At 37.6% G+C, this 280,133-nt stretch overlaps 27 protein-coding genes, 4 long non-coding RNA genes and 1 pseudogene across 55 annotated transcripts; 10 read left to right on the forward strand and 22 right to left on the reverse strand.

The window, feature by feature from the left end:
- Positions 1-8,589: 8,589 nt before the first annotated feature.
- On the reverse strand, positions 8,590-36,661 carry LOC138129536 (phosphatidylinositol-binding clathrin assembly protein LAP-like). Of its 4 annotated transcripts, XM_069045851.1 has the most exons (15): positions 36,355-36,660; positions 20,131-20,273; positions 18,757-18,832; positions 18,342-18,362; positions 18,054-18,156; positions 17,792-18,000; positions 17,632-17,738; positions 17,407-17,540; positions 16,439-16,604; positions 16,135-16,384; positions 15,990-16,085; positions 15,252-15,494; positions 10,862-11,081; positions 9,618-9,795; positions 8,590-9,566 (listed from the first exon to the last, which is right to left on the reverse strand). In XM_069045851.1, the coding sequence occupies exons 1-15, from the start codon at positions 36,494-36,496 to the stop codon at positions 9,456-9,458; spliced, it is 2,199 nt and encodes a 732-aa protein (XP_068901952.1). In that variant the 5' UTR covers positions 36,497-36,660; the 3' UTR covers positions 8,590-9,455. The 4 variants fall into 4 exon arrangements, with proteins under 4 accessions (XP_068901952.1, XP_068901957.1, XP_068901959.1 ...); XM_069045856.1 differs by lacking the exon at positions 18,342-18,362 and having other exon boundaries at positions 36,355-36,661; XM_069045858.1 differs by lacking the exon at positions 15,252-15,494 and having other exon boundaries at positions 36,355-36,656.
- LOC138129654 (uncharacterized) lies at positions 35,941-41,415 on the forward strand. The gene is made up of 2 exons (XR_011159310.1): positions 35,941-36,219; positions 36,278-41,415. It is a non-coding gene; the product is annotated as an uncharacterized lncRNA (long non-coding RNA).
- Positions 41,416-43,451: 2,036 nt separating this feature from the next.
- ArgRS-m (arginyl-tRNA synthetase, mitochondrial) lies at positions 43,452-45,748 on the forward strand. The gene is made up of 5 exons (XM_069045891.1): positions 43,452-43,776; positions 43,877-45,038; positions 45,089-45,213; positions 45,272-45,495; positions 45,543-45,748. The coding sequence occupies exons 1-5, from the start codon at positions 43,741-43,743 to the stop codon at positions 45,691-45,693; spliced, it is 1,698 nt and encodes a 565-aa protein (XP_068901992.1). The 5' UTR covers positions 43,452-43,740; the 3' UTR covers positions 45,694-45,748.
- On the reverse strand, positions 45,689-58,005 carry mRpS9 (mitochondrial ribosomal protein S9). Its single transcript, XM_069045911.1, has 8 exons — positions 57,812-58,005; positions 57,545-57,748; positions 57,322-57,495; positions 57,187-57,272; positions 56,892-57,136; positions 56,727-56,842; positions 45,870-46,032; positions 45,689-45,819 (listed from the first exon to the last, which is right to left on the reverse strand). The coding sequence occupies exons 1-8, from the start codon at positions 57,905-57,907 to the stop codon at positions 45,728-45,730; spliced, it is 1,176 nt and encodes a 391-aa protein (XP_068902012.1). The 5' UTR covers positions 57,908-58,005; the 3' UTR covers positions 45,689-45,727.
- wtrw (water witch) lies at positions 46,184-56,564 on the reverse strand. 3 transcript variants are annotated; one of them, XM_069045827.1, is made up of 2 exons: positions 55,610-56,564; positions 46,184-49,504 (listed from the first exon to the last, which is right to left on the reverse strand). In XM_069045827.1, the coding sequence occupies exon 2, from the start codon at positions 49,460-49,462 to the stop codon at positions 46,550-46,552; it is 2,913 nt and encodes a 970-aa protein (XP_068901928.1). In that variant the 5' UTR covers positions 49,463-49,504; positions 55,610-56,564; the 3' UTR covers positions 46,184-46,549. The 3 variants fall into 3 exon arrangements, with proteins under 3 accessions (XP_068901928.1, XP_068901920.1, XP_068901937.1); XM_069045819.1 differs by having other exon boundaries at positions 55,601-56,563; XM_069045836.1 differs by lacking the exon at positions 55,610-56,564 and adding an exon at positions 49,910-53,963 and having other exon boundaries at positions 46,184-49,854.
- A 175-nt stretch (positions 58,006-58,180) lies between the features above and the next one.
- On the forward strand, positions 58,181-61,064 carry LOC138129603 (putative autophagy-related protein 11). The gene is made up of 5 exons (XM_069045900.1): positions 58,181-58,326; positions 58,386-59,014; positions 59,069-59,351; positions 59,405-60,087; positions 60,135-61,064. The coding sequence occupies exons 1-5, from the start codon at positions 58,285-58,287 to the stop codon at positions 60,148-60,150; spliced, it is 1,653 nt and encodes a 550-aa protein (XP_068902001.1). The 5' UTR covers positions 58,181-58,284; the 3' UTR covers positions 60,151-61,064.
- Positions 60,179-64,157, reverse strand: IleRS-m (Isoleucyl-tRNA synthetase, mitochondrial). The gene is made up of 13 exons (XM_069045843.1): positions 63,842-64,157; positions 63,667-63,789; positions 63,415-63,559; positions 63,167-63,365; positions 62,801-62,905; positions 62,379-62,742; positions 62,096-62,332; positions 61,868-62,040; positions 61,686-61,818; positions 61,283-61,578; positions 61,020-61,233; positions 60,530-60,964; positions 60,179-60,474 (listed from the first exon to the last, which is right to left on the reverse strand). Exons 1-13 carry the CDS (start codon positions 64,013-64,015, stop codon positions 60,241-60,243), a joined length of 2,832 nt encoding a protein of 943 aa, XP_068901944.1. The 5' UTR covers positions 64,016-64,157; the 3' UTR covers positions 60,179-60,240.
- A 96-nt stretch (positions 64,158-64,253) lies between these two features.
- Vps45 (vacuolar protein sorting 45) lies at positions 64,254-66,260 on the forward strand. The gene has a single exon (XM_069045886.1). The coding sequence runs from the start codon at positions 64,385-64,387 to the stop codon at positions 66,092-66,094; it is 1,710 nt and encodes a 569-aa protein (XP_068901987.1). The 5' UTR covers positions 64,254-64,384; the 3' UTR covers positions 66,095-66,260.
- A 57-nt stretch (positions 66,261-66,317) lies between these two features.
- Positions 66,318-68,604, forward strand: Sirt7 (sirtuin 7). Its single transcript, XM_069045878.1, has 3 exons — positions 66,318-66,606; positions 66,659-66,972; positions 67,024-68,604. Exons 1-3 carry the CDS (start codon positions 66,454-66,456, stop codon positions 68,483-68,485), a joined length of 1,929 nt encoding a protein of 642 aa, XP_068901979.1. The 5' UTR covers positions 66,318-66,453; the 3' UTR covers positions 68,486-68,604.
- mRpS6 (mitochondrial ribosomal protein S6) lies at positions 68,600-69,308 on the reverse strand. The gene is made up of 3 exons (XM_069045933.1): positions 69,149-69,308; positions 68,958-69,097; positions 68,600-68,909 (listed from the first exon to the last, which is right to left on the reverse strand). Exons 1-3 carry the CDS (start codon positions 69,191-69,193, stop codon positions 68,648-68,650), a joined length of 447 nt encoding a protein of 148 aa, XP_068902034.1. The 5' UTR covers positions 69,194-69,308; the 3' UTR covers positions 68,600-68,647.
- A 139-nt stretch (positions 69,309-69,447) lies between these two features.
- Positions 69,448-70,609, forward strand: LOC138129632 (histone-arginine methyltransferase METTL23). The gene is made up of 2 exons (XM_069045928.1): positions 69,448-69,708; positions 69,780-70,609. Exons 1-2 carry the CDS (start codon positions 69,604-69,606, stop codon positions 70,368-70,370), a joined length of 696 nt encoding a protein of 231 aa, XP_068902029.1. The 5' UTR covers positions 69,448-69,603; the 3' UTR covers positions 70,371-70,609.
- A 44-nt stretch (positions 70,610-70,653) lies between these two features.
- On the forward strand, positions 70,654-71,465 carry LOC138129620 (acyl-CoA-binding domain-containing protein 6-like). The gene has a single exon (XM_069045922.1). The coding sequence runs from the start codon at positions 70,654-70,656 to the stop codon at positions 71,410-71,412; it is 759 nt and encodes a 252-aa protein (XP_068902023.1). The 3' UTR covers positions 71,413-71,465.
- Positions 71,466-72,619: 1,154 nt separating this feature from the next.
- LOC138129494 (phospholipid-transporting ATPase ABCA3-like) lies at positions 72,620-80,482 on the reverse strand. Of its 3 annotated transcripts, XM_069045796.1 has the most exons (19): positions 80,352-80,454; positions 79,735-79,780; positions 79,220-79,672; positions 78,690-79,165; positions 78,532-78,641; positions 78,368-78,478; positions 78,041-78,318; positions 77,570-77,993; positions 77,316-77,525; positions 76,439-77,271; positions 76,232-76,389; positions 76,079-76,176; positions 75,671-76,035; positions 75,122-75,626; positions 74,949-75,074; positions 74,629-74,901; positions 73,842-74,579; positions 73,355-73,797; positions 72,620-73,305 (listed from the first exon to the last, which is right to left on the reverse strand). In XM_069045796.1, exons 3-19 carry the CDS (start codon positions 79,253-79,255, stop codon positions 73,273-73,275), a joined length of 5,217 nt encoding a protein of 1,738 aa, XP_068901897.1. In that variant the 5' UTR covers positions 79,256-79,672; positions 79,735-79,780; positions 80,352-80,454; the 3' UTR covers positions 72,620-73,272. The 3 variants fall into 3 exon arrangements, with proteins under 3 accessions (XP_068901897.1, XP_068901890.1, XP_068901907.1); XM_069045789.1 differs by lacking the exon at positions 79,735-79,780 and having other exon boundaries at positions 80,352-80,482; XM_069045806.1 differs by lacking the exon at positions 79,735-79,780 and having other exon boundaries at positions 72,621-73,305; positions 75,671-76,026; positions 80,352-80,482.
- A 116-nt stretch (positions 80,483-80,598) lies between these two features.
- Positions 80,599-88,139, reverse strand: LOC138129955 (E3 ubiquitin-protein ligase MYCBP2-like). Its single transcript, XM_069046296.1, has 21 exons — positions 88,011-88,139; positions 87,749-87,957; positions 87,383-87,692; positions 86,760-87,332; positions 86,502-86,705; positions 86,020-86,453; positions 85,797-85,968; positions 85,115-85,319; positions 84,888-85,062; positions 84,627-84,836; positions 84,255-84,575; positions 84,086-84,203; positions 83,667-84,022; positions 83,343-83,615; positions 82,914-83,291; positions 82,511-82,864; positions 82,040-82,465; positions 81,821-81,928; positions 81,555-81,764; positions 81,238-81,505; positions 80,599-81,182 (listed from the first exon to the last, which is right to left on the reverse strand). Exons 1-21 carry the CDS (start codon positions 88,021-88,023, stop codon positions 81,067-81,069), a joined length of 5,433 nt encoding a protein of 1,810 aa, XP_068902397.1. The 5' UTR covers positions 88,024-88,139; the 3' UTR covers positions 80,599-81,066.
- Positions 88,140-88,343: 204 nt separating this feature from the next.
- LOC138129222 (phospholipid-transporting ATPase ABCA3-like) lies at positions 88,344-92,493 on the reverse strand. Its single transcript, XM_069045530.1, has 12 exons — positions 92,408-92,493; positions 91,878-92,353; positions 91,720-91,829; positions 91,556-91,666; positions 91,229-91,506; positions 90,758-91,181; positions 90,504-90,713; positions 89,627-90,459; positions 89,420-89,577; positions 89,267-89,364; positions 88,859-89,214; positions 88,344-88,814 (listed from the first exon to the last, which is right to left on the reverse strand). The coding sequence occupies exons 1-12, from the start codon at positions 92,441-92,443 to the stop codon at positions 88,344-88,346; spliced, it is 3,561 nt and encodes a 1,186-aa protein (XP_068901631.1). The 5' UTR covers positions 92,444-92,493.
- A 35-nt stretch (positions 92,494-92,528) lies between these two features.
- Positions 92,529-104,219, reverse strand: Abca3 (ATP binding cassette subfamily A member 3). 4 transcript variants are annotated; one of them, XM_069045944.1, is made up of 18 exons: positions 104,060-104,219; positions 98,768-99,257; positions 98,593-98,720; positions 98,017-98,127; positions 97,591-97,874; positions 97,116-97,539; positions 96,854-97,063; positions 95,969-96,798; positions 95,764-95,921; positions 95,569-95,711; positions 95,172-95,515; positions 94,892-95,122; positions 94,569-94,845; positions 94,391-94,516; positions 94,069-94,341; positions 93,282-94,019; positions 92,788-93,230; positions 92,529-92,737 (listed from the first exon to the last, which is right to left on the reverse strand). In XM_069045944.1, the coding sequence occupies exons 2-18, from the start codon at positions 99,250-99,252 to the stop codon at positions 92,705-92,707; spliced, it is 5,238 nt and encodes a 1,745-aa protein (XP_068902045.1). In that variant the 5' UTR covers positions 99,253-99,257; positions 104,060-104,219; the 3' UTR covers positions 92,529-92,704. The 4 variants fall into 4 exon arrangements, with proteins under 4 accessions (XP_068902045.1, XP_068902039.1, XP_068902037.1 ...); XM_069045938.1 differs by lacking the exon at positions 104,060-104,219 and adding an exon at positions 103,434-103,541; XM_069045936.1 differs by lacking the exon at positions 104,060-104,219 and adding an exon at positions 99,701-99,888.
- A 4,156-nt stretch (positions 104,220-108,375) lies between these two features.
- LOC138129704 (phospholipid-transporting ATPase ABCA3-like) lies at positions 108,376-114,587 on the reverse strand. 2 transcript variants are annotated; one of them, XM_069045987.1, is made up of 18 exons: positions 114,448-114,587; positions 114,077-114,397; positions 113,762-113,986; positions 113,603-113,715; positions 113,066-113,548; positions 112,845-113,012; positions 112,576-112,791; positions 112,084-112,526; positions 111,866-112,031; positions 111,442-111,817; positions 111,347-111,393; positions 110,930-111,291; positions 110,667-110,879; positions 110,344-110,617; positions 110,170-110,295; positions 109,909-110,124; positions 108,691-109,856; positions 108,376-108,636 (listed from the first exon to the last, which is right to left on the reverse strand). In XM_069045987.1, exons 2-18 carry the CDS (start codon positions 114,301-114,303, stop codon positions 108,604-108,606), a joined length of 4,854 nt encoding a protein of 1,617 aa, XP_068902088.1. In that variant the 5' UTR covers positions 114,304-114,397; positions 114,448-114,587; the 3' UTR covers positions 108,376-108,603. The 2 variants fall into 2 exon arrangements, with proteins under 2 accessions (XP_068902088.1, XP_068902097.1); XM_069045996.1 differs by lacking the exon at positions 114,448-114,587 and having other exon boundaries at positions 108,377-108,636; positions 114,073-114,210.
- Positions 114,588-114,661: 74 nt separating this feature from the next.
- LOC138129697 (phospholipid-transporting ATPase ABCA3-like) lies at positions 114,662-120,573 on the reverse strand (annotated as a pseudogene).
- A 4,985-nt stretch (positions 120,574-125,558) lies between these two features.
- On the reverse strand, positions 125,559-131,036 carry LOC138134142 (phospholipid-transporting ATPase ABCA3-like). Of its 2 annotated transcripts, none has more exons than XM_069052250.1 (13): positions 130,806-131,036; positions 130,585-130,755; positions 130,326-130,535; positions 129,840-130,279; positions 129,620-129,785; positions 129,198-129,573; positions 128,680-129,148; positions 128,421-128,633; positions 128,097-128,370; positions 127,922-128,047; positions 127,669-127,875; positions 126,448-127,616; positions 125,559-126,397 (listed from the first exon to the last, which is right to left on the reverse strand). In XM_069052250.1, the coding sequence occupies exons 1-13, from the start codon at positions 131,032-131,034 to the stop codon at positions 126,365-126,367; spliced, it is 4,083 nt and encodes a 1,360-aa protein (XP_068908351.1). In that variant the 5' UTR covers positions 131,035-131,036; the 3' UTR covers positions 125,559-126,364. The 2 variants fall into 2 exon arrangements, with proteins under 2 accessions (XP_068908351.1, XP_068908344.1); XM_069052243.1 differs by having other exon boundaries at positions 129,840-130,282.
- Positions 131,037-131,135: 99 nt separating this feature from the next.
- Positions 131,136-131,712, reverse strand: LOC138134158 (uncharacterized). The gene is made up of 3 exons (XR_011160657.1): positions 131,549-131,712; positions 131,391-131,494; positions 131,136-131,337 (listed from the first exon to the last, which is right to left on the reverse strand). It is a non-coding gene; the product is annotated as an uncharacterized lncRNA (long non-coding RNA).
- A 1,582-nt stretch (positions 131,713-133,294) lies between these two features.
- On the reverse strand, positions 133,295-146,647 carry LOC138132917 (phospholipid-transporting ATPase ABCA3-like). Of its 2 annotated transcripts, XM_069050651.1 has the most exons (17): positions 146,067-146,646; positions 138,920-139,159; positions 138,556-138,777; positions 138,388-138,500; positions 137,845-138,327; positions 137,613-137,792; positions 137,346-137,555; positions 136,855-137,294; positions 136,637-136,802; positions 136,212-136,587; positions 135,718-136,162; positions 135,455-135,667; positions 135,129-135,402; positions 134,951-135,076; positions 134,682-134,897; positions 133,461-134,632; positions 133,295-133,406 (listed from the first exon to the last, which is right to left on the reverse strand). In XM_069050651.1, exons 2-17 carry the CDS (start codon positions 139,153-139,155, stop codon positions 133,374-133,376), a joined length of 4,905 nt encoding a protein of 1,634 aa, XP_068906752.1. In that variant the 5' UTR covers positions 139,156-139,159; positions 146,067-146,646; the 3' UTR covers positions 133,295-133,373. The 2 variants fall into 2 exon arrangements, with proteins under 2 accessions (XP_068906752.1, XP_068906741.1); XM_069050640.1 differs by having other exon boundaries at positions 136,855-137,555; positions 146,067-146,647.
- A 1,019-nt stretch (positions 146,648-147,666) lies between these two features.
- On the forward strand, positions 147,667-150,837 carry LOC138138965 (uncharacterized). Its single transcript, XM_069059120.1, has one exon. It carries the CDS (start codon positions 148,235-148,237, stop codon positions 150,782-150,784), a length of 2,550 nt encoding a protein of 849 aa, XP_068915221.1. The 5' UTR covers positions 147,667-148,234; the 3' UTR covers positions 150,785-150,837.
- Positions 150,838-154,321: 3,484 nt separating this feature from the next.
- LOC138129970 (phospholipid-transporting ATPase ABCA3-like) lies at positions 154,322-165,371 on the reverse strand. Of its 3 annotated transcripts, none has more exons than XM_069046332.1 (16): positions 165,218-165,371; positions 159,940-160,179; positions 159,580-159,801; positions 159,412-159,524; positions 158,869-159,351; positions 158,637-158,816; positions 157,879-158,579; positions 157,661-157,826; positions 157,236-157,611; positions 156,740-157,184; positions 156,477-156,689; positions 156,151-156,424; positions 155,973-156,098; positions 155,704-155,919; positions 154,476-155,647; positions 154,322-154,421 (listed from the first exon to the last, which is right to left on the reverse strand). In XM_069046332.1, the coding sequence occupies exons 2-16, from the start codon at positions 160,173-160,175 to the stop codon at positions 154,389-154,391; spliced, it is 4,956 nt and encodes a 1,651-aa protein (XP_068902433.1). In that variant the 5' UTR covers positions 160,176-160,179; positions 165,218-165,371; the 3' UTR covers positions 154,322-154,388. The 3 variants fall into 3 exon arrangements, with proteins under 3 accessions (XP_068902433.1, XP_068902424.1, XP_068902417.1); XM_069046323.1 differs by lacking the exon at positions 165,218-165,371 and having other exon boundaries at positions 157,879-158,318; positions 158,370-158,579; positions 159,940-160,506; XM_069046316.1 differs by lacking the exon at positions 165,218-165,371 and having other exon boundaries at positions 159,940-160,506.
- Positions 165,372-173,619: 8,248 nt separating this feature from the next.
- LOC138129985 (phospholipid-transporting ATPase ABCA3-like) lies at positions 173,620-186,938 on the reverse strand. 3 transcript variants are annotated; one of them, XM_069046346.1, is made up of 17 exons: positions 186,572-186,938; positions 182,060-182,169; positions 181,539-181,778; positions 181,179-181,400; positions 181,011-181,123; positions 180,467-180,949; positions 180,233-180,412; positions 179,966-180,175; positions 179,475-179,914; positions 179,257-179,422; positions 178,832-179,207; positions 178,383-178,782; positions 177,795-178,332; positions 177,416-177,541; positions 177,153-177,362; positions 173,825-174,996; positions 173,620-173,769 (listed from the first exon to the last, which is right to left on the reverse strand). In XM_069046346.1, the coding sequence occupies exons 3-17, from the start codon at positions 181,772-181,774 to the stop codon at positions 173,737-173,739; spliced, it is 4,905 nt and encodes a 1,634-aa protein (XP_068902447.1). In that variant the 5' UTR covers positions 181,775-181,778; positions 182,060-182,169; positions 186,572-186,938; the 3' UTR covers positions 173,620-173,736. The 3 variants fall into 3 exon arrangements, with proteins under 3 accessions (XP_068902447.1, XP_068902456.1, XP_068902442.1); XM_069046355.1 differs by lacking the exon at positions 182,060-182,169 and having other exon boundaries at positions 173,825-174,894; XM_069046341.1 differs by having other exon boundaries at positions 181,539-182,169.
- A 1,193-nt stretch (positions 186,939-188,131) lies between these two features.
- On the forward strand, positions 188,132-189,409 carry LOC138141494 (uncharacterized). Of its 3 annotated transcripts, XR_011163175.1 has the most exons (5): positions 188,141-188,611; positions 188,672-188,812; positions 188,876-189,016; positions 189,080-189,228; positions 189,289-189,409. It is a non-coding gene; the product is annotated as an uncharacterized lncRNA (long non-coding RNA). The 3 variants fall into 3 exon arrangements; XR_011163174.1 differs by having other exon boundaries at positions 188,132-188,812; positions 189,077-189,228; XR_011163173.1 differs by having other exon boundaries at positions 188,142-188,812.
- A 3,685-nt stretch (positions 189,410-193,094) lies between these two features.
- Positions 193,095-200,449, reverse strand: LOC138130008 (phospholipid-transporting ATPase ABCA3-like). The gene is made up of 17 exons (XM_069046367.1): positions 200,293-200,449; positions 198,830-199,069; positions 198,489-198,710; positions 198,321-198,433; positions 197,782-198,258; positions 197,550-197,729; positions 197,283-197,492; positions 196,792-197,231; positions 196,574-196,739; positions 196,149-196,524; positions 195,652-196,099; positions 195,389-195,601; positions 195,063-195,336; positions 194,885-195,010; positions 194,616-194,831; positions 193,386-194,557; positions 193,095-193,330 (listed from the first exon to the last, which is right to left on the reverse strand). The coding sequence occupies exons 2-17, from the start codon at positions 199,063-199,065 to the stop codon at positions 193,298-193,300; spliced, it is 4,902 nt and encodes a 1,633-aa protein (XP_068902468.1). The 5' UTR covers positions 199,066-199,069; positions 200,293-200,449; the 3' UTR covers positions 193,095-193,297.
- A 4,015-nt stretch (positions 200,450-204,464) lies between these two features.
- LOC138130025 (phospholipid-transporting ATPase ABCA3-like) lies at positions 204,465-209,756 on the reverse strand. The gene is made up of 10 exons (XM_069046390.1): positions 209,331-209,756; positions 209,080-209,278; positions 207,500-207,863; positions 207,006-207,450; positions 206,743-206,955; positions 206,417-206,690; positions 206,241-206,366; positions 205,972-206,187; positions 204,748-205,919; positions 204,465-204,692 (listed from the first exon to the last, which is right to left on the reverse strand). Exons 1-10 carry the CDS (start codon positions 209,634-209,636, stop codon positions 204,660-204,662), a joined length of 3,348 nt encoding a protein of 1,115 aa, XP_068902491.1. The 5' UTR covers positions 209,637-209,756; the 3' UTR covers positions 204,465-204,659.
- Positions 209,757-216,908: 7,152 nt separating this feature from the next.
- Positions 216,909-224,170, reverse strand: LOC138130014 (phospholipid-transporting ATPase ABCA3-like). Its single transcript, XM_069046379.1, has 17 exons — positions 223,212-224,170; positions 222,469-222,711; positions 222,117-222,332; positions 221,945-222,057; positions 221,402-221,884; positions 221,170-221,349; positions 220,903-221,112; positions 220,412-220,851; positions 220,194-220,359; positions 219,769-220,144; positions 219,275-219,719; positions 219,012-219,224; positions 218,686-218,959; positions 218,510-218,635; positions 218,241-218,456; positions 217,017-218,188; positions 216,909-216,961 (listed from the first exon to the last, which is right to left on the reverse strand). The coding sequence occupies exons 2-17, from the start codon at positions 222,705-222,707 to the stop codon at positions 216,929-216,931; spliced, it is 4,902 nt and encodes a 1,633-aa protein (XP_068902480.1). The 5' UTR covers positions 222,708-222,711; positions 223,212-224,170; the 3' UTR covers positions 216,909-216,928.
- Positions 224,171-227,788: 3,618 nt separating this feature from the next.
- On the forward strand, positions 227,789-228,521 carry LOC138141281 (uncharacterized). Its single transcript, XR_011163061.1, has 2 exons — positions 227,789-227,951; positions 228,164-228,521. It is a non-coding gene; the product is annotated as an uncharacterized lncRNA (long non-coding RNA).
- Positions 228,522-230,055: 1,534 nt separating this feature from the next.
- LOC138130271 (choline transporter-like protein 1) lies at positions 230,056-234,729 on the reverse strand. Of its 4 annotated transcripts, none has more exons than XM_069046717.1 (14): positions 234,571-234,729; positions 233,200-233,247; positions 233,012-233,137; positions 232,736-232,878; positions 232,407-232,469; positions 232,242-232,308; positions 231,726-231,789; positions 231,569-231,677; positions 231,332-231,518; positions 231,047-231,279; positions 230,770-230,993; positions 230,549-230,715; positions 230,410-230,496; positions 230,056-230,358 (listed from the first exon to the last, which is right to left on the reverse strand). In XM_069046717.1, exons 2-14 carry the CDS (start codon positions 233,236-233,238, stop codon positions 230,224-230,226), a joined length of 1,644 nt encoding a protein of 547 aa, XP_068902818.1. In that variant the 5' UTR covers positions 233,239-233,247; positions 234,571-234,729; the 3' UTR covers positions 230,056-230,223. The 4 variants fall into 4 exon arrangements, with proteins under 4 accessions (XP_068902818.1, XP_068902832.1, XP_068902824.1 ...); XM_069046731.1 differs by lacking the exon at positions 234,571-234,729 and adding an exon at positions 233,481-233,550; XM_069046723.1 differs by lacking the exon at positions 234,571-234,729 and adding an exon at positions 233,471-233,539.
- A 2,788-nt stretch (positions 234,730-237,517) lies between these two features.
- On the reverse strand, positions 237,518-244,789 carry LOC138129301 (choline transporter-like protein 1). The gene is made up of 8 exons (XM_069045625.1): positions 244,624-244,789; positions 238,917-239,056; positions 238,660-238,722; positions 238,374-238,606; positions 238,096-238,325; positions 237,880-238,046; positions 237,740-237,829; positions 237,518-237,691 (listed from the first exon to the last, which is right to left on the reverse strand). The coding sequence occupies exons 1-8, from the start codon at positions 244,787-244,789 to the stop codon at positions 237,518-237,520; spliced, it is 1,263 nt and encodes a 420-aa protein (XP_068901726.1).
- Positions 244,790-266,729: 21,940 nt separating this feature from the next.
- On the reverse strand, positions 266,730-274,042 carry LOC138130131 (choline transporter-like protein 1). Of its 3 annotated transcripts, none has more exons than XM_069046526.1 (14): positions 273,708-274,042; positions 273,518-273,560; positions 272,540-272,662; positions 269,933-270,078; positions 269,838-269,882; positions 269,685-269,781; positions 269,569-269,632; positions 269,339-269,447; positions 269,069-269,285; positions 268,784-269,016; positions 268,506-268,735; positions 268,290-268,456; positions 268,150-268,239; positions 266,730-268,101 (listed from the first exon to the last, which is right to left on the reverse strand). In XM_069046526.1, the coding sequence occupies exons 2-14, from the start codon at positions 273,551-273,553 to the stop codon at positions 267,958-267,960; spliced, it is 1,701 nt and encodes a 566-aa protein (XP_068902627.1). In that variant the 5' UTR covers positions 273,554-273,560; positions 273,708-274,042; the 3' UTR covers positions 266,730-267,957. The 3 variants fall into 3 exon arrangements, with proteins under 3 accessions (XP_068902627.1, XP_068902635.1, XP_068902619.1); XM_069046534.1 differs by having other exon boundaries at positions 273,518-273,565; positions 273,616-274,042; XM_069046518.1 differs by having other exon boundaries at positions 273,518-273,565; positions 273,708-274,041.
- Positions 274,043-280,133: the final 6,091 nt, after the last annotated feature.

Raw genomic sequence — 280,133 nt, forward strand, 5'->3', positions numbered from 1 at the left:
TGATACGGCCCATTTGGTTTTAGTTTTTTTTTTATTTGACATGAAGTTGACATCTAAATTAATCTACATTTTTTAGGTTATTTTTATTTAAACACGTTTACATTTTAGGTTAGATAGATGTCAAGTAACAACAACTGAAAATTGTCTTAATAAAAGCAGTCTTGAATTCATTTGGGGAAATTTTGTTTTAAAATTTACCAATATTGCTACGTAACAATGGTGTAGTTGCTATGATATGAAGCTGTTGATTGGTGTGATCCGTCGTCTGCGCTGATCGTAATGTCGTTATATCAGGGCAGACGACGGTTTGATCTATGCAAAATCAATGTTGTTCAATAACAATATTCCTACATTTTGAAACAGAATCGCACTAATTAAAAAATGAAAAGATCAATAAACTGGTACTATTGGAGACACGGAAAACTGGGCAGATGTGTCATTCAGTTGTCAAAATTTCTAAACCATACTTTAGCTACTCATAACCAAGCTTAAGTTAATTTGACAGTTTTTTTGAAAATATTAATGACGGTAAAGGTGCATTTATAATGACACTTTTTGAAATGACAATAACAGACTGCCCAGGATTCCATGTCCCTCATTGTATTTACTCGTTTGAGAAATATGTTTATTTGGTTGCGTCGGGAGTTGGGACGTTGTTAGGCCATTATTACCTACTATTCCGGACACGGAATCTTGGCCATAACTGACATTTAACTGACAAATATGTGTGAACTGGCCTTTATTGAATATAACCCAACTTTTGACTCGATAATGCCATTTCCTTGCTTTTTTGATGTCAGAATAAAAACTTCAAAGTGATTTTTAATAATTGTCATTTATTAATGACGCTAATGATTGGTTTACATCATTTTTTTAGAAATGTCAAAAAAATATTGGCCAAGATTCCGTGTCCGGATTAGTACCTCTCAAAAAATCTATTAAAAATTAATTATGCAATTAAATAGTTATTCTTCAATGGTAAAACCCATTTTACCACTTATTTTGGAATAATTGTTGCTTACAATTACAGTAAGCGTTTGTAAACTTTACCAAAATCGATAAGTTGTTTTTTAGGTTAACACAGCACACCGTTGACGTTTCTTTGACATTTCACCGAAAAATCTGCTTACCAGTGGCGTCACGTTTGGCAATAAAGCTGGTAAATTACCCATTCTTACGAATGTGAAACGTTGCTCTTGTTTATTATATACATTTTCTTCATTATCAGAAAATAATAATAAAATGCAAAATTAAAATTCCAACGTCTAACATTCATGAGATATGATTTATTATAAAGTAGCATTGAACGCTTCTTTGCACAGAATTCCGCTACGACATGACCGATCATTTCCAACGCTTGCTCTGATTTGTTTTCTTTTAATCACAATCGTGTGTATCAGTTTTGGTTAATTTCTTCTTCATCTTTTCAGAATATTGCTTTTCTGTGTTATATTCCAATTAGAAGAAAAGACATATTTTGCAGTTAACTTAATAATAAGTATTAGAAAAATTAAATTCTGTTTTCACAGTTTTTTCTTAGACAATTTCTATCAAGACTGTTAATTTATCTGTTCTTTAATAAGCAATCTCGACTGCTGTTTAGCCTAAAACTGCAATTTTTTTATTAAAGCTGTAAAAAGTCAAGTACTTAATCTTAAATAGGTACCTACATAATTTTTTTTTTATTTATCCTTAAAAACTTGAAGAATTTTTTTAACAAAAAAAAGACTGAATTGATTGTAGTAGGGAATTAAATTATAGTAAGTGTTAAAAATATAAAATTAAAAATTCTTTCGAGTTAGGCCAATAAAAATATGTTCATATTCAGAACAGATGTACATATTCTTAACAAATAAACAAAAAAAATTCTGTCAAATTATCGTTCAAATATATTATTCATTCTTGCTTTATTGCTTGCTTTGTTATTCGTTTTCTTTGCAATAAAATATTAAGCAGTTCCTCCTCAAAACGTCTTTGATAATTTAGTTCATGTCGTTCCCTTACTATTTGTCCATTAAGTGAAAAATCAATACATTCTTAAAAAAACTCGTTTATTTTATATGGCTCTGTCAACGTACGAAAAATAAATATTGAACAACCACCACTTTAATGAATTTTTTTATAAACACCTGTCGGAAAAAGTGAAGCGGTGAAAAAATTATGTTACATTATGTTTCGAGTAGCAACGTTATAATAACTGTGGAAAAAGAAATGTAAACCTCACTTCAATCCTCACTTCGCTCACTCCGCAGTTATATTTTACTTATAGCGTGATACCAAAGCTTCGAAGCTTTACTTTGCTTAGTCTGTAAATAAATGATAATGACATTAGCTCTAACTTTACACACAAATAGCTTAATGGCATCAAATTGTCACTCAGTTGCAATTCATTTCGGAAGTAGATAGAGCTTCCAAAATGATAAAGTTTTCAATACAAGTTCCATTTCCTAGGAAAAATACAAACCACTCTTATTCATCGTTATATTTTTCTCATCATTTTGCTTTTTCAAACCGACTAGAATTTTCAAAAGAAATAATAATTGCTTAAAACCAAATAAAGTAAAGTGTATGATTAAGCTCACTGAAACCACATTTTCAATTTTCATTTTCATAACAGTCGATACACACAGGAAAAATACAAGAGCGTAGTAAAGGGGGGGCCAGGTCAGGTCAGGTCAGGTCAGGTCAGGTCCGACCCACCCCAGAATAAATGTAAAACACATTAAAAACAAGATACATCTGCAATATCTATCTATCACCTATCTGTGGTTTAAAATGTGGCCCACCCCAGCAAAAAATCATTGCTACGCCCTTGGAAAAATAATAACTAAGAAAAAGATTGAGAAGAACTTTTTTTTGCTTTTCTTAGGTCTCGGTGAACGCTTTGTATAGTCTGTTTTTTAATCAAAGAACCAACACCTGTTGCAAATATAAAATTTTACTAAATTTAGGCCCGTATTCACCAACGCCAGTTAAAGTTAACTGTAGGTTAAAATGTTTCGTTACCTTAGTTACCTATTGTTACAACAATATTTTCGTATATTTTAACCTACAGTTAACTTTAACTGGCGTTGGTGAATATGGGCCTAAGTGAATTTAATGATATCTATTGGCTATTCCAGCCAACGCCTGTCATTTTTAATCCTTGAAAGTACGCAAACTCGCTTCAAAATTTGAACGTGTTATTAAAAATGCCTCGCAAAGTAAGACATTCATTAAACTCTCAAATTAAGTAGTTGTTATTAACTTTATTAACATGCTGCGCTACTAATATCTCTAATAACCTCAATTTTTATATGATAAGATTTTTCACCCTATGTCAAAAGTGTACAATGTTGTCAGCTCTATTTTGGGTGTAATTTGCGGTGTTGTGTTGTGTTCTTTGATTAAAAAATAGACTTTTATGTATCATTCGCGACAATTATCCTTCTCACGATCTTTGTAAAGGGACAGAAATTCCTTCGTCTTTAACAGTCTGTCTTTCTATTAGTTCTTCACAAGTTAGATAACAGCATAGGTACACAGAAATGAATAAAATCCAAAATCTCTTCTATTTTTGTGGCGATCGAATAGAGAACATGTTCAAGCTGCGTCGTAAAAAAATCCATCAGACGTATTCGATTCGTAAACCACAATGTCAAAACCGTCGCAGCACTTAACACATTCTGTATGAGGAACAATGTAAATCAAGAGGGGCTACTTACCGAGAAAATCCCCCTCTCCAAATAAAGTACGTACTTTCGTCTTGTAACCTTCGTCCTAAAGAACAATTAAAGCTTATCCTTGGTGCGAGCGCCTATAAGTTTGAGAGTCCTTTTAACGGCGTCCCTTGATGAAACCATTTTACTGGGTGGGAAGGCATTACATTCAATTGCATTCTGGAAAGGATTTGCAAGGGGGCTGTACACGTAATGTTGCCATCGCGGGGATTTCAGATCAAATTGAACTGCACTTCGGGGTTTAAAACGGCATTTAGATGGTACTTTGCAGATGTGCCGAATGTCAGAAAAATAATGGGGTGCGTATTATTAAAATGGAAGCTTATTAAACTTAATGAAAAATTGTTAGTATTATTAGTGGCGCCGAGGGTTTGCCGGATAAGGCGATTACACGGTGAAGTAAAAATAAGAAAAAAAGAAATTAATACCGGGATAAGACTGGACGGAGATTAGTAGCGGCACAAGAGACTAAAGAATTAGTTGAAAATTAATCTATTTCATCATTGAGATTTCATTTTTCTGACTTTAAACATTTACGTTTACTTCTCCCTGAATTTAATTTAGTTCTTTGGTGACGATCTCAGCGTAATTAACAATTAAAATGTGTAATTGAGGAATGTTAATAGAAAATGTACTCAAATTGTGTACAAACGGCGTATGAATACATTAACAGTTCAGGAAAAGTGTGTAATATCTTTGAAACAGTGTTTCCCAAAGTGTGGGTGACGACCCCAAAAGGTTCGCGGTAAAATTCCAGAAGCCAAAAGTAGTTTGAAAATAAGAAAGAGAGATAATAAAAAAGGAATTAACTCGAATTAATAGAAAATGATACATTTAATGAAAACAAGACGCAAGAAAGAATCATTTCAGTTAATTGGACGATAACTAACTTCTGAAATGTGGGTTAAGTTTTTGATATCTACACACACAAAGAGGTCGCTCGGAAAGTTGTAAACAGAAGAATAAGTTAGTTGACAATATATGACATATGACAATAGACAGTAAAGAGGTGAATACAACAAGAAGACGTGTCGAAGACGCAATGACAGAAAACAGGAAAGAATGTATACTCATTAGGAGGGGACTTACTTCGATGGGAGAATAGGAGAAAGAGGAGCAAAAAATTGTGAAGAGGACAGGGGGATGGAAAAAGAAAATCCAAAAGCAAGGTGGAAAATACAGAGGGGAAGAGATTGGTGGAATGGATCGAAGAAAATGAATGGGAAGTGTTGAACGGGAACAAAGAAGGGGATGACATTGGTAGCAGGGGGGAATAGTGATAGATTACGAAATAGTGAAGGAGCATGGGTAAGAATTCAGAATAGGAGAGAGAGCAGAATCAGACCATCTCGAAATACGAGTAGGTAGCTTTGAGGAACCGAAGGTTAGGGAAAGAACAGAGAAGGAAAAGAGTGGGGGATAGGAATAGAACTGTTTAAGTTTTTTTTTGGTTCGACACTGTCAGAATTTGAGAATTTTCTCCTATGTGAACGGATTTTGATAAATGTCACAACTTGTCAAAACGAAACGTCAAGCTAATTTTAAAGATTTTAAACGATTTGGAGCTTTTAAGGGGCTCGTCGAACCAAAAAACGTTGTATTCAACTCGTTCGTGTGTAAATTGGGCCTTTTTTGGCACTCGTGGGCCTTTAAAACGCTCGTTTCACTCGCGTTTTAAAATGGCCCACACGTGCCAAAAAAGGCCCAATTTACACACAAACTCGTCAAATAAACTACTATTTGGAATTGCTGTTTTATGTTTAGAGAAAATGTAATAAGGAATCGGAAAGCCCGTAGGGTAAAATAAAGCTTTCTATTAAAAAAAAAGTGTCCAAAAAAATATGTGGTCAAACAGGCACTGGTTTTCTACTTTTCTCTCTTTTCCAAACCTAAGTCTTCTTTTTAGTTGACAGATCCTTCAAATGCATAACCTCATTTTCATAATACCTTCAATTGTTGTGAAATATGAAAAATTGAATATTTCGATTCATTTTACATTATTTACCCTGTTTTCTTTTCTAAAATTCGTACCTATTGATGATCTTTCCACTTCCGCTCTTTTCTTCTACACTTTCTGTTTCACGAAATATTTGACAGCTGATACCTACTACGCCATACGTTACCGGAAATACCTAAATGCAAGAGCCACTTGACCACAGACGTAAAAGAAGGGCACCGTCAAAAAGTTTGGGCATCACTGTTCTAAAAAATCTATAGCTTTTTCGTTTCTCAATCCGAACTTTTAATTAATTGTCAACGGGAAGTACTTATTTATTCAAATATGATGCAAGAATTTAATGTTCTTTGGTTAGAACAGGACAGCATTTCGATGTGAACTGAATCCAAGTGGTCTCAATTTCGTCAATCACTTCTGAGGCGGTCGTAACTTATTCTTCCTTCTCTTAATTACTCTTTAACATGGTTATAGGTATCCATGTTTTGGGCTTTTGTCTTATCGAAAATATAAAATTATTCGTTGACGTTTAATACCAAATTAGTCTGCGGAATATTTTTGAACATTCGCCGAACCAACTTATCTTGAACTGGTCAATGAAGTTCCTGAGACGTACAAAAATTATATTGAACTAATTTTCCTGCATAACTCTCAACTTCTGATCAAATTTGTATCTACAAAAATCCACACGAAAATGTTTTTTTTAATCCTCGTAAGTTTAATTCATGTGTGGACAAACTGAATTGAGATTTTTAAATTTTTGTTGGGACAAGTTGTCATTCTTTAACAAAACCATAATCTATCCCTTTTTGCTCTTAAACAGATTCCTAAGGTAAAAGCTTTACTAGACCACCAATGAATTTAATTGAAAGGAATCCTTCCCTCACTGAAACTTCACAAAGCATTTACATTTACAGAGTTGCTTCCATACAAACTTTATGTTAAATTAATTCGTTTCTCTTCATTCTTGCATCGTTGAATTACCAAATTCCCGAGCACGTTTCGTTGACAAATAGTAAATAAAAAATAGACGTATTACTATAGTTTTATTCGCCAATGGGGCGTATTCTGTAACTGCTCCGCTAAATTTTAAAGGCAGTTAAATTAAGTTGTCATAGCAATGACCAATCAGGGCTCTTGAAATTTTAAATTTTTTAAGACCCTAAAATTTTAACGCCCCTTTAAAAATTACAGAATACGCCCTATTAGGATTTAAAAAACTGAAGCACAAAAATGAAGGAAAATAATTATTGCCTTGAAGTACGAAAAGATTATCGATTAACCACTTCTTCGAGGCAAAAGTGTGAATATGACAGCCAGATAGGTTTGAAGCGAAAATGACAAATACTCAGGACTTTTTTATAAATATGAACTTTCCAAACAAATTACGCTGTTATCCCTAAGGTAATTTAATCTTAAAATCAATAAAAAGGATCATAAACTACCTACTTAATTCCAAATCCTTCAAAACCACCGTTTATTCAACAATTTTTAATTTATTTATGTAATTTACTACTCCTATTATTTAACAAATAATACTTTATTTGAAATTGAAACTCCTTCATTAAATTAAATATTTCTTCTAGACATAAATAGGTTTATGTTCCAATGGTTGAAGAGTACCTACCTACTTAGGTAGGTACATCTAGTTCGTTTGGTAGTACCTACTACGCATGACTTCCAAAAAATCTTGCATGTCACAGCAATAAATTTCTTTTTTTTTGCCAAAATGTTGCCAACAATAAGTAAAATTTGGATTATCTAGTTGGATTATTACTGCTTATCAAAGAAAAAATCCTTATTAGTATATCAATGAGTTCTTTTTTTATGTAAGTCATGTATGATAAAATAGCTTTTGGCAACATCTAAAACTGGAAAAAATGTGAAATGATTTCTTAACACTAGAGGATATGGTTTATGTCTAATTCAGTGTTCAGACATCCTGCAGGACTCAGCTATCCTGAATGTGAACATAACCAAGTTAAATAACCTCTGTAGTAATTACTTCAGTCGTCCTTAAAGCTGGCATCCCACAAGTTTGGAATAACTTACTGCGAACACACATTTTTCATCGATTATCCATCTTTTCCAACACAATGATTATTTGGGGAAAGAAATAAACAGGGGAAGGGCTTAAATTTCTTAGTATTCCCACATTTTGACCTGGCGTAGTTTTCTAAAAAATATATTTAACATTCTCTGCGGCTAACTTAACAAAAAGGAATGGACACGCAGGAGATTGCATTTTGCAAAAATTAATTTAATTATAGCATAATTTTCCAAACCACAGATAATAAAAAAAAAACAAAACCTAAACACCTTTAGTTCTTGTACTGGTTACAACTGCGCAACAAAAAATACTCGTAAGAATCATCTATTATTCAAGGACAATTAACAAAAAAAAGTTAAGAGGAAAGCATTAAAGTTGATGGGATAATAGTGTAATACGAGTAGTACAAAACTATTGACCATACGTTTGGTTAGATGGGTTGAGAAGGAAAATAAAAAAGTTTCCCATCTTTTATTCTCATTTGTAATTTTTGAAAATTTACATAAACATTTAATTATCTAAAACCACCTAAATCTACACTTAATTACATAAATACGTGCTGTTTCATTAAAATTTGCAATCACTGGAAAACAAATTTTTCGTAAACCAGGCAACCGTTTTTTGTTACACTTTTGTAACCAGACGTAAAATCTCTTTGGTAATTAAACCAACACTTTGCTTTTAAAAGTAAACATTTTCGCGAACACTTGTAACTTGAACTTCTTCATTTTTGTCAATAATAATGGAAGAGACGCTGTTATACACATTGTTAACTGAAATATTTAGGATGGACGTGGGAAGAATTACAATAATTAACAGTGCGGCATTCGTGGTTGTAGTCCCCAAAAAGTAACTAGCAACTCCTGTAAAACTTTACATAATACAGTTTATTACACTTTAAAGTTAACAAAGAATGTGTAGTATACAGAAGCAGCGTTAGATACATTAATAAGTAAATATGGAGTACTTTGTGAAATACATTGTATTTGTGAGTACATAACTGAAATCTTATATACACAATCTCAACAAATCCTCGTTGAAAGTTGAAAAAGTAAAGGAAACACGACGTGTACTTAAAGTGCTGAAGATTTGTGCAAAATACATTTCATAAAAATTACATGGCAATTTTTTAAATACCTACTTAAAAATATACAGTCATTTGAAAATCCAAAGTTAGATGTTCGATTTACCAACAATGGACAAGTTTTATTGTCTCTTTTAGTCCCAGTATACGATACCAGCGCGCATGGGCGGACTAAACGCTTCATAGGTACACACTTTGGAAAATTTCATCTAGAATACAAAATCGAAATAAGTACCCACGAGCCCCGAATCTACCAAACGTTTCTTCAACACGTTTTCTCTTGTTCTACACTACTCTATAAAAACTGCGTTCTTTCGCCACTGATCAGAGACCTACAACAATTTTAGAATTTTCAGCGATCAACATGTAACATGTATGCGGATTCACAGAAACTCCGCGAATACACCTGGACAGACTGACATAAAATTTATCTTCTCTTTTACGTACAGGCTAACAATAATTTAATAATATAAATATTGATAACAAACAAAATACAAAGAAAAACATTTTAAAACCACTACAGAAGCCGTTATAAAAAATTTATAGATATGAAAATCATCACATTTTGTAATATTGGATATGTACAAATTATAACTATTATTGTACCCTTGATTGTAACACTTCAAATTTATTTACAACGATGGCATTTCAGTGAAACAACAACGACTGCTGTCCCATTTGACTCGACGGATTCGGGACGACGCCCAACGGACTCATCTGGGGAATCATTGCTGGACTGGCAACGATCGGGCGCATTCCCTGCAACGAAACTCTCACCAAACCGGTCCCCACTCGCGCTACTAAACTCACCATCATCGGGGGCAATTGCGGGTACATCTGGGGCTGCAGAGTGGTTTGCATACTCAGTGGCGGGCTCGACATTGACTGGTTCATGGGTTTGTAACCGGCACCGGTGGTGGCAGACATGGGCTGTGGAGTCCAGTTGTTGGTCTTTGACCCGTTCTTCGGCGAATTCCATTGCACACCCCTGCAACCACCATTTTGCAAAAAATACTGCCACCACTAAACGTCAAACGTCATTTATTCAACGAACAACCAGCGGTGTGAATTACTTCTTTTACCAAAAGCAGTTCTTTGTAATCTACAAAAGTTTTCCTCGTTTTCTTAGTGCTACACGATGGTTTTTATTTAAATTAAAGATTTAATTTAATCTGAAAGAAATGTCACAGCGTACCAACTAAACGACAGAAAACGACGGCCTGCTTCACCGCAACTATTTTTTAATGCTCACGCGAAGTGTTTCGTTTGTGCACAACGAACGTAAGACATAAGACGAGTAATCGTCAAGTTCAACTTTCCACCAGCAACGTTAGTGTTCACAAAGAGTGTTCCTGTAAATTTTGGTGACAACTTTATAGCGTTTTTTAAATCTAGTTTGTTTAGCGTTTTTTGAATTTGTGTTGGCAACACTAGTTACATAACCTTTTGCTGCTTTTAGAGCTTGTGCCAACTGTCATGATCGATGACCTTGACAAAAGCTGCGCGAAGGCGGAGCCCAATTTTGATAAGTGAAACGTAAAAACGTTGGTCGTTTAGTTCAAATTTTCAGGGTGGCGGCAAATTTGCATTTTACACTGTTCAAGGATTTGGATTAGAATGTCCGACATCATCTAAGGACTTGTCGGCTTCTAGCCAAATAAATATCAACATAAATTAGCTCACAAATCTGTAAAGCGTGACAAAATGCTACCGATGTTTTTAGTTCGAATAGTACAGCCGCTTCGGTACGCATTTTGGTTTCTGCGTCATCGATCATGAGAATTGGCACGAGCTCTACCACATTTATTAAATCTTTTTTGAATAACAACATTGGAAGACGTAACGATCAAATAGCAAGAACACATAACATCAATAAAACTTAAAATAGTAGGGTTATGTTTATACGCTGCGCATTTGACATTATCGACAACCTAATTGTAGTTGCGCAGTTCACACCATTTTTTACCTCCAAAGCAAACACTCGTTAGCTGCTCTTATGTTGTACCTACTTATGTCTCATGTTCATCATGAACAAGGACTAATATTACTCTTACTTTATGGGGGCTGTTCGACTGTTGATTGTGAGATTCTCTGCTAGTGATGCAAGGCTGGACTCCAAGTCGCCTGTCAGTAGAGGCGACGCCTGCTGGTTTAACGTGTTGTTGTTGGCATTGTTAATGTTGTTATTGTTGTTAATGTTATTAGCAGAAGTCGTAGTGGTTTGTCCTGCAGACACCGGCTGTAATACTCCTCCGAGAGCATCAAAACCTGTATCTGTAACGAAATTAAAATGCTGTAGCACCAATAAGAAAACTATTTGGACGGTGTTAAAAAAAGTGTCAATTTGTGTGTGGTTTGTAAGAGTTCAACTGTAAGGTAACTTATTGACATTTTTTCCAACTAAAAACGTGTTGTCGTAATTTGCACTAACAAACTGTCAAAAGCACATTTACTAACAAGACTTGAACAAACAAACTTGAAGAGATCGAGCGGACAGTGAAATTTGATTTACTCGAGCAGTTTAAGTTTGCTTTACAGTTTTAAACCTTTTGTGACATTTATTTAAGTATACTTTTTTTTAAATAATTACACTTTGAGTGAACTTGACCACAAAACTGTATGGGAAGTGGTAACAGAAAGAAATTATTTTCCTGAGAACAATGTTTGGTCGTAAGAAATTGTTCGACTAAAAGAGCGTGTTATTGTTTGCAATGTAACTCCTCCACTTATTAAATCTCCTTTCATGCATAGTTGAAATTTTATAATTCACCGTGTTAATTTCAGGTATGCACAGAACGAATTTGATTTATTTTGATTAACTCAACAGTAGCAAATGTATAAAATAGTGACATTGTTTTCACGATACTCAACTTGCCTTTTAGATTATAAACAAACCGCAATATAATTATAGAAAATACAAAGCAAGTGCTTTAAAAAATGTAAGTTTATGCTCACACGGTTTGTCAAAGTTTGAGCTGTTTTCAATTTTGTGTTTGATTTTCTTGGTTCAGTTTTGCTCTTGTATTAATTTCTCATTGTTAAAACAGAACACACAAACTTGTAACGCTGGCTGCAGTCTATTCATGAAACTCAAACATTTGCAACTTGGGTTTCCAGTTTCCATCACAAATTTACATTCAGTTACGAAGTTAGAAGTACCATAAGATTTTCTTATTACACATATTATGTATATGTCACCGGCGATGTGCGAAATCAGCCCAACTTGACCATTCTGCAGATTGACTAGACGTTTTGCGGATTGACTGATTTTGCACTATCGGTAGCATGTAAACTCCAACACAATTGATTGACGTCGATAATAATAATTTTTGCAACAATAGTGCATTTCTGGAGAATATTTCAAAATCTCGTGTTACATATTAGGCAGATTTGTTCGACCGAGGAAAATTTCAGACCATTTTTTTTTCGAATTTAATTTCTTAGAATAGGAAGAAAAAACGGAATGTCCAAATTTCCTACTTGGCAGTGAATTTCAAATGGATTCCAGTAAATTCTGCGATATTTCATTCCATTTATTTTTAATGGTAGCAGTTAGGTGTCTACAAGCTTTAACCTTCCTTTAAAACTCTAGCCCCATAACTTTTCAACTATATTTAAGTCAAGGGAAAGACTAATCATAATGTGTGAATTGCAGCGTGATTACGTTGCAATATCCATTGTGTTTCTTCATAATCATCATCGCTTTTGTTGTTACTTTGAGAAATTCTTTATATTTTTATGTAGCTTGTGTTTCATTAAAGATTTTCAAGCGTAGGATCAGAAGAACCCCGACAATCACGTGTTCTATCCTGACCCTACGCTTGATGTTTTTTCCATTTTCTTAATTAACATTGTCTTTCTTATGTAAAATTCCTGTTTTGTGACGTGTAGTTAATCCCTTCCTCACAACGAGTCCACGTCTGGATTCTATACTTTCCGATAAATCCAGGCTTGTGTCGTTTATTTAGACAAGCTGAGAAAATATTTTAAATTGTTTATTATCAAGCTTACCTGAAAATCGAACCATTCTTCGACACTTGCCGTGTCAAATAAGGTCTGAATTGTATAAAACAACTAATCAGTTGCTCTTGAAAGTTCACTAATAAAACAAATTCAAATGAGTTGTATTCACTCTTCAGTCTTTTATTGTTAAATTTCGACTTTTCTCTTTTTGTATATAAATTTTATTAACATTACTAGCTAGTTATTCCATTAACCCCTCTCATAATTTCATCTCTTATAATGTTCAATATTCTTTGTGAAATTAATTACTCAAGGACTACTACTGTTACTTGACGCAATCTATCGATTTGTCTCTTTCTTTTTTAAGTCTCGATTTTATTTCTATTTCTACTGCACTCAAGTTTTTGCAAGAGAAAAACTGTTATCAGTCATATCAAAATACTAACTGGTGATATCGATTAATTGTCGCTCTTTTATTATGAAACAATGAGGTTCTAAAAAATTCTTGCGTCATTTCGTTTATTTTGACACAAAACAGTGACCCATTTTCCAAAAATGCACAAAACATTGTTAATGAGGTCATTCGATTATCAAGCACTGTGCACGGCAACGGATAAAGGTAAAACAAACATGTTTTATAAAACAGTTTTTCAATTGGATGAATCGCTCAGGTCAACAGCGACTTTTTCGTTTTTTGAAATATAAATTCTGCGAGCCAGAGCAGAGTATAATTTAATTAAATATAATTACGACACTGTGATGTTAACTACTAAAACAATTATGTATTGTGTCGCGTGGGTGGAAATTATCTAACGTCTAACAATAAGAGTTAATTAATAGCGTCAAACAGCAGAACAGTTAAATTTAAACCGATTGGCGATTTCTGTTGGATGACATCGCCAATGAAAAACTATTACAGACAAAATTATTTTAAAATTTGTGTCCACTGTGTTTCATTTTTGCTCCCTTGTTGTTGACAATTTCTGAAAATTCTCCTTTTAGGAAAAATTCTAAAAAATTTAAAGAAACATTTATTTTGGGAGGAATCAAATTAATTTATGACACATTACACGTGTAAAAATAAAATTTATACTGAAAATTTCCAAATCGATAAATTTGTGTTAAAAAAACCTAACCTAACTTTTTGTGAAAAAATTGTAAATTAATTCAATCACGGCAAAAAATAGAATAATTGTTTCTGGGTTTTTATTAATTTCTTTTTAACAAAAACATATTCAACTTTTGACTCCTATGTTCGTATTTTTATTTCAACTTCAGTTACTTCACCATTCTGTTCAATTTCCAAGTAAGAATAATAATCATCATAGTATTTATTTCCAAAAAAACAACTAACAATACATTGTGTTACATAATAAACTCACCACAACCTGTCTAGTGCTACTGTTTAATTGCTATACAGTCTAAACATTGATACATCTCGCAACAGCAATGTGCGTTATGCATTATGATGCTATAAGCTCTGTTTTACACTAAATTCTAGATTCGCTCGAAGAAAATACTACGTCAAACTCACAAGCATTTACAGTTAATAAAAAATCTTAGCAGTTTGTCAATTATTAACCTGATTGTTTTCGATGAATATAATTGTGGTTATTATTAAAGAACTATTATTTTTAATCCGACTTGACGGCTTCAATTTTTCAACCAACTTATTGCAAATTTCACTCCATATCTTTAACATACCGCAAACTATGCGCTGCCTTCTTGAATTCATTGATTCGATTTTATATTTATATCAATAACTACACCGGCAGCAGCGTCAATGTATTTTCGTTAAACCTTAGATTGTCTATGAATACTAAACCAACGCGGCAAATACATGTTCATTACGTTCAATAATCGTTCGCCGAATCCATAAACTGTCACCATAAATAATCCCCAATACGGGTTACAAATTCTACGCCTCGTAATTATTTAGTCCCCAAACAAATATTAATTTATAATAACATTTTAGCGTGCTTTAAAGCAAGTTCAATTATCGGCAAAACAATTTCACTTTATTGCTACCACATATCTGTTATTTTTACAGCCAACTGGCGCTCGAACGTCGACGATGTAAAGTATGTAATGTATTACGTCAAGCTCGTGTTCGAGTCATTTTACGAGTGAAAATCCGACTTCGACATCACAAAACATTAAACTCGAAAGTTGGAACATGAAAAAGTCGAGATTTAATTTGATACGCTACTAAAATGATGTTTCTACCCTACACAACATCAAGCAAGAGAGAATTTCCAAAATACACCCAAACACATTACACTGAGTACACTCGCGCTCCCACACAAACAACAACACATTTAAATTCACCTGCCATTTGCTTATAACCATCTATAATGTGTGAAACTACGGGCAGTCCATCAGTAGCAGTGAACACACAGGGTATCTTATTGTCAGTGGTGTGAGGGTTATTGTCAGGGATGATGGTCAGCGAAATGAACAAAATTAATCAAACCAGGTTACTTTTGCCTTTAAGAGCGCCGTCTTGAAAATTCGGACCAGCTTTGTCGTCGACTTTGGCAACGTCACTGTGCTGACCGGAATTTTGCAAATTCATTTCCGAAAAATTACTGTCTTTCTGGAAATAACTGAGCACGTGTTGTATGGGATTCGGATCTGGAGAGCCGATGTCGAGGAGGAGGGGAGGATCCGGATCGTCTACTAAGAAAGGATTGAATGAAGAGGAAGCTTTAGTCTCTTCAGCAGCTTGCGAAAAAACATAAAAGCGTCTGTTAGTCATGTTACATAATGCACATCACATTGTTTTAAACAGTTGAAGAATGAAATTTAGAAAATGTCCAGGAGATGTCAGAGGTGTCGTCGAGAACTCAAGAACGACGACGCGCCGACACCGTGCAGAAACTGTCACGAATCGTGCAGCCTGTGCACCTTGGTCAGCCAGCTCCGATCTGAATAAATTAGCAAACGTCGCGGGCGCAAAGAAGCGAGAAATTATCGATCCTTTCGCTCGATTTTATTACTACTTGATGAAACCGACAGCGCCGTCCTTGAGTTCTTGCAACGTTCCCAAAATCGGTCTACAACAAATACCAAATCTCTGACGAAAGTGTAGAGAGAAAGCACAGAATTAATCGTGTACATGTAAGTTTGTGCAACAGCACATGCTATTCAATCATGACAATGGTGGCCGCATTTGTACATTGAGAAAAGACAGAAAGAGACCAAACAGTCACAACTTACTTTTCGACTCTGCGGTCCCGAACACCGACGCGAAGTTGTTCTCCGAAACGAAAGCTCCGTTCGAAACGACTGGACTCGGAGGTTGAGCTACAAAAGCTAGACCCACAGTTAAAAACATACCGACAACGATACCACCGTATCTTACCGTTTCCGTTCGCCATCCAGATGTTGTTCGGTTGCATGAACGGTCCTGTATTGACCGGTTGGGGTTGGGCGAACGCGTCTGCGAAGGGATTTGACAATTGTAACAAATCATCGGAGGCTCTGGGTGCAGCAGGTGCGATCGGTTCGGAAGCGAACAAATCTATTTCGGAAGCCGACGCAGTTTTGCTCGACGACGATGATGAATTGCTCAAAAACGGATTGACAGACGACGGCGGAGAATTCACTTTGGACTGGAATACGAACACAAATCAGAAAAACAATTTTTTCGTGAACATCGAACAAACCTTGAATTGGTTCATGGCGGCCTCTTCTTCGGCGAGGGCTTGAAGCTTCAGGTTTTCGTCGATGCCGTTGGCAGGAGTGTCGAAACGGCCGTTGGCGACCACGTTTCCGAAGGCGTTGCTCGTGGAGGACAACGCCGACACGCCAGACTTAACATTCTTCTGATTGCTGCAATAGAAATCCCTTGAAAATTCTACCGGCACAAAATGTGAATTTTCGCAATTAATATTATCTTTAAGCGAGTAACAGTGAAAAAAATCATTTTACATTTTAGTAAACTAAATTTCAAAGAAATAATTGCGGTTATGTCAGATCCTTCATGTAATAACTATTTTTAAGATAATTCAAGCTGTAAATAACACAATTCACTCTGAAAATATTAAAAACGTACAAAAACAAAAATTAAACTTCAAAGAAATAATTGAGGTTATGTCAGAGTCAGATCTTTCATGTAGAACAGTCAAAATTATTTCTTTTAAGATCTAGAATTCCAACGGCAAATAACACAATTTACTGAGAGGATTTTAATAAAGGTAATATATAAAATGGAAATCGCAGAGGTTACAAAAATGGATGGAAATATTTAAGGTTATGGTAACATTTTCATGTGAATATGCCCTCGAACGAATAGACTGAAAATATCCCAACGGTTCTTCCTTACGTTAAATTTTAGAAATTACCCTTAAATCGATAAAGATAACACTTCGTTCTGGGTAATTCATCATTTCTGGAAAACGGAAATGTCAGTTTATAAACTGTGACAATTCACGGAAATAATTGAGGTTGTGATACCCCTTGATCCGATAATTAATAACATTTCTGGGTATTTCTACTTCTGGCAGCGATGACACACGTAAAACACATTTACTACTGCAACATTCAACAATACCATTGTCAGATTCGATACACAGGAAATGCCAATTTTAAGCAACACTGACACTTTCCCAACGTGATTAAAGGAGACGCTTACCTTGTGGATTGCGAAGAACTCGTCTGGGAACTCTTCTTTCCTTCCATGTGATTCAGATGTTGCTCCAAGGCATCCAACAGACTGCTCGGAGCTTTCGTGAGGTCAGGAATGTCACCTTTATCGATACCGACGTTCTGCAAAATAGAAGAGGACACGATTTTATCTCGTCCGACACGATAACACATGGCTGTTATTGATCCCGCTCGACTACTAATCGTCACTCACCTCGGCCACTTTCAAAAATTCGGCAACCTTGTCCATCCTGATGAGGAACTTCTTGTAAATGTCGAGAGCCTCCTTGCACTGTTTCTTATTCATATCGAAGAATTTTTCTGCAAGTAAACATCTGATACCGTCTGGAAGGAACAACGTGCAACTCACATACCTAACAAGTTAATAATACCATCGTTATAACATGCGAAAAGTCTTATAAGATCCTTGAACAACAACATAAAACACATATTAATAACGCCGTTGGTGAGGTCGTTAGCTGAACAATCGAATTCTAAAAGGGCATCTAACTGGTTCTGTAAAACTGGCAAAGTTTTTAACAGCTTGTCGGCGTTCATTGTTCTCAGCATGCCGTCTTCTTTCCTGAAAACGTCTAAAATGAGACATCGTCGAAGTAACGCGATGCGAAAACTTGCCCCCTTTTCACTTTGCAAAAGTCGAAGGCCACAGTTCTGTAAGACAGCGCCTTTTCATTCAGATATCTCGAGTAGCGTCTGATAAACGGCGACATGTCGTACCCTACAAAATCGAGACAGTTAGTTGTGTTTCTTGTACGATGGTGTGTAAGGTGCAAGCATTCAAAAGTATTCTATTTCAATTAAAACCACCCAACACAGGAAAGTAAGTAACCTAGGTTGTATGCAACGAAAGAAACCCCAACACAAGAAAGCAACCAAAACCACCACATCGATGGTAATACTTACCAGTCCTAACATTTAGAATTCCTTGAGAAAAACAAAAATGAAAGTTAATAACTCTGAGAATTATTTTATTTGTACTTAAATAATAGCATGTATTGTGAGTGATGTAACTAAGGACTGACTGTGATTGTTCAAATAAATAACAAGCTAATGATCAACACTGCCGGTAGAAATCGTGTTGTGTTGGATTTAGCAAAATGGCTGTTTGAACAACAGTGTTGAACACTGCTCGGAGTAACTCTTGACTCATATTGATAACTAAATCTTTTTTGGGAATGTCATAAAATTAATAATAGTCTGGTAACGTCGGTGCTACGAATGGATATTATTAGTGCATAAGAGATTACTGCAGAGTTTTGCGTGCAGAAAAATGGAGCGGGTGTACATGGTTAATCCATTTAAAGATCGATAAACTCACCTTGAACACCGCTTTTATCAAGAAAACTACTCAGCTGGAACGTGCTGTTGCTCGACGCCAAATATTGCGTAAATCTCTGAAAAAGAAAAAACAACATCTTTTCAAAATCGAAATTATCTCATTGTTGACAATGAAACTTCAAAAGTTTGAGGGTTATCGAACAAGAAAAAATTTCCCTTGCCACCTAAATGTTACAAAGATAAATGTCAAGCTGTCGCCGATAAATTAAAAAAAAATGTGTGAATCTAACCCAGTCGAGTGTCAAGAGGTCAAACCTTTCATTATCTCCACTTAATTATCTTTGTTTTTGCACTGTCAGAATCGGGGGGATTACCATTCAAAAGAGAATAGACGAGTCACGATCTTTTTATTCTCACGTAAAACTGAAACAGTTTTTAGGTGGCAGCTGTCACTTTCTAGGCGGATTCTTCGCAATGTGGAGACAACAAAAATTAACCGCTTCAAAAATTAGAGAGACTTGAATTTTTAAGTCTTTGGAGGGTGTTTACAAACAATTCCATCCCAAAATTTCAACGGGATCAATGTCAGGTCAGGGACTTGTTATCAATCATTTTGTAAACAAAGAGATATTCAAAAAATTGGCTGATTGTGAGATCGCTACCAGACTGTTACGACGGAGTCTTCTCGCTTTGTCTCTTTGTACGATTAGGTCCCAAAAGATTTCAAGTTGTAACAGTGCTTCATGAAGAAAGAACAAAGATTGCTTCCGACGTTGAGCAGTTTTTCCCCCACGACCTTGACCGGCCTTCCTTTATTAAAACCGATTCCGAAGACCTTGAAAGACAGAGGAACCAACTCGAACACTTTGATTGTCCGATTTGGTGCCTCATCATCTTGAGTCGACTTGACAAATTTTGACATTCACCGCTCGAGTTCATGGGCCACCGTGTCGGTTTTGCGCTGGTTCCGTGGTCTCATTGTATGCAATTAAGCTTGCCTCGAAAGCGAGTGAATCATTTTCCAAATTGTTTTGTACAAAGCGTGTTTCATTCAAGCATTCTCAACCTGACGTGTGTAAAAGTGTGATCGCTTTAAACGGTCGCCCCCTCAAAGCTTCCCGCGCCGCATCCACATCAAAAGCTCTCCCGGCACGCCGAAACAATGACGGATCAATGGATTCCTTGAAGTTTGTACTTTTCAATTTTAAAATAGCATAAATAAATAAATTACGTTCATCGCACTACACCGTGACTCACATCCGTTGCTTAGTTTACATGCAGACTTGTCCTATCACACAATTATGAATCCAAAATGCTTTCAATATGCATCGCAGATTGCGCACTTTGGACAAGCAAAACCGCCATGACTGTTGATCGATCGATACTGGTCGATCCGGATCGATTGTTTACTCACTTCGTTTCCGTAACACATCATGTGATGGACTGTGATGAGAGCCTTGTAGACCACCACCCAGTTCGTGTTCTGCGACCTTTCGACGAGTAAATTGGCTAGCTGTGGAATGGAGACGTTGGGCTCGTTTGTGCAGTGGAGTAAATCTGAAACAACAAAACAAAAATTACGATGCCCTCCATCACAATTAACACATGAAGCATGAAATCAAGTACTGTAATTCAAACGGCGAACACGAATGTAACGCACGCCCACGTGGAATTACAGGTATTTTTCGACGGTTCATGGTTCAAAAAAGATCGCGACTGTCGTTTGTTCAGTGTAATAAACTCCATAACGGAACTGGAGTGTGCATTTCTACGATTCTACAGTTTTGGATTTTGCATCCGTTTAATGGAGATAATGGTGGTTGTGGTTAACAATTTGAATGTACGAAAAAGGTTTTGTGGCATTTTTCGACAGGAATAGAATGCCGCAACAATCTAAAACGATAATGGTATCGGAGGAGAGATAATCAAGTGTCGGCAAAAACAAAGGTGTCCGAAACACGCAACGTTTTTCAAAATTCCTCCGCCGACAACAAAATCGTCCGGAAAATAATGAAGATTCTCATATTGTGGCGCAACTGATGGAGTATTCCGAGCCTTCGGTTAATTAGAGAAACAGAAGATTAGAAACGCCCACAATGATGAGACTTTGCATAATTTGACGTTGAATAGAAAATATCAGTTTCACGCTTGGGTGAACAAACTACAAATAAACCTTCTAAAATGCAATCAAATCTCGGGGAGTACCTCAGCTGGACACACTTTATGGCCAATTACCGACTCGCTCAACGTCCATAGAGTCGAAGGTTCGTACACCTTTGAAAAATAATCGAGGAGTCGATGACACAACCCCTTGTCCTGGCGGAGCGAAAGAATTTTAATTAACAAAAAATTCAAACGGTGGAATTCATTTTGAATGAATCAAAGCCGCGTCAATAAGTGTCGCTGGCGCTTATCACAGGTTCATTGCTTGCAAAATGTTACACGATCGACCTTTTACGCAATGTTATCTCTTATCAGCCGGAGTGACAACACATGAAGTGGCAAAAGTAAAACCGAAACGGTGCCAATTGACCACCTGAAGATCACATTTCGAACCAACAAAAATCATCACGAGACTCTTCAAGCAAAACTCTGGGCACAACAACAGTCACAAACACGACCTTAAAATACCTCTACTCTTTCAAAGTTCACGAATGGGTCAGATCAAGCTGTGCTGATTAGTGTGATCAAATTTCTCGCCTGGAGCTAGTCAATCTGCCAGCCATCCATCATCGTAATTATATCTAAATTAACGGATAAGTTAATATTGTTTGCTGTGCCAGTCCGACACTCAGTCTCAGTCAAAATCGTATTTGCTCAACTTTCCCAAACTCCCGTTCAACGACCAAACACCGATCATGTATCTCCGAAGCGTTGGAGTGATCGATTGTGCGGACCACAGGTGTTACAAACTGATAAACTTCGCAGCAATCCTGCAAAACGATGCTGTTTATCACACGTGCCGGAAAAAAAAACTTTCTCGTTTTCTAAAATAGAAACTCCTTTTTTTCGACGGCCCAACCCGATCGCCATTTTTCTCAATCGAAAATGAACAACAAAAACTCGTCGGAAACAACATTCGAACGAATAATTTTTTGTACTGCAGGTGTATGTCTTTTTCCCACGTTTTATCAACTCTGCGAATGAGTCTCGTTAATTATTCAGAACTTCAAGGCATTTTGACACAATCTTTCCAGTCTTCTGTTAATTACCACAAAAACTCCGAAAAGATGTCGCTTTTCCGCAATACTTTCAGTCGGCCCAAAAGCTTCGTAAAAATTCACCTCAGATCCCAACACCGCATCTGCGAAATTCTCATTACAATATTCCTTCCCGGCAATCCGCCATATTTTTCAATTAAATTTAATAACCTGTGGAATTCTCGTAACCCTCCTCACTTAAAATACCAAGTGCGGATTCATCGTTTCTCGCGTTTCTTTCCTCGGCAACGACGAGGGAGAGGTTGTCGCAACGAGATTTTTATCGACAAGTCATTTCGCAACATTGTCCTTGCACCGAGCTGAAGAGTGGACGTTTTCTGCGTGTGTGCACAAGCCTGTGACGTGTTTCTGTGTCATTACCATAAATCGAAATCGATTCCATTACTCCAATTAATCGCGATTGGAGTAGCTTTCTTTCGACACCGCCAATTGCGATAATTCGGTTTCACCTCTGTTCAACGCTTTTCGAATTGCCGGATCAGAGTTATGGCCGAAATTTATCGACAAATAAAAACCACATGTATGCAGCGCAGCAACCAGACGCTGTTAAAAAACAAGATAAATATTAAAACAAACAAGCCTGCATTGCGCTGATAGCGACCAAGAGATAATTTCGGTATCATGTGGACCGGAATACTCCCCCAAAAGCCATCCTTCGTCGACCAATGGAAACGGCCAAGAGGCGCAAAAGATCTTCAAATTCTCCTGGACAAATTCAACTCGGTGGGCAATTGGGGGCGCAGTAAAACCGCCATAAACCGCAAGTCAACAGACAAATATTTGGAGTACATATCTAGATGGGGGGGAGGGAGGCGATTTTTGAAACAGTGAAATCAGACAAGTGGGCGTTTGTAATTTACGCTTCTACACTTTCCATCGATAAGAATGATTCTGGTTGAGGTGCGCAATGTCTGCTTGTCAACTCTAATAATCAACGCTTAGTCAACTTGTTGACCTACACGTTCTGGTGTGTTGTTAACCTTTCTGAAAAATATTCTCTCTTTAAGTTCTACCGTTCGCGGAGGTGGGTATTTGAACCTTCAAGGTTTCACTCTCTCGGTAGACAGAAGAGCACTCCGTTTGGCAAAACTTTGCTCCGGAGGACGTGTCCGATGCCAGTGAATCTGGATCGCGATGAAAGTTGTCGTTGACCAACAACTTAACACCGATATTCTATATAACTCGTTTCATAACGATAAAGAACAAACCGAGTACATTCGAGCACAACAACACACCATGTTTTTACAAGACGTTACGTAATTGATTACGAAATGATTTCTAATTGTCCCATATTGCATGCGGGCAAAAATGTCTTGTCGACGATTTTTGCCACATCTGGCGCTTCCGAAATCGCGCGTTTCGCGCTACCAGATCCAAATCCGAAACCGCGCTATCGGTTTAATTAAATGAACGTTGATGGGGATTAATTGGTGGTGCTGGAGAGGCGTGAGTATCGCGTGGCAGGACACAATTCGAAATGGAAATAGAATGTGTTCCCAATACACACCATTGTATGCAACCGTGGAAAGGTAAAAGTCGGTGGCGAGAGTGGTTTTCGTAAAATTAAAACGAACGCTCGTCTTACGCAACTAATTATGTGTTTGATCTTCCTTGTGCCGCAACTAGGTTGAACGGGTGCTGGCGTTGAATTATTTATCGGATCGACTTCCCTTTCGACGGTTCGAAATTTTTCACACGTGGACGGGCAGAGATGTTTTACGGTCAAAAGCGCGACGCTCGTTTTAAGGTCGCATTTAATCATCGCAACTAGGCCATGGATGTTCGCCGAAACAAATGGAACTTGACCACAAAACGCGAATTACGTACGACATTTGCATCACACGAGGAAGCGAATTACAACGGCGACACCGAAAATCATCCTGAATTCAGAATTAACGAGATAAATGAGTCGTCGCGTCTCCGCATAAATCTCAATCTGGTTTGCTTATTTTTTGCCAAAACGATTACGTTAGATGCAGCGAGTATTCGGAGAATACTGACCTCTTGGGTTTCGCATACATTACCCCCCATAAAAGTGTGGGCAAATAAAATAACATTTACACAGGTTGCAATAAAACTGTTTACAAACTAATAGGTACATCGACCGCATCTATGGAACAAAACAGACTACGGAACGGACGCTTCTTCTAACATACATTCTCAATTATTATGAATTCAAAATAGGTATTGCATTGAACGAAAGTACTATTCAAACCTGGGATTTATTATATGTATGTAATTTAAAAGTTCTCTCACATCGAAACAATGTATCGAAAGTCTTCGTTTCGGTTTTGGTAATCAGCGTCTTCTGAAAGAACTGTTTACAACTGGAAGAATGAAATGGAATTTAAATTCGAGAGGCTTTCACTTAGTCACGATTTATACGCGAAAGAAGACCAATCTCCGAGTAATTTATGGCATTGCAAGAGGGATCTACGACGTTGCTATTAATAATATGTAGTTTGCACCTCAGGAAAATTTGTTGTGGATTTCCCACGATTTAACAGATGCTCGATGCAACGATGTCTCGAATGGTGCCAAGAAAGGTACCTAATTCTACAGCAGATTATAATGTCATAACAAGTGACAAATCTGGATATACATGCGTGTGTAAGGATTTAAGACAAGTTAATCAATCTAGAAGTGTAGGGAAAAAGGGATTGATTCTTTTGGTTCACAAATGAGGTATATTGTGGAGAAACAATGTTTAGAATAAGATAATTTTGCACAACAAACAATATTTTTTTGAGGTCTCAGAAGTAAAGTAAGTTATCAAGAAACCAGCCAGCCTTACAATTCAAGATTAAAAAACAAGATACGCGGTTTACAATTATTAAATCCAGATCAGACCATTGAAAGTTTTAAAAACGTGTTCAACTTAGGACAACAAGAATTTCTTTAGATTGCAAAACCTTTTAATATAATTTAAGTATAGAGTATGTACCGTGTGAACAACAATTACTGGTTGAGTTGGCAATCAATTCTGGTGACTTTTGGTGACTTTTATGTCATGTTCCAACGAGAAAACCATTTTATTAATAAAATAATACAAATACCAGCTGTCAATAGTGTCCATAAAACAAACCGAAATATGTAGGTACAATTCAGTCTTGAAAATTTCATGTAATTTTTTTTATTGCCAACTGAAACAGTTATTGTTGCTCACCCTGTAGTAGGAAACGATATTTGGAACCCATTATAAAATAAGCCGATTCCCATTACAATGGTTTATGGCTTGTCCGTAAAGATGTACAGTTAATTTCTAAATTATCGAGTACATCTCAAAAATCAAGAAGTCGATTTATTACAGTATTTTCTACATGTGAAGATGCCTTTTTGAAATTTGGACGTCATATTTTTATATAGGTTAGGTAAGTTTGACAACATAAATGTCGCTGATATTTTAGAGCACCATAATATTGTTTAATATTGTTTGTTTTATCCTCTACACGGTGCTCTTTGCGATGTTATAATGGATTACATATTAGATTTTCCGGGCCTTTCTAGGTATCTAGAGATATTTTCATATTTGGTGGCGGAAACAAAAGACTGAGAAATGTCACAAATTTGTATTGTCAGTGTCAAATTTCTCAAAGACGTTCGTGATTTAGGCAGAAATGCAGCAAATTGGCAATAAGAGAGTTATTTATCGTCGAACTAGAGACATAATTTGTAATACGTTTGATTTTATGAGAATAACTTTTCCTTTTGAACCACTGACAAAAATTGGTTTCCTTAAAATTTATTTCTTCAATCAATTTAGCGAAAATTTAAATCTACCTAGACATTCCTTTTCACGGCGTTTATGAGATATTTGACACTGACAATACATTTTTGTGACATTTCTCAGTCTTTTGTTTCCGCCACCAAATATAAAAATATCTCTATCTAGGACTTCTAATTACCCCTAAATAAAAAAATTTGTCGTATGAAGTGAAAAAGTTTATTTCGGGCATAGACAACAAATTAAAAACCGATGGTGAACCACAGCCCTTGAAAAAAAAAACTGCAGAAGTGACTAAAACTCCAAAATCAACTGTGTGGAGGGTTATCAAACTGGACCGCAGTAAGAAATGTTTAAATACGGTCCATTTCTGAACCTTCACTAATTTGCGTAATTTATGACGGCCGACAGCCACGGGTTGTCCCAACCATTCCAACCCTCTTAAAATTATTAGTACGTTATAAAAACCTGCATAAGTCGTTCCAAATATCGTTTCCTACTATAGAGCATTCATTTTAAATGTTGGGTTTTGCCTGCTTTGACACTTGTCCGAAACTCAGTGAATCTAAAACTGTGTTCAATATATTCGGGTTCAAAATTAAAGAATGGTGGGATCCAGATCAACTTTTAGAAGACCAAGTGGAACCATTAATATTTGTTGCCAATACTGGTGAATCATCTAGTGAATTTGATTCAGATAACGATTATTTTTTTATTTGTTTACGTATTTTATTATTTATTTCTTACTTACTTTAAAAGATACATGTAATGGATGCTAATTACTCTTATTTCTTTATTTAGTAATCTTATTTGTCAAATACGTTATTTAAAATCAATAATCTCTTTACATTTTTTTGATCACTGATCACAAAATGTGTTTTAATTTTTTTTTACTTGTGGATATTTTAACGTCTCTTTCTTTTGCTCGTCGATAAGATGGTGAAAGTACGACGTGGTACCAGTTTTATATGAACAGAGGGATTCCTACTTTAAGGTACCGATACAATGAAAATTTGCCGCTTTCGTAATTTATGGTGTTTTGAGTTTACAAATTTACCCAACATTTAAAATGAATGCCCTATACATACCATACTAAATTTTTAATTGTATTTTATTCTTATAAATTAATGTTTCAATTACATATTCGTTTACAAATTTTGTCCCAGATAGTTTCTACAGACGTTGAGCATTTTTCTCCAGTTCTATGGATTTCATCCCGTAACAATACAATCAGAGATAAATCTAAAATCCCAGGGTTGTCACTTTATAGTTCTTAATACGTAACGTAATTGTTTAACCAAACATGCAATTCTTGCACAGCTCTGAAAAATGCTTCTGGTCTTTATCCTGCATAGATGCGACATTTTTACCACAACCGAACTCTGATCTTAATCTTGAAGGAACTGCGTTGTTTTCAAAGCTTTCTCACTTTTCCTTTTACTCTGACAATATCTTTCACTCCAGCCTCAAAAAAAGAACTCCAGAGTTCTCTACAGGTACATATAGCACAATCAACGATCGCTTGGTTCTTTCCTCCTATTTTAACCAAACTTTTGAACTTTGTTTTCATCGGTCCGAAGAACATTTTTTCGTTGTCCCGTCCTAATTTTGCAGAATACATATAAGTAACCTACTGATGAAAGGTAATTTCATTTAAAAAATGAGCCACATAAATATGATTTCTTTTACAGTATTCAACAAAAAGTTTTTTTGAGGTTAATAATTCTGTCTTTACTTATTGTCAGTTTAAAAAATAGTCGATTGTGTTATTAGGATTAAAACATAGTGAGGCGAAGCGTAGCCGAGCTACTGCAGTAATTGCAAGTCAAAAAAAGCCACTTTTAATCCGACCAAGTAAAGAACCCATATCATGAAAAGCACGAAACTCATAGGTAGGGTAAGGTGGGGCTCAGTGAAACAAGGGGCACAGTAAAACAAACGCAATATTTCTAACTCTTTCTAATATAATGTTTGAACTTATTTCGCTAATTAATAAAGCCAACAAGGCGCCGTCTTGGTACAGTTGTGATTTTTCAGGTTGGAGGCTGGTTATTGTTTTCTTGCAAAAATATTGTTTTTTGGCACCAATTCAGAGGATTTTTCACAAATTCTTTTTGTTTTTTAGTTGTTTTCTTCAAATCAACGAAATGCCAAATGCCTAAAAATACTTTTTAATCCTAGGAGGTAAAAGTGTTGCCTTAGTAACACGTAATTTTTTTTTGTATAGTTACAAAAACATCAACTTTATTGACAGAAAACGGTACTAAAAGTAACCTCTTTAAGACGGTTGGAGAAAAGATTCATTAATCATTACACAGTATCCTACACTACTAAGAATAAGTACTCGATAACGCTTTATTAATAATAAACAAATTGACTAACATCCAGATTTGACTGCATTCCTGCACTTACTTTAAGAAAATATGCATTCACTTTTTATATTTCGTTTCATTTTCAAAAAAGAAAACAAAGTAAACATTTATTGTACAATACATAATGCTGTGGTGAATCATATAAAAGTTATGTTGTTTCTAACTGGATTGTTTGAAATAATCAAAAGTCAACATCATTTAATAGACGCAATCACCGCAGGACGCAGTTGAACTACTTTGATTTGTCCGATTAACGCATTTGTTTAAGCCATATCATAAAGATAGAAAATAAATAGGACTTTGCCGTGGTATTTTCGTCTGTTAAAAAAATATCATCTGAAATTCCTCCGGACTCAGATTCCATTTGGGGTCATTTCCACAGAAGACTAGCCCAACTTTGTAAAATTATTGTAATATTGAAAAATGACGCAGCGGCGTAGTTACAGTTTTTATCAAACAAAATGTTCAAATCTTTGACTGTTTACTTAACAAAATTCCACTAAAATAATCTGACGACTGTTTGAAGATCTGGGTGTGCCATTTAACCGTAATGTATCTTTTGCAAACTATTTTGATCCCCTAGTCTCTCCATACTTCTATTTCTAGGTTTTATTACACATAATTGAAACACTTTTGGAACTGTACGTTCCAGCTTGCCAGTGGCATTTTGAACTCCTAGATCTAATAAACACTCCACTGCAATTGAAACACTTCTGACATTTTTTCTAAATTCGCACATTTCAAGGCCCTGGGAACATAGAGCTCCTCCTCAAGACAACCTCCTGACTCACTATTCATCCTCACGTTTCTTGTATAAAATCATCACTGATGAGTTCTTTGCAGCGACATGCTTGAAAGTCCTTCAAGAGTCATAACCATATTTGCTTTGATCTCAACACTTCTAGGATAAATATTCAGTAGGTTTCTCCTGTTTACGCTATACATCTTCTTCGAGATCCATTCGACGCATCGAGCTGCAGTACAAATTTCTATATTTTAGTTACTCTAATTTCTCCACCTTAATACGTGGATTCTTTGTGGGGGTATCGTCTAATAATAAATGCAGAAAATGGCTTCGTCTTAATTAATCGCCTTCGGATCGAGACCAAGAGTAGAGAGTTGGCTCATGTCTTTTTTGCGACGATCGGTATCAGTTTCCCTTAATTAGCAAAGTGAATAGGAAACGGTTTTTGTACCAACACATTCATTAATTACACCGGCCCCTCCTCTGAAGAAAATGTGTACAACGGCCAACTTGAACCGTTCCACTGACATGTATCGATGTTCAATTCCATATGAATTTTTTACGACGCTCGATGGCACGATAAGAATATCAAACTAAATATTTACTCGAGGAAAATACGAACGACTCGCCCGTCCGAGAATTGGGATGAATCAAAATTCATAACTTCTCGTCGGCTTTTCCGACTGGGATTCCGCCGGAAAATAAATTACCCGACACTCCATTCCCACCAGGAGTGGGCAAACCTCGTTGGTAAAGACGTCGAGTCGCGCCAGCCGCCCTGACACGCAAACCTTTTATCGTGCAAAATGTATTTTTTCAATGTTTGTATCCAAGCCACACTTCCGCGAGTTGCATTGCGAGGAGGGTGTTTCCGGAGCACACGTGCGTCAGAATAAATTTCCCACCCCCGGATCACGCGAACGTGGCCGATATGGAATTTCAATGCGAAATTTTGTTCCCGTCCATACTAATTTCGGACTAATCTTCAGCGAGAGAATTATTTTAAGCGATAAAAATACTTCGAAAATGAAATTAGTATTTCAATTCGTCGGGATAAAAACCGCCCCGGCATTTTGTTTCGCGAATTTTATGAAACTTTGTTAATTTGCATAATTTCTGTCGAAAACGGATTACCGCGCAAATTGGAGCTTACGGGGGGTTTACGAGTTTCCAGCCCGGTCGACTCAATTATGTAAAATAAATGTTTACTCATAAAGCAAAATTTTGACAGTTAGTGGACGATACGTGCCACTTTCGGATTCGTTTGTCTTCACCCTTTAGATTCAAAGGGAAGAATATGTCGTATCGTATTGACAAGTCAGGTAAAACTATTGATTGGTAGAATGTGGTAGGTACAGCATTTCTGTATATTAGTCCTTGAAAACATTTCAGACTTCGAAAACACTCCCAGTGTTAGTCACTTGTCAAACTTTAGTGGAACCATCTGATTATCATCTGAATCATAATAAAAAAATTCATCTAATCAATCTTCAATATTGACCAATATTATTAATGCTTTCCCCTCCTCAATTACACCAGGCTACAGCAATTTACACAAAATATGATGTGTCCATCAATGTTATCAAAGTGATAAAAAATAAAACAACTGCTCAGATCACCCACTGTTTTGACAATGAGAAATGAAATTTTATCCTTGATTCTTGAACAATATAGAACTTTTTTTTTATTATTTTTGTATTATGTAATTAAATTAGCGAAAGACTAGTTTTCAGCAGTATTTTAAATTAAAGAAGACTTACACAGCTGATTTTCTTTTCTTTTACGAGTACTTCTCATATTTTCACCATCGCTATCTCTCTTAGTACAGTCCAACAGCACTGGTAAAAGATCATATTTTATAAACGGGGAAAATAAACTGCAATGGCAGGTTGCACTAATGATGATGAAAATAGTTGGCCCTACAATTTGAACATGGTTTTTCGACCTAGTTTCCCAAAAAATCGCAATACATGCTGTCAAATACTTACGATAATAATTTTGCTTCCACACCATTGTTTATATTTTTTTTAAATAAAATAAAAATTCCACATCCAACAAAAATTCTGAGGCTCATCATCTCTCCAGAAACAATTTTCCTTTTAAATGTTTAAATCCTTGCATATCCTTATTTGTGTCTTTAGGAATATTTTCATAATACCTATCCCCCCAATGAAGGTAGAGGTGTTGGATTCTCTCATGGGCTGTGACCTTGGAAATATCTGCGCGAAGGCGGAGCGATAAACCAGTGAAAAGTCTGTAGAGTTCTGTTTGCGACTGAAGGGACATTTTGTGGGGGAAACTTGCGCGGTTCAAATACCCAACCAATAGCAACCACTCTTATTTACGAATAAATGGGCCTGGTCCAACCATAGAACGGTCGAACGAAATAGCGTTGCTGCACATCCCCATCTAATGTCCCTTCACGAAGCGACTGAATCTAAATGAAAATGTCAACTACTTTAGCGACGGGGTAACACGTGGAGGAAGGAACACTAGACTCTTAGGGCCCCATTTTAAGTCATGGTAGCAAATAGGTGGTGCAGCGCAAATGTGTAGCTCTCTTTGTCGTACACATTAATTACCAATATGCGTTATCTTTCTCTCTTGCGCTATTACCATGACAACAAGTACCACCGTCGCAAGTCAACTTGAAATCGGCCTCTTAGAAACGTCTACGAGATGCAACTAACGTAACGAATGACGATGTTTTCCGGTCGATTTGTAGCGTCTACTTGAGACCGATATTCCTCGTTGGCGCAGATATGACTCATAGCCCATGAGAAAATCCAACACCTCTAAATAGGTACATCTTTTCCTTTCCAATCAACATCCCCTCTGCTACAATCTTCGTCTGTAGAACTGTTTCCATTCCGACGATTCCAAAAAAAATCATAACTATCCTAGAATTGTCTTAACACCACCTTCTTGCGGAAAAGATTACATTTAGTCGTTCCGAAATTGCTTAGAGACCCTTTTTGATACCATTAAATCGGCAATTGCTAAAGCATTTTGTAACAACGATCAAGTCTCACTTGATCACACTTCTAAAAATTCAACATTTTCCACGATTTTGTATTTTTAACCTACTTCTGTAATCATTTCGTTTCGAGTTAACGTTGATTGTTTATTTAGAATTTTTGGATTCGATACGTTATCGGCAATTAACTAAAACAGTTTTGAAATATGTATGTAATACTTCAAATCCGGCTGATAAAACTGCAACAATACACAACGATTTTATAAAGAATTCAAAGAATATATTCAATACGTTCCCGGTATTCTCGTAGATATACTTTTCCAGCTGTACCTATTTGCCAGATGCAATAAATTCTTATCTCGGCATTCTTGCCCTTTGAATCCCTGTTTCTGTGTTCAGCACTGTATCCGAAAATAAAAAGCTCCTGGTTCATGTTATATTGTGCTAGTCCATTGATTTTTCCATTACTATTTATAAACCTTCTTTTTGTGTCCGCATAAATAATCATATAATCATTTACCACCCCCGGTCGGTTTTCTTTCCTCGTTGAAAAATCCATGTTCTCTCTACGAAAACGTTCTAGTCTTGAATGACAAATATTTCTTGTGAAATTCTGGATTTTATTTATGAAATTTGTTATTGAAAAATTCATTTCTCGATGTCTTGTCCAGTTTTAAAACAAATTCATTTTTTTCTGCGTGTACGTCTTTTCTGCTTTACCCATGAATCATTACGTTCGTAACAGTAGATATTAGTATGCAGATACTGACGCTCAGATATGCTTATTCATAGAAGTCTCGATTAATTTAATTTTCAATTTCCTTTTCAAAATAAACGACATTTTATATAAAACTACGTTAAAATTCAAAATACCGGAATCGTGTAGAACTTTATACACCTGGATGTTTCCACCTTTCCGCGTATAGATAACAAACACTCAACCAAGTATTTCACTGTTCTCTATTTATTACGTCAAGAATTATTTCGCAACAAAGGGCATAAAAGTGCGAGTCTGTATGGGGTATTCGAAAAAACGTTGAATATTTATTACAAAGAATTATTCATGTTTTTTTCTTCTCAAAACTCTCCATTATGCAGGAACGATGAAAAATTCGAATATCAGCGCTCCATTTATCAATTTCATGGCTCCTATCCCCATTTTTAAAACCAACATGGTGTAGGTTGATCACCCGTTGTGTACAGACTCGTGAGTATTATAAATTCCATTCGCAAGGTGAGTTCACGATAATCGTACGAACGTTACCTTTTCAGCTCACGTTCGCATGATCTCAAGAGTGAAACGACAAGAAACATTAAATGCAAAAATGACTCCGGAATATTAATATTTGCCGCGGACGGTTAATAAGTCCGTCATTATTTCCTCTTCGAGTCCAACCGCCTCTCGATTCAACAACATATCGATCCGGGTGAAATCTTGCAAGGTTTCTAAGCCACACTCGAAGGATGTTCGCGTGGGTTCCAAACGGAACAGTTTTTTCGACGGTTTTTCCCGGCCGGTAATCCACACAGAGCTACACCCATGTCTGTTGCAAATACCTACGTAATCCTGAATTATGCACTCGTCGAGTGTGACGTCTCCAAAACTGTAAATCTTGCGGCTTTCCTGCAAATCACCACCGCATCATCTGTCTGCGGAGCTCCGACCATAGAAATGGAAAAACCAGTCCGGCTACGAATCGCGCAATCCATTTTTAGCATAAATAACCGGAATTGATAAAAAAGCGGAATCTTTGTCATCGCTATCTGAACAATAACACGAATCAGCAACAACGCTGATGGTCTCCGAATCCGCATCTTCTCCACGATGGGTGGGTCCGTCTTCGTGACCACCGACTCGGTACAACATGCGATTCTCGCTTCGTTGAACAAAATGCAGTACGCCAACACCTGCTCCCGGTTAATCCTCCTCGGCACCCCTCATTAATCGCACCACCTGAACGGATACGCGCCCAAAAACTCCACAATTTCTCCACGGTTTCCTCTCGACCAGCGAATCAGTTGCAGTTTTCTCTTTCCCAGCGAAAAAGTGAAATTGCACCGATGCCATCATCGTCACGTGTCCGACCACCGAGTTCATCTCTTCGATCACGACCAGGTGTGTCCTAACGGAAACAACGAATCTAGTCTGGGCTATGATAACGGTTGCGAAAAGATTCATTTAACTTGCAAAAATGCCACGCACCGTAACGAGTTTTCGGAACATTCGGAACAAAACGCACTTACACAACGCCGCACTACTTCCTACGAGACGCTGGTCGTAACTTGATAAAACGGAAGCCGAGCAAAAAGGGTAATGGAACACAATTATTATTGATGGCGAGGTTTTGCTGCAAATGTGTACCTTTCACCGTGCACAAAAAAACAACGAGAGTGTCTCAAAGGGGCAACGACATCAAACGAATAATAATTGTTAATTGGTATTTTATTTTGTTTACTAAACAAACTAGAATGTTTTAATTTCTGGCGCAAACAAAATACGTCAATTTTTTTAAACGGGCCAACAGGGAATTGCGATGTGATCCATCAAAACGAACGGTAATTGCGAATATGGACATTAATCAACACGAACCACCTCTTGGTCGTTTAATTAATTAAAACGTAAACGCATACGCCCCTCTTCAGGACGAATCGATTTTTTCCCATGTTTTCCTCTCGTCGCTCCAACACTTGTGGCAAAAGGCGATCATCGACCGTCGATTATCCCTTCCGTTTCTTGGTAAATATGTACGCACGCCACGTCGACCATGTAGTGAAAAATTTGGAGGAAAAAAGACGAAAATACCACCGTATCCGTTTTTCGAATGGATGAAGGTGACGGCTGTTTACAAGGATGTACTTAAATTTAGAACCACTATAAATACGTTACACGTGAAAATTCACGACATGTTTGAACGGTCATGTTAAAAAAAATCCATAATCCACTTAATTCTCCGCAAACATATGGTCGTCGTACCGGGACGAATGGCAATTCCTTCCGAACTAATCCTTTCAATTTCGTATTCTTGGTGTTATCATCCTGACACGTCTAATGGGTGCGTGATAAGATAAGCAATCCAAATATGTATTACTTCTAGTAAAGTCGCTACGTCGCGTCAGTTGGTCAAAATCAATAGTTATTAAAACGATAAGTTTTAAACGCGGTCATTAAAATCGAAAAAGGCGTAGCCGATTGCACTCTACTGACGATCACATGTTCCTAGGACAATAATTCCGTTGAAGTTGATAAACGTCGGCACCGCTTCACCTCCTTTCTGCAGATACACAAAACGATTGTCGAACGAGGAACCGAATTAATTGCAAAAGCTACTCGAGTGCAAATTAGCTCGTTAAAACTTTACTCACACTTTAAACCGCTCTTGGAGCTTTTGCAGCCTAATTATTACGGATATAATCGAACTAGGTATTGTGTTATCTCTGAAAGGAGGCGCACTCGCCTTTTGTTCGTTGGATTTTAACTCGACGTAACCCTTCCAGGTCCCAACACTTCGTTGTCCCTTCACAATACCTTGCCCTCGCATTTTTCCAGTTCCAACTGAACCAGTTGATCTTATCAAGACATAGCAAGATAATGACGACCTTACAGCTCATTATTCATCCGGACCGATACCGCGACCACAAACAACGAGAGCGCACCATTCTCTCCAGATTTTATTCAACGTGTTTCAATGCTACTCGCTAAACCATTATCCTGTCACGTTATTTTTAAAAATAACCGACTGTTTGCTAATTTGCATCCGCGATGTTTATCGTCGTCATTTTTTGGTTCAATAAAAATGTTTGTTGTTCGGCTCGGGGCGTGAGGTCGTCAAATTAAGATGTACACGAATCTAATTATAATGCGATTATGTCGACAATTAGGTGTACACTTTTCTTCACACGTGGCCGTTCATCTTATTGTGTCTGCCAAGTACTCGCGTTGCCTATAAATAGAAAACAACAAGAAATCCTTCGGCTCGAAAAAAACGAGATTCGTTAATTGATCACGCAAAAACAGCCGCTGCTTAAACTGTTTGTTTTGGGAAAAACGTTCGTCGCGTTTTTGCAATGCAGCTCTGTACCAAGGCTGGAATTGAAAAGTTGATATCTCGTTGAACACGATCAAACCTGCCCATCACATGATCGGTCGCGATTAGAGTGCCTTCGCGGGAATGCTACTGACAGCAAACTCGGAGCTTTCGGTCTTGTGGAGAGCTACTGCGAAGGATCTGCACGACTTGGGGATTTCGCTCGAAAACAAAACGCAGCTGATAAGATGCGATATGATCGTCTGATTATCAGTAAGATCATGTGACTCAAATGTCGTTGGGCGAGGGCCGTTCGCGATTGTCCCACCGATGGTGCGGCCCCGGAGGTGGAGGATCTGCAGCGACGAGATTTATGGGGCCCTCGAGTATTAATCGAGAACCACCGGACATGGAACTGGATTTTGGAGTGAACCTATCGGTAGGCAGACACAAAAACCGCATTCCACGGAGCAGGTAAATAATTTCCACTCCTACAGGTGCCTAATAACGGCTTATCACTCTTTACGAGTGTTTGTTCCCGACAAAGCGGATTTCGGGACTCGCCGCCACTTACAATCCAGGTGCTTCTTCTTGGGGCCGATCATCTCTTCCGTCGTGGCTTTGCAGACGGACTTGGCTAATCCCTGACCGGCGAGGCTGTGCTTAGCGGCCAACAGTCTGTCGTTTATAGTCTGGCCTGCCATTCTTGCCGTCATATTGCACTTCTATGTCCACTCTACGCTTACAACATAAAAACACTAATGTGCACTTGCACTTTTGCCAACACCACGCACAGGTCCTTCGACGCCCCTTTATTAACACAAACTGGACGACTGACGGGCCGCGGACTGTCACTTTACCGATTGCGTCAAACTCGAACCGTGGTGTGCACCGTTGCCACATTGCCTAGCAACGGATTGGCCAATGGCGGAACGCGCGAGTCGCCGATTTAAATGTCGGATATTTTCGCTCCACATTTGAAATTTTTTCATTTTTGGAAAACACAATTTTGCATTCATGTATGCAAATCGTGAATAATACTCTTACGTCACTCTGGCTCAGTTTAAGCTGACCTTGGATGGTTCATAGGCGATTAGACTATAATGTGGAACAGTGCTGCGGGGGATATAAAACCATCAATAACGGTCATAATAAATGCACTCTTAATCGTGCGTGCGTCATAAAACTGACATCGGTTGCATCGAATTCACGACTCGTCCACGTCAAACTTTTTAATCTTCCTAAAACAGAGCGTTCGGGATGATTCTGCTTTTAATCAAAGAGAGAGACATTAAATTTTAACGACAGCGTCATCTGTGCATTTTAACGTGTTCATTAACAGGCGACGCTCTTGATCTATTAGCATTTCATAATTCTAAAGTGTAAATAAATTATTAGTCTCAATGAAAGCGAAAAACATCAATTTTAACATTTAATTCAAAATATATGGAGTCCATGACCCCGTGATAAATGAAGCGGAGTAACACCATTATGCGGTATTCATTGACTGAAATTATAAAAACAAATATCTTTAGCATTTCTAATGACTAGCTCATCAGTACATACAGTTACTTCCAGTGCAATTACATAATTACATAAGTCATAACTAAGTGTCTAACTAGTGTAAAATGGACACTATTAAGATGCAATTTTTTGCAGAGAAATGCTTTAAAAAAACAATCAAAATACTGTTGGAGAGAATTATAATACAAATATTGTGTAACAGATAAAATCAAATCTACTCAATCTACTTATGTATTGGACTATTCCACAAATTATTAGCTATTTTATGATGGGACAATATTACTATTACTACTAAATGTACGGTTGGCTTCAAAAAAAACGGGAACTGTCAGAAAAAGTTCTGTCAGATTTTATTAAATTTTTATAGTTTGAAACGACCTTTTACAGTTTAGGTTAAAAAACTGCACTTATGTGTCAGAAATACTACTGTCAAACGGACACAAATTGACATCATTTGACAAATTAAATTTCCAATTCACATTAGGTCAGATTTCAATTCCCGTTTTTTTTGAAGTCAACTGTATTCATAAGATATTGTCACTACGCATATCAATGTGTATAGTGTGTTGCATATATTCCAGTATTCAATCTAATTATTGTAGTTGATCTTCGAAAAGTAAATGAAGGATAGTATCTTAAGGTTTGTCAAAAAAGTAAAATTATTTATTAGTAATCAGTTGAAGAAAAAAATATTAATGTGGTGGTGTCGCACTTAGAATATGAACACGGAAAAGCTGAGAGGAACAGGAAAGGATTGTGTAATGTAGGGAGTGTAATTTTCCTAAGAAACCTGTGATATAACATCATCGGGGTTTGAAAGAAATTGTATTTTATATCTGCGTACTGAGTATATAATTTTTATATCACTTTAAACGAATATTACTTATATTGTTAAGCATATCTTATTTTGATTACTTAACAGTTTCAGGAAATAGTAATTTATTTAATGAGTTCGTGTGTAAATTGGCCTTTTTTTGGCATGAGTAGCTCACGAGTCCCAAAAAAGGCCCTGTTTACACACGAACGAGTTGAATACAACGTTTTTTTGTTCGATGAGCTCGTTTTAACAAGTTATGGAATTTATCAACATCCGTTCACACGGGAGAAAATTCTCAAATTCTGACAGTGTCGAACAAAAAGATAAATAAAATCTGAAACAAACGATCTAATGAAAAAATTAATATTGTTTATTTATTATTCATAATGTGTAACTAGAAATATTTGCTTAAAAAATAATACTTATATTAATCTAAAACGCAAAGGATTAAACAATTAAAAAAATCGTAGTTGATTGCAAAAAAAACGAGAAATGAAAATTTTCCTGATGTAAATTTGGTTTTGTCCATTTGTCCTGTCAAATAATTTTTAAAAATGTCATTGAATTTTGACCATAATTCTAACCTATCTCTCGCAAGAAGGTTTCACACTATGAAAAAATTGTAAAAATGTCCCAATTTCATTCTGAGTTCCCGTTTTTTTGCAACCAACTGTATCTAATGCTGTCTTCGTCTTTCTTCAGAGTAAATAAGCGCTAGATGCAGATAAAGCAATCAATAAACATGTAACTTTTGTTCATGTTCTTCTAGATATAAGTTATTACGACACAAAAATGACAAAACACGTAATAAAAATTTATTGGGAAAGCTCTTGTCCTTGATTCCCTTAAAAACAATTAATTGCAAATAGATACATGGAGTATAAATAGAAAACCCACTCTACAAGATAAAAAATATTTACAAAACAAGACTGCAACAAATGGAAATGCTGAACTGAATGAGTAGGTAGTAATTACATAAAAACAGAGAATAAGAAACTACATTCTAAAATGTTGCAAAACCTGAAAAAATGAAACGTAACCGATATACCTACTTCGTCCTTTTTTAACAATTAGAATAATACTTGAATATTATGACACCCCTTTTCAATTCTTTTCCTTAATAAATACAACTACTAGTAAGGCCCCTTCAGAACACTTTGTTTCTTTAAGCATTTTGTCTTGTTTTTAAGGTATATTTTAAAATTAACATTTTTCAAAGATTTTGGCCTGTTTTGAATTTTGCACTAGTAGGCCCCTTCAGAACACTTTGTTAAAAGTTGAAATTCGCCTTTTTGCTCAGTTTTTCTTTTGGGCCACTTCAGCACATATGAATACGATTTCATCCAAACAAATTCGGACAAGTCTTCATGAGCAAAGCGAATTCACCATTGAAAACCTTAAAAAAACCAAGTGTTCTAAGTGGGTCCTATAGAAAAAAGGCGAGTTTTTGATTAATAAATGGAGCAACAAACCGAAATAACAAAGAAATGTGCAATATGTAATATTAAAGACTTTGGAAAGATTGCTACAATTTTAAATACATACATATTTCTCAACTAATTAAATCGCTTAATATACCCACAATTAAGAAATATATTATTGAAGAAATTCGAAAGCAAAATATCGATTGATATGATGTATCAATGAATGAAGAATTATCAGAAGACTTTATTAGATGGTTTCAAGATGAAGTTGATTGGAAATGTGTATCAGGATATCAAAATTTATCAGAAAAATTTATAAAAGAATTCCGAAATAATCTTGATTGGGATCTTATCTTAGAATGTCAGGAATTATCTGAAAATTTTATAAAAGAATTTCTACATGAAGTAAATTGGGAGTCTATATCAGAATGTCAAAAATTATCAGAAGACTTTATTAGCAAGGGCGTAGTAAAGGGGGAGACCAGGTGGGCCCGGTCCACCCCAGAATCTTTCTGGCCCACTCCAGAATAAAAGTAAAACCGGTCCACCCCAGAATCTTTCTGGCCCACTCCAGAATAAAAGTAAAACACATTAAAAACAAGATACATCTGCAATATCTATCTATCATCTGTCTGTGGTTTAAAGTCTGGCCCACCCCAGCAAAAAATCATTGCTACGCCCTTGTTTATTAGAGAATTTCATGATAAAGTTGATTGGGATTGGATATCAATGAATCATAAATTATCAGAAAATTTTATAAGAGAATTTCAAAATAAATCTTTAGGTATAGGTTATTTATTTTCCCTGATGGTGAAATTTTCCCAAAATAACGATTTAACAAACTTCGGGTCGAGATGCACTGGAGACTGCTCGAGAGTACAACCTAAATGTGGGGGTGGGTGGTGATAATCGAAAGAAAGAAAACTCCGAGTGGTTTAAACGAAATGAATATATTTTCATCAAGTTCTGCACACGTACAAATCTGATTATTTTATAATATAAACGTTTCTCACACTCAATCATTATGAACAAAAATGAAGGGCAGTGCCCTCGCCGCGACAAAAAAAGGAAAACTCGAAAAATAAATTGAATTCAAAAACTAAATAAAAAAAAAGGAGGAGAGCCGAAAGTGAAGCCCGATACCGTCCTCGACGCTACTCTTCTACGCCGCCCACGATCGGCGGGACCGTTCCCTCGGACCTCACCTCGTTTCTGATGATGATGTCTTATTATCGCAACGGTGTTAAAAGAGATGAGGAATGGACATACAGCGTTCAAGCTTGCAAAGAAGAATTTTTAGCTAAGTACCTGCACCAAAATGTTTTAGAAAAGTGCCTCAGCTCACATACATCCAATTTTTAATCATTTTGTTACTACTGGTAGTGTTGAAAAGGGGAAATCATCAGGTCGTCCCAAGGTGATGGAAAATCTAGTTGAAAATATACGAGATCATTTAGACGCACATCCGAGAACTTACTAGACTGTCTCGTCAAATTGCAGTACTTACATGCCATAATTTTGTTAGAGGAGAACTTGCATTTGCATCCATACAACTGTACAATAGCTCCTCCTTAATGATCCTGAAAGCTGCATAAATTATTGTAATTGGTTTCAGAATAATCTGTTCACTTGACTTTTCTGTGTTCAGCTATGTGAAAAGTGAAGTGTGTAAATGAGAAATTAATAATTTAAATGAGTTAATAGAAGAGATTACCATCTGTTGTCGTAACATCAAGAGAGTGAGAAGATATTCAGAGCAAAATGGAGGACACTTCGAACCATTCCTTTAATTTATATTGTTACTTTTTTAACTGAATCACTGATGTTATTCACCTTCTTAAGTGTTTAATAAATACATAATTTGTTGAGAGTGTTGAGACTTATCAATAATGCATTTCATTAATTTATTTTTATTTAATTTTTTTGTAAGCATTAATTTTGTCAAGCTAGGCAATAGGCAACCAGTAAAACCAGTTTGTTCTGGGGTTGCACATCGTAGATCAGGCTAATATTCGATTTCTGGTGAAAGAGTCGGCACACATTCAAAGCCTACTTGGATGCCACAATCATTTATAGACACTCTGTATAAACTAAAACGTGATAGCTCGGACCTTTTCGCTCCCCGTGTTTTGGAAAAAGAAAGCGGAACGGTCAACCTTCTCCACTTTATAATCTATATAAAACCAGTTGTTATCTATTACAGACAGCAAAAAATGGAAGAAAAACCTTTCGGTGTAAGAAAATCCCTTTTAAAAGAAGTAAAATTATTCCCAGTTAGCATTAAAGCGAAAACGTAAAATGATATTTAACACGCAATTACGGGGTGCTGGTTCTGATAATTTTACGGATATTGAAATAATGACTGGAGATGGAAGAGTATCTATCCCAGGTTGTGAGCCCTTCCACCTAGGAAGGGAGGCATATACAGACGAAGGCCCCAATCAAATATCAATCATGTTCTTACAAGTTATACCTACAACTAAAAATTAGATTTGAGTCGGAAGAAAAAAAGCAGTTATTCAAGAGAGAAATGTAAGTATGTAAAAGCAAACAGAAATTTGCTTTAATTTTAGATTTTCCTTGTTGCAGTAGCAGGGGTCCACTAGCCCCGACAGAGAAAATTAATTAAAAATTCAGCCACAGTCTTACCATACAACTCGCCAAATTTCCATAGCCTACTCTGGCCTAAAATGGCCAATGGAGTTGACCATGGTAGTTGAGAACAGAAGATAAAATGACAGAATTGTTTTTGTGGGATTTGAAGAAGTTGGCAGGCAATGAAACAACTTTAGGAATACCAAAAGGAAGAAGAATTGATGCAATATTTAGAACTTATTCTGGAAAAACATATATATTTTATGATAAAGTCTTGTACATTGAGTTTGATGAGTGTTTGTTTAGATCAAAGAAAAATGGCCTTATTTCAGAATTATTTGCTGGAATACCTCCAAATATAAGCAGAGCATTCAGATATAGAAATTTATAGATAAAATGTATAAAATGTATTATGAATTTGATAATATTTCGAATACATTAGTTAAATCTGATAAATTTGACTTGACAGTTTTTGGATTTAAATGTGGTCTTGTCGATCAAATAATAAAACTAATCGTCTGTGTGATTCACTGCTACACACATTGCTACACATTTTTATATTATTTTTAATTTTATATGTAGTTTTTGAATATACCTTTAAAAAATGGTAAAATCCTCAAATTTTTAGTGTTTTTTTTTAAATAGGCTCTCTTTGGAAAAAAAAAATGTGTGCTGAGGGGGCCTAACAGGAAAAAAGTTTTTAACACAAGGCAAAATCCTTAAAATGTTGCTTTTTAGATATACCTTTTTTGTTCGACACTGTTAGAATTTGAGAATTTTCTCCTGTGTGAACGGATTTTGATAAATGTCACAACTTGTCAAAACGAAACGTCAAGCTAATTTTAAAGATTTTAAGCGATTTGGAACCTTTAAGGGGCTTGTCGAACAAAAAAACGCTGTATTCAACTCGTTCGTTTGTAAATTGGACCTTTTTTGGCACGAGTAGGCCATTTTAAAACGCGAGTGAAACAAGCGTTTTAAAGGCCCACGAGTGCCAAAAAAGGCTAAATTTACGCACGAACTCATTAAATAAACTACTATTAAAAACAGGGCTGTACAAACTTCAAAACAGTTAATTTTAAAAAGGCCGTTAAAAACAGGGGTAAAATGCTTAAAAAACAAAGTGTTCTGAAGGGGCCTTATTAGTAGTAGTAGTAATACTAATACAATCTCTGTGCGATATTTTCTCATTTACGCGCCATGATACAAACATTTAGGTTTATCGAGTTGGCACTCATAACGCGTGAGCGTCACGATCTCAGGTTGGAACATTGGAACTTGGCACCAAAAAAGTTGGTGAACATGGTAGATCATGTGATCAAAGATCAAACAAAATGACAAATTCAAAAAACGAATTACAAGATTTCCTGGGACACATAGGATAGGCTATGTTATTAGTATTACTCTTAGAAATAGGCTTGCATAGGCTAATTGACGTGTTTTGTTATACACAACATACCGGATTCAAAATTTATACCCACCTAGGTTATCGTGTTGACACACGTAACATGTTGTCATTGTCATAACCTCAAATTACATTTATCATAAGTTTTCACATTTATATAACAAAATTCTTGTATAAAAAGTTCAAACGAACAAAATGTCATCAAAGTTGAAACTGTACTTAGGACGAAAGGTACGATTTCACAATATTTACTGTCCAATTTGACTGACGCCAGTTAAAACGAAAACGATTTTTTGACTTCCATCTTTGCATAAAAGACGTTATATTCCAGGTAATCGAATCGCTTAGCAAATCTACAAAATTCACCCCAACTGAATTACTTCCTCTCATCCACATCGGAAACTCCAATCTCACGAACAATTTTGAGCTGCACTTACCATTAACCACATTAGAAGATCAGTTAGGTGTCCCCAATGTTAACGAAATCCTTAAAATCCAACCGGACGATATTATTAAAAACATAGTAACTAAAAAAGATCGTGCTAACAGAAAAATCAGTTTTGAAATTGACCGAACAATTTTCATCCAAGACGTTTTGGAAAACAGCGCAAAGCCAGATTTAAATCTAAAACCGAGAGCTGTAGTCGTCGAATTTAGTTCGCCAAACATCGCCAAACCATTCCACATGGGGCACTTACGATCTACCATAATAGGAAATTTTGTTGGGAATTTGAACTCATTTTTAAGCAATAAAGTTACAAAACTCAACTATTTAGGCGATTGGGGAACCCAGTTTGGCTTTATTAAAGTAGGGGTTGACGAACTTAAGCACACCCAAGAAGATATAAAAAATAATCCACTCAAACTGTTGTACGAATCGTACGTTCACGCGAACAAACTCGCCGAGAAAGATCCACAAATCGCGGAACGGGCGAGGCAAGAGTTTAATAAACTGGAAAAGGGCTCACCAGAGGGGATGGAGTACTGGAAGCAGTACATGCAGTTCAGTAAGGACGAACTCGAGGCCACATACAAGCGCTTGGGTGTTGCTTTTGATTCGTACAACTTCGAATCGTCTTACGGGGCCAAAGAAGTTCAAAACGTACTCGACGTCTTAACCAACAAACATGTTTTGCACAAAGAGTCTGACGGCAAGTTAGTCGTAGAGATCGACAACAAGAAAAGAGTTGTCGTTATGAAAAGCGACGGCTCCACTTTGTACCTAACGAGAGACATAGCAGCCGCGATAGATAGATTTACCAAATACAACTTTGACAAAATGTTGTACATAGTGGACAACAGCCAGAGCGATCACTTTAACGCTCTGAAGGCCGTTCTCTATAAAATGAACTTTCCGTGGGCTGACAGGTTGCAGCACGTGAAGTTCGGCAGGATTCGCGGGATGAGCACCAGGAAAGGTACTGCAGTGTTTTTAAGAGACATCCTCGACGAATGTAGAGATCTGATGGTCAAGAAACAAATCGAGTCGCCGAGTAAGGTTCACGCCGTTCAAAAATGTTCCATTAATCCGGCGTGTTTGCAGACACCAGGGTGCCCATCAACAACAGCAACGTTTCAGACGTCCTAGGTGTGTCTTGTGTCATTATTAACGACCTCAAGCAGCGCAGGCAAAAAGACTACGAGTTCAACTGGGACAAAGTCTTGCAGGTAAAATCTGAGTGAAAACTAGAAATGTTTGTAAAACAAAATTTTGGTCCTTGTGCAGGTGCAAGGCGATACCGGCGTTAAACTGCAATACACCCACTGCCGCCTTTACAGTCTTGAACGCAATTCCGGTGCCGTCCGACCGAATAAAGTCATTCCTGAATTACTGTCACAACCGGAAGCTACAACACTAATTCGAGAGTTGGCTCGATTTCACGAGATCCTACACAGAGCCAACGAACAATTGGAAGCTTGCATTCTTGTAACATATCTCTTCCACTTATGGTACTACCGTCCAAAACAATTACTTTTCCCTGAACAGTATTTTTTAGTACGTACGTCAACAAAGCGCTCGCGGTTCTACAAGTGAAGAATTCGGAACCCGAAGTCGCGTCCCAAAGACTACTCCTGTTCACCACTGCCAGGACGGTTCTAGGAGAAGGGATGAGTATTCTAGGTCTACAACCTTTGAACGAAATGTGACACGATTATTTAATGGCTTTAGTTACAATAGACCTCAACGTTTCTTCCAAGTGAACTTCTTCCTGGCTTTTTCTTGACCAGGCTTCTTTCTTTCCTTCGTGCGATAGTCCCTCGTGAGCAATCCAGCTGTCGACAACTCACATTAAACACAATATTTCGCATTATCTTGAACAAACCTAATCTCATCTTTTCGATGGTGTCTTGGCTAACGAAACTCCTCAAGCCCCAAGCTATTCCCCACCGAATCGCTCCGGCCTGTCCGGAGGGGCCGCCACCTTCCACGAAAGCTTCAACGTCGACTTTGTCGTGCATGTTTGCAAACAACAGAGGGAACAACACCTACAAAAAGAGATTTCGTAAAGTGGATGCAGCGCTGGAGTGACATAACGCGTGGATTTTCTTGGGACATTTTTTCTTGCTTGAAGTTTATGTGACGATCGTCGGTAAAAACGAAATCTGTTCTTGCGAGAGGGTAAAAATAAAACTCCGGTTAGAAAGATAGGTAAAGCTGATTCACAAGCCATTTTATTTCAAAAACGTTACATACAACTTGTTATCGTCTCTAGAAGGCACTTGAACTGTATAATACTGTAAATATGAAGCATTATAAAACTAAGTATGACAATGAGATGACACTATTTGTATAACAACGTTAATCTCACAACCACTATTTCACTAATATCACACATTGCTTAATGGCAAGATAAAATTTAATGTCTAGAGTAAATGAATAACATAAATAAAATAACAACATGGTTTGTGTACGCATCTTACGCCTAAGATTAACAAGTCTTACCTAATTTAAATCTGAGAGTATAAAATATGACCGTTTACGATAAAAAAATCACAGATTGTACTAACAATTTGAGCTATTCTTTTTGTGAATTAGGGCGTGCACCAACTGGTCCATGATCTTTTGGTTATTCTGAAGAGCCAGCTTCAGTTCCTTGACCTCCTTGCACAAATGTTCGATTTGTTCCGTACTCTTTTCGATTTTACTCTGCAGTATAGGAAAGGCGGCACTCGGATATTCCACGATCTCACTGTTTTGGTCCATATTGTTGTTGGTGACCTTCCTGGAACACGCGGTGCTGTGACTCCCGAGGGACGAAATCGTGTGTCCGTAGTACTTCCTCTTCTTGGCGATCTCGTGAGCCGCTTTCAGTATATCTCTCGGCAGTCGTTTCTCTCTGGGGTTCAGCGGCTTCACGTTCAGGACCACTCTGTACGCCTTGGGCGAGACCAGCGCGGTCCAGTGGAGCAGGTTCAGCAAGTACCGCGGCAAGTAGCCGTTGAAGAGCGCCAACTCCATGTAGGAGATCAGCTTGGTTTGGCGGACCAGTTTGGACAAGCCTGCGGTCTTCTGGAGTCCTTGAATGTCGTGCACCGCGATGCCGACCAGGAGGTTCATCAGGATGACGGTGACGAAGAGGAGGAAGAGGATGTAGGTGACTTGCGCGCTGATCTCCAGCAGAAAAGGGGGGTCTTCGGGATCGTCGTCGACCAGCAGGTCCAGGTTCAGCTCGCCGGTCATCATCACCAGCACCGTTATCAGTCCGATGAAGGGGTTGGCGAACGTCGACGAGTCGGGGAAGATGACGCAGAAGCTGATCGTGAAACCGATTAAAAGGCACGAGTAGGCCAGGAGCAACTTGGCGAACTCTCCTTGTACTCTGGTGTACATGGCGACGTACGAGCCGAAGACCGGGAGCTGCCCGATCATCAGCATCAGGTTGGTCCAACCGAATAGGACCGCGAACGCGCCGATGTGGTTCTGCCAAGTGTACGTTCTCCCGGTGTAGATGAAAGAAATGACGAACACACTCACGATCACGGTCCATTCGATTATGTTCTCGGGGTGCGAGAGGTACTGCTTGACCGTGGGGTACCCGGCGATGCCGTACACCTTCCTCAAGATCTCGCAGCAAGTTATCCCGACCAACACGAACCATTGCATTTCTATCACGAACGGGTTAGTCCTCAACATGTGCCCCATCATCGACTTCTTCTCGCACAGCTCGATCACGTTCTGGGGCTGAGTGTCGTTCATGTTTTTACCATGATTGTAACAATTGTGCGCTAGGGCGGTTAGGACGTACAGCGATAAACTTAACACGAAGATAAAACAAAACAACATCCGGGCGATGTAGTACTTTCTGATTTTCTCCCACTTCAAGTAGAGAAAAGCCGAACAGAGGGGGTGCAGCAGGATCTCCTTCTGTCCCTCGTCGACGAACGTGTTCAGAAAACTGATCTCTCTGGGGTGACAGTGCTGCAAGATGCTTCGGAAGTCGAGCCTCAACTCGACCTCTCTGTTCGAGGACTCGGGGTGGTGGTGGAGCGTTATCGCCGAGTCCAGTTTCTGCGTGACCATCGCCAGCGAAGCCGGAGTCTTCCTGGTGATGATCCCGAGAGCCGTCATTCCGAATTTTGATTTGGCGGTGACATCTGCCCCGTGAAAAATCAAGATCTCGACGCATTGGGACAGCTCGTTGAGGGCGGCGATGTGGAGGGGGGTGTATCCGTATTGGTCTTTGGTGTTGACGTCCGCCCCCCAGCTGACCAGAAGCTCGATGATGTCGTAAGACCTGGCGGACTTCCCCACGGCGGCGTGCAGGGGAGTTCTCTTGTCGAAGTCCCCGATGTTGGGGTCGGCGTTGCCCTTCCTCAAGAGCATCTCCACGCAGTCGTAAGCTTGCGCTCTTGCTGCCAGATGCAGAGGCGTCTGTCCTCTGTGGTTGCGTATGTTGGCGTCCGCGCCTTTGTCCAGGAGGATCTCGACGCACTCGACGTAGCCGCCTTCCGCGGCGAGGTGCAGAGGCGTCAACTCCTTGTCTTTGGTTTTGGCGTTGATGTTGTTGCCTTTGGCCTCCGACATGATCTTCAAACATTGCGGATGGCCCAGATCCGCCGCCAAGTGGACGGGGGACATTCCGGAATATTCGACCTGCCCCACGTCTGCCCCCTCGGCGGTGAACAACCGCACGCACGCTATAGCGTTGGCTCTGACGGCGCAATGGAGGACGCTCTCGTGGCAGTTGCTGGGGCTGTTGGTCAAAGCCTGCACTTTGGCGCCACTGTTGAGCAGGATCATCGCCGTTTCGGGGCTGTCCCCGAAGGCCGAACAGTGCAGAGGTGTGTAGCACTTGAAGATGGAGTTGACGTCGCAGCCTTGGGCCAGCAGATACTGGGTGCCGGGAATGCACCCGCTGAACGAGGCGAGGTGGAGGGCGCTGAGACCTTGACTCGGCTCGAAGTACCGCAACTGCGCCCCGAGCTTCAGCAGACCGTCCAGGAGGTCCCACCGCTTCATGAACGCCGCCCAAAGAAACGCGATGTTGACTTCGAGCTTCGTCGCGCCTTGGAACGCCTCCGCCAGGTTCTCCTGGACGGTTTTCTTGCTCTCGACGTCGTCGAGCAGCTGGTGCCGTCCCGACGTGACCTTCATGTGCTCCAGCAGGTTCATCCTGATCGTGTCGTGGCAAATCTGCACCGTCAGTTCGCTCCGCGAGAACTCCTCGAAGCTCTCGTAGATGTTGGGGGTGTGGTCGGCGGGCGGCGACGGCCCGCACTCCATGTACTCGAAGTCGTCGGAGGGGAACTCCTCCTCGACCACGATCTCCGGGTCCTCTCGCGGCCGCCGCCATCGCAGTCCCGACGGACACGTGTGCGTCTTGTACAGCGGGAAACTCTCCACTTCCACGTTCACGCTCACGGATCTTCCAAGCTTGCGGGAGTTGGTGGAGTCTTGGAAGCCCATGTTGTCCATTTTAGAGGCTTGGTGTGGCTACTCCGGGCGGAAACCGATTACCTGGGGAATTTCGCTCGGGTCAGAGGCTACCGACAAGAACGCATCGACACTTCTGATAAAGAACTTTTTTATTTCAAACGTAAAATTTCCTTCACGCGAGACCGACGCCTAATCCGCGTTATCATGTTTAACTCGTCCCGATTAGCTTTTAGTGGCTTAAGAACGACAGAACTTACATTAAATTCGGTAAATAAAATGTCTAACGTACACAAAGAACGTTGGATTTCATGTTGCAACGTTTTATTGAAGGTCGTTGAATTCGTTACAATTGTATGGTCAGGTTATTACTTTAATTTTTAAATCCTTCGCTCCAGCTGCGCACAGAATGGATCGTAAGCACCGTGCAATACCTAACAGCAAATGCACAATTAATCATCTTAAAATATAAAACGCAAAAATAAATACCTAAATACAACAGATGGTTTTTGTTAGGGAATATCCAATTTGAGAGATTTTGATTAACACGTTCGCCCAATATTGACTCAGTCATCGATGTGAGTAATTTTTACTGTTAATTTAAATTAGCGTCCGAGAACTGGTTGACTGGCGAGTGTCAATGATAGATTGAAGACGTTCGTGTCCTCAGGTTATGTAAGTGCTTCTGGAGTGTTATTAAAACATCCAATTTAAATAGTAAACCCCAGTTTCCGTCTGCATTACTTAATCTGAATATCAAGTTTTTCTTGTTAGTGTTTCACAGGGTAAAAACACTAAAAACACATTCAACACGATGGAAAATTTATTTAAAACGCCAATTAACGACAGGATGTAATTCGAGCATTAATTTAAAAAACACCAGTTTTCAATGACTGGAATAATCATATTCGAGGGCCATCGCAGAGCGCCTGTGAAGTCTTCTGTGGAAATAGAAAAGAAATATCGTGTTGCATAAGACGATCGACTCAAGACGGCCAACATGCCCTAATAACACTGATTGCCGCTGAATTGGTACATTAGATGTTTACGAGCACTATTAGCAATGGACATTGGCGGACAGGATAGCCAAAACATTGCCGCTATACGTTCGAAACGAATGATGAGTCACGAAAGGAAAACAACTAACTGTGAACTATTATTCAAGGTTTGAAAACAACAAAACTGGGGGGAGTAACAACCTGTTTGAATTTTTCGATAATCCCTCATCAATCCACGCTGGGTGTGGGTAAATTGACCGCGCTGCGAAGACTACACGATTGTTAAATTATGGGAATTATGAGCTCACGGCTGTCTGTTCAAATGGGAAACTCCTACCTAATTTAGAGCGGATGGCAAAAACTGGTGGATGTGCTGAATAATTGAGTTTTCACATGGATATGATTCACGGAATACAAAGAAATGGATTGTTCTGTTTTTGTGATGTGAAATGCGGTCTTTACAACGTAGATTTTTGCTTGTTATTTGGCCATTTGAAGTTTGGTCTGTTGAGACTGACTCCGCACATATTTTGCAAATGAAATGACAATGATTGTCTCAACATATTAAACGACGTTGGCGTGATTATTTTCAAATAAAGTGATTGGGATTTACTCAAGAGTGATCTAACACAAAAACCCTACTGATAGTATACTCTTTACGTAGCACGGGGGAAATCACTAGTTTTACCTTAAAGCATTAAATTAAACTTCCGGTGATGTTTGATAAATACCGTAGTGATGTGGTAGATTTGTGGTTACGGAAGAGGAATGTTGAATTAAATTCCGATTATGGTTTCTGTAGTGGCATTGAACTATTACTTCCGATACAAGATAATTTTGTACGTTTTACACACTTTATTATTTCAAAAATATGTTCAATCAAACTTGCAACAAAAAAAAACTAAAAAAAAAAAAAAAACAGTTTTATCTGGAAGGTAAATGAAGATGTAACTTTCTAATACGCATTTAAAATTGTTTCCAAATTTTTCGCAATGAAATGAAAACCGGTCTTTGAAGATATTATCACAATTTTTGGGTATATTAGTAGGGTGCTTAAAATTAAATTAAAAACTAATCAATCCCGTGTAATGTGTAATGTTTTTTTTGTGTGTAAAATAAGTACTTACTTAATGCATTTTTTCGTTGACCGCTTGTTAATTTCAATATTAATGAATTATTTTGTCTAAATTATAGTGTAGGACCTCATTAATCAACGATTTTTCATTAATCAACGATTTTTGCAATTTTGACGTTTTGATTAAATTTTGATGTATAAACAACCTCGAACTTTACACTTACCAACACTGCAGCAGGTAGTGCAGCAGGGTTTTCTATATTTTATAGCTCCATAACTACACAATTACAAATTCACTTTTTCAAAAACCGACATTTTTGGTTATAATTCGCATGTCATATTTTTCAAAGGTAACTAGGTTTCCTTAGCAACCGTGATTTGTACGTGAAATTGAATGTGAATGGAGTTGACGTCTTCTGACACTCTTTGTGGAAAAGTGAATAGAAAGTGTTGAAAAATTTTAAAATGGCCTACCCTGAGGACGAAAAAAGAATGAAGGTATTTATAAGGTGTTATCTTTATGAAAAAAGATGAAATTGGTTTTGATTTGGCTTTAATTTCAAAATTTGTCACATTATATCCCAAGTGGCAAAATTTTTTATCGGAAAATTTTTTGCTAATGAACGAAAACATCCATAAATGAGGTCAGAAGACCAATTATTATCAAATAAGAGCACGAGACGAAGTTGAGGGCTTTTATTTGATAATAATTGGTCTTCTGACCGAATAATTTATGGATGTTTGAGTTCATTAGCAAAAAATTCGTCGATATTAAAATTTTGCACGAGGGGTATACGGCTGATTATTTCCTGAATAGAATGAAAACAAACGCATTATTTCCAATCCTTTTTATTCAAAATAATAAAAAAAAAATCAGGTACCGACATTTTTTATCCGATTATTGCACAGTGTGCATTTTAGAGAAATTTTATCGGGTTATTTTTTGTTTTCTCGTTTTGATTGGTCAATATTTGTCACGCAATTGGTTGCTAAACACATGAAGGAAATAATCACCAAAAAAAAAGTTTGCAGTCAACGAAATTTTTTTGTAATCAACTCTTTTGTTAATGGGCGATTAATAAACTAGTGTATTAAATAACTATAATCGTTCTAAATGAACTATTATTTCATCAAATTTTGTAACGCTTTACTGTACTGATTTCTGTTCCTCTCATTTAAATTCACTGAAAAATATTTAATATTAAAATCATTTTATTCTGTAGAGTGTAGAGGAATTTGTTGAAAATAATTCCAACGATATTGTTCCTTTTTTTGATGGCGATATATACAGTGTGGAATAAAATGATTTACATCTAGTTACCTTTGGAATTTTTGCACATGTAAATTTTCCTGTACCGCTCTACTTTTTTTTTGAAGTGCCAGAACTATTAGTTCTGTCAATAAATGTCATCAATCAAATTGACAATTGTTACAATTTACTAAATTGAATTAACAAACGTTGGTGGTCACTTTCAACACTAGCTGTGACTTGCTTTTGTTAGCTCCTTTTTAATTTCAATCTCTACTTTGTATTCATATCATCCCTTCGCAATAAATCACATTTGGAATTTTGGAATATTTTGAGGTTAGGCTTTCTTTTTTTTGTAGAGCGGCATTTCGTATTTTTACAAGGGTAATGCAAAGGTAACTAGATGTAAATCATTTTATTCCACACTGTATAATTGATGTAGATTAATGAAAATTGTTTGCTCGTCTGTTTTTTTTTTTTAATTATTAGGTATTATTAATTCAATTTTCAAATGGTGAAATTAAGTTCTTTTTCAGCTGCATCACTTTTAATTTAGAAAATAAATCCATGGGAAGCTTTCTGATAATCTCAAATTTAAAATATTTGTCTGATTTGTTTAAACACAAAAAAAGCTGTTGGGACTATCACTTATTATTTTTGCATTTTTGTTCGTGTTTCCCCATAGATAATAATAAAAGAAGGAAAAAGAATACGCTCGTCAAAGAAAAAAAAAAAAAACGGAAATACTCTTAATTTAATGTTGTTATTATTATTATTATTACATTCTATGTTGGTTATTTTGAAGAAATTCCACACAATTAGAAGATTCTACGGAGAAAAAGATCTATAAGTACAGAGTCCACACAAGATCGAGGTCATCGAGAAAAGGAAACCTTGTTTTACACAATAATAAATTTAAATAATTATTTGTATTATTAATAGTAAAATCATTGAAAACTATTGAGTTTTTTCTCAAAAATGATTGTTTTATCAAAGACATTCACTTTAATAATTCAATTTAAACAATTTTTCTGTGATATTCATTTTGAGCGCTTTCTGTACCACCCCTTCTTAAAAACAACCACAAAATCCATCTGAAATAAGTACAAATTAAAATAAAGCAAATGAAAGAATCATTGCTTTAAAAGCTTTCTTCATATTAAAAAAAAAACACCTCTGACGTTCTAAGAGATAATATGACAGTCAGACATGTTTAGTTAAGTTTTAATACAATTACGAAACAGATATTCATCAAATGAAAATACGAAATCCCCAAGGTGTAAAAAAATTCTTCCTCGTAAAAATAAAAATGTATTTTTTAAAAAATTTGCCACAAAATCGCAATTTATTTATTAATATTAATGGTACAACAGTAACTAATTTCACATATTTTTATCAATCGTTCTTGACGACTGTAACGTTTTCGACTTACTCGAAAAGTAAGTCAAAATGACATCTCCCTAAATTTGTTTGATTCAATTTTGCCGCTTATGCTGTTTGAGGATATCTTTTGAAACGATTTCCTCAGTCATTACCAAAATCGATTCTACAAAAATTTGTAAAAACGACACATACAGCGAGGATAAACAAACTGTTTATAAAAAGCAATTCTGGTAACGGCAAGTGTGCTCACTTTGATGCTCTAATTTTCAAAATGTTTGATTTAAATTTGACGTGTTTTTTTTTCTTAAAAATAAAAAGGTGACAGAAAAAATAAACATCTGGAATAAAGTGTAATTTCCTCCTTTGTCATAACTACAAATAAGTATTACGTAGGTATGTAATTAAAATTCAAAATTGGAATGTTGCAGTTGTTTTCATCGCACATTTTAATAACAAATGCACATGAGATATAATATGTACTGCGATTTAAACCACTTCCAAGTATTTGATACATAATATAATAGATGTAGGAAACACAATAAAATTTGATAAAAATACGAAAAAAAATTCATCGCAAAGTCAATATGGGTAAATAACAAGAAAAACTTCTAATTTATTTTACTACAATAGAAAATATTCCTTGAAAACGCAGATAAAATCCTTTTGTCAAAAGATGCCTCAAAGATAAGACTTGACGGGGATGCAATAAAACGTCACTACTTTCTGCTTTTGACAACAATAAATAACTGAAAATGTCGTTAAAGTTTATTGCTGACCCATTATCTCTAATCCTCGAGTCATTTAAACAGATCTAATAACCTCCCGACTATGTTATTCTCCATACGTGCAAAAATCTACCACTTACAATGACAAACAACAAAAAATATGTAACAGAAAATTCAAGGGCTCTATTTAAAGCTCGACGATTGTTTGTCACCGAGATTTGTGTTGGCATTTGCCAAAAATGTGGAAAGGCGGAAGTCCTTAATGCAGTTTTGGCTGGAGGTTAGGTAACTCATTCAGAAATAATGTTCTAGGCATGTAGACATACACAAAGCAACAACAACATTATTGCGGAAAGTGTTTTCGAATCAAGGTAACGTTCAAATCAATGGAATTTCGTGATGCACAATTGAAAAAACACACAAAGGGTGACGTGCGAAAATTGGGAAAACAATAAAAAACAGCAACAACAATAATTATGGCGAGCCTTCGTGACGCTACATTACAAAATTATAGGTTTCGCGGTAGCGGGACGCCAGGAATTTGGCAAATTTGTCGTAAACGACGCTAGCGCGAAAAGAATAAAATCCGTCTTGATCTGTTGAATTAAATCTAGGTGGTAAAATTTTACGTCTTAGCGGTTGTTATTTAGTCGATGACAATTACGACAGGCGGAGAGTCGAGTCCGTTTTATCAGAAGTGTTCGATGTGACAGATACGCGATAATAAAAAATGAAGAAAAACCTACTTACCATCCGTACCTTTTAAATTCGCCTTCCCACATAAAAAATTCCACATGCGATCGCGTAACTAGACTTGGACACATTTGTTGAGGCCGTTGTAATTGTCGATTCCGTACAATACACTTACACAATTAGATGAAATCATGACAGTAACTGATTCACATGGTTCATTAAAGAGCGCACCGTTGCGAGTGAAAATCGAGCGAAAAAAATTGAAGGACCGCAGAAGCGACCGCAGCTGAGCCACTAACAGTTCTTAGATTCCTATGAAAAATCCAACCGGTAAATTCGCAGCCTTTCAAGTTGCGTAGGCGACAGACTGGCATAACTACTGCGAATAACGCAAATTGTTAAATTGCTTCGTAAAGAGTCTCTTTGAACCTCCGTGGAGAAGGGAGCGGGCTAAACGTCGACTACACGTGAGTTCGGAATGATAATGATGTTTATGGGATTGGATCTTCAACGAGTCGAGATCAGAAAGCGGATTTCTCGGTAGCGCGCGCTCCCCTCTTCTTCGGCCAAGAAACTGGTGTTACCGGGTGATGCACCGACCTTGCAGTTCTTCGTGGTTACGTAAGAATTTTGACCTCTTTTGGAAAGTGCTGAGACAAGTGAAACAAAACGGACTAATACAACGCCGGTGGGATTGAGTAATGTGCTCGGTTTGACCTAAATTGCCGAAGACGTCGAGTGCATGTAAGATGCATCGAGAACGACAATAGATCTAGATTGAATTCTAGTACATAGACGCGGCTTCAGACTCGGCCAATTAGGGTCACACACTGCGGGAATTCCTCCAACTCTTCGCGATCTAACGCGAACACTGCAGAAATTTATCTGAACAACAAATATTTCGCAAAATAAAAATCGAAAGTTTAAGGGGAACAATTTTGTTCCTAGAAATATCTTGCATGACATTCATAAAAACTAATAAAAAGCTTTAACTGCCGTGTCAACAAACATGACTGCAAACAAGTAAATTGTGGGTTTTAGCGATTTTTTTTTATTTTGAAGTAAAAACTCAATTGCGTAATTAATTGAAAAAATTAAAAATTAAAAATCTGAATATGTTAATATGTATTATTGATTGCAACGATTTTTATTTGAAAACCATATTCTATGATAAAAATCTTACCTGTTCTCTTGGCTGTACATCTGTAAAGTAGGTAATATCTTGGTCATTTATGGTAATCTTCCCTGTACCGGGAGACCTTATGGTCACATGACCTCGCGCCCTCTTCCTCAAACACTCTAAAAATCATTGTTACAAACGTAACAAATAATTTGAAAAAAATATTACCATAAGTGGTAATAAATGACCTTCCATCTGCATCATTCTGGGGTTTTGGAGCCTGATATGTCTGCTCATGGCTCATTAAGGGTTTTCTATATTTCACAATAAATTCTTTGGACCTGTATGAATAAGGCAATTGACAAAGCCTCTCCAAGGTTGAAATAAAGGCTTCATAATCTTTATCCCCGATAGTTTCAACAAGTTCCTTCTCTAAAGTCGACTTATCTAACCAGTGGAAACCAGACATGTCTCTTAAAAGCAAAATACAATGTTGGTGCGATGTAATAAAATATTCACTTACAATGCTAAATTTGGATCAGGTTTTATTCCTTTGCGTATCATTGTGTCCTCAAATTTGTATGCATCATTTATGTGGTCAACTATGTCCTGAAAGAAGCGTTGTTTTCACTGATATAAAAAATACGTAAAAAATTACATGCAGAAGTTTATAATAGTTGGGCTTTCCAGTATAAAAAAGAAAATGGTGAGGTCTTCCAGTTTCATCAAATTCTGCAGCTTTCCTTTGAGGAAAAACCTCTTCAGGGGGTCTCATGAAAGGTCTAGCTTTCTTCTCAAATAATCCAGAAGGAAACAAGTACTCTATTGCTTGCTAAAATTATGCAAATAAAAAATTGCATGAGATATTAATGAAAATATACATCCACATCCTCTTGTGTAAATGTTTCAGGATTTTCTCCCATCATATTAGCTAAATGGCGCTTTCCAATTTGGAATTCAACATTTTGTTGTTTCATGAATTCATCATGTTCTCTGGCTCGCTCTAAGTATGCTTTCATAGCCTTACTCACGTTCTTTTTCACTTGAGGCTCGGTCTTTGAAGGTGCTGTTGCAAATGATTTCGCCTTTAAAAAATAGTAGACATCCTGTTAAATAATCATTGCATCAAAGACATTTGAAATTATAACCTTAAAGTGAGTCGATGAAACGCATATCCACTGATTATTTTGGACCTGTAAATATTTTAATGACGGTTCTACGATTCCACTAATTCGTCGTAACATTTTATTTTATTCTTTTATTTCATCCAAAATACACATTTATTCGACCTAACCTCTTTTCAGAAATTTTTGGTGACTTTTGGCGAATGTCAACATTTAGGTAATAAAGTCCCTAGAGCTTTTTTTTACATTTTTCAAACAAGAAACTATTTTGAATATTCAATACAGCCACAACAGTCTTTTTTTTAGATTTTAAACCATTCTGTTTACATTTTATCAAAAATTACTAAAGCAGACTATTTTTGTTTCAAAAATATGTTACAAGTTGTAGATTGGCAGCCTGCTACTTGTTCGAATTTAAAGTAGGCCGTGACAATTCTTTAAAAAAATATATATGTTGCAAAAAATTTGTTTAACAATACTGTGTAACAATAAAGAATATGGATTTAGTGGAAACTACATTAAAAGTTGTTCAAGATAGGGTAAAATGTTACTTAAATTTGTTAATTAATTATAAAAGTAATTTTTTTTATGGTGCTAGAATATTTGTCAACAAAGTTTAACATCCTACAAACAGAACATAAAAGAATATGAAGAATATATAAATCAGTTAAAAGACAATCTGCAAGATACACAGCTGTTAAACAGGCAAAGTACTGGAATTTTGGAAATAAACAACTTTACTAAAAATGCTTTCAATGAAAACTGCAAAATTGTTAAAGATTTATTTGGAAAAGTTTACAGTTATGTGCAACAAGTTCAAGATAAATTATGCACAATTGTACAACAGGAAACTCCACTAAATGATTTGTACAACGAAAATGAAAAACTATTTGCAAAATTGGAGACAAAATTTAGTAACGATTTGAAACTGTTAGAAATAATGAAAAAAGATTCGGAAGATCAATTGTTAAGCGAAGCTGATCAAATAAAACGACAAATAGACATGATAAATGAAGAGAGAAAAAAATATGACGAGTTGTGGAAAAATATAGTTGATCAATACGAAGATAAACACAAGTCACTCCAAGAAATAAAAGTGGAGATTGAAATATTGCAAGATAATATAGAAATGGAATTACAACAGCAAGAATCTCTGATACGTGAAAAAAAAGAAATTGAGCAAAAAATTTTTGAAGAAATTAATATCGAGCTAGAAGTGACGGATAAGTAAAATTTATATTTCGAGGGAAATATGAAAAGAGTAACATTTTAAAATTTTAGAATGCTGGAAGTGGAAGAAGGTGTGTTCACGATATCGAATAAACTGAAAAATGTTTTGGAAGTAAAACAAGAACTGTTGCAAAAGCAAAATGAAATTCAGAAAAAGATAGAACAAATTGAGCGGGAGTGTGAAACTGTGAAAACACTGATTAAGAATACAGAAGAAAATAACACTACGATTATCGGTGATTACGAGAATGAAATTGAACTCTATAGAAATTTGATACAAGAAAATGAAAATATACTAGTGTCGTGTAAAATTGAAGAGACCAAAATAAATAACGTAATGAATGCATCTAAAAATAATAAGATGTAAATAATCTTATGTGGTTGTAGGAAATTGTTGAAGTTTCTTCCAAAATTGCAGCGCTGAATGCGGAACAGTCTTGTCGGGATATCGTCGGTGAAGAAGATTGTGCAGGAATGGAGTCTGCGGAAAAACTTTCTGAAGAAAATGAGAAATTGACAACAGATGCAGAAAAATTCTTAAATATGATTTCAAACTGCGAAAATGATATTCGTCAGAAAGAGCGAGAACTGCAACAATTACAATCTGCACCAAATTTGGAATTATTGGAAATCAAGGAAAAAATAAAAACATTGGAAGAGGAAACTGAAAAGAATCTTGAAATAGAAAAAGAAATAGAGGAGATCGAGCAGTCTAATAAAAATTTACAACAGTCTGTAGAACGGTACCAGACTGCCATAAAAGATTTTGATTCAAAACAAATTCAGATACAAAACGAGAATGATCAATACCAAAAAGAGCTAAAGAATTTGACTATTCAGTGTAATGCCATAGATAAGGAAATTCAGCGATTGGAAACATCCACACAAGAGAGAATTAATCTGGTCCCAACGCCACCCTTGAAACATCGCCGATCCGCAAGCCAACCCGAGAAAAGAAAACGCAAAGTTTTAGACATAGAAAGCGATAGTAGCGTCGACGGAGAACGACTGAGTTATGCTGAATTCATGGCAAAGAAGAAGATGCTGAAGGAGAATAAAAAGCAAAAACGGTAATTAATGACAACTTTAGGTGACGCGAATTTAAAAAGATTTTCAGGGCCGCAAAACAATGAGGTCTGTGTGGTAAGAAAAACACGTTAGTTAAGAGAACGTTTGAGTTTTTATAAACATACCTACACTTTAAAAAATGAAACAATAAAAAATTAATTCGCAAAAGAAGCTTTCGCGTCGAGAGTTTTTATCACTTGGCTGCACCGCGTGCATAATTCGTTTTCACATTCTGACTGCACTCTTCTACACCTCGCGCAAGCAAACCGCTTACTCTTGGAAATTTCGAGTCGATAGTCAGTTTTTATGTCGCTCTTGTCGACTGTGACCTCTGCAACTTGAAAAATATCTTCCAGTTCGGTCTGGATATCACCAATTGTCACCGTCTCCTGTAAAAATAAGTAAGTACTTGGTTTCTAGAAGAAAAGAAGAGGAATTTTTTACTTGGATCAATTTGTGAAATTTTTGAGAGAACGTGATCTTCACATCCCAATCTAATGTACTAGCACCAACTTCTTTGTTAATATCTTTTTTAATAGACAAAACGACATCCATCACTTTATTCACAGCCACATCGTTCCAATGACTCTCTGGCTTGCCGTGAGTGGACGTAAAGTACGTTTTCCCATTTTTTTGAGGGAGATACAAAAACATTTCTTCCACTAGATGAGGCACTATAGGAGCGATCGCTTGAGTCACGATTTCGAAAACTTGCAACAAGACGAACTGCGAAGATTTCCGCGAAATATCGTCCAAAGCGTCACAATACAAACGGTCTTTGATACCGTTATAATACAGAGCCGAAATTGGATTGGTCAACAAGTTGATAACATTTTTAGAAATCACTTGAAACTGGTAGTCATCGATTGCTTCTTGCGTCTAAAAATTCAAACCAAGTATTTTCGTCAAAAAAATAATGCCAAACGCTAATTACTTGCTGATGAAATGCATATAACAAATACAAAATGTACTTGTCCAACAGTGTTAAATTTTTATATTCCATTTCTCTCAACTGATAGTCGTGCAAAGCACCCAAAGCAAATCTGAGAACGCTTCTGATTTTCTGCAATTCGTCCGCGCTCGCTTGCAAAACATTTTTGCTGATGTGGGCCAGCGAGTCTTGATTGGCATGACAAGCCACCCACCACCTACAACTCGTGCGTAAAATTATTTTCTCCAGTTATTGACACTTCACACCTTAAAGTGTCGACACCAAAGGGCTTTTGGTTCTTGCTCCCTCGAACTATCTCCACCGGGTCGACGACATTCCCAATTGATTTTGACATTTTCATGCCGTCCTCATCAACCACAAATCCATGGACGTAGATCGCTTTGTAAGGCGCCTTGTCTCTCAAGGCTACTGATGTTATTAGCGACGACTGGAACCAGCCAGTGAACTGATCGACTCCTTCCAAATACATGTCTGCAGTCTTGTCGCCCTCTAGGGCATTCGCCCACGAAATTCCGCTGTCAAACCAAATATCCAAAATGTCCTAAGAAAAAAAATCTAATGAAACGCGAATTTTATTACTTTGACAGGAGTTCACTTAGAGGTGTTGGATTCTCTCATGGGCTAAAGAATAGCTTAAGCTTTTATTACCTGTCCCTTGTCAATTTGTTCAATATTGATTCCACTGCGCAATTCTTCCGGGATAAGCTCTTCTGTGGACAGTTGCCACCAAAAATCCGTCCCCTGATTGTCTACGAGCATGCAATAGTGCCTGATCAAGTCTCTAAAAACAAATAAAACAAACTCAGTGGCAAACCACCTCTTACGCTTACTCGCTGATAAGAATCTTTTCATTTACTCTGTCGAAAAACACCGGAATTGGAACCCCCCACTTCCTCTGTCTACTAATACACCAATAAGGCCTCTTTTGTATTTGACTTTTCAAATTGCGCTTGTACATTTCACTGTTGACTTTAGGAATAATTCTCACGTTTTCTAACAAATCCTAAAACCTTACACCTTACGAACTGTCAATTTTACTGTGCGAAAATGCTACCTACCACCGCTCTGGACTTGATGGCGTTGGTATCAAGAAACCACTGCTGGCTTGCCCTGATGATGACAGGTTTCTTGGTCCGCCAGTCGTACGGATAACTGTGGACGTGGTTCTGCAGGTGAACAACATCGTCTCTGATCATTTGAAGGACCTTCTCGGTGCCCTCTTCGAGTACAAATTTTCCTGCAAGATCTTGTCCCGCGCTAGCGTTGTAACAACCTAGCTCGTCCACCAAATTGATCTGAAAAGCACCGATTAGCGGGGAAATCGAAAGTGGTACCCTTTACAATTTCCATCTTTTCATTCAGTGCCACGAGGAAATCTTCAGGGCCGTGAGCGGGCGCTGTGTGTACCAGTCCCGTTCCTTTCGCTGCTGTCGCATGAGATGCTGACACGAAAGTCAAATCTTTGTCTTTGTAAATGGGGTGAGAGTAGACGGATTGGGATAACGTTTCGGTTCGCAAATTGTCTACGACTTCTAGTTTGCTGTTTAGAGTGTGAGAGAGATTTTCGATCAGATCAGACGCGACAATGTACACGGAGTTGTCTTTGGGGTTTTTTACTAAGCTGTAGGGTAGGGTTGGGTTGTAGCAAATTGCTTGATTGGCAGGGAGAGTCCACGGAGTCGTGGTCCAAATTAATGCGTAAGTCCTTTAAAAAATCGGTTTAATGTAAAAATCCTTACTTTATTTTTAAATTAAGGAAATACCTGTCACAGTTTCTCTCAGGCATGTATTTTAATTTAAATCTAACAAATACGCTCGGACTTTTGTGTTCTTCGTTATATTCAAGCTCGGCCTCCGCTAACGCTGTTCTAAAAATTCAAAAATCGTTTCCGGCAAAGTAATAATGCGTTGACAGCATTTAAAATAAATAAAAAACAAATTGAAATTTCAAACTGAATTAAACTGCGCAATTAAAAATATTTCATCTAAATATTTTTTTACATTGATTTGTTTTATCCAGAACTAAAAAATGTTCTGAATAAATTTAAGATATTCATTGTATTTTTGCTTATTATTTCCACAATACCATAAAAAATATAATTAATGTGTATACCCTTTTATATGCTTACCTTGAAGAAGGTGACCAATAAATAGGTTTGATGTCTCTATAAATCAGATTTTTTTGATACAGCTTATGGAATATTTTAAACTGAACTTTGATATAATTAGCATCATATGTGGCATAATGATTTGTCCAATCTCCAAGGATTCCCCATGATTTGAAAATTTCCATTTGATCTTTTATGGTGGTCTTTGCAAATTTCCTAGCTAGTAAGTGTTGCAGATAAGAGTTTTGCACTAGTTCCTTATAACATACCTTTTGATCTAATTTTTAAAGGAGTTGCATCAGCATCTGATAATGCTTTTAACTCAATTGGCAAGCCATGGCAGTCCCAACCTGGCACATAATGTATCTTGTGATCCTTGAGAAGCTGATATCTCAGTACAGTATCTTTGAGTATCTACAAGAAATGAGAAAAAATAATTGTTTGTACATTTTCCACAAAGGAATATATTATGTGATGGGAATCACCAGAGGATGTTTCAGTATTTTTTAATTACTAATTACTTTGTTAAGAGCGTGTCCCATGTGAAGTTTTCCATTTGCATAAGGGGGTCCATCGTGTAGAACAAATTCTGGTTCTGACAAGTAACTTCTTTGCCACTTGTACAATTGATCAAATTTGGCAATCTGTAATTTTGTATCATAAAAAATATGAATTTTAAATCTCAGTACTACTCACTGAAGCGACTTGTTCATCTCGTTCCAATAATTTCTTGGAATCTAACCTCAAAGGGAATTTCGTTTTTGGTAAAAATATTGTACTGCTGTACACTTTGTTTTTACTTTGACTCTGCGTACAATAACATGATTTATTCACTTTGGTTCTCTGACGCAATATTAATCTAAAAATCATTTTACTTTTTAAATGAAACACATAACCTCAAATAAACACTCATGGCAGTGATGCCGGTCAAAATATCTACAGTTCAACAATTTTTCAATTGTGGAATATTGTAACAAAAATAATCATGTACAGTATTCCATTTTCTTATCAAAATGAATTCGATTAAATATTTATTTATTTGATAAACCGGTTTTATTTTTTAAACTGTACGGTAGATCTTTTATCTAGTAGTCTTTTTTAACAACTGACGTTGACAACCCTAAACGTCAGTTTGACGTTTTAATTTCAAGAAAACACCTGTGAGCTCGTCAGATTTTGATTTTTCAAAAAGGGCAATATTTAAAGAGGCGTTCTTTAGTAGTTACCGCCGTTGCAAAGATGAACGTGATAGCGGCGGTCAAGGCATATGTGACAAAAATGACCGAAGAGAGTGAACCCGGCATGAAAATATTGTTAATGGATAAAGAGACAACCAGTGTTATCAGTATGGTGTACGGACAGTCGGAAATTCAACAGAAGGAAGTTTTTCTGCTCGAAAGGTTGGATTCACAAAATCAAAGCAATTCTATGGGTTTGCGCTATTTAAAGTGTCTGGTGTTTTTGCGGCCGACTCAGGAAAACATCGAACTGTTGTGTAACGAGCTGCGCTATCCAAAGTACGGCGCTTATTACATCTACTTCAGCAACATTATTGCAAAGGCTGACATTAAAATCTTGGCAGAGCATGATGAGCAAGAAGTTGTCAAAGAAGTGCAAGAATTGTACATGGATTATTTGGCTGTGAATCCCCATTTATTCTCGATAGGCTTGCAAACTTGCATGAGCGGTCTCTTGTGGAATCAGGTAGCGCTACAGAGAACAGTTCAGGGAATTATTGCTGTTTTACTCTCTCTAAAGAAAAATCCTGTGATTCGGTATCAAGCCAACTCGAAACTTTGCAAAGATTTAGGTGCCAGAATTGATGAAGTAATGAGTAAAGAATCATCACTCTTTGCCTTTGGTCAATCTGGTCAACCTCTCTTGCTCATTTTGGACAGGAGAGATGATCCGATGACTCCACTCTTGAACCAGTGGACTTATCAAGCGATGGTGCACGAGCTGTTAACTATAAATAATAATCGCGTTAATCTGTCAAACATCCCTGGAGTAAGCAAAGAACTATCAGAAGTGGTTCTGTCAGCAGAGCAAGACCCTTTCTATGCCAAAAACATATTTATGAATTATGGCGAGATTGGCCAAAACATTAAACAATTGATGGATCAGTTTCAAGCCAAGGCTAAGAGTCACCAAAAAATTGAGAGTATCGCCGATATGAAGAATTTCGTCGAAGCATATCCACAATTCAAGAAATTATCAGGGAATGTCACCAAACATGTCACAGTAGTGGGAGAGTTGAGTTCGATGGTGAATAAATACTATTTGCTTGATGTTTCTGAAATTGAGCAAGAAATCTCGTCGCAGAATGACCATTCCTCACACTTGCAAAGCATCAGGAAGTTGATCAGCAATGAAAAAATTAGAAACACGGACATTGCTAAATTAGTAATGTTGTATGCGTTGCGCTATCAGAACCACAGCAATAATGACATTGTGGGGCTGATCGAATTGTTGAAGAAGAGAGGAGTTGCTGAACGCCTCGTCAAGAACGTTGTAAATATATTGGAGTATGCTGGGTCTCATGCGCGACAGAGCGATTTTCTTAACGTTGAAAACGCTTTGCAAAGCACTAAACGATTTTTCAAGGGGTTGAGTGGGGTGGATAATGTGTACACCCAACACAAACCTTTGATTCATGAAACTTTGGAAGAACTAGTCAAGGGGAGGCTTAAAGATAGTTTGTATCCATATGTGGGTAATCACTTCATGAACGGGAGGCCCCAAGATATAATCATTTTTATGGTAGGGGGCGCCACTTATGAAGAGTCTTTGACTGTACATTCCTTTAACAAGAGCAATCCAAGCTTCAATATTATTCTTGGTGGTACAAATATCCACAATTCTACAAGTTTCTTGACAGAGGTAGAGCAGGCCACAAGAAACGTGACTAGGAAGCACACGAGGAACATTCGCAATGTTAGATTTGACTAGAAGAGTATTTTTGTTCTAACTAGATTTAAGGAAATTGTATATTTTTTATTTATTTGTATATTGCGTATTAAGTAAATGTAATTCCTGAATTGTTTGTAGGATCACTAACTACAACAATTTATTAAATATTTATATGATTATGAAATTAAAGATTCAAAAAAATTGATTGTGGCGTTTGTGTGAATGTTTAAAGTTGGCGGACCTTTTAAGTGGGTCAAGTGCTGCCAACGTGATTTGACAAGTGTCAAATGTTAACGGCGCTGCCAACCAGAAGCTGTGAAGTACAGGTGCAAGAGGAGGATGGCATTTTGTTTATGTAAAATAATCCCACAAAAACATTAACAACAAACAAATTAACAATGGAACCCGAATTAAATGTTGAGGACTCGTTAGACAATGTGGACATGGACGTAGAGGACAGAATGATGAAACGCTGCAGACTACCTCGCAGACAAGCAGTGCAATCAAAGAAATTCTGTGCCAAAGATGAAAGGAATGCATCACTTAAAAAGGTGCAATAACACACATGCACCGTTTAAAGTGTACTGAAATGTGTTTCTGTAGGTTTCTGTAATCCTCCAAAAATCAGAGACTGACAGAACATTTGAGGAGGCTCAGGTATTAACAGAGTGTTCAGAAGCAGTGGAAGAAGTCCAGCTGCGGTGGCGGAAGCGAGACGAAGCGAAACGGAGATTGGAGGAGTTCGAAGAACCTCCTGAAGTATTAAAAGAAAAATGTCTCATTTTGGCACAAGCTATTGCTCAAGCACAACATTTAGTCGTTTACACGGGGGCCGGGATCAGTACTGCGGCGAAAATTCCCGACTACAGAGGGCCTAACGGTATTTGGACCAGACTGCAACAAGGCAAAGACATCGGGTGAGTGCACCAAGTGCGAGATTTGAGGTTATGTTGACGGCGATGTTTTAGTGCCCATGACCTCTCGCTGGCCGAACCAACGTACACCCACATGGCCTTGTCAGAACTGTACCGGAAGAAAATTCTCAAATATGTGGTGTCCCAGAACTGTGATGGTCTCCACTTGCGTTCGGGCCTACCCAGAACAGCTCTGTCCGAGTTACACGGGAACATGTACATCGAGGTTTGTAAAAATTGTAAACCGCACAAAGAGTACTGGCGACTCTTCGACGTGACGGAAAACACCGCGCGGTACTCGCATAAAACCTCACGTAAATGCTACACGTGCAACGAGCCTTTGATCGACACAATAGTGCATTTCGGGGAGCGGGGCAGCTTGCAGTGGCCGTTGAACTGGGCGGGGGCTTGCAAGAACGCGGAGAAGGCCACGACAATCGTCTGTCTAGGCTCCAGTTTGAAGGTCCTGAAGAGGTATCCGTGGCTGTGGCAGATGGACAAGCCTGCTAAGAAGAGACCCAATTTGTACATCGTCAATTTGCAATGGACGCCGAAAGACGACGTTGCCAACGTGAAGATCCACGGCAGGTGCGACCAGGTGATGGAGGCGGTCATGAACCTGTTGGACGTACAAGTGCCCCCGTATGACCGGTTCAAGGACCCCATCTACGCCCACGGTTCGCTGCTGTGCGAGGCTGAGTCGCACACGACGACCCAGCCGTCGCTGAAGCTGGACGACGCGGTTAAAAAGGAGGATGATTCCACAGTACAAAACGGTATTAAAGACTGTTCGATAAATCGTGATAATGATCTCAGTTCGACTCGATCGATAAAATCAGAGTTCTGTGATAATTTTAGCAATAGTAATAAATCGTCACCGAGTAATTCAAAAAACAACAGTCTTCCCGCGAAAGGACCCACTAGCAACGCTTTCTCGATAGACGAAATCCTCAGTGACCGTGTTCAGACGAGCTACGCCAACCCATTACCTCGACAAGACGCACCAAGCCTCTTAGATAATAATTTTCTACTGACTTCGAACTACTCGCTCCTAAGTTACAACAGTTTGGCCACGAACTTTTTGCAGTGTCAGATATTGGGGTCGTACTCGGACTTCATCTACTACCCCTACCAGACCAGTTTCTTGTACTCGGGTCTGCACAGTATTATCAATCCGGTCCCCGAGTTCGCCATCCCCGACGACAAAGCCCAAAAGACAATTCCGAAAATCGAGCCGTCGTGCAACTTTTGTGATACAAACTATGAGTCCGCGAATTGTTTGTTTTATCCGAAAAGCGAAGCGGAATTCGTCAACCCGCGCTACAGGTTTAGCAAAAGCGAACAAAAAGAGAAAGCGAACGTCTGCGTGTGCTGCGACTACACCACGGACGAAGAAGACCTCGAATTGAACGAGAACAAGGAACAAATCGGAGACAAAGACCAGTTGAAAAACAAGATACAAGCGGGTTGGTTCGGGAAAGGGTGCAGGAAGAACAAGCGGTGGAAGAAGAAATGAAATTATGATTTGAATTCTTCAGTATTAAAGTGGTTTTTTATATTTTTTTTACTGTTTATTTATTTATTTACTGACTATTTATTTATGATGTAAACAAAATAAAATATCAATTGATACGATGAACTGTCTTTTATTTTCTACTTTACACGAAACTCGTAATTCTTATTTCTGGAAGGGGTAGTAGTCTAAGCCGGTTTTTTGGTCGTATTGTTGGGATTTATCCGCTTTCTTTGCCTGCGCTATCAGATCTTGCACGCTCTTGCGATACGGGGGCGGAAGCGTGTCCTCGTGCAGAGTACACGTAAATTGTGGGGGTTCCTGCTTTTTATAAATGCGCCTTCTTATAATGTCCACGTCACGAAAATATTCGTCCATCAATTTTTCTACGGACGTAGGAGGCACATTAAGCTCAAATAAGAAATAACTGCAACCAGCATCATTAACAGTATTTTTAACTTATTGACGAAATTACCTAGCTTTGTGGTGTACCATACCGTGGCTGCTCGTTTTGTGGGGCATATCTCGCGTCCCCAAATGTTCCAACTTCCGAAGGAATCCTCCGTTCTCAAAAATCGTATTTGCGGTTCTTTTCACCACCGAAGCTAATTCCGTCTGAAATGTAACCTAGTCAAAAAAAGTACGTTTTTTCAATCATTATCAAACCTTCGGCATAATCCTAAATAGTACGCACAACTCGTACGTAATCATTTTTGCAGTTATTTAAAGTTTTCCTAAATCTTGATTGTGTTTTTTTTAGGTTAGGTTGGGTATTTTTTCTTTACGTTGGTATGCGTTAACTCCGTTTTTGTGGTTTTACGCGAAATAAAATTAATATAAGGTAAAGAATTAAAAATCTATGTACAGAACAGAATGATTTAAAAAAATAAATTAGTTCTAATTTTCAAATGAATTTTTCAGGAAACGTCCAATTTGAAAATTTTCCATAATGGTTGGCAACAGGTCTTAAAATGGAAGTCACCTGTCAATTGTCAAATTTCTGTGAAACGTGAATTCGAGAGAGGTAAGGCAGAAAGTTTGCGTTTTACCTCCTAGTTCGTCAACTATGAGTTGTTGTGTGCTGTAAATAATGTCTGAGTCGCTTATTGTCACTTGCCCAAATGTCTGATGGGCCCCCGGAACAGCTAAAAAGATTTGTGTTTTCCTCCAAATATAACCTCAGAGGAGAACCTGAGGAAGAGAAGTTGGAAGTGATAATTCCGGAGGTACCACACTTATCTCTTTTTGTTTTAATTTTCATCACTCCTTGCATGACTACTATTATCTGTTGTTGCAGCTTCTCCAAGCCAGCTACTCGTTTTACACCTGGCCGTCTGCACCCGTTCTCGCCTGGTTCCTGTGGGAGAATCGCAAGGAACTGGTGGGAAAACGCATATTAGAAATCGGATCTGGAACAGCGTTGCCTGGAATCGTCGCGGCGAAGTGTGGAGCAAAGGTAATCCTCAGTGACTCTGCTACTCTCCCCAAATCACTAGCCCACACCAGGAGAAGTTGCCAGCTGAACAATTTGGTTGTGAACAAACACATCCAAATAATAGGCTTGACTTGGGGGTTGTTTTTGAACAACTTGGACTCAGTCGGTCAACTAGACCTGATTCTGGGGTCTGACTGTTTTTATGAGCCTGCAGTCTTCGAGGACATCTTAGTGTCAATTTCTTACCTTCTTGAAATCAATCAGGGGGCAAAGTTTCTGTGCACCTATCAGGAACGCAGTTCTGATTGGTCCATCGAACATTTACTTGCAAAGTGGAATTTGCACTGCCAGGTCCACAACATTAACAACTTGGGCGCCACTGCTGGTCTGGACATTCACGAGTTGGTGGGGGACCACAGTATACACTTGTTGGAGATCTCGCGGCAAATTTGATTATGGCTGGTAATGTCGTCCGGAATATCTACAAACTGTACGTCGGAAATATTCCTTGGACTGTAGGAAGTTTCGAGTTGAAGAGCTACTTCAGCAAATTCGGCCAAGTCGGTCCCGCTAGTGTAGTTTTTGATAAAGACACCGGACTGTCCCGCAATTACGGATTCGTTTTGTTCCGTAACAAGGACGATTTTGACAAGGCACTCGCCACCAAAAATCACAAATTGGAAGGGAATTTACTGAGAGTCGAGCCGGTCAATGACAGTCAAGTAGATCACTAGTTATGGCGACCTCTGTCGATAGTTTTAACGATCTCAAAGAACTGGGGATCGACTGCGAGGATGATTCTTTAACAGATACTTTCAACAAAGCTGCTAATCACTTACAGAACTTGTTACCAAACTTAGATAATCAGGTCCTTTTGAGTCTGTACGGTTATTACAAGCAGGGTTCGCAAGGACCTTGCAACATCCCAAAGCCGAGTTGGTACGACATGAAGGCCAAGTCCAAATGGGAGGCTTGGAACAAGTTGGGGGACATGTCTCAAAACGAAGCCAAAATGATCTACGTCGAAACTATAAAGAAACTCGATCCCGACTTTACCACTGCCACCAAAGAGAGTTGGGTGTCAGTCTCCACCCTTCAAAACGACCAAAGTACAAATCACACCGGCGAGAGAAGCATCGTCGACTACGTCAAAGAGGAGGACTGCGCTCAGGTCGCGAAAATGTTGCAATCGTCGGGTGGAAAAGACCTGCTCGATAAAGTCGACGAGGATGGGTTGGGTCTGATCCACTGGGCGGCAGATCGAGGGTCAGTGGAGGTTTTGAGGGTTTTGATCAGTTGCGGTGGCGACGTTAACCTGCAGGATTCGGAGGGACAAACTGCCTTACATTACGCTTCGAGCTGCGGCCACGGGGATTGCGTTAAGAGCCTTCTGGAAAATAACGCAAGGCGGGATATTTTGGACAACGATGGTTCGAGTCCAGAAGATGTGGCTTGTGACGGAACTGTTAAAGAATTATTTGTTAATTTTGTGTAGTATCTCTTACAATTTCTGTAATATAGAAGTCAAAAAAAAATTAATGTGTTTTATTTATAGTCCAGTACTAAGGTATTTTTGTTCTACAAAGTGCGGCGAAGAAATGATACATGGTAATAGACCTAAACATACAAAAAACAAATATACTAGATATTTATGATACAAGTGGAATAAGAGCATTATTAGAGCTTGTGCCAACTCTCATGATCGATGACCTTGACAAAAGCTGCGCGAAGGCGGCGCCCAATTTTGATAAGTGAAACGTAAAAACATCGGTCGTTTGGTTAAATTTTCAGGGTGGCGGCCAATTTGTATTTTACAGTGTCCAACGGTTTGGATTAGAATGCCCCAGATTATCAAGGGACCTGTCGCCAAATATCAATCAACATAAATTAGCTCACAAATCTGTAAAGTGTGACAAAATGGTACTGATGTTTTTAGTTCGAATAGTACAGCCGCTTCGGTACGCATTTTGGTTTCTGCGTCATCGATCATGAGAGTTGGCACAAGCTCTAACAATCGCGTGCGAAATTTGTACGAGGCGAAGCCGAGTTGTGTAATCTCACAAATTCGTTAATGATGCGTTATCACACGTGTATTGTATAATATTTTATCTACGACCGTCCAGCTACAAAAGAGTCTAATAAATTCATGTATAGCTTCAAGGGTTTCAATGATAATCTGTCAAAATATTTTTTTTCAAATGCGAACAGATACTTTTTTAAAAGTAATTTTGATAGATTTTTATTCTGAAAACATCAATGTATCACGAGTAAGTATATACTTTCATAACAAAAATAAAACAATATTAAAAAAATGATAGATACTGTCTTCTATGCGCTCCATTTATCGCTAAACATTGGCGGCATCTTTGCACAATCCCTATGTTATTATTTGTCATTTGTTTTTCCAGCTAACTTAATTTGGTTATTACACTGTAATGCAATGCATTTTGATAGCTTCTCGCTTGGTGCTCGTCATTTGTTTCAAAAGTTAGTGTTATTTTTTTATGCGAAGTTATACTTGTGATACATTGTTGTTTTCAGAATAAAAATCTCTATCAGAATGTCAAAAAAAGTATGTGTTCCCATTTGATTTTTTTCTGGCAGTTTAACCTTAAAGCCCTTAAGGCTATACGTAAATTTAGTAGGCTATTCACAACCATTTAATTTGGTACATAGATAATTAAAATCCTTCCATAAATAAGGGAGCTATGGATTCATCTTCTTTTTTAGGGACACCTCTTTGTAATAGGTAAAAATTATCAACAACTGGCCTCATCGGGAGTTTATTTGCAAATTGCAAAAATTGTGTAATTAATATTTATAAAACATAGTTAGGTACATCAATTGTCCTTATAGTTGTTTATTAAAATTAATTTTTTTAATTAATTGGTTGTTATTGTAAAAAAGCGTGCGGTAATGAAGTTCTTATCTACACCCGTGGGATAAATGGCACTTATCCTTCCCATTTTGCATGAGATAAGAAGTTATTATAAAAAAGCTTCCGATAATGAAAATGCGTGCGGTAGTGAAGTTCTTATCTCATGCAAAATGGATGGGATAAGTGTTATTTATCCCACGAGCGTATATAAAATTATATCTACCTGTTGAAATAAATGTGGTCATGAAAATAAAATTTGCTCTTAGAAACAAAGTGAGTCAAATTTGCCATTTGTATTGGTACGAGTCAATCTACGAGTCCAAGTTAATTCATCATGTTTTTATTTATTTCATCATATTTTATTGCTTATTGTTAACCCATTTCGTGATTCAGTTCAGTGAGTAACCTAGACTGTGGTCGGTGTAAATAACAGAGTGTTTGGTGGCATTAACAGTTCATTCCAAGGCAAGATTCTGATCAGTGTTGAAACCTGGTCAAAGTCAAAAATATCTGCAAAACAAATGTATCGTACGGGGGGCCACGTATGCACGAAACACACCTGTTCCAAGCTTGCTTGTCCCAACGAGTACCCTTCGATGTTGAGCCGATGTTTGCCCCTCTCCAAAATACCGAACATTTTCGACCACTTGACGCTCTGGTCACTAATGTAATAAATCAGCAACTCGTGATGTTTTTCTTGTAGCTTAGCACTAGAAAAATTTGTACTGACGAATTTTTCCACTCGTTCAAATTCAGTCTGCGACGGTGCCTTTTCGGGCCCCCCTTTCAGTTTGATGGTTAAAGTGTACCCGGCAGCGAACTTGTTCTTCAGGTGCTGCACGGAACCCAAGCACTTGAAATTTCCGTTCACCATGATCGCCAGTCTGGTGCAGAGCGCCTCGCACTCCTCCATGCTGTGCGACGTGAAGACTATGCTCTTTCCCTTGTCTCGAATGGTGCAGATCGAGTCCCACAAGTTCCGTTTGGTGGCAGGATCCATACCTGCGACCACACAATTTCAAGAAGCAACACTTTGTCAACGGTACCTGCTGTAGGCTCGTCCAAACAAATAAGAGGCGGGTCTCCGATCAGAGAAATGGCGGTGCTCAATTTCCTCCTGTTGCCTCCACTGAGCTGCTGGACTCTCTTGTTCAGGTGTCGGTGGAAATCGAAATCGTACGACAGCTTTTCTGACACGTGCGTACATTCACTCAACGGAACCCCTCTCAGCAAGGCGAAGATTATTAACGTTTCTTTGGGCGTCAGTTCGGGGATGAGGGCGTCAAATTGGGGACAGTAGCCAATGAATTTTTGAACCTCGTGGAGGTGCGTTTTGATGTCGAAACCGCGAATCCAAGCGTCCCCTTGAGTGATTTTAACGTCGCCGGTTATCATTTTAAAAGTGGAAGTTTTGCCGGCTCCGTTGACACCTAAAAGACCAAAACACTCAAACTGTTTCACACCGAGGCAGAGACCGTTGACAGCTAAGAAGCTTTTGTAATATTTGGTTATGTTTTTCAACACCAGAATGTGTTGTTGGCAGAGTTCCGATTCAGCAGTAGTTCGAATCTTTTCTTTTTCTCTCCTGACGTCCTCATCTTCCTCTGATACATCTTCAAACTCTTTAGTTGTACGTCCGCAAGGAAGACGCTTTGTCACTTTGGAAAAAATATTGTACTCGACTAGAATAAGAAGGAGAAAGAGGGCAGCTCCACAGATGAGCGAGTACAACATATTTCTGCCAACCCCAGGACTTTCCCATTTGAAGTAGTCAGGTTCCCTTTCTGGAAGCACACCTCAAAAGCCATTCAATGTATAAAAACGTGTACCTACCACAACAGTATTGTGATAGAACCTGTGAAGTGTTGCTGTGACAAGCCAAGAACCAGCAGTCGTCAACTGTCCTGTTGGGATTACGTTCTAAACAAGAGTTGACAAAGAAGTTGCACATTTTGGTGGTGGTAAAAGAGACATAAGAGTCTCGTATTCCCGTGGCTAATGAGTAGTGAGGAATCACGAGGAATCCCCAATGGAGGCCGTCCGCCACGTACTCCAGCTTCAATCCTGGAGTTCCCAAAATTTGTATCACCAAGAAAGCCGTAACACCTAAACCTTGTCGCTTAGTGCAGGTACTAGGAGTGTTGAGTTCTTACCCATGAAGACGTTGAACAGAGTCATTCTGGAGTACCCGGTCGAGGGAATGTCGAACAAGAACGCAGCCAAGTACATGACGGGCAACATCGCTACTCCAAAGCAGAACAACAACAAAAATATTCTACCTGTGTGGGGCAAATTAAAATAGAAACAGATGGTGTAGAATGAGTACCCAGTTCGCTGGTGCTTCTGAAACCCTCTTCCTGGAAGGCCAACATAGTGAGGAGGAGGGCCAGAATCGTCACAATGAACGTCGTCAGGTCGCCCAAGAACGCAACCGTCCAAAATATGTAACCCTTAGCACCGGAAGCGAACTGCAAGTGCTTGGATTTGCACACTCGTTCTTTTATGTAAAAGAGGATGTAGAAGGATGCCACGAAAGACATGCTGAATGCTATGTTGAAAGCTAGTTGGAAGCCCAGACCGTTCCCCTTCAACAGTCTGTCAATCTGCGTGTCGGTGGTGAATGGTAGAGGATGGTTGGCAAAGGCGATGCTGTGGTTTCCCCCCAGGAGTGAGCCGTACATGGTATTCAGTATGAGTGCTAGTGCTAGGCCGGGCGTGTGGTAGGGGTCATTATTGAACCATGCGGTAAAAACAGTCCCGTTTCGCTCGTTTAGAGTGAACGAAGCTCCCACCAAGTATCTTCGTGCCACAGTGTCTGGAACAATTTTAGTCTAAAAGGATTTTTTAATCGAGAAACATTCGCAAACGGACTTACTAAATTCAACATGGCCTCCTCAATACTGGTGACTTTTTGGACTTGATGACCTTGCACAATCTGTAAAAAGTGTTCGCTAAACCTATTGGACACGTCGTCCTGGACAAGTATTATGGGATCCTCGTAAATGTCTAAACTGAGAGGCAGTTTGGGCAAACTTTCCACCGTGTACTTGTTCATATTTCGACTGGCGATGATGGCTATTATGAGAAAAGCGACAGGGATCAAGATCTGAATGATTTGCAAGAGCCAAGTTCTGGCGATCGATAAATATTTCTTCATTAGCATTGCCATGAACTGGTTCTTGATTAGTTTAGGTCCTGTCAGAAGTTTATCATTCTTCGACCGTACGGAAGCTGAAGACACTAAAGTATACTTTTGAGATGTTCCAATCAAAACATTTACTACCTTTCGCGGTCATAGAAGAGTTTGTCGATCTAAAGGATCTGGTTTGTTCGAACACTTGCTTGCCGAAAAGGTTTGTCGATTTAGGCTCTATGCCGACTCTGCAAATAGTTTTTCGATCATTCGTAAACACTTTGATTCCTTTGGTCACAGTACCGCAAGAACACGTCCTCCAAGGTGGTCAGCGATATTCCGTAACTGCGAATGCCCAAGCTGTGGATGTGTTGTTCTAAATCTCGGAGCATTGTTTCGAACGTCGCTACATATTCTTCACTTAGCAAATAAGTGAGTTCGGAGGCAGCATTGCCGAATATCTGAAAGAGTCATGTAGATATACTGTGTGAGGCTCCAATTTGAAATTACTTGAACATCTGGGATATATTTCTCCAGAAGAGCAGTAACTTGCTTGGGGTCACAGCTTGGTAACTTGTCCAAAATGAGATGGTACCCTGCGCCAAACTTCTTCTTCAGGAAGTAACTCGAACCGCAACACTTCAACTCTCCCTCGGCCATTATGGCAATTCTGTCGCCCAACAAATCGGCTTCGTCCATGTAGTGTGTGGTCAGCAGTACACATCTCCCTTTCTTTTGCTCTCGGAGTAAGTCCCACAAGGCCCGTCTAGAAGATGGGTCCATACCGGCGGTGGGTTCATCCAACATCACCACCTTCGAATTTCCGCACAACGCGATCCCCACGCACAGCTTCCTCTTCATTCCGCCAGACAAAGAACTGGACTTTTTGTTGACTTTGTCTTGCAGCTCCAGAAGGTTCACGTATTTGTCGATTTCCTCGTCAACTTTCCGCTTCCGGAGCCCCTTCAGCCTGCTGAAGAAGTAGAGGTGTTCTTTGACGGTCAGATCGTCGAAGAGTATGTTGAACTGGGGACAAAGCCCCAAGTCCGCTCTTATGTGCTTCATGTCTGTCCTTATGTCGAATCCGTGGATGATCGCGGTTCCGCTGGTCGGTGGAATTATCCCGGTGAGCATGGACATCGTCGAGGTTTTCCCAGCTCCGTTGTGTCCCAACAAGGCGGTAATTTGATCGTCGTAGATGTCCAAAAAGAGATCGTTGACTGCTACTTTTTTGCCAAACTCTTTCCGTAAGCTCCGTATCTGGATCCCGGGATGTAGATTGGGAGGTTGCTTTTCGTAAAACATATCAGACATGGTACTGAGTTCCTCGGCATCTGCAAGACCTTTGCACACATTTACGGTTGTACTAGTCGTTCAAAATTAGTACCAAATCGTACTGGACGTCCGCACCAGAAGGAATAAGTGAAGGGGAAGTACCAAGGCTGCGGCATTCCGTAATCTCCAGGAAACACAGCTTCGACGTACAGAGCGATAATCAAGTAAATGAAGGCGTCAACAACCAACATCAACAGTATCAACGAAAGAGTTAGAGTGTCGCCAGGTGCGATGGGTTTGTTCACGTTGTGCCACTGAATCCCTAAATTCGGAATTATTCGAATCGTTGCGGAGACGCCAATTTACCTTCGCTGGTGCCTTCGTACATCAGGAACAACTGAAATCCGTAAGCCATCGCGGTGTTGGAGCCCAAACTCGAAATCAGCTTGGTGGTCAGACTGAGTTGGTCGTACTGAGTATGCAAGAACATGTACGGAGTGTAGGACAGGAACCACATCAGACCTGCGACGGTGGCTGCGGTGTTTGCCTTGGAGAAAAACACGCTAATGGCGAAACAAAACGTGATAGTTGCGCACACGTAGAACATGAGAAACGTGAACAAAATCAATGGATTGGCGTGGGTGAAGATACTGTAGTCAGATTCGGGGTACCAAGTCACGGTCAGCAGCAGAACTATGAAAATCACTGAAATGAGAAGGTAGATAAAGTATTTGATGAACCAGGCGGTCCAGTGCAGCCAATTCGGCAAACCCATGATCTTCATAGCTTCCTGAAAGTAGCCCGGTTGATTTCTGGACAACGAGATAAATCCAGTACCTTCAGTTGTTTTTCTTTCTCGGTGGTGATGGCTTTGACAGTGTTGATGCACGTGTAGACGAAACTCAGCATGATTATGAGCCCGATGAAGCCGATCAAGGCTGGAAGCAAAGGGTCTTCTTTCCAGCTGGCATGCGGGAATCGCTGCATGTGTATTATGGGCGGTACGGTTCCTAGTTTTAAAGGTACGTTCACAATCGAGTCGATACCTAGTTCACCAAGTATCAGTGCAAATGTTATGACCGTTTGCAAACCTAGAAAGCCCTCCTTGTAATAACCTGAAACGGGAATACCAGGAGAATGTTGGTACTATTCATTGCTGATTACTAGGATAGGCGCCGTTGTTTCTCTCTCGCTCTCGGGGTCCCGGTGTTTCAAAAACTGGATACAACATGTGGGTCTTCCAGTTTCGAATGTAAAACAATTTATCCAGTTTGCCTGGAAGCAGAGTACCACTAGTACTAGGAGTAGCAAGTGCGTTAGCGTTTTACCCACGACAGATTTCGAATCTTTTGCTGTATTGTTTAACGTAACGGCACCATTATATTTGGCGGGGGTACTAAAAAGGTCACCGCCAAGGTCGCGAAGTTCACCCGGAAATCTGATTTGTACAAAGGAGTTGCGCCAGTTGATTGTTGTTGCTTTTTACCTTAACGATACTTCTATGTCGGGTGGAATATAATCTTTGTTGTATAGATCGTCGTCAAACTGGATTCCTGCCAAAGTGGTAGGCCCCTCGTCGGTGAGGAAATGAGCCTCTAACTCCTTCGCGTTCTTGTAGCCTCTAACATCGCTGAAGCTCGATCTCAAGATGTTCATGGAACGATCCAGAATCGTGTTAGGTGAAGGGGAGTATACCAGGAGATACCTTTGCAAAGAGTTGGTACCGTTGGTACTGTTCGTATTCTTTGGACTGAAAAAGTTGAGGGGAGCTGGATGGAACGGTAAAAATTTGTGCTCGGAGCTTTTCTCTGGATCGACTAAACTTCTTACAACAACTAGCAAAATGGAAAACATGATCGGTGCCGCGATTTCGACTGTCGTCTGTAGAGGTCTGCGGTACTGCAACTTCCAGTTTTTCCACAGAAGTAGGGAAAACTTGTTCAGCTGTTCTCGCATAATCCGCTTAAACGAATACGTTATTCTCTGGACTTACTGGATTGGCCAAAATGTTTTTACGTTTGAAATAGCGAGATCTCCTCTGTACCGCGGCATAGTTGCGCTGCTTAGCTTCAAATTTACGAGTGACAAACGGGGAATGTCGGGCGCAAACGTCAAAAGGTCGGTCAATAATGACAGGTTTTGTTCAAATTATAGATATTTATTTGATGTGTCTCAGTAATAACTTAAAATAAATACTGATCTGTGTATACGTTTCAATCATAAAAATACATATCACAATAAATCGGCATGAAAAGGCACGCGTACACCCAATTGTCAAAATTCAAACTATGTAGATCCTAAACTAGTTCTGGTTTAACGCTGCAACTTTGTAAACGTGAGGAAAACCTACAACGAAAAAGTGAAAAATTAAGAACTTCTATATTCCCCATGGTTTTTGTCGTAAATACTAGGAAACTGTCGTATGCATCGAATGAGATCACCGTCATCAATTTCTGTAGCCATCTATACCTGCAAAATGCAAGTTAACAATTAATTAAAACTGAAACTATTTGAAAACACGCTTTATTTACCTATCTAAATTAATTTTTTCGCAATAAGTTTATTACGTTTAAATACCTATTTAAAAACGAATTATATAGTAATTAAAAGATGTTAATGTTATTTTAATCAGCAATTTCATGTGATAGCTTAAGCTTCACTTGCTCATACTTTTTGAATGTGAATGTTTTACGTAGTCTTTGAAAATCATACTTAAGCTTTTACGTTCTCAAATAACATTTATTAATTAATGTTTTTGAAAAAATGTTTATGTCAAGTAAACATGTTATTCTTGGGTAATTAATCCAAATGTATTTTTCACTCATGTTAATTAACTTTTGGAGGTTATAGTGCATCTGTAGATCTACTTTAGTTTGGTCGAAAAAAACCAATCGAGACTGACTATCTAGCATTCTAGCGTGTTCGTGTAAAAGAATGAATTTTTTTTAGATTGTGCACAAGTAATTTAATTAGTGTTGTTAATAAAATTCCATAATTAGTCTTTATCCAATGAGCATCGAGCTGATTTACGTCACGCGTAATGTAAAATGCAAGTACCAATGTATGTACATAAATTGCTATTTTTCTCAATTAAGAATTAAATTTATAAAGCTCGACGTTCAGGTAACAGGCGGAAGCAGTGCCGTACCTACGAAATTTTCATTAAATTAATGTCCTCTTCGCACTATTTGCCACTAAACCATCACTAAACTAAGAATCGAAGTGAGATCAAAGCTTCTGCGCTTACTACGACGCAGATAAACAATGTACTGCGCGTGCGCACGGCTAAATGAAAATTAAAATCCACCAATGAACGTTGACCGCTGTTTACAAATTTCAAAAAATTATATTATAACTCGGCTATTCAGGTTCTCTTCCATCAATGAAAAAATAACTTTGTGTACATTTATACTTTATTAAGAAGGTAATAGGTACATTTGGTGAGAAGCAAAATAGTTCAATCTTGATTTACCTTTCGTATAATAAATTCGAAATTCACGGATTGACAATTTTAATTTTGCTTCTCAGTGTCTCATAGACAAATTAAAATATGTAAAAATAAAAAGAATTTTAAAATTAAAAAAATAGTACTAGGACTATGTACTACAATATAAAGGCAGCGCAAAGAAAAATATACATAAGGAACAAATAAGAATTTTTACAGTCACTTACTTCAACCTGAGTTTTACACACCAATAGCATCCCTTATTTAAAAACATAATTTACACTCTGCAAAACAATTACCATAAATTCTACAGATATTAAGTATAGACATGATTATAGTCGAAATGAGTACACAAATATCTAAAAATATAGACATGACTTGAGAATTATTCAACGATTCAGGATAATTTATGTTCTACTTAAAACGTGTGAGCATTCCTGCAGACACCACACCCTAAAGCAAATTCTTCTCCCGTTGGTGGATGTTTCACATGAAGAGGGCACTCGTCTCCATCCAGCTGCTTAGCTTTAGGACCTAAAATTACAACACAATAGAATTTATTTTAAATAAAACGTAAAAATGTACGAACCTGCCGGACAGCTAGGTAATTCACTTTTTGACAAATTCGTCACTCTTTGGAAATCATCGTGACACGGATTACAGAAGTGAGTTGTTCCGAAACAGAAAAATACGGCGACCGAACAACAATAACGACATTTGTATTCGAGGAAATCTGTGCCGTGTTTGGGACACATTTGCGCCCTTGCGACGTCCGAACATCCCCCACATACCAATTCCGTGGGATCATAATTCTCCCCTACTTCCGCATCGCAACGCGCTTCACCCCCATAATAAGCCTACAAAAATAGCGTCTTATAAATGTTTACATTTTCATGTATACTCTACCTTGTTGCACTTGTAACACACGTAGTACGCGTATCTATCCATAGCGTAGGACGCTGGATCGTTGAAGAAACGTGCACCAGGTGTCACTATAGCTTCGACGGTGTGCAAACCTTCATATTCTAACCTCATCAACGCTTTTCGTTTTACATCTTTGAACAGTTCTCGGATTGGAGAAAGGAGTTCGTCCAGGGTTGGGTGGATCATGTCATCCTTGAATTGTTTCGTATGATTTTTTTTAAATTACAAAATTTATTTTGGGTACTTACTTTACAAATCGGACAAAGAGAAAAGGAGAATGTTATTCTCGGTCCAGCCCAACGTTTCATCAAAACGGCCTTGCAGCAGTGCAAGTGGAACACGTGACCGCATTTCAACTAGAAAATTTTGTTCCAATAAGTATCAAAACTCGGATAATTATTCTCCGGAGTGAGATGACAAAAAAGAAAAGAAAAAAGCGAATTGTACGATGTCGATAAATCCAATACCTGTATTGCCGGCGCGCAGGACAAAGCTTCAGTAAAGCATATCATGCACATATCGTCGGCATCTTGTCTCAAATTCGGATCGTTCGAACATCCATGCAGACAAGGAAGACACGTCGCCTCTCCTATTATCCCTCCGCACATATGTCCACAATTTAACAACTTAGGACACGCCGTTCTTCCATACTCTTGACACTCGTGATCGGCACAAACATTCCCGATTGCTAAAAGACCAGAACTCCCGGTGGCACCGCAGAATCGACAAACGCCACTCATTCCCGCCCCTTTGGTCCGAGCTCCTCCATCCCGGTATTCGATGAGGGCCTTGAGAGTGCGAGCGTCGGCCAGCGCCAACAACCAGAACAACTTAGTTCTGCCGCATCCTTCGTGCAACTCCACTTTGATGGCCTCCTCTTCCTCCTTGCAGACCTGCGCAAAAACCAGTAGATTTTGAAAACTCATCTCGCGACTTACTTGTCTCTGGTGGTTCCGCGTTTTCCGGTGCAAGTGCAAGAAGCGATCGCAATCGGCGCAGAGATTCCCGCACGTGCCGCACTGGATCACGGCGTTGGTTTCACCATCGTCGTGGTTGGTACACGTGGGTCTCGGAGGGGCCGGCTGGCCGTCCGCGTTGCTCCACTGACCCGACGATAACCTGTCCACGTGGTCCTTGTCCAAAACGCAGAGAGACGCAAGAGCCAGCCACAGAGTTGGAGTCCTCAAGCAAGTGGTGGGTATGCGCTGTTCTTCGCTCAGCTGGGTCAGATGCAAGATATTTTCCGCGATTGCTCCCTTTGTCACATTGGCCCAACCCTCCGACAGTTTCCCCTACAAAAAATATTTACACTCGGTCTTGCACCGATCCACATTCACTCACAGCAGCCATGTCTTTGATCAAATGCACGATCACTTCCGCCAGCTTCCTGTTCACGCAACCCCTCAACCACCACCGCTTCCCCAAATTGTCCTTGGGGTGTATGGACGTGGCCAAAGTGACGGTGTTGATTTCTTTCGGTGCTCCCCCTCCACCGGTCTTACTTTTCACCTTCACCTGAACAGTCAAAGCTTTCGCGATGACACTCAAAAACACGTCCAAGATTCCCGGTTTGTACATGTCGAATTTAACAGCTCCGGACGCTTTGTATGTTGCAGATACTATACTGAAGTCTTTGGGTGGTAAATTTGTGATGCCCATAACTTTGGCAAAGGCATCTGGGGCCACTTCTGGTAATATTCGTCGAAGTAAAGAAGTCACCTAAAAGTCTGTGTTAGCAAGAGTGGTAAAATCGGATTGGCGTGAAGCAACCTGTCTTTGAACGCGAGCGCTGCCGGTGTGGAGAAGACTCAACAAGTCTCCAAGAAGACCACCCTGGTGGGACAAGTAAGCTCGACCCACCGAGCTTCCAGACAAAGCGAGAACCATCGACAACATCTCGAAACAGTAAGTGTCCGAGTTCTTGATGACGTCTTGGCTGTAGCCGCTGTTGGACAACCCATTGGCGGAACACAACATGAGCTCCCATTCGTCACGAACTCGTTCAGTCTCTTTTCGTATTGCTTGTACTATGTGGACTATCACCTTCAAAGACAGTTAGAGAAGTTCCGCGATTTAAAATATGTCTCTACTGACCTGCTTTTGTAGATGAGTGAGTTTACTTCTGCTGAACAAAATCCCGACCATGTGTTCTCTCAAATCGTTGCTTTCTTCCAAAGGTTCCAAGCTTTCAGTGACTGAAATTGAACCGCTGTCGTTCAAGTTCTGACCTTCTTCGCCTTGCAACAGTTTCCCGAACACTTGAGATGTTATCAATCTGAAAACTCTGAGTGTCTCAGCTTCACAATTTCTTTGCTGTATGGTAGTTGCACTGTATTGTTTGCCTACTTTCAACGATTCGCCTTCGATTTTTCCCAACACACGGATCTGTCTCACGCGGACAGAATTATCTGGACCCTTCAGTTCCAAACGAATGACGCTGTCGATGGATTCTTAACAACAAATACATTAACCAATGAGACTTGAATATTTTGATAATGACATTAAGACACTACCTGTTAACGGACAGTTGACCCAACCACCTAAAAGTCTAGTTTCCACTTCCACAGTTCTCAACTTGATCATCTCATCTGTGTTTGGACCAGAATAAAACGTAATACTCGACACTTTATTCTGTTAAAATCACAATAAGTAATTGACAGTTAATCAATTTACAGAACTCACTCCAAGGTCGCGACAGTTGTCTATGTGAACACATATCAAAGTGGGATGATGATTTTGGGCGCAAACTATCGTCAAACTCTTTGTCTTATTTCTGTCTTCGTCCCCCGACTCCCAGAATGTTTCAGTCGAACCATCAGTCAGACTCCCGATCATCGCCTGTCTGCTCGACGCTTTGATCTCAACAGATGCAGTCAAATCCTTTAAACACTCCACAGAACACGTTACTTGATTTAGAACACTTTGGTGGCTCTCGTGCATCGAAACAGTACAATCTTCCATTTCTTCGCTACGTGACAAAATTTTACTAATATTGCTAAAAACCTGCACAAAAAGTGTCACAATAACTGTTTGAGTTTTGTTTGAGAATCTTACTTGAGATCTATGTAGGAACGAGTGGTCCGTCGAGGCAAACCTCAGTCCCCAACAACGCACAGCCATCTGTTGGAGCGACGAACCCATCGGTAAAAGAACCATCAGATCGGCAATTGTCTGCAGGAGAGCGTGAAATGTGCTAGGAAGGGGGTGGACGGCGTCGCCGGCTATGGTTATGTCCGACAGAGGGTGTTCGCATACGTTTAAATCCTGAAAAATTGCGGTCGTGACAGGTTCGAAATGAAAACTGAGAAGACTTACTTGTTCGTCGATTTTCTTCGAAGGTCGATTGTCGTCTTCGGTTTCTGTTTCTACTTCTGCAGGGGTCAGGGAAGTGACGAACCACCATAACAAGTCGTGCAAGCAAATGGGTTGGGTGACGGATTTCAATAGCCAGTTCAGCGCTTGCATTGCGTATACTCTGCACATAGCTTTCCTAAAATAATAATTACAAGTAAGCGAAATATGTCCAGTTTTTTGTATCACACCTGAGAGCCTGTTTCATCGTCAATTGCAAGGATTCTAAATCGTGCTGTTGCAGTAAAAACTGCATCACAGGACGTTGCAACAAAGCCAAACCGTCAGCGTGGTCGCTCGAATGAGCTTCATTCTTTACTATGGCAGACGTGTCCATTTTGGGCATTAATTTTTGTAATGCATTAGAGGGATTACAAAGTAACGATGATCCACCTTCTGAAATTTAAGTACATATTTTATTACATTCTTATGAGAAAAAATTAAATTAAAAAGTAAATGGCACTAAATTTTTTTGGGGATATTATTCATCTTAAGTTTTTGTCACCAAGAATTTTTCTTGTTCAAATGACATTTTGAATTTGAAGTCAAAAAACTTCTTGTTTTGTTGGTGTTTAGAAATTAAATTCGTGAATTTTTTTCCTTATTGGTTGTTTTTGTGTTTAGTGTTGTTATTGTTCTTTGTTATATTGCGTATTGATTATTTTTAGTGAAGCGCCCATTTTGTGGTGCCCTCATTGGCGGAGATTGGTCCTTTCTCGGAAATATTTTTATAATGCACTACAGCAGGTCGTGATCGCGATTTAAATTCTGAATTTCCCATAGTTCTGATAAATAATTGAACAATACAAAAAAACTTTGGAGCTTTTTTTTCGAGTCGTGCCATAACGCGCATCACTTTCATTATAACCGTACCATTTGCGATTTCACTACTGCTGTTATTTCTCTTTCTTAACATGATTATTCGGCCGTCGAACCCCGTCTTAGACCACGGAATCCCGTTGGTTCCCATCGAGACGGATCTGTGGAACCTAAGACCTTTGCTGCTGTCCGAATCGTTATCCGAAATCGAAACTTCTGACAAAGGCTGGAACAATACTTTTAAACATCACGAAATATTTCTACAAACACTACGTACCCGTTGTCCCGTGTTGCCATCGTGCAGACTTTGCTGCCTCAAAACCTTCTCGTAAAATTCCGGTTCGTTGGGAATCGAGCTTGCGCCCAAAGCTTGAAGACACTGAAACGGCGGCACCGGACTGAACGGACCTCCACAATCCGGCGGAGAATTGTTCTCGGAAACCGACGGCATAACGCTAGAGGACGGCCTTCTCTGACGACTTATCACTGTATCAGCCGAACTGGCCAGATCTAGGAGGAACATTGCGTTATTTTTCATAATAACGTGAGGCTCTAGACCTGGGGACGTCGAAGGCGACGTCAGAGGTTTAACGTACACGCTCTTCCGTCGATTCATCGTTTTGGTCTTGTTGTTTTGTTGTTTGCCCCCTCTGTGCATTTTCACGTACTTCTCGCGACAACCTTCGCACAGGAGGTACCACGAACTATTCGCTAAATTTCTTTCGTTAGAGCTACCAACTTGATTCTTGTGCAACTTACGTATGCCGCCGTCGCCGCAATTTCCTGCCCACCCTAAACAATAGTTGCCGCCAGAGTTATACCCCTTGCCTCCAGCGTGCTGACCACACCCGGGGTGGGACTGATGCATGTGGTACGTCACCGGGTGCGGAAACATCTCCCCGCAAAGCTCACACAAAGTTTCAGAACTAGATGCGTGTAAGTAGCTAGAAAGTCCTATGTCTTCTACAAAAAAGAAACATCTTTAAGCCACCTCACCGCAACTTTCTTCACATTTACCTAAATAATTTCTCGGAGAAATTTTCTTCTTCCTACTCTTCTTGTTCTCTTTTTCGATCGTCGCACCTTTATCTTTAGCGTCGTTTTTACCGATCCCGACCTTCTCGCTCTTTTTAATCTTACTCTGAACGGGACTCGCTACCACCATTTCGTGTGATATCGCCTGAAGACAATTTGTTGTCAGTTCTTCCCAAAGAAAAACAAGCGATTTTAACGCCGGTGGCAACACCGATATCGTGTGGTAACCGTAAGGACCTTCACCGGTGAACTTCTCCCCGGTTTCTTCATTTATTATAGAATTCGGATACTTGCTGGGTCGCTTGCGATTAGCACTAGCATTAGCTGCCGACCTCGTCAGAGATTCTAACGTGGAAGGTTGTATGTGGAGGTAGTTGCCTGCGTTGCTCACTTCTACGGAATGTCTTTGTCTCGCCTTTTCTTCTTTTGACAACTCCTGCCGTCGCTTGTCCACGGGAACCTCTTGCGGTCGCGTCACCACCAGAGCTCCCTGTTTTGGGAGGGTCGGGTGGAATTTCAAAAAGGAAGCGCACGCCATGGCGTCGTGCACAATACCTGAAACAATCGCACTCATTCGACGTACCAACACATCGAAGAGATTCTACCTTCGTGCCACAGAAAAGCTGCAAAAACAGCTCTGAGCGATTCCGCAACAGACGGACTCATCGCCGGTTTGGCAGGCTCTGAGCCGTGATAATTCACTTTTGAACTGGTGGGAAGCTGCTGCAAAGTCGCCGGTGAGATGGCCCTCTTAGGCCTAGATTTTCCCGTCACTCGTGAAACCTTCTGGGGCACTCTCTCTTCTTTGCTCCCGCTCCCGATGGAAAAGTGGTTCTTGATAGACGGGTTGCTGCTGTTTTCGGGCGAGGTCTGCGTCCCCGTCTGAGTCAGTTTCTTCGAGCTTTGTTCGGAATCCTGCACAATGCGCGTCTGTCAAGCTACCGTCTGGACGCGAGCGACAACAAACTTACTGTGTTTTCCTTTTTGTTTGGTGCATGTGGTGGACTGGTTTCTGAACGAGTGTGTAAGGAACTGCCACTGGGACTGGGTGACAGGTCACGTGGTTGTGTTGCCTGACTTGGTGACTGAGATAGGTCACGAGTGATACTACTCACCAGAGCGCTGGTGTCGGATTGGTTCGAGCCTCTTCGTGCTGAAAAATCCGGACCAGTTCCTGACACTGTTCACAATCGGCAATCAAAGAACGGCACATTTCAAAATAAAATCGTTTACCTAAAGGGGACATACCGATACTGCGGGGCGAACCGAAGGCTTGAGGGCTGCTGCTCGTGCTGTCGTGTAGTATGTTGCTTCTAGCTACAAAACAATTTTTTCAGTTATGCTGTCACAGTTACTACCTCATCTGTAATTGTTGTATGAAACAGTTTATTGTTGAATTAGCTACGTCATTTACTTTGCGGTCGTTTACGCCAATGAATGCCGGCCATTTTCTCATTAAAATGACGACCGCCTTATTTTTAATTATTATGATCATGTGGATAACAATCTGGCAACGGAAAATAGAGGCAGAAAAGAAAACAATAAGTAATTCAAACAATGACTAACTTAGAAAAAAAAACCGAGGAGGAGGGCCAGAATCGTCACAATGAACGTCGTCAGGTCGCCCAAGAACGCAACCGTCCAAAATATGTAACCCTTAGCACCGGAAGCGAACTGCAAGTGCTTGGATTTGCACACTCGTTCTTTTATGTAAAAGAGGATGTAGAAGGATGCCACGAAAGACATGCTGAATGCTATGTTGAAAGCTAGTTGGAAGCCCAGACCGTTCCCCTTCAACAGTCTGTCAATCTGCGTGTCGGTGGTGAATGGTAGAGGATGGTTGGCAAAGGCGATGCTGTGGTTTCCCCCCAGGAGTGAGCCGTACATGGTATTCAGTATGAGTGCTAGTGCTAGGCCGGGCGTGTGGTAGGGGTCATTATTGAACCATGCGGTAAAAACAGTCCCGTTTCGCTCGTTTAGAGTGAACGAAGCTCCCACCAAGTATCTTCGTGCCACAGTGTCTGGAACAATTTTAGTCTAAAAGGATTTTTTAATCGAGAAACATTCGCAAACGGACTTACTAAATTCAACATGGCCTCCTCAATACTGGTGACTTTTTGGACTTGATGACCTTGCACAATCTGTAAAAAGTGTTCGCTAAACCTATTGGACACGTCGTCCTGGACAAGTATTATGGGATCCTCGTAAATGTCTAAACTGAGAGGCAGTTTGGGCAAACTTTCCACCGTGTACTTGTTCATATTTCGACTGGCGATGATGGCTATTATGAGAAAAGCGACAGGGATCAAGATCTGAATGATTTGCAAGAGCCAAGTTCTGGCGATCGATAAATATTTCTTCATTAGCATTGCCATGAACTGGTTCTTGATTAGTTTAGGTCCTGTCAGAAGTTTATCATTCTTCGACCGTACGGAAGCTGAAGACACTAAAGTATACTTTTGAGATGTTCCAATCAAAACATTTACTACCTTTCGCGGTCATAGAAGAGTTTGTCGATCTAAAGGATCTGGTTTGTTCGAACACTTGCTTGCCGAAAAGGTTTGTCGATTTAGGCTCTATGCCGACTCTGCAAATAGTTTTTCGATCATTCGTAAACACTTTGATTCCTTTGGTCACAGTACCGCAAGAACACGTCCTCCAAGGTGGTCAGCGATATTCCGTAACTGCGAATGCCCAAGCTGTGGATGTGTTGTTCTAAATCTCGGAGCATTGTTTCGAACGTCGCTACATATTCTTCACTTAGCAAATAAGTGAGTTCGGAGGCAGCATTGCCGAATATCTGAAAGAGTCATGTAGATATACTGTGTGAGGCTCCAATTTGAAATTACTTGAACGTCTGGGATATATTTCTCCAGAAGAGCAGTAACTTGCTTGGGGTCACAGCTTGGTAACTTGTCCAAAATAAGATGGTACCCTGCGCCAAACTTCTTCTTCAGGAAGTAACTCGAACCGCAACACTTCAATTCTCCCTCGGCCATTATGGCAATTCTGTCGCCCAACAAATCGGCTTCGTCCATGTAGTGTGTGGTCAGCAGTACACATCTCCCTTTCTTTTGCTCTCGGAGTAAGTCCCACAAGGCCCGTCTAGAAGATGGGTCCATACCGGCGGTGGGTTCATCCAACATCACCACCTTCGAATTTCCGCACAACGCGATCCCCACGCACAGCTTCCTCTTCATTCCGCCAGACAAAGAACTGGACTTTTTGTTGACTTTGTCTTGCAGCTCCAGAAGGTTCACGTATTTGTCGATTTCCTCGTCAACTTTCCGCTTCCGGAGCCCCTTCAGCCTGCTGAAGAAGTAGAGGTGTTCTTTGACGGTCAGATCGTCGAAGAGTATGTTGAACTGGGGACAAAGCCCCAAGTCCGCTCTTATGTGCTTCATGTCTGTCCTTATGTCGAATCCGTGGATGATCGCGGTTCCGCTGGTCGGTGGAATTATCCCGGTGAGCATGGACATCGTCGAGGTTTTCCCAGCTCCGTTGTGTCCCAACAAGGCGGTAATTTGATCGTCGTAGATGTCCAAAAAGAGATCGTTGACTGCTACTTTTTTGCCAAACTCTTTCCGTAAGCTCCGTATCTGGATCCCGGGATGTAGATTGGGAGGTTGCTTTTCGTAAAACATATCAGACATGGTACTGAGTTCCTCGGCATCTGCAAGACCTTTGCACACATTTACGGTTGTACTAGTCGTTCAAAATTAGTACCAAATCGTACTGGACGTCCGCACCAGAAGGAATAAGTGAAGGGGAAGTACCAAGGCTGCGGCATTCCGTAATCTCCAGGAAACACAGCTTCGACGTACAGAGCGATAATCAAGTAAATGAAGGCGTCAACAACCAACATCAACAGTATCAACGAAAGAGTTAGAGTGTCGCCAGGTGCGATGGGTTTGTTCACGTTGTGCCACTGAATCCCTAAATTCGGAATTATTCGAATCGTTGCGGAGACGCCAATTTACCTTCGCTGGTGCCTTCGTACATCAGGAACAACTGAAATCCGTAAGCCATCGCGGTGTTGGAGCCCAAACTCGAAATCAGCTTGGTGGTCAGACTGAGTTGGTCGTACTGAGTATGCAAGAACATGTACGGAGTGTAGGACAGGAACCACATCAGACCTGCGACGGTGGCTGCGGTGTTTGCCTTGGAGAAAAACACGCTAATGGCGAAACAAAACGTGATAGTTGCGCACACGTAGAACATGAGAAACGTGAACAAAATCAATGGATTGGCGTGGGTGAAGATACTGTAGTCAGATTCGGGGTACCAAGTCACGGTCAGCAGCAGAACTATGAAAATCACTGAAATGAGAAGGTAGATAAAGTATTTGATGAACCAGGCGGTCCAGTGCAGCCAATTCGGCAAACCCATGATCTTCATAGCTTCCTGAAAGTAGCCCGGTTGATTTCTGGACAACGAGATAAATCCAGTACCTTCAGTTGTTTTTCTTTCTCGGTGGTGATGGCTTTGACAGTGTTGATGCACGTGTAGACGAAACTCAGCATGATTATGAGCCCGATGAAGCCGATCAAGGCTGGAAGCAAAGGGTCTTCTTTCCAGCTGGCATGCGGGAATCGCTGCATGTGTATTATGGGCGGTACGGTTCCTAGTTTTAAAGGTACGTTCACAATCGAGTCGATACCTAGTTCACCAAGTATCAGTGCAAATGTTATGACCGTTTGCAAACCTAGAAAGCCCTCCTTGTAATAACCTGAAACGGGAATACCAGGAGAATGTTGGTACTATTCATTGCTGATTACTAGGATAGGCGCCGTTGTTTCTCTCTCGCTCTCGGGGTCCCGGTGTTTCAAAAACTGGATACAACATGTGGGTCTTCCAGTTTCGAATGTAAAACAATTTATCCAGTTTGCCTGGAAGCAGAGTACCACTAGTACTAGGAGTAGCAAGTGTGTTAGCGTTTTACCCACGACAGATTTCGAATCTTTTGCTGTATTGTTTAACGTAACGGCACCATTATATTTGGCGGGGGTACTAAAAAGGTCACCGCCAAGGTCGCGAAGTTCACCCGGAAATCTGATTTGTACAAAGGAGTTGCGCCAGTTGATTGTTGTTGCTTTTTACCTTAACGATACTTCTATGTCGGGTGGAATATAATCTTTGTTGTATAGATCGTCGTCAAACTGGATTCCTGCCAAAGTGGTAGGCCCCTCGTCGGTGAGGAAATGAGCCTCTAACTCCTTCGCGTTCTTGTAGCCTCTAACATCGCTGAAGCTCGATCTCAAGATGTTCATGGAACGATCCAGAATCGTGTTAGGTGAAGGGGAGTATACCAGGAGATACCTTTGCAAAGAGTTGGTACCGTTGGTACTGTTCGTATTCTTTGGACTGAAAAAGTTGAGGGGAGCTGGATGGAACGGTAAAAATTTGTGCTCGGAGCTTTTCTCTGGATCGACTAAACTTCTTACAACAACTAGCAAAATGGAAAATATGATCGGTGCCGCGATTTCGACTGTCGTCTGTAGAGGTCTGCGGTACTGCAACTTCCAGTTTTTCCACAGAAGTAGGGAAAACTTGTTCAGCTGTTCTCGCATAATCCGCTTAAACGAATACGTTATTCTCTGGACTTACTGGATTGGCCAAAATGTTTTTACGTTTGAAATAGCGAGATCTCCTCTGTACCGCGGCATAGTTGCGCTGCTTAGCTTCAAATTTACGAGTGACAAACGGGGAATGTCGGGCGCAAACGTCAAAAGGTCGGTCAATAATGACAGGTTTTGTTCAAATTATAGATATTTATTTGATGTGTCTCAGTAATAACTTAAAATAAATACTGATCTGTGTATACGTTTCAATCATAAAAATACATATCACAATAAATCGGCATGAAAAGGCACGCGTACACCCAATTGTCAAAATTCAAACTATGTAGATCCTAAACTAGTTCTGGTTTAACGCTGCAACTTTGTAAACGTGAGGAAAACCTACAACGAAAAAGTGAAAAATTAAGAACTCGTAACAACTGGCGAATTACCTGTTCTAGACTCGATTGTCCTAGCGAATAGTCTTCTATATTTAAGCGTTTCTTGCCTTTTTCTAGAATACCAAACATTTGTGACCACGGAATGCTCTTGTCCACTATGTAGAAGGTCAAGAGTTCTTGGTGCTTCGCTCGCTGTATCGCCTTCGGGAAATTATCTAATATGAACCGTTCTATGGCCTCAGTTTCAGAACTGGACTCGGCATTCCCTGGAGTCTTTTTGATTTTAATGGTGAGCGTGTATCCCTCAGCGAATTTGCTTTTCAAGTGCTGAGTAGAACCCAAGCATTTGAAATTTCCGTTGACCATGATTGCTAATCTCGTGCATAAAGCTTCACACTCCTCCATGCTGTGCGAAGTCAGAACCACACATTTCCCGCTGTCTCTGACTTTGCAGAGGGCGTCCCATAAGTACCTTTTGGTCGCAGGATCCATTCCTGCAAATAATCTAATTAATTCGTGGTGTGCAGAAGCCGAAGAATTCAAACCTGTCGTGGGCTCATCCAAGTAGATCACCGGTGGGTCACCGATCAACGAAATGGCGGTACTCAGCTTTCTCTTGTTGCCTCCGCTCAGTTCCTTCACTTGTTTGTTTAGATGTCTGCAAAAATCGAAATCTTTGGCCAATCTGTGCGAAATATATTTGCAATCTTCCAACGGAGTGCCTCTCAACAAAGCGAACATCGTCAGGGACTCGTTGGCGGTTAAGTCGTCTAGAAGGGCGTCGAATTGTGGGCAGTACCCGATTAGCTTCTGCACGTTTTTGATTTGCGTTTTGATGCTGAAGCTCTTAACCCAGGCTTCTCCGTAAGTTATCTTGACATCGCCGGTCATCATTTTAAAAGTCGTGGTTTTACCCGCCCCGTTCACTCCTAATAAACCGAAACACTCGAATTGTTTCACCCCCAAGCACAGTCCGTTGACCGCCAGGAAGTTTTTGTAGTACTTGGTCAGGTCTTTCAGTACCATGATATAATCGTTTTGGAGTTGCGACTCCGGAGTGCTTTGAATCTTCTGTTTTTCGTCCCGAACGTCACTGTCTTCATCCGGGACTTCGTGAGGGGCCTTGTTGTCGTAACTTGCGACAATCTTGTGAATTATACTCGAAAACAGCTTGTACTCCACCAAGTTGAGTAAAAAGAATAGAATCAACCCAAACAAGAACGAGTACAGTAGGTTTCGTCCTATCCCGGGGCTGTCCCATTTAAAATAGCTCGGTTCCCGTTCTGCGAAATATTTCTTGTGCAAAAAGACTATTTCTAGAGTGGTACTCACCGCAACAATAGTTTGTCAACGCTACGGTCGCGTTGCTGTGACAAGCCAAGTCCCAGCACGCATCAGTTGTCATGTTTGGTCTGTTCTCCACGCAAGTGTCGACGAAGAACTTGCACATTTTGGTGGTGGCAAATGTGGTATAAGTGTCTCTGATGCCCGTGGCTAAAGAGTAGTGCGGCACTAGCAGGAATACCCAGTGGAGGGTGTCAGCGACGTACTCTAAATCTAGACCAGGAGTGCCCAACACTTGCACCACCAGAAAAGCCGCCACGCCTGTAACAAAATGTTGTAGGCTTGGTGGGTGACAATTGCGGGGAAGTACCGGTGAAAACGCTGAACAGCGTCATTCTGGTGTATCCAGTTGAAGGTACTTCGAATAAGTACGAAGAGAAGTACATCATCGGCAGCATGGCGACGCCAAAATAGAACAACAAGAGGAACATACGAGCTGAAACGTGGAAGCGTGAGGTAAAAGAATGATTTGAGGCGGTGCCGAGTACCTAAGTCCTCCGAAGTGTTAAAACCGTCTTCTTGGAAACACACCAGAGTGATGATGATTGCGATTATAGTTACAATAAACGTGACCAGGTCACATATGAAGGCCATTATCCAGAATATGTACACTTTAACCCCGGAAACAAACTGCAGATGTTTCGATTTGCACACTCGCTCTTTGACGTAGAACAAGACGTAGAAGGACGAGACAAAGGCCATGCTGAAGCCGATGTTGAAGGCCAGCTGGAACCCCATGCTGTTTCCTTGCAACAGTTGTTGTACCTAGAAGATGATCAAGTATTCACTGGTGCTACTCAGTGGGTAGTACCTTTGTGTCAGCTGTGAAGGGTAAAGGATAGTTGGCAAATCTGATGGTGCTATTCTCCCCGACGAGTTTCTTGTAGACGACGTTTAAAACCAGACCCAGTGCTAGAGGCGGCGAGTGGTAAGGATTGTTGTTGAACCACGCTGTGATCATGGTGAAGAGACCGGCGTATCTTTCTTCGAAGGAGGCGCCAACTATGTATCGCATTCTGACAGTAGCCGGAACCGTTTCTGTCTGAAAAATGCCACTACATCATCACCGACTTTCATATTTGTCGACTTACTAGGTTGAGCATTATTTCGGTGATGTTTTGGGCATTTTGCACGTCATGACCCTGCAGAGTTTTCGCGTACGACTTGAAATAGTCATTATTTGGGTCACCTTGCATCAAGGTGACCGGGTCGTTGTACGAGTCCAGAGTTAGGGAGAGTTTTGGTAAGTCTTGGGATTTGTTCGTGTTCCTGCTGACGATGATCGCTATCACAAGAAACGCCACAGGCATCAGGATCTGAATGAACTGCAAAATCCACGTCCGGATTATCGACAAAACTCGTTTCATCAGCATGGCCAAGAACTGGTTTTTGACGAGTGCGAACCCAGTCAGCAGGACAGGATTTTCCAAGGTCACTGAAAGGAGATGGCTCAAACATTCGTACGTCAAAGTAGTACTCTGTGATTACGTCTTGTTTCTTGAGGGTTGGTTTCAAATTTTTCGTGCAGTCCAAATTTGGATTTGATCCTGGCCATAATGTTCTTCCCAAGTCCGTTCTCTTGTATTACTTCGCCGTTGTAAGTTTCTTCCTGTCCGTGGTCCGCACCAACCCTACATACGACAGCAGCTTAGATCAAAATTAATAAATACTAGTTCGTCTTACTTCATGAAGACTTCTTCTAGAGTCGTCAACGAGATACCGTAACTGCGGATTCCCAGAGCTTCACTTTCTTGCTCTAAATCTTGCAACATCTCTTCGAATACTGAGGACTGATTTTCGACCAGAAGATATGTGAGTTCTGAACCGACGTTACCATGCACCTGTAGACTATGTCATCAGCTGAAGAACTAAAATATAGTTGCATTACCTGTATGTTGGGGATATGTTTTCGTAGAAGATTCGTGATCTTTTCAGGCTCAGATGCTGGAGACTTGTCCATGACCAGATGGTACCCCGCCCCGTATTTCTTCTTCAGGAAGAAGCTAGAACCGCAGCATTGCAACTCTCCACCTGCCATTATCGCGATCCTGTCGCCCAACAAGTCGGCTTCGTCCATGAAATGCGTGGTCAAGAGCATGGTCCTGCCTTGCTTCTGTCTCTGGAGCAAATCCCACAGAGCTCTTCGCGCGGAAGGGTCCATTCCGGCGGTGGGCTCGTCAAGCATCACCACTTTGGAGTCGCCACACAAAGCCATCCCGACGCAGAGCTTCCGTTTCATTCCTCCCGACAAAGTCGCCGCTCGTGCGTTAGCCTTGGGCTGCAGTTCCAGCAATTCGATGTACTTTTCGATTTCTTCATCGATCGCCTCTTTCTTCAAACCTTTCAGTTTGCTGAAGAAATAGAGGTGCTCGTTGACGGTGAGGTCGTCGAACAAGATGTTGTGTTGGGGGCAGAGTCCCAGACTGGCTCTGACCCCGTCCATGTCTGTTCTGATGTCGTGTCCGCTGACAATCGCCGTGCCGCTGGTCGGAGGAAACATTCCAGTCAGCATGGACATTGTTGTTGTTTTTCCAGCGCCGTTGTGTCCCAGCAGAACGGTGATTTGATCGTTGTACATGTTTAGAGAGAGATTTCGCACAGCAGCTTTGCTTCCGAAGACTTTTCGTAAGTTTCTGATCTGGATCCCGGCCGAAAGGTTCGGATCTTTTTCGAAGAACTCGCCTTCGTTGGTCGGACTGTCGCTGAAATCCTCGACACCTGCAGACAAATGGGCACCTGAGATGAAGATCTAACTGTCGATTGCCACACCTACCTATGTATCGTGGGTGCCCGAACCAATAGGAGGAAGTGAACGGGAAGTACCAAGGCAAGGGAACACCGTATTCTCCCGGAAAGACGGCCTCCACGTATATGGCAACCATAAGGTAAATGAAGGTGTCTATGACTAGCATCATCATTATGAGACCGAGGGTTAAGCTGTCGTCGGGAGTGTTGGGTCTTCCTACGTTGGACCACTGAATGCCTGAAGAAATATGGATGGAAGAACAGGTCGACTGGAAATGGATCGAATTTACCTTCACTGGTGCCTTCGAACATCAGCATCAGTTGAAATCCGTAGGCCATTGCTGTGTTTGAGCCTAGACTTGCAAACAGTTTCGTAGAAAGACTGAGTTGGTCGTACTGCTGCTGCAAAAACAAGTAGGGGGCGTAGGAGAGGAACCAGAGAAGACCAGCGACTGTCGCTGCTGTGTTTGCTTTGGAGAAAAATACGCTGATCGCAAAACAGAAAGTGATGGTGGCACAGATGTACAAAAGTAGAAACACCAACATCACTGTGGGGTCCGCATAAGTGAAGACGCTGTACTCAGTGTGTGGGTACCACGAGACTTTCAGCAACACTATTATCAGGACAATTGATATCAGAAGGAACACGAAAGTCTTGAGGAACCAAGCGGTCCAGTGGAGCCAATTCGGGAGCCCCATTATCTTCATGGCTTCCTAAAAACGATAAGTAGTGGATTTGTCCAAGAAAGCTTCTAAATCGCTTACTTTCAGTTGCTTTTCCTTCTCTGTCGTGATCACTTTGACCGTGTTGATGCAAGTGTAGACGAAGCTGAGCATTATGATAATCCCGACGAAACTTTCCAAAGCTTGCAACAAAGGATCTTCGATCCAGCTGGCGTAGGGAAAACGCTGCATTTGGACCATCGGTGGCAAAAGTTCGACCAGTTTGTCCCTAAACTCTTCGTAATTGGTGATGTTGTAGTGACCCCCAAATGCCAGCACGTAGGTCATGATCAGTTGCAAGGTGAGAAAACCTTCGCCAAAGTAGCCTACAAGCGAGACAAAGAATGTATTTGGTGGTCAGTGGAAGACAATCAATAGAAGCTACACTGCCATGCATATTTTCGTGGTAAGTTGCCCATGCCGTAATCACGATGTTAGTTTATGACACGATTGTCCATTTGAGCCTACCTGGTTTACCACCGATTACAGATTTTGGAGATCTAGGACCAGGTGACTGGTAAATTGGAAAGATTAAGTTTGTTTTCCATGTTCTCTTCCTAAATATATTGCGCAGCTTTTCTGCAAACATCAGCAAATTTACCCGTTCACAATTTTAAAGGGAAACACAATCCATCATTCTGACCTACGTCGAAATTGATTTATCCAGTGGCGTAACTAGGAAATTGGTCCCGCGGGGTCCCACCAACAATTTTCCACATCGCAACAATATCAGCTCTACACTTCTCTTGAGCTTGTTGCGAGAATGAGCTAAGTCTAGGAATATCAAAAAATATATCAAATGATATCAAATCTCTTGAAGTGACTAAAATCAGTGGAATTATGGTTGGGAGAGTTTAAAAAAAATTAAAGAATCGCTATGGTATAAATCTCATCGTCAAAAAAGAAACTGGGAGGATCAAAAATATTGGAAGAAGAGAAACATTTATAATCATAGTTATTCTTCAATCAAAATTGAGCATTTCGTCCCGCTAATTACGCTACTGGGTTTACCCCAACCCCACAAGCTCTTGGGGGTGTACCTACCCGGCACAGCTCCTGTGTTATTATCCGGCGCCCTCGGCCCCGGAACTTGGTACACCGGATACAAAATGTTGGTGTGCCAATTATTTTGGCCGAACAAATCCGTGACACTCCTGAGCTCGCTGGGAAACCTGCAAAACCTCCATAACATTGGCACGTCCACCACTCCGCGTCCTACCTCAACGACACCTCCACATCGTCCGGAAGAGTGGCCCTGTGGGCCAAGGCGTCGGCGAGCTGAATCCCGGCGAACGTGAGTGTGGCATCCGCCTGCAGAAAGTGTGCCTCCAACTGGTCCGAATTGTCGTAGCCGATCACGTGTCCGAAGACTCCTTGCAAGATGCCCATGGAGCGGTTCAAGGCTTCGTTAGAGGAGGGAGAGTACACCAGGGAGAGATTCTGCAAGCTTGTGATGTCTATGCCGGGGGAGTCCTCCCGTGCGGAGTTGTATAAGCCGTCGGAGCAGAAAAACGGCAACAGGCAGAAGGGTTGGTAGATTCTCGCTGGGTTGTCTTCAGGGTCCACTAGACTTCGGATCACCACGAGCAGTATGGAGAAGAGGACGGGTGCCATGATCTCGACGATGGTTTGGAGGGGTTTGCGGTACTGGAGTAACCAGTTTTTCCACATGAGCAGGAGAAACTTCTCCGTTTTCTTCCCCATTTTGCCTAGGAAGCATAGAATTTGATCGTCACTCGAAACTGGATACAAATCAACTGAGCCGTTATACGTATTATTGTGATACAGTTGCGATTGTCATCGTTTGCAGATAGATCAACGTTGTGTGTCTATCTGATATCATAGTTTTTATTATCGTATTATGCCAAAATATGCCGAGTAACTTTAGATTAATAATTATCTCAATTTAGATTACGGAACTCTATCACAGAGGATGCATTTTTTACGCAATTGCAAAAAATGATGGGTTCCGATGGGTGTCATTGTGCTATCATTTTTCATTCTCGCCTTTTCGTCGTTTAACGTATGTGGTACTATCGAAAAACTTCGTCATTGACGTTCTACAGTTGTTATAGAGTCGTGTGACGACCGACGACCTTGCTTTTGTTAGTTCATGGCTTCGTAACCATAAAGCGAAACCAAACGAACTCACCATAATTTGAAGCAAAATCGCCGTTTTCAACATTTTCGATTTTTTCATCTCCGATTAGTGAATATGAACATTGTTCTCTCGACGTGGAGGCCATATTTGTTATTGTTATAATACTGTTCGGTAAACTATATAGAGACAACGAGCGTCATCGTGCTGTGGTTGCGGATTCACAACTGGTTTAAGCCATTATTTTATAATTGGCTAAGTCATTAAAGAGGAACAGTACTGCGTTAAGACTGCGCTGCGCGGTGTCCAGCGGAAATCCACATTTCTGTCACGATTTGCAGTGATTAATTTTTTATTGAATAAAACATTGTTCATTCGTGTCCACACAAACTGTTTGCTTTAGATTAGATAAGGAAGGATTTTTCGACGACAACACAACCGGAATACGTTGTATTGACTCTCGCTATTGTCATTCATAACGTAGATAGGGTAGATTCGATTAACCAAATCATACACAGTAGTAGTCTTTTAAAACACTTTTGTCGGTTCTTTCTTAGTCAAAAAGTTTAAATTTCTTGAAATTTTGCCCTAGCACACTTTGTTTACTTTCCTGTTTATAGAATTTTCCATAACGTTGACACAAATCATTAAAAAGAATCAGTTAATGACACACTCGGAAAAGTGTTGCATCAGTTACAATTTGGAGAATAGATAAACAATTTGGTTCGGTGTAATGACCTGATAATTTAGGTAAAAACGATCGTTATGCTTAAAAATACGTCAGATGGAGTGTGTAAGTAAATTTATTCTGAGTAATTCACAGAAGCCTGTAGTTTCCAGGATTAGTGGGCAATTTGGATAATTATATTTGTTCCTCACTGCTTCGTTAATATCTGTTTCATGATCAACTAAAATATTAAAATAACGAATGAGGAGGAGTTATTTACTTTCCTATCGATCAAGTTTGTTTAACTAGAATTTTTGTGACATTTTTTTGTCTTTATGAAACATTGATGACGACATTATAACTTTTAGTTAGTTGTGTTGTTAAAAAACCTGTTTGTTTTCTCGTTATTTAGTTAAAATTCTAGACTTTTACGTAGTTAAAAAAATATGAAATTATAATTTATTCAAAATCAAGTTTACTTCAAGGTAATTTTAAGCAGCGGTTGAATTTTCTATTGTTTTACAGTTGTTTCATTATTTTTTAGATTATTGGTTGATATAAGAACCACTAAATTCTACGTAGAGAAAGTAATACCTAACGCCCGTAAAATTTGAAATAAGTATATCCTTCAAGCCGTAACATTTTTACCCTGAAATTAATGTATTCCAGTGCATTTTGTAGTGTTGGGTTCATTTAACGCAATTTAAAATCTCCCAATCTCTCGCTGGACGGAGTATACTTGATTGTACTGGTTCTGAAATAGAATGAAATAAATATGATTTTTCAGATACTCTTTAATACATTTACGAACTCGATGCAACTAGTTAACAAAACAATAATTCCAATCTTTTTAAGTTACTTCGTAAACAAGTTTGTAATCGACCGCTTGATCGTAACCCGCAATTCTTATCTTCGGAGAATAAAAAGAAATCACAAGGGGCCAGGTCAGGACTAAAAGGTGGCTCTTTTTTTTGTTAAGGTAACATAAAATGAAGGAAGAGATATTTGGGAACGACTGCAGGTTTTCGTAACGTACTAATAATTTTATGGGGGTTGGTGCGGTTGGGACAGCCCATTGCTGTCGGTCGTCATAAATTACTCAAACTATTGAAATGGGCCGTATTTAATTTTTTTCTTACTGGGGGTCTTCAACGCATTTTTACGAAATAATAAAAAATAGGTCGCGCCGATCACCTCACGTATCATTTAAAAGAGTAAATTTTAATGGAAATGGAAATTCTCTTGTGCGAAGTACTTCCAATAACTGATTTTTTTCGTTCACGCTCTGAACGTATTCGTTTCGTTCACTCCTCTCTTCTCCTTCTACAAAATAGACTGCGGTTCTGTAAAAGCGAGCTGAAAAAAAAGACGACAGTTCCACCGCTCCAGAGGGCCGGTGATAACACAATGTATAATATAGATAAGTACCTAATTGTCAAAAAAAAAACTTTTAGTCGTAATTTGTTAACGTTTGCAAAAATTTCTGGGAAACCCTTTGTTCACCGTTTTCATGTCATATACTGAATATAAAAGTAGTATTTTATGGTTTTATTTATTGGCATTTGATAATGTAAACATACTTATCAAAAATGTATTTAAATTGATGGACGTGACGCGAGGAGTTGTTTTACTATATTTGAATACCAAAAATGGTATTTTTTTTTACAAATAAATACATGTATGTCGTCACATTGTGACGTCAGTGTGTCCTAGTATGATTCAGTTATTCATAGATCAATTTATGGTATCAATAAAAGACGACGTACGTACTGTACATACCAATAACATCGTAAATTAGGTCGATTTAAGTCCAGACATTTAACAGCGCTATAAATTACGAATTTACTTCAATTAATAGACCGTTTGAGGCAAGCATAAAATCTCGACACTTCGTATCTTGATAACGTCATTGTAAAATGAATGATTAGAAACTAAATAATTTCCTATTCTCAATTTTTTTCTAGAAAAGGTTATTTACTGCACAAGCCGACAAAATTTAACTTTTTAAATAAGGTATTAAATAATTTATGTTAGAATGTTTTATGACTTTCCACAGAATGTCAAAGTACCTTCTTTTTACCACAAGAAGACTGAAAACTACTTGACAATAAACGAAAATAACTTAATATTTGCACCTGACGAAACTTGGTAGCACCAAGTCTTTTGGACAAAGTACCATTGCAGTACGTGCAAACTGAATATTTAAAACCATCGGGTGTTTTCGGAAGCAACAGTATATGACAATCATTCTACTCGGCTAGATTCATTCGCAACATGGACTTACGTCTAACTAGTAAAGAAGTTATGTATGCGATGCGGCAAATTGTTTTTGCATCCAACTCCATACAAGCTTGCGAACAAATATCAGCGATGAGTTACTTCTACAATTTTGACATTAGGGTCTAGTGTGTCCCTTTTTATGCGCAAATGGACTGGACTGATTGGGAACTAGTTACAACAGCACTATAGATCCCTTTTTTGTTCATCGTGCTAGTCCAACAACTGCAAAATCATTTTCCGTGAAAAATAGTACCGAGATGACTTTCCGAATCCAGAAATAGATATCATTTTAAGATATTTATACCTTAACAATTTTTATCAGACCACAATGAATTTATCGTTTTATGCGATCAAAGTTTATTGTGCACCTTTTTGGTATCAGTACTCGCGTACTCGAAAATATATTGTTCTAAAAATAATGTACCAGGTGTTTCACTCTTGCTACCAAAACCTGAATAAAACATTTCAAGACTTTAACAAGTCACGTTTTTTAAACCGCGCTTTGAGCATTCAAAAATATTGTGAAATGAAGGATGTCAAGGTCCTTTCACTCTAAATAACTGAAATTCTGATTATTTTATTCGTCGCTGCTGTCTGCGTGGGTGCAAATATTTTTTGAGCAAAACTGGAATCAATTACAATGTCGGTGATTTTATCAATGGAACGTGTGCTATCAGGGACCAAAAACTATTGGTAGTATCCGAGATTAGATTCACTTTATTTGCTAAATTTGTGCAAAATTTTTATTACGTGAATTCTAGGAGGACCAGTTTTTGAACTTGGATTTTAGCATTTTTCCGAATCGATCTAAACGTGTCGTGTTTATTTTTAAAGACTTACCACCTCGGGAGAACCTCATTTTTGGAACTAAGTTACGACCTAGCCAAGGAAAAATTGTTTTCGGACTAAGTTTCAACGAGCGCTGTTTTCGGGCTAAGTTTCAACGAGCGCAGTCGCCATGTGGAATGCAAATTATTGTTTTTTATGGTTAATTTAAATTTGACTTAGATTACAATTACGACCAAACTAAGTAGGTACGTACGTTGGTAAAATAAACAAGCACCGATAAAATAACCATTACAACAATGTATGCCAGGTGGTGAAACACATTTTCCGTGCGAATTTATTGTCGGTTATCGAGCCGATTGAAAAAAATCGTGGTCAGGAAATTCGTGGAATTTTACTGCCAAATAAAATGTTGCGGAAGTACTAGCTATAAAAGAATCATGGTGTGTGTTAAATCGCGGACAGCAGCACGTATTGATTACCGATAATTTAAATAATTGTATTCATCTACATGACATTTTGACGTGTGTGTTATTGAAACGCGTTGGTTTAAAAATATTCTCCGAGTGTTTCTTGGAATCGCGCTTTCAGGGAAAATTCAAGGACGGTATCGACTGGAATAATCAATTTTCCAGGACGACGTGATACGCCAAACGTGTGCGGAAAAGCGGTCAACTCACCTAAATCGGTGTCAGTTTGCTGTATCTCTCATTTAAAAAAATTTGACACTGTTGCTGAAAGTGTTGAATCACTTTTGAGGTTAGTTTCTGAAAATAGGCCGGCCTGAAACGCAGGCGTCCGAAACGCGGAGCTTCTCCACTTGCTGTCGATAACTACTGCGGGAATCATCGCAGCATTTATCTATAACAAAATGACGCGTTATTATTTTGTGTGTACTCAAATCGTAACTTATCATCAGGAAAAATCGAACCACTACTCACTAGGTTGTTGCTCAATATCTATTAAGCGCTTCTTCAGGTTTAAGTGTCGGGTTAATGGGGAACTCGCACTGATGTTATTTTTGTGGAGAAAATGTTTGTTCTTGAGTAAAAAATATTTTAGTATAATTTTTTAACTGGCAAAACCTAGTAAAATGGTAGGATTTAAAAAGTGTTTCGTTTTAACCCAGATTTATTGGATGATTCTTTTTTCCAATAAGAACGCTGGGATTGGGATTCATAATTATTAATGTCCCCGACTTCAAAGGCCTTGACTGGCAAATGATAAACTATTTATAAATTATTAGTAACTCATTCAATTGTTCAGTAGTTCGTCCCTTTTAAAAAATATAAAACCGAGGTCACCAACAATAATAATATACACCTACGGACAATTGATTGGCCCCAAAATGTTAAAAATCAATTAAATAATTGTTTAAGTTAATTTTGTCTAGTTCGAGTAAAAAAAATTCCTTGAAAAGAATCAGGCTTTTTAATGTAAAGTAACTACATATTTACAACATGTGATAAACTATAATTCATATTGACAGCAAAAATTTTAAATTTTTTGGTCGTATTTTTACCGGACAATTGATTGGCCCCAAACAGACTTTCAGTACTTTATGGCATAACCCCTGGTATTTAATACGGCTTGGCATTGGCCTCGGCATTGATTTAACCAAATTTTCAATCTTAGCCCTGGGTAAGTTGCTCCATAATTCTTGGACGGCCTCAAAAAGTCCATTTTTTTGTTTTGTATTCTTTGCCTTTTAAAGCACGTTCAATTTCACCCCATAGGTTTTCAATGGGGTTCAAATCAGGCGATTGAGCTGGCCAAAGTAGAACTTGGATATCGCTACTATTTATCCAATTTTTCACACTTTCTGCAGTGTGTTTTGGATCGTTGTCTTGTTGAAACTGCCAATTTTCCGGAAGATTCTCTTGCCAATGTGGAAGCATCACTGTTTCTAAAATTTCTTTGTATTGAAACTGGTCCATTTTATCAGTAATACGATGTAAAGGACCTAGTCCATGCCAGGAAAAACACCACCACACCATAATATTACCACCTCCAAACTTGACTGTTGCTGTTGTGTACCGTTTGTTGTAACGCTGATTAATTGGACGCCGAACGTACCCTTTACCGTCATCAGAGTACAGGTTAAACTTACTCTCATCAGACCAAAGTATGTTTTTCCACTCTTCAAGTGTCCATGCAAGGTGTTCCCTTGCAAATTGGAGCCGCAGAAGACGATTTTTTTGCGAAATAAAGGGCTTTTTTGCTGGTCTTCTTCCGAGTAGGCCAGCTTCAGCGAGGCGGCGCTGGATAGTCCGACAACTAATGTCAAGGAGGTTTAGTTCTTGGCGGATTTGAGGAGCTGTAGCACGGCAGTTCTTTTTTGATGTCTTTACTATTTGATTATCAGTTCTGAAACATTTATTTTAATGACACCAAAGCAAAGTAAATAATAACAAAAATTACCTTTTATCAGTTGCTCGTGGCTTACCGCCCGTTTTAAGAATTCGCCGAATTATTTTTGACACGGTACTGCGATGCATTTTCACATGTTGCGCGATTTTTTCCATGGTCCACTTTTCTTCTTCACGCAAGCGAAGGATTAAAGATTCAATTTCTTTACCTACTCGTGGTGGTGCCATTATTATTAGCTTCAAACAAGTGGTAACCATGGTTACCAACAACTAACATACTCACTTGATCAAAAAATGTAAGTCGCTAAATTTAACTCAATTACTTCCTTGCTAAGACAACATGTATTGTATTGGGGCCAATCAATTGTCCGGTCAAAATAAGACCAACAAATGCAAAAAATTTATTGTCAATGCGAATTATAGTTTATGACGTGTTATAAATGGTTACTTTACTTTAAAAAGCCTGATACTTTTCAGGGTATTTTATTCTTTTTACTTCAACTGAATAAAGTCAACCCAAACAATTATTTGCATATTTTTAACATTTTGGGGCCAATCAATTGTCCACTACTGTATCTATGCAAAAAGGATTTTCATCTCAAGAAGTGAGCGAAGTACGCAGGTTGCACCGACATTTTCTGCAAACTAATAAATCAGTTAAGACATGAGCAAATTCTTGTTGTTTGTGAGCTGCAATTTAGTTTTGAGCAGTGCTTTCGGTCAAACTATTAAATTATAAGCAGAAAGTGGAAAGTGACAATGATTTTAAGGAGAGAAAACTTTAGAGTTTTTGGTGCTAAATTTTGTAATTCCTTTATGACTTTTAAATCTGTGTCTCCAGAACAGCAAAAGATCTCGCATTTGTTAAATTTTAATTCAAGACCAAGACTGGATAAATTGACAACTTTCTTAAAGTCGGACAAAACTACTTCTGGGTAATCAGCTAAGATTCCATCACCTAAATACCAAATATTCAGTTGGGAATCCAAAGATAAAATAATTGGTTGAATGGCAAGACTAAAAATCATAGGATCGCAAGGATCTCCTTGCTGGGCTCCAACAGAAGAAGAAATTAAATGATCACCCAAAATAAAGTTGAAGGATTCCTATAGTATTGATAAAGATAAGGGTAAAGAAGTGGGGTATGACATTGCACTTCTTTTAGAATACATTCCCGTTCGACTGAGTTAAAGGCGTTTTTGAAATCTAATTTAAGAAGAACTTTGCCACGGTTTTGGTGCTAGCTTTGAAGTCAATCTCCGTAAACAGTTTCCTATATAGCGATCGGTCTAATTCCTCCATCTTTCTTATGACGGGCACACAAAGACGCACCATATAATAAATGACAAATTTCTGAAGGAATAAAAATAATAAAAACTGCACAGTTTTGTTAAAGCTCTTAGTGCCTGCTGACCTGCTTCACCCGCTGACAAAGATATAATATCTTTCAAGTATTGTGATCTCATGCCATCTAAACCTGGTGAAGAACCGACAGGAAAGGAATTGATAGGTTCTCGAACGTTTTGCTCATTAAAGAACTATTAAAGAAAAGTCTCCTGGTTTGAAAGCGTCTGGGAAAAAAAGTTCGCGAGATGGTGAAAGATATTTTTTTTATTTTTCAGCAACATCTTCATTGAATGAACTAATGAGTCATCCGAGGACAACAATTTAACCGCTCCTTTGATATCAAAATCGGCTACTTTTGCTTCCACTTTCTAAGCTAATGATAAATTTGTACCTTTCTTAGAAACAGTTCGTATTTGAGGAACTTCAAAATTAGAAAGATTTTCTTTTATATGCTTATTCAATGACTTATCAGATGTCTCTGCTACAGCTCTAAGGAAAAAGAAGAGATTGATTTGGTCGAAAGACAATTATTAATAATCGAGCTTAATTTATCTGGAGCTAAATGTCTACAAGCTTTTGGTAATCTTCTAATAATTGGTAACTGAAGTTCTAAATTCATAAGCAATTTTGTGACTGAATCGATTGAAGAAAAACGATTGGCCCATTAGTCCATGAATTCTTGTCCTATCAGTTTTAAAATTCCTGTTGCATTCTTCACATCGAAAATAGTTATTTTCGAAGTACCTACAAAATATATTGCTCTTTCTTTGTTAAATATGTATAAAGATCGAAACACAAGATGTTTATTGGATTTGCATTTAAACAAATAAATTAGTAACATTAATACAACCACAAAGGGTGTGTTAAAATTGTTGGAGCAGTTTTTGAAGATGTTACGTGATTCTACAGTGTTTTCGCTGATATTCCTTTACTTTCCTCTAAACCCAAATACCATAACCTATTTGTCGTGTCGGCTGAGTATATGGGTCATTTATTTCATACTTTATACCATTATTACATACCTACATTGCCCATTATGTGATAACATATAGATAATTACATTGAAGGTAACATAACAGTAGATTACGATACGAGTCCAGTAAAATCACTTTTCTGACGAGGAGCGTATACTATTTTTTCGCATTTTGAGAATATAACAATTTGTTTGTGAAAAACTTGAATATTACTCAAGTAATGGTTGCTAATTACTGTACAAAATGCGAAAAAAGTAATTTGTTTTGATGAGTACTATCACTGTTTAAATTTTCTCAACGTATTTTAATAATACCCTGTATAAGTAAAATATTTTGTTCGCACAAACAACTTTTCAAAAAGGTTTTATTTCACTGTTTTCATTAAAAGTAGAATTATATGTAATTCATAAAAAAGCGCTCTTATTTTATAACACTTGGAAAGATACTATCTACAGTTTGCTGATTATGAATGTTATGACAATAATAATTGTCCAGAGGTTTGTACAAAATCAGCTAACAGATAAAACGAGTTGCTTATTTCTGATATTTTGTAAAGCTTAAAAATACCTGAAAAATAAATATTTGAAAAGAAATAGTGACCACATCTGCATTATACAATACTTGCTCTAAACTGCACTGTCCCAGAGAATAATCCTCGATATTGAGCCTACTTTTGTTTCCTTCCAAAATACCAAACATTTTCGACCACGGCATTCGCTCGTTCACCAAATGATAAAACAACATCTCTTGCCGTTTTTCCTTCAGTTGTGCATTCGGGAAGTTTTTCTGAATAAAAACATTAATTGCCAAAATATCTTCTAGATTAACTCTGTCGTCAGTTCTTTTCACTTTTATCGTCAAAGCATAGCCTGCTGCGAATTTATTTTTCAGCCTTTGGATAGATCCCAGACACTGGAAGCTTCCATTAGCCATGATGGCCAACCTGGTGCACAACGCTTCGCATTCCTCCATACTGTGCGAAGTCAGGATGATGCACTTTCCACTACTTCTCAGCCGAGCGAGCGCCGTCCACAAGAACCGCTTGGTGCTCGGGTCCATCCCCGTGGTGGGCTCATCGAGAAAAATGATGGATGGATTACCGAGCAGAGCAAGCGCTGTGCTCAATTTTCGTTTGTTGCCACCGCTAAGTTCTTTGATTTTCTTGTCGATGTGGTCGAAGAAGTCGAATTCGTGGGCGAGGCGTTCTCCTAAACTTTTGCATTCTTTGTATGGTACTCCACGGATTAGAGAAAAAATTTTCAAGGTTTCCCTGACCGTGAGGTCGTCCAAAAGAGCGTCAAACTGAGGACAGTAACCTATCAACTTCCGAACTTTCTTCCGATCTCGCTCCAGGTTCAATCCGTTTATCCAGACCTCACCGTAGGAGATCAGCTCATCTCCGGTCATCATCTTGAAAGTGGTGGTTTTACCAGCGCCGTTTGCACCCAATAACCCAAAACACTCGTAGGGCTCTACTCCCAAGCACAGCCCATTTACCGCGAGGAATTTTTTGTAATATTTAGTGACATCACGAAGTACCAAAGCGTACTTTGTGCGGAGCTCGTCTTCAGGCATGTTTCTAATTCTGGCATTTTCCGCCGCGACATCACTTTCAAGTGGAATATTTTGAACAGGAGATTTGTTGCGATCAGTTATTTGATGAATGAAATGAGCAATAAGACCGAATTCTTTCAACATAAGAGCTGCAAACAGAAAAATGCGCATTACAAACAAAATTAGTAAATTAAGAGCTATTCCAGGCCGCTTCCATGAGAATACATTTAGATCTGAAAAGTGATTGTCAAATGGGCATTTTGTTAGGTGTCAAGAACACCTTACTGCAACACATTTCATTTTTGGAACAAGCTTCTTCCAAAGAAGGGTCTTTCTTCAAGCAGATGCTCTTCAAATTGTACAGCGTTCCCAAATCGTAAGTTCCTTTGGTCAGTGCGTAGAAGGGAAAGAATAGTAAGATCGTGTGGTATATATTCGCTATGTGCAACACACCCAAAGCTTCGATCTCTAAAATTTGCATGACGGTTAATCCAACGATTCCTAAAAAGAAAAGTTGGAAAAATTTTTGGCAAATTTTAGATTTACCTGTAAGTGCCCCAATTAAAATAATTGTGATAAATCCAGACGACGGAATGGTAAAGAAATACACACTCAAGAATGTAAAGGGTAAAACCAAAACAGTAAAATTTGAGATCAACGTTGCCAAACTAGCTGAAATTGTCTAGTTAAGCTACACCGGATAGTACCATCAGTACCTACCCAGTTGTTCAAACGTTTTAAAACCCTCGATTCGTATAGCTGCTAGTGTGATTAGTACTGCTGCTGTTACTACTACGTACAGGATCATATCGAAGAAAGAAGAAGTAGCCCAGAAAACTATGACGTTTGCTCCAGACACATATTGTAGATGTTTGAATTTGCTGATGCGTTCTCGAATATAGAAGAGAATGAAGATAGCACCAGCAAACGTCAAACCAGCTCCTACCAGTACCGCTACTTGATACACCAGTGCTTTAAAATCTAAACTGTTGAGCTGAAACATGGTCTCTGATGTGTCATTTTTAGCCAGTTTCTTATTTAACCTGAGCGTCTAAGCTGAGAGGAAGAGGATCATTGTAGAAAGTGAGTGAGTACTTTTCGCCAAATTTTTCCTTGTAGAGCGTGTTCAAGACGAGACTGAGGGCCAGAGGTGGGGAGTGATAGGATTCGCCATTGAACCAAGCAATACTGGCATTGTCATCGAAAGACGCCGCAACGATGTAGCGTCTGTTTACAACGGATGGATTTTTCGCTGTCTGGAATGGTGCTGTTAATTGCAACGGAAGAAGGTGGTGAAGGTAGGTACCAAGGCAACGATTTTTGTGCGGATGTAAGACACCTCTTTGAGTTCATGATCTTGTAGTATGTATCGTCGATATATGTCATAATACCGACTGTTAGTACCGGTAAGAAGTGTTACTGGTTCGTCGTACAAGTCTAAAGTGATCTTCAAAGGTGGAAACATATCTATGGAGGTGTTGTTTTCGGGACTGAAGGCTACCATTAGTAAAAGGGCTACAGGTACGAAGATTTGCAACACAAGCAAGTGCCAATTTCTCAAGTTGTAGAGAAATTTCTTCAGTACCATTGCTATAAATTGATTTTTGATCAATACCATTCCGGTCAAATAATCTACTTTTAAAATGTCGCCTGCAGACTCATCGGCTGCTGAAAACAGTTACTGGTGCATGTTACAGTCTTGCAATTTTTAATTTATCTTTACTTTGTCTTCCGCTTTCTGATTCGTTGGAAATATGACCGGTACCAACTCTACAACCACACACTTAGTCGTAACAATAGAGTCAAGAACGGACTCACTTCATGAAAACTTCTTCGAGCGTGGTCAGCGAAATTCCGTAACTCCGAATTCCTAAACTGGACATCTTCGTCTCCAGAGCTTTTAGCAAGTCTTCGAACTTCCCCGAGTCGCTGTCAGACAATTGATAAGTCAGCTCTGAGCCCACACGGGAGCGAAATTGCACATTTGGGACATGCTCTCTTAGCAGACTCGTGATCTTGTCCGATTGGCAAGCAGGTGTTACCTCCATGATTAAGTGGTAACCAGTACCGAATTGTCGTTTCAGGAAGAAGCTTGATCCGCAGCATTGCAACTCGCCTGAGGTCATGATAGCAATCCTGTCTCCAAGCAAATCAGCTTCGTCCATAAAATGCGTTGTCAGAAGAATCGTGCGACCTCAAATAAGTGTGAATAGGTCAAGTTTTGAGTTTGAACGGTGGTTACCTTTTTTCTGCTCTTGGAGCAAATTCCAGACGGCTCTCCTTGCTGATGGGTCCATTCCAGCAGTGGGCTCGTCCAGCATCACCACTTTGGACTTTCCACAAAGCGCCATTGCCACACTCAGTTTCCTTTTCATGCCTCCAGACAGGGTACCAGATCGCGCGTTCCTCTACAAAGGTGTTGTAAAGCAACGATCATTTGGTACAAGTTTGCGGTGGTACCTTGTCTTCTAGTTCCAAACGGCAAATGTAGTTGTCGATTTCTTGACTGACTTCTACATTGTTCAATCCTTTCAATTTTCCAAAAAAGTACAAATGTTCGGCAACTGTTAAATTGTCGAAGAGAACGTTGTGCTGAAGACATAAACCCATGCTGTCTCGAACACTCTGCGTATGTGTCCTCACGTCATATCCATTGACTAGTACAGTGCCTTCAGATGGTGGAATCATTCCAGTGATCATCGATATCGTGGTAGTTTTACCGGCACCGTTGTGACCAAGCAAAACGGTAATGTGCCCTTCGTACATGTCCAGATTCAAATTTTTAACAACGCAATTGCTTCCAAAGCTTTTCGAAAGATTCCGAATCTCTATTCCGACTGGAAGATCTTTTGTGAATTTTTCGAAATGAGTGTTATCATGATTTGATACATTATCTTCTGTACCTAGACATCAGAAATGATAGTGAAATCAATAAGAATGTACGTAACTTACCTAAACCAGATGGTGCGGGTGTGTTGTGCCAGTACTCCTTGGAAAATGGAAAGTTCCAGTGTTGAGGTACTCCAAATTCTCCTGGAAAAATAGCTTCGACGTAGAGGGTAAGAGCTAAGTACAGAATTGTGTCGACAATCAACATGAGGAAAATTGCACCAAGAGTGATGTGTTCATCTGGAGACACGGTACTCCAGTGATTTCTCCATTTGCTTCCTGGGGAATTGAAATATGAGGTAAAAACCGATAAAGACTCTTGTTGTGAGTACCTTCTTCGATCGATTCAAATTTAAAGATGACCGAGAAGCCGAAAGCCAGTGCAGAGTTGGTCAAGAGAGTCGATGCCAGAATTGGACCAAGAGATGATCTTCGTTGCAGTGCGTAGGGCATGTAGGTGAGAAAATAGATGAGACATCCCACAGCAACAGCTGTGTTAGCTGTGAAATTCGCCTTGTTAACACACCTTTCACAAAATCAGTTTTTACTTCACCTTTAGAAAAAAAGACGCTTACGAGGAATGCAAACGTGATGGTATTGCAGGCGAAAAGAACAAAAAAAACGAACAAGACGCCACCATTAGAGTGAGGGAAGACCACCGCTTTTCCTATATTAATTTTTAACAAGATCTCTATCAAAATAAGGGCTAACAGTAAGATGATAAAACTTTGCAAGAACCAAGCGAGCCAATGCAACCATCCCGGTAGTCCCATGATTTTCATCGACTCTTTTAGCTGTTTTTCTTTTTCTGTTGTTATGGCTCTAATTATGTTAATGTAGTTATACAAAAAGCTAATCATTATCAATATGGATACCATTGTTTCCATTTGGCTGATATAAAACAAGTCGTTCACCCAAAGCGGATATGGAAATCTTTGCATTTGGATGGTAAGTTTTGGTGGGACAATTTCGCCGTCGTTCATTATCGCCAAAGTTAGAGCGTTTTGTAAATAGAGGAATCCACGGTAGAGATATCCTGAGCAACGAGAGAAAATGAAAAACACTTTCTAGATCTTCCACTCAAAAATACCTGGTTTTCCCCCAACTTCGTCGTGGGGTTCTCTGGGGCCGGGCGTTTGGACTGGGGGAAACAGCAGATCGGTGTGCCACTCGTACTTCTGAGACATCCGTTCGGAGGGTAGTCTGATGATGAAAATTTTTACTTTGCCGCACTTCCAATAAAACTTACCTCAAAGTAACATCTAAATTCGAAGGAAGATTAGCATTGTCAACGATACCACTGAGGCCATCGCTGAACTGAACGGCGAAGATAAATGGTTCAAACCTGTCGACCGCTTTATCCAACTCTGCTTTGTTCTTGTACCCGATTGTGCGAATCGTGGACGAATTTTTACAAACACTTGTCATTACTTTTTCCAAGAACGGGCTTGTAGGAGAATAGGCCACGACATCGCTTCGAAAAAAATACATTTTGTATTTGTGTTTCGTCTTAATTTTGAAAACTCGAAAGTGTAAAGTAAGCTCAAAGTAATTATGTACCTACGAGGTAGGACTGGAGCAAATGTCTCCCCATATAAATTCAGAAACTTCAAAGGGAGGGAAAATTATTTCTTGCTTCTCTTCGATGCTGATAATACTTCTTATGACAACCAAGATTAAACAAATCAAAACGGGGTAAATAATCTCGAAAGCGGTGTGAATTGGACGTCGTCGTAAAAGCGTCCAGTTTTTCCACATCAGCAAGATTAATTTGTCGCGCGGTTTCCCCATTTTAAAAATGTACTTCAACGAATTCGTAGTCCAGTTTTGGAAGTTAAGTCTCTCATTATTTTCATCGATTTAAAAAAATATGTTTAGATTGAAGCTGAAAGATGTTTTCTGTTATTTGAACAGTGGAGAGAAACTGAAATTTACCTTAACTATGTGGTTTAAATTTTACACTATTTGGAGGGTTTGAATTTAGATGATTTGGGTTTCTCTTTACTAGAAATCATCGACATTCACTTTTGACGTTGTCACTGTGAAGTTTATATCAATTATTTAGGAAATAAATGTTGTTCGAAAATATTCCGAAATGAAATAATTTGCATTGGGGGGAGTTGGGGGGAGAGAGATATCTAAACCACAATTTTGAACCATTGCTATTAGGTTTTATTCAATTTGTCCATCGAAGGTAAATAACAATTATTCTAGCTGCACAGCCAACAGAAATTTTATATCTCAAGTTTCTAGTTTGCGTAATTATTGTTGATCTTTTGTAAAGCTCAAGAATACCTGAAAAATAAATGACAAAAAAAATCATCAATATTTTCCTATTTGTGATACTTGTTCTAGGCTGCACTGTCCCAGAGCATAATCCTCGATCTTGAGCCTGCTTTTGTTTCTTTCTAAAATCCCAAACATTTTCGACCACGGCAGCGAATTATCCTTCAACTGATAGGACAACTGTTCTTGATACCTTTCTTTCAACTGCGCCTCTGGGAAAGTTTCTTCAATGAATTCCCCAATCGCGGCCACGTCCTTGTCTAAGTCGTCACCGACTTTCCTTACTTTGATGGTCAAAGCGTACCCCTGCGCAAATTTATTCTTCAATCTTTGCGTCGATCCGAGACACCGGAACATTCCATTGACCATGATGGCCAGTCTGGTGCACAACGCTTCGCATTCTTCCATACTGTGTGAAGTCAGAATGATACATTTCCCGCTGTTCCTCAGCTTTGCAAGCGCGTTCCACAAGAAGCGTTTGGTGGCCGGGTCCATTCCTGTGGTTGGCTCGTCGAGAAAAATGACCGGAGGGTCACCGATCAGCGCGAGAGCTGTGCTCAACTTGCGTTTGTTGCCACCACTAAGTTGTTTGACTCTTTTGTCGATGTGTTTGAAGAAGTTGAATTCGTGGGCGAGGCTTTCGCCCAAAGCTTTGCACTTGTCTGGGGGCACTCCACGGATCAGAGAAATGACTCGCAAAAGTTTCCCTAGCGGTGAGGTCGTCCAGAAGAGAGTCGAATTGAGGACAGTAACCTATCAGCTTCTGGACTTTCTTTTGGTCTCGCTTGATATTCAGTCCATTCAGCCAAGCTTCGCCGTAAGAGATTCGTTCATCTCCGGTCATCATTTTAAAAGTCGTTGTTTTGCCAGCTCCATTTACTCCCAATAGGCCAAAACACTCGTAAGGTTTTACTCCTAGACAGAGGCCATCAACTGCAAGAAAATTATTGTAGTATTTAGTGACATCTCGAAGTACCAGTGCATATTCATTTTTCAACTCTTCCTCTTCGGTCTTTCTGATTTGGTTATTTTCCTGCTTGACATCATCATCGTCTACGTCACTGAATGTCGGCTTCTTGTATTTTACCAACATACTTATCACGTGACTGAAGAGGCCATATTCATTCAGAACAAGTAGTAGAAAGAGTACAACGGACATTGAGAATGACACCAAGATGTTTCGACCAATACCAGGCGATTCCATTGAATAATAGTCGTCGAGTTCTGAAAGTATTGTTTTCAGTTAGGATTTTAGCTTCATGCTAGATGTTACCGCAACACCTGGAGAAGACTTCACAAGCCTCCTCCGGAGAGCCTTGGTCTAAACAAATTTGTCTATAGTAGTGGACCAGTGTCAAGTCATAAATTCCGCTAATTACTGAGTAGAAAGGCATGAAAAGCAAAATCCAGTGGAGTGGTGTTGCTATATACAGCAAGTTTAGACTTCCAATTTCCAAAATTCTTATAGCAGTTAATCCCAAAATACCTAGCAAGAGAATCAAAATGTTTGTCTTTAGCGACTGGTACAATTTACCTGAGACTGAACCGAGTAACATCGTCCTGGAAAAACCAGTCGATGGAATAACCATCAAATATGAAAATAAATATAAGAAGGGAAGGACGAAGAATCCAAAATATGTGAGCACAAGTGCTAGTCGCCCTAAAATCGCTCAAAATTCCTATTTGCCACGTAATTAAATGCGACCTACCTAGTTCTCCTGGAGTTTTGTAACTATCTTCTTGAAGAGCCGCCATGGTAATCAATATAGCAGCAGCTATGACAGCATATGTGATTAAATCGGATAAGAAGGAAATGCCCCAGAAAATCGTGGCGTTAACGCCAGAAACAAATTGCAAATGTTTGAACTTGCTAACACGTTCCCTAATATAGAAGAGAATGAAGAAACTGGCGACATTCCGTATCCTAACTCTATTCCAAGAGGAAATCCCATCATGGTGGAAGGCAGATTCTCCACCTGCAACGCCACATTGCTTGGGGATTTGGTCAAAAAGTTTGGAATTTCACCTCCGAATTGAAGTTAAACGGAAGAGGATGGTTGATGAAACTTATAGATCGTTCAGATCCGAAATGCATTTTGTAGTACACATTCAAAACCAGACTGAGAGCTAGAGGGGGAGAGTGGTACAGATTGCCATTGAAACACGCTGTGGTTGAGTTTTTCTCGAAAGAGGCACCTACTATGTAGTGCTTGTTAACAAGAGAAGAATGTTCCGAAGTCTGAAAAATCACAGTTAAGTGGTACCAAAGAAAGACTAGTGAATACCAAATTGAGGATTGTCGCAGTGATGTTACTAGCTTCATCTAATTGATACCCATTTAGTTCTTGAAGGTATTTCGCGTAGTACTCATTTCTTCTGCCAGAAATCACAGTTATCGGATTCTGGTACGAATCTAGAGTTATATTCAAGGCTGGAAAAGTAATCTTTGTGTCAAAGCCTCTGTTGCCCAAAACTGTGGCAATCAAAAGAATCATGAGTGGACCAGTTTGGATTAAGATCAAGTACCAGGACCTAAACGCGTATAAAAACTTTTTCAAAAACATCGCTACACATTGATTTCTTGTTAATAGAGCGCCAGTTAAGTAGTTTAGTTTCAACTTGTTTGGAGCTGTTAGATCAAGCGTTACCGTTACGTGACTCGTATCACCTTCAATGTTTACAACTGTGTCGACTCTGTCGTCATTCTCGTTGTGGTTTCTGTTCGAGATTTTGCTACTTTCGTCTGCACCAACTCTACAAAGATCCACACCATAACAAACGCATCAACTAAGAAACGATTTACTTCATGAAGACTTCCTCTAGTGTTGTCAACGAAACTCCGTAGCTTTGTACATTCAAACTGGACACGTTGCTCTCCAAATCTTTTAGCATCTTTTCAAACACGTACGAATCTCTTTCGGACAACTGGTAGCTCAGTTCGGAACCCACATACGACTTTACTGCTATGTGTGGGATGTACTTTTTTAACAAAGCCGTGATTCTGTCGGGTTGACATTCTGGAGCAACATCAAGAATTAGATAGTACCCGGTGCCGTATTTCCGTTTGAGGAAGAAACTGGAACCGCAACACTGCAATTCACCAGCTGTCATTATAGCAATTCTGTCTCCTAGTAAGTCAGCTTCATCCATAAAATGGGTAGTTAGCAAGATGGTCCGTCCTAGAATGGAAATTTGATCAATCTGTGTTTTCCAATCGTAACTCACCTTCTTTTTCTTTTTGGAGAATGTTCCATATCGCTCTTCTTGCCGAAGAGTCCATTCCAGCAGTGGGTTCATCAAGCATTACTACTTTTGATCTCCCGCACAATGCCATACCAACGCTCAGTTTTCTTTTCATACCTCCAGACAACGTACTACTGACAGCATTTCTCTGCAACAAATAATAAGTACCGATTGTCATATTTAAAAAGTATTAAGCAAATACCTTGCCTTCAAACTCTAGGAGTTTGATGTACTTATCAATTTCTTCGTTGATTTGATCACCTTGCAGTCCTTTCAGTTTGCCAAAAAAGTACAAGTGTTCCCGAACCGTTAAATTATCAAAAAGAACGTTGTGCTGTAAGCATAAGCCCATGCTGTCTCTGACCTTTGTGGTATTTTTTCTAACGTCATATCCGTTTACTACAGCAGTTCCTCTCGACGGAGGAAACATTCCTATGATCATGGAAATTGTGGTCGTTTTGCCAGCACCATTGTGACCAAGTAATGCTGTGATGTGTCCTTGGTACATGTCCAAATTCAAGTTTTTAACTGCTCTGTTAGCCCCAAAGTATTTTGAAAGATTTACTAATTTTATTCCGACAGGATTACCTTCTGTAAACGGTTCGAAGTACTCTTCCTCATGATCGAATGGTACTACGCCCTCTGCTAAATTCAACGTTAATGGAGAAATTGACAGGAATTGCTTTACCTAAATGTGGAAAATCACTGCACCAGTAGCTAGGCAAAAATGGAAAGTACCACGGTTGAGGAAGTCCAAAATCTCCCGGATAGATGGCTTCTACGTACAGAGCCACAAGTAAATTTAGAAATATACTGCTGATGAACATGACGAAGATTGCTCCAAGTGTCAGATCATTATGTGTTAAAATCTTGGTCCACAAGTTGCTCCATTGAACTCCTAATGAAATAGGTACTCAGTGACTGTTTAATTCTTTTATTTTTATTACCTTCTCCGTATGATTCAAATTTAAGGATCAAGGACATTCCAAAAGACAGTCCGGAATTTGCTAACAAACTCGAGCCTAATATTGCAGTTAAAGAGGCTTTTTCCGACTGCAAGGAGTAGGGTAAGTACGTCAGAAAGAAAGTAAGTCCTCCAACTACGGCTGCGGTGTTTGCTAGAAGAATTCAAAGGTTAGCCCAAATCATGTTATTTTCTACAACACACCTTTTGAAAAAACTACACTGACGAGAAAGGTGAAAGTGATGGTGCTGGATGCAAAAAGGACAAGAAAAATGAACAGGACGCTAAAATCGGAGTGAGAGAAGACTGCTAAGGTGCCAGGGTTCACTTTCAGTATCACAACAATGAAGATTATGGGCAACAGTAGCAAAATAAAACTTCTTGAAAACCATCCGACCCAGTGCAACCACCCCGGCAGTCCCATGATTTTCATCGACTCCTGAAAAATTTCAGTCAACTGTTTACCAACTTTGAATCAATTCGACGACCTTCAGTTGCTTTTCTTTTTCAGTTGCTATAGCCCTGATGGTATTGATGTAGTTGTACATGAAGCTAATCATCATCACGAGTGACAAGTATGGAGCAATTTCATCAAAATAAAATGGATCGAACGGCCATCTTGGAAAAGGATATCTGTTCATTTGGATGGGAACGGCGGGTTCTTTAACTTCACCATTGTGTATCAAGGCAAATGTTATGCCTTCTTGCAGAAAGAGGAATCCACGTTTTTGATAATCTGCATGAAGGACCGTCCAAAATTACTTTAAACTAAAGTCACAATGCTTCTACCTGGACTTCCACCATAATCGTCAAACATGAACCTCGCACCCATAGATTCATCATCTGGGTGTAACTTGTTGGTCAACCAGTCCGAGCTATAGGTGGGCGGCAATCTGAAACATTGTCCACATGATTCAGAAAACGATCTCAAATCTTCCAGAATCTACCTCAAAGTGATCTCCACCTCAGGAGGGAGATTGTCATTGCTTTGGGCTCCAAGCAGTCCGTCGCTGAATTGTATAGCGAGGGAAAAATTTTCGTTGTTGTTAATCGCTTTGTTCAACGACGCTGCGTTGTAAAATCCAACGAAATTCGCCTTTTCACACACGTTCCCGACAATTCTTTGCGTTAATGGACTAACTGGAGAGTACGCCACACGACTTATTTTGCCAAAAAAATTTAATTATTGTATATTCAACCAAGATCGTGAATACGTACAGTGTGTAATCGTTACAAATGCTTGATCCTCCAGACTCTGATGTGTTGAACGGTGGATAAATCATTTCAGGCCTTTCATTTGTACTAATTACACTTCTTAAGCCCACCAATATCAAGCACACCAGAACTGGGTAAAGTATCTCGAAAGTTGTGTGGATAGGTCGCCGTTTCAGCAGAGTCCAGTTTTTCCACATCAACAGTAAGTATTTGTCGAAGTTGTTAACCATCTTTTTTATTTATTTAAATATTCTTGACGCTCTTATATTTCAATCTTATGGATTTTACTAAAACAGGATCAGCAAATTATGACTAGACAATTAATATGGTGAACGTTTCACGGATGAGTGATTAACGTCTTTGTGTACTCACCAAATAATAACAATTAAATAATAAATAATAACAGTTCGAACTGTAATTTCCACTGCATATTACACTACTTACTCTACATTACGTTTAAACGAACTTAGATTTACAAAGACTTGTTAGGATTAGCGCGTCCTATTTACGATGTCTCTCAGCTGCAGATAGCAGAGTTGCGGAACGCATGATCTAAAAATAAAAAATAAAAAATTCTACTGGGATTAGAAAACTAAATTATTCCAAGGTCACTTTACGACAAATTAGTAAGTAATTATTAACCAACACTATGTAATATTTCCCAAATATAGCTTAATTAGGTATTATTCTAAAACTACTTGATTGATATCATATCATTAAATTTTATTATACTCATCTAACCGATTTTTTTTTGGAATACTTCAAGGTTATACACTGAATTCTTCTTCATTGTATGTAGTGAAGTTTTGCCGTCTGTTTCTCATCTCAACAACATCAAAAAGTAGCTTCACATAAAAATGAAATAAATCATCTTCGGAAGGATAGGATTAGAAAAAACTTTATATTAGCAGGATGCAGTTCAAGGTGCTTCGTAGAACATTTTTTTCCTTTTAAAATCTTTCCGAATCAACGTAATTTAATATAAAATGAGAAAATCATAATAGATATAACAATTTATTCACAGAATTGTTTTATACATGGTATACAGTCTGATTTTGATGGTTGAGCAGATATTTTAACCTGAGGTAGTACGTGTTAAAAAAGGCAAAATAGCCCAATTTATCTTATACAAATGTTAATAGTTTACAAAGAAATCAAAGGAATGTCTTTGCTTTGGAGACGCTGAAAAATTTCAAATTTGGCGGGCAGTTTTAACGTACGACTGACTAACCTAAAACATAGACCTAAAATGTCAAGTTTTTCTATCATTCGACGTTAGGTTTGGTTTCTATCGTTACAGTTTTTTGAGTTTCATCGTGAATTTTGGATAAAATTTGTAAAGTGATGATAAAATAGTGCCTGCAACTTATTCAGAAAAACAGCAAAGTGAAAGGACTGTAATTGTGAGTAAAAGTATAGAATGAAACATCAAAGAAGTTGCCTACTATCGTTTACACTTTACACTGCAAACTGCAAGCTTCAGTACGATGTGTCCAAGAAAGCCGAACTCGATTCTGTGTTTACTGAGCGGCGTTTTGAACGTAATTAGGCGGAGGTAAAACACAGGGATCTACGAGGTGATTTCCAACAATCCCAACCCACACGTTAACAAAAATGAAGTGACGCTCTTGAATTTCATGAGGAATGTCTTCTTTTGCAACTGAAATGCAATTTTCTTGTTGGCGGCTAAGATCACGTTTATTCATTTCGAAATGCCCGAAGTGGCGAAGCTGCTGTGCAACGTTTACTAAGGTTCGTGCATTGCCAAGTATCCTTTGAGGCAACTTTTCACCGTAGATTTGCCGTGCTAGCTCTAAACGTTCGCCAGAGATGTCGGTTTTCTCCAGGTTAGTGAAAGACATTTGTGATTTAAATTGAGGTTAAGAATGATATTCTTGCCAAATGACTTTTGAAATTTTGAATTAAATGACAACAAACAAGTCTACTACGATTTATTTTTGATCCATGCGAATGCCAATGCGAAATAACCTCTAGGAAATATGCTTAAAAACAAGGTGTACATTTTATGAAATATGATATACAAGGGTGTATTTTTACAATGTGTGGAAATTTTACCTACTTTTGGGAGCATGAAATTTCGGACAGCAATTTAATTGCCATGAAAAAAAAACCAATGTAGTCCAAGCTTTATTGGGTAATTGTTCACTTTAACTACTTCTGAAATTTTCGCGTTTTTTCTGGTTAGACAGCCTCAGGACGTCCTAGACTGTTTCCCACCACGTAATTTTTCGGAAAATCACATCTAAGCACTTGCAACTTTTCAGGATTGATGAATGCAATTTGTCAAAATCATATGTGACAGTAGTGGATGTTAAAATTCGTCTAGCACCTAAAGCCCATTTCACATCTTATTTCAGTCAAATTTCAAGTCTGTCCAAAATTCCGTGCTACCGTAGAAGACTAAAAGCAATTAAAAAAAATTGTACCTTAAAAATTAAAATTAATTTTATTTTTTGACATACATTTTTTTAAATATTATTTCCGAGTTCTACTTGAAGCCAGTAGCTCGTGGTTAAAATTTAGCAGATCCATTCTGGGTTATCCTGTATTTATTGTTGTATCAAAAACGAAGCTACTGTTGATGCTTAGTAAAGCTTAAGAATATTTGAAAAAACGAGATTTAAGAAACTGAAGCAAGCAGATACAACATTGTGTAGCCTTCGATATTCAGTTCCTTTTTGCCCTCGACCACGGAATCGAGTTGTTTGTTAGTTGATAAGACAGCAGCTCTTGATACTTCTCCTTGAGCTACGCTCCTGGGAACTTCCTCTGGATGAAATTGTCGATAGCTCTAATTTCTTGATCCAGATTAACGTGATTGTTAATCTTTTTCACTTTTATCGTTAGAGTATAGCCCGTGGCGAATTTATTTTCCAATATTTGTGTCGACCCGAGACATTGGAAGTTTCCGTTGACCGTGATGGCCAGTCTGGCACACAAAGCTTCACATTCTTCCATACTGTGTGAAGTCAGTCAGTCAGTTTGGCAAGCGCTGTTCACAGGAATCGTTTGGTGGCGGGATCCATCCCTGTGGTGGGTTCATCAAGGTACATGATTGGCGGATCTCCGACCAGATCAAGAGCTGTACTTAGTTTTCTTTTACTGCCACCACTAAATTCTTTGATTTTCTTGTCCATGTGTTTGAAGAAGTCGAATTCGTGGGCGAAGCGTTCGCCTAAACTTTTACAACTTTTGTAAGGTACTCCACGGATTAGAGCAAAAATTTGCAAGGTTTCCCTGACTGTGAGGTCTAAGAGCGTTAAACTGAGGACAATAACCTATCAATTTTTGCACTTTCTTCTTCTGCTCTCGCTTGATATCTAGTCCATTGACCCATGCACGCTTCACCATAAGAGATTTGCTCATCTCCGGTCATTATTTTAAACTTTGTCGTTTTACCAGCGCCGTTCACACCCAAGAGCCCGAAACACTCATAGGGATTTACTCCTAGACATAGCCCATTGACGGCGAGAAATTCTTATAATATTTTGTAACATCCTGTAGTAACAAGGCGTAATTCCGACTGCGCTCATACTCAGACGTCCTCCCGATTTTGTTATTTTCTCCTGAACGTCACTTTCTAGAGTGACATTTTGAACTGGTGGTTTACTGTTATTTTGTTCATAAAATAACTGAAGGAACCATATTCGTTAAATATGAGAACACCAAATAGAAAAATGGACAATAGACAATAAGAATGAAATGATGTTACGATCTATTTCAAGCGTACCCATCGAATAGAAATCGTCAAGACTTAATCAGCTTTAAGCTGACTGTCACTTTTTGTTGCTCGAATAAAAATACACTACTTGTGTTTAACAATTTATTTTGAATTTTTGATTTTTACGAACGGATCTGAAAGGTGATCAGGTTGCTGACTCGACTGCTCTCTTCGATCTCTCTTAGAATTCTCTTACATAAAGGAAAGGATACATCTTTCATTCCCTTATCTATGATGTGGGACTTGTGTTGATACCACGATGTGATGGTATCCGAAAACCCAAAAACCCGGGACATTCCGAGTGTAAAGCGGCGCTCTAGGCGCTTGGCCACGATGCTCGGTTCTTAGATAATAACAAACTTCCCTTATACAGGGTGATTCTGAAATAAGTTTGGAAAAAAAATGTGGAGTATCCTTGACACAAAGAATTCTGCGTAATGACTGGGAGGTGAAATCAAAAGGATGGAAATTACCCTATATCCTTGTATGTATTTTGAACGCCTATGAATAAGGAAAATTTGGCCGAATTTGTTCATTTCATTAGTAACCATGGTTCCAGCAACTCCACAATAAAGTCGTAGGTGCAAGCACACTGCTTTATAAATGTTTCTATGGAAATGATCGGGAGGAGTACGGTTACGTTTGTGACTGACGGGCACCTTTGAGTATTATTGTTGCTAAACCACCAAGATAATCAGGTAATCACCTTTAACTCAGCAGCGTACTAGGAATTTTGACCAAATTTTCAATCATTTGAATCTCGAAAACAAAAAAACTTTTATAAGAATTCTTTTTTTGTCTATGACTTCTTCTCATCATCACCAATTACCGGGTTTTTTTTTCAAACTTATTTTAGAATCACCCTGTATAATAGGGTATCCCAAATAAATTTGCCGGTTTGGCGTAAAACTTTTATAGCGGTGACTAGCAGTGACAGGTCTCCAGCGCTTCCAAACCATCTTTCAACTGTCAATACTGTCATATTTGCAGTCTCGAATCTCATTCAGTATTATTGTACACAAAGATGTACATGATTTAATTTTACTTAATAGTCTGTACAGATAGCAATATAGCGATAATTAAATTTTGTGTTTAGTCTGGAAAATACACTCTTCATGGACTAAATATTCACTTTTGAAATCAACTTTCTTGAGGGCGTACGCCCCGGTTGTTATGGACATGTTTACGTATTTCGTATCATTCTAAAGTGAAAAAGAAAAACAAATTTATTTGGGATACCCTTAATACCTGCATTCGGACGGGTGGCGGGACGCCCCAGAATTGTTCAGTTCGTACTGGACAGAGAGAAATTGAAATTTACTTGGTTTTTGGAGGGTTTAAATTTAGATGATTTGGGTTTCTCTTTACTAGAAATTATCGACATTCACTTTTGACATTGTCATTGTGCAGTTTATATCAATTATTTAGGAAATAAATGTTTTTCGAAAATATTCTGAAATGGAATTATGTCGAATTGTTAAATGTTGCTAAAATGTCTGAATCCAAAGGCACAATTGGGGTTGGGGGAAGATGAATATCTAAACCACAATTTTGGACCAAGGTACTGGCGGCAAATAAGTTAAAAACCTGTTTCCTGTGAAGTTTATTTATTTGCACAAATGAAAAAATAGAAAAACTAACACAAAAGTGAGTATGTATTTCAAAAAATATTTTAGTTATTTAAAACCTTTTCCGTGGGCCATATTAAACTACCGTAGTATAACAAGACCCAACAAGATAACTTATAAATTTCTTAACCTAGAACCGAATAAATCAAAGCAGTCCTCATTCTTTGTACCAAACAAAAATAATATTACAATCATAATCCTATCCAGTGGGCCTTATTAGCCCTACGACATGATCTTACAAAATTATTTATTAATTATGTAAACACAGTTCTGGGTGAAAATAAACACCGAAATAATAAACTACGTTACCTAACAAGTTTTTTATTTATTTTTTTAAATTTTTTTTATAGCCTTTCCCCTTTCACCACTTGGCCTATCAGGTACCTTTGCGGTCGGCTTGTTTTTTTCTTTTTTCCTTAACCTAACAAGTTACTATATGTGAAAACAGTAATTAAACAACAAAACTTATGATTATGTCTCGGCAAAAATTGTAAATTCAAATGCCTGCACTCCTTTGGACGATGCATTGTTTGCTACTGGCAAAAGGGCGGCACGAGCGGCCGAGCGTTCCCTTCGGTGGTATTGGTGTCAGCTTAATGCATGTGTGCGTAAAGTACGAAGTTATTGCGAATCATTTTAGTGTGAAATTTCAAATGTTTGCCTTATTACTTGCTATATTTGCTTTATTCAATTTGTCCATCGAAGGTGAAATAACAATTATTCTAGCTGCACAGCCAACAGAAATCTTATATCTCAAGGTTCTAGTTTGCGTAATTATTGTTGATCTTTTGTAAAGCTCAAGAATACCTGAAAAATAAATGATAAAAAAATCATAAATATTTTCTTATTTGTGATACTTGTTCTAGGCTGCACTGTCCCAGAGCATAATCCTCGATCTTGAATCTGCTTTTGTTTCTTTCTAAAATCCCAAACATTTTCGACCACGGCATTGAATTATCCTTCAATTGATAGGACAACTGTTCTTGATACCTTTCTTTCAACTGCGCCTCTGGGAAAGTTTCTTCAATGAATTCCCGAATCGCGACCACGTTCTCCTCTAGGTCGTCACCGACTTTCCTCACTTTGATTGTCAAAGCATACCCTTGAGCAAATTTGTTCTTCAATCGTTGTGTCGATCCGAGGCATTGGAACTTTCCGTTGACCATGATGGCCAGTCTGGTGCACAGCGCTTCGCATTCTTCCATACTATGCGAAGTCAGAATGATACATTTCCCGCTGTTCCTCAGCTTTGCAAGCGCGTTCCACAAGAAGCGTTTGGTGGCCGGGTCCATCCCTGTGGTCGGCTCGTCTAGAAAAATGACCGGAGGGTCACCGATCAGCGCGAGAGCTGTGCTCAACTTGCGTTTGTTGCCACCACTGAGTTGTTTGACTCTTTTGTCGATGTGTTTGAAGAAGTCGAATTCGTGGCCGAGGCTTTCGCCCAAAGCTTTGCACTTGTCTGGGGGCACTCCACGGATTAGAGAAATGATTCGCAAGGTTTCCCTAGCGGTCAGGTCGTCCAGAAGAGAGTCGAATTGAGGACAGTAACCTATCAGCTTCTGGACTTTCTTTTGGTCTCGTTTGATACTCAGTCCATTGAGCCAAGCTTCGCCGTAAGAGATTCGTTCATCTCCGGTCATCATTTTAAAAGTCGTTGTTTTGCCAGCTCCATTTACTCCCAACAGGCCAAAACACTCGTATGGTTTCACTCCTAGACAGAGGCCATCAACTGCAAGAAAATTATTGTAGTATTTAGTGACATCTCGAAGTACCAGTGCATATTCATTTTTCAACTCTTCCTCTTCGGTGTTTCTAATATGGCTGTTTTCCTCCTTGACATCATCATCTAGGTCTACATCACTGGATGTCGACTTCTTGTATTTAACCAGCATACTTATCACGTGACCGAAGAGGCCATATTCATTCAGAACAAGTAGTAGGAAGAGTACAACGGACATTGAGAATGACACCAAGATGTTACGACCAATTCCAGGCGATTTCATCGAATAATAATAGTCGTCGAGTTCTGAAAGTATTGTTTTCAGTTAGTATGATTTTAACTTCTTGTCAGATTTCACCGCAACACCAGGGAACGGCTTCACAAGACTCCTCCGGAGAGCCCGAACAAATTTGTCTGTAGTAGTGGATCTGTGCCAAGTCATAGATTCCCCTAGTTACTGAGTAGAAAGGTATGAAAAGCAAAATCCAGTGGAGTGGTTTTGCTATATACAGCAAGTTGAAACTTCCAATTTCCAAAATTCTTATAGCTGTTAATCCCAAAATACCTAACCAACAGAATCAAAATGTTTTTTGGTTACTAGTACAATTTACCTGTGATTGAACCGAGTAACATCGTCCTGGAAAAACCAGTCGATGGAATAACCATCAGATATGAAAATAAATATAAGAAGGGAAGGACGAAGAACCCAAAATATGTGAGCACAAGTGCTAGTCGCCCTGAAATCACCCAATTTTCCTATTTGCCACCTAGTTAAATGCGATCTACCTAGTTCTCCTGGAGTTTTGTAACCTTCCTCTTGAAGTGCCGCCATGGTAATCACTATAGCAGCAGCAATGACAGCATATGTGATTAGATCGGATAAGAAGGAAATGCCCCAGAAAATCGTGGCGTTAACGCCGGAAACAAATTGCAAATGTTTGAATTTGCTAACACGTTCCCTAATGTAGAAGAGAATGAAGAAACTGGCGACAAAGTTCAATCCATATCCTAACTCTATTCCAAGAAGAAATCCCATCAAGATCGAAGGCAGATTCTCCATCTGCAACGCCACATTACTGGGGGATTTGGTCAAAGAGTTTCGAATTTCACCTTCGAATTCAAGTTAAACGGAAGAGGATGGTTGACGAAACTTATAGATCGTTCAGATCCGAAATGCATTTTGTAGTACACATTCAAAACCAGACTGAGAGCTAGAGGGGGAGAGTGGTACGGATTGCCATTGAACCACGCTGTAGTTGAGTTTTTCTCGAAAGAGGCGCCTACTATGTAATGTTTGTTAACAAGAGAAGAATGTTCCGAAGTCTGAAAAATCACAGTTAAATGGTACCAAAGAAAAAGTAGTGAATACCAAATTGAGGATTCTTGCAGTGATGTTACGAGCTTCGTCTACTTGGTTCTCATTTAGTTCTTGAAGGTATTTCGCGTAGTACTCGTTTCTTCTGCCAGAAATCACAGTTATCGGATTCTGGTACGAATCTAGTGTTATACTCAAAGCTGGGAATGTAATCTTGGTGTCAGAGCCTCTGTTACCCAACACTGTGACAATCAAAAGAAGCACGGGTAGACCAGTTTGGATTATGAACAAGTACCAGGACCTAAACGCGTACAAAAACTTTTTCAAAAACATCGCTACACATTGATTTCTTATTAATAGAGCGCCAGTTAAGTAGTTTAGTCTCAACTTGTTTGGAGCTGTTAGATCAAGCGTTACCGTTACGTGACTCGTATCACCTTCAATGTTTACAACTGTGTCGACTCTGTCGTCATTCTCGTTGTCATTTCTGTTCGAGATTTTGCTACTTTCGTCTGCACCAACTCTACAAAGATCCACACCATAACAAACGCATCAACTGAGAAACGATTTACTTCATGAAGACTTCCTCTAGTGTTGTCAACGAAACTCCGTAGGTTTGAATACCCAAACTGGACACGTTGCTTTCCAAATCTTCTAGCATCTCTTCAAACACGCACGAATCTCTTTCGGACAACTGGTAGGTCAGTTCGGACCCCACATACGACTCTACTGCTACATTTGGAATGTACTTTTTTAACAAAGCCGTGATTCTGTCGGGTTGACATTCTGGAGTAACATCTAGAATTAGGTAGTAACCGGTGCCATATTTCCGTTTTAGAAAGAAACTGGAACCGCAACACTGCAATTCACCAGCTGTCATTATAGCTATTCTGTCTCCTAGTAAGTCAGCTTCATCCATAAAATGGGTAGTTAGCAAGATGGTCCGTCCTAGAATGGAAATTTGATCAATCTGTGTTTTCCAATCATAACTCACCTTCTTTTTCTTTTTGAAGAATATCCCAGATCGCTCTTCTTGCCGAGGGGTCCATTCCAGCAGTGGGTTCATCAAGCATTACTACTTTTGATCTCCCGCACAATGCCATACCAACGCTCAGTTTTCTTTTCATACCTCCAGACAACGTACTACTGAGAGCATTTCTCTGCAACAAATAATAAGTACCGATTCTCATATTTAAAAAGTATTAAGCAAATACCTTGTCTTCAAACTCTAGGAGTTTGATGTACTTATCAATTTCTTCGTTGATTTGATCACCTTGCAGTCCTTTCAGTTTGCCAAAAAAGTACAAGTGTTCCCGAACCGTTAAATTATCAAAAAGAACGTTGTGCTGTAAGCATAAGCCCATGCTGTCTCTGACCTTTGTGGTATTTCTTGTAACGTCATATCCGTTTACTACAGCGGTTCCTCTCGACGGAGGAAACATTCCTATGATCATGGAAATTGTGGTCGTTTTGCCAGCACCATTGTGACCAAGTAATGCTGTGATGTGTCCTTGGTACATGTCCAAATTAAAGTTTTTAACTGCTGTGTTAGCTCCAAAGTATTTAGAAAGATTTACTAATTTTATTCCGACGGGATTACCTTCAGTGAACGGTTCGAAGTACTCTTCGTCATGATCGAATGGTACTACGTCATCTGCTAAATTCAACGTTAGTGGAGAAATTGACAAAAATTGCTTTACCTAAATGTGGAAAATCACTGCACCAGTAGCTAGGCAAAAATGGAAAGTACCACGGTTGAGGAAGTCCAAAATCTCCCGGATAGATGGTTTCAACGTACAGAGCCACAAGTAAATTTAGAAATATACTGATGATGAACATGACGAAGATTGCTCCAAGTGTCAGATCATTATGTGTTAAAATCTTGGTCCACAAGTTGCTCCAATGGATTCCTACAGAAATGGGTACTCAGTGACTCTTTAATTCTGTCACTCTTTTTACCTTCTCCGAATGATTCAAATTTAAGGATCAAGGACATTCCAAAAGACAGTCCAGAGTTTGCTAACAAGCTCGAGCTTAATATTGCAATTAAAGAGGCTTTCTCCGACTGCAAGGAGTAGGGTAAGTACGTCAGAAAGAAAGTAAGTCCTCCAACTACGGCTGCGGTGTTTGCTAGAAGAATTCAAAGGTTAGCCCAAATCATGTTATTTTCTACAACACACCTTTTGAAAAAAATACACTGATGAGAAAGGTGAAAGTGATGGTGCTGGACGCAAAGAGGACAAGAAAGAGGAACAGGACGCTGCAATCGGAGTGAGAGAAGACTGCTAAGGTGCCAGGGTTTACTTTCAGCATCACAACAATGAATATTATAGGCAACAGTAGCAAAATAAAGCTTCTTGAAAACCATCCGACCCAGTGCAAGCACCCCGGCAGTCCCATGATTTTCATCGACTCCTGAAAAATTTCAATCAACTGTTGACCAACGTTGAATCAATTTGACGACCTTCAGCTGCTTTTCTTTTTCAGTTGCTATAGCCCTAATAGTATTGATGTAGTTGTACATGAAGCTAATCATCACGACTATCGACAAGTATGGAGCAACTTCATCAAAATAAAATGGATCGAACGGCCATCTTGGAAAAGGATATCTGTTCATTTGGATTGGAATGGCGGGTTCTTTAACTTTACCGTTGTTTATCAAAGCAAATGTTATGGCTTGCTGCAGAAAGAGGAATCCACGTTTTTGATAATCTGCATGAAAGAAAGTCAAAAGTTACTTCAAACTAAAATCACAACGCTTCTACCTGGACTTCCACCATAATAGTCAAACATGAACCTCGCACCGATAGAATTGTGAGCTGGATATAACTTGTTGGTCAACCAGTCTAAACTATACGCGGACGGCAATCTGAAACATTGTCCACATGATTCAGAAAATGGTTTCAAATCTGCCAGAACTTACCTCAAGGTGATCGCCACTTCAGAAGGAAGATTGTCATTGCTTCGAGCTCCAAGCAGGTCGTCGCTGAATTGTATAGCGAGGGAAAAATTTTCGTTGTTATCAATCGCTTTGTTCATCGACGCTGCGTTGTAAAATCCAACGATATTCGCTCTTTCGCACACGTTCCCGACAATTTTTTGTGTCAATGGACTAACTGGGGAGTACGCCACACGACTTCTTTTGCCAAAAAAAAATAATTATTTTATATTCAACCAAGATCGTGAATACGTACAGTGTATAATCGTTACAAATGCTTGATCCTTCAGACTCTGATGTATTGAACGGTGGATAAATCATTTCGGGCCTTTCATTTGTACTAATTACACTTCTTAAGCCCACCAATATCAAGCACACCAGAACTGGGTAAAGTATTTCGAAAGCTGTGTGGATGGGTCGCCGTTTCAGCAGAGTCCAGTTTTTCCACATCAACAGCAAGTATTTGTCGAAGTTATTAACCATTTTTTAAAATTTAAATATTTTCGACCCCCTTACATTCAATTTATCTTATGGCTTTTACTAAAACAGAGTCAGCAGTTGTGACACTTATGACTAGACAATTAATATGGTAAACCTTTCACGGATGAGTGATTGATGTCTTTGTGTACTCACCAAATAATAACAATTAAATAATAAATAATAACAGTTCGAACTGTAATTTCCACTGCATATTACAATACTTAGTCTAAATTACGGATCTAGTGTTTAGACGAACTCTGATACCTAGACATGCTAGAATTGGCGCGTCCTATTTACCATGTCTCGCAGCTATAGATCGCAGACTTATGTCGCCAGTGTAGCGAGAAGATGGAACGCATGATCCAAAAATAAGAAAAATATTTTCTACTGGAAAACTAAAACAGTTCAAAGGTCATGTTACGATAAATTAGTAATTATTAACCAATAGTATGTAATATTTTTCAAATATAGCTTAATTAGGGACTATTCTAAAAGTACTTGATTGATATCATTAAAATTTACTATAGTCATCTAACGCGAGTTTTTTTGGAATACCTCAAGGCTTTACACTGAATTCTTCATTATTTTATGTAGTGAAGATTTGTCGTCTGTTTCGCATCTGAACAATATCGAAGAGTAGTTTCACATAAAAATGAAATAAAATATCTTTGTGAGGATAGGATTAGAAAAAACTTTATATTAGCAGGATGCAGTTCAAGGTGCTCCGCAAAACATTTTTTTCACATATTATATCCCAAGTGCAAAATTTTTTATCGGAAATTTTTTTGCTAATGAACGAAATCATCCATAAATGAGGTCAGAAGCCAATTATTAGCAAATAAGAGCACGAGACGAAGTCGAGGGCTTTTATTTGATAATAATTGGTCTTCTGACCGAATAATTTATGGATGTTTGAGTTCATTAGCAAAAAAATTGCCGATATTAAAATTTTGCACGAGGGGTATACGGCTGATTATTTCCTGAATAGAATGAAACCAAACGCATTATTTCCAATCCTTTTTATTCAAAATAATTAAAAAAAAAAATCAGGTACCGACATTTTTATCAGATTATTGCACATGTGCATTTTAGAGAAATTTTATCAGCTTATTTTTTGTTTTCTCGTTTTGATTGGTCAATATTTGTCACGCAATTGGTTGCTAAACACATGAAGGAAATAATCCTTTTAAAATCTTTCCGAATCAACGTAATTTAATATAAAATGAGAAAATCACAATAGATTATAACAATTTATTCACAGAATTATTTCATTATATGATACATTTTGTATCAAACGACATACATATTTATTGTGGTATGAAAAACGAAGCTACTGCTGATGCTTAGTGAAGCTTAAGAATACCTGAAAAAACGAGATTTAAGAAACTGAAGCAGCAGATACAATATTAGAAATTACTTGTTCTAGACTGCATTGTCCGATAGAATAGTCTTCGATGTTCAGATTCTTTTTGCCCTTTTCCAAAATCCCGAACATCTTCGACCACGGAATCGAGTTGTTTGTCAGTTGATAAGACAGCAACTCTTGATACTTCTCCTTGAGCTGCGCTCCTGGGAACTTCCTCTGGATGAAATTGTCGATAGCTTTAATTTCTTGATCCAGATTAACGTGATCGGCAATCTTTTTCACTTTTATCGTTAGAGTATAGCCCGTGGCGAATTTATTTTTCAATCTTTGGGTCGACCCGAGACATTGGAAGTTTCCGTTGACCATGATGGCCAGTCTGGTACACAAAGCTTCACATTCTTCCATACTGTGTGAAGTCAGGATGATGCATTTCCCGCTGTCTCTCAGTTTGGTAAGAGCAGTCCACAGGAATCGCTTGGTGGCGGGGTCCATCCCTGTGGTGGGTTCATCAAGGTAGATGATTGGCGGATCTCCGACCAGAGCAAGAGCTGTACTTAGTTTTCTTTTGTTGCCACCACTAAGTTCTTTGATTTTCTTGTCCATGTGCTTGAAGAAGTCGAATTCGTGGGCGAGATGTTCGCCTAAACTCTTGCATTCTTTGTAAGGTACTCCACGGATTAGAGCAAAAATTTTCAAAGTTTCCCTGACTGTGAGGTCATCCAAGAGAGCGTCAAACTGAGGACAATAACCTATCAATTTCTGCACTTTCTTTTGTTCTCGCTTAATGTCTAGTCCGTTCACCCACACTTTACCGTAGGAGATTTGCTCATCTCCGGTCATCATTTTAAAGGTTGTCGTTTTACCAGCGCCGTTCATACCCAAGAGCCCGAAGCATTCGTAGGGTTTTACTCCTAGACATAGCCCATTGACGGCAAGGAAATTTTTATAATATTTTGTAACATTCAGTAGTACCAAGGCGTAATTTCGGCTGCGCTCATACCTAGACATAGTCCTGATTTTGTTATTTTCTTCCTGAACGTCACTTTCTAGAGTGATATTTTGAACTGGTGGTTTACTGTAGTTTACTATTTTGTTCATAAAATAACTGAAGAAACCATATTCGTTAAATATGAGAACACCAAATAGAAAAATGAACATCAAGAATGAAATGATGATGTTGCGACCTATTCCAGGCGAACCCATCGAATAGAAGTCGTCAAGACCTAGAAAGAAAATAGATGCTCAAGAAGAATATAGGTATCGTCGTCTTACCACAACACTTGGTTGTTTTCTCGCAAGCTCGGTCTAAGGATGGAGCTTGTGCCAAGCAAACGTTTCGCAAAGAATATATGGTACCCAAGTCGTACGCTCCCTTAGCTACCGAATAGAAAGGAATGAAGAGTAAGACCCAATGTAAAGGATGAGCCACATACAACAAGTCTAAATCTTTTATTTCCAAAATTTGCATCACGATTATTCCGATAGTGCCTAAAAAAGAAATTGAGAAATTGATGCAACGTTTTCTGGTTGTTGAAATTTACCTGCGATGGCACCCAGCAACATCATTCTGGAGAATCCAGAAGAGGGAATAGAAAATAGATACGAAGCCAAATATGTGAAAGGTAGAACGAAGAAGCCGAAATAGACAAGCACCAGGGTCAACCGTCCTGAAAGTCTTTAATTAGTACTCGTCTCTTTTAGGTCAGAGAGCAGACTCACCTAATTCGTCAGGTGTTTTGAAACCATCTTCCTGGAGAATTGCAAAAGTGATCAATATAGCGATCACTGTCAAGAGATAGGTGGCCATATCGCACAAGAACGAGGTGCCCCAAAAGACCACAACATTCACACCGGAAACAAACTGTAAGTGCTTAGCTTTACTGACACGTTCTCGAATATAGAAGAGAATGTAAAAGCTGGCAACGAAGGCCATTCCAAATCCTAACATTATTGCAATCTGGAGGACCATCGGGTTGAACTGTAAGCTATCCAGCTGAAACGGCGTAATTAGAATTGTCGCTTTGTGATTCAAATTCATATTTTACATGAAGATCCAAACTCAAAGGAAGTGGATGATTAATGAATGTAACGGAATATTTTTCGTCGAATTTTTGCTTGAAAAATGCGTTCAAAACAAGACTTAGACTTAAGGGCGAGGAATGATAGGGATCGCCGTTAAACCATGCAGTAGCGGTTCTTTCGTTGAAAGACGCTCCAACAATGTAGTGACGTTTTACATTAGCTTGACTCTCCGATGTCTGGAAAAGTGTTATTAATTTGATTTGGACAAGACGTTAATAGTAAGTACCAATCTAATCATTTCTGCAGCAATGTCAGACACTTCAAGTAGTTGATGGTCGTTTCCTATATTATTTCGGTACTTTTCATAGTACTGGTTGGCAATTCCGGACATTACAGTGATCGGTTCATTATACGGATCTAAAGATATTTTCAGAGATGGAAAAGTGCTCTTGGGGACATACCCCCTGGCATCTAATACTGTGATTATCAAGAGGACAACGGGCAAGGCGATTTGTAAAATCAGTAAAAACCAGTTCCTCAAAGTAGAAAAAAATTTCTTCAATAGCATAGCTATAAACTGATTTATGATTAAAGGATAGCCGCTCAGATAGTTGTTCGTCAAATCGTTTGGCGCTTCTACTGTGACTTTTAAAGATCCATTAAAAATTCCGTTTTCGTTATTGTTCTGGTTGTACATTTTGGAAATTTCGTTGTCGTGGTCAGCGCCAACCCTGCAAGCTCACGTCACAACAAGTCAAAACATGCAGATGCAAAACTTACTTCATAAACACATCTTCCAGTGTCGTCAAGGAAACTCCATAACTAAGAATTCCTAACTGATTCATATTTTTTTCTAAGCGACGTAACATTTTTTGAAATTTATGCGAATCGCTCTCTGAGAGTTGATAGATGACTTCTGATCCTGCTTGCGTTTGAACTTGCACATGCGGTATATACCTTCTCAACAAATTCGTGATGTTTTCAGGCTGACACTCTGGTGCGAGATCCATGATTAAGTAGTACCCGGCACCGTATTTCCGTTTCAAGAAGAAACTAGATCCACAGCATTGTAACTCTCCGGCGGTCATAATAGCAATTCTGTCTCCAAGTAGATCAGCTTCGTCCATAAAGTGCGTTGTCAGTAATATCGTCCTTCCTGAAGTGAGAACGTGAGTTCCGGCATTCAAAACGCGAAAAGTAATTACCTTCTTTTTGTTTTTGGAGCAAGTTCCAGATGGCTCTCCTCGCCGATGGGTCCATTCCAGCAGTGGGCTCGTCAAGCAACACAATTTTGGATTTTCCACAAAGTGCTATTCCAACACTCAATTTCCTTTTCATTCCTCCAGACAGAGTGCTGGATTTGGCGTTTCTCTGCAACAGTCAATCATAAAATGTATATCGCCTTTTGAGTTGTTAATGGTACCTTGCCCTGTAGTTCCAAAAGTTTGATGTAGTTATCGATTTCTTTTTTGACCTCTTTATTGTTCAAACCTTTTAGTTTGCCAAAGAAGTACAAGTGCTCCGCAACGGTCAAACCGTCGAATAGAACGTTATGTTGAAGACAGAGACCCATGCTGTCCCTCACATTCTGTATACTTGTTCTAATATCATACCCATTCACAACGGCCGTACCCTTTGATGGTGGAAACATTCCAGTGATCATCGACATCGTGGTAGTTTTACCGGCACCGTTATGACCTAGCAAGACAGTAATGTGCCCTTCATACATGTCCAGATTCAGTTTTTTAACAGCGCGATTGGCTCCAAAGGTCTTTGAAAGGTTTTGGATTTGTATTCCGATAGGGAGATCTTCCGTAAATTTTTCGAAAAACTCTGCTTTGTCACGGGAAGATTCTTCATGATCTGCGAGTCCAAACAGATGAAAATAACGTGGGGACCACTTTGATGACTCACCTAAAGTAGGAGGTTTGCTGCACCAGTAATCCCGCGACACTGGGAAGTACCAAGGCTGAGGAACTCCAAAGTCTCCTGGAAATACAGCTTCGATGTACAAAGCGATGGCCAAGTAGAGGAATGTGTCAAGGATAAACATCAGGAGAATTGCACCAAGTGTCACATTTTCGTCCGGGGACGTAGTATTCCACAGGTTATTCCACTGAATTCCTACGAAACACGAGAATAAAGTGACGTCACTTTTAGATTCCTCTTCGTACTAAATACCTTCTTCGATTGCTTCAAACTTGAGAATAAGCAACAATCCGAAACACATTCCGGAATTTGCCAACAGACTAGAGCCGAGTACTGCACCTGCGGATAACTCGTGCGATTTCTGTTTTTGCAGGGAGTAGGGTAGATAGGTGAGGAAAAATACAAGACTTCCCACAGCCACAGCTGTATTTGCTGTAATATTCGAAGAGTTAAGAGCGTCGATACCGACTAAATCTAGACGCACCATTCGTAAAGAAGACGCTGATGAGGAACGTGAACGTGATAGTACTGCAAGCGAACAATACGAAAAAGATGAACAACACGGTACGATCCGAGTGTGGAAAGACCGGTGCCTTTTTCCCCTTCGCTTTCACCACGATCACGATCAAAATTATGGCCAACAGCAAGATGATGAAGCTGCGCAAGAACCAAGCCACCCAGTGTAACCATCCCGGTAGCCCCATGATCTTCATCGACTCTTTCAGCTGTTTTTCCTTTTCAGTCGTGATCGCCCGAATTGTGTTGATGTAGTTGTAGATAAAACTCATCATTAGCATCAAGGTCACCAGCGTTACCATTTCATTCGTGTAAAATAGGTCGTTTAGCCAACGTGGATATGGGAATCTCTGCATTTTGATGTCGAGTGCGGGAGGATCAATTGAGTCGTTGCCCATGAGTCCCAACGTTATGCTTTCTTGCAAAAACAAAAAGCCGCGATCAAAGTAGCCTAAATATTAAATAAGATTAAATTGTTTTCTCTTGTATTGTTAGTTTTGAAACGGCGTACCTGGATCTCCACCGTAACCATTTTCTGGGTCTCGAGGACCGGGAGTCTGAAACATGGGGTACAAAAGATTGGTGAACCATTCGCTTTTCTTGTTGTTACTTTCCGAGAGTAATCTAAAATGTGTCATTGCACGTATATTTAAAAATTGCACTTATATGATAATTGTACCTTATCGTAATATCTAAATTAGAAGGAAGATTGTTGTTATCCTTGGCATCACTCAGTTCGTCGTTGAATTGTATAACAAGACAGAAAGACGTGTGGTTGTCGACCGCAGCATCTAACTCGGCTTTGTTATTATAACTTAATATGGCAGCTGCTCTGGAAGCATTGCACGCTTTATTAACCACAGCTTCTAGGAATGGGCTTTCTGGGGAATATCCAATAAGACTGAAAACATAATTGATACAAGATTTACATATCTAAAGAAATCTAAATGAACATGAAATGGTAGCTTGGAGATGCAGAAGTTACAAGCAAAATTTACGATGGTGTTAGATGTTTATGTAGAAAATATAAAACTTTTACGTACGAGTGATTTTCATGACAAGCTTCGGCGTACCAGGAATGCCAGCTGTCGGCAGCATCAAATGGTGGATAGTCTTGTTGGTCTCTTTGTTTAGCGGTGATGATGTTTCTTATGGCAAGCAAGATGAAACAGATTAAGGCCGGACAAAAAATTTCAAAAGCCGTGTTAAATGGTCGCCGCTTCAAAAGCGTCCAGTTCTTCCACATTAGCAGAATGAATTTGTTCAGTCGCTTACCCATTTTCCTGAAAAGTAAAATTCTCTTTATAAAAGTAGTTGCATAAAATCTACTAGGATGAAGAGCTCTAGACCTATACTCTCAGTGTAAATTGCTAGTGCTGTACGATATGGCACTTTGACAATCTCAAACCCAAAAGTGTAAGATGTGACTCTTTGTCGTTGTTAACGAATTCAGTGAAATTTTTATCTGGATTTAATGAAACATTGACCAATCAGCCAACAGAAGCAAGCCCCGTTTGTGGTTAACCCAGGAGCTTTCAGACTTTACCACGTAAATGCCTAATTTATACTTGAATAGAAGTGGTTTTACTTTTATCTACGTTAGTTGATTAAATAAAATAATAAATGAGTATACGAAAAATAAATACCTATGTTAAAAAGGGGTTCGCGTGAATTATCCGGACCTTCCTCTATTTATTAAGCATTCTTATTAATCATATTTAATTCCAAGCCAACGTAGTGCATAGTTGTAAATTTTTTTGAAATGGCAAAATGATTTAATATATTTTTTCTCTATTATAGTAGATGTGGCAACACTTGAAACTGTAATCATACAAATCGATAGACTTGTTGACGTAACAATGTAATCTGTCAAGCTAAATGAGAAATATTTGTCTTTCAAGGTAATTACTAGAAGAATGTCTTCTTACTAAATTCCAACAAGGTTTCTCCGAATTTCTTTACTTACTGGAAAGCACCCTAAATAGGCTACAACAAATTAAAAACATCTAATTTACTATTAGGAGTATTATTTTGTAACCTTGTAATTTTAATTGTACTTACCGGGTTTTCATAAATGATTGATGTCACAAGAAGGCTGTATCTCCATTTAAATACATGGAGTCACAGCACACCCGATGCATGAATCGTTTATGAAAACCCTGTAGTTTTCTTCATACGAATATTTATACAGGATGTCCCACCTGAGATTTTCAGGTCTTATATCTCTATTATTTATGGACCAATTTTTGTGAAATTTGGAAGATACATGGTAGGTATGCTAGAGAATGAAGAATAAATTACTAATTAAAGTGCCCGGTTAATAAAACATGTAATTTTAAAACATTTTCCTATATGTAATTGAATCTACACAAAACTATTGTTACTCGCTAGAAAATAATGTGTCCACACAAGAAAACATCAATTATTCTGTTAAAAATGTTTTAAATTTTTTGAGATATTCAAGTCAACTCGCTTTGAAACTATTGAACATTTCTGCAAAAAATTATATAAATCAACACGATTTTTCCTCTTTTTCTTGTAGTACGACCATCTTTAGGGGACAAATTTTTGGGAAAGTCATTGTATATTGTTGTTCTACAGTTTAGTAAACTTTAAACTACTTGAGTAACGGGAGATTAATCTCCACACTTTAAATTATTGTTATTTATCATACCGGGTGTATTATGAAAAACCTTTGGTGCTATAACTTCCTTATTTTTTATCCGATTTTAACAAATGATACGTCAAACAAAATCGTTTTAGAAACACTATAGCCCGACATGCTATGATTTTTTTTAACATTATATTTTTTGACAGACCGCAGCTAACTTTTTTTTTTTAAGTTGCACTGTATATTTTTTTATCTTTATTCTGATAGATGTTTATCTTATGAATACATAAACATTAAAATAAAAAATCAAAAATTTGTTTTTAATAAAAAAAATAGAATTTCCAAAAATCAAGTAACCATAACTTTACTATAGCAAATGTTTCAAATTACCTCCATTCTCTCTAAGGCACATTCGACACCTTCCACTGACACCCATTGCGGCGTTTAATTAATAAAAATTCTGGTGGTATTTGTTCACATACTGCTACGATTCTTTTTATTAAACCATCTCTGTTATTGACCGGAGTCAAATAGACATTGTCTTGAATGTCCATAGCTGTCTTAGTCACTTTGCAAAATTAGAATGCACTTTTGTTACTGTATAATGTGACTGCTTAATTAAAAAAAAAATACATAATTTTTTAATTTCTTCTTTTTGTTTCTATGCATGAGCATGGTTGTTTACATTTTCATATTTAAAATAAAAATCTCTATAAAACTGAGCAAAAAAAGTTAATAGTGCCATTTGAAAAAAAAAGTTGACTATCATTTGTCAAAACCAGAACTCAAGAACAAATATTGGATCAATTCAAATTGTAGCCCATTTAAAACGATTTTGTTTGACATATCATTTATAAAAATCGGATAGAAAATAAGGAAGTTATAGCACCAAAGGTTTTTCATAATACACCCGGTATATAATATACCAAGGGACAGATATATTGCCGGAAATTTTTTCGAGCAGTCCTGACACACGACTGTTTGTAGCAAGAAAATTACACGAGGGAGTTAGCCCGACTACAAGAAAAAATTTCTGGCGATATATATCTGTTCCGAGGTATATTCGGAAGAGAATCGCCCGAAAAAACTTTTCCCTAGGTAAATTATATCGCTTAATTAAAATGTGATTGGTTGCTACTCAAACAATTCGGACTTGTGATTTGTCAATATAAATCATGTGACATTTGAGGGCGATTCTCTGTTAAATTTCACAAAAATTGGTCCATAATATTGCCGTTATAACTTTTTATCTGGTCCGCCCACATAAATTGACCAATGAGAATCAAAACCAGATTCAGTCTGTATAACTTTTCAACACATTTGTCACGTAAAAAACTTAAGGTTAGAATTTTACTGTCAAGTCCATAAATATTGTTTTAGATTTAAAAAAATTAAATGTCATTAACACAATTCGAATGCCATAATTTTTTTTCTGTATATATCAGATCGTTTTTAACAGCCTATTTTATTGGTAACTAAGAAAATGTAATGGGCGGGTGGCAGATTAAATGTTACGATGTTAATGATAATGATACATACCGGGTGTTCACTCTCAAAGTCGAACATAGGCAATTAACATTGTGAATTCAGTTTATATGGCATATCATATTTAAAATCACCAAGATTTAAATTAGTATTCTAAAATAAAAACAGCATCTTTAAGCGTATTTTAGCATCATTTTAAGCGCAATAATTTCATCTTTCTGCTCATACAATTACCTTAGCTGTAAGTTGAATTGGCGAGCAGGATTCAGCAAAAACGTTCAATACAATGTTAGTTGCCTATGTTCGAGTTTGAGAATGCACAGGCTGTATAATACATGCTCATTATAAATGATTGTCCCATCGCAGTTGGCCTTGGTGTACCGCAAGCCTTATAAAATGAGTGAGACTAGTATCGCCGATAGGTGGCGCTCCTGGCGGTAGTGGAAATCAAGTTTACTAGTTTGGCTAACGTTGCCAGACAAATTTTGTATGGGTTTTCAACGCCAACTGCGATGGGACAATCATTTATAATGAGTAATGGACCCTGTAGTTATTTACATTACAAGCTGCGAAAGTTTACTTTTATGTGCGAGGTGTTTTAAAATGGCCGAGGCGAAGCGTAAGCGTAGCCGAGTTTATTTAAAAACTCCAAGCGCGTGAAAGAGCTTTCGCAGCGTGTAATGTATTAAACTTTTCATTCTCCCATCGACATTTAATAAAATACAATGATTCAGTGATTATAATAAAATTAGTATAAGCTGGCTTGTTGTTAACGTTACTTTAGTAACAATGCAAAAACATTATTTTATGACATTTATCAAATATCGTTGTCGTTGAATACTTGGTTATAATTAAGTTTAAAATGCATTTCATTGAAGAAGCTGCATATATTGCGTGCAGAAGTGTGTTGCCGGACAATTCCAAAGATCGGTAAGTACTGTCGCGAGCAATAAATTTTGGTCGTCAATGTCATCTCAAAATTTGGTTAGATTGTCACAGATTTAAAAAATTTCCCTGCCTAATTATGCCCACGTCAACCGTGTCAAAAAAAAATGAGAAAAAAATGACAATTAATGTCATACAACATGATGATAGGTTATGATATTTACGACTGTTTTACAATGGAGCATTTCCGATTGCGTCAAAGAATGACCTTGACGGCCAAAATTTATTGCTCGCGACTGTACAATCTTTGATTTTATATTTATTATTTATAATATAAAATTAAAGGTACAATCAAGCTATGAAAATTTCATTAAATGGTGGCAACCAATGATGTTTTTGATATTTTTCCTTTTTTGTCGTCCAGGACACGACAGTTTTTCATAGCTAGCAACTGATCCCCCTAGCATGTTTTACTTTCTCTTTCAATCGCCTTATTAAAATTAAAAGTTACACTTTCGTAGGGGGAGAGGGAGAATGAAAAGCCTATTTTACATGTTTTCACAGTATACAGGGTGGTACCGATATAACCTGCCAAAACAATACTGTATCATTAGAAGGATCTAACAAGTCCGGAAAACCCCTTTTTATTAGGTCCAAAATAATGGAACACATCATTTCTTCTTGCACCGTTTTGGCTTAAAGCGAATATAAAAAACGTCACGATATATTCGCTAAAATTATACACATGAATTTAGCTGTTAAATTCAATTTATTAAAGAATACACAACCACATTATAGTTATACACCAGAAAGTTGTTTGGAAAATGACAGTTACAAGTTATATTTTGATAGAACAATTTTAACTGACATTCATATTAAGCATAACAGATCAGACATTATAATTTTAAATAAACAACAAAAGCAAGCATATCTTTTAGATATAGCTGTTCCAAATTCACACAATATAACACAGACATATAACACAAAAATTAATAAATATTTAGAGCTCTCCGTTGCTATGAGAAATCTTTGGTGTTTAGAAAAAATTTCGATTTTACCACTTGTAATTTCAGCAACGGGAATAGTACCGCAATCTCTTTTTAAAAATTTAAAAATTCTGGATTTAGATAACACATTGGTAGTTGAAATTCAAAAAGGTATATTATTATACTCATGTTACATCGTGAGGAAGTTCCTTAACATTGACACAGAACATAATACACAACAAAGTCAAAATGCGGAGGCGAGACGCCGGTAATTATGTTGATAAGCACTGCACTATTACTTGATAATAATATCCGTAATAGTGTATGTACTCCGGCAAAATTGCCGTGCCGCCGGGTGGAGGTGGGGTAAATTAATCCCTATCCACAGCCATTCGACGCTGCTGTCCACAAAAATACGTACGGTCGGTGGACAAATAAAACTGGGACACTTAAAATTTAATCTGTGTAAATCAGACCATTCAATTGTCAATATATTTGTCAGTGTCTATATAACATGTCATACCAAAGTTAACCTATTTGTGATAAAGCCGTAATTAAACGATGCAAATTTGTAAATTTTGACTTATGTGATTGTCATTTTTGTCCCAGTTTTATTTGTCCACCGACTGTACCTATAGTGTGTTTTTTTTTTAGAACGAAGTAGGTGGCATCAGCATCGGCCGCCCCATTTACACAATACAATTCTTAGAATTGTGTAAAATTGGTTGCCTATAGTAGAGCGGTAATTTAAAAAACGAAGAAAATTTCAATGTTATTTGTTTTTTGACATTTTATTACAAATTAGTGTCTACAAATTTATTTAAGAACAAGAACAACATTTGTTCAATGTCGGTAATTCCCTCCTTAGAAAAAAGGAATGAACAATTTGCCTGATATTTTTTTTTTCGCCTCGTCCAATTTTTGATAGAAACTCATGTAATTCCTTTTCCTTGGTGGCGAGTTCACTGCATGAGTTTCTTCCATTTCCTTAATGGTTTGCCAAACCAATGTTAGACCAATTCCCGCTGCTTCAAACACCCTTTCTACCATTTCAGTTTAGGAGAGCGCTTCATTCTGCTCTCTAAATTTCGCGTAGATACTCTCGTGTCAAAAATGGATTACTCCCTAGAATTCGAACTTTTAGGGAAATAACGTTTTTCATGTTGTGTGTAACTAGAATTTTCAAAAGTTATTTTGAATGCCTAAGGTTGGTTACTTTGAATTGAGAGATTAAATCCAAATAAATATGCCGCCAATAACCAAAATTAATTGTGAAACGAAAAATCATCTATCACTTAGCGAGAAATTAGTCATTTGCAACTGTTGCAATTAATTTGCTGTCTTACATTTTTGGGATATCTTTTGTTTGTCACCAGAAACCACATAGCCTCCAACCTAACCAAATTTATGGCAACTTAGTAACGAATATCCCTAAATCCTAGGGAGTAATCCATTTTTGACACGAGAGTATTATGTATCATTATTTTTTGACCACTACTAACTGGCTTTCCCATGGAATTTTTTTTTACAACAGAACCAGGTTATTGTTCTGCCACTATACTACACCAAAATACTGAAATCGTGCTCCAACAAACGACACTTTAACTTTGTGCGCGAGAATTTGACGGTGACGCAAAAATTAAGACATATTTCAAAAATAATGTCAAAGATTAGAGATTTTTAAAAATTATTTGGTAATTATAGTTCAATGTAAATAAGGCTTGTCACGTGATGCAAAATAGAGTAATCTGATTTGTCAATTTTAGTCCCTATCGCCCGCAACGCTTCGTTCTTTAAAAAATAAACTATAGTCAGGAATTAATTGTTGGTGTTTGTAGGGATGACAGTATCTAAGCAACCATACCTGAATCGTTTGTGACAGACAAATCTGACAAATTGAATCAAATTAATGACCTATTACTGGATTTCTTTTGGCAGGTTATATCGGGACCACCTGTATTGACAGTGATGCCCGAAATTCCGTGTCTCAAACTGTACAAGTACACAAAATGAGAGTAGAAATTAACACAAAGTGTGAATCTAATTCAAAAATATACTGCATCACTTGGGGGTGAAATGGTCGGGAGCGGATCGGCGCCGGAGGCGAAACGGCGAGGCCGAAATGGTGGGCGCTAAAGGGTTGGGGCTAAATGATGGGGGCGAAACGTCCCCATTCCAAGGAAATCAGCCTGTATACCTACTACTATAGAATTAAATACTTACCGAATTGAGTAAAGAAATGGAACGCTTGTAGAAAACTATCAGTACTGTTTATGTAATATTCTATTCTATGATGTTGTTTTAACTGCTACCACTAGCTGTGTCACTTTTACAGTCGAATGCAAAACATTTTCGTTGTCAATCTCACTAAAAAAATATTCATTTATACACTGATTCTCATTGGTTGTTATGAAATTAACGCGAAAAATAAATTATATGACATTTCAAATTTGAAATTGTCAGTGCTGTCAAGTGGTTTAAGCATTTAGATTTGCGATCTTTAGACCTTTGTTTTATTAGTTTTGATCGTGTTGGTGTTTTGATCTGTTCTGTTGCGATTTTTTGTTGATTTTTTTGAATGTGTGAGTGCGAGCCTGAAGAATTTAGCATAATTAACACTTTAAGTGACATTACAAACATCGAAAATGATACAGAGGTAATTTTTGTTCATGCATTAAATATTAAATAATTTCTTGTTTGTGTTTAGCTATTTCCGCAAAAATCTGGATATTTTAATAATTTCAGTAGCCAGCTTTATTCGGAAATTCGAAAATGTATTGTGGGTTGCATTTTTAATTCCGTCGGACTCATTATCACTCCTGAAATACTGTATTAATAAAACTTAATATACAGGGAGCTTTTTTAACTCTGAACACAGTCCTTATGTTCAGTTTTAAAAAACGCAGGTTGAGAGTATTTGCTAAGCAACCAATTTATACCCGACGCATCGTTGTTAAATTTTGAAATAATTTAAAAAATTGTTCTGATTGATGGAATTGGTCTATCGGGAGAAGTGACTAAAAAAACGTGACGCACATTTCTCATGATCCGATTGGCATGGCATTATGTGTAATTGAATTTATTTTATCACAATAATAATTCAAACAACTTGTCTTTTTTATTGTCAAACTAGCTGGCCCGGCGAACTTCGTACCGTCTCAGAATCAATAAATGTTGTGTTAACTTATTAGCTGAATTGAATGAAGTTTTTTTATTAAGATAAAATGAATAATCAAAATGAATTGAAATTTAATGATTTAATGCATACACAAATTTAATGCTTACACATATTTAAATTTAATGATTTAACGTAATGCATGGCCTACTAAATCTGAACTGCGCTACGCTTATTACGGCCGTAACAAAGCTCGGATTTTCAATGGAGCAATTGATTCCGCTAACCTCAAAAAATGTACCCTTAACCAACTCCATCTGTTAGCCAAATGGAAAAGAAAAATGTAATTTGAATTGAAATTATCCAATCACAATCACATAACGTGTTTATTTTGTTAGGTTAACACTTTCTATTTTGTCATTTTGACGCAAAATAAATTTTCACGAATACGTTTCATGAACGTAAGAATACCTAATAATTACAATAATCAAATTATGAAACGTAATATTTATATATTAAATGGAATTGCAAAATCTGAAAATGGATAGAGCACAGTAGAAAAATTAAAAGTAAAACTATCTATCTGCAGGAAGACAATACCTTTCTTCTAAGTTTATAATTTTAAAATCTTCCTACTTGTGATTTTATTCTGAATGGATTTCGTTTTTATGTAATCTGTTTTTTTTTATAAAGTAAGTTAATGTCAGTGTCAAGTTGTGAAAATTTTTCTCCAGTTAAAAAAACATATATTGGAAGTAGTCGTTTGAGAAGTGGAACTTCGGATGCTTTACGTAATTTCAAAGTGTCTACACAAGACATCATTGATGCAGGTCCGTCGAGTTCTTTTGATTTACAACAATCTTCACAATCTTCCTGGATTTTTGACAAAAGTTTTAACAAAAGTGAGAAAATTTGTTTAAAATGTGACATTTGCCATAAAGAATTTTTGTCAAAACGTGGATTAAACATACATCTTGGATAAAGCCACTCGAATAGCTCTATTGTTACAACAACTTGTTCTTCTAATAATAAATGTGAGATTTGTCCAAATTCAAGAACCTTTGTTAACGCTCATGGTTTAAAAATTCACAATTCCAGATGCCATAAAGAATCTTTTGTTAATATATCACCGGTTGAAGAATGTAAGAGTTTTCAAGAAAGAATTGCTAACTTTAAATCTAATGTTCCCGTACTCAAAAGAATTCCTAAAGGTGCACGAATTTCAGTTGCAAACAAACTATCTTCCGTGATAAATGCTTGTGTTAACCTTAATACGATGAATGCTTGGGAAGAACTTTTTCTATTTTCTTATAGGATTTTGAATATTTCAACTAAAAATTTAAAGGATAAATCTTTGACTTCAAAAGTAAAGGAAAACATCTCTCATTATGAAGTTCCTAATACATTTATTAAAAAAAAGAATTCAAAATTTTCCGTTTACAAAACAGCAGAGAATAAAATTAGCGATGGTGACATCCGTGGAGCTATTCGTTTACTTTCTTCGTCAGATGTTTTTGCAGCAAACAACTCAGATACTTTTGCTCAATTAGAAGAAAAACATCCTCCTCCTTCTAGACCACTTAATCTACCTGAAGCACCAAATGAAAATGTTGATTATTTATCAGTTTCTGAAGATAAAGTTTTTAAAGCCATAATGTCTTTTCCGAATGGTTCTTCAGCTGGTTTAGATGGCATAAGACCACAACATCTAAAAGATTTAATTGGTAAAAGTTCATGTGATGCTGGCCAACGTTTGCTGTCTGAAATAACGCGTTTATGCAATTTTATGTTCTCTGGGAAAATAATTTCGAATTTTACACCTTTTATCTATGGAGCTTCTTTATGCGCCCTGTCTAAGAAAGATGGTGGAATACGCCCAATCGCTATTGGATCAACTTTTAGACGCCTTGCATCGAAATTAGGATGTTATTATCTTTCTGGAGAGATTTCAAATTATCTTAAACCAAAACAACTTGGTTTCGGTACGAGAAGTGGTTGCGAAGCAGCTGTGCATTCCGTAAGATCATATTTAACAAACTATTCAGCCGAAGTTTTTTTGAAGATTGACGTTAAAAATGCTTTTAATTCTGTTGAACGTGACTCACTGCTGTTAATGGTTAACAACAAGATTCCCCTGATTTATCCTTATTTATGGCAATGTTACTCTTCTCCTTCATATCTGATTTACAATGGAAATTTAATTTATTCCCAAGTTGGTTGTCAACAAGGCGACCCCCTTGGTCCTGCTATATTCAGCTTATCAATTCACCCGACCATTGAAAGACTTTCGTCGCACCTTAATGTTTGGTATCTGGATGATGGCGCTTTAGGAGGTTCAGCTGAAACTGTTTTAAAAGATCTGGAAACCATTATAGTTGAATTTGAAAAAATTGGGTTATCATTGAATTACTCTAAATGTGAATTATTCCTCTCTCCTGATGTTTCTGAAGAACGCAAAATCGACATTTTGAAGAAATTTGAATCTCTTTCTCCAGATATTAGAAAGACCTCTGCAGAAGATTTATCTTTACTTGGTTCGCCGTTATTTGAAGATGCAATGCCTAATTTTTTCTCAACAATTTTGGAAAAATTCGACTTGTTAGTGAAAAATATCGAAAACATAAAACCTCATATGGCTTTATTTCTGCTACGTCATTGTCTTTGGATTCTGAAACTTAATTATTTTCTTCGTTGCTGTCCTTTTTGGAAATTCAAAAATTATTGTAAAGCTTTTGATGAAAAAATTCAATCAACCTTGGAAAAAATTTTGAATATTAAATTATCTTCAAACTCATGGAATCAAGCATCACTTCCATTGGATTTTGGTGGACTAGGTATCCGTTCAGTGACTGATTTATCTTCAGTTGCATTCCTTGCTTCAATACATTCTTCAATTGCTCTCATCGGATGTATACTCTCTCCTTTAAACAATACATTTGAGATCAAATATTTGTCAGAAGCTCTGGATTGTTGGAAGCTCCTCTGTCCCGGCATTGAGATACCTGATTCACCTAATTTGCAAAGACTATGGGATGCTCCAATTATCAACAAAAAGTTTAATGAAATTTTGGATTCTTCTGATCATTGCAATAAAGCAAGACTGCTAGCTGTTTCTGAATTGGAATCTGGAGCCTGGTTAAAAGCTCTACCATCTTCTAACCTTGGTACTTTATTGGACCGTCAAACACTTCAAATAGCTGTTGCTCTTAGAATTGGATCTGAAATCTGTCATCCACACATTTGCATTTGTGGCTCTCAGGTGGATAAATGGGGTCATCATGGTCTTTCGTGTTTAAAAAGTGCTGGTAGAATTCCACGCCACAGTGCCTTAAATGATATTTTAAAGCGTACCTTCTCTTCAGTCAACATTCCTTGTATTATTGAACCTTACGGATTGCTTCGTGAAGATGGTAAAAGACCAGATGGGGTTACTTTAATTCCTTGGAAACGTGGTAGAACACTTGTTTGGGATGTAACATGTGTTGATACCTTGGCTGCAACACATTTAGATGGTTGTTCAAGAAAATCAGGTTCCGCTGCTCTTTCAGCCGAAAAATTAAAACACGGCAAATATTGTACAATTAAAGAAAATCATAATTTTGTCGCATTTTCGTTAGAAACCTTTGGCCCATGGAGCCCAGATGCTAAAGAGCTTTTTAAAGATATAAGCAAGTTGCTGCTTGAAAAATCTGGTGTTTCCGAGTCCCCTAGCTATTTCCAGCAAAGAATAAGTATTGCTATCCAAAGAGGAAATGCTGCTAGTGTTCTGGGAACTGTGGCCAAAACCTCAGGACTTGAAGAAGTTTTTTATTTGTTTAAAATTTAGTTTACATATCATATAAAAATAATATACTGTATTTTTACCTAATCTAGTTATGAAAGAGAAATTTCATAAATAAATTATCTAAAATATTGAACGATTGAAAGAGTTTGTAGAGTAATTATGCAATAAAAACAAATGTTTAAAATTGGTTTCATTAATAATTGGATAATAACTATACAAATTTTATCTTTGTGTTTATCACAGGTAAATATGGAATTCTGTATTAAATGTGGATGCACAGTAGTAACCAGTGGCTGACAAGGATTTTTTTGGAATTAAATATGATAATATTTGTGTGGCAATATTAGCAAAGTTTTTTAAAAGCCCCACAAATTTACAGACCCCACGGTCTTGAAGCCAAACTAATCGTAACAAGGGTCCTGGAGTTGCTGTAGATAATAAAGAAGAGACATGTATCACAGTGAAATGTTTCATTTATTTTTTTTTTTTATAATTTTATTAATTTCGGATTTGGTTTGGAGGTTGCTAGGAATTTGAAAATAACTGTTGTTATTTTCTCCGCATGTAACGCACTATTTTCCCTTGTTTGTACTTCAACCGTGATGAAATTCAAGGAAATTTAAATTATTGTGGCAATTTAGTTGATTTGTAGTTTAATATCTTTAAAGAGATGGCGCTAGTTAAGGGTAGATTTTTTGAGGTTAGCCGAATCAATCATTCAGCTAGTTTGTTACGGCCGTAATAAGCGCAGCGCAGTTCAGATTTAGTAGGCCATGTGTAATGCTAAGCACTACGCCCTCTGACGGAGATTATTGGTATTCACGTCACGTGATGTGCAAATGTGATTAACGCCCATGAATTTACGACAATTCATTGATGAGTACTGAAAAATTAAGTTTTTTCGCTAATTCATTTGCAAGAAGTGAGAGTATAATGAGTAGTAGAGCAAATTGCTGTGGCCCGAGTTGTAACTATCTATGCAGTGAATTTTTTATCAATGAACCATAGGGATTGACATGGTGTAAACTTTATTTCATGTCCGAAAAATAATTTTGAAATTAGCAATAGAAACACCATTGACGCGAAATAAAGTTTATACTTTATACCATGTAAATCTCTATGGTTCACTGATAAAAACTTCACTGTAAAAAATAATCCGGAATTAACAATCACCATAAACGGATTGAACATTTGAATGAGTTTGGTTGGGATGCAGTCAACATCTGACGGGAAGACAATATGGAAAATTAAATTTAAAATTGGAAAGAGAATTACTAAGCATATGCGTGTTTGTTGGAAACATTTTGTAGATGAAGATTTTGTTCCACTGGTTTGTTGGTTTGATGGTTTGGACGCACTGTTCACTTGTTTTTGTTTGATAGTTTCGAGGTTAGGTATGCCGCACAGCAATAAATCAATGTTCAACCCTAAAACAGCTTCCCCCGCGACGTAGCATTACTTGGGGTAGCATTTAAATAATTACAGACAGTTGACGTACTTAAATGCATAATTAGTTAAATACAGGTGTGATACATTGAATTAGTGAATAAGCCCATTTCTAGCGTTATAGTCATGACATAGCAGCGGGTATGTTCCTGCACGGATGGTGGCCTTGTAGGGTCCTTTGATGGTTGATATAAACGCGAGATTTAAAAAAAAACAAACAAAATTGCAAGGGGACAAATCCGGCGAGCGGGCTCTCTACTGCAAATTGCCCCTTATTGAGGTGAGACTCCAGTCACAGATTACTCATATAAGCAGATAGTGCACTTGACCAGCAATGCATTGATTGTAGCGGTCCAAGATTCTTGCCGCGGTAGCTTTCGTTTGGTTCGCGCGAATTTAAAATGTGACGATCGGTCGCGGAATTCTAAAATTGTAAATAAAGCAAATAAAACCAATATATGAGTTCTAATCATTTCTATTGATGTTATGTCCATAAAAATGATACAGAAAATAAAACCAGAATAAAATATTAACGTAATATATTTTTCAAAAATAAAAAAAAATAAAAAAAGGAATACAATTCAAACAAATCAATTATTCTAAATAAAACATTCAAAATGGAAACGGGCTAACCCATACAGACTTAATTGTGGCATGAAATAAATTTAAATTTTGTTGTAGTGAATTTAAACCACAGTTTTCTTTATACCAATTAATTGTAAGTTATTATTAGGCTTTGATTCTAAAGATATTATGTTATAGTCAATTATAACTATTATATTAAGTATATATTTGTATATTTTCTGGGTTAGGCCGTTTTATCTTTTACACTACCTCAAATAAATGCTTCACAAAGTCACAAATGCGATACATTCAATAACTTTCTGTTTTTAAGTGTTGGGCAATTTATGTTGCGGTTGTAATATTTTAATGCATAATAAATTCTCATGTGGACATGCAGTTTTAGAGAATAATCTAAGGGAAAATTCTTCTTTATTGTATTTATGTATTTACAAAACCAACTAAACAGGTTTTTAAATTCGTGCGAACCAAAACAAAGACTTGCGCACTGAAACTGGAAACAATTCGAGGTCCGAGTGCACTATCTGTTTATATGAGTAATCTGTGCTCCAGTTCTTCGTCTTGTCGCACTCCCGGTTTGTCTGAAATCATGGTCTGACCGTAGTGACCCATGTAACAATTGATTTCTGGTTCGGGACACGACCCAAAATTGAAGCAATTTCGGAAGGGTTGCGATCACAGAAAATCAGTTTGAAAAGTAGACCTCGACGGCAAACGCACGTTTTCCACTCTTCCAACGCATGATTGCAGCTGACAGGGATAGGGAACAAATCTTGAAAACCACGGCTTCCGAATGAGACCACTCCCGTCCCATTACGACCCCTACAGTCTGAATAGCGCGCATTTCAAAAAAAAAAGTTATGTTGTCGCACCCTGTACAATGCAAAAGTAGGTGTTGTTGAACACTATTGATCACACTTGGTGTTAAAACTCAGCGACGCTAAATCTCAATTAAGTTCAAATTGTCGATGCGCGCACAATGACAGATTGTGACAGATGACATAACCTTTCAAAATGAATTTTCTTCATAATTTTTTTTTCGTTAGTTATTCGACTGTAATTACACGAGAGTTTTTTTTTTGTCCGGATAAAATTGAATTTTTTTACGATAATTTGGTTGCTTGGTAAATTGAGTGCACAAACCACCCGATAAAAATACGAGTCCGGAGGACGAGTTTTTTTATCTGGTGGTTTGTGGAGTCAATTTACCAAAAAACTACTACTCATCTAACGCGAGTTTTTTTTTGGAATACCTCAAGGCTTTACACTGAATAATTCTTCATTATTGTATGTAGTGAAGTTTTGTCGTCTGTGTCGCATCTGAACAATATCGAAGAGTAGTTTCACATAAAAATGGAATAAAATATCTTCGTCAGGATAGGATTAGAAAAAACTTTATATTAGCAGGATGCAGTTCAAGGTGCTCCGAAGAACATTTTTTTCCTTTTAAAATCTTTCCGAATCAACGTAATTTAATATAAAATGAGAAAATCACAATTGATTATAACATTTTATTCCACGGGATTAGATAAATAACTATTATTCACAGAATTATTTCATTATATGATATATTTTGTATCAAACGACATACATATTTATTGTGGTATGAAAAACGAAGCTACTGCTGATGCTTAGTGAAGCTTAAGAATACCTGAAAAAAAGAGATTTAAGAAACTGAAGCAGCAGATACAGTATTAGAAATTACCTGTTCTAGACTGCATTGCCCCAGAGAATAATCTTCGATGTTCAGTTCCTTTTTGCTCTTTTCCAAAATCCCGAACATCCTCGACCACGGAATCGAGTTGTTTGTCAGTTGATAAGACAGCAACTCTTGATACTTCTCCTTGAGCTGCGCTCCTGGGAACTTCCTCTGGATGAAATTGTCGATAGCTTTAATTTCTTGATCCAGATTAACGTGATCGGCAATCTTTTTCACTTTTATCGTTAGAGTATAGCCCGTGGCGAATTTATTTTTCAATCTTTGGGTCGACCCGAGACATTGGAAGTTTCCGTTGACCATGATGGCCAGTCTGGTACACAAAGCTTCACATTCTTCCATACTGTGTGAAGTCAAGATGATGCATTTCCCGCTGTCTCTCAGTTTAGCAAGAGCAGTCCACAGGAATCGCTTGGTGGCGGGGTCCATCCCTGTGGTGGGTTCATCAAGGTAGATGATTGGCGGATCTCCGACCAGAGCAAGAGCTGTACTTAGTTTTCTTTTGTTGCCACCACTAAGTTCTTTGATTTTCTTGTCCATGTGCTTGAAGAAGTCGAATTCGTGGGCGAGATGTTCGCCTAAACTCTTGCATTCTTTGTAAGGTACTCCACGGATTAGAGCAAAAATTTTCAAAGTTTCCCTGACTGTGAGGTCATCCAAGAGAGCGTCAAACTGAGGACAATAACCTATCAATTTCTGCACTTTCTTTTGTTCTCGCTTAATGTCTAGTCCGTTCACCCACACTTTACCATAGGAGATTTGCTCATCTCCGGTCATCATTTTAAAGGTTGTCGTTTTACCAGCGCCGTTCATACCCAAGAGCCCGAAGCATTCGTAGGGTTTTACTCCTAGACATAGCCCATTGACGGCAAGGAAATTTTTATAATATTTTGTAACATTCAGTAGTACCAAGGCGTAATTTCGGCTGCGCTCATACCTAGACATAGTCCTGATTTTGTTATTTTCTTCCTGAACGTCACTTTCTAGAGTGATATTTTGAACTGGTGGTTTACTGTAGTTTACTATTTTGTTCATAAAATAACTGAAGAAACCATATTCGTTAAATATGAGAACACCAAATAGAAAAATGAACATCAAGAATGAAATGATGATGTTGCGACCTATTCCAGGCGAACCCATCGAATAGAAGTCGTCAAGACCTAGAAGGAAAATAGATGTTTAATGCTCAAGAAGAATATAGGTATCGTCGTCTTACCACAACACTTGGTTGTTTTCTCGCAAGCTCGGTCTAAGGATGGAGCTTGTGCCAAGCAAACGTTTCGCAAAGAATATATGGTACCCAAGTCGTACGCTCCCTTAGCTACCGAATAGAAAGGAATGAAGAGTAAGACCCAATGTAAAGGATGAGCCACATACAACAAGTCTAAATCTTTTATTTCCAAAATTTGCATCACAATTATTCCGATAGTGCCTAAAAAAGAAATTGAGAAATTGATGCAACGTTTTCTGGTTGTTGAAATTTACCTGCGATGGCACCCAGCAACATCATTCTGGAGAATCCAGAAGAGGGAATAGAAAATAGATACGAAGCCAAATATGTGAAAGGTAGAACGAAGAAGCCGAAATAGACAAGCACCAGGGTCAAACGTCCTGAAAGTCTTTAATTAGTACTCGTCTCTTTTAGGTCAGAGAGCAGACTCACCTAATTCGTCAGGTGTTTTGAAACCATCTTCCTGGAGAATTGCAAAAGTGATCAATATAGCGATCACTGTCAAGAGATAGGTGGCCATATCGCACAAGAACGAGGTGCCCCAAAAGACCACAACATTCACACCGGAAACAAACTGTAAGTGCTTAGCTTTACTGACACGTTCTCGAATATAGAAGAGAATGTAGAAGCTGGCAACGAAGGCCATTCCAAATCCTAACATTATTGCAATCTGGAGGACCATCGGGTTGAACTGTAAGCTATCCAGCTGAAACGGCGTAATTAGAATTGTCGCTTTGTGATTCAAATTCATATTTTACATGAAGATCCAAACTCAAAGGAAGTGGATGATTAATGAATGTAACGGAATACTTTTCGTCGAATTTTTGCTTGAAAAATGCGTTCAAAACAAGACTTAGACTTAAGGGCGAGGAATGATAGGGATCGCCGTTAAACCATGCAGTAGCGGTTCTCTCGTTGAAAGACGCTCCAACAATGTAGTGACGTTTTACATTAGCTTGACTCTCCGATGTCTGGAAAAGTGTTATTAATTTGATTTGGACAAGACGTGAATAGTAAGTACCAATCTAATCATTTCTGCAGCAATGTCAGACACTTCAAGTAGTTGATGGTCGTTTCCTATATTATTTCGGTACTTTTCATAGTACTGGTTGGCAATTCCGGACATTACAGTGATCGGTTCATTATACGGATCTAAAGATATTTTCAGAGATGGAAAAGTGCTCTTGGGGACATACCCCCTGGCATCTAATACTGTGATTATCAAGAGGACAACGGGCAAGGCGATTTGTAAAATCAGTAAAAACCAGTTCCTCAAAGTAGAAAAAAATTTCTTCAATAGCATAGCTATAAACTGATTTATGATTAAAGGATAGCCGCTCAGATAGTTGTTCGTCAAATCGTTTGGCGCTTCTACTGTGACTTTTAAAGATCCATTAAAAATTCCGTTTTCGTTATTGTTCTGGTTGTACATTTTGGAAATTTCGTTGTCGTGGTCAGCGCCAACCCTGCAAGCTCACGTCACAACAAGTCAAAACATGGAAATGCAAAAAACTTACTTCATGAACACTTCTTCCAGTGTCGTCAAAGAAACTCCGTAACTTCGGACTCCTAACTGATTGATATGTTTTTCTAAGTCACTTAACATTTCTTCAAATTTATTCGAATCACTTTCGGAGAGTTGATAAGTGAGTTCTGAACCTGCTTTTGCTTGAACTTGCACATGCGGTATATGCTTTCTCAACAGATTCGTGATATTTTCTGGTCGACACTGTGGTGCGACATCCATGATTAAGTAGTACCCGGCACCGTACTTCCGTTTCAAGAAGAAACTAGATCCACAGCATTGTAACTCTCCGACGGTCATAATAGCAATTCGGTCTCCAAGTAGATCAGCTTCGTCCATAAAATGCGTCGTCAGTAGAATCGTCCTTCCTGAAGTGGTAACGTGAGCTCTGGCATTCAAAATGCGCACAATAATTACCTTGTTTTTGTTTTTGGAGCAAGTTCCAGATGGCTCTCCTCGCCGATGGGTCCATTCCAGCAGTGGGCTCGTCAAGCAACACAATTTTGGATTTTCCACAAAGTGCTATTCCAACACTCAATTTCCTTTTCATTCCTCCAGACAGAGTGCTGGATTTGGCGTTTCTCTGCAACAGTCAATCATAAAATGTATATCGCCTTTTGAGTTGTTAATGGTACCTTGCTCTGTAGTTCCAAAAGTTTGATGTAGTTATCGATTTCTTTTTTGACCTCTTCATTGTTCAAACCTTTTAGTTTGCCAAAGAAGTACAAGTGCTCCGCAACAGTCAAACCGTCGAAGAGAACGTTATGTTGAAGACAGAGACCCATGCTGTCCCTCACATTCTGTATACTTGTTCGGATATCATATCCATTCACAACGGCTGTACCCTTCGATGGTGGAAACATTCCAGTGATCATCGACATCGTGGTAGTTTTACCGGCACCGTTATGACCTAGCAAGACAGTAATGTGCCCTTCGTACATGTCCAGATTCAGTGTTTTAACAGCGCGATTGGCTCCAAAGGTCTTTGAAAGGTTTTGGATTTGTATTCCGATAGGGAGATCTTCCGTAAATTTTTCGAAAAACTCTGCTTTGTCACGGGAAAATTCTTCATGATCTGCGAGTCCAAACAGATGAAAATAACGTGGGGTACACTTTGATGACTCACCTAAAGTAGGAGGTTTGCTGCACCAGTAATCCCGCGACACTAGGAAGTACCAAGGCTGAGGAACTCCAAACTCCCCAGGAAATACAGCTTCGATGTACAGAGCGATGGCCAAGTAGAGGAATGTGTCAAGGATAAACATCAGGAGAATTGCACCAAGTGTCACATTTTCGTCCGGGGACGTAGTATTCCACAGGTTATCCCAATGAATTCCTACGAAACACGAGAATAAAGTGACATCACTTTTAGTTTCTTTTTCGGAATAAATACCTTCTTCGATTGCTTCAAACTTGAGAATAAGCAACAATCCGAAACACAGTCCGGAATTTGCCAACAGACTAGAGCAGAGTACTGCACCCGCGGATAACTCGTGCGATTGCTGTTTTTGCAGGGAGTAGGGTAGATAGGTGAGGAAAAATATAAGACTTCCTACAGCCGCAGCTGTATTTGCTGTAATATTCGAAGAGTTAAGAGCGTCTATACCGACTAAATCTAGACGCACCATTCGTGAAGAAGACGCTGATGAGGAACGTGAACGTGATAGTACTGCAAGCGAACAATACGAAAAAGATGAACAACACGGTACGATCCGAGTGTGGAAAGACCGGTGCCTTTTGCCCCTTCGCTTTCACCACGATCACGATCAAAATTATGGCCAACAGCAAGATGATGAAGCTGCGCAAGAACCAAGCCACCCAGTGTAACCATCCCGGTAGTCCCATGATCTTCATCGACTCTTTCAGCTGTTTTTCCTTTTCAGTCGTGATCGCCCGAATTGTGTTGATGTAGTTGTAGATAAAACTCATCATTAGCATCAAGGTCACCAGCGTTACCATTTCATTCGTGTAAAATAGGTCGTTTAGCCAACGTGGATATGGGAATCTCTGCATTTTGATGTCGAGTGCGGGAGGATCAATTGAGTCGTTGCCCATGAGTCCCAACGTTATGCTTTCTTGCAAAAACAAAAAGCCTCGATCAAAGTAGCCTAAATATTAAATAAGATTAAATTGTTTTCTCTTGTATTGTTAGTTTTGAGACGGCGTACCTGGATCTCCACCGTAACCATTTTCTGGGTCTCGAGGACCGGGAGTTTGAAACATGGGGTACAAAAGATTGGTGAACCATTCGCTTTTGTTGTTGTTACGTTCCGAGAGTAATCTAAAATGTGTCATTCCACGTATATTTAAAAATTGCACTTATATGATAATTGTACCTCATCGTAATATCTAAATTAGAAGGAAGATTGTTGTTATCCTTGGCACCACTCAGTTCGTCGTTGAATTGTATAACGAGACAAAAAGACGTGTGGTTGTCGACCGCTGCATCTAACTCGGCTTTGTTATTATAACTTAATATGGCAGCTGCTCTCGAAGCATTGCACGCTTTATTAATCACAGCTTCTAGGAATGGGCTTTCTGGGGAATATCCAATAAGTCTGAAAACATAATTGATACAAGATTTATCTAAAGAAACCTAAATGAACATGAAATGGTAAGTTGGAGATGCAGAAGTTACAAGCAAAATTTACGATGGTGTTAGATGTTTATGTAGAAAATATAAAACTTTTACGTACGAGTGATTTTCATGACAAGCTTCGGCGTACCAGGAATACCAGCTGTCGGCAGCATCAAATGGTGGATAGTCTTGTTGGTCTCGTTGTTTAGCGGTGATGATGTTTCTTATGGCAACCAAGATGTAAAAGATTAAGACCGGACAAAAAATTTCAAAAGCCGTGTTATATGGTTGTCGCTTCAGAAGCGTCCAGTTCTTCCACATTAGCAGAATGAATTTGTTCAGCTGATTACCCATTTTCCTGAAAAATAAAATTCTCTTTGGAAAAGTAGTTGCATAGGAACTTTGCCGAGGCATGCAAATTTAATATATTATTCGCATAAAATCTACTAGGATGAAGAGCTCTAGACCTATACTCTCACTGAAAATTGCTAGTGCTGTACGATATGGCACTTTGACAACCTCAAACCCAACAGTATTAGATGTGACTCTTTGTCATTGTTAACGAATTCAGTGAAATCTTTATCTGGAATTAACGAAACATTGACCAATCAGCCAACAGAAGCAAGCTCCGTTTTTGGTTAACCCAAGAACTTTCAGACTTTACCACGTAAATGCCTAATTTATACTTGAACGTCTAAGTGGTTTTACTTTTATCTACGTTAGCTGATTAAATAAAATAATAAATGAGCATACGAAAAATAAATATATTAAAAAGGGGTTCGCGTGAATTATCCCGACATTCCTGCATTTATTAAGTATTCTTATTAATCATATTTAACTCCAAGCCAACGTAGTGCATAGTTTCTAACCAGCATTGGCAAATATGTATTATTTCTAGTTGTAAATTTTTTTGAAATGGCAAAATGATTTCATGTATTTCCTCTCTATTATAATGGATGTGGCAACAGTTGAAACTGTAATCAGACAAATCGATAGACTTGTTGACGTAATGCAATTGGTCAAGCTAAATTAGAAATATTTGTCTTTCAAGGTAATTACTAGAAAAATGTCTCCTTACTAAATTTCAGTAAGGTTTCTCCGAATTTCTTTACTTACTGGAAAGCACCCTAAATTGGCTTCAACAAATTAAAAACATATAATTTATTATTAGGAGTATTATTTTGTAACCTTCGACTTTTAATTATTGTACCTACTTACCGGGTTTTCATAAATGTCACAAGAAGGCTGTATCTCCATTTAAATACATGGAGTCACAGCACACCCAATGCATGAATCGTTTATGAAAACCCTGTAGTTTTCTTCATATGAATATTTATACAGATGTCCCACTTGAGACTTTCAGGTCTATATCTCTATTATTTATGGACCGATTTTTGTAAAATGTAATTTTAAAACATTTTCCTATAATTGAATCTACACGGTTTTTCCTGTTTTTCTTGTAGTACGACTATCTTTAGGGGACGAATTTTTGGGGAAGTTATTGTTTATTGTTGTTCTACAGTTTAGTAAACTTTAAGCTACTTGAGTAACGGGAGATTAATCTCCACCCTTTAATAGTTATTTATGCAACAAGTGAGTAAAGTAATACTTTTTTTACTAGAAGGAAAATTTGCCGCTCGAGCGAAGCGAGTGCGCAAATCCGCCGAGTAAAAAAAAGATACTTTACTAACGAGTTGCATACAAAATTTTTTTGGCGCCCGTAAGTTTAGATGACAATTTTTTCGACACTTAAAATTTGAAAATTTTCTTGTGTGTGAACCCTCGTTTTACTCACGTTTTAAATTGGCCCACTCATGCCAAAAAAAATCCCAATTTACATACGAACTCGTTAAAAAAACTACTAATTATGAATGAAAAATTTTATAATTGCGTTAAAAAATGACACGCTACGGCACTTTTTTTAACGCAAAATGCGTGCAAAAATGAATCGCTATGGCACTTTTTTTAACGCTTCTGGACCGATTCAAAAATCACGTATTTTATGAACGTAAACGAATGAAAAAACTTGACGGACGTTAAAAAATTATTATTATTTATGTGTTAAATTCCACAAAAATTGGTCCATAATATCTCCGTTATAACTTTTTATCTGGTCCGCCCACATAAATTGACCAATCAGAATCAAAACCAGATTCAGTCTGTATAATTTTTCATCACATTTGTCACGTAAAAAACTTAAGGTTAGAATTTTACTGTCAAGTACACAAATATTGTTTTAGTTTTAAAAAAATTAAAATGCCATTAAGACAATTCGAATGTCATTTTTTTTTGTATAAATTAGATCGTCTTAACAACCTATTTGATTGGAAACTAAGAAAATGTAATGGGAGGGGCAGATAAAATGTCACGTTGTTACGAGGTTAATGATACAGGGTTATTCTAAATGATTGTAGTCCAAGTAGGCCATGCCCATGTTACGACATTTTTGCCGCTTTCATGTGAATTGTCAATTTTTGTCGCTGTCACTGTCATTTTTTAGGTGAAAAGTGCGGTGATGAGATTTTTATTTATTTTTGTTAAATTAACGATTGAATCCAGAAATATTGAGTTGTTTTGCATCCAATTTAACTCCCGTGCGTGAACGGTGTGTACTGAATATTCACATCATTTTGATGTTTTATTTGTGGAGCGGCAACCATAAATTTTACATTCAGGGTTCACGCCTACTTCGACTACAATCATTTAGAATAACCCTGTATAATGGTTATTTACATTACAAGCTGCGAAAGTTTACTTTTATGTGCGAGGTGTTTTTAAATGGCCGAGGCGAGCGTAAGCGTAGCCGAGGTTATTTAAAAACTCCAAGCGCGTGAAAGAGCTTTCGCAGCGTGTAATGTATTAAACTTTTCATTCGCCCATCTACATTTAATAAAATACATTCATTCAGTGATTATAATAAAATTAGTATAAGCTGTAACAATAAGTAACAATACAAAAACATTATTTTATGACATTTATCAAATATCGTTGTCGTTGAATACTTGGTCATAATTTAGTTTAAAATGATTTCATTGAAGAAGCTGCATATATTGCCTGCAGAAGTGTGCAGAAGTGTGTTGCCGGACAATTCCAAAGACCGGTAGGTACAATCAAATTTATGAAAATTTCATTAAATGGTGTGCAACGAATGATGTTTTTGACATTTTTCTTTTTTTGTCGTCCAGGACACGAAAGTTTTTCACAGCTAGCAACTGATCCGCTGGCATATTTTACTTTCGCTTTCAATCGCCTTATTAAAATTAAAAGTTACACTTTCGTATTGGGGGATAATGAAAATAATATTTTACATGTTTTCACAGTATACTGACAGTGATGCCCGAAATTCCGTGTCTCAAACTGTACAAGTACACAAAATGAGGGTAGAAATTAACACAAAGTGTGAATCTAATTCAAAAATACAGGGTCTATCAGAACTGGCGGATCAAAATAATATTCTGAAATCATCATCTTCTGGGAATAATAGGAAAAATATTTTTTAAAATCCATCCTCATTGAATTTTAAAATAAGAACGTTTTTAATTGACCAATCGTGTGTAGATATAAAATTACCTTAAAAAATTATATCAGTAACTATCGAAACAAATTTGATTAATAAATTATTTCTGACAATTACAAAAGTCATTAAAAACGCTTAATATTTACTTCTTCAGAATATTTTGATACTTATGTTTGTCTTATATGGACAGTGTGATGAGAGTGCCACAGTTGCTGCTCAGGAGTATTAACTTTAGTGTCTTTTGTTACTTTCTTAAATAAACTGTCGTTTGTGTGGTCAAAAGTTTTTATATCAAATACTATACCCTGAAAACGTCCGTCTTTGCACAAACAATGCGGATATCCATCAACAATGCATTTGCATGATTTGAAATGCGTCCATAGTTACAAATAAAGCAGGAAAACTAATTATACAGTGAGCGGCAAAAGTATGGAATAAATTCTTTAAAAATTTAACAAAATTTTTTTCAAAAAAATCTTTGGACAGGTCGATTTTAGTTTATAAAAATACATGTTTTGATAGAAAATAAAATTCCAAGCAGTCATTTGTTTTCGAGTTATGACGTCATCAATAGTTTTTTTAAATAGAAACCCCCTATTTTTTTTCTTGATTCTGATAGCCCTTTTAATTGTCGAAACGCCAGTATAAAAATTTTGTTACCTTGCATAAGGAAATTTTTGAGAAAAAAATAATAAAGTAGGAAAAAATAAATTTTATGATGAACAAAAACAAGTCAAAAAATCAAGTAGGTAAATCAAACAGTCAACTGTTACTGTCAATTTCATTCGTATGTGTTATTTGTTTTACAAAACGTTTTTGAAAATGACTCATTTAACAGAAACACAACGTATAGAAATTTTAATTTTGATTGGGTGCGGGGATAAAACTAGATAAAACTAAAACAGGGGAAATTTCTTCATAAACTTGCTTATTGTCAAAAAGCTGGGGGATGGCAATTCGAACATTTAATTCCATAATTTTAAGTACTTAGTAACACACTTTTTGACTTGTTTTTGTTCGTTATAAAATTTATTTTTTCCAACTTTATTTTTTTTTTCTCAAAAATTTCCTTATCTAAGGTAACAAAATTTTTATACTGGCGTTTAGACAATTAAAAGGGCTATCAGAATCAAGAAAAAAAATAGGGGGTTTCCATTTAAAAAAACTGTTGATGACGTCATAACTCGAAAACAAATGACTGCTTGGAATTTTAATATGTATTTTTATAAACTAAAATTGACCTGCCCAAAGATTTTTTTGAAAAAAATTTTGTTTAATTTTTAATGAATTTATTCCATACTTTTGCCGCTCACTGTATAGGTAACTTAACATCAACAACAGGATTGGTCAATTTGAATTGCTTCTTTCCTAATCACTATTCAAGATAGATTTTTTTGAACATTTTTCCTTTTATTCCCAGAAGATGATGAATTCACCGTATTATTTTGGTCCGCCAGTTCTGATAGACCCTGTATATTCCTACAAAAACTCTAGTGAAATTCGGCTTTGGTTGTAAATTTAACAACAACAACCGAAGAATAAGATTTTATTATCAAGTAATAACCGTTGTCATAAATACAACCACCACGACCTGTAACATTCCTCCCTGGACCCCAAACTGACAACCTTCATTAGCATTTATCAGTAGGATTATTGCTGCAGCATAAAATTCTATTTTTCAAGTGACAAACATAAATTTACAACCAAAGTCGAATTCCACTAGAGTTTCTGTAGGACTATATACTGCATCGCTTGGGGGTGAAATGGTCGGGAGCGGATCGGCGCCGGAGGCGAAACGGTGGGGGCTAAACGATGGGGGCGAAACGTCCCCATTCCACGTGAATCAGCCTGTATACCTACTACAGAATTAAATACTTACCGGATTGAGTAAAATAATGGAACTCTTGTAGAAAACTATCAGTATTGTTTATGTAATATGCTATTCTATGATGTTGTTTTAACTGCTACCACTAGCTGTGTCACTTTTACAGTCGAATGCAAAACGTGTTGGTTGTCAATGTCAATGAAAAATAAATTATATGACATTTCAAATTTGAAATTGTCAGTGCTGTCAAGTGGTTTAAGCATTTAGATTTGCGATCTTTAGACCTTTGTTTTATTAGTTTTGATCGTGTTGGTGTTTTGATCTGTTCTGTGGCGATTTTTTGTTGATTTTTTTGAATGTGTGAGTACGAGCCTGAAGAATTTAGCATAATTAACACTTTAAGTGACATTACAAACATCGAAAATGATAGAGAGGTAATTTTTGTTCATGCATTAAATATTAAATAATTTCTTGTTTGTGTTTAGCTATTTCCGGAAAAAACTGGATATTTTAATAATTTCAGTAGCCAGCTTTATTCGGGAATTCGAAAATGTATTGTGGGTTGCATTTTTAATTCCGTCGGACTCATTATCACTCCTGAAATACTGTATTAATAAAACCTAATATACAGGGAGCTTTTTTTAACTGTGAACATAGTCCTTATGTTCAATCATGTCCAGCTCCATTAAACCTATGTTGCATCCAGACTGTCCAATTTGCCATAACAAGATTACCTACCTATACGTCGACCTTTTTCAAATTTTCAAAATGTAACATCACACTATTAATTATTTCTACATGTGTGTATAATTGTTCAAAAATTTCTGACATTCACATTTCAACATCTTGACAATTAAATTTCAAAAATAATTAAGAAAAAATCTACTGGAGGTCACTACATGACGTCACGTCACAAGGTTGGTAGAACTGACTAATTTGTATAATAGGTTGCCTCGTTTCCATTTAAAGCAATAGTCTGAATTTTTTCCCCCCGCAAAAGTTACTCGTGACGTCACAGTGTACTAAACTTTTACTACAGAGTCTGTCGATCATGCATTAGGTGTTCCTTCGCTAGAATAAATCCCAAAAAGCCACCCAATAAACTCCACGGAGCTTATAAACCTTAGGTTCTATTCGAACACCCAAAATTTCTGGGTTGATTTTACGTCACGAGTTACTTTCCCCCCCGCCCCGCAATTTTCAACTAGGCAACCTATTATACAAATTAGTCAGTTCTACCAACCTTGGTCACGTCACACGAATGTCGCAGAATCAATTTTTCATGTGAATTGGGACGGCCATAATCATAGGTTTAATGTAGCTGGCCATGATTCAGTTTTAAAAAACGCAGGTCAATGCATTGAGAGTATATACCATTCACGATGTTTTGGCATAAGGGAAGGCTATGATTTCATTTTTTAACGTTGGATACATGTTTGATTTCTGTCATCTCTGCTGTCACTAAAGTGCCTGACATGCAGACCTATCAAAATGAACGTAACATGTTGCCGAATTTACCGTAATCATAATTAAGCGACTTTAAAACATATTGATGGTGTTTGTATTAGATTGCAGAACATATTTTCAGTAAGTTACAATTAAGTCAAGATTTTTTTTTGTATAAATTGAATCGTAGGTGAGTACAAAATAAATAAATAGCACGGATAGTGAAGGAAGAAACAACGACCCAATTGAAATGGCACACGGTTTTGTAAGACCTATTATAACTTCGCGATAGAGTTGTGAATTTATCGCTTGAGTCTATTTTGAAATGTACTCCTGAAATTTATCAACATTTTTGTAGATATTGTGAAGAACTTATTTCGGAAGATTGGGCAAAATTAATGTGAAATCTTTTATTTGAAAACGTTCTTCCTTTAATAATTTCATTAGGAGAATGTGACTCGGAATTTGATTGGGATTTTGATGCAGGTACCTAATGATGATTCAGAATTTTCTAATGAAATTATGGAAGTTGAATAGTTTTGTTCTTTTTTGTCATAGACGATGGGTGTGTAAATATTTTGCAGAAAGATTCGAATAAAGTAAGGCTTAATAAGTAGGTACAAGATTTTATACAATCTAGTCCTAGGAATGCTTTGGTTAAAATGAAAAATTTATTGAGAAGTTACTAACTGGTTGGTTAAGACACTGTATAGGTGGGTTATCTAAGTGGTGCATAAATTAACAGGAGCCACTTCGTCTTCCGGTCCCGGTCCCTACTATTCTGTAGTCTGTTCAAGTCAGTTTCCTGTTTTGTTAAATTGGATTAAAAATGTGTGCGTATTGTTCTATTGCAAATTAGTAAAACTGACAACAATGCACTAGACAATGACGCAGTTTATAACCTCAAACTTAGAAAAACATAACCTAATTCAACAGACAGCTTTACTGCCAACTTAAATGCACTTTTTCCATGGCCTCCCCTTATGCCAAAACATCGTGAATGGCATATATTTGGTAAGCAACCAATTTATACCCGACGCATCGTTGTTAAATTTTAAAATAATTTAAAAAATTGTTCCGATTGATGGAATTGGTTTATCGGGAGAAGTGACTAAAAAAACGTGACGCACATTTCTCATGATCCGATTGGCATGGCATTATGTGTAATTTAATTTATTTTATCGCACTAATAATTCAAACAACTTGTCTTTTTTTATTGTCAAATAGCTATATTGACGTAAAGTTGGTTACCTGATTAGATACATGCATTGATCTGCGTTTTTTAAAACTAAACATAGGGAGTAAGTATGGACTATATTCAGAGTTAAAAAAAACCTCTCTGTATTACTCTTACTATACCGAAGTTTTCTTTCGTCTTTCCTAAGTGCAAACATGCAGAATAATAATAAAACATCATGTGTAAACCTGCTCTTTCCATTTTTTTTTTTTAATTTTCGCGCCGGATCTATTTATTGTAGCGTAGAGTGAACATTTTTAGCAACATTTATGTCAAGCAATCTATGAGTGGACAGAGTATATCAAGGCGTATTGTCATCAAAAAGTCAAAAATAATTTAAACGTCAATAATTATTATTAGCATCATGAGCCTGACATCGCCGCGACAATGTTACAATTAATTAACGTCAAATAAATAATGTAAAGGTTAAGATCGATAATAATTGGAGCTAAGTACAGTTGCGGAATTAAAATTTCGGGCACTATTTTTCTGTCACTTCAACAAAATCTCTGTAAAGCACCTTCTACTGTCATCATGACTGACATTAAATCATCGCTTTGATATGTTGCCTACCCGTTATTATGCCCCAAATGACAATTTTTGAATGCCAAAAAGACAAAAACATGACAAGAGTAAAAAATAAGGTTATTAACGTAAAGGTTGTTTTAGAGTTTATATCATGACATTGACAGTAGTGCTCCAAATTATAATTCCCCAACTGTACCTATTTTCCACTCGACCAAATACACTAAGGCCCGGTTTCTGGAACGGTCCGATAACTTAACGGCCGGTTAAATCAAGCGTTGCCTTAGAAACGCTAGAAAGTGACCAATCACATTACATGATTTTTGTATTTATCGGAGGGTTAACTAACTGGCCAAATAAAATGTTTCCAGAAACCGGACCTAGGTAGATTACATTTTTTCTCAAGCAATCTTTTATGCACTAAATATGTTCAGATATCTCTCACTTAAATTACTATGTATAAGCCATTCGCAAAACTCCCGACATTTTTGATATTTCGAACGTTCCAAAATGATATAATTAATGATAAACTTTTGAAATTTGGGTCGGTAATAGGATGTATAGCCAATTAAATTATTAGGTGGTTAATAGGTACTGTTACGAGGTCTAATGTACCACCACATTAGGACCATCGTACGACGGTTGGTGAGGGCAAATGACGGGTCAGCGTGGGGGAGAGAGAGATTTGGTCACTTGAACACTGTCGGCACAAGTAACATCAACGGTAGACCCGCCGCGAATTAGTGTCCCAGGATAATCGTGACAAAATCCGGGAAAAAGGTTTGCGTCATCGCCGTCGTGCGGATCAACCCTGGGACACTCCTAGTATATATCGCCGTTGAGCGGATCAAGGGGGGTCACCAGACCGAAAGAGTAAGTTGAAACTTCTTATCTCTCCGAAAGTAACATCCACGCCATTTTGTGGCGAGCAGGCTTCACCGTCAGCAGTACCATCACCGGGGACGAGAGACGCCGTTTCCTCCCCCAGGTCCACCTGGACCCATCACCCAGCAATAACCAAGGCCACCGGCCCACATCATCCAGCCCCGACATCGACCCTAGCCGGAGACTGCTCCGGGCGAGCACGGAGCTGTCCACCTGCGACCCAGCACCGGAAACCCAGCGATCCCCAGTGTGAATCATATGAAAATCAGTTGAACAATATACCAGTTAAATCAAGCACATGTGTAAAACTATTTCCCCCCCTGCGGAGTTACACAGCGTTATGTACAAACCCTGGGCTTCTTAATAAGAAGGGTTGTAACAGTACTTATGAAATAAACTATAGTTATTTATGTATTAAGGGCATAATCAGGATATTATGGTACGAGGGAATGTTTAAACCACGAGGAACGAGGGCTTTTAAATTCCCGAGGGCCATAATCGACAATTATGCCCGTGGTACATACAACGTTATATTCTATTTTATAATTTCTAAAAGATTCAAACAAATATTTAGTATTCCTTAAAGGAAATCAACTAAAAGTTGTGTCCATGCAAATTTAGTTAGGGTTGTTAGGGTTACTGTGTATATAATGTATGATTTTCTTTAATTAAAATTAATGTTTGATACCATTGTTTGAATAATTAAACCAATCGTTGCTTGGAAGGTTTTTGACAGATCTGTCCCATAAAGGCCAATTTATGTCCTCATTTGGGGGCGTATAAAGACGATTATTGAATAAAATAGAATAAAGAAATTTACATTTAAAAGTGCAAATGACAGCAAGTGTCACTGGAGTTTTCTGAATAGGGAGTATTATGTATTTGGTAAAATTGTCCTGTCTGTATCTAAAATACAAAAATTATGACAGAAATAACAAATTAGGTATTCCCTATGTAAATCATTTTACAAAAAAACGCTCTTGAAACAGCAGCGTTAAATTTGCTGCTTCAATATTTTTTTTTGTTCGACACCGTCAGATTTTGACAATTTTCTCCTATGTAAACAGATTTTGATAAATGTCTAGAATGTTGATAAATGTTTAAAATAAAACTTTATTAACAATGTTGCCTGGCTGGCGACACATCCAAAATTTGTGTGGTTTTCAACTCCAATTGCGGTGAGACAATCATTTATAATAACCCTCTATTGCCTAGGCCCGAATTGATTCTGAAACCGCCACTAAAGTGGGTTGCAAAGACACACTTGTCATTTGCAACAGCACTTTTATGGCATTAGTCATTTGAAATTACTTTAAAACTGTACTTATATGGAAAATATTCAATCCAAACTATGATTTTCTGGTCCCTTTGTGCCTTTATTTGGTTCAGAAATATTGAAAAAATGCTGTTGCAAATGACAAGTGTGTCTTTGGAACGTGTACTGTTACGATTTAAATTTCGCGGTAAATCGTAAAGGCGAGAACGTTCTAGAACATTCCAGAACGGGCTCTCGAACCCCGACTTCCGGTACCGGCCGCGTCAATTCGGCGAGAGGAGGGGAAAATATATAAAGGTGGAACAGACGCCGTTTAAGAGGTTCTCGACTAGTTCTGGTCAGACCGATTCGGGTGTGAGTGTTGTGTTCAAAGGGGGAGATTAGGGGGTGTTTTCAGTGTGCAACAGGTGCTGGCGAACCCGTGGAAGAGGACCGAATCGGCTGGGAAACCCTCCTAGAGGAATTCCAACCGTACGTCGCGGCGGATAAAGGCTTCCTTCACGAGGGTCATCGACCCTACGCTTCAGCGGATCCATTTCGCCACCCTGTTGGGCCGGCGTCATCCCCAAGGATCCCTCCAGAGAACAGTACCTCACACCGGACTGTCCCTGGCCGAGGAACCCGAGTCCAGGAGCAACTCTTATCTGGCAAGGTCCTTCAGCGTCTTTCATTTTGCAGTCCGCCATCTTGGCTCTTTTCTTTTACGTAGATTTACGTTATCAGACCTGAAGTGACCTCGCCAGAAACGACGCACTCGCTGGCTCTCGGAAGTTTTTTTGTTTTCCTTATCACTTTTCTTTATCATTTTATATTTTTTACACCGGGGCTAACACTGACTAATTTACGCCTTTTCCTAGGAAGGGTCGAGGGGAGGAAGGACCCCGAGGACTTTCCGAGGATACGGACGGCGTGATAGACCAGCGGCGGAAGAAGAACTCGGAGGACCTTCCTCCAGCTCGCTCTTCCAGGGACTCTTCTTGGATTTCAAGCCCCAGGCCCGGTGTAAGGGAAGTTTTCGTTTAATTTTCACCGATTTGTCATTTGTCAAGTTGAGATATAGCCTGGTAGTACCGGCACTGTTTGTAAATTTCTCTAGTATTTAAGCGCCTTCAGCGTGTCATTTTGGGAACCTTCAGTTCACTTCTAACCTCACCTTTTATATTGTTAATTTTGGTTAGTTTTATTTTATTTTTTTTAGAGATCAATACTTTAATCAGTTTTTTTTTTGGAATAACATTTGGGTTGTATCCTAGTATCACTTTACATAGACGACAGTGTTTCGCCCGCAGCGGCATCTAAGTTGGATTTAATTAGTTAATTTGTCGAACTGTAAGGATAGGAAACGAAGATTAAACACCATTGTTATTACATCTGTGTTTCTGTCCAACACCTGGTATAACACCGTGTTTGTGTAGCATCATTTCTACTTTCGACAGTCTTGCTCTCGAGACGTAAGTGTGTTTATGTGCCTGACCTGGAAACAATCAGTCTTGAAATCGTTATTTAAATTTCCCCCGGTGAAGTTGGGAGATTTAAGTTTTCTCTTGTTGTTGTGGTAGTTTGGGGAAAACAATAACGTAACAGTACCCACTTTAAGTACTGGATTACTGACATTCTGCTGGACTAGACTCTAGCCACCTAATTAGTGTTGAATATGTACGGGGTCATTATAAATGTTTGTAACAACTATAGTGGGCGTAGCGGCGCACCTAAAGCATAGTGCACAGCCACCTACGATGGGACATTTATTTATACTGACCCTGTATGTCTAAGTAAAGCTCGTTGTAGAAAATTAATGAACATTTGTTCTACTCTTGTTTATTTTTATCAGCGTCAAGAAAAATTGTTATTTACTATCCCACCTCCACCCGGCGGCACGGCAATTTTGCCGGAGTACATACACTATTACGGATATTACTATCAAGTCATAGTGCAGTGCTTATCAACATAATTACCGGCGTCTCGCCTCCGCATTTTGACTTTGTTGTGTATTATGTTCTGTGTCAATGTTAAGGAACTTCCTCACGATGTGACATGAGTATAATAATATACCTTTTTGAATTTCAACTATAGTCAGGTTGAGCCAGCAATAAAAATAAACTGGGTACCCTCAGTACCGCAAGTGCCACCTCCTCTTAGCTTTACAATGAAGATGAATTTATGGTTTAAATGACAGATGTTTTTCTTGCTCTTTCTCGATGGTTTCCAGGTACACCGGGCCCAACAGGCCAGGCTCGTTTTCGGTATAAATCTATCTTTATTTCAAAGTTAAGAGGATGATGGCACTTGCGGTAATGAGGGTACGCAGTTTATTTTTATTGCTGGCTCAACGTGAGTTAGAAAGACTATACCAATGTGTTATCTAAATCCAGAATTTTTAAATTTTTAAAAAGAGAAAATGTTACACAGTCTAGGACTGGTTTACAAATCTATGAGGGGCGTGATGACCAACTCAATAGACCGGGACCAACGGCTTAACGTGACTTCCGAATCACGAGATAGAATATAGCCTTTTTTTTCCGCCCTGGGTCGGAATCGAGCCCGCGACCCTCGCGTCCCTGAGCCGAAACGGACTCCCTTAGGCTATATTCTGCCTAAAAATTTGTTACACAGTCTAGGACTGGTTTAGAAATCTATGAGGGACATGATGACCAACTCAATAGACCGGGACCAATGGCTTAACGTGACTTCCGAATCACTAGACAGAATATAGCCTTTTTTTTTTAAATTTCAAATTTCGCCCTGGGTCGGAATCGAACCCGCGACCCTCGCGTCCCTGAGCCGAAACGGACTCCCTTAGGCTATATTATTATTTGGACAAATTGACCAACAGACTGTCCCAACTACAACCAACACAAAGCACAGATGAAGTAAGAGACAAAAACAAAAACAAAAAAAGAAAGAAAACGATCGAATCACCAAATAGTCATTCATTAACAATCAACAGAATTATCTCAACCCAAATCATTTATTGTGACACGCAATTGTTCAAAAATATCAAGGCCAAATTATGCAGATCAGTTCAAGGCGTTTCTCAGAACATTTCTTCCCTTTTAAAATAATCCCGAATCAACATATTTTAATATAAAATCACAATAGATGTAATAATTTATTCACAGAATTATTTTATTACATAGTACATGAAACCACAATCTTCATTTAGGTTTCCATTATTTTGTAGTCGATTGCACATCAAAAACGAAGCTACTGTTGATCCTCAGTGAAGGTTAAGAATACCTGAAAATTCGAGATTTAAGAAACTGAAGCAAGCAGATACAATATTAGAAATTACTTGTTCTAGACTGCATTGTCCCAGAGAATAGTCCTCGATGTTCAGTTCCTTTTTGGCTTTTTCCAAAATTCCAAACATCCTCGACCACGGAATCGAATTGTTTGTCAGTTGATAAGATAGCAACTCTTGATACTTCTTCTTGAGCTGCGCTCCTGGGAAGTTCGTCTGGATGAAAGTGTCAATAGCTGTAATTTCTTGATCCAGATTAACGTCATCGGCAATCTTTTTCACTTTTATAGTTAGGGCATAGCCCGTGGCGAATTTATTTTTCAGTCTTTGGGCCGACCCGAGACATTGGAAGTTTCCGTTGACCATGATGGCCAGTCTGGTACACAAAGTTTCACATTCTTCCATACTTTGTGAAGTCAGGATGATGCATTTCCCGCTGTCTCTCAGTTTGGCAAGCGCAGTCCACAGCAATCGTTTGCTGACGGGGTCAATTCCTGTGGTGGGTTCATCAAGGTAGATGATTGGTGGATCCCCAACCAGCGCAAGAGCTATACTCAGTTTTCTTTTGTTGCCACCACTAATTTTCTTGATTTTCTTGTCCATGTGTTTGAAGAAGTAGAACTGGTGAGCGAGGTGTTCTCCTAAACTTTTACATTCTTTGTAAGGTACTCCACGGATTAGAGCAAAAAGGTGCAAATTTTCCCTGACTGTGAGGTCGTCCAAGAGAGCGTTAAACTGAGGACAATAACCTATCAATTTCTGCACTTTCTTCTGCTCTCGTTTGATGTCTATTCCATTGACCCACGCTTCACCATACGAGATTTGCTCATTTCCGGTCATCATTTTAAACAATGTCGTCTTACCAGCGCCTTTCACACCCAAAAGCCCAAAACACTCATAAGGCTCCACTCCCAAACAGATACCATTTACTGCGAGGACATTCTTATAATATTTTGTAACATCCTGTAATACCAAGGCGTAATTTCGACTGCGCTCATACTCAGACGTACTCCTGATTTTGTTATTTTCTTCCTGAACGTCCTTTTCTAGAGTGATATTTTGATCTGGTGGTTTATTGTAGTTTATTATTTTTTTCATAAGATAACTGAAGAAACCATATTCTTTAAACATGAGAACACCAAATAGAAAAATGAACATCAAGAATGAAATGATGATGTTGCGACCTATTCCAGGCGAACCCATCGAATAGAAATCGTCAATACCTAGAAGGAATATACAGGTCGCTAAAAAGTATGGATATACACCTAAATATTTTCAGAACAGTTTAGCAGAACTCATTGAAATTTGGCACACAGTTACAAATGTTTTAATTCTATCATCTGAGATTTTTTTTCAATTTTCTAACATCATTTATTTTGAAGATATAAGGCTAAATGGATTTTTTTAAATAGAACGGGGGGTCATATTTAATATCTTTAAAAAGAGTATTTTTATGTGAATTCGGTGATGTAACACATGCATGTCTTAGTTTAATCGAAATTTTATAAAAAAATATGGAATTAATAACATTTTAAAAAATGTAAAAGTTTGTTAGCCGTGAAAAGGTTGCCTTTAGTTATCGTCAGTTCTTCGCTGCCTGTACTTTGCCTAAAAAATAAATAAAAGTCAAAATAAGTGTAAAAATAAGATATTTAACTGAAACAAAATACATTTTAATATAAAAAAAATTAAATGCGAAATACATCATTTTTATACTGAAAAGATTTTCAAAATGGCGGCGATGTGGGCATGTGTTACATCACTGAATTCACAAAAAAATACTCTTTTCAAAAATATCAAATCCGACCCCCGCGCCATTAAAAAAAAATAAAGTTAATCTTCAAAACAAATGATGTTAGAAAATTGGAAAAAATCTGAGATGATATAATTTAAATACTTCTAACTGTGTGCCACATTTAAGGATGAACTGGAGTAACAATCTCACCAAAAAGTTGCGGAATTCTTATAATGCTATGAAACGTTAATTACGAGAAATCAATATTTGAAAAAATAGTTTTTAATTTTTGGAAACGAATTGTAATGAGTTGCAAGTAAATTTTGTGTTTATTTACTTGATATTTAGATAATTACTTACATGTGATTTTACAATCTTTTGACTAAGGCTGTACGTGAAAGTAAACAAAAGCACACTGAATTTCAATTTTCACTGATTTCTGTTAAAGATCTTAAGGTAACTGCAGTAAAACGTGCGATATGAGTGTAATGTTGCATACCGACGTCAATTATATGCATTTTGTTCACTTTTATTGAAATTAAAACAGATACATAACCTCAAAAACCGTGTTTTTCCACATGTAATTAGCGATTACAAGGAAAATCCTCGACCAACTTTTTTTGTAAATTCATTAGAAAATTCCACGATATCGATACTTTATGTGTGAAAAATTTAAGAAAAATTGGCCTTTTTGAAATACAGTAAACCCTCGATAAGACGCACTCGGATTATACGAACACCCGGATAATACGAATAAAAATGTGCCCCCGACCAATGCAATACAGTGTTTTATGAGATTTTTCTCGGTTAATACGAATTTTCGTTATGACGAACTACGAACTAAATTTTAGAACACTGAGACTAAAAATCCCTTTTAAGACGAACAAATTTGTGGTGGGGGACATACACACAGGTGTTCCAGAGTTGCGAAAAAGCTCTATAACTTGTTTGTTATTAAAGATATCATTTTTTTTGGGAATATTTGCCTCATCTATTGAGTGTTTACTCAACAACCTGCTCAGTCACATATGCCTACTGCGATTTTTTAAACATAACAAACTAAAAATGTCAAAAACTAAGTTTTTTCAAATGGCACCCCGTATTTATTATTGCACTGGTCGAAAGCTTTTTTGACAAGCTTTTCAACGGTATAGGTCGAATCTGAAAATCTAGGGTGCTATCCTAAAGTCACTAAATTGGGAGCAACTTTTCCGCTAAGGACAATTCCACAGAATATGATATACGTTTTTTTAGAGACGCTTTGTACATATATGCATGTAATAACTCGGTTATGACGAACTTCGTTACTACGAACATACAATATCCTGGTCCCTTCGAGTTCGTCTTATCGAGGGTTTACTGTATGTTTTTTATCAATTTTTATGCGACAATTGCTCCATTTCTCATAAGAACACGTGTAAAATATCCCGAAACTTTAAAAGGTAATAACTTTAAAATTCCTCGATCAAATTTTTTTAAATTTGGCATAGTACTTTAGAATGGATGAAAGGACTATTGTACCAATTTTAAGCAAATTTCGCCATTTTTCAATGTTACTCCAGTTCATCCTTAACGAGCTGTACCCATACTTTTTAGCGACCCTGTATACGTTTAATGCTCAAGAAGAATATATCGTCGTCTTACCACAACAAATCGGTTTGTTCTTACAAGCTACTTCTAAGGAAGGAGCTTTTGCCAAGCAAAGGGTTCGCAAAGAGTATATGTTACTCAAATCGTACACCCCCTTAGTTATCGAATAGGTAGGAATGAAGAGTAAGACCCAGTTTAAAGGATGAGCCAGAAACAACCAGTCCCAACTTTCCAACTTTTGGATCGCCTTTACTCCGAAAGAGCCTAAAAAAGAAATTGAGAAATTGATGTCACTTTTTCTGGTTGGTGAAACGTGCCTGCGGTAGCAACCAGAGTCACAATCTTCGTGGATCCAGAAAGGGGAACAGAAAATAAATGCGAAGCCAAGTAGGCAAAAGGTAGAAGGAAGAAACCGGAATAGACAAATGCCAAGGTCATCCGTCCTAAAAGTCTTTAATTAGCAGTGTCCGGACGAAATAGTACCGGACAAGTCGACCAGTACAACTTTGCGTAATCCCTCGCTCGCACATAAACACGATTCAGCTGGTTCCCTGTTATTGAAAGCGAACCAGCTGAATCGTGTTTATATGTGAGTGGGGTATTACGCAAAGTTGTACTGGTCGACTTGTCCGGTACTATTTCGTCCAGACACTGTTAATTAGTGCTCGTTTCTTTTAGGTCAGCGTGCAGACTCACCTAATTCATCGGGTGTTTTGAAACCATCTTCCTGGAGAGCTGCCAATGTGATCAACACAGCGACCATTGCCAAGAGATGAATGACCATGTCGCACAAGAACGAGGTGCCCCAAAAGACCACAACATTCACACCGGAAACGAACTGTAAGTGCTTAGATTTGCTGACACGTTCTAGAATTTGGAAGAAAATGTAGAAGCCGGCAACAAACATTATTACGCATCCTAATTCAGCTGCAATTTCGAGGCCCATCAGGTTGTACTGAAACTCATCCAGCTTAGGGACGTAGTTAGATTTGTCGCTTTGTGATTCAAATTCAAATTTTACCTGAACATCCAAACTCAGAGGAAGTGGATGGTTAATGAATGTTACGGAATGATTTTCGTTGAACTTTTGCTTGTAAAATGTATTCAAAACAAGACTTAGACTTAACGGCGATGAGTGATAGGGTTCGCCGTTAAACCATGCAGTAGCAGTGCTCTCGTTGAAAGACGCTCCAACAATGTAATGACGTTTTACATTAGGTGGATTCTCCGATGTCTGGTAAAGTGTTATTAATTTTAGTTGGACTAGATGTGGACAGTAAGTACCAATCTAATAATTTCCGTAGCAATGTCAGACACTTCAAGTATTTGATGGTTGTTTCCTACATTATTACGGTACGTTTTATAATAGGACTGGTTGGTAATTCCGGCCATTAATGTCAATGGTTCGTCGTACGGATCTAAAGAAATTTTCAAAGTGTTGTTCAACACATCCTCCCTAGTGATTAACACTGTGAATATCAAGAGGGCAACGAACGTGGCAATTTCAATCACCAGTAAGTACCACTTCCTCAAAGTAAAAAAAGTTTTTTTCAACACCATGGCTATAAACTGATTTCTGATTAGAGGAAAGCCACTCAAATAGTTCGTCGTGAAATTCTTTGGTGTTTCAACTGTGACTTTAAAAGCTCCATTAGAAATTTCGTTGTCATGATCAGCGCCAACCCTACGAGTACACGTCACAACAAGTCAAAACATGGAGATGCAAAACTTACTTCATGAACACTTCTTCCAGTGTCGTCAAAGAAACTCCGTAACTACGGACTCCTAACTGATTGATATTTTCTTCTAAGTCACTTAGCATTTCTTCAAATTTATTCGAATCACTCTCGGAGAATTGATATGTGAGTTCTGAACCTACTTGCGCTTGAACTTGCACATGCGGTATATGCTTTCTTAACAGATTGGTGATGTTTTCTGGCTGACACTCTGGTGCGAGATCCATGATTAAGTAGTACCCAGCATCGCACTTTCGTTTCAAGAAGAAACTGGATCCACAGCATTGTAACTCTCCAGCGGTCATAATAGCAAATCGGTCTCCAAGTAGATCAATTTCGTCCATAAATTGCGTTATCAGTAGAATCGTCCTTCCTGAAGTTGTAACGTGAGCTATGGCATTCAAAATGTGAGCAGCAATTACCTTCCTTTTCTTTTTGGAGCAAGCTCCAGATGGCTCTCCTCGCCAATGGGTCCATTCCAGCAGTGGGCTCGTCAAGCATCACAATTTTGGATTTTCCGCAAAGTGCAGTTCCTACACTCAATTTCCTTTTCATGTCTTCGGACAAAGTGCTGGATTTATCGTTTCTCTACAATAGTTATCGATAAAATGTATATCGCCTTTTGAGTTATTGATGGTACCTTGTCCTCTAGTTCTAAAAGTTTGATGTAGTTATCGATTTCTCCTTTGACCTCTTCATTGTTCAAACCTTTTAGTTTACCGAAGAAATACAAATGCTCCGCAACGGTCAAACGGTCGAAGAGAACGTTATGCTGAAGACAGAGACCCATGCTGTCCCTCACATTCTGTATACTTGTTTGGATATCATATCCATTCACAACGGCCGTACCCATTGATGGCGGAAACATTCCAGTGATCATCAACATCGTGGTAGTCTTACCAGCACCGTTATGACCTAGCAAGACAGTAATGTGCCCTTCGTACATGTCGAGATTCAGTTTCCTAACAGCGCGATTGGTTCCAAAGGTCTTTGAAAGGCTTTTGATTTGTATTCCGATAGGGAGATTTTCCGTGAATCTTTCGAAAAACTCTGCTTTATCATGGGGCAAGTCTTCATGATCTGCAAGTTGAAACCGGTGAAGATAACGTCGGGACAACTAATGTAACTCACCTAAAGTGGGAGATTTGCTGCACCAGTAATTCCGCGACACTGGGAAGTACCATGGTTGAGGAACTCCAAAGTCTCTTGGAAATACAGCTTCGATGTACAAAGCGATGGCCAAGTAGAGGAATGTGTCAAGGAGAAACATCAGGAGAATTGCACCAAGTGTCACTTTGTCGTTTGGGGACGCAGTAGTCCACAGGTTGTCCCACTGAATCCCTACGAAACACGAGAATGAAGTGACGTCACTTCTAGATTCTTCTTCATACTAAATACCTTCTTCTATTGCTTCAAACTTGATAATAAGCAACAATCCGAAACACATTCCGGAATTTGCCAACAGGCTGGAGCCGAGTACTGCACCTGCGGAAAACTTGTCCGATTGGAACTGATGCAGGCAGTAGGGTAGGTAGGTGATGAAAAATATAAAACTTCCCCAAGCCATAACTGTATTTGCTGTAATATTCGAACGGTTATTAGCGCCGGTACCGATAGGAAATCTAGACGCACCGTTCTTGAAGAATACGCTGATGAGGAACGAGAGCGTGATGGTACTGCAAGCGAACAATACGAAAAAGACGAACAAGACGGTACCATCCGAGTGTGTAAAGATTGGTGCCTTTTGCACGTTCACTTTCACCATGATCACGATCAGAATGATTACCAACAGCAAGATGATGAAGCTGCGCAAGAACCAAGCCACCCACTGTAACCATCCCGGCAGCCCCATGATCTTCAACGACTCTTTCAGCTGTTTTTCCTTTTCAGTCGTGATCGTCACAATTGTGTTGATGTAGTTGTAGATAAAACTTATCATTAGGGTCAAGGTCACAAACGTTACAATTGCCTTCCTGTAAAATTGGTCGTTTAGCCAACCTGGATATGGGAATCTCTGCATTCTGATGTCGAGTGCGGGAGGATCAATTGCACTGTTGCCCATGAGTCCCAATATTATGCTTTGTTGCAAGAACAAGAAGCCGCGATGAAAGTAGTCTAAATAATGAACAAAAATGAATTTCTATCTCTTGCATTGTATAGTTTTCAGGTGGCGTACCTGGTTCTCCACCGTAACGATTTTCCGGGTCTCGAGGACCGGGAGTCGGCATCGCCTCGTACAAAAAATTAGTGAACCATTCGCTTTTCTTGTTGTTACGTTCCGAGAGTAATCTAAAATGTGTCATTCGACGTATATTTAAAAATTTCACTTATATGATAATTGTACCTTATCGTAATATCTAAATTAGAAGGAAGATTGTTGTTATCCTTGGCACCACTCAGTTCGTCGTTGAATTGTATAACAAGACAAAAAGACGTGTGGTTGTCGACCGCTGCATCTAACTCGGCTTTGTTATTATAACTTAATACGGCAGCTGCTCTCGAAGCATTGCACGCTTTATTAACCACAGTTTCTAGGAATGGGCTTTCTGGGGAATATCCAATAAGACTGAAAACATAATTGATACAAGATTTATCTAAAGAAACCTAAATGAAAATGAAATTGTAGTTTGGAGATGCAGAAGTTACAAGCAAAATTTACGATAATGTTAGATGTTTATGTAGAAAATATAGAACTTTTACGTACGAGTGATTTTCATGACAAGCTTCGGAGTACCAGTAATACCTGCTGTCGGCAGCGTCAAATGGTGGATAGTCTTGTTGGCCTCGTTGTTCAGGGGTGATGAGGTTTCTTATGGCAACCAAGATGAAAGACAATAAGATCGGATAAATAATTTCAAAAGCTGTGTCAAATGGTCGTCGCTTCAGAAGGGTCCAGTGTTTCCACATTAGCAGAATCAATTTGTTCAGTCGATTACCCATTTTCCTGAAAAATAAAATTCTCTTTGGAAAAGTAGTCACTCATAAACTTTGCCGATGCGTGCAAGCTAACGTAAAATCTACAAGGATGAAGAGCTTTAGACCTGTACTGTCAGTGAAAATTGCTAGTGCTGTACGTTATGGCACTTTGACAATCTCAAATCTGACAAAAGTGTTAGATGTGACTCTTTGACGAAATTTGTTAATTTGTTCTAAAGGGTCTCTCTCCTTTTCTTCCGTTAACATTGACCATCAGAAGCAGGCAACCCGAGAACTTTCAGAATTTACCACGTAAATCCCTAATTTATACTTGAATTGAAGAATCGAATATGTATCTTTATGCCACGTCTAAGTGGTTTTTACTTTTATCTTCGTTAGCTGAATAAATAAATGAGTATCTGAAAGATAAATATGTATGTTAAAAAGGGGTTCGCGTGAATTATCCTGGCATTCCTCTTATACATATTAAATATTCACATACATTAATACCACGAGTAATCCAAATTATCTCCATTATTTTTCAAACTGGTCACGAATGTCAATTGTGCTTGGGAATGAATCCAGGAGTGCTTTAGCACGAGTGAGATTCGCACGCATAATTGAATGAGTGAAACCAGTTTGAAAAGTAGTCTACATAATTTGGACTACGAGTTGTATTCGGAGGACTATTCCATGAACCAACTCTTTGGATTTGGCAGCAAATCGGAAGAAGAAATGCATGCAGAAATTGAAGAAAATGTTCCCAACAACACAAACAACACACGTGAGTCCGGTTGGAAGCAATTCCATAAGTTCATTCAAGGCTGCATTCATTTGTTAAAAATTATCGCTGGGATCACTAGTGGTGTTACCGATACAATTCCCACAAGTGGGAATATTCGGTCCAATTTTTTGAAACCATGGTAACAAATGTGTAAAATTGTGTTTTTATTGGTCCATTTTTAACAAATGAGGTGAATGGAATAGTCTTATTAATTAAATTTAATTCCAAGCCAACTTAGTGCATAGTTTCCTAATGACCATTTGCATGTTTTTTTTGAAGTGCCAAAATTATTTAATATACAGGGTTATGATAAATTAACGCACAAAATTCAGAAAACGTAAAGTATTAATTTTTGAAAAAATGCAGAAACACGTCAAACAGTTTTTAGAGTAAATTCTTGCTTTAACGTATTGTATAATTTATTTATTAGTTAAAGTGTTTTTCTTTAGGTTTTCCTCTTTTGTCAATTATATGTATTTCACTATTTCTCAAAACTATTTCATATTTACGTCACTTTGACATTTAATAGAGATAGGAAATAGTTTTGAGAAATAGTGAAATACAATTGAAAAAAGAGGAAAACCAAAACAAAAACAGTGTATTTATTAAAATCAAGTTAATTTCGTTTTTTATAAATTTGCTAATTTTTTTTTTATGTAATCCCTACTTAAACTAAATTTTTATAATCCAAAATCGTAGCTTCCCCTTTGAAAAAAATATTAATGACGTCATAACTTTGACCAATTTGACCAATTTTTTTTTCTATATACGATAAACGACGCAGAATTTTAAAAACTGTTTGACGTCTTTTTGGATTTTTTGAAAAATCAATACTGTGCGTTTTATGAATTTTGTGCGTTATTTTATCATAACCCTGTATTGCAGTAAATATGGCAACACTTGAAATTGTAATCACAAAATCGATAGACTTGTTGACGTAACAATGTAATCTGTCAAGTTAAATTAGAAATATTTGTCTTTCAAGCCAATTACTAGAAGATGTCCCCTTACTAAATTCCAGCAAGGTTTCTCCGAACTTTACATATTTAGTGCGATTCTGTTTCAAAATTTAGCAATATTGTTATTGAACAACATTGATTTTGCATAGATCCAACCAATCAACAGCTTCATATCATAGCAACTATAACCTTGTTAATCTTGTTATGTAGCAATATTGGTAAATTTTAAAACAGAATCGCACCAATTATCCGTTCACGATTGTTTCAAATTCGGACTGTCTATGAAAATCTAACATTTTGTTTGGCAATACTTATAGTGATTTGGCATAGTAAATCTATTTTTTTGTTCGACACTGTCAGAATTTGAGAATTTTCTCCTGTGTGAACGGATTTTGAGAAATGTCACAACTTGTCAAAACGAAACGTCAAGCTAATTTTAAAGATTTTAAGCGATTTGGAGCCTTTAAGGGGCTCGTCGAACAAAAAAACGTTGTATTCAACTCGTTCGTGTGTAAATTGGGCCTTTTTGGCACTCGTGGGTCTTTAGAACGCTCGTTTCACTCGCGTTTTAAAATGGCCCACGCGTGCCAAAAAATGCCCAATTTACACACAAACTCGTCAAATAAACTACTATTTAGCTTATAATTGAATTACACTGATTCAATTAGGGAATTGACAACAAGACGAATATTTAAAAACGAAACGTCATATGACAGGACCTGACGCCAATCTAACAAAAAAATATCGTGGCCTCCTGCGTGTTTAAAACAATCGTGAACGGCATATACTTACTGAAAGCGCACTAAATTGGCTCCAACAAATTAAAAACATATAATTTACTATTATTCGAATATATACAGGGTGATTCACGTAGCACTTCCTGATTTCCCAAAATGGTATTAATATGAAAATTGGTAGCCGACTATAATCGACTGCTCTAACTTAAAATAACATATTTTCGAAATGGCGACACTTCCGTAAAGCCCGGAAATCGACGCCACCTTTGTTTTTTTTTTTATGGAAAGGCCCCATTTTGATTTCATGTTTGAATTTTACGTTAAATTTTGAGTTTACAACGTCCTCTTGTCAACACTTATCTGTCATCGTTTTTGACCAATGTCTTCTTTTTCCCAAAAAAGCGGAGTTGTAGGACTTCATTCAAAAATTCCTGAACCATTGGAAGAAGACAATGAATTGTTTTAAATTGAATCCCTAAAGGTTTGGCCGATCTTTTGCGCCATTAGTGATATTTTTTTATGTTTCATACGCCTACTACAATTTTTCAAAGTTGATAATAAAAAAATGTCGAAAACTTTATGTCAACTACCATTTCTGATACTAGATATAAATGTAAAATTTAATTTTAAGACCACTTTTGTTAGCTGTCAGTTAATCATCACTGAAAGATTTTTCTAATTCTCGTACTGCAACTTTACTTCAGTCAAAGTATATCAGGTGACCAAGTCAAGGTAATTATGTGTATCCTGTTTTATGAGATAGCTATTGTTAGTAAAATTTCATAGAGTCCTGTATTCTGAACAAGTATCCTATCCAAAATGAAGATAGAAGTCCTTTTAGTTCACCTTGATTGCATTAGCTCGAGTGCAAATTCCAACGCATGCCACCTGTACACTGTACAGCTCAGGACAAGATTTTTTTTCTAAAGTCGTACACAGAGACCATTAAAGACCAATAAAGGTGCAGTATGAATTGTTAAAAATAAATAAGAACTGCAAAAGCTACCCACTCGGGTGTATGGACCGTACCATCAATACAGGTTTATAATTTAAAATGGATTTTAGACCTAATGGAACGAGCAACAAAGACCTCACGCGCCAGTTTTCTAGTTCCAAAATCCGCATCCATTCTTGCATTCTAATCTTCTTCGATGGGAATTTGAAAATGCTAACGTAGGAAGACTTATTTGAAGCATAATTGGGTATCTACGAGAACACAACATTTGTGTGGCATGTTTATTTTTCAATTACTGAAATTAATTGTCTTGTCAAAATGATTTTTGAATGAACCGCCTTTCTATGGAAGTTCCAATATTTTTGAAACTCAGGATGCTATGGAATGGCCCACTAAGAAATTTGGCAACACAGCCAGTGTCCTGGCCTGTTAAAATAGAGACCGCCTTGGTATTAATCACCACGAACGCCAATGAGTGGTGATTACGCTAAAAGAACGAGACAGGGAGAAATAATAATTTCTGGAAATCAAAACGGGTCGAAATACCTAGATTCAGTTAGAAAATCGCATATTATAAATAAAATTATTTATAAGTGTGTATTGATGAATGAATGGCCGCGTGATATGATTTCTGAAAATTTCTCTAGAGTGATTTCCGGAAATCAGTGTGTTGTGTGATGTCCATGGTGATTTCCACTAAATCATCGTCTTATTGGTTGCTAAAGTAAAAATTACAAAATTTCATTGGTTATAATTTTATGCATGCGATTTTCATATTAATACGATTTTGGGAAATCAGAAAGTTTCTAACTAAGCCTTTTAGGTCTTCTATCTCTATTATTTCTAGACCGATTTTTGTGAAATTTGGAAAATAGGTAGGTATGCTAGACAATGAAGAATACATTCCTGGGACTAAAGTGCCCGATTAACGTAATTTTGAAACATTTTCCTTTATTTGAATCTACACACAACTAGTATTCATTCGATTGTTACTTGCTACTCGCTAGAAAAATTGTGTCCACACAAAAGAGATGCTAAAATTTTTGAGATATTCAAGTTAAGTCTCTTTGAAACAATTGAACAATTCTGCGAAAAATTAAAATTCTTGTAGTACGACTACCTTTAAGGGACAAATTTTTGGGGAAGTCATTGTTTATTATTGTTCTACAGTTTAGCATAAACCTTAAACGATTTAATTCATAAATAAAGGGAGTTAAAAATGGCGTTTTTAAGACCGGACTTACTTGAGCAACGCGAGATTAATCTCCACCCGTTAAATTATTGTCTATCTGTTAAATTTCACAAAAATCGCTCCATAAATAATAGAGATATGAGACCTATAGGCCTTAGGGGGGACACTATGTATATACTAGTAGAATTACTTACCGAATTGAGTAAAGAAGTGGAACCCTTGTAGAAAACTCCAAGTGTTGTTTATGTATTATACGTTTACCTGACATCCGCACTGTCAGTGTCATTTTTTAATCAAATTGATTGAATGTACTATTGCGGCCAAAAAATTTCGTCCGTCACTTTCAAGGCACTGACATAAAGTGTAAACTACCCTTGAGCACCAATAACCTCGCTTATCGTTATTGTCATTTTGACAATCTGTGATTCAGTCCATCGGTTCAAATTTTGTGAATACAGAGGACAAGTTCCACTCTTACACAATCACCACACGACCACTAGTGGCACTAGAGGCAGACTTGCGACTATTTTTGGATTAAAGTCCCAAACGAGAGAACCGTGGAAATTATACAAGACGAAAGGCAAGGAAATGGAACGTTTATTTTTGTTTAAATAGCTAAATCAAAAGATAATATGAATGAAGTTTAAAATTAATACTTGGTCATCGCTCCATTGGCATCTATAACTCGCCTTACACGACGCGACATGGAGAGGCACAAATCTCTGTGATAATTTCTAGGTATGATTACCGTGCATTAGTAATCCCAGTCAAAAGTTCTGCCCTATTCCGAAAGACTTGTCGTCGCTGTTGGAAATTACGAACCAAAAGTCCCCACATGTTTTCTATAGGGTTCAAATCTGGACTGCGACTCGGCCAATCAACAACGTTTATGTTATTATTCCTGAACCATTCTGCTATATGTATGCAGCATCACATCTTCAAATATCCTAACATAAACATCACTGTTGAGCCGATCTTCTACATGCAACATTACCCCGGGGCTATCTACTGAAATCCATGCCCATATGTTTGCCGAAAATCGACCGCTCCTTTCCGTTGTCTGGACATACGGTTCATCATATCGGGAGTTCCTTGGTCTGTAGACTCTTAGACGGCCATTTGGACACGATTGTAACACTTTTTCATCTGAAAAAATGACTTGAGCCCAAAAAGCGTCGTCTCTTGCTAGATGCTTCAAACAAAATGCCATGCGGGCCTCCCTATGCATAGGTGTAAGGCTCAATTTCCTTGCCGCGACATGGTTCTTAAGCTCGCTTCCTCTTACACGACTTCTAAAGGAACTTGGGAAACCGCTTGTATTTATCGCTCAATAGCCGTCATAAAAGGACTATTGGGTAATATATTTAAAATTAGAAGCACATTATCTTCTTCTGCAGTAGATGTGCTAGGCCACCCTGAGCCTTGGCGTCTTTCAATAGTTCCATTTTGTCTACTTAAAACGTACTGCTAAGCTGCTCCGCGAATTTTGGGGCACCCAGTATTAACAGAAAGAAGAATTTCTCATGCAACCATTTTCCAAATCTGATTATTGGAAAGCAACCTGGCAAGAAGTAGATATTTTCAATAAAAATTTAATTGAGGAGCCTACAAAACAAGTCCCAAGAAATTGACCTACCCAGGTAAATTAAATCGCTTTAGAACCGGCCACGGCAAATGCAATAATATACATACATAATCTCAACCCCTCAACCCCGTATAATGATTTCATTTGAAAACATCTAGAGTTTACTGGGACAACACGCAAAGTTGTCTAATAGTATAGTATATTAAGTATAAAGAACGGTAATGACAATGTACGGATCGAAGACAATTGTTTGGAGGAGGAGCTTGCGACGACTCCAATATTGTCTGAGATCCGTACATTGTCATTAACGTTCGTCATGCTTATGAGATTTTTTGCGCGATTGAATATTTATTACAAAACATTCCTAACTAGAATGCAATGCGATTCGACGCCCTTCACATCGTGTTGCCACAATGTCGATTTTTGTATCGCGTTTCTAAGGCAATCTGCAAACTACCGCCATTGCAGTTTTTGTGCGCAAATATCGCCAGTTGTGTTGAAAAACAAGCAGTAAAATGAGTGATATTAGTGATTCCGAAAACGAAGTGGATATTGTAGAAGAAACTTTGAATGTGGGGTGCGTCACAAATAAAGAATTTTTGAAACTAACGACCTCAACGTGTAATTAAGAAGACAAGGAAAATTTTTGGTATGAAAATTTTGATAATACTAATGTCGCGGCAAGTTCGCTAATATTATTTCATTGCAGCGGCAAGGAATGCCGACCACAAGAGCCGTGTGAGTTTCCAGAAAGTGCTAACATCTTGTCTTCAACTTCTGTCTACATAAATCAAGAATTTTGGAAACCAGCGAACTCAATATGAAATCAAGAAGACAAGGAAAATCCGGGGTATGAACATTTTGACAATTCTAATGTCGCGGCAAGTCTGTTACTAAAATTGTTTCATTGCAGCGGCAAGGTAGGCCGACTACAAGAGCCGTGTGAGTTTCCAGAAAGTGCTAACATCTTGTCTTCAACTTCCGTCTACATAAATGAAGAATTTTCGAAACCAACGATCTCAATTTGTAATCAAGAAGACAAGGAAAATGCGGGGTATGAAAATTTTGACAATGCCAATGTCGCGGCAAGTTTGCTAATGCTATTTCATTGCAGCAGCAAGGAAAGCCGACTACAAGAGCCGTGTGAGTTTCCAGAAAGTGCTAACATCTTGTCTTCAACTTCTGTCTACATAAATGAAGAATTATTTTCGAAACCAACAACCTCAATATGTACCTACCTAATCAAGAAGACAAGGAAAATGCGGGGTATGAAAATTTTGACAATGGCAATGTCGCGGCAAGTTTGCTAATGCTATTTCATTGCAGCGCCAAGGAAAGCCGACTACAAAAGCTTTATGAGTTTCCAGAAAGTGCCCCCACATCTTGTCTTCAACTTCTGTCTACATAAAAATTATTATAATAATCGATTAATTTTGAATAAACTTTACTTACCGTTCTAGAACACCAAAAATTACTTACCATCGAGTTTATCGTTAGCAACGAGTAAACAGAGCTTACCATCTTGGAAACAGACGTGGTAAACAACCAAATAGAGTACAATCGCGCAAAAAATATTTATCGTAGCAGGTGCTTCTTCAAAAGTCAAGGCTAAATTTAGGCAGATTAGTTCGAGGTGTTTCTTAGGGCCGGTTGCACCAACGTGAGTTAAATTTAACTACAGTTTAAAATATATGAAAACATTGTTATAACAATAGGTAACCAAAGTAACGAAGCATTTTAACCTACAGTTAACTTTAACTGGCGTTGGTGCACAGACAATTAAACTATAGTAAGACTGTCAAGAGGGATTACATTTTTGGAGACGCGCTCAAGTGGCGCTGCCCGAGCGTTAGGCCAAACTAATGTATAACAAGTTGCATATCTGATTAGTTTATGTAGGTATAGCTAGTTGCCTATTTTCTCAGTTTGATTTATTGGTATGTACTTATTTTTAAAAAAATTAAAAACGATTAATTAAATGTTAAACATTTTAATGCAAACTCAAACATATACAACAAATAACATTTTTCACATTTAAACAAAAAAAAAATACAATACTAAACAATTAAAAAAAAATCAATTTATACCAGATATATGTTGAAGGATATTTATTCGCCGCTGATATTTTTTAGCTTTATTTTTTTCATCAAATTTTCTTTGAATATCTTGCAAAGTTTTAAAAACTACTAATTTAATGGTTAGATACAAAATGTCCTTTTTAATTTCGTTTTTGTGCATGTTACAGGTAATCCAATTAAAATTTACCTTATTTACAATAGTTGCTTCCATCTTGTGTATTATATTGTTAATTTCTCCACACTTATCCAGATAAAAAACAACTGCATCAAAAATTTCAGCCACGCAAAGGCATACATTTTCAGTTGCATAATTCAATCTCAGTTTTTTATCGTACTCTTTGTACAGAGTAAAAATGTGACTTTGATTTAAATTTTCGGTTGTTAATGTCGTTTTACAACTATCACAATTAAAGCTTTTTTTCAATTTTTTTATTAAAAACCCACATACATAGGTTAATGCCTGTAAGTCATAACCGTCGGAAAATGCATTATTTTTATCAAAAGTAGGAACTTGAAGAGTTAACAGTTCATTTACGCTTTCATTAACTGAAGGTGTCAATATTTCTTTTTGGGACAAAAAATTTCGCAGATTATCCAAAATTTTACCTTCATCTTTTTCACAATTTTCAGAATAACTTTTGTTTGAAATTAAATTATTTAAAATAGTAGTTTTCAAGCTAGAAATAAATTGAAAACAATTTGGATTATTATGACCAGCACCATATTGTCTAATTACAGCAAACAAATTTTCAACTGGATCTTGATTCAGCATTCGTGTTCGTAAAAATTTGAAATCGGCTTTATTACATACATTCCATAGCATTTTTATGGCTTCAATGTTGTTAAGCCAACCGTGTTTAAATGGCATGTCTTCCTTAATTTGTCCTGATTTTTCGTTAAAAAATTGCCATGTCTTAATTTTCAATTTCATGTTTTCCCAAAAATTCCAGTGACAAGAATTAGAAGTTAACGCACACCTCAGTCGTGGATTACACTTATTAATTTTGATTCCGGTTGAATTAAAACTATCAAATAGATCATTTAAGTCTTGAACAAAATATGCAGTTTCTAATGCTTCGCATGTCATTTGATTGCAATCTACCATTGTTTCTAAAGCTGCAGCCATTGAAGCACTAAATGTTTTTGCAGCTACAGAAACTTTCATTTTTAAATGACGGTATTTATTTACGTAAAGATAACATTCTCTAATTTTTCGTAATGTTTGAAAACGTCTGTTTTTGTCATGTTCATAAGCTTTTCTCAAATACAAAAATTTTGCCTTTTTTATTTCTTCGTAATATATTGTATATTTTAGTAATGCATTGCGAGTTGACTTTAACAAATGTGGAACATCGTAGAAACATATGACTTGTTGTAAATTTATAAAGAAATAAGGTCTTAAAGGTTCAACATTAGATTCAGTTTTTAGTAAATTTATAGCTTTCACATTTGTTGCAGCTTGATCACAAACTGTGCAAACTATTTTCAAACCAATTTTTTGTAATTCTGTTATGACTTCGGTAACTAAAAATTTTAAATTTTGACTTTTAACAGTGTCTTTTACAAAATAGTAGCTGATGGGTTGTTTCCACCCTGAACACAGGCCTTGAACCATAAATACTAGGGCATGGTTAGCAAGGTTTTTATTACGACCTAATGATCCTAAATCCTCATACCCAATAATTTTATCTGTTGATCTTGAATATGTTAAATTTGTACTTAAAGCTACTTCATCAAACATTAATTTGCATATTTTATTTTTAGAATCCATTTTCTGCACTCTTATTTTAAGTTTCTCAAATAACTGTAAATTGATACCTGAGTCAAACGGAATGTGCTTAAAAAAATTATGAAGGGTTGTTCTTGATGGTAACTTTAAAAAATGTCGTAAAAACCTATAAGACCTCGGTCCTCTTTTATACAGTGCTAAGGCAAAAATTTTGTTTTCATTAGACCACGATGGATTTAACTTTTTGGCATTTCGAAACTGTGATTTAATAAATTCCATTGCAACTGAATTGAAGTGTAGTTCTAAATGTTCAATAATTTGACTTTGCGTTAACTTTTTAAAATTTCTGGCGATATTTTTAGAATCGTGCAAAAGATTTTTTAATTTTGAAATTGTTTTTCGCTGATTTCGGTCCATATAATAAATTTTTCTACCTTTTGAAGTAAGACTACTAACTTTCTTGCATTCAAATACTTGCAACACACTAGAAGATTTTGTTGGGTGTCTATTTTCGGCCTTGGGCATAACAGGAGGGATTATATTCTCTACATTGGGATTTTCAGTAATCGTAGAATTTTGAATTTGTTCAGCTGGTCTAACATTGTTTATTGAATTTTCATTGTCTTCACGAAAAAAAATCGACGGCAGGGCGTATTTATGAAGTCTTGTTTTTTGAGTATTTGTAAAGAAATTGTTGCTAAAATGTTTCTCGCAAATAAAGGCATTATCTGTTTTGAAGGGTGGTACCACATTTAAAGCTTCTATCCATCGTTCCCTTTGTTCTTCTAATTTTGGAAATTTAAAAAAATGTTTATTTTTATCGCCGATCTTATAAAATGATCCACAGTTGTGGACAAAGCATTTATGTTTAATTTTGCCCATTTCCAAATAAATAAAATAAAAATCGCGAGCTGAAAAACCATATTTCGTATTTTTTCAAAAAGAAAAAGATAACTTACCTAATAAAAAGAAATTATCTCAAGATACTGGTTTTGTAGAACAATTTATAGAATATATTGATGAAATCGATATGTCAGAAATTAGAAAATTCAAAATTGTTAATGACATTATTAATTAATTTTCAAATCAACCTCCTCTTTAAACGGAAATTTCCGACCGGATTAACGAGTAAACTCGGTAATTTAGTTTGGCCTAACGCTAGAGCAGCGCTAGTGTTGTCAGTGTCTCCCATGTTTTATACGGGTTTTAAAAGTCTTAATTCTATTGATGGTCTGTGCGTTGGTGCAACCGGCCCTTAGAACATTTCTTTCGTTTTAAAAGCTTTCCGAATCAACGTATTTTAATATAAAATGAGAAAACCACAATAGATGTAATAATTTATTCAAAGAATTATTTTGTTACATGGTACTACATGTTGCTTCGCACGACATAGGTACCTACATATTTATTTCACGATAACATTTATTTACCATTGACTAGAGGCACACAAAGTTCATTACAGAAACTAAACTACAATCTCCATTTAGTGTTTCATTATTTTGTAGAAAGTTGTATATTACAAACGAAGCTACTGTTGATGTTTAGTGAAGCTTAAGAACACCTGAAAAATCGAAATTTAAGAAACTAAAACAAACAGATACAATATTAGAAATTACCTGTTCTAGACTGCATTGCCCCAGAGAATAATCTTCGATGTTCAGTTCCTTTTTGCTCTTTTCCAAAATTCCGAACATCCTCGACCACGGAATCGAGTTGTTTGTCAGTTGATAAGACAGCAACTCTTGATACTTCTCCTTGAGCTGTGCACCTGGGAAGTTCCTCTGGATAAAATTGTCGATAGCTGTAATTTCTTGGTCCAGATTAACGTGATCTGCAACCTTTTTCACTTTTATAGTTAACGCATAGCCCGTGGCGAATTTATTTTTCAGCCTTTGTGTCGACCCGAGACATTGGAAGTTTCCGTTGACCATGATGGCCAGTCTGGTACACAAAGCTTCACATTCTTCCATACTGTGTGAAGTCAGGATGATGCATTTCCCGCTGTCTCTCAGTTTGGCAAGCGCTGTCCACAGGAATCGTTTGGTGGCGGGATCCATACCTGTGGTGGGTTCATCAAGGTAGATGATTGGCGGATCCCCGACCAGAGCAAGAGCTGTACTCAATTTCCTTTTGTTGCCACCACTGAGTTCTTTGATTTTCTTGTCCATGTGCTTGAAGAAGTCGAATTCATGGGCTAGGCGTTCGCTTAAACTTTTGCATTCTTTGTAAGGTACTCCACGAATTAGAGCAAAAATTTTCAAGGTTTCCCTGACTGTGAGGTCGTCCAAGAGAGCGTCAAACTGAGGACAATAACCTATCAATTTCTGCACTTTCTTCTGCTCTCGCTTGATGTCTAGTCCATTGACCCACGCTTCACCATACGAGATTTGTTCATCTCCTGTCATCATTTTAAACGTTGTCGTTTTACCAGCGCCGTTCACACCCAAGAGCCCAAAGCATTCGTAGGGTTTTACTCCTAGACATAGCCCATTGACGGCGAGGAAATTCTTATAATATTTTGTAACATCCTGCAGTACCAAGGCGTACTTTCGACTGAGCTCATACTCAGACGTGCTTCTGATTTTGTTATTTTCTTCCTGAACGTCACTTTCTAGAGTGACATTTTGAACTGGTGGTTTACTGTAGTTTACTATTTTGTTCATAAAATAACTGAAGAAACCATATTCGTTAAATATGAGAACACCAAACAGAAAAAGGAACATCAAGAAAGAAATGATGATATTGCGACCTATTCCAGGTGAACCCATTGAATAAAAATCGTCAAGTCCTAGAAGGAAAATAGGCGTTTAATGTTCAAGAAGGTTACGAGTATATCGTCATCTTACCACAGCACATCTTTTCCTTCGCGCAAGCTAGGTCTAAGGATGAAGTTTGTGCCAAGCAAACGGTTCGCAAGGAGTATATGGTACCCAAGTCGTACGCTCCCTTAGCTATCGAATAGAAAGGAATGAAGAGTAAGACCCAATGTAAAGGATGAGCCACATACAACAAATCTAAACTCTCCATTTCCAAAACTTGCATCGCGGTTACTCCGATAATGCCTAAAAAAGATATTGAGAAATTGATATAACTTTTTCTGGTTATTGGAATGTACCTGCGATAGCACCCAGCAACATCATCCTCGAGAATCCAGAAGAGGGAATAGAAAATAGATACGAAGCCAAATATGTGAAAGGTAGAACGAAGAAGCCGAAATAGACAAGTACCAAGGTCAACCGTCCTAAAAGTCTTTAATTAGTACCCGTCTCATTTAGGTCAGCGTGCAGACTCACCTAATTCGTCGGGTGTTTTGAAACCATCTTCCTGGAGAGCTGCAAATGTGATTAACACAGCAATCATTGTCAAGAGATAGGTGACCATGTCGCACAAGAACGAGGTGCCCCAAAAGACCACAACATTCACACCGGAAACAAACTGTAAGTGCTTAGCTTTACTGACACGTTCTCGAATATAGAAGAGAATGTAGAAGCTGGCAACGAACGCCATTCCATATCCTAATTCTACTGCAATCTGGAAGCCCATCAGATTGAACTGTAAGTTATCCAGCTGAAACGGCGTAGTTAGATTTGTCTCTTTGTGATTCAAATTCATATTTTACCTGAAGATCCAAACTCAGAGGAAGTGGATGGTTAATGAATGTTACGGAATAAGTTTCGTCGAATTTTTGCTTGTAAAATGTGTTCAAAACAAGACTTAGACTTAAGGGCGAGGCGTGATAGGGATCGCCGTTAAACCATGCAGTAGCAGTGGTATCGTTGAAAGACGCTCCCACAATGTAGTGACGTTTTACATTAGGTGGACTGTCCGTTGTCTGGAAAAGTGATATTAATTTGAGTCCGGCAAAACGTGGATAGTAAGTACCAATCTAATCATTTCCGTAGCAATGTCAGACACATTAAGTAGTTGATGATCGTTTCCTACATTATTTCGGTACGTTTCATAGTAGGGGTGGTTGGTAATTCCCGCCATTAATGTCACTGGTTCGTTGTACGGATCTAAAGATATTTTCAGAGACGGAAAAGTGCTCTTTGGCACATATCCCCTGGCGCTTAACACTGTGATTATCAAGAGGGCAACAGGTAAGGCAATTTGTAAAATCAGTAAGTACCAGTTCCTCAAAGTAGAAAAAAACTTTTTCAACACCATGGCTATAAACTGATTTATAATTAGAGGAAAGCCAGTCAGATAGTTCGTCGACCAATTGTTTGGTGTTTCAACTGTGACTTTAATAGCTTCATTAGAAACACCGTTTTCGTTATTGTTCTGGTTGTACATTTTGGAAATTTCGTTGTCGTGGTCAGCGCCAACCCTGCAAGTACACGTCACAACAAGTCAAAACATGGAGATGCAAAACTTACTTCATGAACACTTCTTCCAGTGTCGTCAAAGAAACTCCGTAACTACGGACTCCTAACTGATTGATATTTTCTTCTAAGTCACTTAGCATTTCTTCAAATTTATGAGAATCACTCTCGGAGAGTTGATATGTGAGTTCTGAACCTGCTTGCGCTTGAACTTGCACATGCGGTATATGCTTTCTCAACAGATTCGTGATGTTTTCAGGCTGACATTGTGGTGCGATATCCATGATTAAGTAGTACCCGGCACCGTACTTTCGCTTCAAGAAGAAACTGGATCCACAACATTGTAACTCCCCAGCGGTCATAATAGCAATTCTGTCTCCAAGTAGATCAGCTTCGTCCATAAAATGCGTTGTCAGTAGAATCGTCCTTCCTGAAATGATAACGTGAGCTCTCGTAATCAAAACGCGAACAGTAATTACCTTGTTTTTGTTTTTGGAGCAAGTTCCAGATGGCTCTCCTCGCCGATGGGTCCATTCCAGCAGTGGGCTCGTCAAGCATCACAATTTTGGATTTTCCACAAAGTGCCATTCCGACACTCAACTTCCTTTTCATGCCTCCGGACAGAGTGCTGGATTTGGCGTTTCTCTGCAATAGTTACTGATAAAATGAATATCGCCTTTTGAGTTGTTGATGGTACCTTGTCCTCTAGTTCCAGAAGTTTGATATAGTTATCGATTTCTCGTTTGACCTCTTCATTGTTCAAACCCTTTAGTTTTCCAAAGAAATACAAGTGCTCGGCAACGGTCAAACCATCGAAGAGAACGTTATGCTGAAGACAGAGACCCATGCTGTCCCTCACATTCTGTATACTTGTTCTGATGTCATATCCATTCACCACGGCCGTACCCTTTGATGGTGGAAACATTCCAGTGATCATCGACATCGTGGTAGTCTTACCGGCACCGTTATGACCTAGCAAGACAGTAATGTGCCCTTCGTACATGTCCAGATTCAGTTTTTTAACAGCACGATTGGCTCCAAAGGTCTTTGACAGGCTTTGGATTTGTATTCCGACAGGGAGATCTTCCGTAAATTTTTCGAAAAACTCTGCTTTGTCACCGGACGTGTCTTCATGATCTGCGAGTTGAAATCGGTGAAAATAACGTTGGGACAACTAAGGTGACTCACCTAAAGTGGGAGGTTTGCTGCACCAGTAATCCCGCGACACTGGGAAGTACCATGGTTGAGGAACTCCAAAGTCTCCTGGAAATACAGCTTCGATGTACAAAGCGATGGCCAAGTAGAGGAATGTGTCAAGGATAAACATCAGGAGAATTGCACCAAGTGTCACATCTTCATCCGGGGACGTAGTATTCCACAGGTTGTTCCACTGAATCCCTGCGAAACACGAGAATGAAATGATGTCACTTCTATATTCTTCTTCGTACTAAATACCTTCTTCGATTGCTTCAAACTTGAGAATAAGCGACAATCCGAAAGACAGCCCAGAATTTGCCAACAGACTGGAGCCGAGCACTGCACCTGCGGATAACTCGTCCGATTGCTGTTGTTGCAGGGAGTAGGGTAGATAGGTGAGGAAAAATATAAGACTTCCTACAGCCGCAGCTGTATTTGCTGTAATATTCGAACAGTTAATATCTTCGGTACGTACTAAATATAGACACACCTTTCGTGAAGAATACGCTGATGAGGAACGTGAACGTGATGGTACTGCAAGCGAACAATACGAAAAAGATGAACAAGACGGTACCATCCGAGTGTGTAAAGACGGGTGCCTTTTGCACGTTCACTTTTACCACGATCACGATCAGAATGATGGCCAACAACAAGATGATGAAGCTGCGCAAGAACCAAGCCACCCAGTGTAACCATCCCGGCAGCCCCATGATCTTCATCGACTCTTTCAGCTGTTTTTCCTTTTCAGTCGTGATCGCTCGAATTGTGTTGATGTAGTTGTACATAAAACTCATCATTAACATCAAGGTCACCATCGTTGCCATTTCATTCGCGTAAAATAGGTCATTTAGCCAACGTGGATATGGGAATCTCTGCATTTTAATGTGGGGAGGGTCAATTGCACTGTTGCCCATGAGTCCCAATGTTATGCTTTCTTGCAAGAACAAGAAGCCGCGATTGAAGTAGTCTAAATAATGAATAAAAATGAATTTTTATCTCTTGCATTGGTTAGGTTTGGAGGTGGCGTACCTGGATCTCCACCGTAAGGATTTGACGGGTCTCGAGGACCGGGAGTCTGAAACATAGGGTACAAAAGATTGGTGAACCATTCGCTTTTGCTCTTGTAACGTTCCGAGGGTAGTCTAAAATGTATCATTCAACGTATATATAAAAATTGCACTTATTCGATCATTGTACCTTATGGTAATATCTAAATTAAGAGGAAGATTACTGTTATTTTCGGCACCACTCAGTTCGTCGTTGAATTGTATAACCAAACAAAAAGACCTGTGGTTGTCGACCGCTGCATCTAACTCGGCTTTGTTATTATAACCTAATATGGCAGGTGCTCTCGAAGCATTGCACGCTTTAGTGACCACATCTTCTAGGAATGGGCTTTTTGGGGAATATCCGATAAGACTGAAAACATAATTGATACAAAGAAACCTTTGAAATGTTAGCTTGGAGTTGAAGAAGTTACAAGAAAAATTTACGACGATGCTAGATTTTTATTTAGAAAGTATAAAACTTTTACGTACGAGTCATTTTCATGACAAGCTTCGGAGTACCAGTAATACCAGCTGTCGGTAACATCAAATGGTACATAGTCTTGTTGGTCTCGTTGTTCAGCGGTGATGATGTTTCTTATGGCAACCAAGATGAAACATATTAAGACCGGATAAATAATTTCAAAAGCTGTATGAATTGGTCGTCGCTTCAGAAGCGTCCAATTCTTCCACATTAGCAGAATAAATTTGTTCAGTTGATTACCCATTTTCCTGAAAGATAAAATTTTCTTTAGAAAAATAGTCGCATGCAAGTTTGACATATTAATCGCATCAAATCTGCAAGGATGAAGAGCTCTAAACGTATACTATCAGTGAAAATTGCTTGTGCTGTACGTTATGGTATTTTGACAATCTCAAATCTGACAAAAGATGTGCCTTTTGGCGGAATTTGTTCATTTGTTCTAAATGTACTTTCTCCTCTTCTCCCGTTAACGAATAAAATTGTTTCCAGAAACCGGGCTTAAGTGGTTTTATTTTTATCTACATTAGCTGATTAAATTAACGAGAAAACGATAAGTCCGTTAAGAAGGGATTCGCGTGAAGTACGAGTATCTTGGCATTCCTCTATAATTAAATTAAGTATTCTTATTAATTAAATTTGATTTCAAGCCAACTTAGTGCATAGTTTCTAACGAGCATTGGCAAATATTTCTAATTGTGAATTTTTTTGAAGTAGCAAAATGATTTCATATACATATTTCCTCTCTATTATAATATAATGTAATGGATGTGGCAACACTTGAAACTGTAATCATACAAATCGATAGACTTGTTGACGTAACAATGTAATCTGTCAAGATAATTTAGAAATATTTGTTCTATCAAGGTAATTAATTAGAAGAATGTCCCATGGCTAAATTCCAGCAAGGTTTCTGCGAACTTCATACATATACTTACTGAAAGCGCTCTAAATTGGCAACAAATTAATAGTTTAGTTATTTTCTTCATAGGAATATATATACAGAGTGTCCCACCTAAGACATTCAGGTCTCTATTATTTATGGATCGATTTTTGTGAAATTTGGAAAATAGGATGCTAGAGAATACTGGTAATAAAGCGCTCGATTAATAAAAAATGCAATTTTAAAACATTTTCCTTTACTTGAATCTACACAAAACTAGTGTCCGATTGTTACCCGCTAGAAAAGATGTATCCGCACAAAAGATTTAATAATTTTTCTACTTCTAATTCTGCGAAAAGTTAAATAAATTAACACGGTTTTTCCTCTTTTTCTTGTAGTACGACTATCTTTAGGGGACAAATTTTTGGGGAAGTCATTGTTTATTGTTGTTCTACAGTTTAGTATAAACTTGAGTAATTATTATCCACTCTTTAAATTATTATCTATCTGTCAAATTTCACAAAAATTGGTCCATAAATAATATAGCTATGAGAGGTGGGACACTGTGTATATACTACTAGAATTACGTACCGAAATGAGTAAAGAAGTGGAACGCTTGTAGAAAACTCAAGATCTAACTTTCCGTGTTGTTTATGTAATACGAGTATGCTATTTTATGATGTTTTTTAACTACTACCACTATACGAGTATTCTGTGTCACTTTTCTTAATCATCTGTTCATCATATACTGTAGTCCACAGATAACAGCGGTCGTATATGTACCAAAAGATAAAAGATATCAATTACGTACATTTTAATTCTTAGTCATCTAGTTTGCGAATTCAGCTGAAAGCTCCTATTGTTTGTTTTGCGAAGTACCCTCGAGTAAGTGCATCATTCTCAAACTGAGTTAGTTTCATAATTGGAGCTAAGTACCTATTTTCCACTTGACCAAATACTTAAGAAGTCCTTTATACTAAGTTCAGATGTCATTTTAAATAACTCGCACTTAAATTACTAAGTACATGTATTTAGTAAAACTGTCCTGTTTGTCCTGCCCTTTGCTTCAGTCTTTCAGAAAAAAAAGCTGTTTTCACAACTGAGAATAATAGTTATTTTCTAAGATACAAAAATCATGACAAAAATAACAAATTATTAGTATTATTACCTATGTAGATCATTTTTCAAAAAATTCTCTTGAAACAGCAGCAATAATGTTTTCATATTCTTCTACAGAAAAGTGTTGATCTCTATCTTTTACTATAAACTTGCAAAATATTTGGCAGTACTTCATCATCATTTTCACCACCGTATTCATTTAGTTTATCGAAATCATTTAAAAAAAATCTACTTAAACACACCTCAACATGTTGACAGATTTTTAGCTGCTTAACTAATCTGTGAATGATTGTAGAAAAGTAATACTACCTGATTCATATTTTGGAGTTTCATGAATTAGTTTTTTCGTAAAAATTTCATTATACCGAGACAATATTGTTGTAGGTAAACTACTTTTTACACTGGCTGCATTAGTGCCTGTAAACTTTTCACTTCTAAATTACTTGTGCTTCATATACAGGGCTTTCATAAATTATTCAAACATCAGGTGTGGTGTGATTCCATGTAAAGTCTGTCTCAATTCTAAATTTCCACCAACACTGCATTCTACGTTGGAAATACAACCGACAACACTGTTTGGTGAAAAATGCGTCAGATTGTATTTGTTAGGTTACCTGTCAATTTCCGTTTTTACAACTGAAAATTTTAAAATAAAGGAAAAGAACGAGGACCTTTTTTAAAATGCAGCAAGTAGGTAAGTAGGTAGAAAATCAAATTCTAAAAGCAAAATAAACTTGTGAACTAATTTTAATGTTTTTGAATAATATTTGTGAAATAATTATATTGCCAACTTTGGTTATTAAGAATCCTCAATTGAGAAATATTTTTATTTTGCCAACATAATTCAACAGGTGGTGGAAATGTAGAATTGAGACAAACTATTATGTAAATGGAGACACAGCCTTCTTGTGCTACAAATCATTTTTTGTTCGACGCTGTCAGAATTTGAGAATTTTCTCCTATGTGAACGGATTTTGATAAATGTCACAACTTGTCAAAACGAAACGTCAAGCTAATTTTAAAGGTTTTAAGCGATTTGGAGCCTTTAAGGGGCTCGTCGAACAAAAAAACGTTGTATTCAACTCGTTCGTGTGTAAATTGGGCCTTTTTTGGCACGCGTGGGCCATTTTAAAACGCGAGTGAAACGAGGCCCAATTTACACACAAACTCGTCAAATAAACTACTATTATGAAACCCCAGTAAGTACACGCTGCTTAATCAATTTAAATAACAGCTTATTGTATCTTTTTCTTTTTTTCGTAAATTGTAAAGAAGTAATCAAAAGCACTCTAGAATGCCTTATGAATTTTTCTCTTCGACAAAAACTTTTTAATATTTCATTACTGTTTGAGTATGTAACATAGTATGTCTAACACTGAACAGTAGATCAGCTAATGCAAATTGTCCATCGTTAGCAAATTGCTTTCCTTTCGTTGAAGAAATTAACACCCATCACCCACTTTATAATTTGTAGTGCAAAATACGAAATAATTTGTAAATTGAAATTGTGGTTGGACACTCTGTATATACCTACTTTAAAACAGTCACATTTTTTCCACATTTAAGTAATTATAAGTTTTTGTTTTTTAATATTTACTCAAGTACCATTTTAAGATAATTGTAACAAACATGTTTTTCAATGATTTATTCACAAATGGTTAGAATCAATAGATTTAGAATAATTTGTCACGTGGAGATGTATAACGTAACCTATTGTTGCTCTCTCAGATCGTGAAGTGGAAAATTCGAAGGTGATAAGAGTTTTAAAAGATAAACCAATTATCTGAGATTTTGGATAATTTGTCACAAAATTGTAACATGTTACTTTCTCAGATAATAATTTTACATTTACACGGACCGCTAACGCCGGTGTTATTTGAACCGGTGTTATTAAAACTGGTTTAAAACGTGCGTTTACACAAGAGGTGTTGTACAGGCGTTAAAATCTACATCGGTGTTGGCTTGGTGTTAGCTAAAACCTCTTCGCAGTGTGACCAACTGAAATGCTTCCGAGATTGGCGTTGTTGTTGGAGCGGTTGCCAACGACGACTGTGCTTGTGTTGGCAGGCCTGCTTCAAAAACCTGTGTTAAGCAAAGGTAGCCATTTACACGTACATTTTACACCCGCTTGCTAACGTCACGCCTGTTAGTAAAGTGGTGTAGCGTTAGTAAACCGGTTCTAGTAAAGTCGGCGTTAAATCCTATTTACACGTCAATTAACACCGGTGTTAACAACACCGGTTTAAGTAACACCGGCGTTAGCAGTCCGTGTAAATGTACTCATGGATTGAACGGTTTAAAGTTGATGTGATTTTAGTCACTTTTAAAATGAGCAAATGAAAACAAGAATAGCAAAATATTTTTGTGAAAATGGTTCTGTCAAGATTTGTTACAATTATTCTATGATTACAAGGAAATTGTGTCAATTTATCAAATCATTTCACTAATACATATTTCGTTATTGACCAATGTTTTTTGTAACGATGAAACTGTTTTATTTAGCACAAACGGAGACAAGTTTTAACAAAGAGCATTGCTCATTCAAAACATACAGTGCGTCCACCGATTGAGCTCCAAAGAGATACGATTGACAAAGGATTTTTGAGTTTGAATTTCATATTTGGGGATTAAGCTCTGCTTGGCTTGAAACTAATTTTTATTGTTTCAAAAACAAGCAGATCACTTTATCAAGAGTGACTATTTCTGAAAAATAAAAAATAAAAAAGTGTTTTCTCACATTGTAACTCAATCCGTGGACATACTGTATGTATAATGATCTCACTTGAAAACAATTACTTAGATTTTACTGAGACAACACGGAAAGTTGTTTGATAGTAAATATTTAATATTTAACAGTAATATAATTTTATTCGTAATCACGATTGTAATGGTTCCTCTTGGTTGGAAAATAAACACTTGCATCTCTTGGTCCCTTGGTCGGAAAGTGACATTTCGGTCGCCGGATCCTGGGGAGAACACCGACGAAGGCCCGCCTCAACAGGTCAGTTACACTTGTGCTGTGATATCATGAATTAAGGGGTACATTTATAATCATGGGTTTCCGGCTTCTCTTTTCAGAGTAAAACTTGAAAACATGTGTTTTTAAAAGAGGTTTGAAAATGCAAGAGCAGTCGAAATGTCGAATAGAATAGAACTTTGAACGAATCTGGACCCATCTTGTTTCTCGTGTGTGAAGTAAATAAAATCGAAGTAAAAAATTAAAAGTGATTTTTTATTGGGTATATACCTACTAATCATTTTATTGTGTCTTGGGTCGGAAGAAAATATTGCCTAGAGGCGAATTGATTTTGAAACCAGCACTAAGTACTGGATTATTGACATTCTGCTGAACTAGACTCTAGCCATCTAATTAGTGTTGAATGTGAGTACCTATGTAAAAGTCGTTGTACAAAATTAATTACTTAATTTCAATACAATTATTGAAGGTAACATTTGTTGTACTCTTGTTTATTTTTATCAATGTCAAAAGAAATCATTTATTGTGGCAGGTAATTGTTCAAATGTCAAAGACAAAATTAAGCAGATTAGTTCAAGGCGTTTCTTAGAAAATTTCTTTCCTTTTAAAACCTTTCAGAATAAACAATAAACGTATTTTATTCTAATATAAAATGAAAAAATCACAATAGATGTAATAATTTATTCACAGAATTATTTTGTTACATGGTACATGTTGTATCACATGACATAGGTACATATTTATTTCACGATAACATATCTTCACCGTTGACTAGAGGCACACAAAGCACACATTGCAGAAACTAAAACTACAATCTTCAATTGGTGTTCCATTATTTTGTAGTTGTACATCAAAAATGAAGCTACTGTTGATGCTTAGTGAAGCTTAAGAATACCTGAAAAATCGAGATTTAAGAAACTGAAGCAAGCAGATACAATATTTGAAATTACTTGTTCTAGACTGCATTGTCCCAGAGAATAGTCTTCGATGTTCAGTTCCTTTTTGCTCTTTTCTAAAATTCCGAACATCCTCGACCACGGAATCGAGTTGTTTGTCAGTTGATAAGACAGCAACTCTTGATACTTCTCCTTGAGCTGCGCACCTGAGAAGTTCCTCTGGATAAAATTGTCGATAGCTGTAATTTCTTGGTCCAGATTAACGTGATCTGCAACCTTTTTCACTTTTATAGTTAGGGCATAGCCCGTGGCGAATTTATTTTTCAGTCTTTGTGTCGACCCGAGACATTGGAAGTTTCCGTTGACCATGATGGCCAGTCTGGTACACAAAGCTTCACATTCTTCCATACTGTGTGAAGTCAGAATGATGCATTTCCCGCCGTCTCTCAGTTTGGCAAGCGCTGTCCACAGGAACCGTTTGGTGGCGGGATCCATCCCTGTGGTGGGTTCATCAAGGTAAATGATTGGCGGATCCCCGACCAGAGCAAGAGCTGTACTCAATTTTCTTTTGTTGCCACCACTAAGTTCTTTGATTTTCTTGTCCATGTGCTTGAAGAAGTCGAATTCGTGGGCGAGGCGTTCGCCTAAACTTTTACATTCTTTATAAGGTACTCCACGGATTAGTGCAAAAATTTTCAAGGTTTCCCTGACTGTGAGGTCGTCCAAAAGAGCATCAAACTGAGGACAATAACCTATCAATTTCTGCACTTTCTTCTGCTCTCGCTTGATGTCTAGTCCATTGACCCACGCTTCACCATACGAGATTTGTTCATCTCCAGTCATCATTTTAAAAGTTGTCGTTTTACCAGCGCCGTTCACACCCAAGAGCCCAAAGCATTCATAGGGTTTTACTCCTAGACATAGCCCATTGACGGCGAGGAAATTCTTATAATATTTTGTAACATCCTGTAGTACCAAGGCGTACTTTCGACTGAGCTCATACTCAGACGTGCTCCTGATTTTGTTATTTTCTTCCTGAACGTCAGTTTCTAGAGTGACATTTTGAACTGGTGGTTTATTGTAGTTTACTATTTTGTTCATAAGATAACTGAATAAACCATATTCGTTAAACATGAGAACACCAAATAGAAAAATGAACATCAAGAATGAAATGATGATGTTGCGACCTATTCCAGGAGAACCCATGGAATAAAAATCGTCAAGTCCTAGAAGGAAAATAGATGTTTAATGCCCAAGAAGAATATATTGTCGTCTTACCGCAGCACATCGGATTATTCTTGCAAGCTAAGTCTAAGGATGAAGTTTTTTCCAAGCAAACGTTTTGCAAAGAATATATTGTACCCAAGTCGTACAATCCCTTAGCTACGGAATAGAAAGGAATGAAGAGTAAGACCCAATGTAAACCATGAGCCACATTCAACAAGCCTAAACCTTCGAGTTCCAAAACTTGCATCGCAGTTATTCCAATAATACCTAAAAAAGAAATTGAGAAATTGATGTTACTTTTACTGGTTGTTGAAATGTACCTCCGACAGCACCCAACAACATCATCCTCGAGAATCCAGAAGAGGGAACAGAAAATAGATACGAAGCCAAGTATGTAAAAGGTAGAACGAAGAAGCCGAAATAAACAAGTACCAAGGTTATGCGTCCTAAAATTCTTTAATTAGTGTTTCTGTTAGACAAGCATGCACAGACTAACCTAATTCGTCTGGTGTTTTGTAACCATCTTCTTGGAGAGCTGCAAAAGTGATCAATATAGCGATCATTGTCAAGAGATAAGTGACCATGTCGCACAAGAACGAAGTGCCCCAGAAAACCACAACATTGACACCGGAAACGAACTGTAAGTGCTTAGCTTTACTGACACGTTCTCGAATATAGAAAAGAATGTAAAAGCTGGCAACGAACGCCATTCCAAATCCTAATTCCACTGAAATCTGGAAGCCCATCAGGTTGAACTGTAAGTTATCGAGCTGAAACGACGGAGTTAGATTTGTCGCTTTGAAATTGAAGTTCAAATTTTACCTGAATATCCAAACTCAGAGGAAGTGGATGATTAATGAATGTTACGGAATAAGTTTCGTCGAATTTTTGCTTGTAAAATGCGTTCAAAACAAGACTTAGACTTAAGGGCGAGGAGTGATAGGGATCGCCGTTAAACCATGCAGTAGTAGTGGTATCGTTGAAAGACGCTCCCACAATGTAGTGACGTTTTACATTAGGTGGACTGTCCGTTGTCTGGAAAAGTGTTATTAATTTGAGTTGGACAAGACACGCACAGTAAGTACCAATCTACTCATTTCCGTAGCAATGTCAGACACTTCAAGTGGTTGATGGTCGTTCCTTAAATTATTTCGATACGTTTCATAGTACTGGTTGGTAGTTCCGGCCATTAATGTCACAGGTTCGTTGTACGGATCTAAAGATATTTTCAAAGATGGGAAAGTGCTCTTCGGCACATACCCCCTGGCGGTTAACACTGTGATTATCAAGAGGGCAACGGGCAAGGCGATTTGTAAAATAAGTAAGTACCAGTTCCTCAAAGTGGAAAAAAAATTTTTCAACAGCATGGCTATAAATTGATTTGTGATTAATGGAAAGCCGCTCAGATAGTTCATCGTCATCTCGTTTGACGTTTCAACTGTGACTTTAAAAGCTCCATTAAAAACTCCGTTTTCGTTATTGTTTTGGTTGTACATTTTGGAAATTTCGTTGTCGTGATCAGCGCCAACCCTGCAAGTACACGTCAGAACAAGTCAAAATATGGAGATGCAAAACTTACTTCATGAAGACTACTTCTAATGTCGTTAAGGAAACTCCATAACTTCGGACTCCTAACTGATTGATATTTTTTTCTAAGTCACTTAACATTTCTTCAAATTTATGCGAATCACTTTCGGAGAGTTGATAGGTGAGTTCTGAACCTGCTTGCGCTTGAACTTGCAAATGCGTTATATGCTTTCTCAACAGATTCGTGATGTTTTCTGGTTCACACTGTGGTGCGAGATCCATGATTAAGTAGTACCCGGCACCGTACTTGCGTTTTAAGAAGAAACTAGATCCACAGCATTGTAACTCTCCAACGGTCATAATAGCAATTCTGTCTCCAAGTAGATCAGCTTCGTCCATAAAGTGCGTTGTTAACGCTAACAATAATTATAATGTATTCCAACTTAAAAAAAACGATGCTTGGCCATGACAATCTGACAGATTTCATCCTGTATATCTGAATAAAAGTTTGGTTAGGAATTTTGAAAATTTTGAAGGCACAGTGTTGCCATACTTAGGTTCCGCGAATCAATTTAAACCCAGCATTTTTTATAAAAAATAGCAATTGAAAAAAAACTAAAAAAGACAAATCAAAATGTAAACATCTGGTGGAGGCTTTAGTCGTTGAATGAGTTTCAAGAGCGCTTGCTTTAGTTTAACAAGCAGAAAACGGATAAGTTCTCCAAAATGGAATCACTTTTTTTAAAAGACTTTAACCTCCTCCATTATTTCATCTTCAGAATTATCTTCATCATTAGATTCCGAATCATCTTCTAATGTTTAGCCCACGAATAATTTCGTTCAGATCTCTTTTAAAAAATGGTTCCACTTTTCTGATTTTCCTCTTTTTGTAGTTCTAGTATCCTCCAGACCCCTTTTTGTAATTATGCAATATATAACAGATCCCACCTATAAATTAGTTATACAGTTCAGGATTTCATCGAATAAGTACAAATTCATTGTTCTCACATTGAAGATATCCATCAATCAGTTAATAATAATCGCTTCATTACTTAGATCGGGCTTATCTCGTTTAAAATGTGTCTAACCCATCAACACACCACGTTTTGTCTCGACAAACACAACTTTTGGCATTATGCACTTGTAATAAACCCTTTAAATTATTGCTTTGTGTTGTCTAATTTAAAATAAATTGGAAAAACGTCAAAATGACGTTTATTGACAACTTTATTTACTTTTTGTTTTAGACTCATCTTGCAACATAGCACTACAAATTTAGTTACAAAAGATATACCGAGTGACTATAAATGATTGAAGGAAAATAGTGGATTGGCAGCACTGATGCAGTTGGTGGTGGAAGTCTTCTCGTGCATCATCTGTCAATCATTTCTATTTAGGTTAAGTTAAGTCACGAAGTACATTGTCGATTTAGATTTTTTTGACGTTTGTTTCAATTTTAAAAATTGCGTGTGTCATGCCAACGATGTTGCCAACTAAAGATTTCAAATGTGTCACCAACATAACAAAATAATTTTCAATCATTTATAGTCACTCGGTACAACCAAAATGAAATGAAATATAACGACTGCTTTCCTCAGTACTGCCAATTTAACAAAATTAAAGCATGGCAACCTATCGTTTTTTTAAAGATGGAATAGATTATACCTTTTTTTTGTTTTTGGAGCAAGTTCCAGATGGCCCTCCTCGCGGATGGGTCCATTCCAGCAGTGGGGTCGTCAAGCATCACGATTTTGGATTTGCCACAAAGTGCCATTCCGACACTCAATTTCCTTTTCATACCTCCGGACAGAGTGCTGGATTTGGCGTTTCGCTGCAATAGTTACTGATAATATGAATATCGCCTTCTGAGTTATTGATGGTACCTTGTCCTCTAGTTCCAAGAGTTTGATGTAGTTATCGATTTCTCCTTTGACCTCTTCATTGTTCAGACCTTTTAGTTTTCCAAAGAAGTACAAATGCTCCGCAACTGTCAAACCGTCGAAGAGAACGTTATGTTGAAGACAGAGACCCATACTGTCCCTCACACTCTGTATACTTGTTCTAATGTCATATCCATTCACAATTGCCGTACCCTTCGATGGTGGGAACATTCCAGTGATCATAGACATCGTGGTAGTCTTACTGGCACCGTTATGACCTAGCGAGACAGTAATGTGCCCTTCGTACATGTCGAGATTCAGTTTTTTAACCGCGCGATTGGCTCCAAAGGTCTTTGAAAGGCTTTGGATTTGTATTCCGATAGGGAGATCTTCCGTAAATTTTTCGAAAAACTCTGCTTTGTCACCGGACGTGTCTTCATGATCTGCGAGTTTAAATTGATGAAAATAACGTCAGGACAACTAAGGTGACTCACCCAAAGTGGGAGGTTTGCTGTACCAGTAATCTCGCGACACTGGGAAGTACCAAGGCTGGGGAACTCCAAAATCTCCTGGAAATATAGCTTCGATGTACAAAGCCATGGCCAAGTAGAGGAATGTGTCAAGGATAAACATCAGAAAAATTGCACTAAGTGTCACATGTTCGTCCGGGGACGTAGTACTCCACAGATTGTCCCACTGAATCCCTGCGAAACAAGAGAATGAAGTGACGTCACTTTTAGATTTTTCTTCGTTCTCAATACCTTCCTCGATTGCTTCAAACTTGAGAATAAGCGACAATCCAAAAGACAGTCCGGAATTTGCCAACAGACTGGAGCCGAGTACTGGACCTGCGGATAACTCGTCCGATTGCTGTTGTTGCAGAGAATAGGGTAGATAGGTGAGGAAAAATATAAGACTTCCCACAGCCGCCGCTGTATTTGCTGTAACATTCGAATAATTAATAGCGTCGGTACCCACTAAATCTAGACGCACCTTTCGTAAAGAATACGCTGATGAGGAAGGTAAATGTGATGGTACTGCAAGCGAACAATAACAGGAAGATGAACAAGACGGTGCCGTCCGAGTGTGTAAAGACCGGCGCCTTTTGCACCTTCACTTTCACCACGATCACGATCAGAATTATGGCCAACAGCAAGATGATGAAGCTCCGCAAGAACCAAGCCACCCAGTGTAACCATCCCGGCAGCCCCATGATCTTCATCGACTCTTTCAGCTGTTTTTCCTTTTCAGTAGTGATCGCTCGAATTGTGTTGATGTAGTTGTACATAAAACTCATCATTAGCATCAAGGTCACCATCGTTGACATTTCATTTGCGTAAAATAGGTCGTTTAGCCAACCTGGATATGGGAATCTCTGCATTCTGATGGCGAGTGCAGGAGGATCAATTACACCGTTGCCCATGAGTCCCAAGGTTATACGTTCTTGCAAAAACAAGAAGTTGCGTCTAAAGTAGTCTAAATAATAATTAAAAATGAATTGTTATCTCTTGTATTGTTTAGTTTTGAGTTGGTGTACCTGGAGCTCCACCGTATTGATTTTCCGGGTCTCTAGGACCGGGAGTCTGAAACATAGGGTACAAAAGATTCGTGTACCATTCTCTTTTGCTGCCGTAAAATTCTGAGGGTAACCTAAAATATGGCATTCGTGGTATATTTAAAATTGGACTTATTTGATAAGCGTGCCTTATCGTAATATCTAAATTAGATGGAAGATTACTTTAATCTTCGGCACCACTCAGCTCGTCGTTGAATTGTATAACAAAACAAAAAGACGTGTAGTTGTCGATCGCTGCATCTAACTCAGCTTTGTTATTATAACCAACAGCACTCGAAGCATTGCACGCTTTATTGACCACAGCTTCTAGGAATGGGCTTTTTGGGGAATATCCAATTTGACTGAAAACATAATTGATACAAGATTTACCTAAAGAAACCTAAATGAACATGAGCTTGGAGAAACAGAAGTTACAAACAAAATTTACAATGATGCTAGAATTTTCTTTAGAAAATATAAAACTTTTACGTACGAGTCGTTTTCGTCACAAACTTCGGAGTACCAGTAATACCAGCTATTCACAGGGTCAAAGGATAGATAGACTTGTGGGCCTCGTTGTTCAGTTGTGATGATGTTTCTAATGGCAACCAAAATGAAACAGATTAGGACCGGATAAATAATTTCAAAAGCCGTGTGAATTGGTCTTCGCTTTAGAAGCGTCCAGTTCTTCCACATTAGCAGAATAAATTTGTTTAGTTGATTACTCATTTCCTGAAAAATAACATTCTCTTTAGAAAAGTAGTCGCATACGAACTTTGCCGAAGCGCGCAAGTGTAACATATTATTCGCATGAAATCTACAAGGATGAAAAGCTCTAGACCTATACTCTCATTGAAAATTGCTAGTGCTGTACGTTTTGTCGCATTTTGACAATCTCAAATCTGACAAAAGTGTTAGATGTGACTCCTTGGCAAAATTTGTCCATTTGTTCTAATCGGACTCTCTCCTCTTCTTCTCCTTTTACGAATCCAGTCAAGATTTTATATTGATTTATTGAAACACTGACTAGCAAAAGCAGGCACTGTTTGTTGTCAATCCGAGAGCTTTTAGACTTTACCAGGTAGATCCCTAATATACATAATACTTGAATAGAAAAATCTCTTTCTGCCATGCCTATTATCCGTTCACGATCAACGATTGTTTCAAATTCGGACTGTCTATGAAAATCTGACATTTTAGTTGGCAATATTGTGATTTGGCATAATAAATATATTTTAGGTTATAATTACATACATTACATACATTTTTGTGACATTTCTCAGTCTTTTGTTTCCGCCACCAAATATGAAAATACCTCTATTACTTTTATCTATAAGGCATTCACGATCTTTTTGGGACTGAGTCACTGAGTTGGCTATGACCATCTAGTGATTTTGTTGGCAGTACCTCGGTGATAACTAAATTCCCTAAAGGAAATTGATACTTTTTGTGTTGGGTTAGGTTGTTTTCAGTTTAGGGTTATATTTTCTGAATAGGTACATTGTCGCCGGATCTCGTAAATCTGGTCTGTCCTTTTTAAATTAAATTAAATCGTTTAATAGACATTTTTTATCGTAATATAGTTATTTTTATATTAAGTGCGTGAAGAGAGTGTTTTTTGTGCATGAAAAGGTCTTTTACGCCGAGACGAAAGTCGGGGCAGTATAAGCCTTTGAATGCACAAAAACATCTTCACGCACGAAATATAAACAATATTTTTTCTATAATTGATTCAAAAAATTGAAATTAAAAATTCAAATTTTTGAAGGAACTCTGAAGTTTCAATGCAGTGACCATGTTGCTAGGTAACTAATAAAATACAGTGCGTGAAGTGAAACACAGAAATAGTCGTGTGCGTGAAATCGCATTTCACACACTGTTTTGTATGGTTTCTATGGTTTCGATCTTACTAACAATGCAAAAAGAAATACACGTTAGAAAATGACCCACTTCAGGCACCGATAACTATGCGTGAATTTCAATTTTTTGAATCAATAATAGAAAAAAATTATTTTGACAATTTTGACTGCTCCTTTGACTACGGGTAAACGGCAGACCACAATCTGTTTACCCATAAAGCGTTCCGGCAGACTACCCAATCCCACCGCTCCGTGGGCAACGGGGGTCGCGGTTCGCAATTTATGTGTGGGACTAAGGGGGGAGGGAAGCCCATCGGCCTAGCCGATGCCCTCCCACGGGAACGGACTTTTAGTGGCAACGTGGACACGCTAGAGGCACACCGGAGCGGCCTTACGCTCTTTGGGCAGAGAGGCTGGGGGTATCCCCAACAGCATAACCATGCTCCTTTGACGGAAATTTAAATTATTTTTACACACTTAATAAATCATTTAGTTTCTTACGAATATTAAAATAATAAATCTGGCATTGCGGTGGCAAGAAAATGTCGAACAGACACTGACAGAAAAAAAAATTGTATCCGTTGCATCACTGAATCAGTTAGTCCAACATGAAAAGAAACAATCATAGCCAACTCGGTCCCAAAAAGATCGTGAATGGCTAATATATACCATTCACGATGTTTTGGCATAAGGGGAGGCTATAATTTCATTTTTTCAAGTTGGATACATGTTTGATTTCTGTCATCTCTGCTGTCACTAAAGTGCCTGACATGTGGACCTATCAAAATGAACGTAACATGTTGCCGAATTTACCGTAATCATAATTAAGCGACTTTAAAACGTATTGATGGTGTTTGTATTAGACTGCAGAACATATTTTCAGTAAGTTACAATGAAGTCAAGTCTTTTTTTGTGTATAAATTGAATCGTAGGTGAGTACAAGATAAATATGTAACACGGATAGTGAAGGAAGAAACAACGACCCAATTGAAATGGCACAGGGGTTTTGTAAGACCTATTATAACTTCGCGATAGAGTTGTGAATTTATGGCTTGAGTCTATTTTGAAATGTACTCCTGAAATTTGCCAACATTTTTGTAGATATTGTGAAGAACTTATTTCGGAAGATTGGGCAAAATTAATGTGAAATCTTTTATTTGAAAACGTTCTTCCTTTAATAATTTCATTAGGAGAATGTGACTCGGAATTTGATTGGGATTTTGATGCAGGTAATGATGATTCAGAATTTTCTAATGAAATTATGGAAGTTGAATAGTTTTGTTCTTTTTTGCCATGGACGATGGGTGTGTAAATATTTTGCAGAAAGATTCGAATAAAGTAAGGCTTAATAAGTAGGTACAAGATTTTATACAATCTAGTTCTAGGAATGTTTTAGTTAAAATGAAAAATTCATTGAGAAGTTACTAACTGGTTGGTTAAGACACTGTATAGGTGGGTTGTCTAAGTGGTGCATAAATTAACAGGAGCCACTTCGTCTTCCGGTCCCTGTCCCTACTATTCTGTAGTCTGTTCAAGTCAGTTTCCTGTTTTGTTAAATTGGATTAAAAATGTGTGAGTATTGTTCTATTGCAAATTAGTAAAACTGACAACAATGCACTAGACAATGACGCAGTTTATAACCTCAAACTTAGAAAAACATAACCTAATTCAACAGACAGCTTTACTGCCAACTTAAATGCACTTTTTCCATGGCCTCCCCTTATGCCAAAACATCGTGAATGGCATATACGTTAGCTGATTAAATAAACGAGAATGCGATAAGTACAGTGTGGAATAAAATGATTTACATCTAGTTACCTTTGCATTACCCTTGTAAAAATACGAAATGCCGTTCTACAAAAAAAAGAAAGTCTAACCTGAAAATATATATCCAAATTCCAAATGTGATTTATTGCGAAGGGATGATATGAATGCAAAGTTGAGATTGAAATTAAAAAGGAGCTAACAAAAGCAAGTCACAGCTAGTGTTTGTTAATTCAATTTAGTAAATTGTAACAATTGTCAATTCGATTGATTACATTTATTGACAGAACTAATAGTTCGGCACTTCGAAAAAAAAAGTAGAGCGGTACAGGAAAATTTACATGTGCAAAAATTCCAAAGGTAACTAGATGTAAATCATTTAATTCCACACTGTACGTTAAAAAGGGATTCGCGTGAATTATCCTGACATTCCTCTATATGTTAAATAGTTAAGTATTCTAATTAATTAACAAGCATTGGCCTAAACATATTTCTAGTTGCGATTTTTTGAAGTGGCAAAATATTCTCTTTCTATTAGAATGGATGTGGCAACACATTGTAATAAAAAAAATCGATAGACTTGTTGACGTAACAATGTAATCTATCTAGATAAATTATTAATAATTATTTGTCTGTCAAGTATATAGTACAATTACTTACCTAATTGAATAAATAAGTATAACCCTTGTATAAAAATCAAGATTTAACTTTCAGTGTTGTTGACGTAATCTTTTATTTTATGATGGTCTTTTAATTGTTACCACTATATTCTTTTCTGAATCATCTGTTCACCTCATAACCGTTTATCATATACTGTAGTCCACAGATAATGGCAGTCGTATATATACCAAATTATAACACAATAGATCAATTACGTGCATTCTAATTATTATATAGTTATCTAATTCGAGAATCCCACCGAAAGCTCCTAGTGTTTGTTTTGTGAAGTACCTTCGAGTAAGTGCATCATTCTTAGATCTAAATTGTCACATTTCGAGCCTCAAATTGAAGTACATAGTTGCATAATTGGAGCTAAGTATTTTCCGCTTGGCTAAATACACTATCTATCTTACTTTGTGCTTGAGTGTTTTAGAAAAAAGCTTTTTTAAAACTGAGAGGATTTTTTAAGATGCAAAAATCATGACAGAAATTACAAATTATTCGCTAATTAAATCATTTTTCAAAAAAATTCCTTGGTATTTTTCATTAATGTTAAGAAGTTTTACGAGAGAATTATAGTTATAATGTCAAAATTGAAACAGCAGCATTTGCAGCTTTCGTAAATTCTTCGGATTCTTCTACAGAAATATTTCGAAATCTATCTTTTACCATAAATTTGACAATGCTTCATTATAATTTTCACCACCGTATTCATTTAATTTATGGAAATCAAAAAAAGTCTAAATGTGCAAACCTCAACATGTTGACAGATTTTTAGTTGATTAACTAAGCTGTGCAATGAAATAGAAAATTAATACAACGTGATTAATATTTTGGAGTTTCATTAGATATTTTTTTCGCAATAATTTAATTATTCAAATATAATATTGTAGTATACAGGGTCTATCAGAACTGGCGGACGAAAATAATACGGTGAATTCATCATCTTCTGGGACATTCGTGATCACCAACACAACATTTAGGTCGATTCTGTAACTTTATCTCTTCGTAGCGATGTCGCTTGCAAATTATTTTCTTAGCGAGCTTGATAGTGACTTATTTCAAACTTGTATTTTAAGCGATCTCTGATTGATGGAATCAATTTACGAATACAAAATATAAAAAATCGCTGAGTAACGATCAACTTTGTTTTAGCGGTGTACTGTCGCGAGCAAAAAATTCTGGTCGTCAATGCCATTTCAAAATTTAGTTGTCACAAATTAAAAAGTTTCCCTGCCTGATTATGCCCATGTCAGCAAATTGTCAAAAAAATTAGAAAGAAATGACAATTAATGTCATACAATATGATCATAAGTTATGATATTTATGACTGTTTTACAAAAGAGCATTTTCCATTGCGTCAAAGTATGATTTTGATGACCAGTTTTTTTTTTGCTGGCGCCAGTACCTATGTAGTTAGCTAGGCGATATGGGATACAGAATCGACCTAATTATCAGGAATTTCTCAATCATTAGAGTAATTATTATATCTGAAAATTTATTTTCTTTTAAAATCTTTCCCAATCAACGTATTTTAATATAAAATGAGAAAATCATAAATACATGTAATAATTTAATTTATTCACAGAATTATTTTGTTATATGGTACATGCTGTATCACACGACATTCATATTTATTCCACGATAGCATTTGTTCACCGTTGACTAGAGGCACACAAAGTACGTTACATTACAGGAACTCAAAATACAATCTCCACTGAGTGTTCCATTATTTTGTAGTAGGTTGTATAACAAAAACGAAGCTACTGTTGATGCTTAGTGAAGCTTAAGAATACCTGAAAAATAAAAATTTAAGAAACTGAAAAACGTAAATACAACATTAGAAATTACTTGTTCTAGACTGCATTGCCCCAGAGAATAGTCTTCGATGTTCAGTTCCTTTTTGCTTTTTTCTAAAATTCCGAACATCCTCGACCACGGAATCGAGTTGTTTGTCAGTTGATAAGACAGCAACTCTTGATACTTCTCCTTGAGCTGCGCACCTGGGAAGTTCCTCTGGATAAAATTGTCGATAGCTGTAATTTCTTGGTCCAGATTAACGTGATCTGCAACCTTTTTCACTTTTATAGTTAGGGCATAGCCTGTGGCGAATTTATTTTTCAGCCTTTGGGTCGACCCGAGACATTGGAAGTTTCCGTTGACCATGATGGCCAGTCTAGTACACAAAGCTTCACATTCTTCCATACTATGTGAAGTCAGGATGATGCATTTCCCGCTGTCTCTCAGTTTGGCAAGCGCTGTCCACAGGAATCGTTTGGTGGCTGGATCCATCCCTGTGGTGGGTTCATCAAGGTAGATGATTGGGGGATCCCCAACCAGAGCAAGAGCTGTACTCAATTTTCTTTTGTTGCCACCACTGAGTTCTTTGATTTTCTTGTCCATGTGTTTGAAGAAGTCGAATTCGTGGGCTAGGCGTTCGCCTAAACTTTGACATTCTTTGTAAGGTACTCCACGAATTAGAGCAAAAATTTTCAAGGTTTCCCTGACTGTGAGGTCGTCCAGGAGAGCGTCAAACTGAGGACAATAACCTATCAATTTCTGCACTTTCTTCTGCTCTCGCTTGATGTCTAGTCCATTGACCCACGCTTCACCGTACGAGATTTGCTCATCTCCAGTCATCATTTTAAAAGTTGTCGTTTTACCAGCGCCGTTCACACCCAAGAGCCCAAAGCATTCATAGGGTTTTACTCCTAGACATAGCCCATTGACGGCGAGGAAATTCTTATAATATTTTGTAACATCCTGTAGTACCAAGGCGTACTTTCGACTGAGCTCATACTCAGACGTGCTCCTGATTTTGTTATTTTCTTCCTGAACGTCAGTTTCTAGAGTGACATTTTGAACTGGTGGTTTATTGTAGTTTACTATTTTGTTCATAAGATAACTGAATAAACCATATTCGTTAAACATGAGAACACCAAATAGAAAAATGAACATCAAGAATGAAATGATGATGTTGCGACCTATTCCAGGAGAACCCATGGAATAAAAATCGTCAAGTCCTAGAAGGAAAATAGATGTTTAATGCCCAAGAAGAATATATTGTCGTCTTACCGCAGCACATCGGATTATTCTTGCAAGCTAAGTCTAAGGATGAAGTTTTTTCCAAGCAAACGTTTTGCAAAGAATATATTGTACCCAAGTCGTACAATCCCTTAGCTACGGAATAGAAAGGAATGAAGAGTAAGACCCAATGTAAACCATGAGCCACATTCAACAAGCCTAAACCTTCGAGTTCCAAAACTTGCATCGCAGTTATTCCAATAATACCTAAAAAAGAAATTGAGAAATTGATGTTACTTTTACTGGTTGTTGAAATGTACCTCCGACAGCACCCAACAACATCATCCTCGAGAATCCAGAAGAAGGAACAGAAAATAGATACGAAGCCAAGTATGTAAAAGGTAGAACGAAGAAGCCGAAATAAACAAGTACCAAGGTTATGCGTCCTAAAATTCTTTAATTAGTGTTTGTGTTAGACAAGCATGCACAGACTAACCTAATTCGTCCGGTGTTTTGTAACCATCTTCTTGGAGAGCTGCAAAAGTGATCAATATAGCGATCATTGTCAAGAGATAAGTGACCATGTCGCACAAGAACGAAGTGCCCCAGAAAACCACAACATTCACACCGGAAACGAACTGTAAGTGCTTAGCTTTACTGACACGTTCTCGAATATAGAAAAGAATGTAAAAGCTGGCAACGAACGCCATTCCAAATCCTAATTCCACTGAAATCTGGAAGCCCATCAGGTTGAACTGTAAGTTATCGAGCTGAAACGACGGAGTTAGATTTGTCGCTTTGAAATTGAAGTTCAAATTTTACCTGAATATCCAAACTCAGAGGAAGTGGATGATTAATGAATGTTACGGAATAAGTTTCGTCGAATTTTTGCTTGTAAAATGCGTTCAAGACAAGACTTAGACTTAAGGGCGAGGAGTGATAGGGATCGCCGTTAAACCATGCAGTAGTAGTGGTATCGTTGAAAGACGCTCCCACAATGTAGTGACGTTTTACATTAGGTGGACTGTCCGTTGTCTGGAAAAGTGTTATTAATTTGAGTTGGACAAGACACGCACAGTAAGTACCAATCTACTCATTTCCGTAGCAATGTCAGACACTTCAAGTGGTTGATGGTCGTTCCCTAAATTATTTCGATACGTTTCATAGTACTGGTTGGTAGTTCCGGCCATTAATGTCACAGGTTCGTTGTACGGATCTAAAGATATTTTCAAAGATGGGAAAGTGCTCTTCGGCACATACCCCCTGGCGGTCAACACTGTGATTATCAAGAGGGCAACGGGCAAGGCGATTTGTAAAATAAGTAAGTACCAGTTCCTCAAAGTGGAAAAAAATTTTTTCAACAGCATTGCTATAAATTGATTTGTGATTAATGGAAAGCCGCTCAGATAGTTCGTCGTCATCTCGTTTGACGTTTCAACTGTGACTTTAAAAGCTCCATTAAAAACTCCGTTTTCGTTATTGTTTTGGTTGTACATTTTGGAAATTTCGTTGTCGTGATCAGCGCCAACCCTGCAAGTACACGTCACAACAAGTCAAAACATGGAGATGCAAAACTTACTTCATGAACACTTCTTCCAGTGTCGTCAAAGAAACTCCGTAACTTCGGACTCCTAACTGATTGATATTTTTTTCTAGGTCACTTAACATTTCTTCAAATCTACTCGAATCACTTTCGGAGAGTTGATAAGTGAGTTCTGAACCTGCTTGTGCTTGAACTTGCACATGCGGTATATGCTTTCTCAACAGATTCGTGATGTTTTCTGGTTGACACTGTGGTGCGACATCCATGATCAAGTAGTACCCGGCACCGTACTTTCGTTTCAAAAAGAAACTAGATCCACAGCATTGTAACTCTCCAGCGGTCATGATAGCAATTCGGTCTCCAAGTAGATCAGCTTCGTCCATAAAATGCGTCGTCAGTAGAATCGTCCTTCCTGAAGTGGTAACGTGAGCTCTGGCATTCAAAACGCGAACAATAATTACCTTGTTTTTGTTTTTGGAGCAAGTTCCAGATGGCTCTCCTCGCCGATGGGTCCATTCCAGCAGTGGGCTCGTCAAGCATCACAATTTTGGATTTTCCACAAAGTGCCATTCCTACACTCAATTTCCTTTTCATGCCTCCGGACAGGGTGCTGGATTTGGCGTTTCTCTACAATAGTTATTGATAAAATGTATATTGCTTTTTGAGTTGTTGATGGTACCTTGTCTTCTAGTTCCAAAAGTTTGATGTAGTTATCGATTTCTTCTTTGACCTCTTTATTGTTCAGACCTTTTAGTTTGCCAAAGAAATACAAGTGCTCCGCAACGGTCAAACCGTCGAATAGAACGTTATGTTGAAGACAGAGACCCATGCTGTCCCTCACATTCTGTATACTTGTTCTGATATCATATCCATTCACGACGGCCGTACCCTTCGATGGTGGAAACATTCCAGTGATCATCGACATCGTGGTAGTCTTACCGGCACCGTTATGACCTAGCAAGACAGTAATGTGCCCTTCGTACATGTCGAGATTCAGTTTTTTAACAGCGCGATTGGCTCCAAAGGTCTTTGAAAGGTTTTGGATTTGTATTCCGACAGGGAGATCTTCCGTAAATTTTTCGAAAAACTCTGCTTTGTCACCGGACATGTCTTCATGATCTGCGATTTGAAATTGGTGAAAATAACGTCGGGACAACTAAGGTGACTCACCTAAAGTGGGAGGTTTGCTGCACCAGTAATCCCGCGACACTGGGAAGTACCATGGTTGAGGAACTCCAAAGTCTCCTGGAAATACAGCTTCGATGTACAACGCGATGGCCAAGTAGAGGAATGTGTCAAGGAGAAACATCAGGAGAATTGCACCAACTGTCACATTTTCGTCCGGAGACGTAGTATTCCACAGGTTGTACCACTGAATCCCTACGAAACACGTGAACGAAGTGACGTCAGTTATATATATTTTTTCATTCTAAATACCTTCTTCGATTGCTTCAAACTTGAGAATAAGCGACAATCCGAAAGACAGCCCAGAATTTGCCAACAGACTGGAGCCGAGTACTGCACCTGCGGATAACTCGTCCGATTGCTGTTGTTGCAGTGTGTAGGGTAGATAGGTGATGAAAAATATAAGACTTCCCACAGCTGCCGCTGTATTTGCTGTAATATTCCAACAGTTATTAGAGGCGGTACCAACTAAAACTAAACACACCTTTCGTAAAGAATACGCTGATAAGGAACGTGAACGTGATGGTACTGCAAGCAAACAATAAGAAAAAGATGAACAAGACGGTACCATCCGAGTGTGTAAAGACCGCTGCATTTGCCACGTTCAGTTTCACTACGATCACGATCAGAATTATGGCCAACAGCAAGATGATGAAGCTGCGCAAGAACCAAGCCACCCAGTGTAACCATCCCGGCAGCCCCATGATCTTCATCGACTCTTTCAGCTGTTTTTCCTTTTCATTGGTGATCGCTCGAATTGTGTTGATGTAGTTGTACATAAAACTTATCATTATCATCATGGTCACCATTGTTGACATTCCGCTCCCGTAAAATTGGTCGTCTAGCCAACCTGGATACGGGAATCTCTGCATTTTGATGTCGGGCGCGGGAGCGTCAATTGAGCCGTAGCCCATGAGACCCAAGGTTATGCGTTCTTGCAAAAACAAGAAGCCGCGATCAAAGTAGCCTAAATATTAAATAAGATTAAATTGTTGTCTCTTGTATTGTTAGTTTTGAGGTGGCGTACCTGGATCTCCACCATGAGGATTTTTTGGTTCTCGAGGACCGGGAGTTTGAGACATCGGGTACAAGATATTGGTAAACCATTCGTTTTTGCTGTCGCCAATTTCCGAGGGTAATCTAAAATATGGCATTTGAGGTATATAATTATAAAAATTGCACTTATTTGATCATTGTACCTTATCGTAATATCTAAATTAGAAGGAAGAGTTGTGTTATCCAGGGCACCACTCAGTTCGTCGTTGAATTGTATAACAAAACAGAAAGACATGTGGTTGTCGATCGCTGCATCTAACTCTGCTTTGTTATTATAACCTACGGGAGTACTCGGACTTTTCAACGCATTAATGATGACATCTTTTAGGAACGGGCTGTTTGGGGAATATCCAATTCGACTGAAAACATAATTGAATAAAGATTTACTGTCATGAATGAAACAAAAAAACTTAACAAGCATTAGCTTTGCGCTTTACAAGTAAATTTGCGACAATGCTAGATCTTTATTTATAAAGTATAAAAGTTGTTACGTACTAGCCAGCTGTGGTGTTACAATCATTGAGGGACGAGAGATACGAGTAATCGGCTGCGTCAAATGGTGGAAACTCTACTTTGTCTCGTTGATCAGCGCTGATGATACTTCTTACGGAAACCAAGATGCAGCAGATTAAGACGGGATAAATAATTTCAAAAGCCGTGTGAATTGGTCGTCGCTTCAGAAGCGTCCAGTTCTTCCACATTAGCAGAATAAATTTGTTCAGTTGATTACCCATTTTCCTGAAAAATCAAATTCTCTTTAAAAAAGTAGTCCCGTACAAATTTTGTCGATACGTGCAAGTTTAACACATTATTCGCATAAAATCTACGCGAATGAATTGCTTTCAGTGAAAATTGCTAGAGCTGTATGTATTAGATGTGATTAGATTTTTTTCTAAACGAAATTTTCTCCTGTTAACGAATTCAGTTAAATCTTGATCTGGATTTAACAAAACACAGTCAACAGAATCAGACACCGTTTGTTGTCAACCCGGGAGCTTTCATATTTTGTCACTTTCCCTAATTCCTAATTTGTTATTAAATAGGAAAAAATCAAATATCTTTCTACCACGTCTAAGTGGCAAAATTATTTAATAGATATATTTCTTTTCTATTGGAATAGATATGGCAGCACTTGAAATTGTAATCACAAAATCGATAGACTTGTTGACGCAACAATGTAATCTATCAAGATAAATTAGAAATATTTGTCTTTCAAGGTCACTATTAGAATTACTTACCGAATCGAGTAAGAAGTGGAACGAACACTTGTAGAGAACTCAAGAATTAACTTTCAGTATTGTTCATGTAGTGTTCTAATTTATGAAGTTCTTTTAATTGCTATCACTATATTCAGTGTCACTCTTCTTCTGAAACATCTGTTCACCTCACAACCGTTGATCATATACTGTAGTCCACAGATAATGGCAGTCATATATATATCGAAATATAACCAAATAGATAAGTATCAATATCAATTACGTACATTCTAATTCTTAGTCATCTAGTTCGCGAATTCCGCCAAAAGCTCCTATTGTTTGTTTTGTGAAGTACCCTCGAGTAAGTGCACTATTCTTAGATCTACATGGTCATATTTCGAACCTCAAAATGAGGTAGTAGCATAATTGGAGATAAATAGTTTCCACTTGGCCAAATACACTATAGGTATTAAAATTTTCTAAAGAAGTACTTTATACTCTGTTAAATGAAATATATCTCATAATGGTCCTGCTTGTCCTGCTCGGTGCTTCAGTCTTTTAGAAATGAATCTTTTTACACAACTGAGAAGAGAAGTTATTTTCGAAGAAACCAAAATCATGACAGAAATGACAAATTATTCATTTTTCATTAATGTTATGAATTTTTGCAAGAGAATATTTCAAAATTGAAACAAAAGTATTTATTGCTTCGGTAATTTCTTCATATTCTTCTACAGAAAACTTTTGACATCTATTTTTTACCATAAACTTTCAAAATACTTGGCAGTGCTTCATTATCATTTTCACCACCCTATTCATTTAGTTGATGGAAATCATTTAAAAAAAGTCTACTTGTGGACACTTCAACGTGATGAGAGATTCTTGGCTGATTACCTAATCTGTGCAATGACAGGAGAAAATTAATGCTATCTGATTCATATTTTGGAGTTTCATTAATTCTTTTTTTCGTAATAATTTCCATTTTATAAAGATAATATTGTTGTATACCGGGTGATTCAGTTTGGTATTCGCGGCCCTACATCTTTTTTGTTTTAAGAATTTGTCAAAACGAAACGTCAAGCTAATTTTAAAGGTTTTAAGCGATTTGGAGCCTTTAAGGGACTCGTCGAACAAAAAAACGTTGTATTCAACTCGTTCGTGTGTAAATTGGGCCTTTTTTTTGGCACTCGTGGGCCTTTAAAACGCTCGTTTCACTCGCGTTTTAAAATGGCCCACGCCTGCCAAGAAAGGCCCAATTTACACACAAACTCGTCAAATAAACTACTATTTTTGTTTGACACTGTCAGAATTTGAGAATTTCCTCCTGCGTGAACGGATTTTGATAAATGTCACAACTTGTCAAAACGAAACGTCAAGCTAATTTTAAAGATTTTCCTCAAAGAAAAAGTCGTTGTATGCTACTCATTCGTGTGTAAATTGGGCCATTTTTGGCACCGTGGCCCACTCATGCCAAAAAAGGCCCAATTTACACACAAACTCGTTAAATAAACTACTATTTTCAACTCTCTACGTGGTAAGTAGGTACGTTGTTATGACATTGTTTGATGGATGTAGGTAGAACTTTTTTGACCTATTGCTGGTTACTATTATTATCAACGACGGGATGTAAGTATCCACTTCCTCCCTAGGGGAAATAAGTGACAAAAATTAAACCAAACAAAACACTAATATGCCTTCTGGTAACGTTTCTTAGATTTCTTCGGCAGGGGGAAGGAACATGAAGCATTTTTCAGCCTCAGCAACTTCCATTTCTCTTTCACTTTTGTTCAAATTCATTTTACAAACTTTTGACACGATGCTTTTAATATTGACGTTTTGTGTGATGAAACATACTAATACTAAGTATTTAAAATAAATTCATCTAAAAGAAAGTATGCAATTCAAAATAATTTGGAAAGTGGAAAAAATATTATAAACAATTCGGGAGGTACAGTCGCGAGCAATAAATTTTGGTCGTCAAGGTCATTCTTTGACATAATCGAAAATGCTCCATTGTAAAACAGTTGTAAATATCATAACCTATCATTACGGTGTATGACATTAATTGTCATTTTTTTCGCATTTTTTTGACACTTTGTTGACATGGGCATAATTAGGCAGGGAAATTTTTTAAATCTGTGACAATCTAACCAAATTTTGAAATGACATTGACGACAAAAATTTATTGCTCGCGACAGTAACTAATATTAACCAGTCTCGCTATCGCTCGGGCGCAAACAATTCCTCGACAGGTAAATATTAGTTACCCCCCTTAATGTTTAAATAACTATTAAAAAACTTGTGCTTCATACACATGTTGCTTAAATAACTCTTATAATTGAGAGTTTTACCTTCGATTTACCTTTTTATCGCCAAAAAACGAGTACCAAGTGTCGATTTTTTCTTTTTTTTTTCTTAAAAAGTATCTATTCCTTAAATAGGTAATCAAAAGCACTCCACCAGAATGCGAAAAAAATTGCCATAAGTTTTCTTGCTGAGGCACGAAAAATTTCTGGTTCTATTTGATGTTTTCAGTTTCAATACCCATCAGGCAGCCATTTTTTCCGCTCCTTAATTTTATCATGCAACATTTTTTAGAGAAAGGGAGGATCCTCCGCTATCTTTACTGTGATTCATCATCTGTTCTCATATCGTAGAGCAAATTTATGTTTTCTTGTATTACGGCGGTTCTTGGGAAACGTAACGTCTGATGCATGTTCACAAAATTCTCCGCCAAATTAAAATTTTTGAAATAGTTCTTATCCACTTGACGACACCCTTATAGATTTTTTTCTTCTACAAAAACTTTATAATATTTCATTACTCTTTGCGTATGTCTAACAAAAAACCAACTTCACTGAACACTAGATCAGATAATGCAAATTATCAATTGTTAGAAAATTACTTTCCCTTCGATGGGTATCTAAGATAATAAATTAGTACCCACCCTATAATTTGTAGTGCAAAATACGAAATAACTTGTTAATTGGAATTGTGGTAGGACATCCAGTATACCTACACTTTAAAGCAGTCACATTTTTTCCATATTTGAAAAAATTGGAAGAATTTCATGATTATAAGTGTTTGTTTTTTAATATTTACGCAAGTACCATTTTAAGATAATTGCAATAAACATGTTTTTCAATGATTTATTTACAAAATGGTCAGAATCAATAGATTCACGTGGAGATGTACAATGTAACCTGTTGCTCTCTCAGATAATAGAGCGGAAAATTCGAATGTGATAAGATTTTCTAGAGATAAACGAATCATCTGAGATGGTGAATAATTTGTCACAGAACTGTAACCTGTCACTTTCAAAGATAATATGTAGAATATGCGGACTTTGAAGGTGATGAGAAATGAAAATCAAGAAAAACAAAACATTTCTTGCTGAAAATGGTTATGTCAAGAGTTCAAGACTCTTTACAATACTTAATTATTCTACAAGAAAATTGTGTCAATTTATCAGACTTTTTTTTTGTAATGAATAATAGTAATTATTCACCAAGGTAGAGAAGACATTTTTTAAGCCGAGGTAGGTAGAATAAAGAAGCGAGGCTTAAAATTGTCTTCTCTACCGTGGTGTATATATTATTTTTTCCACTACTAGTCTGAGAAGGCTTCATTATTGACTCTCGAATCGACCCCAGAAGTAGAATTTCTCTGCGAAGGTTAATAATAATTTTCATTATTAACCTAGGTGAATAATGAACAGCCGTCACCTAGCAACGAAAGATTTTCGTTGATTTCATTGGTTAACGTAGAGGATTTTCATAGCAACCGTTGAAAAATGAGAACTCGGATCGTCGCATCGGACAAAATAATGTTACTAATAATTATTATCCGAAAGGGTTTCAACGTATCTAGTAGTGGAAAAAATAGTATATAAACCACGGTGAAGTAGTCCCTTATAGCGTTCGCGCCTTAGAGCCCTCGGCGCGCCTCGGGCTCTAGTCTTGGCGCTTGGCTATAATCATGAACTTCTTCACCTTGGTGTATTTTTCACTACTAGATACGTTAAAACTCTTTCTAATAATAATTATTAATTAAATTATTTTGTCCGATGCGACGATCCGAGTTCTCATTTTTCAACGGTTGCTATGAAAATTGAAAATCGTCTGTCTACGTTAACCAATGAAATCAAAGAAAATCTTTCGTTGCTAGGTGACGGCTGTTCATTATTAACCACTGGTTAATAATGAAAAATTATTAACTAGTAGGAGAGAAATTCTACTTCTGGGTTCAGTTCGAGAGTCAATAATGACGCCTTCTAAGACTAGTAGTGAAAAAACTGTTTTATTTTGTTACAAAGGGAGATAGGCTTTAACAAATTGCATTGTTCATTTAAAACGTACAATGATCTCACTTGAAAACGTTTTTACTGGGACAACACGGAAAGTTGTTTAATCGTAAATATTTAACTGTAATATAATTTTATTGCAAAATTGTAAACCTGACCTCTCAAATATAGTTAGAGAGAAAATAATTTTCCAGAGGCTAAATTTTCCTAAATTATCTCTGACTCATGCTAGAATAGCATGTCTAGCATTCATTTTTCAAATAAAACACTAATGGAACTTGAATGTAGAGATAACATTACGACGTTCTCCGCTTTTAAGATCTTAATTTGTCAGCAACGTATGCTAGCTTATCTGTAGATGTCTGCTGAACGAGTGTGACAGTTGAGTCATGCGATAAGTTTTGACGTCAGTAGTACTGGATTACTGACATTTCGCTGAACTAAACCCTAGCCACTTAATTAGTGTTGAATATGTCGAGGTATGTAAAACTAGTTGTACAAAATTAATGAATTAATGTCATTACAATTATTGAAGGTAACATTTGTAGTACTCTTGTTTATTCTTATCAATGTCAAGAGAAATCATTTATCGCGGCAGGTGCTTGTTCAAATGTCAAGGCTAAAATTAGGCAGATTAGATTTAGAGCAATGAGTCATTTTATTTGTATCGATCTAATGAGTAATATTTTAGGGAGGATGTTGGTATCTAACAAGTTTAATCTTTTACAATCTTGTTAAGTAACAATCGTGAGTCAATCAAAGTGGAATAATAAAAAGTAGCCATAGTTTTAGATCAAAACTCTGTTTCACTATATTATTTTGAAATAATACACCCAGGTATGTTTTAAGTTTTTGTGCAAATGAAAGATTCAATTATTCTTCTCTTTTCATTCGTGCTTTTATTTTGTTCGGAAATAAAGCACTCATGTGAGATTCGTGCTTTTATTTCTACAATCACGAAAGCATCATGACAAGAAAAAAATCCGAAATGAAGAGTTTTACTGTAGATCCTTGAAATGCGATCAATAAAAACATTTCTTTTTTGCTTGCTTGAGGTTTTATATTTTCCACTAATTCTTGCAATGTTCTTCATGCATTTTCTATTTTTTCACCGAAAAATTTTTCTCTTTTAATCTAATCTTCTTTTTTATTTTCATTTCTGCTTTCTTTCTTTCTTAATAGGAACTCAATTCTGCCTAGTCATTTTTTAATTGTATGGTTGTTTTATTTTCCTTTTTTTTTATTTTGACTTTTTCTCATACATTTTTCTCTTCTCTCCTTCTTACACTTTTTTTTCATCTGCTTTTACGCTATTTCTTTTTCTCTACACTCCATCCCTTTTAGAATCCATCTTGATATATTTATCTATTATTATACAGGTGTCTCAGCTAAGACTTTCGAGCCTAATATCTGCAGATGCAAAAACGTAGACGCGTATGACAAATATGCATTATCCCCGAATTTTGGTCACCCCTCTTCGTACAAACGCAGGTGACATATTTGACGTTTATCTTTCTAACCTTACAAACACTTACAAAGTTCAAGACAACATTTGGGCGTCATTTATTACACTGGATGTTTTAATTCTCTCATAAAAGACTAAAACACGATCGGGATATTTTAGCAAGGTAATTTAGTTCACGTACGCTTCCTGTGTTTTCATATTGACGACTCTCTTAACCTTAATTTTGTAAAGCCTACATTTGGATAGTGTTCCACGAGAAAACGAACTGTGTCATTGAAGTTCTTACGACACTCTCCATAGGCGAAAATTGTTTCCTTTTTTAACAATATTGAAATTTCTGCCATAGTAGTCTACTTGTAGAGTATCTCCATTAAATTTATACAATTTGACTTTTCTAATAAAGCGCGCCCACTTTTGACAGATTTTAAGGGGTGCACAAAATGTTGCTTGGCAACTTTTCATCAATTGATTCAAATATAGACCTTCAAAATTTAGATTACATTTTTAACAAGAAAATCTAATCTTTTCGTTTAATCACACGAGTGATTTAGTTAATTGTTTGTATAGACACCTATTTTTTAATGTTTAGCAATCTAATAATAATTGCGCTTAATTTTCAATAAAAGAAACGTTAAAATTACTAACTGAATCTTCACCGTCTAAAATATCTGTATTTTAAATTTCATAAAAATCCGTTGCCACATAACCGAGATATTAGGGTAGAAACTGAGACACCCTGTACTTTAGGTATACATACAGGGTGTTAGTAAATGGTTGGGAATAAATTTCAGGGTGAACTCCTTACGAAAAATGTGGCTTAAAACCTAAATAAAGTTTTTCGTTAAAATGAGTAGTTTTCTCAAAAATTAAAATGTAGTCCACTGTTGCAGAATTTCTCTAATTAGTTCACTTGTCTGCCTAAAATCGCATTAGTTTTGAATTTTGACATACGTTAAAAAATTCAACTTTTTTTAAATAATAATAAAGAATACTCTCAAGATTCGTCTTTTTATCTAAATTTTTTTATCAACTTTTATATGTATTTTTTCACCTCTTTTTAAATTTATATATATTTCTCATTGTCTATTGTATTGAACCATATTAATATCATTCTAATGCAAGTTATAAGTTTTGAATATATTTATTATAGCATAAAATTATTCCAATACAAAAAACGGTAATAAAAAACACTATCTGCTATTTGTAATACAGAACTAAAAGAAACAAAATTACTCGAAACACCTTTTAAAACAAAGTTACATCTTTTACAGTTTATAATATTTTAATCAATTCTCTTTGTAAAACTTCTTAGAATTCTCCACAAACTGCATAAGCCCTTTCGACATGTAATAGGGTTTGGTGGTGCCATCATTGATCGACTTGTCTTCACAAAAACAAATGAACAATGTATCTACAGTAGTCTACAATGAATCAGGTTAATAAATTGTATCGAAATCTCACATTTGACTTACCCCAAATACACCAAATATAATCACCACAATGATTAAGTTCAGAATGAAGCTTATTACTGTAGGCAACAGTAGATTATTGGGGCTATCCTGAAATAAAAAGTAGTCAGAAAGCTTCTCACTTTTGAAGAAAGCAAATTACCAGAAATAGTGCATAAGCAATTGCTGTGGAAATGGCAACTAAAATAAATTGTGTCATGACCATAACAAAATCTCCAACTGAGTTTAGAGCGATCACACTACCAGCATTAGTGATCAACTGCTTTGCAGCTCGTTTGCCCGACCGGAAGAACGACTGGCCATGAATTGCTACAAGGTACAACTTGAGAAATGAAGATTGATTGATCCTGGGTGAAAACCTACCAGTTTCTATGTACGAATTTTTTGACAGGAATTTAAGTAACGCCTCCAGGTTGCCACAACAACAGTCACACAACCACTTCAACTTGTTGTTGTTGATTAACGATCTTATCACAGCTCTGATAAGAGCCATCAGAGTTATTATAAAAGAGCCTACAGCGATGGTACCCAAGTGAAAGCGCATCGTGTTGGTAAAACTAACCACGATTGGAGAATTCGCCTGGTTCCTGAAAATTTCCAACGTCAAGATATTTCTTCCCAGATTGTAGATATTTTGTACTTTTTGAAAAACCACTGAGCGACGCTTCCTGCCAGCGTCATGTATTGACACCCCGCGAAAAACTGCAACGCCCAAATTGTAACGATGATGTTGAACGCCATTGCAAACTGCATCGCGCCATTTTGATAATACTGATATGTATTCTGTTGGTCTTTTTTGAGCTCGCGTGCAGTTGCCATCCATACTGACGTCACGATCATCAACGTCAAAACGAATACTTGGATGATTAGTGTCTAGCCGAAAACATCATCAATGAAGAGATAAGAGCTACTTAAAATTACTCACGATTAGTGGAAGAAATATTATTGCGGGCATTGCAAATATTGCTTTGGTCGTTTCTTTGTACAGCTGAATGATTAGTTGGATTCTTTTGAACATGACCACAAAAAGAATAATGATGATGATGGTAAAAACAGTAGAGATGAGCGCGAGGGATAACCAACCTTGATTATTATCTTGTTTGAAATTGAACCTAAAAAATATCACGTGGCAATGGCAATTGCAAAATAAGGATTTTGTTACCAAAAAAAGCTTGTCACAGCAACGGCAACGATGAGGCTGAAAACTGAAACACCCCACACGATCACTCCAGGGATGTATCTGAATAAAACCAACATTCCGATGCTCAGAACTGAAAAAATATTGCCATAAAAGTGTTATTTTTTGAATAAATCTCTACCTATGGTTATGACGATGTCTATTATAAACTTCCACCAAGAGTTTAGAGTGTATTGCCAAACTTCCTGAAACAGCAGTGTTAAATATCATTCAGCTAAGGTGCGAAGATTCTCCTTGATATGTTACAAGCCTTGGAACTTTTTGAAAATGTAGATAATATTTTTTTCAAGAAGTGAAATGTTATTAAGAACAATAACGAAAGCAAGAAACTAGGATGGACAAAGCTCTGACGGTAACACCCCTGTAGACTCATCTATCCATGTTATGTCAGTTGCATATTTACGAATTTTGCTACTAAGCAGGTGCTGGTAACATACCAAAACTGTGTGCCATAGTTGGCGTTGAAGAGTCGATTGTGAACGCAACACTCGCCCGTCCGCAGAGTAAACATACAACAAGGCAAAAAGTGAGGCTAGATTTAAGCAGTTGATCCGTGATCTCGATCTGTAATCTGTGGTGCGTTCACAATCGACTCTTCAGCGCCAACTGTGAGGATAAATCAACACACAATACATACTGCGGTATAAATCGTGTTGTTTCCGAATATATCATCTTCGTCAATGCACTTCTTGCCTTTTTGAACACTGTAACAAAGAATTTCATATCATTTTAAGAGTTGGGATGAAACCTTCATAATGCAAACAGCAAAATATTGAAGGTTTGGAAATTTGAGCATACTCACTGAGTAAATGGACACTCGCTGGTACATATTTGTTTATTTTCGGATATTAGAATTTTTTCGTATCTGAAATACAAAAGTGTCATGAATGGTAACTCCATGTACAGGGTTATTATAAATGATTGTCCCATCGTAGTTGACGTTGAATACCCACACAAATTTTGAATGTGCCGCTACCCTCGCAACGTCAGATTTCCACTACCGCCGGTAGCGTCACCTATCGGCGATACTAGTCTCATTCATGTTATGAAGCTTGCGGCACATTCAACTACGTCACCAACGCCTACTGCGATGAGACAATCATTTATAATGACCCTGTATAAAAAACTTACGGCTGGTTTGAGTAGTCCTGTCCAGAACAATTTATTCCGGAGATTTTTGCGTTGGCGACACCACAGAGATTCCCACAACTGTCGACTCCATGACCTAGTCTTCTTATGTCAGATTTTACCAGAGTGTAGATCAGAAAGGGAAACTGAAAGGGTTTTAATATTTAAAAATGTATTCCAGTTCATTTTTAATTCCGCGAAGTGTATTTTAAGTAACAACAACGCAAGAAAAAATATTTCGTTTTTGGAATTTTTTTGATGATCAGAAGAGGTACTTACAAGAACTAACATCAAGATTCCAAAAATAACGAATCCCTTTTTATCTGTGAGTGTGCGACTTTCTGGTGGAGCTGGAAGTTCTACATCTGCGTCTGCGTTAGAACTAATTTTCTTGAATTCCCCGAGCTGAAACATATTGAAATCATATGTAGTAGAAATCCAGTTGCTTTATTATCTACGGTACTGACCTGTTGCTCTTCCAGAATATTCGACGTCAAATTGCCCATTGTGTTGTTCTACAACAATTGTTATTACGTTAATAAAGTCACTTTTGGCAGAGGAAAAATCTACAACTACCACCACAGAAATCTTCACTATTGAAAAGCTGTAAAGTCGCGTGTTCATACATGTTTACAATGGAATGTTTGTGTTTGGGTTGTACGATATGACGACAAAAGTAAAGCATTTTAATGTAAAGAAATAATTTTGAATGGCGCTACAAAAATTTGGAAAATTTACTATTACTTGCCCTTCTTTCTTCTGAAAATATCGTTCGGAACGGAATAACAACAAATCGACCTTGATCGATTTTGCATATTGTAATCTTATCTACGTTTTTAGATAAGAAGACTGTTTATTATTTGTAGAAAGAAATGCTCAAAGCAAACAAATTATGTTCCAAATAAATATTGCCATGTACATACACGTATGTATATGTACGAGTACATATTCCGTACAGCCACTGTTGAAACTTTCCATTAATTATGATTGCTCAAATAATCTATTCCAATTATTTAATTGTAATATTGAGAAAATATACAACCATGTTTTATCTGAGTTTTATTTTGAACAAAATTATGAAAAAAATTACTTCTGTGAAAGCTTTTTCTGAAAATTTGTCTCTAAAATTATAATTTATAGTCTTTCAGTAATAAACTAGAGCTTGTAGGAATACTTTCCTAAATATTTTTCACCGCAAACATGACTCGTAACCCACATAGTGATAAATTTGTCATCTTAGAGACATAAATACGACGTATTTAGAACTGAAAAATAAAATATGTAATTCCAGAAAAAGAGATTGTATAAGAATGTTAAAAATCGTAATATGTAGTAGAATAGAAGTGGACTCTTTTTTGGTCTTTGAAGTCTTTTGGCCATCATTAACCAAAAGATTTGTTGCGGGGATAAAACTGGAGTTATAATAACAGTTGTTGAGATTATGAATGATTATTTTTGATCGAACACTACCAAGAAAAAAAATGTAATTGAAGTGAGGTTTGCTTGAGGTTATAACAGAAGAATTTCGTGGCTATCTATTTATATCTATAAAGCTGGTTTCAAATATCTTCCCAGATTTAGGCCCCAGTGGTTGGCATTTTTCCCAAACATGAAAGAATACCTTCATTAAGGCAAGAATGGCGGAAAGAAATGAGGTACAAACAAGGTGTTTTAAAACACAAACAAATCAAGTGAAAGAGTTTAAAGATAGTTTTTTGTTATAGTCGAATTCCCACGGAACATAGTTTACGTTAATCTGGTGCAAGAAAGAATTAAGAATGACAGTGAAGTTAAATTTTGACTACAAATAATGTCGAAGAATTAGAGAAATCATTTACCTTGTAGACTACACGTGGACACGAAAATGACTGCTGAACGTACTTCCAGCTACTTTGGAGTTCCAACCCGGAGAGAGTCTGTCTATCATGGTTCCGTCTCCGCGTTCGTTTCGAATATTTCCGAACACCCCACTTTCGCACCCCCTACTTGACCAAAAGGGCCAATCAGCTTTGTAAGACTCTGATTTCTGACCTGGTCGCTTTAGCCCATCGCCATAGTTTTTCGATATTTCTGGAATTTTTTTATGTAACCGTTTTTGTTTTCCACCATAATTTTGAGGGTGTCACCTAGATGGACCACCATCCCTAATTTGTCTTAATCTGATGGTTGAGTTCGACCATCGGCCGCCACCAAAGGGATCTTCCAGGTAGTGATCGAGGGCCAAAGAGATGAAACCTTCCTTTTAACGTGACTCTGGCGGGTTAAGCAATAGAAATATAAAATTCAAAGAGATCTTGGGACACTTGTTTGTCCAGTGTGTAATATCGACGAGAGGCTAAATAACCCAGGACGATCCTGACCAATACGCATGCGTTAGTAACTTGGGTGCTTTGTTGTTACATGTACCGCATGGTACTGTACCGCGTGCTGCACGTTAGGCAAAGAACAGTAGATGAGTAGAACACAAACTAAAGATATAATTATGTTTTTAGAATATTTTAATAGATCTCTAAAAAAATGTTATCAATATTTCAGTGTATTATTGTCATTTACACCAAAAAACTTCCAATATTAATGTTCAAACTCTACTTTTTAACATATGTTGCAGATGTAGTTGCATCCGCTATCTTGAATTACCAATTACATAATACAAAATTCCCTAGAATTTGAAAATTTAATTTTTTTATTTAAAAATTAAAAAAAAATCAAAAAAATTACATAAAAAACCCGCCTACGGGTCGTTTTCTAGACCTGGGATTTGTGTGCCAAATCAACCCTTATAAAACTCGTTGTCCAAACATTTCATCACAGTTTTTTTAGCAGCAACATCTAAAATCGTTTCCTCGGAAACGCATACATTTAGTAGAGTTACCTTCAGGAAGGCGTGTGTGATCGGTTATCTTAAAATCGTTTTTATTTCAAAACTAATATACTTTTCGCGTTTGTTGTTGTAGAATCCTTGTTGGATTAAATATTAAAATTCACAGTTAACAGTTGACGCGCGAGTTCTGGGACACCTGTATAAATGAGTTTACTACATAAAGAAGATCTTTTATTGTATTGTTTCTTATTAGATATGCAAGTGTTGTTCTAATTTTTAAACAATAAATTTGCGATATTTTCTAGGTCCGTGAACGTCAAATTTAAATAACGTCCAAAATTATAGGACTTGCGCACAAGTATGGAATGGCCTGGGTCATTTAGCCTCTCGTGTAATATCGTATCTCTAATGCTTGTTTTACACGGTCAAAGAAATTGATGAATTTTTTGACCTTGAATTTATTGTTGCGTGTAATACACAAAATTGTCGTGAATAAATTGACGACAATAAATTGATGAATAAATTGTCAAAATAGAACCAGCTCTAATTTTTCGTGAATTTTTTGGAGAATTCTAGTTACATTGCGGTTTATAAATTTGTACCAACTTTAGTGTGAAAACTGTCAAGTCACATGTGAAGGTATCGTTTCGGCAACCGGCGTATTATTGTCATCGTTTATATTATAGTGTTTATTTGTTTTGATATTGAAAGGTGAGGTAATTTAAATAATAATATAGCATTGTCATAACATTGTCACCCCGACAAGTTTAGTGGATAAAGTTGGCAACACATTGGCGGTGCAAAAGTCCCTAGTTTATTGTGCGCAAAACTTTGATCTTTCACATTTTCAATTTATTCATGAATTTCTTCATGAATTAATTTATGAATTTATTCGTCAATTTCTTTGACCGTGTAAAACAAGCATAAGTTATCACAACATAAGGGCTATTTCTCTTTAAGATTTATTCTTATGAGCTTTTTGTACCTCCCTACAAACCAAATGTTTGGTTTCTTATTCACGAAGCGGCTTTAGTAAAATGCGAACTCTGCCGTATTACTCAACACAAAGTAAAGCGAAACAGCCGCTTCGGTGGTTTTGTGATTAGTACTCTTTAATTACGCTACCCGTCAGAGTCACGTTAAAAACCTATATTTAGTTGTTTTACACACTTGTATTTTTTTGTCAGATCGATAATATTTACCTTGATGGCACATTCCAATATTGCAACAATTTTTTTTATCAAATAAACTGTTCAATTCTTTCTAAACTGTTTAATTATAAAAACATTTTAATTATGGGTTCATAAGTCCACTAGTGTTTTATAGACCTCATAACATAATTCCTAAAGGCAGTCATACTACAAGAAAAAGAGGATAAAACCTTGTTCCAAAAGGTATTAAAACGCACATATCCATTAAACAAATGAGCATCATTGTGAAATTTTGGACGTTCCTGCAATTACTGGTCCAATATACCACCATATAAGTGCTGAAACTCTTAGGTGGGACGCTTTGTATAACAATTTTCGATGTAGATCATCTCCATTGACTTTTCTCTCTCAGCATTTTTTCTTTTCCTTCGATAGTGCCAAAAAATGCCGTTTTGAACGAAAATCCTCGCTCTGAAGTTAACCACTGCGGCACTGCCCCTTCGTTAAAACCGAGGTTAAAACTGACGTGTTTGCTTCAGTTGAACCATTAACTTCATCAAATACTACGATTCGAAGTGTCCCCTGTAGCAATTGCTTCTTGCAAAAGCTTTTGCTCCTATGTACAACAGTAAATTTGAAGTAAATGCTTCAGGCTGAAGTGTTGGCTTATTTTTAAAGTAAAAGGTGAAGGACATACTCTACTCTCGAAGCTTTTGCTCGAAGCAAGAACAAATGCTTTTTTTTATTCATACCACTCTATTGCAAACATGGCAAAAATGCAAAAGTTAAAATACAATAGAAAAATATTTTCAATTACATCTTAGAGTCGTAATTTTCTGTTTCTTGTTGCGTGTTCTCGTTTCCGTTCAGTTTCTTTGAATTTTCGACGAATTCCATCAGTCCTCTCGACATGCAGTAGGGCCTTGATGTGCCGTCGTTTATGACCGACTCTTCGCAGAAGCAGATGAACAAGGTGTCGATGATAATCTGAAATATTTCAGTGGAAAAAGTTGCATGTTTTGCGCGTCAACTCACTTGAAACACTGAGAACGTAAGCGAGATGATGATGATGTTGACGATTAAACAAATCACGACTGGAAGAATCCAAGTCCCCTTTTCAGCATTCTGCAAAAAACATCACATGAACTGGTGTATCACTTCTTCCAGAGACTTACCATGAACAGAGCAAACGAAATTCCGGTTGCGACGACCGTTACAATAAACCCAATCATCATCAAGACGAAGTCTCCCACGCAGTTGATGGCTGTGACACTGGCGGCGTTGCTGATCAACAACTTTGTAACCCTCTTTGCAGACCTTAAGTACGACTGTCCGTGGATCGCTGCAAGAACATGTTGGTGAAGTTGTAATCTGCAAAGTCGGAGTGGTACCTGTTTCTATGAAGGAATTGTTCGACAAGAACTTGAGGATCACTTCCACGGTACTACAGTACACGGTAGTGACACATCTGCAACAGGCGTTTCTGAAGCATGCCCTCAGTATCGCCTTGACCACGGCGAACAAAGTCAAAATGAACGATCCGAACGCGACAGTACCAAGATGGAAGTTCATCGCGTTGCAGAAACTGGTACAAATTGGAGAATCCAAGTACTGTTTGTTTCTGAAACATAGACGTTAAACGGGCTCGCAGGTTTCTCTTGGTTCTTACTTGGCAAAGTACCACGCGGCGACGCTTCCAGAGATGACCATGTGCTGGATTCCTGCGAAGAACCGAAGAGTCCAGCACGTTATAACGAAGTTGAAAATCACAGTAAATACCATCACTCCGTTCATCTCGTACCTGTAGGTATTCTCACCCTCTTTGTACAGTTCTCGACCAGTCAGCATCCACACGGTCGTGGTGACGAAAGCGATCAGTACGACATTTTGGAGCAGGGTTATCTGAGACATTGTCGTGTATTTTGTGTTTCGGTTCCGCCGCCAAAAGTACTTACCACTACTGGAATGAAGACCATGAGCGGCAACGCGGCGAGCACTTTCGCCGTCTCTTTGTATAACTGGACAACGAGACTGATTTTTTTAAACAGAACGATCAGAACTATTATCAGATTTAAGGTGATTACTGTCCATACAATAGCTGTTACGAACAATACTCGTATTAAATCCTCGGAAATGGTATATTGTACCTCTCTAATGTCATCTGAATTATTTAAAACGGAATATTGATACCTACAAGACAACTCTTAAGTACCAGGGATGCTATGTAGAAGGAGAGGAAATACCATAAAACTATAGTTCCAACAATCAACACCGCTATGCTGAAAACGATTATGCTCCACACCACAGCGCCAGGTATGTATCTGAGGGCGACCAACGTCGAGAAGGTGAGGGCTAAAAGGTGAAAGATTAAATCAAAGAGTACCTTTTGGATTTGAAATCCGGTTTAATCCCCCAATTCAAATAAAATGGGGGCTAAATCGGGTCACCCTACAAGTTTTTCTAACCGATTGTAATTGCCATGGAAAGCAAAAATTTCCACCAGTTGCTTCGACAGGTTTCCATCCCATCCTGAAATGATGTATATAATTGACAATTACTGAAGGATGAAGTATTAAATATTGTTAGAGTTTGGCAATTTTACCCTTTGGTGTTGCCATGTGTTGTGTTTTGTAGTAGGCATATAATAACAAACAATTGTACTTTTGAGTTGTCACAACATAATAAAGAATTTCGTGTTCGCTGATCCTGTATTGCTGATTCATTGAAACTCTCACAGGTTATGGGCCCAGTACAAACAGGTTCACGATTAATTGAAATTTGAAGACTGCTATCGCGCAAAATCTAACGCAATTTAATGGAAATGAGTTTCACAAATTCGACAAGATTTGAAATGTTGAATAAAAGCAATTATGATACATGGAAGATCCAGGTAGAAGCCCTTCTTATCAGGAATGATACTTGGTCGTATGTATCCGGCGAAAAGCCTAAACCCGAAATTACCGGTGAAGGTGAAGCTCGTGCTGTCACGGAAGAGGAGCAAAAGAAATGGATCGCCGCCGATCGCAAGGCAAAATCAGACTTAATCCTCGCCATGAACGCATCGGAACTTAGGCAGATTCGCAGTTGTGAGACTTCGCGGGAGATATGGATGAAACTAGAATCCATATATGAATCCAAAGGACCGGCACGCAAGGCAACGTTATTAAAGCAATTGATACAACACAAGATGCGCGAAGATGACGACGTTCGTGAACACGTAGCCAGATTTATGGACACAGTCGATAAATTACAAGGAATGAACATCGAGATAAATGGTGATCTGTTGTCCATCATGTTGCTATACAGTTTACCTAGTAGTTTTGAGAATTTTCGATGCGCTATCGAGTCCAGAGATAGCTTACCTAACGTGGAAAATTTAAAGGTGAAGATTGTCGAGGAGAATGACGCACGGAATCAGAAACTTGAAGGAAGTTCAACCGGCGGTGTCATGTTCTCCAAACACTTTTCAAGGGATTCGAACACATCAAAAGACAACTACAAGAAACAAGACGAAAGATCTTCGAAACCAAAAATTACCTACAAGTGTAATTACTGCGGTAAACGTGGTCACAAGGCTGCTGATTGCTTCAAAAAGAAGAGAGAAGAAAACCAAAAGGCTAGACTTGTTCATGAAGCTTATTTTTCGGGGAAAACTAACAATAAATGGTGTTTGGACAGCGGATGTACATCACACATTTGCAACGACAAGGAGTTGTTCATCAATTCAGAAAAAGCTCAATGCCAGCTGAAATTGGCAAGTAACGCAACAACTCAGGCAATTGCGAAAGGAAGCGTGAACATACTAACCTCCGTCGGAAATCAAGCAAAGAAGATTGAATTGAAAAATACTCTGTATGCTCCTGATTTCAGAACAAATTTGTTGTCAATTGCGAAGATCGTGGACAAGAATCGTGAAGTTCTTTTTACGAAGAATCGGGCATTCATCCAAGATCGTCGTGGACGTGTCAAGATGATAGCAGATCGAGATGGAGACCTATTCTATCTTCGAGAAAACCACCAAGAAGCGTGTGCTACATCTGTCACTATGACATGTGACATTTTTAGCAATTGGCATCGACGTTTTGGTCATTTAAATTTCAAAGATTTGGAAGTAATGATGAAGGAAAATCTCGTTACTGGTGCGAAATTAAAAGGCGCTGTGAGTACCAATAACCCATGCAAAATTTGTATCGCTGGCAAGTGTGCTACCGCCCCGTTTCCAAGACGCCCTAATCGATCCTCAAACTTGCTGGACATCGTACATACAGATGTATGCGGGCCTATGAGAATTGAGTCTAAGGGTGGTGCTCGTTATTTTGTTACTTTTACAGACGATTACAGTCGCTGGACTCAAACGTATCTGATTCGGAAGAAATCCGAAGTAGCATCAAAATTCAGAGAGTACAAGAACTTTGTGGAAACACAATTGGAAAGAAAAATCAAAGCAGTTCAATCAGATAATGGAAAAGAATATTGCAACAAGGAAATGGACAAGTTTTTCCGAGACTTTGGTATTCAACGTCGTTTGACTACGGTCTACAGTCCTCAACAGAACGGTTTGGCAGAACGGAAGAATAGAACGCTGGTAGAAGCTGCCAGATGTATGTTATTAGAATCTGGTCTTCCTGCATCATTTTGGGGAGAAGCCATAATGACAGCAAATCACGTTCGAAACAGATGCATCTCCAAAAGTATTGACGGAGATATTCCCTATGAACGTTGGACTGGGAAGTCTCCAGATGTTAGTCATCTACAAATATTTGGTTGCAAAGCTTATGTTTTGGATAAATCAACTAATCGAGGGAAGTTTGACTCGAAAACTGTTGAAGGAATATTTGTTGGTTATTCAGATTATCCAAAAGGGTATCGAGTGTGGATACCGTCAGAGCAAAAAATTCGAATTTCGAGAGATGTCAAATTCTTCGAAGAATTCAAAAGCAATGAGTACGAAGATATAATCTCAAGCGAAACTTTAAATGGAAGGTTTAAGCTCTCCGATGTATTGGGCAATATGGATCCTAGCGGAAGAGTTGATATTGACATTTGTGGGGGGGAAAACAGTCCAGAAGAGACAAAGGCTCCAACTGTCAATATGCAAGAAATTCCATTGATGCAAGAAAATTTCGAAGAAGACGAAATCGCAGGTGAGATAGTCACTCCAGACGAAGAGATCGAGAAAATGGATGACGCAATCAAAACCAAGAGGGGTCCGGGAAGACCTCGCAAGGTTTTAACTGGAAAAGTTGGAAGACCGAAGAAACAGTATCACATGATCTACAATCAAAATCTTCGTGTTGTAGTCGACAGATCGAACATTGAACCAACTTCGAATGAAGATCCGCGATACGAAGAGATAGACTTTGTTTGTCATGGCAGCATCTGAAATTCCTTTTTCAGAAGCTATCCACGGTGCAGATAAGGACGAATGGAAGGATGCCATCCTATCTGAGATTAAGAGTCTAGTCATCAACGATACATGGGATGTCGTCGACAAGCCAGATCACGCCAAAGTAGTGGGTTGCAGGACAGTTCTCCGCAACAAGTATGCAGCTGATGGAACCTTAGACCGACGTAAGGCGAGAGTAGTGGCTAAGGGATTTACTCAGAGACCCGGGATTGACTTCCATGACACGTTTGCGCCAGTTGCTCGTTTAAGCTCATTGAGGTTGTTGGTGGCCCTAGCAGCTAAATACAATTTGAAAATATCGCAGCTAGATGTAACAAGCGCATATTTAAACGGTAAAATAGACACGGAAGTTTTTATGGAAAAACCCGCATTGCTCAAAGAAATGCTCCAACGAATCATCGATGAAGAAGAAGATGATCATACACTTGTGAAAAAAGCTAGAGTTATGTTGAGAGATCTTCAAGGTGAAAATAAAATTTGCAAACTTCGTAAGGCTCTGTACGGGTTGCGACAAGCAGGTCGACAATGGAACTACGAAACAGATAAAACGATGAAAAGAGCAGGACTTGTTCCAACAAATGCAGATCCGTGTGTGTACGTTGACAAAAACACGAGAACATTTGTTTTGATCTACGTGGACGATATATTAATTATCTCCGGAAATCAGGAAAGAGAAAGGCAAATCAAAGACGTTCTTTCCAAAACTTTTCGTATCAAAGATTTTGGTTTAGCAAAATACTGTTTGGGCATTCAAATAGAGCAAAATGAAAATGAAATATGCCTGTCTCAAGCAGGATATATCCGGGAAATCTTGAAGAGATATCGCATGGAAGATTGTAAGCCCGTTTTGACACCGCTTGCAGTTGGATCTAAACTTTCTGAACTTCATTCTGAAGATGACAACGAAGATACAAATTTTCCTTTTAGAGAGCTAATAGGAGCGCTTATGTATGTTGCAGTGGGGACTCGTCCAGATGTATCACATGCTGTGAGCGTCCTGAGTCAATTCAGCAATTGTTACCGCAAGAAACATTGCACAGCGGCTAAGAGAGTTCTTAGATATCTGAAAGGAACCATCGACAAGAAACTCATCTACAGGAAGAATCAGGATAATTTAACCTGCTACGTAGACGCAGACTGGGCGAACTGCGAGATTGACAGAAGATCTTACACGGGATCAACTTTCATACTCTCCGGCGCTGCTTTCTCCTGGGAATCCAGAAAGCAACGAACCGTCGCATTATCGTCTACCGAAGCCGAATATATGGCACTCAGTGATGCATCCAAGGAAGCAGTTTTTCTAATTGGTTACCTCAAGGAATTGGGATTTCAATCACTAGCAAACGTTGTGGTTTTTAACGATAATCAAGGTGTTGGAAAATTAACCGAAAATTCCGTCTATCATGCAAGATCGAAACATATTGATGTTAGATACCATTTTATTCGCGACGCAGTGAAGAAACATCCCATCAAGATCCTGTACCTACCGACCGAGAAAATGATAGCAGATGTACTAACGAAAGCCTTATCCAAAGACAATCATGCCAGATGTATTCTTGGATTGGGACTTCAATCCGACAACACCTCAGCTGTAACTTGAGGGGGGGTGTTAGAGTTTGGCAATTTTACCCTTTGGTGTTGCCATGTGTTGTGTTTTGTAGTAGGCATATAATAACAAACAATTGTACTTTTGAGTTGTCACAACATAATAAAGAATTTCGTGTTCGCTGATCCTGTATTGCTGATTCATTGAAACTCTCACAAATATCGTTTAGTTAAGGTGGGAGGGTTCTCCTTGATATGTTATAAACCCTGCTTTTTTTTTGAAAAAGTAGATAATATTTTGTTTCACGAAGTAATTGTGACAGTTTCGTGATTTCAAGTCTAGAATTGAAGTCTTAGTTGTTTGCCTTTGAAGAACATCTTTCCTCAAGATGTTATTAAAACAGCATTCATAGATATGAACCGAAAGCACGAAATTACTACCTTAAAAATCTTAGTAAAAAGTGAAATATGCAGGACCTCTGAAGTGAATCGGAATCTCCTGTGCGCTGCATCAGCAACGTATTAGCGCAGCTACCCGAGCGGGACGCGTCATCGTCGAAATGAAAGAAAAGACTTTTAGGAACATTCTTGACATTGCAAAAAAAGCTGGAGTTACACGTAGGTTTTGAACAACAGATCAAGCACAGTGGCAGTTCTGAAAAAAAGAAGACAAAACTGGATTGAACTAACCTATTTATTTTAGTATCATTATTAGTAAAAATTTAGGATCAAATTTTATAACTTAAACGATGTGGAATGCAATAAATGAAATAAGAAACATGCAAAATAAAAAGAATAATTTATAACAAGTGTTCAAATTGACCACCTTTCATCTGAAGCAACAGGCAAGCTCGTTTTATTAAATTTTCCCTTGCCAGTCTAAGCATATTAGGAATAACAGTAGCCAGTGCTTGGTGAATTTGGTCATTCAGTTCTTCTAAAATATTGATAGGTTTGCGGTAAATACAGTTCTTCAAATATTCTTCTTCTACCGTCGTCATCAAAGGACTGAAGAACAGCATCTTCAGTCTCTGGCGTTCTAGCTTCTCGCGAGGGACCACCAACCGTAGAAATACGTTATGGCAAACGTCCCGAAAAACGTATTGCATATTCTCTTGCATCTTCACGTGCATTGCGCCCGCACTCTCCATAAAGAATGAGCATTTCGGCATATTCTGCCGCTGTATACCTACATGATTTCAATACAAAGTTTGACAATTTCGAATTAAATTATAACTTGACGTTGTCAAAATCTTCACAGTTGCCCAAACATTTACTGGAAATTCCATACCATTCTTACTAGAATTATGTTGCTAGGCAATTCAAACTGTTTGTTAAATTTACCTGAAACTCAAATTAACAGCGTCCTTCTGATTGGACAACTTTAATTATTCATTACAAATAATCTATTATACCCTGTACTTTTATTTAAACGCTATTGCTTTCAGTTATCACTAAGAAAACGCACTCTAAGTTTGATCCGCGAGTTCTGGGACACCTGTATAAAAACATTACGACTGGTTTGAGTAGTCCTGCCCAGAACAATATATTCCGGAGATTTTTGCGTTGGTGACACCACAGAGATTCCCACAACTGTCGACTCCATGGGCCAGTCTTCTTATGTCAGATTTTGCTAGGGTGTAGATCAGATGGGGTAACTGAAAGGGTTTTAATATTAAAAAATCTATTCCAGTTTTTTTTTTCTGTAGCAGATGTTTTAAAGTGTGCTTTCATCTATTCAAATCAAAAGGTCAAGAAACATTTTAATCGCAAGGGTAGATAAAGTGCTACTTTGACAGCAAAGGTAGATAAAGTAATTAATTTATTTATTACCCTAACAACGCTCATACTAACGGGATTTTAAAACCTGACTTAAAAAATGCTATAGAAAAAAAATAGAATATTTACAAGACGATAAAAGTTAATTATCTTCTCGTCTAACGTCTCGACGCTAATAAACGCTCTCCTCTCGAAGATAAAATACAATTTTATATATAGATAATAGATAATAACTAATTTTTGCGAAATGTAGATAAATAAAACCAAACCAAAAAAGATTATTTCGTTTGTTGACATTTTTTTGATGGTTAGAAGAGATATACAGGGTGAGTCCTAAAAAACGCCGCAAGCCTTATCTCCGTTATTCATGGCTCGATTTAAATAAAACAAAACGTGGAATAAATCACTTTAAAAACACTATAAGTAATAGACTAATGTTTTTTCAAAAAGTCATTCAAGGTCAGTCAACTTTGTTTTTTCAAATACACTCACCGGCAGAAAAAGCGGAACACCATTATTATTTTAAAATCTATCGTTGCAGTATGTGGTTGTTTTTTTTCAATCAGTCTTTTGAAACCTTCTAACAACTCTTTCACGACTAGCAAGAGGAGCCTCAATAGCATTAGCTGCATAACGGAAACAACAACAGTCTTCAACCAAAGCTACTGCTCTGGCAATATTTACACCAGCTAGAGGCATTTTTTTACGTTCTGCACTTAAATTCGAAGTTAACAACAATAAAAAATTACCGAAGTTATAAAAATCTAACCAGGTTGCTTGATTATTATAAAAATGGTAAATTTAAGGAAAGAAGGTTTTTAAACAAAAAATTGGTTTTTATGCGAAATTGCTAATAAAATAGCCTATGCTAATGTTCAAGGTTATGTTTGCTATCATCGCCTCCTGGTCAAAATACATCAAAATAGGTATTATGGGAATAATTTGTTGTTGACTAATTAGTGTTCCGTTTTTTTGCCGGTGAGTGTAGTTTATTATATCTTTTTATTCCGATTTTGAAAGAGATTATTTTTCTGAATCCAACGATATGCCTCATGTTGGAATGCATTTAACAGAAACCGCGAAAATAATAGTTATTTAATAAACTAGTTTGTTAATGAACGCGATTAATAATCGAAACTGTTTAAAGCACGAACGAGTGTAGCGAGTGAGTGCCTTTAATAGTTGAGATTATTAATCGCCCATTAACAAACGAGTTGATTACAAAGTTTTTTCGTTGACCGTAAACTTTTTTCTTTTTGTGACAAAATTTCAAATTAAAGCCAAATCAAAACCAATTTCATCTTTTTTGATAAAGATGAGACCTTATAAAATACCTTCATCCTTTTTTTGCCCTCAGGGTAGGCCATTTTTAATTTTTCAACACTTTCTATTCACTTTTACACAAAGAGTCTCAGAAGACGTCAACTCCATTCACATTCAATTTCACGTAAAAATCACGATTGCTACAGAAACCTAGTTACCTTTGAAAAATATGACATGCGAATTATAACCAAAAATGTCGGTTTTTGAAAAAGTGAATTTGTAATTGTGCAGTTATGGAGCTATAAAATATAGAAAACCCTGCTGCACTACCTGCTGCAGTGTTGGTAAGTCCAAACAATGCATGTTCGAGGTTGTTTATACATCAAAATTTAATCAAAACGTCAAAATCGCAATTGATTAATGAAAAATAGTGTATTAATGAGGTCCATTAATACACTATATTTTAGACAAAATATTTCATTAATATTGAAATTAACAAGCGGTCAACGGAAAATAAATAAAATAGCATTATTGGAAATTTTTTCTTCGAAAAAAATCAGGTACTATTGGGGACACAAAAAACTGGGCAGATGTGCAATTCAGTTGTCAAAATTTCTAAACCATACCTTAGCTACTCATAACCAAGTTGACAGTTTTTTTGAAAATATCAATCATAATGACGGTAAAGGTGCATTTACATTGACACTTTTTGAAATGACAATAACAGACTGCCCAGGATTCCATGTCCCTCATTGTGTACTACGGAAAACAATCCTAAGCGCAATATTTATTACACGTTCTGTCATATTATTTTTTGTTTCTGCTCGTTTTTTCTTTGAAAAGAAAAACTATGAATAACAATGAATTAAGCGACATGTTACAAGTCTATTTTCAATGTAACAGAAATAGAAAAAAAATCTTCAGAAAGTATTGTTATTGTTTTCCTTAGTATACCTGATTTTTACTTACAAAAACTAGCATCAGAATTCCAAAAATAACGAATCCCTTTTTATCTGTAAGTGTGCGAGTATGTGGAGGAGCTGGAAGCTCTTCATCTGCGTCTGCGTTAGAACTAATCTTCTTGAATTCCCCGAGCTGAAACATATTGAAAAAGTATGTAATAGAAACCATCTAGTTACTTCATTATCATCATCTACGGTACTGACCTGTTGCTCTGCCAGAATATTCGACGTCAAACTGCTCATTACATTGTTCTACAAGAATTATTGTTACGAAAAATTAAGTAACTTTTGGTAAGGAAAAAATCTAAAACTACCACCACAAAGATCTTTGCTATTGAAAAGCAATAAAGTCGCGTGTACGTACATGTTTACAATGAAATGTTTAATTTTGAGTTGTACGGCATGACGACAAAGGTAAAGCATTTTTAATGTGGATAAATAATTTTTTGAACACACCACCTTCAAAATGAGATTTCGCGACCGCATAGTAGTGCACGAAATCGATGTTTGCGCACTAATGCAAATGCTTTCTGGATGATATTGAAGCACTAGTGTTTCAAAATCATCCAAAACCACATTTCTTCACTTTGGATGACGAAAATTTCGAAAGAGTGAAAATAAATCGCTATTAATTCGATTAACACTTTGGCAATCGCATGGACAAGCGCTATTCTATCCATAAATGGTATACGACAAATCAGATATAATGTTCGTGTCAAAAAATATTGTACGAACTTCGCGCAAACTCGCTCCTTCGTCGCTCGTGCCTCAAATAATGCGCTCATGTGCGAAAAATGTCTTCTCGCACTCATTTTGTAAATAACTATTATCCACAATCACATTTTAAAACAACTTTTATCCACTCTTATGAACCGTATTAACTAACATTTTGTCCACTAGTGGAATAAACCACTAGATAAATGAAAATGACATAAAACAACAAATAACCTTAGCAACCAGCACCTCGTGTTCTGAGTTTCACCGAGTTTCAGAAGGGACATTCTTTGTGATATTTTAAATAATAATTTGGGCTTGTGATTGTGGATAAAACGTTCGTGCGTTCGCACTCGCGTTTAAACATTCTTGTGTCAATAAAATGCTATTTAAAACACTTATACAATAAATAACTATTGAATGGCGCTACAAAAAATTTGAAAATTTATTATTACTTGCCCGTCAGAGTTTTCTTCTGAAAATCACGTTCGGAACTGAATAAAAAAACCGATCTTCATCGATTTTGCATATTGCAGTCTTATCTACGTTTTTAGATAAGAAGACTGTTTATTATTTATAAAAATAAATGCTCCAAAAAATAAACTATATTCAAAATAAATGTTGTCATTTATTACGTACAGCTACTGTTTAACTATTTATTTTCTTTATTTAATTGTGATATTGGGAAAATATATAACCATGTTTTATGACTTTATGTAAGTTTGATTTTGAGCAAAATTGATTTATCATTTATGAAATCAATTGCAGCTACTTCCTGAATATGTATCTCTAAAAATATAATTTAAAACATTTTAGTGATAAACTTGAGCTTGTAAGAATGATTTTCTTAATATTTTTCACCACAAATATTACTCGTCGTAACCCATGTAGAGATAAATTTGTCATCTTAGAGCGATAAATACGATAGGGATAGTGGTGAGAAAATAAAATATGTACCTATGTATTTCCAAAAAAACGGATTATAGATATGAGTGGATATTTATCTCTAAGCTGAGGAGTATCCCAAACGTCAAACATACAAAAATTTTGCACAATTAACGCATAGAACTAGATTTAAATAAAATGGCTACAGTGTGGCCACCAAAAATTTTAAAAACCGTAATAGTAGAATAGAAGTGCATTCGTTTTTGATCTTTGAAGTCTTTTGGCCATCATTTCATTGAGTCAGATTATGCTACAGAGAGAAAAACATCCGTCGTTGTTATTAGTTTTCTCCATAATCCAGAAATAAAAGAACAGCTACTGAGAACTAATAAAGAAGGACATCGAGAAGAGGTATCTTGCCCAAGCTCAATAGCTGATTATAGTGGAACCAGAAGTATAGTGATTTTATGAGCGATGGAGTACATTAACTTGAGAGGGTCAGTTATGGCAGGGCAATAAACTTCTGGCATTCGTGGCGCGACTGGGCTCTACCTACCTTTGTCTCCGATGGTCCATTTTCGGGCGTATCCGAGTTCCTTCCGGTGGTCACTTCTTTACCTGTTTAACCCTTTTTAACGGACGAGTTCCTCCCGAGGTTATCGGGGATTACTGCGATAGGTAGTCGACGGGTGGTAGCCGCACTAGATTATTATGGCGAGTATTTTGCTTGAAATTGGCAATAAATACACTGATGAGAGGGAGAAACAATTTTACTTACAAGGGTAAATTAAAATGACATACGGCATTTACAAATTATACTCTATTTATATACATGATATGAGTATACAGTGAGTTTTTTTTAAGACATCTCCAACGTATACGGTTATCACTTATTACATAATTTTCTGGCTTGATAAAATTTCGCACCTTTTCACTCAGTTTCCATGCTGACGCTTTTAAAGAAATAATTAAACTAAAAATTTTACTTTGAAATGGGCCTATTTATAAGTGAGATTTATCCCTGCACCCCACGAAAAAATAGATGGTTTTAATCATTGGTCGCAAGAAGTATGTCTTCTTATAAAGAAATCTTTAATTTAATATTTTAGGAAAGACAATGTAATTCCTAATTACCCGATCATTCTTATCACAAGCCCTACTCCCTTACCGTTCACTACCTGCTACAAGACCTGAGATTTTCTGACCGCCGGGAGGAACTCCGCTGCCGCCCCATTTTCAGACGGCTCAAAAACATCTGTCATAAAAGATTTATAACTCTCTTCAAGTTGGTAATAAAAGTGACCCCAAAATTGTAAAAGAAATTATCGACCAGAGTCCATAAAATCATTATATTTCTGGTTCCACTATACAATAATATTCATGGGAGGTGTGTCAAATCATCCGCATCGAGTGGAAGTCAAGACGCTGGTGGATAAAATTGTTTATTCACAATCGGTTAGTAACGTACAGCTTTTCTAACCTCTTAAAGGTTAGAAAGTGAGCGATTACTCGTGTACACATCAACCGGTCAGTAATAATGAAAAGAGGAGTCAGTAATGAGTGGTAAGCGGTTAGTAATGAAACCCATAACTGACCTGTGGTGGCGCTACTATCGCACCAATTGCGAAAATTTCTGTACGTTTTTCTGATATCGTAATTTGCTTTTCTCAGGTAAGAGATTGAGTGTTAATTTGTGTGCGGATCCCCGCAATTCTGGGGAGAGTACACTCTATTTCAATATCGCACATTTTGTTTGTTAAAAAATGTGAGCAAACGTCAATTTGGTTTGACTTTTCCGAACTAAAATTTAATACAACCTCAATCGTGCGCGCCTACTAAGTTTTAATATTTTGCCGAAATAAACGATAATATTACGGAGGTTGGTTTTTATTTATTTTTTATTATTATAATGTTGCTTGTTTTATTAAATGATTGATTGTGAATAAAATAGTATACAAACCTAGGGGAAAGTCCATTCCTGTGTCTCGAGAACTAGTTCACCTCGAGGGCAAGCCTCTCGGTAAACAATTGTTTTCTCGACAGGAATGGAACACTTTCCTCCTCGGTATGTAATATACTATTTATTTCTTATTTGATGCATCTATTACAAACACCTACACGCTTTATAAAACTTCTTTGAAATTAAAAAATAATCACGCTAAGCCCTTGTCCCATCTCACTTTTAGAAGTAGGTGTCTTAGCAAATCAGTTGATTGGTAACTTCTCCAGCCGTAAGAAGAAACAGCAAGGATCAATAAGCAAAGCCAAATAGGAACAAGGGATAACAATTAGTGTGGACAATACTCTACGAAAGAGGAATGTGGGTATACATATGCCTGTTCAAGGTAACTGCCTAAAACCAGTGAAATCAAAGATCACATGCTCTGAATGCAATGTCGGATTATATTTGACTTGTTTCAAGACATTTCATGATGAATAGATTTTTTTCATTGATAATGTATGTTATGTTATTATATTACTTTCAGGATGAGGACGGAAATATTTCAGTCAAAACCGAACCTGGGTTTTACTTGTTTATTTTGTAGAACATCTCTCTTACATTCTAACTCTCATTCTAACTTACATACTACTTAAAATAACAGTCCCGTGGACTAGTGGTCAGGTAGGTTTACCAACCCTTGGCGTGGGGTGGGTGGCTACCTACTCTACAATGTAAATGTGTCAAAATAAAGATTTTGTTTCTTTAATATCCTACGTTTTATTCCCCCACAAATTAGGAACAATTAAAATATATAATTAATGTTAAAAGCCAAAAAAAAAAGCATATACATATGTTACCAGACCCACAGTTAATAGTTTGTAACAGAAAAAATTGTAAAATTCAACATTCGATGGTACACTGTCCTACACTACTCTGACGAATTGGAGGATGCCGAGCTGCCTGAGGAGTTTACCGAATCTTGATTCCTAGAAAAATATGACAGTTTGTACAAAACAATTTAAACTGTAGTTGCAGATAAAACTTTGTAAAATGAAGCATTAATAACATTAATGTAAGAAATAACGTGCGATCAATTAAAAAAAAAATCCAGTTACCTGGATTGTGCTATTCTGATGCTTTGATTGGTTCAAACCACCATTTTCGCCTACTCTATTTTTTTTTATTTGATCGCACATTTGATTGACATGATTTAGTGCAATTCAATTATAACCTAAAATAGAATTACAATGCCAAATCAGAATATTGCCAACTAAAATGTCAGATTTTCATAGACAGTCCGAATTTGAAACAATCGTGAACGGCTTATATGAAACTTTTGAGAAACGTCAGTGTCAAGATTTCGTTCGAATTCCTTCAAATCGATTTAGTACTATGCCGGCCAAAAATTTTGGCCATCATTGTCTGTCAATTCAAAAAAAAAATTGTAATCCGTACTTTAATGTCATCATGATTACCGTCTTGATTATGAACGTTATTTTTTGGGTGGTAAATTTCAAAACTCAAAATTATTTTGTCATTTCTACTACACAGAACGTTTATAATATGTACTATTGCGGCCAAAAAATTTCGTCCGTCACTTTCAAGGCCTTGACATAAAGTGTAAACTACCCTTAAGCACCCATAACCTCGCTTTTTTATCGTTATTTTATTGTCATTTTGACAATCTGTCATTCAGTCCATCAGTTCAAATTTTGAGAATACAAAGGACAAGTTCCACTCTTACACAATCACCACACGACGCTTGTGGCACTAGAGGCAGACTTGCGACTATTTTTGGAGTACCAAATAGAGAACTGTGGAAATTATACGAGTATGCCGCAGTTTAAAAAAAATCAAACGAAAAACATTAAGGCAAAGACAAGGAAGTGGAACATTTATTTTTGTTTAAGTAGCTAAATCAAAAGATAAAATGAATGAAATTTAAAATTAATACTTGATCATCGCTCCATTGACGTCTATAACTCGCCTTACACGACGCGACATGGAGAGGCATAAATCTCGGTGATAATTCCTAGGTAATGATTGCCATGCATTAGTAATCGCAGTCAAAAGTCCTGCTATATTCCGAATTACTTGTCGTCGCTGTTGCAAATTACGAACCAAAAGTCGCCATAGGGTTCAAATCTGGACTGCGTCTCGGTCAATCAAGAACGTTTATGTTATTATTCCTGAACCATTCTGCTACCCTATGTCCTGTATGCACTGAACAATTGTCATGTTGAAATATGAAGTTAAAATTCGGAAAAATTCTTGAAACTGAAGGCAGCATCACGTCAGGATCCTAACATAAACATCACTGTTGAGCCGATATTCTACATGCAACATTACCCAGGGGCTCTCTACTGAAATCCATGCCCATATGTTTGCCGAAAATCGACCAATCCTTTCCGTTGTCTGGATATACGGTTCATCATATCGTTAGTTCCTTGGTCTCTAGACTCTTAGACGGCCATTTGGACACGACTGAAACACTTTTTCATCTGAAAAAATGACTTGCGCCCAAAAAGCGTCGTCTCTTGCTAGATGGTCCAAACAAAATGCCATGCGGGCCTCCCTATGCATAGGTGTAAGGCTTAATTTTCTTGCCGCGACATGGTTCTTAAGCTCGCTTGTTCTTACACGACGGCGAGCGGTTCTAAAGGAACCTGGGAAACCGCTTGTATTTACCGCTTCAAGAGCCGTCATAAAAGGACTATTGCGTAATCTATTGAGAAGCATATTATCTTCTTCTGCAGTAGATGTCCTAGGCCTCCCTGAGTCTTGGCGTCTTTCAATAGTTCCATTTTGTCTCCATTTCTGAGGATTTCAGGAATGGACGAAATTGTACTTTTAGGTATTCGAAGGTCCATCGAGATCTCAGCTTGGGACATTCCTCTTTGTGCAAGAGTTACTATTTTAATTTTATTAAAATTTGATACCGATGGCATTTTGCTTGACTTTCAAAAGTGACAAGTAAAAACATCAATCATAATGACAATAAGGAATGGACTACACCGATTTTTTTGAAATGACGGAAAAATGACGGACGAAATTTTTTGGCCGTCATAGTTCCTCAGGTTATTTATGTACGATTGCTCTAATTTTGATTTTTGGAATATCTGAGCTTCAAACAGTTTAATTTGATTGTCAAAATGACAAGAATCGAAAGTGGGGTTACTATTCCTAAAGGTTTATTTACACCAGGGATGAGCAAGTCGCGGCCCGCCACACTTTCTCATGCGGCCCTTTAAAGATTTTACATTTTGACTTTTGAAACTTTTATTAACCATTGCATAATTCATTAACAGAATCTTTGCGCAAAAATTTTAAATATGCCTAATGTCACTACGCCTGTAATAAAACTTATTAATTTTCTCAAATCTCGAGCGTTAAATCACCGCCAATTTAATGAGTTTTTAAAAGATTTGGGAAGTGAATATGGTGATGTAATTTACAACAATTGAAGTGCGTTGGTTGAGTAGAGATGCTATGTTAAAAAGAGTATATAACTTAAAAAATGATATTCAATTGTTTGTGGAAATGAAAGAATATCGATTTCCCCATTTCGAAGATAAAGAATGGATGTGTGATTTTGCCTTTCTCGTCGATATAACTCAGCATTTGAAGAACTTAAACATGTTTGATAAAATTAATGCTTTTGAAAGCAAACTTAAAATTTGGAACAAACATCTGTTGTCAAACAACATGTCACATTTTGCACACCTAAAAAAAGAAAACCCTTCAGAAACCTGAAAATATGCCCAGCATTTACAAAAATTAATAACGGAATTTGAATCGCGATTTAAAATATTTAGATCAGAAAAAACCGTTCGTAGTTTTAACATTTTTTCTTCCCCATTTAATATAGACGTGGAATCAGTTCCGGATGAGTTACAAATGGAATCAATAGATTTACAAAACGAGACGGATTTGAGAAATAAATTTCAAAATGTTGACACATAATTTCTACCAAAAATATATAAGTTTAGAAAAATCCCCACGATTAGGCAAAGCAAATAGTGACACTTTTTGGAAGTACCTATGTTTGCGAACAATTGTTTTCCGCAATGAAAATAATTAAAAGGGATCATCGATCGAGATTAAATGATGTACTATCGCGGCCATCCAAAAGTGAACGTTTTTTTTTTATAGTTTGATTTTTACTTTAAATCATAGGCGTCCTAAAATGTCAAAGTTTGACAATAGCGTTAAAAAAATTATTGAAACATTTTTTTTTAAATGCTACATCTTACTCCGATTCAGACAGCTAGGGCTATTGAAAAGCTAGAAGAAAATTGGTCGTTGGCTGCTGTGGCGAGAGAATTACATTGCAGTAAGACTTGCATCTTCAATATAAAGAGTTGTTGACAAGAAAACAGGCTTGAGAGGCCAATACGAATAGGTGTTGGAAAGATTTCTTTACTAAAGTTTACTTTCATTTTAATAATGTATTAATTACTTCTCAGCCTCATTTTTATTAAACATTATTTATTACAACTTGTTATTATTAAAATAGTAACGTCTGTTGCACGAACGCCAATGAATACAGCCTGATTTAATCTAATGAAAAATACGGAAATTTTCGCAAGCTATCGTTCACTTTTGGATGGCCGCGATTGTACGGTTAGAAAGCTGCGTGCGAGTTGCTGTGTCGTCTATATCTGCAAATATAGACCAATTGATGACCAAGAAGCAATGCCAAATTTCTCATTGAGTATTTTATTTCGGTAATTTTTATACTAATAATAAAGATATTAATAAAGATATAATTTGAGTTCATCATTATCATGTTTCTTAAATGCGGCCCGCACAACATTTTTAAATTTGAAGCTGGCCCGTTGTAAAAAAAGGTTGCTCATCCCTGATTTACACTTTACTTGAATGTCAAGAAAGTGACGGCCAAAATTTTTTGGCCGCCAGAGTACCACCTGTGCTTTTTAATTGCCTAACGATGTAAAGTCCATTCACGTTGGATTTTCCCTGCCAAATTGTTGTCACGTTGCAAGCCTGCGCCTCCTTTCCTAGTAATTTTTACATTATCGTGTTTTATTCGTGATAGAGCGATTGAGAGCGATTCGACGTCTTTAATTTTGAATGTTAGTTTGACGTGTGAAATAAAGTCACAGATTTTTTAATAAAATTCTATTCCTGGGTGATTTTACCATGGCGAAAAGAAAAAAGGTTAATTTTAAAATTGCGTTAACCTTCCACAACTGACGTAATGTGACGAAACCCGCAAGCTAATACGGACTCAAGAAAAAATAGCTTCAGTTCGAAAATTAATTAGTTAGAATCCTTTAATATTTAACGTATTGTATGTATTAACATGATTATAATCTATTTACGACCTTTATTGAGCAGTTTTAATAATACAACGTTATTTTAAAGGTAATATGTACATCGAAAAAACTTAAATTAGAAAAAAATCATTAAAAATCAAAATACGCCTTTCTTTTGTGGTATGCAATTGTAACAATACATTCTTGAAACGTCACAACCACAATCAAAACGTATAAGTGTCTCTGAATAACTGAAATTTTATTGCCAAATTTGTTCCATCATTTAGATGCATTCCTTACTTCCATCGCTTCCAATGAAAAAAACTTCACACAATTTCCTATTGGGTTCATTTTCTATAACTTATTCTGGTTCCTCATCACTCATCATGTTAGTCGCAGAAGGTTAAGTAAATGTAGTCATTAAGGGTTTTTTCACTTAATCAACAACGCAAGCAGAAAAATACAACACCAGTAGGTAGGAGTTAGGTACCTATTGTATGTTCCTAATCCTATCATACCGATTAACAATTGACACTATTTTTACTTTTTAGTGCAAATGATAACAAAATGGATGTATCTATTATTACCTATTGTTATCCCCTAAAAAGTTTAATAACAATATTTGAAAAATGACTGTTTCTTTGCTGACAGCGAATAACATAACCTCTACAGTCTACGAATGATTTGGTTACTTTATCAGCCCGTATTGGTGACATACACAGCTAAAGCATTTTTGAACTAAAAATCACACCGCCACAATATTGAATTATTTGACCTTGACTAGGAAAATCCAACGTGAATGGACTTTATTTATAAGTTAGGTTTATTATGTCTAGATTTATTGTATATCAGTCTCAGACCGACGTCACAGTTGTTTACCAAATTTTTCACGTCACCAGTGAAGGGTTAATGACGGAATTGACAACAATGCGAAACGTCATCGTGAACGGCTAATATGCAAAATCAATATTGTTCAATAACAATATTGCTAAATTTTGAAACAGAATTGCACTATACTGGGTGTCCCAAAATTCGCGGAACAACTCAATGAGGCAATGTCAACTCATGTTAGAAAATGATGAGAAAAATAATTTAAAAATTCTATACCTTTTAGATTTGAAGATATGGGGGCTCAAAAGGTGCAGCTTTGATCTCATTTATTTTAAATATTAGAAAAGATTTTGACTATTTGTCTTTTACTAGCCAGTGGCCTAATAATTCTGAACGATTGTGATCAGGTTTGCAATTATTTTCTTCATTATTTCCAGCATTTCCGAGTAGTAATTTTATGTTCGTTTTATCTCAAATAGTGTACGGCAACATGGCTTTGATTTTTCCCTTTGTAGGGTGGTTTCGAATGTATTTATTTATTGTAAATGTACAAAGTGATTTCGAAAACACGGGTCGAGCTTCCACGGAGGTGTCGTCAGGGGGACCTGGTGATGCCTTCGAAGAAGAGGGTTCGGGATGTCAGGGTAAACGCAGTGTCCACTTGTCGGCTTGCTTTTGATTCGGAAAAGACCAGTGACCACAGAGGGTGCTGTTGGAGGAGAGAGAGTTGTGTCACCGAAGCAAGCGCAACTGATGTTTCAAGGAAGGAAACGGTACATCTTTCATTCCCCCCGAAGGGGGGCGGGCTGCTGAGGCTTTCTAGAGCCTTTTCAGCCACACTGACGGGAAGATTCGGGATGGGTACGGTGAGGATGGGTGCGGAAGGAAGGTGGTAGGTACTGAGAGGTTGATGGGTTGATACTGACCCAGCATTCGCCTTATCTGTGATATGAGACATACCACGATGTGATGGTGTGGGGAAACCTCTGAAAAAAACCCACACCTGGTCAGGCGGCACCGGGGTTAGAACCCGGGACCTCCCGAATGTAAAGTGGCGCGCTAGGCGCTTGGCCACAGTACTCGGTTTGATGTTTCAAGGGGATGCAATTTCTTTTATACCCTCGTCCGATGGCCTGAGGGCATGCAAAAGAGCGCGCGGAAACTTGACCAATGGGCGAGATCCTGGCTAAGAGCGAGAGCCGCACCGGGAAGATGGAGTGGCGCCCTCGAGAGCGTACTAGTGGAGCGTCACGGAACTACTCCCGGTCGCGAGGGTGTATTTGCGCTACAGTACCTTTCATTTCCATGGATACAACAAAAATTAAATATTTGCAGACTATTGGGATGCATAAAATGTTTTTAAATGTTGCCACATTTAGTGTAACGAATAGGTCCATATCTTCTACAAAAAAGACGATTGGTTTTTTTAAACATTTTTACCTGATATCTTAATAACTACTTAACAACATACTACTACGTTGTTCCACGAATTTTGGGGCATCCAGTATACAGGTGTGCCAAAAATGGCGTACTAACGGTGCATTACGGTGCAGAAAAGACTACCGTAAACGTCAGAAAAATGTTAAAAAAATTCTATTGGACTTATTTGGCGGACATTGAAAGTGGCACTTAACCGGTCAATTATTTCGAAATGTATGTATTGAATTGTCATGACAGCTACCTCTAATTGTACATATTATCACAAAGTACAAGATTACTCACTACCAATATCTAATCCTGCATAATAGGGAATTTATAAACTTTGGAAATGATTTTAAATCCACTACTGTAATATTATAACGTAATGATGTACTATTGCGGGCAAAAAAAGTGGGACATCAAATTTCTGTCAGTTTTGAAAAATTCGATGTAGTTCAAGCTTTATTGTCATTTTTTTTGACACTATTCCAGCTGACAGTTTAAGAATTTATTTTATACTCCTATTTTCCTTTTCCAAATGCCCTCTTCTTTTGATAAAGGTAGATTTTGATTGGAACTTTACATTAAATAAATATTCACTACGTGCTTACTTACAATCATTCCCTACAACCTACAATACTTAATGACAACGTCAATCAATTCAAAGTAGGGTTAGAATCAGGTAAAGGTTATTTCACATTAAAAGTCAAGACAATGACGTTGATGTCCCACTTTTTTTGCCCGCAATAGTACGAGTACATCTTTGTTTATTGTATTACCGTTAATAATAGATTTTTTAGTCTGAACTTTTTTTTCCATATTTTTTTCGTGTAGGTACTGTTACGATTTAAATCGCCGCGCGCTTGTCTTGTAAATCTTGGCGATTTTTCTAGAATGTTCTAGAACCCATCGCGACGGAAACGTACACGGACTTCCGCCGAAAAATCTGCGCATAGAGGGGGTCAAACCTGTAAATCGGGGGAACCAGAGACAAAAAGGGAAGTTCACGGCTATTCGCAGTGTTGTTAGTGCCTGGGGAGAGTCAAGGGGACAGTGATCCAGTGAATTTGCAGGGCTGACGAGACGTCGTAGTGAAGTTCCTGAGGGTCGTTGGAGAGGATTCGTCCAAGTACCACCGTCTCAAATCGCCAAGCGGATCAAGATCTCGTCAGCATCGAGCTGTCGGCGAGCACCAAAATTTCTTGCGACGTTTCTTCATCGGGCTGATAAAGTTCAACGACCTCAGTTGTCAACCGGCAGTAAATCCGGAACTCGCTGAAGGGAAGGAGGAAGAGCTCGACATCCTACCCTCACCGGAGGGCGGTGTAATCGTGCTAGCTCCAGAAAAAGGATCGGCCTTCCACCCCCTTATAATTTCGCGACTTGCTGTCAACGGTGTCGGAAGATTGGCTCGTTTGGTTCACGTCAAACAGGGAAGCTCGTGGTATAATTAGTTTTATACATATTTTGTCCGGAGTAAGGTAGAAGAAAATTAGACAGCATTGAAATGATCAAGTTCTACGACGAAATTCCCATTTCGGTGCGGTTTTGCTGTGATTTTTCATATTTGCGTGTGTAAAAACGTATTTAGAGGAAAGTTAGCGTCGATTTCTGTAATTCTTGCATTGTTTTACTCCGAAATGATCAAGTTAACCGACGAAATTCCGATTCGGTGCAGGTTTGCTCCTTTCACTCGCGTTCTAAACTGGCCCTCATGCAAAAAAAGCCTAATTTACACACGAACTCATTAAATAAATAACTATTCTTCAGGACTATGAAAGAATGAATGCATTCTTGTTGGATATTCAACATTTCAAAAACAGCATACGATGTCCTTTTGAAAAATTTAGAAACATTTAAAGAGTTGGCGAAGTTAAACTCGATGACTATGACCGAGACTGTTAAAATATCTATTAAATTCGCACTGGCTCTTTTAACTGAGACCATTAACACACTTAACCAACTGAGGTATAAACTTCCAATAAGTCTGGTCAAGAATTGTCACCAACAGATGATACCTAAATGACATTAGAAAACTGATGAACAACATTTTTTGCACAGACCAAAAATGACAAAATAATAAATGTACCTATGTGTATGAAGGAAGGCTTAAAATGCTGCAGTGATTGTTCTTGCAAAAAATGTCACAACAATGTTTCTTGTTTAGATATACATATATTGTTTCTCAAAGGCCCAGGTACAAAGGAAACATGTCTTCACCATGTGTTTATTTATAACTCGACTACTGTGGTGTAAATACAGATTAGAAGTGATTCAATTTATAATAAAACTAACGAAAATAAATTAAACTGAAATCTGACGGTTCTTAGCAGCGCCAGTAATAACACCACTAAGAATTTTAAGCGTTTGTAAACTGAAATTTGGGAAGGAAGAGCCTCTGGAATATCATTGGTGGCGTCATATTTGTCAAGCACTGTAGCACATAAAGTACTCAGTAGAAATAATTAAAATTTAAAAAGTAAATTGGTGGATGTCAGCAGAGTAAGCTATATTAGAAGGCTCTTCAGAATTGGACCTCTGCAAAAGACACCACAAAAGAATGTTTTATTGATAAGCAAACTCTTGCCCACTAACGATAAAAATTTTACGGCGTACTTACCCTTTGCGTTGAAACCAGACATTCCGTCAGGTTTAGATTGGCGTTTGGAGTTTAGGAAATCTGAAATACGCTTGCCAATGGTTTTATTGTAGTTATTACACAAGCATTACATAGTAAAAAAAATAAAATAATCGTATACATACTTAATTGTGAGAATGAGGATGACGAAGAAAGCATTTAAAATAGGTACATTTTAGCAAAAATACAAAAAAAATTACCTACAAAACTTTACAATAATTATTGTTTTTAGATGGTTACACTCCCTATATCGATAGACGACTAAATACGCGTGCCGAGTTATTTCTGCCAGGAGCCGCTGCGCGTTCGCTCGTCGAATTAAAAAATATTTTCTCAAAAAGTATACGGGATATCGACTTAATTATTTTTTTAAAAACTTTTCCAATGTCTTAGTTACATTTAACTCGCTGTATGTGTATCGAAATTTTCAACATTTTACGTAGGTCCCAGCAGAGTGAAGTTTTCTATACGCATTTTTGATTAATCTAAATTTATTAATTATTATTTTTTTCAAAACTATCGATATTTGCGAAATTTCCAATTCACTGTTGGAAGCGCTGTACTTATTAGTATGAATGAGTTTCTGGATTATTGAGAAAGCACAGGAGAAGTTTCGCTGAGAAATAAGAATCTTAAATTCAAATTAGTCGTCGATATGTCTAATTTCATTTGCCTTATTTTGGTTACTTAGGACCATGGATTTATCTGAGGACCTTATATTCAATAAAACTGTTTCATCATCGCCTTCTTTGAATATCGCCCTAACCACAATTGAGACCATAAACAACATAAAGCAGAACGTTAGGTCTCTGAGTACGTCCAACGAGACGTCTACAAATCTATGTCCATTTTCACTTAACCGCCAAGTTAATCAGGCCCCTCTTAACAAAAACAAAATATTTCCAGAATATTAAATGAACACCCATATATGATAGAATAAACGTTTATACATATTTTGTTACCGATCCGGGAAGACGATCTCCAAAAACGCCCTTTTGGAATCCTCCGAACCAAATCTGATCTGCACAGCCATTATTTGGCCGTGGGGGCGTCTCACGTGTAGCACGACTAATGTATCTGTCACAATAGTGTTAATGGTAATGTTAATGTTAGTGTTAGCCAGAATGTTAATCTTCAGAACATTGGTGAAACGTTCAACCGTTCACAATAATGGTGATGGTGATGTTAATGTTAGAAACGATGTTAAGAGATCCAGAAAATGTCTGGTTCTTTAACATCTTGAACACTGGACTACTAACATCACCATTGCCATCTTCACTAACATTATAACATTACCACTAACATTAACACTATTGTGACAGACCCATAAATCCGCTACTCCGGCTTCCACTGGTAGAATTACATTTAAAATTCTTATGCCTCTAATTAGTGCATCATCTTCATGATGCATGATTAATAAGTTTTCACTTAACTGAAGGTCATATTCCCTCTCTGGGCCATTCTGACTGTCAAGCTTGTGAACCAGTCCATTTTGTACGCTGATAACGCTTTTTTCTTTAACTTAACCATATTTAAAAGATTCCACACGTAGCAAAAAACCAAAACTTCGAAAACACAACAAAAACGCAACCACAGATTCACAGAATGCAATTCAATAATCAATAAATTGATGGCGACGGGCGACGCACACCATTGCATTGGTGAAATTGTGAAAATCAGCGAAATGGCTGACCTCTGGCGGTCATCTTTGAACTAACGAAAGATATCTTGGAAATAGGGAAAACAAATGTTTACGTATTGTAAGGTCGTATTGGCCGTTATATCTACATCTGTGATCTACATTTCAATCGCCTGAAAATAGCCAAATTCCTTTGTTTTTCATAATAAATTGTGCATGAAGTGATGACGAGTATATACCTCAAAGGGTTATTCATAGGTGTGATAGTTAGTGAGCAAAGACATTTCTATACACTATTTCCATGATGGTATTTCCCAATGAAAAACAAAAAAAAACACCAAGCAGGAAGTTTTAAAAATCGGAAAACCTATTAAAGAGCTTCTAGAAATAAGTGACAATAGAATCAATTGCTTTATTGGCACCTAACAGTTTGGTTTCAATCCCCAAATAATAAACTGTTTAAAACCCCAGCAGGTCTAGATGTTGCGATTTTTTGCAAGCAGACTCAGGCTAAATTCGGAGATACATACTTTTATTGGGGGTTACAAAGCACTTTCTACCAACCGATTTTATACCTTTGGGTACTGTTACGATTTAAATCGCCGCGCGATTGTAAATCTTCGCGATTTTTCTAGAATGTTCTAGAATCCATCGCGACGGAAACGTACTCGGACTTCCGCCGAAAAATCTGCGCATAGAGGGGGTGGAAGCTATAAATCGGGGGAACCAGAGACGGAAGAGGGTTTTTTTCACGACCTTTTGCCGGTGGTGTTGTGAGTGCCTGGGGAGAGTCAAAGGGACAGTGATCGAGTGAATTTGCAGGGCTGACGAGACGACGCAGTGGAGTTCACGAGGGCCGTTGGAGACGATTCATCAAAGTACCACCGCCCACATCGCCAAGCGGATCAAGGACTTCACTACGGAAGGTTCCAAACCGAACGCTTTTGCGGATCAGGATCTCGTCGAGTCCTGTCAGTCCAGGTCGTCCCCGGACTCACCGGAAGGTGCCGGATCCACCCACCAGCAAGTCCGGAGCAGTGGTGACACCCCAATTTTTACAGGCCGTAGCTTCTCAAAGTTTTCGGTTGTATTTTGTCACTCCGTCGAACTAATTGAGCGTTTGTATTTAACTATAGTCAAATTTCCATTGTCACTCATTATTTCGACGGGTGAAAAGTTCTATCAAATTCATTTAATTTGTATATCGCGTTTAGGATTTATAATTTGTTCCACTGTTAAAGTTGCAGTTTTGTCATAAGGCGCGTCATTTCATTAATCGTACTTAAGAAAAAATTTCCTTATCAAGTCCGTCGGGTTTTTATATTCACGAACGCTTATCAATCCGTGAGTGACCTCGCCAGGAATTGTGTATCCCGCTCACCGAACATTTTTTTGCGCGTGGTTCTTCACCGGTCCGTACCGGAGAAAAACATCTTAACTTCAATTTTTTTTTTTGGAGCGAAGGAAGACTTGGAGGACCTCCCCGCTTATGCGGGCGGCGTAGCCGAATAGCGACGTTACGTAGGACCAGTCGGCCTTCCTCCTTCGCTAAAGAAGGGAATTTTTTTTACTGTTTCGCCGGTACTCGTTCGTTGAATATCTGGGACCCGGAGGACCCTCCGAGGAGTTAGGGTTATTCAATTTTGTACACGCCATAGGGCTAGTCAGGCTTCGTTGTTTTATTTTTCATTATATCATTATTTTCATTGTTTGACATCTGAATAAACGATTAGTTGGAAGATTGTGTATCATTTCCCGTACTCCGGGCTGTTCTCACCAATTTTTCAGCTTCAGTCGGCGTTTCTCGTGGTTCGCATTGTAAACCGAGTCGAAGCCACGACTTGTTCGTTATACCCCTGAACATTCCGGATTTGTAACCGGTAACAGGGTTGCCGCCCAGTTTCGGGAACGTAATTTATAACGTAACAGTACGTTTGTGAAGCTTTGATGATTATAGCTTTTAGTTTAACTTTTTACACAAAGCAAAAGGTGTCAAATGAGATAATTGAAGCTCACAGCCATTCCGTCTCACAATTTACCAGTGGATACTAACAATAAAACCGTAAAATGTCGACAAACTACTAATAGTAACGCTTCTTAGGTACTACTTAGGTACATAATAACAAATTTTATTGACTGAACTAGTGTTGTTTTTTTGTAGTTCGGGAAGGTTAAATTTTGGTGTAAAAGAAGCAGGAAATGATCTGGTGACACTGCTGATGCTGACACATTTTCACCAACTGTTGATGTCAATGAAGAAACAGCACGACACACAAACATAGATGTTGGAGCGCCGGTTCAGAAAGTTGCAGTGACAAAGGGCTTGGTAGACAAATCAACGCAAACTGATGATCTTAGAGGTGATTCTTATAATTTGCAATTTGTTTTAAACCATTTATTATAATGTAAAATGTCAAAAATTGTTACCGGCAAATTAAATCCACATACAAATGAAATCAGCTGTTCTTTGTTTTCCCTATTTCGTTCATGGCCAACTGTATCAAAACGCTGAGCGCCTATATTATATGGCCGTCTCACTTGATGATTTCTCCGTAAGAAAAATTGTTCTTGACATTTAAACAAATCGTACGTAAAGCAGAGACCTCAAGTGACAATTGTTTAAACTAAAGGACAACGAATGACAGACACAGGTTTTTTTTTCTGTAATTGGTTATATGTCCATTTCAAATATTTATGTACAAGTATTTAAATAAATTAACTGCAAGTGTTAATTGCATACAGTACCAAAATAATAAAAATAGTAAAAATGTAAAATAAGAAACAACTTTCGTTAACTCATGGTTAGTTAACTATTACCAGTCTGACGTTCGGTGCAATGTTTTCCGATTTTAACTAGTGGTTAAAGTTAATTAAGAGTTAACTAACTACTGATTTAACTATAAGCGGTGCAAAAAAGAAATTTCAACTCTACCCTACCCACACAGTTGCCACATAAATTTTCCTACATAGTTGCCATACTTGGCCACAATCATTTTCAATCACCCAATATATTAGAAAAAGAAAATCGGAAAATAATTGTGATAAACACAAAAACTTATATAACAAAGAAAGTGCTCTGAGTAGATAATATTTAGCTTAAATTTAAAATTTCTTAGTGATAAGTCAAAAAGCTCGATGTCATGAGAATTAACTTCGCGTGTGATCCTAGCCATAGGAGAGAAGTGTGTGTTCTGTGGGACAGAAGAGACCATAGTTGGTGCGATGGGACCATATAACTAGTTATATGGATGGGACCGAGTGACCAACAACGAACTATTTAGTCCTCAATTTTCTGATAGGACAGTTTAAGTACAGCTCGTCAAATCTTAGATGGCCGCTAAGGATGCGCAGAAGAGGGAGTGCGATGCAAGATGTAGAACAGAGATGCGACAAGGTGAAGCGGTAAAATGTGGTATAATTCTGTAAAGTACACTCAGATACAGATATCGACTTGATCTAACTCCGCGTTGTCGAGACGAGATTTTAATCCTGTAGCTGTAATCTGTACTGACGTATTGCGGGTCTTCAAGGCATTTGTGATCTGCAATTTTTATTAAATAATAATAAATAGGTACCTTTCCCACGGCTTTGTAATTTTTACATTTCTCATTTTTAGGAAATGACACCCATTGGTGTTAAGTCTAAATGGCTGTTATGATCACTTTTTTAATTACTTTATTCCATATAGGTACTTAATTAACAAAAACTACGTAAGATTTCATTTTTATTTATGTATATTGAATACCTAATGAGAAAGTTACAATCATTACAATGGAAGCAGTAAGTTATGTAATTCACAGTTACAGTTTAGCCTTTCTTAACAATATCATCAAAAATATCCATGAAAAAATTTATAAATATTTAAGAAATTCGTAACAATATTATTTATAAATATATATACCTATATATTTTCTGAATAAGCACAGTGGAATTTAAAACATTAAAAACGTTAATTGACAACATCAACAAACTATCTTTGTACTTGTATATGAATATATTATATCTTGTATATAAATATATTATGTATTATTGAATAAGCACTCTACACATGAATCAACAAATACAAAAGAGGTAGTTTTGCTCAACGTATACAAAGTGATTCACGAGTAAATAATGAGCCCAACAAAATTTGTGATGCAACCAACAATACATACCCTCACAATTTTTAGTTTGTGTTTTTAATATTGATTATTCCACACAATGATTTTGGCTAAATTTGAATGTAACGCCGGGTATGTTGACTATGTTGTATAAAATAAAAATACTTATGTATTATTTTTTAAATCCACATAATCGGTGTAAATGTAACGTTGGCTGCATCACAAATTTCGTTATGCTGAATATTACTCGTGAATCATCCTGTATGTAAATGCACACATAAGAAGAAGTCTAAGACAAACAAAATTGCATATTGTATTAAAAAGTTCAACAAAAAAAATAAAATTAGAATAAAATGAATTAAATAAAAATTTAGAATATTCTAAAGAGAAGAAATACTAAACTAACCTGAATCTTAATATTATTTGCGTTGTTTGTATGTAAATGGTAAGTTGGCATTTTTTTCTTTTAAAAAACTTCGTATACACCCTTTAAAACATTTGTAAACCCACGAATTGGACAGACAAATAAAATCTTCAATTTTATGAAAAGGTTTTTTCAGTTTCTGTGCGTATAACCTGAACAAAATATATTATGCGTACATCGTATTAAAAAAAGAAGTATAACAAATTAAAAAAAAAAAACAAAATATAAACTAAATTGAAACAAAATTAATATCTACTAATGAACCTTACGATTACGTGTTGTTCGTAAATATCAAGTTGCCATTACCAAAAATATTGGTTTTCTTAAAGTCTGCACAAAAAACTATGTCTACTAAGGCAATTGCAAAAATGCAAAAGTAAAAATACATTACAAAAATATTTTCAATTACATCGTAATTTTTGTCACTTATTGCCTGTTCTGGTTTCCGTAGAGTTTCTTTGAATTTTCGACGAATTCCATCAGTCCTCTCGACATGCAGTAGGGCCTCGACATGCCGTCGTTTATGACCGAGTCTTCGCAGAAGCAGATGAACAAGGTGTCGATGGTGATCTGAAAAGTTTCAGTAGAAAAAGTTTCACGTTTTGCGCGTCAACTCACTTGAAACACTGAGAAGGTAATCGAGATGATGATGACGTTGACGATTAAACAAACCACGACTGGGAGAATCCAAGCTCCCTTGTCAGCATTCTGCAAAAACCATCACATGAACTGGTGTACCACTTCTTCCAGAGACTTACCATGAACAGAGCAAACGAAATTCCGGTTGCGACGACCGTTACAATAAACACAATCATCGTCAAGACGAAGTCTCCCACGCAGCTGATGGCTATGACACTGGCAGCGTTGTTCATCAACAACTTTGTAGCCCTCTTTGCAGACCTAAAGTACGACTGTCCGTGGATCGCTGCAAGAACATGTCGGTGAAGTTGTAATCTGCAAAGTCGGAGTGGTACCTGTTTCTATGAAGGAATTGTCCGACAAGAACTTGAGGATCACTTCCACGTTACTGCAGCACACGGTAGTGAGACATCTGCAACAGGCGTTTCTGAAGCATGCCCTCAGTATCGCTTTGACCACGGCGAACAAAGTCAAAATGAACGATCCGAACGCGACAGTACCAAGATGGAACTTCATCGCGTTGCACAAACTGGTACAAATTGGGGAATCCAAGTACTGTTTGTTTCTGGAACATAGACGTTAAACAGGCTCGCAGGTTTCTCTCGGTCCTTACTTGGCAAAGTACCACGTGGCGACGCTTCCAGAGATGACCATGTGCTGGATTCCTGCGAAGAACCGAAGAGTCCAGCACGTTATAACGAAGTTGAAAATCACAGCAAATATCATCACTCCGTTCATCTCGTACCTGTAGGTATTCTCACCCTCTTTGTACAGTTCTCGACCAGTCATCATCCACACGGTCGTGGTGACGAAAGCGATCAGTACGACAATTTGAAGCAGAGTTATCTGAGACATTGTCGTGTATTTTGTGTTCGGTTCCGCCGCCAAAAGTACTTACCACTACTGGAATGAAGACCATGAGCGGCAACGCAGCAAGCGCTTTCGCCGTCTCTTTGTACAACTGGACAACGAGTCCGATTTTTTTGAACAGAACGATCAGAACTATTACTAGAATGAAGGCAATTATTGTCCATACAATAGCTATTATGAACAATCCTTGCGCGGAGTGTACCTCTCTAATGTCATCTGAATTATTTAAAACGGAATATTGATACCTACAAGACAACTCTTAAGTACCAGGGATGATATGTAGAAGGAGAGGAAGTACCATAAACCTATAGTTCCACCAATCAACACCACTATGCTGAAAACGATTATGCTCCATACCACAGCGCCAGGTACGTATCTTAGGGCGACCAACGTCAAGACGCTGAGGGCTAAAAGGTGAAAGATTGAATGAAAGAGTACCTTTTGGGTTGAACCCCGGTTTAACCCCCCGATTTAAACAATTTAGACAATGTGGGGGTTAAATCGGGTCATCCTGCAAGTTTTTCTAACCGATTGTAATTCCTATGGAAAGCAAAAATTTCCACCAGTTGTGTCGACTGGCGTCCATCCCATCCTGAAATGAGAAGCGTATATAATTGACAATTACGGAAGGATAAAGGATTTGCCTGTATTCCGTTTGTGGATTCGTAGTCAGAATCGTCGTAGAAAGATCGGCGGAAACGGCTCTTCTCTCTCGGTGTGCAAACACCTACAAAGCTGGTACTGCAATAAACAAAAATTTGAACCAGACTAGTACACAAGTTAGTGAGAACGCTTACTATCCCCCTGGACAGCTGTCCACACATCTGTCTTCGTACGAATATCTAAAAAACAAAGTTTCATTTGGTTTTTATTGAATAGCTTAGACAATTACGATTGGTCGAGGTAGGATTTTCCGGAACAAGGAACGTCCTTAATTGGTTTGTTGTAGTATCCGCAAAGATTTCCACAGTCATCGTATGCGTCGTGGCCAAGACGTCGCAAGTCGGATTTCACCAAAGTGTAGATCATGAAAGGTATCTACAATCAGAAACCATAGATTTCAGAAATATTTTTTAAAAATTGTTTGTGATCTAAAGAAGACAACAGTACATGAGAAAAGGTTCTACATATTTGTCTTACTTAAAATGTTAAATCATGAACCCATAATCACAGCTCTAGGTTCTTTTCCACTTCTGCCCATTCTAAATGAATCACTGAAAAACTTCTTTCTCCAAGACTATAATTAAATTTCGTGGTTTGACAATCGAGCAGTACAAAAGCTTTAGAACCTATAAATACAATCTAGCGTTGTTTAGAAATGTTTTAGCTCGAGGGAGAGGATAGATTCAGAAGGAACTGAAAATAATAAAGAGAACACTTCAATTTTGTAAAGCTTTTGTTCCTAAACCCCAAGGTATTGAGGAAGATGAAGGTTCTAACAAAATAGAACCTTTCAAAATAAAAATATACTCCAAGACATTAATAAAAGACGGAGAAAGACAAAGAGATGGTTAATTCTTCTGACACATGTTACAAATGTTGCCGTTACAGGCCGTAACAGAGGAAACGTGTAGATGTATCTCCAGGATCGTTTGGCAAAACATGTTTCTCATAACATTGATTGCTTCGCATAAGGAACTCTTCTTCTCTGTGACGAGCTTCAAAGCGAAGAAACAAACCTTTCCATTGATTGTTCTTTGAAAATCTTAGTTCAAGGGATACAGAGAACGTGTAAAAGATGACTACAGATTTTCTGAAGAGAAATGCAAAAGAAGAGAGATCTTTTAGTTACAAATCAATTGATGAGTCCATTGTTTAATCAAACGAAGCTTTCTAAGCACAGGACCTCATTCAATTATTAGAAAGGGTCACTACAGCGTGATCAACAATCACTGAGTCTGTTGGCAATGAAACAATTGAAAAATATTGGTGTTTTTCTGTTTCGTAATTGGCACTGACCGGATGTTTTAACTTGACACGACATTTAAAAAAAATTAGTTTATGTTGGGTATGTTTACGCTATTACAAAAACGACCCTTTGATGGTAAACGTCAATTCGCCTGTCAACTCTGTCAAAGCTGACAACCAGAAATGCGTTTAGATTACAGTGGTACCAAAATCATTCAAATTTTCATTGTTACCAACAGATTCAGTCATTGTTGATCACGTTGTATAATTACGGTTTGAACAAAAGACATAAACCCAAGGTTGGTAGAACTGACTAATTTGTATAGAAGGTTGCCTCGTTGCCATTTAAAACAATAGTTTGAATTTTTCCTCCCGCAAAAGTTACTCGTGACGTCACAATGTACTAAACTTTTACGACAGAGTCTGTCGATCATGTACTAGGTATTCCCTCGCTAGAATAAAGCCCAAAAAGCCCCCCAATAAACTTCAGGGAGCTTATAAACCTTAGGTTCTATTTGAACACTCAAAATTTCTGGGTTGATTTTACGTCACGAGTTACTTTTCCCCCCTCCCCCCAATTTTCAACGAGGCAACCTTCTATACAAATTAGTCAATTTTACCAACCTTATTCCCAGTTTTGGACAATTGTCAAAAATAATTGCCAAACAAGAATATAAAATATGTTGTAGCCTTTGAAATTCCCCAAAAGATAACCAAAACAGCAGATGACGATGGTTAACGAGCTTAAATCTGTCAAATCTTTTCTATGCTCTTCATATTGTACAAAATATATCATTTCTAGAGTTTTTTGTTAAAAACCAGAGACTTATTGCACTCGAGAGTCAAATTAATAAAAACTTGTTTAAACTCAACAATGTCTCAGAAAGAATTAATAATGTGGCAGTAATGTCATTTAATAGCAAAAAAAAACAAAATCAAATTTTGAAAAAAATTTGGAAAATTTTGGACAAATAAAAAAAATAATAATTTTTCTTTTTCTCAAACATCGTAAACTACAGTTCTCGGAATGTGACACTTGTCATCTTTTCTTCTTTGGGTCTTCTTCTTCTTCTCCTTCTCAAAGGAGAGTTTACACGATCTTTTACTACTACTGTTGTTTATTAGGCACTAATACATGGGCGATTATTAACTACTGACTGTTTCTAACAATTGTTTCTACTAACTGGTGTTTTTGAAACGGGTAATGTGCGTATTTATTCAAAAAAATGACAATTAGAATGTGGTGAATGACGAAACATAATGATCTTTTAAAATGGAATTAATGATGATTCTGACCTTACATTTAAGAACTAATATACTTGACTAAATTACCAGTTTTCCATAACACACTACAAACTACAATGTATGAGTGGAGCAAGAAATGCAAAAAAAGATTCTATTTAAGTTGTTTTTATTTTATTTAAGTTGTTTTTCAAGAGTCAAAAAGAAAAATTCTAACCCCAACATAAAGATAAAAATTTCCTACAACAATTTACGGTACTAACAGTACCTGAGTAAAAGTAGTTACACATTTTTATGTTTTGTTCAACAGTTTACAAAGAATACAATTAGACTGGAACCAAACACTTACCAAAATCAATATAGCAAGCCCAAAAATCAAAAACCCCTTCTTGTCAGTGACAGTTCTGCTCTCGGGACGTGCCGGTATGTCAATATTCTCGGTCGTCGTGTTCAGCTTCCTGAATTCGACGAGCTGAAAGAGACGACAATGACGACAATAGAGGAGACAGTTTTGATTTATGTATGAGAAGTAGGAAGAAAAACAATATTTTGGAAACCTTTCAAATTAAACGTTGCGGCTAATAAATGGTCTCGAAATAACCAAGATATTTTAAGAACGCTTGCTCCAATAAAATAAATTTAGAATGGCCTGTGTTAAAACATATTTTGCCAGCAGAGCGTTTAATACCACTTTCGCTCCGTGATCAATCCGATATAAAGGTCCCACCCAAAAATCTGCACCCATTATAATTTTTTTTATGTTTGGGAGGATCGCTGCAAAACTGCGGGAATGAATTTAAGCATTTTTTGTTGCCAGCACTGATAACTAGTTGGGTGAATGTTTGAGATTACTAGTTGGGACGGGTCCGGCTGTGATTGGCTGAATGTTAGTGTCTTGAGCGGCAGGGTTATCTTGAAAAAATGTTCTTGTAGATAATTAGCTAGTAGAGCTCAGAACTGTGGAATGCGCTGGAGTGACAGTCGCTCGAAATTATCGACTTAATTGGGAATTCAACTCCCCCACAAATGTTAAGAAAGATGTACTACAAATTAGTGGTTATAGATTGCAGCCAATTAAGGACAATGACAACAACGTCACAAATTCAGGGCATTTAAGCCCAAACTAGAATTATCGGCAAAAAAAAAATGTTTCCTTTATAAATAATGCATGATATCACGACACTCAAGGCCGCTAATGAAAAGCAGACGCCACTGAATGCAAACGGTTGTTTCGGAATTAATTATGCGAAACGAGTTAGACGTTGTGTAATTCGATTAATTATCAGAACTGGCAAAAACGAACAACGAAACAATGGGCGATACTGACCTCCTGTGGTCGCATTATGCTGGAGGAGGACCCCATTTCGCTGCTGCCCTAGAAACGTCCAAACTGTTTACTGTGTCACACTGGAACTGTCGCCGAACATGCAAGACATAAATGCGACGTTCGAAGGCACAAAAAAGCGCGCAAAAAACGCTGCTATCCTGCACCGCAAACGTGCAGATACGGGACTTACGCTTCCTGCAAGCTTTTTCACAAGCACTAGCACACCGGACAGGACCCACGCGCGCCAAAACACAAGTTACACAACGGTTCGTGAGAGCCTAAGCCTATGCGGACAGTCTGAACGGTACCACCAAGCCAGCATATTTGGAACGATGAAGGTCAGCCCACGAAATGAGCGCTGAACTAAATACGAAACATCGGAGTGAGTGGTTGGGAAGGTCCAACAGAGATCGATGCTGAGGGAGTGTCGGGCCGGGGTCTTGGGAAAGTTGAGGCTTAAGCGGCAGGAGTCCGGGAGCTCAGCAGGATTAATTATGACAATGACGGCTCGCGTGCTGGAAGTAACGATTCGTGCTGCGGATGTGTAACAACTAGAGCTTGACACCTGCAAGTTGTGCGTTAGCACAGGAAAATAAATGTCTTTGAAGTCTTCGTAAACTTGTCAGTTCGATTTGAAAATGGTACGGACTGGGTTATAAATAAGACTGGCCGATAGATGTGGAGAGAATCATTGCTTTATTTTCGCTATTATCAGGCCCAAAATAATGAGACCTTACTAGTCGTAATGACAGATAAATAATATGGGTCACGCCGGAAACAAACACAATAGCCAACAACTGCACTAGTCTAGGACATGTGCTTCAACAGCGCAATTGTGTTGGTTGCAATTTTTCTTTGTTAGTTCTGGAGGAATAACAAAAAAGTAAAAAAAAAAGAATTTTGTTGTCGAGGTCGATTTTAATGTGCTTGATGAATTGGATCGGATTGATTTATCAAAAGCAACAAATTCAAGCAAAGCGAACACTGATGATTATTGTTTGATCGTTATCAAACGACCTACCTTCAAATAAAAATATGTATCACTATGAATGAATAATAAAATATTCGGAGACGGATCAATAAAGACAGGGTGGTGAGATCAATTCTGCCATCTTTGAAAGATTTGCTGAACTATGAGAGGTATCGAAAAACTAAAATCGCTCCGAACTAAAATATCTCTTTATTAAAGTAAAAATGTGTCAACAGGTAAGGTACTGGAGATAATTTTTTATTAACAATGTTTAAAAAATTATTTCGTTTATCCAGGACATGACCAAGAATCGATTAATTTTAGGTAAAGTTTCTCTTTTAAAAATGAGGACAAATGTTAACAGTTCAGGTGTTAAATTATAAATTCAAATGCGGTCGTTCAGTGTTGTAAGGTATTGTTTTTTTAAATACCTGGGTGGGAAAATTATCCGTTATTAACAACATTTCAAACAGTTTTCTCCAGTTCTCTAGCATTTTGCTTGAAATTATTTGTTTGTGAAGTATTGATTATAGCAATTTTACGTTACATTACATTTGGCTGTCTAACTGTCATATTTCATTATTCTAATCTGTAACACCCATTTTACACAGCCGTTCCTGCTTGCAAGAGGCAAGGGAAATATTTTGTGGTACCTAATAATACAGGGTGTTTTTTAAATGCTAGTACAAAAAAGACTGGTAATGGGTGAGGATGAGTAGAACTCATACACCAAAAAATTATCTAATAATATCTTTTCGTTTTCGAGATAAAAATTAATTAAATTTTGGTTAAAATTGTCAGTACGCCGCTGTACTAAAGGTAATTAAAAACGTAACTGGGGTTGTCCAGCAACAATAATAATCTTGTATATTTGTTCATAGCATTGTCGGGTTGCTATGGTTTAATTTATTGTTTACTATTGTTGTGTCTGTGGCATAGAATGTGCATGAACAGGGTTAGTTTATCCCTACCGTTTTAGATTTAAAAAATGGTTTTCTGGACGCTTTAGAATCTCCATATGACCCAGTTTTTTTGTACTAGCATTTAAAAAACACCCTGTATAGACGCAGTACTCATTATTTATTATCACTGACATACAAGAAAAAATCTATGGAAATTCTAAAGTCTCTGCATGCAAGGATTATTGGCGACGGTTTAATGCCACCAGTATTACTGGCACCACTTGTTTCCGCAGTATCAATCGATTTTTAACTCTACCATGGCGTTAGTTAGTCTAGATCTGCTAACTAGTTCAACCGACACGAATTTCCTATAACTCCGAAATACCCCAACGCAAAATTACCTTCTTTTCAACCACTTTTCGTCATCTTTTCTTTCTCCAACTTAACCGAGCAAGAAATTTAAATGAACACCCAATACATGGGCTTCTAATTTTTTTGGCGCAACTTTAGCGGCGACACTAAAGTCGTTTGGTGTCCTTTGAAAGACATTTTTTATGTGTGCTTCCAGCCACTCATTTGTCTCCGTCATGACGATTTTTTTTTTTTTAATAAACACTGCGAGTTAAATCTGGCAAATAGGGGGATTAGCATAATTGTTTGTTTATTTGATAACGAAGTTTAATCTCTAATTAAAATAATATACAATGTATGTACTGTGAGATTTCTGTTTTCACGCTACGTAATTAAAAATTAAAAAAATTACGGGTAAATGAGTAAACTGCTCTATTTGGCTGTTGACCACTCCCGCGCTACTAATGAATTTAATCGATTCGCAAATTTGCATAAAGATCTGTGTTAGCGAATTAATACAGCGTTTGCAAAAAGTTAAACAGGAAATTTTCTTGCCAGCATCTTGTCGTCGACACGTGTGAGATGTAGATACATTTGAAACACATGTGGATGATGGATCTAATCACCGACTATAATCAGCACTGTTGAATTATCATGAGACAATAATTATAGTTTAAAATGGTATTTTTACAAATTTTGCACAATGTGCGTAAATATTTTTACAAAACAAGAGGTCAAATGATGAACCACGATTTCATAACCGATTCTATTAATATTGTATTTAGAGTAGGAATGCGGAGAAAAGTTGAGAGAGCTGCAGGATACGTAAACCAAAGGAGTATTTTCGTGTTCGTTTCCTGAGATACATAACGTTAAAAATGGTAACTATATAACTAAATATACATGTAACAGAAATAAGTACATTAATTTTAACTAATAATAAAACTCATCAAAAACAACAACTTTTCTAAATAATTTTTTTGTAAACGTTCTTGTTAATGAGTTAAAATTGTTTAAAATTTTTCACGAATTTCGCTACCCGCCACTGGAGACCACGCTACCTGGTCGCTGTGCTTAGAACGGCTCGTTAATTTATGGGGGGGAAAATGTAAAAAAAAATTGCCGATTTCAAAAAAGTGGTACATAGAAAAATTGTTCATCATGACGAGTTCTGTTACCGGTTAAAATTAATGTACTTATTTCTGTTACACGTTGTATAAACTTTTCTGTTTATACTCGTATACCTAACTTGACATCTGTCAAAGATAACCTCAAAATCTAGAATTAATTAATGTTTCTTAAGACTTTGCCCAAACGAACACGAAAAACGTTATTCATTATTCGTGCACTGCCACTTTTCAGGTATGAGGCCGAAATTTGAAGCACGAGGCGGTAGCCGAGGGTTGCAAAACAGGCCTCATACCTGAAAAGTAATCTGACAGGCGCTACTCCTATGAACATAACTATTAATGATACAATGAGTTATAAAATTGAAATTAAAAATTCAATAAGTGCTGTACAATTTATTGTTATTATTTTCTTAAATAGAAACTTATGTATATTTGTTCTGAGAAACGTTACCTCTCAGGTGTTATCATCTTAAAAGCAATTGAGATGGATTCACTTTTTTAAAATTGATTATTTCCTTCGTAAGAAATCTGACCAATTAGAGCGCCGTATCCAGACGATTATTTTGGTTTCAATAAAAGATTATTGCACTCTAGCTCGGGTTATTGCATCTTAACTTTTCTTTCAAAATGTTCAAATAATGCAGCAGCCAATGAACTTTATGTAAAATTAGTTTCAGAACTTCAACAGACAATCAAAATTCTATTGTTTATCAAAATTGTAAACTGCACAAATGTAAAACATACAATAAAAAGTCTATTGTTTATCAAAATTGTAACTTTTTTATAAACTGCACAAATGTAAAAAAACAGTATATTATGATTCAAGTTTATAAGGAAGCCTTTAAAGCACACGCGACGAGTTTAAGAGCACGACGCGTAGCGGAGTGCTTTTAACGTCGCAAGTGCTTCAAAGGCCCTTATAAACGTATATCATATACGCTATTTTTTATTACACCTGCACTAAAATCTGAAAATTATAACAAAAATAGTTATTTACATTACCAGATGCGCAAGTGTTATATTGTTAAAAGAATAGCAAAAATCGTGCCGTATCGCGACCGTCCTTGGATCTTGGAGATACCGAAAACTCCTAGGCAAAATCCTTTAAGAAGAAGGATGGAATTTTATCGGGGCCATTAGTACTTTTTGAGTCTAAGGCTTAAAGAGCATCTAATATTCCTTTCCAGGAATAGAATAAGTAAGAGCAAAAGTATTTCAAAAATGTGAAACAACAAGGAGAGATAAAAGACAGCACAAGCGAGGCAATGACGGATATCTCCAATAGCCGACACCCGCCTCGCATGAAACGCGATAAAGAAGCGTTATCAGTCGACAAAAAGTTGTTTCGATTACCGTTGAGACAATTTCTTCAAATTTCTCTTTGTATAGAAAACCTAATTTTAAGTAAATATGATAAATATTCAGGTAACGAAATTGATATCAGATTAATTAAAATCAAAAACAAATTCACCAAAATCACCCAAAAATAACACGTGTCAGCAAACACAGCCACACACGTCCTATTCTTCTAAAAAAAAATGAGAACCTTTGACCTTTTCAATCATTTTAATAACTTTTTAGGATTAATTTCCATGATTTTTATTGGGTTTTTTAAAGTGCCCAAACGCCCTGGCCCAGAAATAAAAATCCGTTTTGGGGTGTCAAAAACAGAGAGATTTGAATAAGATTTTTGGCTCTTTTGCTGTTGTCTTTCAATGATTTTTGCATGCGCCAATTGGTTTGATCCAGAAATGAAAAGCTATATCGGGGTGTCTAAAAACAAGAGATTTCATAAAGTTTTTGGTTGCTTTTAAGGTAACTTGGCTTGATTTTGGGTGAATTCAACCATTTTTTCGTCTGCCCAATTTTTGGTAGTCTATAGATATTTGGACACTTGGTCTATAAAAATTAAGGATTTTTGAAAGTATTGGGCTCTTTTCGGTTGTTTCATATCCTTCTTTTTTTGGTCGTTTTCCAATGATTTTTGCATGTGCCAATTAATCTGGCCCAGAAATAAAAATCCAGTTTGGGGACGAATTTGTAATGTTTTTTGGGTACTTTTAAGGTAATTAGGTATGCTTGATTTTGGACGATTTTCAATGGTTTTTTCGTGATCCAGAAGTAATATTTTATACAGGTACTACTCTTGTTTTCATCATTAGGTATTTTGTAACTTTTTCTCACCAGGCGCCAAAATTGTTCATCGGGACGAAGTCGAGTCATTATGACTCTAGTTACAAAAAGTAAAAGCAATTTATCACTAGTTACAAAAAATAAAAGATATACTTTTAAAAACTACAATGACATAAAAGTTAACTTTTTGCATCAAAATTCGATAAAATCGTACTACTTATGATGTCGATTCTTTACAATAACACTGAACTTCTAAAATTCTAACCTAAAAAATAAATGAAAAGATGATATGTACATTGACAACTGACGAGACTTACCAACTGCTCAGGGACACCAACTAAGTTTGTTATTCTTAAAGGAAAATCAACAAAATATTAACTATAAACCATTCACGATTATTTCAAATTCAGACTTTCTATGAAAATCTGACATTTTAGTTGGTAATATTGTGATTTGTCTTAATAAATCTATTTTAGGTTATAATTCAACCGAACACTGCTCCAAGTTGTTACATTTTTTAAATAATTGAACGCATTAGGAACAATAATCGTAAAATTGTAATTGAAATGAAACATACATATTTGTAGGGCAGTTCTGGGTAAATTCTTATTAACTAAATTAATGACGGAATTAACAACAATGCGAATATGTGAACGGCATATACTTAAACTCTATCTATCTCTCAATCCTTTTTTTATTTCTTCTTTTCCTTCTACATACTTTTATTACGATTTCATGCAAACTTTTTCGTTTTTTTTGTTGGTGTCTTACTTCGAATATTTGTCTTTACAAAAAAATAAAACATTTCTTTAAAAACTCTCAACCGTGTCAGCCTCCAGTACAAGATTCTACTTCTTGCTCGGAGTGGTCAACTCCTAAACTCCCACATTATCCAGATTTTCCAACAAACCTCCAACTAATAGTGACTTTGCACCATATCCACTTTCCATAGCCAGTAGAAAGACTAGTCTCGCACGTCAATCAAAAAACAACTTTGTTCTTTTCGATCTTTTTTCTTTGCAGGTTGGCAATGGCGTCGCCACCGCACAGGACCCAGAGATTCACCAGACTAAGTGCCAGGAGTACCAGGCCAATAAAATGCATCGGCCTCAAAATATAAGACCAGATTT

The sequence above is a fragment of the Tenebrio molitor genome, chromosome 1 (genome assembly GCF_963966145.1).
Source record: "Tenebrio molitor chromosome 1, icTenMoli1.1, whole genome shotgun sequence".
NCBI lineage: Eukaryota > Metazoa > Arthropoda > Insecta > Coleoptera > Tenebrionidae > Tenebrio > Tenebrio molitor.

Coding starts and splice junctions, on each gene's coding strand:
- LOC138129536 (XM_069045851.1), bottom strand. CDS start 36,496: ATGACGGCAAGAATGGCAGGCCAGACTATAAACGACAGACTGTTGGCC. Junction 18,363..18,756: donor TGATAAAAGCGGTGTTCAAG/GTGAGTTTATCG, acceptor GTTTTTCTCAAG/GAATTCTAAATGTTAGGACT. Junction 18,001..18,053: donor TTTTGCAAAGTGAAAAGGGG/GCAAGTTTTCGC, acceptor AGACGTTTTCAG/GAAAGAAGACGGCATGCTGA.
- ArgRS-m (XM_069045891.1), top strand. CDS start 43,741: ATGTCATCAAAGTTGAAACTGTACTTAGGACGAAAG. Junction 45,039..45,088: donor GAAACAAATCGAGTCGCCGA/GTAAGGTTCACG, acceptor GCGTGTTTGCAG/ACACCAGGGTGCCCATCAAC. Junction 45,214..45,271: donor ACTGGGACAAAGTCTTGCAG/GTAAAATCTGAG, acceptor GTCCTTGTGCAG/GTGCAAGGCGATACCGGCGT.
- wtrw (XM_069045827.1), bottom strand. CDS start 49,462: ATGGACAACATGGGCTTCCAAGACTCCACCAACTCCCGCAAGCTTGGA.
- mRpS9 (XM_069045911.1), bottom strand. CDS start 57,907: ATGTTACGACGAATTAGTGGAATCGTAGAACCGTCATTAAAATATTTA. Junction 57,749..57,811: donor TTTCATCGACTCACTTTAAG/GTTATAATTTCA, acceptor TATTTTTTAAAG/GCGAAATCATTTGCAACAGC. Junction 45,820..45,869: donor CATCGAAAAGATGAGATTAG/GTTTGTTCAAGA, acceptor AGTTGTCGACAG/CTGGATTGCTCACGAGGGAC.
- LOC138129603 (XM_069045900.1), top strand. CDS start 58,285: ATGGATTTAGTGGAAACTACATTAAAAGTTGTTCAAGATAGG. Junction 58,327..58,385: donor TAAAAGTTGTTCAAGATAGG/GTAAAATGTTAC, acceptor TTATGGTGCTAG/AATATTTGTCAACAAAGTTT. Junction 59,015..59,068: donor GAGCTAGAAGTGACGGATAA/GTAAAATTTATA, acceptor TTAAAATTTTAG/AATGCTGGAAGTGGAAGAAG.
- IleRS-m (XM_069045843.1), bottom strand. CDS start 64,015: ATGATTTTTAGATTAATATTGCGTCAGAGAACCAAAGTGAATAAATCA. Junction 62,041..62,095: donor CCATCAAGTCCAGAGCGGTG/GTAGGTAGCATT, acceptor GTAAGGTTTTAG/GATTTGTTAGAAAACGTGAG. Junction 60,475..60,529: donor AATTTCACAAATTGATCCAA/GTAAAAAATTCC, acceptor TTATTTTTACAG/GAGACGGTGACAATTGGTGA.
- Vps45 (XM_069045886.1), top strand. CDS start 64,385: ATGAACGTGATAGCGGCGGTCAAGGCATATGTGACAAAAATGACCGAA.
- Sirt7 (XM_069045878.1), top strand. CDS start 66,454: ATGGAACCCGAATTAAATGTTGAGGACTCGTTAGACAATGTGGACATG. Junction 66,607..66,658: donor GGAATGCATCACTTAAAAAG/GTGCAATAACAC, acceptor GTGTTTCTGTAG/GTTTCTGTAATCCTCCAAAA. Junction 66,973..67,023: donor CAACAAGGCAAAGACATCGG/GTGAGTGCACCA, acceptor GCGATGTTTTAG/TGCCCATGACCTCTCGCTGG.
- mRpS6 (XM_069045933.1), bottom strand. CDS start 69,193: ATGATTACGTACGAGTTGTGCGTACTATTTAGGATTATGCCGAAG. Junction 69,098..69,148: donor TATTTAGGATTATGCCGAAG/GTTTGATAATGA, acceptor GTTACATTTCAG/ACGGAATTAGCTTCGGTGGT. Junction 68,910..68,957: donor ATGGTACACCACAAAGCTAG/GTAATTTCGTCA, acceptor TGCTGGTTGCAG/TTATTTCTTATTTGAGCTTA.
- LOC138129632 (XM_069045928.1), top strand. CDS start 69,604: ATGTCTGATGGGCCCCCGGAACAGCTAAAAAGATTTGTGTTTTCCTCC. Junction 69,709..69,779: donor TGGAAGTGATAATTCCGGAG/GTACCACACTTA, acceptor CTGTTGTTGCAG/CTTCTCCAAGCCAGCTACTC.
- LOC138129620 (XM_069045922.1), top strand. CDS start 70,654: ATGGCGACCTCTGTCGATAGTTTTAACGATCTCAAAGAACTGGGGATC.
- LOC138129494 (XM_069045789.1), bottom strand. CDS start 79,255: ATGCCGCGGTACAGAGGAGATCTCGCTATTTCAAAC. Junction 76,390..76,438: donor AATATATCCCAGATGTTCAA/GTAATTTCAAAT, acceptor TGACTCTTTCAG/ATATTCGGCAATGCTGCCTC. Junction 75,627..75,670: donor AGGAGGCCATGTTGAATTTA/GTAAGTCCGTTT, acceptor AAATCCTTTTAG/ACTAAAATTGTTCCAGACAC.
- LOC138129955 (XM_069046296.1), bottom strand. Junction 84,204..84,254: donor ACAACTGTCGCGACCTTGGA/GTGAGTTCTGTA, acceptor TGATTTTAACAG/AATAAAGTGTCGAGTATTAC. Junction 83,616..83,666: donor TCACTCATCTACAAAAGCAG/GTCAGTAGAGAC, acceptor CTGTCTTTGAAG/GTGATAGTCCACATAGTACA.
- LOC138129222 (XM_069045530.1), bottom strand. CDS start 92,443: ATGCCGCGGTACAGAGGAGATCTCGCTATTTCAAAC. Junction 89,578..89,626: donor AATATATCCCAGACGTTCAA/GTAATTTCAAAT, acceptor TGACTCTTTCAG/ATATTCGGCAATGCTGCCTC. Junction 89,365..89,419: donor TTGGAGGACGTGTTCTTGCG/GTACTGTGACCA, acceptor AACTATTTGCAG/AGTCGGCATAGAGCCTAAAT.
- Abca3 (XM_069045936.1), bottom strand. CDS start 99,794: ATGGCCTCCACGTCGAGAGAACAATGTTCATATTCACTAATCGGAGAT. Junction 95,123..95,171: donor CCGAAATAATGCTCAACCTA/GTAAGTCGACAA, acceptor GGCATTTTTCAG/ACAGAAACGGTTCCGGCTAC. Junction 92,738..92,787: donor GACAATCGAGTCTAGAACAG/GTAATTCGCCAG, acceptor TTTTCGTTGTAG/GTTTTCCTCACGTTTACAAA.
- LOC138129704 (XM_069045987.1), bottom strand. CDS start 114,303: ATGGGGAAACCGCGCGACAAATTAATCTTGCTGATGTGGAAAAACTGG. Junction 113,013..113,065: donor AAGCGTCTTTTTTTCTAAAG/GTGAAGTAAAAA, acceptor CGAATTTCACAG/CTAACACAGCTGTTGCTGTG. Junction 110,296..110,343: donor TAAAACGTTTGAACAACTGG/GTAGGTACTGAT, acceptor AGACAATTTCAG/CTAGTTTGGCAACGTTGATC.
- LOC138134142 (XM_069052243.1), bottom strand. CDS start 131,034: ATGAAAATCATGGGACTGCCGGGGTGCTTGCACTGGGTCGGATGGTTT. Junction 130,756..130,805: donor CAGTGTATTTTTTTCAAAAG/GTGTGTTGTAGA, acceptor GAATTCTTCTAG/CAAACACCGCAGCCGTAGTT. Junction 130,283..130,325: donor CAGTGATTTTCCACATTTAG/GTAAAGCAATTT, acceptor CGTTGAATTTAG/CAGATGACGTAGTACCATTC.
- LOC138132917 (XM_069050640.1), bottom strand. CDS start 139,155: ATGGGTAAGCGACTGAACAAATTCATTCTGCTAATGTGGAAGAACTGG. Junction 138,778..138,919: donor GCTTGTCATGAAAATCACTC/GTACGTAAAAGT, acceptor TTATGTTTTCAG/TCTTATTGGATATTCCCCAG. Junction 136,803..136,854: donor TTTTGGAACTACAGGGCAAG/GTACCATTAACA, acceptor TGACTGTTGCAG/AGAAACGCCAAATCCAGCAC.
- LOC138138965 (XM_069059120.1), top strand. CDS start 148,235: ATGAATGCTTGGGAAGAACTTTTTCTATTTTCTTATAGGATTTTGAAT.
- LOC138129970 (XM_069046316.1), bottom strand. CDS start 160,235: ATGCCTCGGCAAAGTTCCTATGCAACTACTTTTCCAAAGAGAATTTTA. Junction 158,580..158,636: donor GTTTGAAGCAATCGAAGAAG/GTATTTATTCCG, acceptor CGTGTTTCGTAG/GAATTCATTGGGATAACCTG. Junction 157,827..157,878: donor TTTTGGAACTACAGAGCAAG/GTACCATTAACA, acceptor TGACTGTTGCAG/AGAAACGCCAAATCCAGCAC.
- LOC138129985 (XM_069046346.1), bottom strand. CDS start 181,774: ATGGGTAATCGACTGAACAAATTGATTCTGCTAATGTGGAAACACTGG. Junction 178,783..178,831: donor CTGGAAGAAGTGTTCATGAA/GTAAGTTTTGCA, acceptor GTGTACTCGTAG/GGTTGGCGCTGATCATGACA. Junction 174,997..177,152: donor GAACAAACCGATTTGTTGTG/GTAAGACGACGA, acceptor TATTCCTTCTAG/GTATTGACGATTTCTATTCG.
- LOC138130008 (XM_069046367.1), bottom strand. CDS start 199,065: ATGGGTAATCAACTGAACAAATTTATTCTGCTAATGTGGAAGAATTGG. Junction 198,711..198,829: donor GCTTGTCATGAAAATGACTC/GTACGTAAAAGT, acceptor TTATGTTTTCAG/TCTTATCGGATATTCCCCAA. Junction 196,525..196,573: donor GCTCCAAAAACAAAAACAAG/GTAATTACTGTT, acceptor TTATCATTTCAG/GAAGGACGATTCTACTGACA.
- LOC138130025 (XM_069046390.1), bottom strand. CDS start 209,636: ATGTACGAAGGGCACATTACTGTCTCGCTAGGTCATAACGGTGCCAGT. Junction 209,279..209,330: donor TCTTGGAACTAGAGGACAAG/GTACCATCAATA, acceptor TAACTATTGCAG/CGAAACGCCAAATCCAGCAC. Junction 207,864..209,079: donor CATCTTTAAAAAAACGATAG/GTTGCCATGCTT, acceptor AATTATTGTTAG/CGTTAACAACGCACTTTATG.
- LOC138130014 (XM_069046379.1), bottom strand. CDS start 222,707: ATGGGTAATCAACTGAACAAATTTATTCTGCTAATGTGGAAGAACTGG. Junction 221,350..221,401: donor CAGCGTATTCTTTACGAAAG/GTGTGTTTAGTT, acceptor GGAATATTACAG/CAAATACAGCGGCAGCTGTG. Junction 220,852..220,902: donor CAGCAAACCTCCCACTTTAG/GTGAGTCACCTT, acceptor TTCAAATCGCAG/ATCATGAAGACATGTCCGGT.
- LOC138130271 (XM_069046711.1), bottom strand. CDS start 233,356: ATGAACACGCGACTTTACAGCTTTTCAATAGTGAAGATTTCTGTGGTG. Junction 233,138..233,199: donor ATATTCTGGAAGAGCAACAG/GTCAGTACCGTA, acceptor AATATGTTTCAG/CTCGGGGAATTCAAGAAAAT. Junction 231,280..231,331: donor TAATATTTCTTCCACTAATC/GTGAGTAATTTT, acceptor GTTTTCGGCTAG/ACACTAATCATCCAAGTATT.
- LOC138129301 (XM_069045625.1), bottom strand. CDS start 244,789: ATGCACGTGAAGATGCAAGAGAATATGCAATACGTTTTTCGGGACGTT. Junction 238,047..238,095: donor CAATTCCTTCATAGAAACAG/GTACCACTCCGA, acceptor ATGTTCTTGCAG/CGATCCACGGACAGTCGTAC. Junction 237,830..237,879: donor TTTCGTTTGCTCTGTTCATG/GTAAGTCTCTGG, acceptor TGTTTTTTGCAG/AATGCTGAAAAGGGGACTTG.
- LOC138130131 (XM_069046526.1), bottom strand. CDS start 273,553: ATGGGGTCCTCCTCCAGCATAATGCGACCACAGGAG. Junction 269,782..269,837: donor GACAGCTGTCCAGGGGGATA/GTAAGCGTTCTC, acceptor TGTTTATTGCAG/TACCAGCTTTGTAGGTGTTT. Junction 269,448..269,568: donor TTCCATAGGAATTACAATCG/GTTAGAAAAACT, acceptor TTCACCTTTTAG/CCCTCAGCGTCTTGACGTTG.